We start from the raw sequence: 230,000 nt of genomic DNA, 5'->3' as shown, positions 1-230,000 counted from the left end.
CCATGCTGGAGAAACAGGAGATCAAAATAGTTTTCCTGGCAGGATTACAGTGCTGATATTTTCAGTGCCAAAAAACTATTTTGGAATCCTTATATTCAAATACAAAAACTGATTTTAGAAGTATTTTGATGTGAGTTGTAGAGGTGACAGCAGATGCCTCCTTCACACTGTGTAAATGTGCCTTGGATGGGTAGTGAACGGCCGTGGTCAGTGGACCACAGTACACTCCAAATGAATTATTTTGAAGCGTCTCACTGTCTCTCTTGCTCAGTCCCGGCGTTATGGGCGGGCTTTAGGGGGCCGGAGTCAGCTGTGCCCACCCTGGACAGACGAGCCCTTTTTTTTTTTTTTTTTTAACTAGACGAGCCTGTCACCAATCACACCTTTTGTTTTGTAAATTTTTTTATCCAGAGGCTACCATAATAAATAAAAATATATTGTTTTGAATATAAATAAATCATGAATAAAAATAAAAGTGTGTTTGTTCTTAATTTTATTAAAATAATTGTAAATGGATTTGATTGGTTTGTCAAAACTGATGCGGTTAAAATGGAAATTGACATGCAGCCTGCATGTCAGGCAGCTAACTGGAATTTGGTTGAGAATAGGTAGCTTAATGTAAACTAAAGAGATAATTTAGGCTATGGATATACGGCGTTTCATTAATGTTAATCAACGACCACTAAAGTTGGTGGAAGAAAGTGACAAAGACGGTGAAAGTACAGGGTGTAACGTTAGTTCTGAAGTTGTCACTGCCGAAGCTAGCATTAGCCACGGTGCTGCTAGCCAACACTGTAACCCAAAGCAAGGTTCTTCATCACAGGCAGCAGAACCAGGGGATCTTGGCGTTGAGAAACCAAATCAAATTTTCCTGCACGCTTGTTCTCAGGCAAAAAAAGAACTTTCAACAGCACCTGGAATGGTAGCAGAAGCTGGCTGGAATACTCCATCCAGGCAGACGCTACATTTTGCTACCCATGCAGAAAGTTCCGAAGACCTTCCTCTGCTGTAGACTCGACCTTAACGTTAAGTGGATTTTGCGATTGGAAGCATGCAGTCGAGATTGGGAAAGGACTCAACAAACATGTATCATCAAAAGAACACCAGCTCTGTGAAGCTATGTGGAGAGATAAGGAGAGACGTGCTCAGACAGGTACAGAAATTGCTACGTTGGTAAATACAGAACAGTTGCAACGTAATAGATACTACCTGTCAGCTATCATTGATGCCATTGAGTTCCTTACAGTAAACCAGCTACCTTGTAGAGGAGACAATGATGGTTTTGATAGTATGTCTGGAGATGGCTGTGGCCTATTTTTGTCCTTGTTTGAATACACTTTAAGGAAAGATCCTGTCTTGGCCAGAATAGCACAGTCCATTCCACACAACGCTAGATACACTATCCATGATATTCAGAACAACATCATAGACATTATGAGTACTATGGTCACAGAGCAGATTGTGAAAGAGGTTGGTGAGTCGTTTTACACTATAAAAGTGGATGGAACTAGAGACCCTACAGGAATAGAAAATATTTCCATAATTGTGTTTGTCATTGACCTGTACGAGCCAACTGGGCGTCTTCTGACCATTTCCAAGACTGACAAGGGGGATGCAGCTACATTGACTGACACAATTATTGAGGAATTAACAAAAGCAGGACTGAGTCCCGAAAAAATCATCAGTCAGGTGTATGATGGCGCCTCCCTGATGTCGGGCAAACACGGAGGAGTGCAGAAACTTCACAAAGACATACCATATGTCCACTGTTTCAATCATAAACTTCATTTGGTGGTCATTCATGCTTTGGCAACTGAGCAAGCCTTTTTGGATTTTTTCAGAATGTACAACATGCTCTACAAGTTCTGCAGAAAACCTACAGTCTCCCTTCGCTATAAGGGACAGACCCTGAAGCGACTCTTGGATCAACGCTGGACTGGTCATCTTGGCACGGTCTCCGTTATTTTAAGATCATTTGATGAAGCACCACAGCCTATCCCAAAGATGTGTGAGTTGAAGCAACAGGTTTACTGCAGGCCATGTCTGAACCAAGTTTCAGATTCATCGCTGAGATGGCGCACAAAATCTTGTCATATCTCGCCCCCCCCTCCCCAACATAATGCTACAGGCAGAGGACATGGATCTGTTTACCGGTTTGCAACTTGTAAATTCAGCATGTACATGTGTTGAAAATCTGCGCTCTGAGACAGAATTCATGGCACTCTTCCAGTGCTGCAAGGATGCAACAGATGAGCCTGCACCAAAGAGACAGCGCACACCAAACACATCCTTTGCTATATATGTAGTTGAGGAAAGAATTACACACGAAGATCCCAACAACGAAACTCAGCTGCAAAGGTTGTATTTCAGTTGTATTGATGCAGTTTGTGGGGAAATGAAGGAGCGTTTTGGGGAGCGCAACTGTGTGCTAATGGATGCGCTCAAATCTCTCGACCCGGAGGATTCTACTTTTTTGGATGTGTCCAAAGTGAAACCTTTACTGGACCTTTCTAATACAGCCATTGTGGAGTCGGAATATACAGTGGCTCACCGGTTCCTAAGTGAGCAAATGAAGGTCTCGTCCCCACCTGACGGGGGTAAATGGACAATGAAAAAAGTTCTAAAACACTTCCACAAACCTCTCAAAGCAATGCCGAGCGTGATGACAGCGCTGAAACACGCTTTGACTTTTGGTGCAAGTACTGCACTCTGTGAGAACTCTTTTTCCACACTAAAGAACATTCTAACAGATCATCCTCTCAGCATGCTTCATCAAAGAAAGGCCAATTTAATTAAGTTGGCATTTGAAAAGGACTTAACAAAGAAATTCAGGGAGGAGTGGAAGGACAGCCTTTTGAGAAGATTTCACTCTGCAGCAAAGCGCCGCCTGCCGCTCTAACAGTGAGCTTGTATATGCTGGCTCCCTGTAGCCCAAAGGTGGACGCGAAATAGGTGTGGGAAAAGAAACAAACAGGAGGACAAAGAAAGAGAAGTCGGGGCTGTGACCTGCTGGAGCAGAGTTGTGTTTTTTAGTCTTTTTAGTCATGTTCTTTTTTTATAGCTGTGCAGAAGGAACCGGTTGGATTTTAAATAAATTATTGAAGAAATCATCCTGTGGAGCTTAAGTTTTTTTCTAAACAGTGGAAACGCCTTGTTTTGCTGGTAACAAAGAACCTCACACTACTGCGTGACATAAGCAGTATGAGTGGATGGCATTCAATTCAGATCACTATATGAGCCAAACCACTAAAGCACATCCTCTGGCTCATCAAATCACTATCCAAGTATCCAGATCCACCACTTAATCTATCCTGGCATAATTAGATGATGATAGAATTTGCAGTGAAACAACTGAAGCCAACATTGTCTGCCCATTTGACGCTATGCTTATTATGCCAAGAACTCTCCTGTTTGAGACCAACATATGCATACTTGTAGTGGCATATTGCCACTTTCAATTCAGTTGTTCACACTTTTTTTTTTTATACATTTCTTGCTATCTTCCCTCCTTGCTTGTCTGCATTGATAATGAATGGGATGTTGTTACTTTGCAGCCATCGCTTTTGCTAATAGAATTAAGGCATTACTTTGAAATTGCCAACTTTAGCAAGACCATGGGCGTAAATCTGATCTAACAGTAGGGGGGACAATAAACATAAAATTTCTGAAGAGCAATTTTTGAAGGGGACACAAATAATACAGCCACACTTATACTCGTAGAGTACATGTGTACACAAGCCACAAAATACCTTAAAACATAATGACTTATTTTGAAAAAGTATCCCCATATAAAAGAAATACAATACTTTTGTACACTTGTTAAATTAGCTGATAATAATGTAAATTAGTGAGCCACTGGTAAAGCTCATCAAATATGAATTAGGTTCATAGGTTCACCACGCGGTCATATTATAATTATAAAATGATCTTGCGTCCTCCACATAAATATTAGGTTTTGTCTGGGACAGAGGATATATATTTAACTGCAGCAAACCCACTGATCAGCCACTTCAAACACAACTGTAGATCTTCAATATTAACCCTAATATCAGTTCACACATGTACTAGGTTTATCGCCGTGGTAACAGTAGTTGTAGTGGGTGCATTTCTATCCAACAAGCTATTAAACAAGCTAGCTAACGTTACATTATATTACACTAACATAGCGAACTTTTTGTCATAACTAATTCATTAATTACTCAGCATCATTTCTATTTGAGAAAAGAACAACTTCATCCGATGTTTAATGTGAATAAAATAGCATTGCACCGCCTACTTAGCTACATTCCTGTCACTACCCGATGTGACTGTGAGTCGAGTGCAGATCCGATTCCTAACATACAGCATGCAGTGGACCAAACCACTGAGAGGCAAGGGAGGGGGGACTCAAAATGTTTCTAAACTTAAAAATCATTTTTTGGGGTTTGTATTGTTTTACTACTTACACAGATATTTTAAGTATACATCATTATGTTATTTACAATACACAGCATTGTTTTAATGATATTTCTAGGGGGGGACAACCCTTAGAAGGGGGGGGTCCTGACCCCCCCGCCCCCCTGGGATTTAAGCCCTTGAGCAAGACACATTTTGTTTTGTCAGACTAGGCTGAGAAAGGCCCTGTGTGTGACTATTGAGTTTAGAACTCACTGTTTACTACAAAGACCCAGGACTAGGTGGAGGGATTATATCTCCAACCTGGCCTGGGAACGCCTCGGGATCCCCCAGTCAGAGCTGGTTAATGTGGCTCGGGAAAGGGAAGTTTGGGGTCCCCTGCTGGAGCTGCTACCCCCGCGACCCGTTACCGGATAAGCGGAAGAAGATGATGATGATGATGATGATGATGTTTACTACATTCATCTTCAAAATACAAAACAAATAATTTTCAAAATGAGGACTGATGTTACATTTGAGGTTAAGTGAAACGTTCCTAACAATATGTAACCAAAGTATGAAATGACCGGATGTCAATGTCGTTTCAGTCGCAAGCAATCAGCAATCACTGTACTGTTCACACTTCATTGGCCTCACTGATTGTAATGAGATCAATAAATGGATATACCAGGAGAGGGAGAGGCTGGATGTTAAACGATGTTATCCCTTCTTTTCCTTAAAAAACTGCACCATTTGATAATAATCCTTACCAATAATATATGTATGATTATATTTATTATCATATACTGATTCATTATAAGAAGTGATTTTAGTTATACTTTCAGACATACAGTACATTATCTACCAAAGGCTTTGATTTAAAGAAATCAATATTATAATGTGTCTCGTCTTGCTGGCCATTCGCCAGTTTATACAACAATATAATTCATATGAAACTATTTTCGTGTCCCAAATCCTAAATATTATATACAGTTTGTACTCCATGCTAGTCATAGTACAGTTTTAGCAGTTAGTATAAAAAGGAACATACTTTTCCATTTTATACTAATTTAATTATACTAATTTATACGAATATTGACCACCATTCACAATTTATATAACTTCTTTCAGCTGAGAGCAGAACCTCCATTTCCATTGCATTGTAGGAGAATAAACACACACAAAAATGCATTTTGTCTGGCTCGAGTCAAAACCTGCTTAGAATTAGTAATGCAGTATGGAATTGGGACATGACATTTGTCTGTGAGGCATGCTAACTTCAGCTTTTACTCCAAGTATGAGCAGGGTGGCATTAATAACCAAAGTCAGTTGGTGGATACATCTGGAGCTAAATGTTTTAACCACTTTGTATCAGTTGCTTAATGGTCAGTAAACCTGAAAGACTGATTACAATCCCAATGTATAATTTATTTTAAAACTATAAATGAAAAATATATAAAATATATATTTGCAGCCAAAAACAGACAAGACTAATCTAACGTTCAAAGTGTTCGATGCTTGAAAAAAGCTAAATGAATTGTGACCTGACTGCATGCAGATAGGACACAAAAAAACCCACAAGACAAGTACAACATCCAATTTTGTATAGTTGTCCTACAAGAGACTGTGAGACAACATAAGATATGATAAACACAAGAGCCTTAACTTTACTAAGTTTGGGTGATGCAAATTTTGTCAAGTAATACCTTCATTTCCCTTGAACCTTTCAGAAAGATACAACAGAGCATCATCTGCATAGAAAGGAAAAGCAATTACACGTTGTACGCCACTATAAGAAGTTTATACTATAAGCTTGATGAAGCTTTGTGATGGACTAGCTACCGGTGCAGGAGATTCCTTGCCTTCTACCAAATGCATGCTGTGATGAACCATCTCCTGAGCCCAAAAAAAAAGAACAAGGGTGCTCACAAAACTATGCACATTTGTTTCATTAAAAGTATTCATTATATTTGCACCTTTTTTGGTTCTGTCTGCAGGACTTTGGATGTTATCACTTTGACTATATAAATAAGACATCTAATATTTATTTAAACATGTAAGTTGATCTATTATTGAGCTTTCCCAGCACACTAAGAAAGAATATTTTTCTTTTATTACTTAACTTACTAAGGATAAGTTGGCTGAGCTAAAATAGCTTTTTTAGAAATGCACAGCTCCATAGTCACACAGTCACAGCAGGGAGCACCCAAGTACAGCCAGAATGTAACGCATTGGCCACCAGGGATCTGCACTGGAGCAACTGGAGGTCAAATGCCTTGCTTAAGGGCACCTCATTGGGTGACTTGTAAGACATTTCTAAAAGCATCACTGCAGAGGTACACAAGCAAATTTGTTTTCATTCATACTCATCTTCCTCGAGGCACCTATTTTTCCTACAATCGTGTAGACTTTGTTCTGGCCCTAGTGATCCAAATCACGCAGACTCCCAACAGGAACAGCTGCGGAGCCCACTCTAGGGGAAAGGAGGTGTGTGTGTGTTTGTTTCTGTTTGTGTGTGTTCATCTTTATGTCTGTGTGCATGTGTCTGTTTGTGCAGTGGGGTTCAGCCAGGGGACCTGAGCCATCTTTCAAAGCAGCTGCGCTACACTTTTAGAGAGGTGGCCTCACATAGATGGGAATATATTAATCAGGTATAAGTGGCACATTCTGTATTAGTTTGATATGAAAAAAATAGATATTATTCTCCTTGAGAGGTTATTTAAACCTAGTTTTAAATGCATACAATATCATATAATAAAACATCATATAATATAGCAAATATCTAACTAAATGATTTGTGCCATAATTAAGCTTATAATGCATATACTATAATCAGAGTGAATATAACAAATAAGCACACGACTGACACTCTCTCTCTCTCTCTCTCTCTCTCTCTCTCTCTCTCTGAGATGGTCAGTGCTGTATTAAGCGCACTTGAAGCCTGATTATGCATTCTTCCGTAACGCAGCCTTCAGTGGTCACTAATTTAGAAACAGAATCTTCCCCAGGGCTTCTTTCTGCTTTGCTTGGTATATATGGATTCCCATACAGATGATTCACCTCATTCTCTAAAAAGGGCTGTGAACTCATGGGCAGGTCCTACTGGGTCAGGGTTTGGACCTCCATATTTCTCCTGGCAGGCCACGCTTTCACACTAAACCAACCCAGAAAGCAGCAGTCATTACTGCAGGCAAGCCAAGGCCTTCTCTTGTGGTGTCAAACCGAATGTAAACTAATCTGTCAACCTAAATGTGCACAGCTCAGTATTCTGCATATCTAAGAGACCCGAGGGAAGAAACTCATATACTGTACAGCATTAAGCAAAGACAAGACCAGAGCCAACTAAATGGCCTGGGAAGCGAATGGATTGTGTAGCATGAGAGAGAATTGAGAAACTCAGATTATGGTCATTTTAGTCAGCCATATTGCACATTTTGATTTGACAACATGTCCATATGATAAATGTGAATCATACTGCAGCCTTTCTTTATCCACGTCTTATTAGTCATGATACAATAATCATAGCACTTGTGTGGCCTAATTCTCTCATTTGTTAAATATTTTTGAGAAGTGTTAAGTGTGGCTAGCATCACCTGTCCCTTGGGTATCCTATGGTTATTTGTGTGTGAAGATCCAGAGTAGGTGCGTAAAATGTGGCACATTTGTGCCTTCTGATCTCATCTGATAGAGCAGAGAAAAAATGGTGGCGACAAAACAGTGCTGATTTGTGCAGATGTGGAATGTCCTAAGGGAGCCCTTTTGCGCACGCGCTTCATTGATTTCCCAACTGAGGATAACAGCAGAGCCAGAGGTCAGACCCCAGTGCCCTTGCACATATATTCATCCTTTTATGGGAATAGGATGTACATGTGAACAGGCAACAAAGTGTAATATCAAATTGTCCACACATGTCACCACTCATGTTGAATGTCCTCCTGTACCAGCGAATGAACAGCCTTTCACGAGCAAGGACCACTCCATCATCCAAATACATTTTCATTTATTAATGAAAGATGATTGGGGCGTGAAGTCGCTTGTAGTTTTCAGTTAGCGGACTGCGTTGTGGGGAAACTTTGGTAGGGAATCCGCCATAACACCCGGGCATGACATAGAGGGGTGCAGAATGCGAGAGCGAATGAGAGGAGAGCGTTACAGTAGGTGGGTATTTATAGAAATGCCGGAAGAAGCGCGGTTGAGGTGTGGCCTTGCTCCCGAAATTCTGCTAGGTAGCATCAATTACGACGAGGACATTTCAGAACCAGATAGATGTGATTCCAATCAGTAACACTTGACATCCTCTGGTTAGTCTAGTAGTGGTCCAGTAAAGCTATTGCTACTTTTCATTAGAAGCCACTACATCATTCGTACCACACTGTCATCTCAGAAGTGGCGTGCGACCCTCTCCATGCACATTTATCATGCCATTACCGCTGAGGGATAGCAAGCAAGGCCAAAGAATAAAAAAGAAGAAAACATTTAATTTTATTGCCGTTTGGAATTGATTTCAGTTGTCAATGCCAACACTTAAAATACTGTTCATTGGACCAGTAGTTTAATATCATGGCGTATTCCATCATTGTCATTTCTTTGTTCAAAATCATCTTGTAGCCAAGTTGCGTAAAATGCTTACAGTGTAATGTTGCATTTTCTCCATCCAGCATATTGGCTTTATTTCTGAAATACTGTATGTGCAAAGGGAAAAAATACATCTGTTTAAAATAGATCTCAGCTAAATAATGCACCGGTAATAAATGTAGCAATTTCATAAACTTGTATTACTATTCTGCTTCGAAGATTTGTCTTTGTTTGGATAAAACTGCTGACATGCCCTCTAGTCCTGCAATTGTAAGTGCTCTTGTACAATCAGAACCTGGAAAGACAGGATTGATTTATGAATCTACCTCCATCTGCCCGGAGGTATTGATAGACCACTCGTCACACCGCATCTCATTGCCAGTATTGATTGTGCTGTATTTCAGGGTGGGGGGTTGTGACCTTAGACACTGTTGTGGATTACCTGACTGTCACTCACTTCACATCAAGGGTCACACGCAGCCCTCACACAACCCATTATACTACTGTATGTACGAGAATAAGATCTCTCCTTCTATTGTCCATGTAGAGCACTCTGTGTATTGAAAAAGTGTAGTGGATTAAAATCACTTTTTATAACTTTAAATAGTGAAGGATCTAAATTTCTATCATAGACTGTAAAAATAATGGATGGAGCTTCCAGGCCTGAAATGTGAAGCCAATGCGGAAGTGCCTTAAACCTGCATTCTATCTAATTTCCAGCAAGGGATGACTCCACTGGTTGAAAAAAAGAAGCCAGCTTGCATAGAAGTCTATGAGAAAAGGACTCTACTTCTTCACTTCTCACTAATTTATTACCTCAATAAACATTTTCATAATAAGTTTATGGTCTCAATTGCTAGTTTCAAGTCTTTTTCAATTCAGCATGATGGTCATTTTGTAAATGATGGTCCTATTTATTTTAAAATAGACAATAAAGCAGGGCATGCTTTAGGGCATGGCTACACGCTAACCTGTCAATCAGGACCATAGACATATTTACAGTCTATGATCAGGACATAGGTTTAACAATGCTAACCATGGTGTACCTTAAAATAGCCGTAACTTGTTTTTGGGTGTCCATGTTTTAGTCTTAAACTTTGACCCTCTCACTGTGTGTTTTCACTTCTTCAAAGTTGATTGGAACATTTTGGTAGCCTAAAAATGTCTTGTTCAGTGTTTGGTAGCACCTTGCCAACCACGGCTAGCTAGCTAGCACTAGCATTAGCTGTTAACTTGTCGATTTTCTGTGTACTGCCGTACATGCAAATATATGGCACCAGTACACAGAGGTCTGTGTTTATCCGCCGATAAAACTTAACCAGATGATTTATTCAGAAGGGTTGAAAATCAACAACTCTCTTCTTCACGTTTAGCTTAGCACTGCGCGATTGCAACCATAAACAACACTGGCAAGGCCACGTCATCCTCCTCAGCTTACCCTCTCGTCCAAAAATCATCACGTCCAGTTTAAAAAAAAAAAAAAGAAGGCGATGGCCAAATTGTCAAACTCAAGGCCTCAAAAACAGCAGTCCACAAACCAATGGGTGACGTCACGGAAAAGGTTGGGTACCATTCACTGTTTTTTTCGGTACCGATACCGGTACCTCAAATTCGGTTGCGGTATCCAACAATACCTTTTTTCAGTACTTTCCCTCTGCAATAACAACAATTAATTTCAGTTGTAAAAATAATTCCAAACCTATTTATCCTTTTTACTTAGACCATCTTGTTATTTATATAGAACATTTTACACACCACACAAAATAACACCTCCTCCCCGACAAACCGTCCCTAAACATGTAAATCAAATAACTTAATTTCTCACACTGCACTGAAACTGTGAAATCCAAACAGACCCGAGATATGTAGTCAGAGATTCACTTGTAACCGAGCTGATGGGAAGAAGCTCCTTTTAAATCTGCACCTATACTCTGTGTCATATATTCTGTGTGTGCTCTAATCACGTGTTAATATGCCTATTTATAAACGCCTGTGTGTTTATGTGTGTGTTAGTGTGGGTGCAGCCGGTTCCATGTGTTTTGCATAATGAAACCTGCTTGAAATATTGCAGGCTTGGGCTTTTTGTGCCTCCGTTTATGTTTGTGTTGGCATTGCGTGGGACAGCTCTGGAAGTCTGACAGGTAAAGCCTCCACCTGGCCCCGCTGGGTCCACCTGCTCCCTCGCTGGCAGGTGACGCAGAGGGGGCAGACTGTTGCCATAGGGAACGGGCGGACCAGTGAAAGGATTTCTTTTAGGGCCAATCTGGAGGACCATGGGTGAGCACTTACTTCCTCAGGGCTACTGGCATCTGCCGGCGCTTGTAGACTGGCATAAAAGGCAACACATAATCTCACCTGGCATTGCTAGTCTAGGTGCAACATATTCTTTTTTCCTTTAATGGTGTGCTGTATTAAATAGGAGGCTGTGCATCAGTCTGCTGTTCGCCTTTGTGGTATATTTCTGTCTCCTTCTTATGTTTCATTGGAGCACCTCCTCAGAAGCCCCCACCCCCTTCATGTTAGTACCATTATAGCTCCTATGACTGTACTTCTCTATCTCTCTATGTGTTTTTGTGCATCTAATGCCACTGAACACATCAGAAGCTTCTACTGACAGCATATGTTTGTGCTGCCTGGCCACGTGACTGGAAGGAATCCCGCATGTGGAATTGAATGCATGTCCTGTTTCTCACACAGACAGTGAGCTAGAATGGTTAAAAATATGTTGATGAAGAGATGACTAATGGCTGGAAATGCGTGATGGAATATTGCGGATGCTGGGTTGTTTGCGCTGCTTACTTTAGTGCACACATTTCAAACGGCGTCATGAATTAATTTGACTATCCAATTCAAGCGAAATGTTGCTTCAGAAAATACGGCTCTAATTGGAACTATGTCAAAATAATACACATTACTACTGAATCTATTATCAAAGGATCTGATATAGGATCTCAATATTATATATTTCCACGTACAGTACACACAGTGTATAAAAATCATAGTGAACTTAAGAATGATGAATGTCCTCTACTAATCAAATCCTAAACAAGGCCAGTAGTACAGCATGGGTTTCAAAAGAGGGTGCCATACTGCAGTTATTGACTGGGGAAGATGCCAGTACATTTGCATTTCTCAGCAGAATTCAGTAAAGGGGGGAAAAAAATGGGGAAACCCCCTTGAACCGAACAAAGCCCAAAGATATTCAGTCTCATGAAAGTAGGCCTCACAGTGGTAGCAAAACGAATGGCATCCAAACTGTGTCTCATGAGTAAGGCGTGGGTTAGTAGAGAATTACTCTACAACAGCAAGCCCATTGGTTCAGAGAGGAAAAGACAGCTCAATCCGCTCCTAGGGTGAGGGGTCTGGTGAGGGGTGGACAGCGTGAAGAGATGAGGATCCAGGAGAGGAAGGAAGCATGCATGGGAAAAAGATCTGAGCATGTGGAAGGAAAATGCCGTAAAATGCGGACCAAAAGAAATCTGATAATAAGATAAGAGTAACAAAAGGTATATGACGTGAAAGAAAAGCCTATATTAGACAATGAAGGCTTGCAATATAGTTGCTATGGAGATGAGCAAGTCTCCCAAGCCTCGTCATTTCTCTGACTCCTCCCGTGAATGCTGGGATAAAAATAGACATGGGCAGAGAACAAAGAGCTATTTAAAAAAAGAAAAAAGACAAGATGAGTGAAGAAGAAAGGTTGTGGAAAAGCAGGGACATGTGTATAGAAGTGCATGTGTGTGTCTGTATATATCTGTCTTTGAGTGGTCAAGGAAATGGTGTAGAGGTACCATGCAACCATGCCTCTCGGTCAAATGGTGGAGCAGAGTGAGTGATAGACATAGCCTAATTGTTTGGCCGAGGAAATCCCATCATTACCATTTGTCATTATTAAAGCAACCGAGAAACAATGTGAGGAGCAGCTGGCTTTGACTTTACTAGCCACAATGACCACATTATATACACTGGCAGTATCTGATCCCTATTCCTCCTCCTCTCTGTTTTCTCCCTCTTCTATTATAAATAATACTCATCAATAGTAGTGGTAGTAACATCATGCACATTGTGTGACAAGATATCTGTTACCCATTCTTATCCAAAAAAAGGCTTATTTTATTATTTAATTTTTTTACTCATTTGTCATTTTTCATTCATTGTTTTGACTATCACTACTACTATTACCTATTACTAATGACAATAATAATGATCATCATCATAACAACAAAATATACATTTTGATTCTGATTGGAAGAATATTTTGTGTTACTGCTTTTTTAAATATGTGAGTGTTTTAGGTACGTTTTTAAGTATTAAGTATGGTACGTTATACAGGTGGAGCTGATTATTTTTTATTTCGCGCTGTATTAGATATAACATGCTCTAGTCTAATGTTGGGTCCCTATTCCATACTACATACAGATTCTTAGCAGGTTTTGCTTATGAAGTGTGTTCACAGGAGAAGACTGAATGAAGTATGCTCAAAGCAGACTTTAGTATGCAGACTAAATCTGGTAGATTTTGGAATGTGCAGTTGATGCACACTATTCTCCCACAATGCAATGCAAAAAAGGAAATGGGAGGAACTGCTCACAGGTGGGGGAAAAAAGTAAAATAAATTGTGGGTGGTGGTGAAACAGCTCCAAAGTTTAAATTCCACTAGTTTAGCAGATATACAGAATATGTAACTTATGTCTAACAGTTGTGATGTGTTCATGTGCATAGTGGGGGAAACACCTGCTGGTTCAAACTGGGTAAAGAGTAACTAAATACTTCCTAAAAATTGTTTTTGCTGACCTTCAGTGGGTTAACTTCTCACCTTGCTGAAATGATGTACAGGTGGACTCCAGGACGCTGTGACATCACTGTTGGGTGGAGTTACAGATGCACCAGAGCTCACTGATGACCACACCCAACCACACTTCAATGATGTTGGGTGTGAATGGAGGTGGAATGGGACTGAAATTTGAAATAAGCGAGGGTTACTCTTTAAAATGAAACACAAACTGTGAAATGGTTCTTAAAGGGTCACTCTCTGGACTCCCAGATATAGACTACCTTGTCTGCTTCGTACATGCAGCTTCACGTGTGTACAAGTTTCGTGTTCACTAGTAAGCCATCAAAACAACAACATCCAAAACCAAAATGGGTTTATTCTGACTCAGGGGAGAAGACAGGCCCAGAGAGAGACCCAGAGAGTGGCAGCTGGCCCTGGCTAACAGGACAACTGCTAATGGGACACCCCATCTGCTGCTCCTGTTTTACTGCCCATCGCCCATCCTAGTGCCAACCTCTGTGCTTCTGGAAAATATCCTGAGCTCCCCTGCTGTTTGGCATCTATCATCTCATAACATTATTTACACCAACCTCCACAATGCCATAAATATTTGACAGGGCAACTTCTAGTGCATGAAATCAAATGGCAAATGTTCAGCGGTTAACAGTGCATTAAGTAAAGTTTTGCACTAAACCTACCAGTTTACCAGTTCGACATATGATGCATTGGTGTGTAGTTTAAACTGCTGGACAGTGAAGTTGCTACACCTGGACCACCAACAGCATTAAGTTGCTGCGTTCATGTTCAAACATTAATAATTTAACAGCAGAAAGACCATTCATTTTTCAGAAAGAGCACTTTTACTTTTGATGCTTAAGTACATTCACTTTTATTCAGATGCATTTTTAAAGGCAGGACTTTTTAATGGATCATTTATTTATATTGTGATGTTAAAAACAACCTCTGAAGTTGCCCTCAATTAAGAAATTCTGTATTACTGTGATTATTTTAACGGGGGTGCTATGTTTTTTTCCTTCTTTTTCCTCTTGGCTTACTCTCTTGTTAATTGTCTTTGGCAACAGTCTAAAAGCCTCAATAAAAGGCTTCATGACACTTGAAAAAAATAAATGCATATCTTGATAAGCGTTTTCCATCTGCAGTCTCAGCAACAGTCCATCCATCCGCTGCCACGCAACAACTTCCATGAGCTGTGGTGATGATATGGCTTTTTTCATTAACAAGTAAGGAGCACTGTCCTCGCAGACCCCTCTAATTTCTAAAGTGCAAAGCATCACTCTTCTCCACAGCATATATAATAGCCTCTTTTCTCTTGTGCCGGATTTATAGCCGCTATCAGTCACATGTCCGCACGCCAGACACCAGAGTTATGATGATCATCACGATGCGAGTGAACCCTCCACTTCCTCATTCCTTCAGCCTCCTGCCTGGATGAGCAACACATGGATCAAACCTGCCTTTGCAGCACCATCTGGTGACCACTGTTGTGATTCAGGAAGCCTTCTCGCAGATGAATGAAGGAAAAGAAATTCAACCCGTGTACATTTTTACATTCTACCTGCAATACCACTCTGATCCTCTGGATGGTGTCTCAAACCTGTGTCCTTCCTCCTCAATGATGGTCTGGGGGGATTTTACAACCCACACACAGACAACCAACGTGAGAATTATCACACTTTTCTGCTACATTATTGGCACAGTTCCTCCTAAAACTATTACTCTTTGCTACATATGGATGAACTCCTCCATGAAGGATTGTTGGCCCTTGCATGGCCACTGTTATTATCTCACCTCCACCCACTGCTCTGATTAAAGCTGCTGAGCAGGCTCATTCTGCCACTATAAAAGACACAAATGTGTACAGAAGCCACATATTAAGAAAACAGTAAGTATCCCTCCTTATGATGTTAACAGTCTTTTTTATTTTGTTTAATATGTGGTACAAAAAGAACATTTGTTCAGATTGAAGGTTGCAAATTGAATTGAATTCCTCTTCATGGTTTATCTTGAAATATTAAAGATTTCCACCAAAGACTGACTAAAGATGTTAAAACAGTTCTATTTTGTGTATAAAACAAAAGTGGCAAAGAATTCCTAGCTCTTTAAATTCTAGCTTTGTTACCAGTTGAATTCTCTATTTCACGTTGCATTTGGAAAGCCACCAGCCACCAGCTGAGGAGATGAGACTGACGTAGGCGACCCTGACCTCTGACCTCTCTGAGAGGGGGTGTCGATAACAGGCTTTATTCATATGAAGACTGACACACAGTGGCCAGGATAGCTCAGTTGGTAGAGCAGGTGCACATATATAGAGGTTTATGCCTCGACGCAGGAGGTCCAGGGTTCAAGTCCAACCGATTTCCTGCATGTCTTCCCCCACTCTCTCCCCCTTTCATAGCTGTCCTATCCAGTAAAGGCAGAAATGCCCAAAAAAGAATCTTTATTAAAAAACAAGACAGACACACTATTATATAATACAGGTACTGGACCTTTGGTAGTAATTTCTACTGAATGTTGTAAAAGAAAATGTGTATTTTAATAACTTGCAATTGCATAACATATTCTTTATTTACGTTATAAAGACTGAGGAAGTAAAGGCAAGTTTTGAGACAGTGGCACATTGTGCAAATTTGTCATTTTTTCCAAGGGTATTAAAGGCCCTGATGGCCTATTTTCTCCATCACCCTCTTACATTGCTCGCACTTTTGTTGTTTCATAATGAGATTTCTGTACTTGTTTTAGGCTGTGCTTTGAAAGGGGGCAGGGCTCAGTTAGAAAAATGTGACAACATGTACTTAATTAAACTGAACGGTTGTTGGCTTGTTTGCATATTTAGTCAGGCCACTTTCAATCACATCTGATCAAAACACACCTACATAGTCCTTATGAAGCAGATTAGCTGAAGTTTTGACTATAAAATAATACCCAAGAATCTTATTTTTCTAAACAGTAAGATTTTGCTCATTTAGCTGTACTGTAGATATTTAATGTTAGAGAGAAATAGTATCATTTTGAAAGCAAGTTGTCTGGGGCGTCACACAGTAAGGGATACCTCATCATCAGGACACTAGTTACATTGGTATGTAAATTAAAACAAAATGCATTCATTCTAATGCAAAATGAAAAAAAAAAGATTTTTATTAGTGATAAAATGGGGAGGGGGGGGGGGGGGGGGGGTCAGAGGTAATGTTAAAAGAGCATTGTCATTTTAGAGCAGATTTGTTATTATTAGATTACACAAGGTTAGGTGTAGCACTTTGCTAACCCCTAGCATGCAAGTTCTGATCATCTGTATGTTGAGGTGTTGCCCTCTTCCTTCATGATATCAGAGACAGACGCTGCTCTTGTAACAATATAATAGCTTTCATCTTTATTTTCAGCACGACAATATTAGCATTGCACTGGGCACAAAGAACCCTAAAAATAAAAAGAAGGTTAAAGTTTTTTTACACCAAAAAAAACTTTGATCCTGTAATTAGAAAACAGATGAAAAAAAACCTTCTGTCCCGTGCTAAAGGCTACACTGTGATTGACATATCAAAGAGGAAGCATTGAGTTAGGTTTTGGATTTGGGTTCATTTGCACAATTTGTCTGAGATGATGCGGTAAACGAACATGATGGCTTTATGCAGGTATGGTGGAAGAAGTACTCCGATACTTTACTTCAGTAAAATAACACAACACAATTACATTACACACCATTACAAGTATACCGTAAATCATGCATTTGTAATCCTGTAATCCTACTGTATCTTCATTTTTGCAGAGATCTCCTGGGTCATGGTTAAAGAGTTGGGCCATATACAGTATGTTAGGATCTCTTTTAAACTGTGGTTCTTTAGGCAGATACACAAAGAGCAGCAGTGGTATTATACATACTGGTTCTAGTCTCTAGCTGACTGTCTCAACAATTGATCAGGAGTGAAAAAAAAAGCTGCTTCATTACCGCTCACAGAATTACATTTCATGGTGAAGAGCTAGACTAAATAACTGCCTCAATGCAGCCAGATTCACGAGAGCCCCCTCATCTCAGAGAACTATTCACACATCTCCCTCAGCTCTCACTGCAAAAAGCCACCTCAGAGCTTCTCTCATCGCTCTAATTTCCCTGGGGCTTTTATATATGCGGATGTTTTTTAGAGATGGGTACAGGCTACACACATACCAATCAAAACACTTCTGTCATTGTCATGTACTTCCTCACATTTCTGCAGTAGGTCTGTGATAAAAGCCTGTCCTTTTCCACCATTTGGTATTCCCAGCTGCAGCCTCAGTTTGTTATATTGACTATGATGGCATATCACTTGGAGTGCACTCTGCGCTCGCTCACTTTACGAAGGACACACGCCATTTAAAATCTGCGCATAAACCTGTCATTCTCTCCTGAGACCTGTTCTTGGTAGGTGGATGCATTATTTGTGGCACTTTTTGCTCTCATTAACTAGGGTGGTTTTTAATATTTTGTCCTGTTAGACTGCATAAGGCACTCCAATCAGCTAAAGGGCTATGTGATTTACATTCACTGTCAGTTCTGCACTCCTGTATCACCATTCCAGACATGGCCAGGGTCACTTTGCATCCAAATTCAACAGATAGTCTGTCCAGCGTTGGCTGTTAACATTAAGGACTCTTCTATTTTACCCTTTTGTCCCTGAAGAGGAAAAGAGGCTCCATGTTGTCTTGTCTATGTACGTACATGTCGTGCATGAAATATAATAACTTTATTTGTATAGCACTTTTTAAAATCAAGTTACAAATTGCTGTACAGTAAAAACAATATATTAAAAACTAGATCCATATTAAAATATAAATGAAATAAAACACAAAAATATTAGCAATAAATAACAGTAATATAAAAAACAGTTATGAAAAGGCCATACGATAAAAGTGAGTCTTTAGAAGAGATTTAAAAGAAGCCTGAGATCTCCTGGCAGGGAGTTCCACAGCTAAGCCCAACAGCAAAGGCCCGGTCACCTTTAGTGACAAGACGAGATTTTGGAAACATTAGTAGAGTCATGCCGGAGGATCTCAGGCATCGGTCCGGCTCGAAGGGAGTCAGCAAATCACAGATATAGGCAGGAGACAGGCCGTTCGGGGCTTTAAAAACAAGTCTATATATCTATACAATATCTATATACATGTAGTCTATATCGACAGCGTTTCAATTGCGGGATAGTTCTGGTGCCGCCGGAGGTTCTGCTGGATGTCCCTCATTTTCGGCCAGATGCCCCTCATCTTTGTGTTGTAATTGTGTTGTAATTCTTTGTGTTGTAATTTTAAACTCCGGTGGATATTTCATAGCACAGCAGAGAGTTAAAAAGGTGACCACTGTAATCAGAGTTATTAGCACAAGTAATTGCCACAGCTGAGAAACATCTAGAGCTAAAGAGAAGCCACGCCATGAGACAGACACTCGGAAGAAAAGATTATCTGTCCTAGATGAGAATGATACAAACATACAAAAATTAAAAACAAAGAATGACTTGCTTTAAGCCATTAAAGTTAGGCACCATACCTGCAGGTTAACTCTGAACAGCCATGTTGCCATGGTGACATTCAGTAACAGGCTACTACCGTGAGAAGAAACAACTTGGTCTTCACTGAGGAACAAATATCCGTTTTTGCATCGAAGGGTTTACATTGTTTTCATTTAAACATTCGCAGCTTACTGCCAAAGATCACGGAGGTACGTGAGCTGGCCAGGAAAATCAAGGCAAGTATTCTATGTTTTTCAGAAACATGGTTAGATTCTCATATTACTGACTCCGAAGTTGAAATTGAAAACTTTGTTGTCGTTCGCAAAGACCGGAACAGACAAGGGGGTGGGGTTTGTATATTTGTGAGGTCTGATATTAACTTCAATCTAAGACAGGACCTGGACAATGTTAACCTTGAAGCTGTGTGGATTGATATTTTGCTTCCAAAAAGCAAACCAATTTTGTGTGGTGTTGTTTATAGACCTCCGAATCAAAATGACTTCATCCAGACATTGGAATGCGTTAGTGCAGGCTGTCATGATTTTTTAAACCAGGAAGTCATTTTAATGGCAGATAATAATATTGATGTTTTAAATACAGAAGGGCCATTATACAATGGCTTTTGTGACTTTCTGAAAATGCATGGTCTAACCCAATTAATTAGTGTTCCAACCAGAATAACTGAGCATAGCCAAACTGCTATTGACCACATTATTGTATCTGACACAAGCAAAATTCTACAAAGTGGTGTCATTGTCTATGGAATTAGTGACCATTTTTTAACCTACTGTACTAGGAAAGTTAAGAGGGCTCAGATTAAATGTCACAAATCTGTGAAGAGCAGAAGTTTAAAAGGGTATAATGTTAAACATTTTCAGGTCATACTAAATAGTATCAACTGGATGGAAATTACCAACATATGTGATGTTGATACAGCATGGGATTGCTTTCAATCTATTTTCTTGGAAATTCTTGACAAGATAGCCCCATTAAAAGAGACCAGGATTAAACAAAGATCACAGCCTTGGATAAATAATGATATCTTGGACACCATTTACTTGAGGGATAAAATTTTAAGTGAGTTTAAAAGAACCAAACTGCCTGTTTTATTTAAGGAATATAAAGTAATTAGAAATAAGGTTCAGCGAATGGTGGATGAGGCGAAAAAGGATTTTTTTATGTCTAAAATTGAGGAGCATAAAAGGGATCCCAAGAAATTGTGGGCAACTCTTAGGCCTTTGGGGACAAAAGAGAACCCTAAGCAAAAACAAGGTAAAATAGGCCTGGATATAAATGGGTCCATATTGTATGATAAAAAAGTGGTGGCAGATACTTTTAATAGTTTCTTCACAACAATTGCAAGTAATCTGGTGCAGAAGCTTTCATCTGCGTCAGGTATTTTTAGTGATCCACAGAGGGTGCAAAAGTTTTATGAAGAAAAGGGAGTTCAGTCAAACACTTTTTATTTTAAACAAGTAACAGAGGAGCTGGTATTAAAAAAACTCAAAGGCCTAAATCCTTCCAAGGCTACTGGTTTTGACAACATCCCTGCCAGATTTCTTAAGGATGCTGCTGAAATAATCACTCCTGTCATAACCTATCTTATTAATTTATCTATTGAAAAAAAACATTTTCCCAGTAAATTTAAGGTGGCAAGAGTGATACCTTTATTTAAAAAGGGGCACAAATCTGATCCTGGAAATTTTTGCCCTGTATCTATCTTGTGTTCAATATCAAAAATTGTGGAAAGTATAATTTATGAGCAAATAGACAGTTATTTAGCAGAACATAATCTTTTATTTGACTTCCAATCAGGTTTTAGAAAGGCCCATTCCACTGATACCTGCCTGCTTTATCTTACAGACTTTATTAGGAAAGAGGTAGAGAAGGGGAATTATTGTGGCATGGTGTTAATAGACCTTCAAAAGACCTTTGATACGGTTCAGTATGATGTCCTTTTGAACAAACTAAAAGCCCTAGGATTTTCTCCAGCATCTCTTCAGTGGGTGAGGTCATACCTGATGGGTAGAGAACAGGTGGTAGATGTGGAAGGGACCTTGTCATCACCACTTAAATTAACTTGTGGAGTTCCCCAGGGGAGTATTTTGGGTCCTCTCTTTTTTTTATTATATGTTAATGATATGTCGTCGGCTATAGACGGTAATTTGTTTTTATTTGCAGATGACTCAGCTATTCTAGTCTCTCATAAAGACAAATCAGAGGTGGAAAGGCTGCTTAGTTCAGAACTCCTTAACCTTAGTGTTTGGCTAACATACAACAAGCTGTCTCTCCACCTTGGTAAAACAGAGTCAATTCTTTTTGGGTCCAGAGATAAACTTAAAAAGGCTATGGGGTTTAGGGTAGTCGTGGGTAATGTCGAAATTACAGCCAAGGAATCAGTTACTTACTTGGGCTGTATATTAGATAACAAATTATCAGGGGAGCTTATGGCTCGAAAAAATCATCTCAAAGGTAAGCCAAAGGACTAAATTCCTAGCAAGAATATCCAGCCTTTTAGATAGTAAAACTTTAAAAATCCTGGCAGATGCGCTTGTTCAATGTCATCTTGACTATGCCTGTACATCTTGGTACACAGGCATTACTAAAGGTCTTAAAGACAAGCTACAGATCTGTCAAAATAAACTAACCAGAGTGATTCTTAAATTACATCCTAGAACTCATCTTCTTGCGTACCATTTCTCCAGTCTTGGGTGGCTCAGAGTGGAGGAGAGGGTTTCTCAACTTAAACTGTGTTTAGTTTATAAAATAAGAAATAATCTGGCACCCAAGTATTTATGTGATTACTTTTCAAAAATTAGTGATACACACAATTACTGTACCCGGGGGAGTTCCACAGATTATAGGCCCTGCCGCTTTAGGAGCTGTATGGGAAAGTATTCTTTCCTATACTCTGCAGCTGTCTTGTGGAATAGTTTGCCTTTAAACATTAAACTGTTGAGCTCTTCATATTATCATTTTAAATCTTCAATAAAAAACTGGTTATTAAACTTATAAAGGAAAAAAGAAGAAAGGAAATAGAAATCCTTGAAGTAGTAGGAATACTGTATTATTTGCTTGTTTGTCTGTTTGTCTATCTGGGAATTTAGTCCTGGATATATCTGTTTTATTGTGATTTTTTTATTTTTTATTTTATTTTATTTGATTTATTGGTATGCTTTCCTTTCTCTTTGTTTTCAATGTTGTTAGTCTATGTACTGTCACTTGTCTTCCATCATAAGGACCACAATGGAAACAAGCCTTTGGGCTTTTTGTGTTTTTTCTATCCTTTTGAACACGTTGTGTTAATTGTTGTTGTTGTTCAATAAATTTTCCATCCATCCATCCAACACTGGTTGACCAGTGGCACCACATGACAAAAAGAGGAAAACATGGTTCATTATTTGTGGTTTGCTAACAATGTTGTGAAGCGAGTAATGAGAAGGGAAAAATAAAAACAAATCAAAAGCTCCCAGGCATGAAGGCGATGTGTAATGTGGTGTGACCAGCTATGGAGATGGAATCCAGCGGGGCGTCCTACACCCCACAGTGGAGGGGTCGGGGAGTAGGGAAACGAGTTGAGCACAGCTTTCCCAAGGCCCGGTTATTGCATGCTAACCACTACTTCCCCAGAGGGGGAAACTCTGGGGACCTCCGGCAACTCAAATCTTTCACCTCTGAGTCAAGGTGGGGGAGATCCGCATTCCAGCTAAGGGAGTTGGTTGTTGGATTTACAGTCCTATTTATAACCTTCCGTATCTGAACTGTGCATAAGTGAGGTAAAACAACAGGCTAATACATAGCCTGTTGTTTCACCTCTCAGGTGATGTCATCAGTTCAGTCAGGTCTTGGGGACATCATAGCAGAGATCAAAAAATTATCTCACTTAAATCAATGGCAAAATGTGGCTGAAAAAAGCGGAGAGAGCTGAGAAAGTTGATTAGATGTCTACATTACAGATAATATTTCACATATTAATAAAGTCATTTAACAGCTCTGACAGTGAATTAGGGTTATTGAAGGAATATATTTCAAAAATGAAATTATTAGAACGCTGTTGAAGCAATGGTTATATGTAATCGTCCTGTCTAATAAACGCTCACTTTACAACCAAATGTAACCAGGTTTTGATGTCTTCTGACGTCAAAATCACCGAACGAATGTATTCTTTATTAATGTGTTGCATGATTATTGTTGGGAATTCATTAGCTGTTTGTATAGCCCGGTTTCTAAACTACCTTGAAAGTTGTTTACAACCAAGTAAAATCCAGCAAGACTGCACGGTAAAGGAGGCATAATGTCTTGTTTTGTCCAAACCTCAAAGATTTTCATTTTACAAAGATTAAAGAGAGAAAAGCAGCAGATCCTCACTTTTGAGAAGCTGGAATAAGTAAATGTTTGGTATATTTTCTTTAAAAAATGACTCAAAACATTTATTCATTATGAAAATAGTTGCCATTGCAATTCTTTGCACAGAGAATATCCATCATACTGCTGTCTCAGAAACTGGGAGAAACATGGTGCAAGGAGTTGCTGTCACACCAGCTGTCCAAAAAAGAGAGGGAGCAGATTGCACAAAAGCTGTTTCCCCAATTCATTTTGGATGTTAGGTGCTGATAGCAAAAATAATTACTGTAGCTATGGGCAGCGATTTCACCGAGTGCTCCGGTGCTTACAGGAGCACAAATAACAAGGCAACAGACCCAGAATGCCTCCACAGATTAAAGTGTACCAATGAACAGCACAGGCCAATCAATCTGAGCAGACACGGTACAATGAGGAGTGAGAGCTTTACAGTCAGTGAAAGAAAAACGCACCTCCCCATTATATTCTGTGTTAAAAGTGATGCCGCCTAGAAATATATATACAAATTCCATGAAGCTAAAAAATCTACAGGAGAGTGTTGTTTGCCGAGCTACAAAGATGTTGTACTCTTAATTTTAATTCATTGTTTATATGCTGATGTTGATTTACGACAATTCTGAGCGACAGAATACGTCATCAATGTGCGTGACTGAAGTTGTATTGAGTGAAGTTGAAAAAAGCGCTGTGTCATTTCCGACTGCTTCGTTGAAACAATACTATGAAAAACACACAGTACCGGGGAGAATAACATTGCCAAAAAAGAAGACAGAGTCATTCTTTTCAAGGGTGCAACAAAAGCAAAACGACATGGGTCATGTGAACATAAAATATCAGTATAATAAAAGACTTAAGAAATGGTAGCTGGTAGTTATAGCAGAAAAATACCAGTGAAAGAAGGGCGGGCACGCACACACACACACACACACACACACACACACACACACACACACACACACACACACACACACACACAGCTTTGCAGTGCTTCCCATCACAGCTTAGTATTAAAGCTGCACCAGCACCACGATTAAATTACCATGTGTGTTGGGCTCCTGCAAGATCATTGAGGGTTGTGATACAGTAATAAAGAGCAAAAAAGGAAAAGGATGAGGATAGAAAAGAGAGCCGTACGAAAAAGTAGAAGAGCTTCTGTACTGTAGTGTGAGAAGGAAAAATAGGCCAAGGCTAATCCCCAACATTACAGCTCAGCATATGATTAAGGGGTGCTGGAGTAATTGCGTAACAACGAATTCCATTAAGTCATAAAAATAATATTATTTTACCGATTTAAGATTTCTCATTCTGTGTTTCTTACATCTACAGACCTGTAAATCTTTAAACACAGGAAAATCTTGAGCTTACGTGCACCCCTGAAACTAATTCTTTAAGCACGTAAGGCTGAATATTCATGTTTTGGTGGGTGACTAAAACCTGGACAAAGCCTTATAGCTCAAATCAAACATTTGTATTTAGCCTTTCGTGAAAGAATGCAATAAGTGCAAGTGCTTAAAAAGTAAACTAAAAGACTCTTACAGTATAAAAGAGCAAAAAAGTAAGCAATGTACAAACATGAGATGGCTGAAAATCACAGATAAGGTACAGCACATGTAAAGAATGTATTCAGAAATAAACCTCATTACCATTACATAAACAGTAGCATGAATCTTTAATTTAATATTATCAATATTAATCATTACCAAGGATTATCACTGTTAATTTTCAGCAAAAAAAAACCCTCTCCTGAGTTCAGCTGTTGGCAAGCTGAAGGGTTGTTCCAGTTAGATAAAAAGAAATGCCCAACATGTATTCTTACAATCAGCTGTGATAAAACATTTGGCAGGTCCTTCGGTAATGCTGCTGGGAGAGTCGTGCATGCTCAGCTGGGCCTAATCCAGTCTTGTGATGTAAACTATGGGATGTTTACTCTCTTTTTTTTTGGGATGAAAACACACTTTACGTGATCGTGTTGCAGATAGAAGATGTGGTGTCGGAATCTGATTTTAAGCAGCCCCTTTCTGCCTAATCAAGCTGTGCTCACTGTTCCTGCAAAAAACACCAGACCAAGCAAGTCAGTGCTTTTGCAAGTATTCTGTGTTTTCTGTCTCACTAGTTACATTACATTACATTTCATTTAGCTGACGCTTTTATCCAAAGTGACTTCTAAAAAGTGCATTCAACCATGAAGGTACAAACTCAGAGCAGCAAGAATCAAATACAGTAGAAGTAGCTTCAAATAAACAAAAACTACAAAGTGCGACATGTAGGTGCAACATTTTATTTATTCATTTATTTTGTAACCATCATCTTCTTAGCCAAGGTGCAGTCGGAAGAGATGTGCTTTTGGCCTGCAGCGGAAGATGTGTAGACTTTCAGCTGTCCTGATGTCAATGAGAAGCTTGTTTTACCATTTAGGAGCCAGGACAGCAAACAGTCAGGACTGTGTTAAGTGACTTGGTGTAGAGATGCTTACAAGTCTCTGAGCTAGAGTCCAAGTCAAGTCTCAAGTCTCTAAGCTAGAGTCCACCTATTTTGCATTCAGCGCTACTTTTGTTTGCGCCTTGTTGTATGAAGTTTTTAAAGCCAAGGCTTATGATGAATGACACAGCAGCTGCCAGTGCGGTCGACATGTTTGTTGTCCTCTCTCAAGTGTAGCCATGCGCAGCAGATACATTACATTTTACGTGTTATGTAGGTAGGTTATAGTTTACACAGGGAGCAGAATAACATTGAGTGTTTCCTAAGAATGATGATTGTTCATGAGTCCTGCATCTCGAGTATGAGTCAAGTCTGAAGTCTTTTGAGGACGAGTCTCAAGTCAAGTCTGAAGTCACTGTGTATGCGACTTATGTGCGACTTGAGTCTGAGTCTCAAACTTGAGTCCCATCTCTGACTTGGTGTCCCTTGTGAGGGAGCAGCAAACAGATTGGCCGATGCAGAGCGGAGTGGACGGCCTGGGGTGTAAACTGGGCCTGATTAGTTCGCAGCACAGCACGCAAGTACTAGTGTCCTGAAGCAAATGCGTGCAGCAACTGGTAACCAGTGAAGGGAGCAGAGGACAGTGTAGTGTGAGAGAACTGCTGCTGTATTCTAAATGAGCTGCAGACGTCAGATGGCACTTGCAGACAGACCAGCCAGGAATGAGTTTCGGTAGTCTAGATGCGCGATGACAATAGCCTGAACCAGAACCGCCTTCTGGGTTAAAAGGGGCCGTATCCTTCTGATGTTGTGCAGCATGTATCTACACGATCAGGTTGTTGCAGCAATGTTGGCAGTAAGGGAGAGTTGGTCGTCGAGTGTCACACCCAGTTTCCTAGCAGTCTGGGTGGGGACTACCACAGAGTTGTCGATGGTGATAGCACGGTCCTGTGTGGGAGAGCCCTTCCTTGGAAGGAAAAGCAGCGTGGTCTTGTCAAGGTTGAGTTTCAGGTGGTGTGTGGACATCCAATGATAGATCTCAGTCAGACAGACAGAGATTTGTGCTGCTACCTGAGTTTCAGACTAGTAATCAACATTTACATTTCACTGATTACACGTTTCACCTTAAAGCTATAGTGCATAGTTTCTGTCGCCCCCGTGAGGAATTCTAGGTAATGACAACACTGTCGGCGCATCCACGTGACGCAAGCCTTCGGTGATCGCTAGAGGGTGAATTTTTCGAGACTCCCACGGGAATACAGTGACCGGGAAAAATTGTCACCCTCAGTCACGTGATCGGGATATGACGGGAGTATTTTCGTGGGCTCGGGATGGGAGCGACAATTGATTCCCGTGTCACCCTCTAGTCTAGTCTCGTCGCTTCTGCATGAGAATGTCGCCGGACTACACCATTTTGTAAACAAAGCCATACTGAGAAATACAGAGAGGGTTTTGATATAGGCATCATTAGCTTTGTATCAACTCATTTGGCAATGGATTGAATGTAACAGACGTTCGTTAATATAAAATAGTCGCGCAGTACAGCTTTAACTAAGATGTAGTTTCCTAATCCTACAGGGTACCTCTACCGATTTTATACAATTAAGTCTGTTTACAAGTCTCAGGGAGTACCACTGCCTGTTAAAAAAGCAATATAAAGCCTTTTGTGGCTCCAAAGGGGGCTGTGTGAAGTCTGATAACTTGCCTCAAGTCACTTAAGCCAAGTCAGTTTGGGTTACAAGTTTGAAAAAAATATCTGGGGGAGAGAAAGAATGAGCTAACAGAACTGTAGCCCACTCCTGATCTCTGCTTAAGGCTAGCAGCTGAAGGCTACACCAGCCAGTAGTAGCGAAATGGTGCATTCATGTGCTCCTCAGATGATCCCATTTCCCAAATTGGGAAGTCATTCTTCCGACTTCGGTGTGTTCATGAGAGTTACAGTAAGTCGTAATGTGGAAACAACATGGACGCTAGAAAGGAGATATGTTGAGTGTTTAAACAACACGTTGATAGATGTTTCCAGTATTCACCTGACTTGTTAGCAACTAATAAATAACTTTTTATATAATCTTTTAATTTAGCTCACTCTACGTGGACAGAAACTAACGGTAACAAACTAACACTATATTACAAATTATATGTGAGCAAAAATGTATATGCAATACGTGAATTAATAAAACGCGTCTTACCAGCAACCCAACATTTACTTTCGTCCGCCATGTTTTTGCGTAAAGTTGTGTACCAAAATGTTTGCCGACTTTTCAAGTTGTTGTTCCAACTTGAGGGGGCATTCACGTGAATTTTCAATTCCAGAACTGTCAACGGACGAGTTGCATTATGAGTAATGTAGGCACCAGGTTTTGATAAGGAGGAATAATGCATGTAATAACGTGCGCTGCTAAATCAGTAGTTTCCATGAGCTTTGGGGAAAAAAAACAATAAAAAAAATGCTGGCAGTGAACATTGTAAACCAGGCAAAAAAAATTGTTGCATGAATGTGATTCATATGAGATAAATTTGCAGTTATTGACTATGACCATTTGTTGGTGATACTGAGACTGACATTACTATTATTATACAGTATGTTGATTATCTAAATGCATAATACACAGGCATACAAAGTTGCAAGTGCGTAATAGCCGCAGGGGACTTTACACCCTGGGGTCTCCATCTAGTAAATTTGAGATTGCACGCTGGCTCATAAGGGATTAAAAGGTCTGAATTGTACTTTCTGAAGAAATCTGGAAACTAGTGTAGTGAGGCTTACATGGGCACGATATGATCTTGACTCTCTTGATTGGTTAAAAGTACAGTGGCTGCACTAATTGCAGAAGGTGGAGTGAAAACCAGCTGGGAGCAGAGTAGAGGATGAGATCAACTAAATCTAAACAAGAAGAGATGAAAGCAATTATAGCTTTCTTGAGGTCAGCAAGGGATAACAAAGGAGAAAGAGAAAGACTGAACCACCGTCTTCACTTGATCATTAAAACAGAGATTGGAATGGGTTTCCTGGTGGCTTAGCTCACTAAAGCGTGTAGCATGGAAGCTTCATCCAATTGTTGGCATGCCAGCCTCCTTTCTCTCTCAATTAATTCTGCCTCTCACTTTCAGCTATAAAATAAACCTAAATAATGCCCAAAATTACTGTTGGAAAAAATAAAACTGATAACCTTTTAATCTACTAAACAAATGTGTTATAACTAATTGTTAATAATTAAGATAGTTATTTAAAATCTGCATCCAAAAGTACATTACTGTGGTCCAGAATGACAGATTCAGTGTAGGTATGAGCACTCTCAGACAGTGGTAATAAGCACTTGCAGCAAACACTCCACACACCATCAAAATTTATATCCAACCACACAAACTGGGCTACCGTTTGTGGCAAGATCCCTGACAAGCTCTCACAATTTATACTGTTCTACCATCTGCACTGCTGGGGAAGCATTACTGACAAGGCTAGTGCACTTATGTTGTCAGATGGAAAGCACTGCAACATGTCAGTTCTTACTCTGAACAAGAGTAAAGATTATGTTGAGAATATACTTTAAGAGTGGGACAGTGATTCTATTATTTCTATCCCTCCATCAGGCCAATTTAACGGTACATGTGTGGTGGGGAAAAGGGGATCTTCTGACATTATTTCCATACATAGAACAAGTTGTGTTTCTAGTACTTTGTGTCAGCAGCTCAACTGGAACAGTAATAAAATGGAGACGTACCCATGTCCAATTTAAAAGAGAGGGTGGGACCAATCTTTATTTTTGGAAGTAAGACTTTGTATCCTTGTTTGTATAATTGCACACTAACTGTACAGTATAGAATACACACTGCGTACTAGCAGTGCCAGGGCATAGATAGAGAAAAAGGCAATACAGTGTTAAACGGTGTATCATTCTCACCTTGTAGAATGACACTGTTAGCCTTATGACCATACAAGCTCCATGTTGAGGCAAATATCACCTTGGACATACTGTAGCATTAGGATTTAGACACACCAACTATGGAATCACTCAAGGGACGGGCAAAGCAGAGAACTAAGTTTAATAATGATCTTAAAGGCCAAACCACATAGAACGTGTTTTTGACATCCGTCCATCAGAACAGATAGGCTTCCATTTTATGAAATGTATCAATCCACACTATCAATTTCTCCAGTGTTGTGAATGTTACATTCCATTCTGCAAACTCTGTTTTAATTGGTATTATAAATGTGTATCGTAAATTGTAACACTGTATGAATGTATCTGCATGAACCTACCTTGAACCAATCCTCCTTACCTATGGAGCCTCTTTCTCATCTTTCTACTCTCACGCCATCTAAGTGAATGGAGCGATTGTTAGAAAACGTAGCCTATATATGTCCTCGAATGGAACTGCGAGAAGCCGCTTCTGACGGGCGCCGAGCTTCGTCAACGTCTGTCTGCGCGGCCATCTGACAGCATCAGTATTAAATTGAGAAAGTTTCATGACCGGTTAAAAACGTCTCGTAGTCGCGTTAAATAGTAGTCCAATTCTGTGTTTTGGTACAGTTGGTTTTAAAGCGTAACTCTCGCCAAAATGCAACCTAGGGTCTTTTTGCGAATGTACCCGAGTCAAACTCGTTTAAAAGCATATTTAGGACGGAATCGCCACTTTTAAGATTTACCGTATTTTCGTTTTTCGGTCAAATGGCCTTTTGAATGGGAGTGCTAGGGGCACTTTTATGCTAGCCTCAAAATTGCTACACATGAAAACCCTGAACAAGCAGCGTCGTTCTGCTCCGTCTTTCTGTTGTGCCCCGTAGTGTTTAGTTTTACAATATGAAGGTTAAACTCTGCAATTAATCTGTGGTTCAAATGTATGCATGAACTGTGGTGGTCCATTAACACTGTAGGCTATATTCAACATCACTGATCATTTTTGATCAATAGAATGTAGAAAACATTACACTTCATAAAGTTTTGTATCCATAACATGATTGTGTTATTGTACAATTTAGCAGTAAAAGTAGTAGCCTCTGTAAGCCAATCCTAAATTTTTCAACTTGGGAGCAAAATGTGCTCCTTGGGGGACCATAAAGCCCTGTTCATGCTAATTAAACAACTGGAATTTAGGGTCAAGTGTAGTCATATCCAGGCCCACCTCCTTACTGGACTACTGAATATAATAATATTCCATTATATTTTGTATTTTTAATTGTTACCTGCCACCAGAATTTTGTGATTTCCTTGCCATAAATATAGACAGTTTTACCATAAATTGGTGCCTAAAAATGTATCAGAATGCAGGAATTTAAGTCTTTTATGCTCAAAATTTCCTAAGGGAGGAGCCCCAGATTATGTGTCCCCCCAAAAGCCAATTTTGTGCCAGAAAAAACCCTAAAGTATTATCATAGACAGCCATACAAACATATTAAAATGGCAGAGTTAGAGAGTTAAAACAGATGAAAAGATGGAGAATCAGACAGACAATGTCAGCAGAGAGAATCAAGGAGAATCGAACAGACAGTGACAACAAAAAACAACATACTGTAGAGAATGACAGTAACAGCATACAAACGGCATAAACAGACAGCACACATACCTACAACATCCTCAGGTTCTTTTTTTTTTTTTTTCTTTTATTTATTATTTCACAATCTATACACAAATGTAATTAGTGAATGCATGTGTCCGTGAGTGGGGCTGCATGGGCGTGGTAATGTGGGCTGGTGTGGATACAGTGCCAGGGCTGAATTTTTGTCCCAGTCCGCCCCCGTCTGTAATGCTGTACTTTTGGGTAAAGCGGTGCTTGCTGACATGCTCACAATGACTGTGCTTACACACTAATGTTCAGCAGGTATGATGTTTACCATGTGAAATATCTCAATTTAGCATGCTAAATGTTGCTCAGTCCATCCAATACACTACATCCGAAACAATCCAATACTACTTCTTTCAGTCCGGACCAAAATGACGGACAGATCAACATTGCCATCCATGAGGCTAAATGCTGTGGTGTTTGGCATAGGTTTATGCCACATACTTGTCTCTATGCAAATCAACATAAATTAATAACGTGACAGCATAGTTCCAGCCCAGAAGTATCCAACTGTGGAAGGTGTCAGCGTTAAGGTGGAGCGACAAGCTCAAAGTCATTTTCTACTGTATGGGAAGCAGAAAAAAAGTCAAGGCAGCAAAAATGAGCACCTCTACACTGCCAGGTAGACAATAATCTTTTTTTTTTTGTTCACCAAATAATTGTTTCCAGTGTGGGGTTAATAAGACCAGTCACTGACTGAATGAATGCATGCCACTGGGAAAATCCCCCTCTGTGATACCTCTACTGTAAGGTAGTGTTATTCATCCCCTACACTCATATTTTCCAGGAAAATCTGATCATTAGTAGTGGATGTATTCGAGATTCAAGTCTGCATTTCTCACACTGACATTACAACCCCATGGCCCCAGTGGTAGGGGATTAAATTAATGGCAAACTAGCTTGCTACAGTACTCCTCTGTCACTCTGTTCCCTGACCAAACATGGGGTTATTTTGTTCAATTTAAAATGTGTTATTCAAAATAGTTTCCTGCAGTGTGATGGCACAGCCACCTCATTATCAAAATAATCATTCATCAAATTCAGAGGACAGAGAGTCCTCAAATGTCAGTCCATGTGTAGGGTATCAACTGAGTAACTGTGAAAACCAGACACTGTTCCTGGTAATTGTCCCTTGTGGGAGTGTATAAAGAGGAATAATGGTTCCAGTGTGCTTTGTTTGAACCAGACATTGTTATTATCTACAATTTTTCCACTCAGTAAACAAAGCATCTCCATGCTCTGAAGTACCGGTCATAGAGAACTTAAAATTGTGATCTACTACTACAAAAGAAGCACTCGGATCAGACCACAATCTGTGAAATTCCAGCATCAATGAAAGAATTTGTATAGCTATTCTATAAAGTTCTTTATAGTAGACCTACTGTACATGTAAATAAAAAAGAAAACCTTATGCTTACGGAATCTTTAATACTGTATTAATAATACGAATAACTCAACATTTAGGAAAATATGCTTATCTTCTTACTTTCCAAATGATGCCACTCTCACCAATTTAGCATAAAGACTGGAAACGGGGAAGCAGCTAGCCTGGCTCTGCCCAAAAGTAACAAAATCTGCCTCCCAACACCTTTAAAGCACACTAACGTTGTGTCTTGTTTTATTTAATCTGTACAAAAACAGTAGCGTATAAATGGCTTTTCCAGTCTTTATGCTAAGCTAAATTAGCTGGCTGCATACTTCAGGTACAGACCTGTGAGTGGTATCAATCTTCTCATTTGACTCTCAAGAAAGCAAATAAGCATATTTCCTAAAATGTTATTCAACGTACAGTAAAGCTTCCAGTTTATTAGGTACACCTGTACACTGTACACACAGCCTACTGCTGAAATGATTAATTGAAGCAAATGCCAAACATTCACTGATTACAACATTTTAAATGTGAGAATTTGCTGCTTTTCTCTTTTATTTTACTTAATTTGATATACCGGTAATTCTAAACTAAATATATTTGGGGTTTGGATTATTGGTTGGACAAAACAAGCAATATGAAGATGTCATCTTGGGCATTTTCTTTTACTATTTTTCACATTTTATAGACTACAGGATTCCTCCAAAAACAATTAACAAATTAATTCATAATAATAATAAACTATTATCTTGAGTGATAATGACCACTGTTCACAAGGATAGCTCTGCTTTCTGTTCTGATAGAAACCACAGGATGACTAAGACCTACCACAGAGTTGCTTTTGCTGATTTAATATGCTTCACTGGAGTCCTTGCTGCTGTCTTGACTGCACATGGCCACACTAGCTATTGTCAAAAAACCCACGCATACCTCTGTGACACACACACACACACACACACACACACACACACACACACACACACACACACACACACACACACACACACACACACACACACACACACACTCAAACCGGCACTTGTTTGTGATCTTGCCATGGCTGTGCTGATGTGCTTTGAGTTGTGATATTTGAATTGGGGCTTAAAGCCACACAAAGTCCTCTGTTTTGATTATTGATGATTGATGATTGCAGTTTGCTGTGCCGGTCCAACACATTCGAGCGGCTACTGAAGACTTAACATGGTTGTAGATATGAGGCCATATTGGTCCATTGATCATACAGAGAATCCCAGAGCTGACAAGATAATTGCTTCAGAGCCTTTCATTACCATACCTCTATCACTGATTGTAAAGGTTGTGACCCTTCTTATCAGCCTCTTTCTGCCAACATGTTGATCAATTCCAGTCATCAGACAGGCTTTATTGATGGTCAGAAAATGGGATATAATCAATCTTTTTTTTTTTTTTTTTTTTTCGCAATCAAAGATCCAATGGTGTTTTACGTTAACCTTATCATTGAGAAAACTAGCTTCCAACCACACCTATAGATATAGGGGTGGAGTGGATCAGATTAAAATGGCTGGCTTAGACTTTCAATAACTGTATTTTACTTACCACAACCTGCCATTACTGTATATCATACACTACTGTAAGCCACCTATAGTATCCCTGACTTTGGGCCCAGATACAGTAAAGTTGTTTCTCTTCCACCACAGCCACTCGCTGCTCTTTTTTTTAACCTGCCTCTGAAGATGCATTTGGCTGTTGATGAAAGCCCTGGCCAAATTTTTTCAATCTGTAAACTTCACTGTTCAGCCTTGGCTTCAGGCTCAGAGTGTTTCCGTTGTCTTTACTTCCATATGCCTGATCTGAAGCGTTAACTGCATCTTCCTATGGCACAGTGAGCTCTTCAAAGTAAACAGAAGGCAGAATGATGGACTTTTGTAGAAGGTCTGGTCCTACAGGCTGGTGTTCGTTTTCTTTGGCACGGCGCAAAAATGATTTTTGTATGCTTGCATTTCCCACTCCCTTGTGACCTAAATTTGTGCCTGCTCAATCATTCTTTCTTATTTTCTTTCCACCTAAAATGCCATAATGATGTACGGTTGTCTTTCAAAACACATCAATTATTAATTTCTGTTGGTTTACTTTGAATTACTACGTACATGCTCTGCAGCAAATGGCTATGCTGCCAACAGAAAGACTAACTTTGCATCCTCTTAGGATCACAAGTGCTGCTGTCTCTCCTCTTTCTAGATAAGCTTCTTTCCCTCTTCAGCTTCATCACATTTCTGTACTTAACATGGGAAAGCATGCCTACAACAAGCGAGTTGTGATTTAGTGGTTTAAATAAAACACTTTACTTTGAGTATCCTTCCCAAAAGCATGTTCGATCGCAAGGCAGAATTGAACAGTAGTGCAAGTAAGAGGATCATTTTGGGCAAACAAAAGTTTATGTGCACATAACATGCAAGGCTGTTGTATACCTAGATATATATGGTTTGATTTGTTTAATAACAAACATTTGTGCAAACTAAAGGCTGATTTCAGCTCACAGCTTAATTCAAGGATCTGAAGTTGTTATGTCTGTCTGACTGCTGCAGGAAATGTTCCCTGGAAGAAGTCATTCTTTCGGGTATTCTCCATCCCCCCCAAAAAAATCTTGAAAGCATAGTTTCTGGTTCGTAAAATCCACATCACAACTGCAAACTCTTTGAAGTCTATAGAGCTTACTGGCAGACAGGTTCTTTTCCAGTGATGCTCCATGTAGCCCAAACCACCAGAGTCTGGAGATGCACATCTAAGAAATAGTAACCATGTTATTTTTTTCCCAACCTTATAAGAATTAAACATGCTCATCGCTACATGGAAACCTGTATACCAATGAAAGCAAGTACAGGCTGTATGCGCTTTTAATTGTGAAAGAAGATACTGTCAAGCTGTGCTGTAAAATGACTGGTGCTACCCTTAATGACATCCAGCTCCTGTATGAAGTGAGGGTCACCTCAAAGCCACTGACTATTGCTTTGGACCCTTTACATATTTACTTCCAGATGCTTCCATCAGAGCAGAGGTTTTGTCTCCCCAAAGGTAGCAGTAATAAATACAGATTGACCTTTGTTCTACTTCTTGGTTTTTAATTCAACAAACTATAACTCCAGATGCAATGTCATTGTGTCTTTCTCCATTATTCATGGTGACAGAGATATGGATCTTGTGTTGTGTATGATGTATTTTATGTATATTTGTTGGACCCATAGACAGCTAAAATATTGGCCAGAACGTCTGGGTCTGAAATGTGAAGCCAATGCGAAAGTGCCTTAAACTTGCATTCTATCTAATTTCCAGCAGGGGGCAACTCCACTGGTTGCATAAAGAAGCCAGCTTGCATAGAAGTCTATGGGTAAATGGCCCTACTGCTGCACTTCTCACTTGATTTATTACCTCAGTAAACATTTCATAATGAGTTTATGGTTTCAATCGCTAGTTTCAAGTCTTCTTTAATACAGCATAACGTTAATTTAGTAAATTATGGTCCCATTTTATAATAGACAAAGCAAGGGATGATTCAGTGGCGTAGCTACACACCAATCTGTCAATCAGGACAGAGGCATGGCAATGTGTATCCATGGCACTGTGTACATTAAAATAGATGGTTTTTTGGTGTTGTCCATGTTTTTCTGTTCATATCGTCCTACTAACCCTTCCTGCTTTGATCTGTGTGGTGAAAGGAAAAACACTACAATAAACATAGATATACATTTTTCCCCATCACCCAACTAATCTAAAATCCCATTATTAGAATATGAGAAATACATCTCATAATTCTCTCTAGTGTTAAAGAGGCATTTAAAATGTAGCTCTTTTTCCAACATTATTAGAATTTTATGAGCACTGTTGATAGTATTCATCATTGTATGACTATTACCCCATTCTTACAGAGCCAAGGTTTGGCTGAATTTTTTTTCTTCAATATAACATTAATTGTGCATTATTTATTTACTTATTATTCTATTTAACTGCAGCAGCTTGAATACTCAAGATAACAGAGTTAGTAGCTGAGATTGATGTAACTACACAGAAACTGCAGCATTCTACAGTTTCACCCTCTGGGGTGCTATTCCAAAGTTTCCTTGTTGTACTAACAGTTTGTGCTTGTGGTGAAATTTTTACGGAAATTCTTGGAGTTACTATCTTTTCCAAGAATATCAAAACAATATGTTTGGGCTTTGGGCAAATCTTGTTATCCCCCAATCACATCTTGTAAACATCATCAGGTTTTTTTTGTTAATGGCGGATGATGGAGACATCAAGTTCAAAACATTGGGAGCGAGTAGCAGAAATGTCCAGTCATGTGCCAAATAATATGGTGATGCGTATTGATCATTAGTGATCACATTGATTCTATCTAAAGTAAAATAAGAGTTTATGGGTGTTTACGGGCTATGTGATAATGGACACATTAACCTTTATTTTTCCAGACAGTTTTGGAAGAAGTGTTACATTAAACAGTGTAAAAATACCATATATGTGATTACATGTGTTAGTGTTCAGATACGTCATTAGCAGATAGAGCTTCTAATTGACAGCTAACACAAAATTATTTTTCCAAATTATTCTACTTTCAGAGTAGAAGTCTCCTGAGATGGAAGATTGCTCAGTCTACCATGGTGGAATTTAAGAGGCTGATCTACGGACAAGCCAGAGCTATTGTAAAATAACTTATTATTCTTTGAGTTTTATTAATTATCATTTTACATTTCCTATATACTCTGTGTTCATTTTCTGTATGCTCTGTGTCTTCTGTGTCTTTGTGTTGGTGCACACTGTAGTCTCCTTTAGTTGGAGGGCCCCGATTATTCAGTCTTTCCTGTGACAGGACAGCACATTCCTCAGAGCTCAAGTGGCACCATGCAGCCTATATGCATGCGGCGAGATGGGACTGTTTTGTCTTAGGATAAAGTGGATTTTGCTTAAAGGTCCTATGACATGCTGCTTTTTGGATGTTTTTATATAGGCCTTAGTGGTCCCCTAAAACACTATCTGAAGTCTCTTTCCCAAAATTCAGCCTTGGTGCAGAATTACAGCCACTAGAGCCAGTCCCACAATGAGCTTTCCTTAGGATGTGCCATTTCTGTGTCTGTAGCTTTAAATGCTATTGAGGAGGAGAGAGGGGGGGGGCAAGGTGGAGGGTGGGGGTGTGGCCTTGACCAGCTTGCGGCCACGGTTGTAGCTCTATTTCCTCATGGGTGTGCCAAATTCTCTGGGTGGGAAAAGCAGAGAAAGGGGAGGTAACCTTTCCCCTTATGATGTCATAAGGGGCAGATTCCAGATTGGCCCATCTGAGCTTTCATTTTCTCAAAGGCAGAGCAGGATACCCAGGGCTCGGTTTACACCTATCAATATTAAATCAATTATACATATTAAAAACATATACACGTTTTTTTTTTGTTAACTAAAAAGGGTTGAGCTCATATTAAGCCTCACAGTATTCTGCCAAGATAGAATCTCGCATTTATGTATCAGCCCTGACAACCCTTGCACCTGTGGCTCAGATCTGGCCACACCACAAACAACCAAAGCAAAAGTTGACCCTTTTGTAACAAACAGCACAAATACACAACCTGGAACTTAAGACAGTCTGATCCAGTATAGCACACACCTGTGCAATCTCCAGAGAACTATTTTTGAGAACAAATATATTTATATATGCTCACCTAGTCTCACGAGGCCCGCTGTATACATCTGGGGACGACTGTGGAGAGGGTTTCAGTTTAAATATGTTCTCTTCTTCTGGCCTTCGATTCAGCCGTCTAATTAAGGTCTGATTAAGGACCGAGAGAATGCAATGAGCTTCAATTAACGAGGTGATGGGATAGAAAATCAGCAGTACCCCGAGTGCCAAGAAGCAGGATTGAGAAGCATTGCTGTAGAGTGACGTGTTTGGCCATGAGCACCTCTTGTCCTCAGAGCAGACACACATCTTGTGTGGTAAATGCCAGAGTCCCATCTGGGATTATACTGAGCTAATATGGTCTAAAATCAGATTGCTGCTGAGTCTGCTGCTGAGCATGAAACCAAGCGGCAGTCATGGCGTCATTATACATTTAAATTAAAATGATGATACATTACATTGACGACCTTGGGTCATTTCGGAGCGCACTTCCAAATGACCTATTTTGTCACTGTGTTTACTGTAGTAACAAAGACTCTGGGAGACAGGATAACGGGTACAGAGAGTGGACAGATTGATGGATGGAGCGACGACTTGTTAACAAGCAACAATAGCTTTCAAAAGCAATTAGCATCAAGCTAACAGTGTTTATGTGCTGAATCCCAAAGTACTTGGTGATCAATTATATGGTTGACAATGATTTGTGATGCTTGATTTTTATGCAAGGATCCCAACACTTCCTTTATGCACAGTTAGCAATACACAACACTTAAATGCAAAGTTTGGCTCTGTGGTAAATGTGCATGTTTCAATCAGAAACATTTCCGTCAGGAAGTGAAAACTGCTACTGCAAAAAATGTTTACACAGTTTTATTCGGCAACACAGACTCTCTGCAGTTCTCCCTGTCAGACTCCACACAAGTCAAGATGAAATCAGCCCCGAGGTGTTCAGAGCAGAGCCCTGAAAACACATATCGCTGAGATGTGGAATGCAAGTCATTATGAGGGACAGGCCTGCAGAAACACACCACTGCAAGTGTATTTGATTACTAGGGAACAGAACAGGAAGCCACTGGGGTGATGAATCCACACAATGAGCAGTGTGGCAGAACCACTGAATGACAGAGGAGCTGATGGCTTAAATTAAGAGCTGACAGCTTCAATGAACTGCCTGCCATTAAATGCTGAAAGTAATGAGCACAAATTAGAATAAGCTGGTGGCCAGCTGATGTGGCGTGCATAACTTGTTTTTCCTACCTGAACTGGAGCGTTGTCTGCAAAATATACAGTATAGATTTAACACAGAATGTACATTGTTTTAGACACAGTGATGGGATTGATTGTTCTGTAATTTAAGCAGCTACTTAGAGATGTCACGAGAGGGCTCCACAGTGGGTAGTTATTCACCAATTGATGTCATCTGACAACACAATGTGCCCATCTGCAAGAATCTAACACGCTGCTTTGTCTTCATGAAAGAAAAAGCGTCAAGACTTCACAACATTGTGACAAAATTGGTGACTTTTTCTCTGTAACTCCTCTGTAATTAATTACATAAAACTATTTGCAATAGTCACCTTCAACCATCTCTGTGTTCTCTTTGCTTTTGTGTTCGATATTTGAGTCAGTAAATCTCCACAACACTACATTTATTAAACCTTCAGTTATTAATATCTACTTTATTTATTTAATTAAATTACTTGACAGGTATTCTGGTACATGTGATGATGAAACAGACAACATTCTCTTTTAATTGAGCAGATTTTCTTACTTATTGCTTAAAATATAGATATCTGTATTTTTGTGTCTTGTCTTATTATTTACTGATAACTAGTGTGCCCATTTGGAGCGCGAGCCTGTTCAGAACGGTACAATTGCTTGGTTCACAGTATTTTTCTTTTCTCACAACTTTATCAATCAGGCGCGATTCGGCTGCGTATCAAAATAAATAAATAAATCAATTATACATATTAAAAACATATACACGTTTTTTTTTTTTGTTAACTAAAAAGGGTTGAGCTCATATTAAGCCTCACAGTATTCTGCCAAGATAGAATCTCGCATTTATGTATCAGCCCTGACAACCCTTGCACCTGTGGCTCAGATCTGGCCACACCACAAACAACCGAAGCGTGGAAACCCTGGTCGAATTTTCAATACGCGGTTATTAATGTAGGAAAAACAGCAGTCTTATTTTCCGGAATACAAAATGTCAAAAAGGACATACTCATTGGAAAAGAGCGGGAGAAAACACATAGCGAAAGGTTGGATTTAACAATGAGATTGCCCACCAAAACATCTTTCAGATACATTTGATGACACCTTGGAGCCGCTAAGTGCGACCTTTTGGCTGGCAGTACCTCTTGAGGATTAAGTGTCTCTTTCAGAGTGTCCCCCAGAAGTAGATGTTATCAAGCGATAAGGATTTCTCATTCACATCCAGACTGAAATGACAACCTTTGAGTCTCAAGTCTGCTTCTCGAACAACGTGACAACAGAGATTACAGTGTTTGGATGTGGAATGTGCAGTAATGGTCAGATTTCTCAAATGTATGAGCTGATCGGGTTGAGAATACCTCAGTTACTACTTAATACTTCCCATATAGTCGGCTGTACACTGTTTACGCTTAGGTGCATTGTTAAATAAACTATGGCACTTTTTCTTCATACAATATATATATATATATATTTAAAGCCAACCCTTCTTTGCCTGCAAGCCGGGACTAATTAACAAAAGCAGCCGAGACATACACATATCTAACTGACAGTTTTCCAATGTTTATAATTATTAGCTGGAGGACATGATTATGCAAGCTCAAGGAATAATTGAATGGAAGTTAACTGTAAGGCACTTGGTAACTGTAGAAAGCGTGGAAATGGCACATTGTGCTTGATGTACCGCTTCCTGCTTTAGCCACATATCTTAAAGAAGGTACAGACAAGAATGTAGTGTAAAATGTCTTGCTTTTCTTTCTTGACCATATTTGCAAGTATTTTATTGCATGCTGGGAGGTTACACATTAAAACTATTAATAAAGAGATTTAAGAAATAAGCCAGAAGGCAGTATACGCAGCAGGTGGCATTGATGATATAGGCAGGAAACCATTAAGCTTTGGGGAGTATGGAGGATTTTTGCCCTAAAAAAAAAAAGCAGGGAAGTCAAACACCCAAACAGTGTCTCTATTTGTGGCTCACAGACTCCTTAGCAGAGCTGGCCGGCACCTTCTCCCCCCTCTCGCCCACAGGAGTTCAGAGCAAATCAAATTTATTACAGCCTCTAATTACAATTACAGTCTCAAAGGGCTTCACAATGAAACAATAAATGGAAATGATAAATGAAAATGCCACTCTCAACTTTGGCCCCTTAGTGAAAATGAGGGGGAACCCCTTCCACAGCAACTTAATTAGGGACAAGGATGCAAGAAACCTCGGGGTGGATCTAACAGAAAGGAATCCTGCTGTCCCCTTTCCCTTTATACAAAAAAATAAACATTGAATACTGTAGGTGCTAAAAGTGGTGACAGTTACACTGTATTTTAGTTTAAAACAAAAGTCACATTCCTGTGAAGGGAGGTTCATACATGGTTTTCTAAGTTGTCCAATGAGCTATTATAAACTATAGGAAACAAACTTAAAATCATATCTGGTTATGAAAACAGTGAAACTATCCTTTAATTATGTTATGGTCTATCTTGTTAAATTTATTTAAGACTAATGGCTGCATTTTAACTTAGGTCACCTCAAGGTTTGGGTATCATCTGAGATGATAACGTAACTTAAATCTTAGAGGGCTTGGCTGCAAAAGTTGCTCATTTATTAATCATTAATGTTAAGTGTTTATTTAGTTTACTACTCGCCACAGTAGTTGGACTGCATGAGCATCCAGAACACCAATATAATCAGTACTACTACTTTCACAGAGAATACGTCATATAGCACAAATACTGTGTAACATTTAGCAGTAATACTGTAAATTTAAGGGCAGTTTGAACACCATGGTGACATGTAACATTGTAACTTTATTTTTCAAAGATGAGGGTTTTGACAGAACAAGACTTAAGTGCTTCATTTCTATGAAGCACTCAGCGTGCCTCGGTCACTTCACTTGCAATCACTTTTTTAAGTTGAAAGAGGCAACCCCTCTTTAGATTTGCATTCTTATCTTTGAACTATTCCACTGAAAAAAAAGACATGAAAGCAACATGTGTGCTATCTAACATGAGCTTAAACACAACAGGGGTCTTTTGCATGCTAGCAAACAAAAACAAGGAGTCAGTGTGGGTTTCAGAATTAGGCTTTGTAATAAATCCAAAACATATTCGTGTTGCAAACTGACTTCAGCAATTATCAAATCCATGGAGATGTAATATTTCATTGAAATGTGAGTTGAAATCTGACAGACAGGTCATTCATATGCATATAGTCCATTTCTGTAATATATTTGATCCTGTAATTAAACAACAGAGAACGCAAATCAGATCAGAGAGTGCTTGCTGCTCACACAAATACACCTGGGAGTTGGCAGAGTGCACTACTATTTGCTGCTGCATGAGCAGGGGTTAGAGGTGACATCACATGCCTTGCACAAGAGCACATTTTGAATTGAAGGAGAGATTTTTTTTTTCTTCCCTCTGCTCCTTGCTCTGACAAGACCACCCCGAGTCCAAGGTCACAGAGTGGGAATGATCGGCTCCCATGTCCTACTGCTGCAATAACTGGGCTGTGATTACTATATCACTGTCAGCAGCAGCTCACAGGCTTGGCATCTCTGTCAGTCGCGGTTGGACCTTGGGCACCTGCGTCAGTGCTGAAACCGCGGAGCCCCCGTGAATAAGTGGGCCCACTCACTGCTGTGTCTCGCCTGGGAGGTTGTTGCGCAAAAACGCACAAGGAGGAGGAGGGAGGGGGGGAGAGAGAGTCCCCTCCAGCTGTCGAGAGCATCGCTGACAAGCTGGTCGGTTAACAGTGAGCCCTCCCCGCAACCGCTCGGGATCAGGGTTTGCCCCTTCTGACCGGCACCAATCTGAGATGGGTAGACGGAGGGGGCGGGAAGGTTAGTTTGAAGAGGGCAGAGCTTTGCGAGCGGACGCCGATTTCCCTATTAGGCTATTTCACCGCTGGAAGAAAATAAAAGCCAAAGCCAGTAGAAAATAACAGCTTAGGGAGAAATCAGTCGGACCACACGTCAGAACCTCATTAACTCCAAGGAAAGCCAGCCGGCAGAGAGGAGAAACAGCAAGAACGCATCCCTTATTGCTGCTGGTGAGATTATGATTTCTTTAAATGCTTGTCCTTACCTATATATGTGTTTCATGTAACGCCATTTATGATAGGTTTCGCACATGTCGCTGGCAGGATAATAGCCGGAGATGATTTAAAATGTGCTCCATGGCAATGTTTCATTCACATGCAACAACTGCTGTTTGTGTAGCTACCGCATTATAACTGATGGTTTAACAGGTCTCCCTGACATTCTGAAGTGGACGTGATGCTGATGTAAGAATGCGGCGCTGCATGCTTACAGCGTTGTCTTGTCTTTTAAATATTTGCTCAGGGAATGAAGTATTGTTTGGGCAGTGTAAGCAACACATGTGGGAGCTTTTTTTGTGTGTGTGGTAAATGCAGTTGAGACAATGGCGGTGTTACATGGTTTTTTCTCCAGCTTGACTTCTCAGGACAGTCAAATGGCAACACAATGCGACACCATACGCCAATTCTTACTTTCCATTAATGGGCAATTAAACGACGGCGCGCTTGACGTTTGTATTCATAAATCCAGCCTCATGCTTTGACCCAGCGTGCTGGAAATCCTGTCAGAAACAAGCCACCGCAACCAGTGACAAGACCTTGGAACAAACCCGCGTTACAGCGAAGGGTCTGGCAGCTATATGCGCCCCCCCCATCCCCACCACCCACCTCCACAGCAGCCCTAATGAAATAAAATGTCAGTGTTTGTGTTTCCGAATTGAGAAGTTTTAACTGACGCAAAAAAACAACAACTGATTATCTCTATGATGACGACAGAAAAAACAACACTTCCATGTGGTTGCCAAACGTTTTTCACTCGAAATTTATTTTTTTATTATATTTATATTATTAATTTATTTACCTCAAAATAGTTGTGTTTAGCTGTAGCATCTAATAAGGAAGCATAAGCCTGCCTCGTTAAAAAATCTAATTCTCTCTCTCTCTATCTCTCTCTCTATCTGCTTGCACAATCGACAATGAGCTGTATATAACAAAGAAACCTGTTGGATCTGCATTATTAAAATGTGTGTGCACACAGGTTAAAGCAGGCTTGGCATGCAGATATTTCCCAGCAGGAAGAATTATGATATTGCATTCATTTAGCTTCATCTTGTTAATGCTTTTCAACCAGCCTATGGCTGCATACTAGGTTCTTAAATTGCATACCCAGTTCCTTCACTTGCTTGCCTTCCTCGCATCTTACTACTTCCCATCGAGGAAGCATGGGAGAGACGTGAGGAAATCATGCGAGGAGAGAGGAAATGTGTTTTTAGAGGGATGAGACGTCCTTTCCTCTCGCATGAATTCGTCAGCTGTATGGACAGAGTAAGCAACAGCTATCAGCTGCCCGGCTTCCAGGAAGGCTGCTCTCGTGTATCCTCGCTCATAGCTCCTCAGAGATCCTTCCTTCATCCTCGCTCCTCTAGGCAGGAATAAGAGCTTTGAGACGGCCTTCACAACGGAGGGCCAGACAGCCTGTTCTCATGAACCAAGCATTTCGTGTTTTTTTTTGGATTGTATGCACCACATTGATTGTAGCTGAATACGAACGCCGCTGGCCTCGTAAAAAGGAGGTCGGGGTGGATGGGTGCGTCATAAAACACAGGACTTTCAAGCAAGGGAGCAGAGTTCGCTTCCTGAGGAAAAATGACTTTCACCCAGGAAACAAGTGTTTTAAAGGTCCCATGGCATGAAAATTTCACTTTATGAGGTTTTTTAACATTAATATGAGTTCCCCCAGCCTGCCTATGGTCCCCCAGTGGCTAGAAATGGCAATAGGTGTAAACCGAGCCCTGGGTATCCTGCTCTGCCTTTGAGAAAATGAAAGCTCAGATGGGACTCTTCCCCTTATGACATCATAAGGGGCAATGTTACCTCCCCTTTCTCTGCTTTGCCCGCCCAGAGAATTTGGCCCACCCATGAGAGAGAGACATCATGGCTTTCAAACGAGCAAAGTGGCAGTTGGTCAAGGCCACACCCCCACCCTCCAGCTTGCCCCCCCCATCTCTCCTCCTCAATAGCTACAGACACAGAAATGGCACATCCTAAGGAAAGCTCATTGTGGGACTGGCTCTAGTGGCTGTAATTCTGCACTAAGGCTGAATTTCGGGAAAGAGACTTCAGATACAGTATTAGGGGACCACTAAGGTCCATATAAAAGCATCCAAAGAGAACCATGTCATGGGACCTTTAATCCAAACCACGATCTTTTCCTAAACTTAACTAGTTGTTTTGGTTCCTAAATTTAACTTTCATCGTTGCATAACGCTCACTTTTTGTCACCTAAACTTAACCCTAATGTCCGTCGAAACTACCGGCAGCTCGTGGTGCTCTGTACCCGGCTCAAAGTCACTTAATCTTGGGTAAACTGAACTACCAACTACCGCTGATACGACCATGCGGCGCACCGTAGCCGTCATCTCAGAGCTCTGTAGCGGCTAAACACATCTACTAACTGCCGCTGATACGACCGAGCTGTGACGGAGGTCTGTATCCAGCGTCATGAAGCTCTGTAGTGCCTTAAACAACTAGCAACTGCCGCTCGGCATCAAGGAGCTCGTAGCCGGCCACTGTAGCCAGAGTCATGTCATGTGAGCTGGTGGTCTCCTAATTTCGTAGGATATCTTACGTTTTGGTGTGCATACATTTTCATACAATATCATACGGATATCACTATGAGAATGCTTTGGGCCAGAACAACTTCCGGTTCAACAGAGGATGTGGAGCTAACAAATAAGACAAGTGAGATCCAGCCAATGTCAGAGGCAAAGCCCTGTTCTTAATTACTGGACATCATCCAGATCAAGGCAATAAAAAGTATTTTACTCTGAGGATCATTCATCACGCTGGCCTTTGCCTGTCACATTTTAAAGAGTTCCTTTTCTGCACATCACATATTCATGTATTTACCACACCTCTAATTTGATGTAACGCAGAGTCATCTGTAGCTCCTTGCAGCCTTTCCCCTGCCATCTCTCAGTCTGCACGCTACAGGGGTCATATAATGCAATGACTCCCTGGACTCATAAGTGTGACCACAAGTAAATGACTTTCCTCAGCCAGGTTCTTCATCTGTTGAGACATACACAGCAGAGAGCCCCTTTTCACAGCAAATGGCCGTGTGGTGAAAGGGAAGCAAACTCAGATTTATTGGCCAGCAGGGAATGTGTCAGGGAGAGCAGATTTGTTTTTGAGAGAGGCGTTATCTTTTTCCGAGAGTTGCAGATGGATTTGTTGTGCTTCTGTGACTCACTGTGATGAACCTGCTACATCTGAAGTAGCGTGATTAGAGGATTTGTTTGTAATTGCTATTATTTGAATTCTGCATGCAGATGCAGCCAAATAAAACGGGTAGCGAAGATAGAGGCAGATTGTTGCGAGGATTAGCATTTCCGTATCATTCCTCGAGGCACAGTAAGGCATGATGCAGTAAAATGCAAAGTATCTCGGGTGATTACAAAATAAACGAGGGTAATATCTCCTGGAGTGTTAAGGGAAAGCACTGTCGTTTTTTGCAGGAGGCAAATGTTTTTTGCCTATAAATTAATGTTAATGTTAACATATTTTGGAAATTACTTAGTATACTAAATAATAGGGTCACCCTCCATTATTGTTCATGTTTGCAGAATAAAAAAAGCGCGCGCGCACACACACACACACACACACACACACACACACACACACACACCTGCACAGAAGCTTGTTTTGGAGATGACAATATGTACTGAGAGCCACCACACAGCTCAAGTGGACGTGGGGCTACGGTATCAAGCTATTGGCTGATAATGATAATAATCACAGGACAGGACGTAATCCAGAGAGCCCTCTAAGTATATTGGAGCCGCAACCATGATCATGTCAGTCATGACCAAGAATCTTTGAGGGGAAATTTAAAGAGTTGCTCCATGGGGGCAAATATGATAGGAAGTGGAACAAGGCAGGACAATGAGAAGGCCATGCTGGGTTAATAGAGACAGGAAGAAACAGATACACACGTCTTCACTTCACTTAACCAAGGGGGTAAGCTTCTCCTTGGAACGCGTAGCTCCTATGGAGCCATTTTGATGATAACAAGCCATCACCTCACATTAGCATTCCATTGACTGCCATTCATTTTGGCGCCACTTTGACAGCGAATAACTTTACATCTGAAGCGTTTAAAGACTCTATTTGTCCATTGTTTATCTCTAAAGAAACACGACAATGGCTCCATTACCTTGTATCTCACGTTTATGGCTCCGTAACTTAACTATTGTGTCATAACCACGCGACTTACTGTCACACAGTAGAGAAATTACCGTACAGTACAGGAGAAGCTCGCAGGCAGTTTCGTCTCACATTAGCTGTTTAAGTGTAATTACTAATGTTAAATAGCATTTTAGTTAGCAATAATTAGCCTGTGCCTATGTTATCTCCTTACATATACCTACGCTCTCCGTCTCTGCAAGATTGGGAATGATTGAGATTTCTCTTGGCACAGCTACCAGAAGACTTACAACTTTCAGACAGGTTGCTCACGGCACATTTACGTCGTCTCTCTCAGTTGGAGGCTGCGCAGTAACGCTCAGCGCTCACCGGAAAAGTGCTTCTAATATCCTTCACTGCTCTCTGTCCAGAGCAACGGGATCTGTTGGTCCATTTTATATATGTCAATGCATTTAACCAGCACAACCAAATATCATTTGTAGGATGAAGCAAAGAAATTGAATATTTTAAGGTTGTGAAGTGTTTTTGCATTACTCTAACTTCAACTTATTCACAAGAATTTTACCTACCCCACTCATTCTGTGGCTTGGTAAGCTTCCATCATTTGCCCATTTATGTGCAGGAGAGGAGTAAGATTAATCACAGACGCTCCATTTACACAGGAATAATGTTGCCTCCACATGCCTACTGATTTATGATAATTTCTGTGATTGTCACCGATCTTAATCCTGTACAAATTCTCTCCCATATCTGTAATTTGTTACGTAAAAACTCCACAAACGACTCGTATAACTGTATTCAGGCAGAGACAGAGGACTCTTGACAAGAGCGATCTCATGTGAATGCACATCCCAGTGATTAAGGAACTAAACCTGCCTGCCAAAACAACATTAGACATTTTTCAACAAGTACATTATGTGCAGAGCAAATCATTGACTGTTAATCGATGAAAGACTGAGCTGCCACAGTTGCACAGTTACGCCGTTGAAATTGCTCGTTAGATTATCATTGAGATTAGATTTGTTATTTGAAAGTATATCTGCGTATTTAGCTGTAGACCACTTGGCCAAAGCAGTTATTTTTTTGTGGGGGTAGAAAAAAAAAAACATAAAAATGAAGAAATATGTGCAACATTTTGCACAATTTAGCACACTTGCCTCTAAATGAATTCATGAACATTCATCTAAGAACACCTGCTCAGGATCTATTGTCCCCGCAAACATTAACCTTTTGTTTCTCACACTCCGTTTGTATTACATGGGAAAGAGGGGAGGAGGAAATCTCCATCACAGACACACAATCATGTTCTACTAATTAAAAAAAGCAAGAAATCATAGATCAGAGCAGGCATTTAGTTGAAGATTTAACCCAGATTAGAGTCACTATGAAATCTGCATATTTGTACTGTAGTTATTGTTGGAATAAAACCTCCATTTTGATTTTATAGGGTCCTATTTTTAAGAACTTAAATCCATATGTAACTGGAGGTTGTAGAAAACATAGCTCTCGCTTATTTTCACCTACTCTTCTTAACGGTAAAGTATATGTCTCTCAGGGTTTACTCTTATTAAGGTTGACAGCCAAAATCTCTTGAATGTCATAATCTTCCAGGAGCCTCAAAGCTTCATCTCAGGGCTGGCTGTATTGGCAGAATGTCTGAGAACCCTGGGATACTCCTAAAATGTCTGACATTGTATTATACACATTCTAGACCTGAAATGGTGTTGAAGAAAGATAAGTGCTGCATCTAAAACTGTGACACCTCTTAAAACGTTGTTTGCTCAGTGAATAATTGCTCCGGTTGTGCATTAATTTGATCAACTGGCATTAAAAAAGGAAGTTAAGCATCATATATTGGACTTTTGATTGAAGTTGGCAAAGGACTAAGAGGTATTTTAGGCCTTTCAAGTCGAATGCCAGATAAGTTGAAAAATAGTGCTTGAAGGTTATTGGCAAAGACAGAGGGTGCATATATTGTGAATCAAGGTCCATGGCACAAATTGCAGTCAAGTGTGCTGTGTGCAGATGGAGTGACGGCACACTTCTGGTGTTTTTTAGGCTGCAGGCACACAGGAATAGAGAATTTAACCCATATATGGTTCCTTAACGTCCTGTACACGATCATATATATATATATATATATATATATATATATATATATATATATATAATGTTCCTGTTTCTCTTCATATCTCTATGAAATGTAACCAACATAGTTAGATAAACAGCCATTATTCTGCTCTAACACATCACGTTGACCATCTCAGTCACAGGTTTACCTCGATTGCAATTACACAGTAAATGTGACGCTTCAGGCACTACTTTTGTCACACACATTGGAAAAAAAGGGCAATGTACACAGCTGTTGCCTCGGTAACCCAGAGTTTTTGGCTGAAGATATGGAGAGTGGATTATTGGGAACTGGTGGCCCCGAGGGCTTTCTGTGATGTCAAGAGGAGCTTTAATTGTCTTACCATTTTTTTTTTAATGGACCCGATTAAATTGTGTGTGTCCCAAGTGTCCCGAGGGGAACACCAACTTTAACACTGATCATTTTTACTGCTGGGAAACTGCGTGGGATGTCAAGATATAACTCAACCAGTGTGAGGCGGGAAAGAGTACACAAGTTTTTGTGGTTATTCTGCGAAAGCCTAGTGCTCACTGCACAATATTTAATCAGGAAAAAACAGTGAATCTGCTGTGTGTGATCCGGCTTTGGCAGTGCACAATGAATCATGATCAAAATTCAATTGCAGTTTTGACATATCCCTGACTGAGTGAGCATATGCTCCCACCAAAGAGCAAAATAACAAAGGCAAAATAATCAAACATGCGAGAGCAAGGGAAAAATACCACAATGCACTTTCTCGAGTTTGTGCTGTAAACTTATTCAGCTTCAAATGATCTATCCAAAACTATGTATGTGCAAATGACCCAAAACATTTAATCTAACTTCTGTTTACTTTAAGGGATGGCACTTGGGCCTCACTCGAAAACTTTGTAATGTCAAATAGTATGAAGGCAGTAATGATTGACAGTAGAGCTTAAAGCAGGGGTCTTTTTTAGGCCAAGGACCCCTTAACTGAAAGAGAGACAGATCAGGGATCTCTAGCCTACTGCATATCTTGTATAAAATGAAGTTGCATATTAAACTGGGCCTACAGTAATGTGGAGGGGGGCCTAAAGCCTTTATGCATACCTTTTTAGTGCATAGAATACTAAGCTAATAAAATAATAATTGTTGGCATGATTTTATAAATCATGTTTTAATGTTAAACATATATGTGGCACAGTGAATCCTTATTAACTGTATCTGTGGATCTTAGTGACTACCTTACCTATAGACCATTAAGCCTATCATCAGTGTGTTTTTCCACAAATAGGCTGATTTATATTTGCCAAAAAATTTGGAGGCCCCCCTGCAGTAACTCTGAGGACCTCCTAGGGGTCCCGGACCCACTGTTGAAGACATCTGGCTTAAAGGGATAGCTTGGATATTGAAGTAGGGTTGTATGAAGTATTTATCCATAGTCAGTGTATTACCTGTAGGTGGCTGTCAGCACGCCCCCAGTTTGGAGAAGCAAGCATACCGACGAAGAAGCTAAGCTGTGGACAGGGGCAACAGCTAAACGTATTTTAGCCACCTGAAAAAGGACCATCTAAATCTATCAGTTGAGATGTGAACTATATTTAGAATATTTTCACCACTTTACCTTGCCGTCAGACAGCTCTTTCCGACGGGGATCTGAAGCCGTTTTATCTATCTATGCTCTCTTCAAAGCCACCAGACAGAAAAATAAGAGTGATTTTACCTCGCAAAACACAGGAGTTGCTGTTCTACCGCTGACTCGATCAGTTGGTTGGTTTGCCATTGTGTGACTTTGGTGTTTTAAAGAGTTAGTCTGGATTCACAGACACACAATAACACAAACTAACTAGCCAATCAAGGTAAAGCAGTGAATATATTCTAAATATAGACTACACTTAAACCAACATTGATTTTTTTGTAGTTGGGCCTTTTTTTAGGTGGCTTAATCGATTGTGTTGCTGCCCCTGTCTATAGCAGAACATTGCTTACCTTCCGTGTCGGTATTCCTGCTTGCTTCTCCAAACCGGGGGCGTGCCGAGCTAATACACTGACTATAGATAAATACCTCATACAACCCAACTTCAAAATATCCAAACTATCCCTTTAACAATTATTGTTCAAATAATATTTTCTGGAAAAATGCCTAACATTCCCAGTTCCCTGCTTGTCACTTTCAATGTATTGTATTTGTTTGTTATGTGATAATGAATTGAATATCTTTTAATTTTGGAATGTTTGTTGGAGAAACAAGCAATTTAAAGATGTCACCTTTGGCTTTAGGAAATTATGACACTGATGTTTTTGTATTTTCTGACATTTTATAGATCAACCGAGAACAAAATGGGCATACAAATAAAAATAGTTGTTAGTTGCAGCTTTACTCGACAGTAAACTGGACAGTGCCGTTCTCTTCATCATATAGCAAGTTGAATGCGCTGTACACTGTTTTATGACATAGCCTATGCAGAGGACTGCAATGTTCTTATGTAACTCAATATAACTCAAAGCACATTTCTGCACAGAAATCAACAGCCCCCCTACTTATAAGTAAGCTCACTACTGAGACCATAGTATTATTCCTTTTTTTATCACAGGCTGCCAGATGATTGTGGGTATTTTAATGTGTGTAGTGTTTGGCCACCCTCATGCTGTCTCAGCCTACTCTTTATTGCACCAGGTATAGCATAGAGAAATTTCTTTCAGAGAGATTATTTTATATCCCTATTGCATTGCCATGCTCCAACATGGTGTAGGTGTGATGATAGCTGTTGAAATGTATCTTTCAAATGCACAAGGGGATTTTACAGTTTAAATTATAGCATAAATTGTTCATGTCAAGAACAATAACTATCAGATTTTCTGCATTTGCCACAGGAAATCTGTTAGTCAAGGTTATAATAACTGACTAACCTAAATGCCTTAATAAACAGAGGGAGTCATGGGGATAACCAATGCAAAATACTGAGATCAGACAAGGCTGCAGGGATGCAAGAAGAGTAAACATCAAAAATGATTTTATTTTTTATTTTTTTTAAATGGCCTTAATTGCGATGCCACTATGCTGGAAGCTCATAAGCTAGCAGCTTATAAGCTAAGGCAGCCCTGACAACAACAGCATGGTCACTTTTAGTCTTTAGAGCAGTAGTGGTAGTGTGCACATCCCCACCGGTGAGGTGCAGGGCAAAAAAGGAGCTGGATACAACTAAAAAGAATTTTGCCTGAGGAAGACCCAGCAGGGTCGAAACGTTGCAGGACAATAAACGTATGGGAGAATTAGAAGAGTGCGGGCACCTCATTCTTTTTAGTTGTATCCAGTCACTTTTAGTCTTTAACCTTGACACAGAAACCGTCAGGAGGCTCCTGTCTGAGGATTTCTGTCATGCGGGATTTTAAGTTCAAAGACAAGTTGGGGTCAGGTCATTAAAAGACTAAAAACCATTAGCATTTCTAAAAAAAATCAATTAGAAAACAGGTATCCTTTGACAAGATGCTAAAACAGGGGTGATGCGATCCTGTCTCTTCGCTTTAGTTAAAAGCCTCGCTTTTTAGGAGTTTCATGGTTGAGACAAATAAAGAAGGCTCTGCATTTAAAGATCAACCTTTTCTTCTATCTCAACTAAGGCTGCACGATATGAGGAACATATCTAATTGTGATTATTTTGACTGATATTGCGATTGCGATATGATTCACGATATAGGAGGGAATGATCATTTTGGTATCGTTATTCTAATTTTATTGAAATATATTAATATCCAAAAATAAAAATGATTATAGTGTGATTTTTATGACGATCTGTACCAAACAAAGATTTTTTTCTTTTAGTCTGTAGGATACGATTTGTAGGCTGGGATGTCTCTGCAGCACCACAATACTAAATTCAGAATGGTTTGACACATATTTTGCCTTTAACAAATATTGTACGCGCCCCGTAAAATTGTGATTAATTGTGCAGCCCTAATCTCAACCACAAAATGTTCACAACTAACAGAGAGTTAATAATAAAACATGGTTTACTCAAATGCCCTGACCCTGCAAGCACTTTTATCAAGAGACAGTGCTACTTTATTACATTTGTTAGACCATGAAAGTGAATTGTAGACACAATATACCTCAACAAAACATTGTACATATATCTAAGGTTTGCTTGTTTGGTATTAGCCTGGCAGAGGAGCTTTTATTACACATTATATCCTGCCTGAAAATGTACACTACAGACATGAACAGAAGTGCAGCTTCCAATGCATCAACAGCACCTGCATAAGCCTTTACAACAGCTACAGGGCAATACCTATGAATACTGATTCAATCCTTGGGTAATTGTAAAACTGGGGCCGTGCAAAGACTTTCTCATCTTCTCAAATAAAAATAAATGTATAAATGTCACTAGTGTCCAGTGTCAGTTTGTCCTTCTATGTGCTCAAGAGTGCAAGTGCAAGCTTTTAAGAAAGAGGAGGGAGCTGATATTTATAATAGGCAGAATGTGTAACTATATTTTTAGTCATTTCATTTGCACAAATAAAACTACACCACACACATAAATACCAGTCAGACAAAAGGTAGAAAGGATGACATTGTTCTCAGCAGGGATGGCATCTTAATGTCACTGAGCTAGACAGTTAGATATTGGCTTTGCCTTGATTTATATCCATAAACATCACAAACAGGCAAAGGGACAACTTTGTCGGACTCTGACACCCACCGTGAATGAGTTTTGACTTCATGCCAAGAATGTGAACACAGTTCTCTGTGAGGACAGGATGGCTTGCAGTAGTGACTCTCTCCTCCTGTAAAACCTGTCACAGGTTACCTTGGAGAACATGGCCTTTTCCAGTCCTGCAACACATGCTTGGAGGGCTGGAGAGTAATGCAATAATATATTGACTTTTGTTTCAGTGGAATCATATCGAAATGATATGATGATTGCAAATTTTGTTTTGTTTAGGGCTGCAATTAACATTTATTTCCATTATCGATTATTGTTCTGATTATTTTCTCGAATTACATTTGGTCTACAAAACACAAAAAAGTGAAAAACGCCAATCTCAATATCCCAGAGCACAAGAGGACATCGTGTAATGTCTTGATTTGTCTGAACAAGAAAAACAGAAATAGAATTTTTCAAATTTGAGAACCTACTACTATCAACTCTGACATTTCTATTTGAAAAATGACTTTACTTGCCACTTTTTATGTGGATGTCCCATCAGTGTTGATGGTAAATGTAGATGACTGAAGTAATCAATTCCTTAGTGTGTGCTATATTGATAGAGAAAGCTGCAGTTTGCAGCTGCAAAATGTGGTGTTCTTCCTGCATTTAGTGCCGCCATGTAACGTGACAGTGACGTAGTCGGAGGCAAGGAAGAACTACAGACTTTTTCAGCTTGGATTTCGCTTCCCGGTAGCCAGATGGTGTGCTCTGGATGCAGCTCAAATACAGTACTTCGTTGCTTTCTACACTTGTATTGCAAACAATCTACGTTTCTAACAGCGAAAATGGCATCCCAAATATGAGTGTGGATGATGTTATGGACGACATAATGGTTGTTAATCAAAAGTGGCCAGTTTAACCCCCCCAAAAATCTTATCATAATGATGAATGTAAAATATGAACTGTTATAAAAGATGACAAGTGGTTGGCTTTCTAGATTCAATGTAATTGGCAAGCAAAGAAAATTAGAATTTCACACAACCCCCCCGCCTCTGTGTGAGACTTGGTAGCGCCCAACCTTTCTCCGTGTTTTTCATGCACACAGCACGGCGGGGGTAAGGGTCTGTCAACAACCCGTAGATCCTATGGTGCCATTTTGATGCTAACAAGCACTCACCCGCCGTTAGCATCCCATTGAGTGCCATTCATTTTGGCGTCACTTTGACAGCGAATAACTTTACATCTGAAGCGTTTAAAGACTTTATTTGTCCATTGTTTATTTCTAAAGAAACACGACAATGTATAAAAGGCTCCATTACCTTGTACCTAACGTTATGGCTCCGTAGCAGGCGTTTTTGTAAAAATAGGCTAACGATTGTGTCATAACCACGCGACTTACTGTCGCATAGTAGAGGAATTACCGTATAGTACAGGAGAAGCTCGCAGGCAGTTTGGATTTACATTAGCTGTTTAAGTTTAATTACTAATGTTAACTAGCATTTTAGTTAGCAATAATTAGCCTGTGCCCATGTTATCTCCTTACATATACCTACGCTCTCCATCTCTGCAAAATTGGGAATGATTGAGATTTCTCTTGGCACAGCTACCAGAAGACTTACAACTTTCAGACACGTTGCTCACGTCACATTTACGTCATCTCTCTCAGTTGGAGGCTGCGCAGTAACGCTCAGCGCTCACCGGAAAAGTGCTTCTAATATCCTTCACTGGTCTCCGTCCAGAGCAACGGGATCTGTTGGTCCAGTTTATATATGTCTATGGGTGTGACTCGTGAATGCTTCGTGAGTTTATTCATTATGCAGAGAAGTGTAAAAGACCGGTCCAAAGTCTGCGCTTCTTTTCCTGGAACTCGTATTTCTTTCATAGGATTTTGTGTAATAAATCCATACTCTTAGATCCAATATTAATAATGGCTGAATATCAGATTCAGCCGTTATTATTCGAGCCAGAGTATACGGCTGAAGAAATGCAGCGGAGAGAGACTGCGGCTGAGTGCGGCAGAGAAACACCAGCAGGTTAAATTGCCCTTAACAGAAACTGAATCATTCTGCTGCAATGAATGTCAGTGTGGGCTGTTTTTGTTGGATACCGACTCCGACGCCAACCCAGAGAGAGCCAGTTTAGCCAGCTATTTTGTTGAGTTTCCGATTAGGGAAATGCTGAAATTTAAGTTGGGCTTTTATTGTGAAAGGTAAAAACTGTGTAAACAAAATGTAGCGAAGCTGTAATGCATTGCCATTTGACAATGTAAAAAGAGTTTTTGCTGTCTTGGTTTACGCTTGTTCAGACGCATCTGGGTTTATATTTTATTACCTGCATAAGTATAGGCGCAACTCAGCACTATGTTTTGGCTGCGTGTCAGTAGCTTGGCTTGCACGCAATGCATCTGATTACTTTACTTTTGATTGGACTAATCTTTGCAGCTCCAGTTTTGTTTTGATAGCATGCAAAGCATCCGTCATCATATATTCAATGTGATTACAGTGTTAACGTTGAATTTGACATTGTACATAAGACAAAACATCATGATATATACTGAAGGTGCAAGAAAACATATGTGGATGATTTTATAACCATTTGGTCAAGTCATCTAGTGAATCATAAATGGCCTTCAATCAATGCCTGGCTGTTTCTGGTCGGTTGATGTCTCTCTCTTCCCATTGTTAGCTGTATAAAGCTTTTAATGAAAAATGTGTATGTTTATATATTCTGAATTCCTAAACTCAGATTGCTCAATGTACTAAAGTTGTGTTGTTCACGTTCCCTGTTTTTCAAGGTGCAAAAAGTATTTAAATGGCATGGGTGGTTTGTTTACTCAGGTCAAGTAACCTTGTAATGGCCTTATAAAAATCCAGTACCAAGTGGGATAAAAAGCGTAATCACCATATAAAAGTGAATTCAAATGTGTAGTGATTTTCTGTCTTAATATCGCCTGTTCCTTTTGGCTGTCTTCATGTAAATTAGGGCTGAACGATTAATTGCATTTGCGATAATATCGCGATATGTTAAAACGCGATTTCCTAATCGCAAAGGCTGCGATTTGGTCACATGACACGCGAGAGCAAATCAGTCTGCACTCCGCAGAGAAAGCATCAACTAGCACGCTAACGCTACGCGGTACCTTGAGCTGATTTCTGTCATTCAAACAACTCTGAGTTGTAGTTTAAAACTTTTACAGCCATTTTAATAAAATGAAGGGTTTTATTCAGTCTTGAGTCCATACATGCAGTTAATGAATACAGGCACACAGAACTGAAGGCTCGGTTGGCAACGATTAGCTCCGGTTAGCGGTTAGCTCCGTTATAAAGATATGGAGTGGAGGAGCTGCCACTGAGAGGGGTAACAACCAGACTGATAAATGACGTTCGGGGAGCTTTCACAGCAGCGTGGCCGCGGTGTTTCAACAGTTTTATTAGTACAGTTAATCCCACGGCAAGAACACCAGCAACTAGCTAACGTAACGATAGCCTCTCTGAGCAAGTGCACACGGCAGCACGTAACTTCACGAGGGGGAGGGGCTGGAGGCAGCTCCTCTCTGTGCACTGTAAAAAATTACACTGTTGTGTGTGTGTGTGTGTGTGTGTGTGTGTGTGTGTGTGTATATAGATATATACTATATTTTTACTTATTTAACTGTCTAGTGTGTAATTGTGTGTTCATACTATAAATTATATTATTATTCTTTGTTGAATAATACAGAAGACTAAGAGCTTAAAAAAATAATCGAATATCGAATCGCAATCGCAATATTTGGGGAAAAAATCGCAATTAGATTATTTTCAAAAATCGTTCAGCCCTAATGCAAATGCTCCTATTGTCACGTGTGGCAGAATGGAAAATTACCTACCAGGTGCACACATACTACACTGAACGACCTAGTGCTTTTTGTTTAGTTTTCAATTATGGATGATGAAGACCAGAAAAATGCAGGCTGCATTGGTGAATACAAACTTTTAGGAAGCTATTGTTGGAGCCTAACTGGCCTGCTTGCTGAAAATGGCCAATAATTAACAAAATAACAATAAATCAGTTATTCAAATTGCAATCAATTATTTTTCAGTTGATTGACTATTAATTAATCTATTGTTTCTGCAGTAGTCTCGTCTCAAGTTTTCTATTGATTGGCGATGACTATTTTGTGTGTGAGGTAATGTGTGTTTAATAAGTAATTTCTTGGTATTTTCATACTTTTTTGTGATAACGAGTTTGAAAATATAAAATCACTGAGTCCTGACATTAACAGTAGACTCACAGTAAGTTTCAGTTGCAACATGATAGAGGCTGGTAGGCCATGAAAGACCTAACAATAAACTGCAGAACGTCCTAAAAAAGCACAAAAGGACCAAGACGCTCTTTCCTTACAATACCTTCAGGGTGAGATTTGTGAAAAAAAGCAGGGGGGGAGGGGGGGGGGGGGGGGGGATTCATGCACAACAAAACATGCAAGAATTAAATCTCCCTTTCAATACCATGGATATAGCACCACTCGGCCAGCCATGCCAAAACACTTATTTATGAACTTCAATATTCAATGGAAAATAATCTCTAAATGAAATAGCACAACACAGCACGACACAGTAAAACACAGAGCTTTCAAGCCGGAGAGCAGAGTTCACTTTGCGGCGAAAGCTAAATACTTTTCACCCAGGAAACGCTCCTTCGTTCCTCGGGAGTGTTTTAATCCAAACCATGATCTTTTTTCTCAACTTAACTAGTCATTTTGGTGCCTAAACTTCAAAGTCATTTCTGGCTAAACTCCACTACATGGCCTCTGAAAGGACCGTGATCTGGCGGTGCCTGTAGCCGGCTCACAGTCACCTATTGGCGGCTAAACAACTGCCGCTGGTAGCCGGCGTCCCAGAGCTCTGTAGTGGCTAAATACAACCAGCAAACTGCTGCTCGAATTTTATCGTCCCTCGCACTCTAGACAGTTCACATTACAGCGCTTTACTTAGTTTAAAACACTTATATTTTAGGTATATAATGGTCTATTGGTGAAGTAGCATTGGTCACTTTGAGGCGGGGGATACATTTTGTCCCCACCGGGGGACAAAATGTATCATGGCTATATCCATGCAGAGGCAGGGATATGTAGACCAGAAAGGGGAAAATCCCAATGTGATGTTCATAATAATCAATATCATAAAAGAATATACACAATAGCTCACATTGATAACCACAAAATCTTGTGTCGCAAACACACTCCACACTAGTGTGTGTCCAGATTGCAGGAGTACTGGAGCTATTATCAGCATCACACTCCATTGCTGCTTAAAACAGAGTAGCATGAGCAGTGCTTAACTGAGTGTTGCTCACACCTTGCTCCAGTCAGTTAGACTTGTTGTAGTTGTGTTCATCACAGCCTCTGCCCAACTAGCAAACTCCGCCAGAGTGATAACTTGCTGCACCAGCAGTCAAAGTTGCTTTGATCACCACAATCAGCCTGTGCAGCAGCATCCCACACAGAGCATCCAGAATTATGCCCGTCGAGATACTCAGTCACACTTGCCACAGTTGGGCTAATGTAGCCACAATCCAAGTAGCCAGCTGCACCGAGCTGGTGTGTGGCGTGATCTCCCATAGTTGTACCCATGGTTGCACTCACCATACCTGCATTCAGCATCATTCTCACCAGACGTGCTTACCTCAGCCGCAATCAGTCATGCTCACTGGAGTGGTATACACAGCCTGAACATCTGGCGCTGTACGCTACATGAGACCAAGCAGCCATAGTTGGAGTCACACTTGCCAGAGGCACCCTTACAGCTGCCATCATTCACACTAAGTGGGATCCTACTGGCCGCACAAAAAGCCCCAGTAAACATCCCATCCACAGAGACTCACAGCACGACCCAAAGCTGATCACAACCCTGTTCAGAATCACGCTCACCTCATTCACACTGGAGGGAAATCTGATTACTATCTAGACCGGGGAAAGGTAACTTACAATGGGGGAGGATACCAGAAAGGCTATGAATTTATTTATGTACCAACATTCATGAGTCGACTTTAAATATGTCTTCTATCCATCTGTGTTGTGTAATAAGAAGGTAATAGAACTTGATGTGTGTGCCATGATTTGTGGGATTCACATTTGCAGCGCAAGGTCTTTTTTGAGGCACAGTATCTGCTCTTGAGATAAGATGAAATATTTCTTGCAAGCCTAATGTATTTCAACGATCAGTAATATCCCTCTGTGTCATACGGGGAGAATGGGTGGCCAACTCTTGCCTGTGGCATACACGCCTACATATCTGGCTGAATGACGATAAGGTAAAATATGAATTGCCAGTATTTGTTCAATATATGGACATTTCTAGTAACACACATGAAACTGAATCCCCCGTTTAAAGTGTTAAACTGTATCAGATGATGCTTATTCTCTGTATTTCAGGGCAAATCTTTTATTCCAAGTTTAAAACAGATGGCATTTTCCTGCAAATACTTATGAAATATTCAAGGGCAGTTTAAGAAACTGGTGGTGAAAATCTCGCTTTTTGCTGGTTTATTTCATATTTTTTATTTAATACATTGTTTAGTCAAGAGTTGTGTTGCCCTACGACATACCTGCCACACATTCAGGAAGGCAGATTGTTTTTTATAAAACCAATAAAGTAAAATGCTGAAAAGTAATAGTCATATTCCTTGCAACATGAATGTGGGCTTCACTATAGCAACAGATGAGATTCAATCTATTTCCAGAAATAAAATAAGCTTGTTGCTTTTGAAAACTGCTTCATTTATCCTAAAAGTAGCACCTCATAGCTTATGTTCTGCCTCATTCATCCGTAGCACTGTTTGGCTCATATTGTTATAGAGTGCATCTTTGATTCCTTACAGTATATCCTTGTTCGCATAGGATAAGAAAACAAGAACACTCGTTCAACACAATTTCCGTCTAAGTGGCAAAGATGAGCCAATAGAGCTTCAAGGTGAACCACAGCATGGATTTTTTGATTTATGGTTGAAATTATTCTGTTGGGCCAGTCTAGTGCGTGTGCTGAACTCTCCTGCTCTTTGTATGGCTATTACCAGGGAGTGAAACCTTGCATTCCAATTACAGTTAGGCTATATAGCTGCCATTCATGGTACTAATGGCGATAGCTTCTACTTACACTGAATCACCAGCCTGCCCATGAATACTTTACCTGTTAGTATGATAGATAGCTACTGATCAAGCCACTTCAGAGATGCACCCTTAAGTTTAATAGATTCAGTGAGGTTGTATAAATACCCACTTGACTCTCACAAAAATAAGCAGCAGGATGTAATATGTTGCTTTGAAGTTTAGCTTCAAGAGGGTCAGAGTTGCAGATTCTAAAAAATATGTCAAGGACGCATTAGGGACAGTGCCATTGCTTGATTGATCATGACCCTAGTGGTCTCTGTTTTAATTTCATGACACTATTTTAACATGTTTAGACATGCCTTTAAAACACCAATAAGCTTTTATGTTAACTAGATAATCATGGGCTGCAATGGATGGTAGTCTCCTTCAACACCATATATACGAAGACTAAGTGTCTACAGCCATGATGAACAATTTGAAATGAAGATGGTTCTAGAGGAAACGTCAAGGGATGAGCAAAGGGATGACAATTTTCATGTTATGGCAACCCATCCAATAGTAGTAGAGACATTTCAATCAAAACCACAAATGCCTACCTCATGGTACAGGGAATGTTAGGGGATCATTAGGATACACATGTCTGGGAGTCCAGGAATGTCTGAACAAAATGTTCTGCCAGTACATCAAATAGATGTAGAGATATTTCATTGGCTGAAGTGGAAATTTTGACCTGCTGAGGCTTTAGAGGAAAAGTGAGAGGACTAAAAGGTCTGGACAACACCTGCCATGTTCATGCACAGACCATTTTGTTACAGTAGTGATATGAAGTAATATATGAAGCATTTGATTGATGGCAATGGAAGTCCCATTGGAAAACAGCCCATCTCATGCTCGTGCACTGGTGCGTCTTAAATCTTAGTGAATCCACAAGATTGAAAGGGCAAGATGAAGTTAGACAGATCTTTGCCCTGTGGCCTATTATGGCTTCTTACATGTTTCTCTGATGACTTTGGATGACTATCTGCCAGTCTTGTGATTAGACTGTATTAAAGATACATTTTTCAGACTCACTTTATGATCCAGAAAGCTGCAATTTAAGTCAGGGTGGACTAGGTAAATGGATCAACAATTAATAATGCTGATGATGTACTTACATATTTCCTGTATGGCCCAATATACAGTATCTCAAGTTGGTTCCAGTGGTAATTACCTTTTGAATTCCACTGCTGAGTACTGATTTTTACCCTTTTGGACCAACCAAGCAGTGGGTGCCATTTAGTCCTTCACCAATTACTGATGCCCACCTATTGGCTGTATAAAAGGAAACGGTCTGAGACCTCTGATGCTCGAGTCTATACACTTCATTAAGTTAATGGTTCATGAGTATAAGAAGTTGATTGTAGAGTGGTTTGGAGAAGCAGTTGGAAAAAGTATTTTGCAAAGCGCCTGAAAACCGCAATGTGACATGGAGGGTTTAGCTCATTAACGAAACTAGACAGTGTGAAAGTTTAAATAGCAGAGCCGCTGTTGCTTCTAGGCTCGTCTTGAAATGTCTTTTTAGCAATATACTTTATTGGGTAAGAAACATTAAAAAATGAACAAGAATGTAACCTGTACAAAGTGATTCCTTCATAATTTATTGCTTCCTGGCTTGAAGCCAGTGTTCCTTTGGGAGACAAATTTTATGGAGCTGTGACTCAGCATCTCGCATAGTGGGCAACAGTTTGTTCATAGTCATGTGATGGATATTTGTTCTCTCGATAAATGACTTTAAACGTAATTAGTTTGAGCACATAATGTCATAAGTTTGAAATGATTTATTATGTTCATTTCGATTTTTCCTTTTTAGTTTAAAATCTAAAAGATGGATTTTAATTTAAAATACAATTTCAATAGTGAAATTCCTTTTGGTGAAAGTATTTCCATATGAAGAGTTTCTATTTCAGAAAGCTCATCACTCCAGGTGTTGAGACTAATGTGAAATCCAACATGTTTTATTGTAGTTAGACTTCAGGTCAAGAGTTCTCACTACCTATTTAAAGGTTATTACTTATTTTAAATATATTCCTGAATTTTATGTTTCATACTTGCACTGGGGCTAACTTAAAACTCCAACTCAACAACGAGGAGCTTAATAGGGCCAGCAGACCCTCCTGGCCTCAAGCAAGCCCACCAAGCACCTCAAAAACTGCATTGTTCAAAGAATCAGACACCAGTGAGATGGCTAAAAATGGTTTAGAAAATGAACCAAGTGAGTATTTAGCAGGTTAATCATAAAACAATTACTGCCATGCAAACACGTGAAACATGCTGTTAGCCATGAATAATGCAGGAACCCCCAGGGCCAGTTAGTGGGGGGTGAATCATCATTCCAAATGAGATTTCTCAGGTGATACCTTAGACACCACCATGCCTGATATTGATGAATTCTAAGTATAATAATGCAATTTTGCACAAGGTCCATAGGTGTGGCCTGCCTCCATGAGGCCATCAAGCTCATTTACATATGCTGGTTCAAGTTCCTAAGAATATTATCTCATACACCTGGTCTACCCTTTGTCAGTGTTTCTAGAGTACCATATAGTCCACAGCGAATTCCAATGTTCTCTCACCACTGACACAGTATTGCATGCTGTATCCTCTGCATGCTTTGCCATCCTACACTCATTTGTATTCCCATAGCATCCTCACAGCGGTAGGTAACTGTGCTGACTGGCAATATCACTCCCTGCACACAACTGAGCTGTGTCAACATAACTGTGAACTGACTGGCTAAACATGTGTGTCCATGCAGGCAACAAGAAAGGTATTAGTCTGTTCAGCCTTAGTTTTGTTGCTGTTTGTTGAGTCACTGTCATATGAAGTGTAATCAAACTCCAAAACACCTGTTCTTACATTCATCTAAAAGATAGGCATCTCACTTTCTTTCTTTTTTTTCACTCTCCTTTGCTGCATTGAGTGATAATTTGTCATTGCAAACTCAATACTTTCTACTGCAAGTATGTTTTTTTATGGAGGCAGCTGCTGAAATATTAACAGTCACAGATGTGTGAGTGAGTGGATTCGTTTAAATGTTGCCAGGAATGAGGAGAAGAAAAAATATGGTTCCTCATGGAATTGCATGTAACAGTTGCTTATTAATTTGTGCAAATATCAAATCTCCAATCCGCAGTCCCTTTTTTGTATCTTAAAACGAAAGAAACATGGGTCGTTGACATCTCCTTTTGGTGCACTGGAATACATAGATACATCCTACCACTGATGCATCCTCCCAATTACATAATGCAATGATGTTCACAGCACAGTATACTGTAGGGGAGTACCAAAAATACAAATCAATACTTTGGGACACGTGGTGTACATACATTACAAGCCAACTGCAAGTATAAAAATACAACCCAACACAAATCAAAAAAAAGGAAGAAAAAAAAAAAAATTAAGTGTGAAAGAAAACAGTAATTCAACAAAACTAATACTTCTAGTTGACCCCACCCCCCGCTGGGCCAATTTTCAAGATCAGACTGCATATGGCGGTACGGTTACATCTCACTTCTCAATCCCCCCTTCTGGGGCACACTTCTTCTCATTGTAAGCCAGTTTGGTTACCCCTCCTAATGGGCAAAGACTTTATTCCAGCTGTAATCATAATCCATTGAGGAGATGCAGAACGTGTCACAGTCTAAACTGAGATATTAATTTCCCATCCATGTGGAGCCCCGCTCTGCTGGCCATGTAATGCTATCAGCTTTGAAGGAATCTTGTCTGGGTAAGCCTTTCACAAACGTTCTGTTTGACATCCATTTTCTTGCTTCTAATTTTGATTTCGCGAGAAAATTCCTTTTCAGAATAAAAGCATCGCAGTTGATAGCTTGTGTCGTAGTGTCGTCTCGTTTTTTCAGAGGATACTAAATGAAAACAGCAGTAGATTTGTGTGTAATACAGTTAAATTTAAACCCAGAGGAAATGAATGCTGCTTTTTCAGTGAGATCCACTGGGCAAGCAAGATTAATTGTATTGTAGTTTTATTTTTTATTATTTCGTTGTCTCATACTTTTGTCTTGAACAAACAGTGGCTTATTGTTCTTGCTCTAAAGCTCTAAAGCTTGCAATGCATCTTAGCTGTGGAACCACTGCTAATGATGTTATTGTTCCTTTTTTCTGTTTATTTAATGATGATGTTGAAACTGCATTAGCAGAGAATTACCTGAGCCAGACACACTTTTTCTTCTAATCATGATTATTCTCTTATTAAAAAAAGAACATATGTCATAACTGTATGTGGCCCATTGCGGGAAATGCTAGTTTCTGAAATGTAAATATAAACTAGTTTCAACGTCATTTAAAGGATTAACAGAATGTGCAGCATCAACAGTAAATGTGTGCAATCGGAATTGTGCAGGCATCCAGTTGCAAACAGTGTAACAAGGCCTGAGGTAATACATGTGCACAGGTGGTGAGTGCTCAGGAAGGTATTGCTCTTCACGGGGAATCCTTGATGAACTCCGACAGATTTCACCTACAAGGCAGGCGCCCTGTCCCTGGTTTAACAGCTGATTTCCATTTATTTAAAATGTATGGCTGTAGTGCCTTGTATGCAGATCAGCAGTAGTATGGTGTGCTGTGTCTCTAATTGTGAAAGTCACACTGATTTACATGATTATTCTATTTATCGGATCCGATCTCATCCTTCCAGCAGTATAATGAATGTTACAGTAGGTTTATAATCATGTGTGATTGAAGTAACATATCTGAGGTATTTTCTCAGTAACACTCTTCCAATTGGAGTTCATCTAAGGATAACTGATTGTATGTCCTGTCAATTATTAATGAAACATATTCTCTAAGTAATGACATGCTCCCTATTAGGGCTGAAACGATTCCTCGAATAACTCGAATAATTCGATTACAAAAAATCCTCGAAGCAAAATTCTTTCCCTCGAAGCTTCGTTAAATCAATGTAATTAAGGGTGTACGGCTCACTGTGTTTCCGCACGGAGAATAATTACTAGCGCACACAACAGGTTGACGCTTCTGTGGACAAGACTGATGGCCCAGATTACAAATGAACGAAGACGAGAGGGTTTGAGTGGTCTAAGAGAAGAGACAGGCGAGAGAAAACAACAGAAAGTTTGGGATCATTTTAAGCTGCAAACATGCTACTACATCATCTTTGTAGAAAGCATCCAGTCTACTCATCCATTCCACGGAGCGAGCCCGACACAAGGTAGCTAACTAACGTCTGCTGCTCTCGTCCACCGCGCTGTTTTACACAACTAGCCTACAGCATGCTACAAGCTGTCGGTTTGTAGTCTAACTGTTTATTAGTTTGCTACTAATCTTTAGAAACTTAGCTGCTGCCGGAGACAAACCGGCTCCTCCCCCCAGCATGGCCACTTATTATGCACGTGAATGACGTCATCATGCCGGTGATGTCTGCATTCTTTATTCTTTCTCCTCACTCAGGATTAACCTTCTTAAAATGTGTCCCCCAGAACAGTGTAGTTGAATAGCCCCGCTGTAAGCTTTGTACAGTCACAATTACCTGGGCTTAGTGAACAGCTCTTTTGCATATCCAGTGCAAAGAGCCAGAGGCAAGAAGGGGAAGGGGGTGAAAAATATTAACATTTGGGCCACCAAAAATGTACTTGGAATTTGGCAATAAAAAATGTTGCTTTTTCAAAAAAAAAACTGTCTTTTGTATATATACAAAAGACTAACTTTTTTTTAGTACACAGCAATAATAAATATTTATTATTGCTGTTTACTAAGTATTTCTTACTAAGTATTTCTTATCCGATTACTCGATTAATCGATGGAATAATCGGTAGAATACTCGATTACTAAAATAATCGATAGCTGCAGCCCTACTCCCTATGAAATATGGCAGGGCTCCAGACTGCAACCAAATTTTTTGAGACAGTGCAAGTAATTTTTTTTTTTACAACTACTCGCACATGTGCGACCTGAAAATTTGACTCTTTTTTAAATTTTTTTATTTCATGTTGAAAACGAGGAGGGAGCGAGTCTGCCAGAGTTGGCCAATGTGTGTGAGAGGGGAAGGGTCCGTGAGTGATTAGACAACTGCGTGGGTAACGTCATCTACACTTGCGTGTCTCGCTTGCGTGGCGTCACACTCATCATCCGTAAAAGTCAACCATGGCGAAACGAACCATTAACGCATTTTTTTTCCATCCACGGCTCCTCCTCTACTAGAACCAGGCCCTTCACAGCAGCAAAATGCAAAACTCGACGAGTTAGAGTCAGAAGAGACAGTGGTGAAAAAGGCAAGAACACACCTTTTCCGACAGGAATGGCTGAGGGAATTTACATGGCTTGGATTTACCGAAAACACCAACACCATTAACTATCTACTGCACTAGATGTGGTCCACAACATGCGGGGAAAACCAAGTTTGCCGAGATAACTAGCACCGCACAGTTTAACTAACTACAAGTGTTGGCCGTCAGAGCCTTCCAGTGTCCCACAGGGGAATGTGCTCTGCGCACAAGTTGTTTACCTAATTTGGTTTTTGCACTGTAATGACAGTAATAATACTTTGCATGCATTTGTTAAAGCTATAGTGCTTAGTTTCTGTCTCCCCCATGAGAAATTCTAAGTAATGACAACAAAACTGTCAGGGCATCCACATGCTACAAGCCTTCCGTGATCGCACTTCACCCCCACCCCTCCTCCACGCAGTTGCTAGTAGCAAAGGAGGACAGGGAGGATTAAAAAAACATGATAAACTCTTCCGAAGAGGTAATTATCTTTACTTAAGTTTCTGCGCTCTAAAGTTGCTGGATGACACCATGTTCTAAACACACCCATGCTGAGAAATACAGAGAGAGTTGTGTGGAGCTGATAATCTTAATTAGCTTTGTATCAACTCTATTGGCAATGGCTTGGAATGTAACGTAAAAAGTTACACACTAAAGCTTTAAGAACCATTCAATTCAAATGTGACTGTGAACTAAAATAAGACAGCAGATCGTAGTTTCGGTATTATTACCAAAACATTTATCAGTAATAGTTAAAATGGGGAAAATGTGAATACTTGCGTTGCAGGTCGATTTAAGGTGTGCGCCCCTAAATGTTCTGCCTGTGCCTCTCAAATGTTCAGTTAGGGGCTACAGTGCTCCTAGTAACAACGTTTGTCTGGAGCCCTTTTTTAATAATCAGGGTTATTGAGTCAACACTGTTCACTGAGCTCTCTTGGCACCAGTGTCTGGGAACACTCTCTAGTCATAGCTAGATTGTTTAGTTTACAGATTTGAAAAAATAGATATAAAATATTGTAGATTCAGCAGTATCTACGTGTATAGAGAATTACCCAGCTGTGCTCTGTGTGTGCAAACTGCTTAACTGGGTAAGCATTATAGATCTTAGCATCTTGACAGGTGAGAACTGTTGATGGCTCATATAAAATATTGAACCAAGGTGTTAGCTTAATCAGCTTTATTCAAACACAGAGGGGACTCTTAGATCCATCTAACAATCCATCCTCACTTTTACATATAAAAGGGAAAGAAAATATATAATAAACAGATAATACAGGCCAGGGAGCAGTCTTTTATAAAGCCATTCCCAGAGCTGCTGTTATTGTTTCATCACTCGTCCCTGGTCTGCTGTTGCACAGCATTGAAGGAGTTTAAGCCCCTGGAAGCCTTGCCTTGTATCAAGTCATATTCAATCTCACATGCACTGCATTGTCACCGCCACATTCTTGTGCTAGCATTTTCCTTTCGAAAAAGGTTTGGGCTCCTTGTGAACATCAAATTACAAAATGTTTAAGGGCTGTGACAGCGTTTTGCTTTTAAGCACTTTGGCCTCATTTTGGAAACCACATTTTTGTTATTCCCTCTCTACTGTCGGGGTAATTTACGCACACAGCATGAAAAGTCCAAATCTATCTCCATCTGGTATATTTTTTATTAATTTCTTTATGCAAATGAATGACCCCAGTGAATTTTAGGATGTCATACTGTTCTCCACCCTTGTAAACGTGCAGTAAAAGGAGAGTAAGCTTTTTCCAAGTAGATCTTGGCGATACCAAAAAGAGAGACTTAATTCCTTAGATTCCTACCAAGTTTAGCACATATAAAAACATCTATCAAGTCACTTCACCTTAAATTCAGATTAGATCAAATATGTTAAGCTTTGATTAAACTGGACTATCAGGGCCATTTTATTCTACAGTTTTATAGTTCTTATCAGCAGCTGTGAACAGTATACTTATACTGAACAGTAGTCAGCCAAAGCTTGGCACAGTAAGATGACAATGACAGCATGAAATGTATCTTTCTTCTGCCCTCAAAACAGCAACAGAGGCTTATTGTCATATGGTGTTGTGTTCATAATGGATCCACTGTACTCTCATTACATGTCTGTGAAGAACAACCCTAAACCTTGATAAATTATCACTGGTGTAACATAATAAGTCATGGGCCCCAGTGGAGACAGTTTTGCCCAGCAGCCCGATACATTGATCATTTGGCAGTGATGAGGCCTAATGATCATAATAACGCTCATGCCCACAGTTCCAAAACGGAGAGAAAAATTGTCCTCGCTCATTAGGTCCACCTGTGTTCCTTGTGCTGGGCATTGTATATCTCTTATTATCGACACCACCCTCCACGTTCCATATGGGTCATTTGAACTGATTTCGGATGTTATGTTATCTGACACTATTGATTATATCAAAGTGGATATATTGTTACTACTTTCATACAACTGAACTGTCAATGTTTAACTTTCAACTTTATTTTGTCCCCGGAGGGCAATTAGTTTGACAGCAAGGCATAGAATATATGAAAAAGACAGACATACAGTATAGAAGGAGGTGGGGGGAGGTGTCCTGAGTACCAGTGGGCTAGTCACTAGTGACCCACTTTCACATTTCCCAGTGTACGTACAAAGAACAGCATCAATAACATCTATAAAAAATAAGCAGCAGAATGACCAAATAAATACCAATTAGGGCTGAGCAATATATCGATATTATATCGTTATCGTGATATGAGTCTAGATATAGTCTTGGATTTTGGATATCGTAATATCGTTATATGGTAAGTGTTGTCTTTTCCTGATTTTAAAGGCTGCATTACAGTAACGTGATGTCATTTTCTGAACTTACCAGACTGTTCTAGTTCTATTATTAGCCTTTATCCACTTAGTCATTGTATCCACATTATTGATGATTATCAAAAATCTCATTGTGTAAATATATTGTGAAAGCACCAATAGTCAACCCTACAATATCGACATTAAGGTATTTGGTCAAGAATATTGTGATATCTGATTTTCTCCATAATCGCCCAGCTCTAATACCAATACACACAATAAAGTGCATAGTGACCAGACACGTTGAATACATGATCAACATCTCTGCCATCATAACACAATTGTCCTCATCAGCGGCATAGACGACATCATCATCATCAACACAAACCACACCATGGCCTGGGTTCAGAAGTGAAATGGCTGTGGGGATGACGGAGTGCTTGTACCCGTTACTCTTAACAGTGGGGAATCTGAACCTAGAGCCAGAAGGCAAAATCTGAAATTCAGAGTATAGGGGGCAGGGTCTGTCAGATAGGATGGCTTCAGCCGAAGGTTAAACTGTAGGTGGTTTGGTGAAGTTTGTATACTATTAACTGGCTGAATTACAGACCACAAAGATCACTGGTAGATGCTCAGTGCATGACTGTCATCAAACCAAACGTGACAGGATTTAGGGCTATTTTTAGTGAACAGCCACTTGGATTACATGGCTATAGAACAGTGTCCTAAATTCAACAATTACGGCAGTCGACAGTGTTTATTGGCTGTTGAGGTCCACAATTTCTTTTGGGTGTTAGCTGTTCCTTGACATCTTGTGCTATATAATGCACCAGTCGGATTTATTTGCATAGAAAACGTACCATGAACTTTATAATGTGACAGTTTGATTTCCATTTTCCTTAAGGTCATGATTGACTGCCAAACTATAAAAATAACTAAACCAAATTGTTCCCAGCTGACATCTTTCTAGGAGGAAACTAGGTCCTGCCACTTCTTATTTTACCACTTATTATCTTTATTGTTCAACAAAACACTCAGCATCGTCGTCCAGTCAGATTATTCAGCTAATTTGCATCAGAGGCATTTATAGCCTTTTAATTCTGTCAAATGTAATCACATTGAAAAAAAACTGACAGTAGAATGGAAAACAAATGTTAGAAGAGTGGAAATGGAGAGTGCTTTAGCACTACTGTCACCTTAGGCAAGCTATTTTTAATTTGCCAACAAAAGCACCATGTCTTTTTTCCCTTCCTTCATATTCTCTGTTTCAGGCACAATCGGAGCTCCAGGGACCGCTGAGCCCCACATTTGCATGACAGGTATTGGTAAATCGGGTGCAGAATTGTAGACAGCGGCCGGCAGCCAGTCGCTTAATGCCTGTTTGCCTTATTCTTATGGAAAGAATTTGTTGACACTTGTGAGAGTGCTGTCTAGTAAGCTTTCACTGCAGCTCTAATTGGTGCTTGTGTTGAGGAGAAAAGCACTACATAAACAGAACAGAGATCCTGTAGTAGAAATGTGATAGACGATGGAGTTTATGGACTGACTAATGAGAATAATTAAATATTCCCTTTTTTCTTTACTCCTTTGAAACTTTACTTTTTTTTGTTTACTGAGCACATTATTAAAGTCTACCAGCATATGTTCGGCGTCTCTTTAATGAGAACTCATCCTACCTTTTAACTACTACAAACTACAATGACTATCATTGGTGAAACACTGTGTTATGACTGAACCTCAAGGCATAGAGGAATCAAAGTGTTTAAAAGATTTATTCATCCAGGACATTCAAAGCCTTAAAGATGACACATACGCAAAGATGATCATCATGTGAGTGGAAGTGGCTTAAATAGGTGGCAATATGTCAGGAAATTAGCGATGCAATTTCCAGACGGACATTATAAGACAAGGTAATGATTCCTCTGACTCCAGAGGGCATCCTGTAGTTTTTATGGGGAACATAAAATGTTTAATAGATAACGATCCGGAATTTGTTTTAACACAAACCCGGTTTGCAAAATGTACCGAGAGAAAAGAAAGAGGGGAAGAAAGGAGGTTGAAAACACTGATGCCTAATATGACATGCGCTAATAAAAAAAAAATCTAGGAAGTCAGCTGTCTACCAGCATTTGTCAAGAAAGAAAAGAGGTTTAATTTGACACAGTCTGGGACTTGGCCTGCCCTTGAGCTTGACATCTGTTGAAAGGGAGATAAGGGGCTGAAATTAGGAAAAGTTACATTTGAGCTAATTTGCATGAACTGTACTCTGTTTAATTGGCAACATTTGTGATTTTCTTATTAAAATGGCTACTCAAGTAACTCAGATTTGGGTGAATGCATGTAAAATAACCTGGATAATCTCATATTCAGGTTATAGTTAAGATTATCTGGCTTACTTGAAAATGTTTGCACATTTTCTCAGACAAAAGAAGGACGGTTGATAACATAGAAAATAGATGGGTGGCTGCTTTATTTATGGCAACGAGGACACTAAATATTTTGCATTAATAGCACATCATGGCTCTTGGATTTACGAAGCAGAATGTCAATGTATATTGTTTCTTGCTAAATCCCCTGTAAGTGCATTGATTGAAATTGGCAACATGTTTCCTACATTATTTAAAAACAGGTAATAGAAAAAAGGATTGCTGATTTTCTATACGCTTGGTCAGTCCTTTTAAGTGATGGAACACATTTTATGAGCACATTTCTGAACCAAGCATGTACCTAGTGGCCAACTATCGATCAGGAACAATGGATATCAATTCTTGATATCAGGTTATTGTCAAAACAGTATGGCCATTTTAGCCTTAAGGCTTTCTGGGCTTGATTTATTCCTCATCAAAAAATTGTTCATTGCAGTTTTATAGAGCATGCAGCAGTCAATAGCTGTTTAATCCGACGCACAATGAGGCTAGTGATGGTGCTAAATGCCACAAGCAGTGATGTCCAAGTATCAATTTGTTAAAACAAGGTTTTTACCACTGGCTCGCCACAAAGTATCTTTGGGTTACAAACTGCCAAGAAATCAGCTGCTTGCTCACACATAAGTAGTTTGAAAATAATTGTCTGGTTAGTCAGAGTAGGGCTGTACGATTGAATTGCGGTCTTGATTCAGGCATGTACGCAATCTCATTTCTGAAGGACAACGATACCGCCATATTTGCTTTGGAGAGTTGCATATTTAGAATGAGTGCTTATCATTTGTCCCTGCTGCAGAATGTGCAAATGGACTTCAAGGCTGAATGTGTTATTTCTTTCCCCAAGAGTGTTACGCCTAGTTCTGCCCTACAATGCTATGATTGGCTAGTACTAACGGTAACCATGACCTCTTTTGTCCTCACCTTAACTGCGTCCAACCTCAACATGTCGTCGTTTGTAGCCAATCACAGTACAGTAGGGCGGGACAAGGCGAAACACTTCCTGAACTTACCACTTGCTAGAAAGCAATCAATCAAATTAGCCACAGCCTACGAATTCAGACTGGGTCACCGCAAAGAGTGTCCAGTCTTTGGTCCTGGTTACATGGGAGGCAGACACAAGCCTAGCATGTAGCTTTTCTAATGTGCACTAAGCACTAACGTTATTGTAAATGTAATTTATGTTAGCTCTATCAGAGATAATGTTATATGTAGAATGTATTTGGCTCTACTCATCTCACACCGTCTGGCTGTGTTTGTATGGGGACAACCTTAGTAAACTAAATAGCCTCGGCTACGCTCAGTGTTGTTACATTAAAGTGAGATTTGAGCCAGAGTTGATGGCCAGAGTTGACCGTCACAAACACTTTGGCAGTACATGGTGCATAAACGGCAAGGCATGTACGTGTGTCATTGTGTTGCCCTTAATGTAATGTAGGCTGTAAAAAAAAAAAACACAATGACATTGCTTATTGTGTAGCTAATTTAAAAGAACAATTTAATTAGCAAAAGTATCATAAATGAATGCAAATGCACAGTTCTGTTACGTTTAAAGTCAATTGCCTGTTGCAACACCCCTATCCTAAATGTTATTCCATCTTCGGCGCAAATTATTAAAAACTGTCCTAACTTGAAAGCAAGTGTTATCTGATTTACGTTTAGTACGAAACTATTTTGTGCAGTCCGAAAAAAATCAATACCATGAATCCTACCAGTGTAAAGGCCAGATGTGGATCTTTACTTCACTTGGTGCTCAGCTGCAATCAATATTAAGACAGCTCGTTTGAAGTCAGATCATCATAAACATAATAGAAGGACGGTCACAGGTTGTACTGTAGCATTATCAGTGCAGCGTCCTATTTGAACACCTGAAGTGTATCTTTACATCCACTCATTTGTTTACTCCTCCTGTAATGATCGGTGCTCCACAGGGGCACTGAGAACACTGACTCCTCCGAAGTGTTTGATCTTCTCTCTGTACGGTGGCAATAAAGGGGGGCTGAGTCTCACAAAAGCACAATGAAAGCCTTTTAAGTACGACACAGCTGCTGCACGTGTGTATGCTTGAGTGGCCGTGTTACTGCTGTACCTCAGTCATTTGCAGACATTTGGCTTCTTTTCCCTCATCTTCCTGGTGTTTTTTTCCGACTGCATTCATGTATTTTTAATGAGCGGTCATTTAATCGGTCTGTAAATTGCCAGACTGCAACTGCCTTGTAATAATTACAGTGTTAGAAATGCAGTCGCTATGCAACATCTATCAGTGGAGTTATAAGGAAGTAGGAAACTGTACTGCTGTATAATGTGTTTATTCCAGGATCATGTATTATCCTGGTATAGCGTTTGGTCGAATTGTGATTATGGGCTACTCAATATCGATGTCATCTCTCATGATTACTGAGGGTCTTGTGGGTGGAAGTAGAGAGACCCAAGCACTCACAATGACTGTTCATTTCACATTAATGTATTCCGTTTAATTTGGTTCAAGGATATTTAGGTAGGTTATTGAATATTGAATGTATTCATTTGGAGATAGACTGGTTATTTAGGCCCACATCTGTGATGTTAAAAACGGTATAGGTAGATAAGATGATAACATGATTGGTGTGGGGAGAGAGGGTTGTACCTTATGCATTACTTTTTTTTTTTAAGCAAGGTTATATTATTATTTTTTATATATTTATGGAAAAATTGAAACACCCTCCCTAATATCTCAAAATAGTATTGCAACTCCTTTAACCCAAAAAAACTAAAAGAAGGAAAAGCATAAATAAAAAAAGCATGAAGAATGAAAGATGATGTACCACAACGTGATCATGTAATAGCTTTATGTAGAGCTACTAAATGAACAGATCTTACCACTGTCGCTCAATGAGTGAAGCAGAACTTGAGCATTGTAATACTTTTGCCCCGCCCAGGACCCAACTAATAAAACTAAATATGAACTAGAGCTGATGTCTTGCCTGAAATGAGATTAGCTGTTTGACTGTTCATCACAAATAATACAGTTACAATATTCAGAGTCGCATAACCAGGCGTGTTTTGGATAAGCAGATAAAGACTCAGAGAGGGGGATGTTTCCTCCAGACAGGTGTGCCAAACGGCTCACGGAAAATATCCCAACCCAAGCTTATTACTCGGAAAATGTCCACTGCTCACTGACGTGCAGGAGAGAGGGCGATAAATACAAACAAAGCTTAAAGTGGTGTTGTTTGGTTAACTGTGGAACGACAGACGGATGTGTGTGTGTGTGTGTGTGTGTGTGTGTGTGTGTGTGTGTGACACATCAATGGACTAAAGAAAATGTGTGTGCAGTACAGATAATATTAGTAACGTTCCAAACTGTCTCTTTTCTACACTGATTAGTAAGCGAAGTGGCAATGTATGATGCTGAATTTGCTTTATATTACAGTATAAACACCCCCACCACTTTTCTGAAGGTCTTGTAAATCATTGTATGATTTATGTCACTTAAAAGAAAGACTCACAATATGATATGTCTGACAGCCACATGCTTTTAGGCATAAAAATGTCAGTATCAGACACACACCATCAATCACATAAATCAAAAGTATAAACCAGTGAGGAGCAGGCGGGTTAAGTGGGGGTAGCGTACTATAATAGAGGCTCAAATGAGTGTTGAGAAATATATGTTATTAATTCGTCAACCATTTGATGTCCATCACTTCTGCATTTACCTGTTAAGCTATGAACATTTTTACATTGTTTTCTCAAGTCAATGTGCCGTTTGCCAGTCAATGTCAGTTTATACTGTATGACATCATCTCCCTCTCACTCTTCGGTCATTCCTACAGGAGTCCTCTGTTTGAACTGCTATGGCTGCTGCACATTGGAAGCCTAAATCACTGGACTTGGGCTGGTGGATCATTCTCCTGCTCCTCAACCTCCTTCCCGAGGCCAGGTACAACAACATATTGTATTGTACCTCTCAGTCTCCCTCTGTTTGTTATTTAACTTCCTCTCCAACCATTTCATTCCCCTGACACTATCCCTCCAGTTGATGTTCTGGTGATGGGTTTTGTATAATGCCCTTATTAATCAGTCTCACTGCTGCAGCAGACATTGTAATCTAACCAACACTATTAGAAGCAAAAGATCATCTATATTGTAAGCAGAGAAAAGGCAAAGTTTTTTTTATTATTATTACACAGTGAGATGGTCTCAGCTGTGGCTGTCAGTTTGGCAAATGAAATAACCAGACCTCTATAATGATGTTGACAAAATAAACCCCAGAGGACTGCCTGGGAAAACCTTAAGCATTGAATTAATAAGGAAAGAATATTCTTCATTTTCAACCCTCTGACTTTCACATTTTTGGGTGAGGATTAAAATAGAACCCATGACATCTTGTCCTAAGTTAGGCCTAAAAAAGAACAAACCTAAAGTGAGCTCATCCTCTTATCTAAATGTAGCTTGGGCTCTCCTCTGCACCGGTCTGAATCTCACCGACTGGTGAATTAATTTGCATGGTGCAGCACACTACAGCCATGATTGGCCGTTCACAGCATTTTTACTCCTGCATCTTGTGCACATTTTTCAGTTTGTGTGCTAGAGTCAGCAAAAAAAACTCCTGCATGTCTAGAAGTCCTTCTAACCCCACTCCTTGTAATTTTAAACGAAGAGATTGCACAGGTTGCCATGTTAGCATTGTTGATAAGGTAAGATGTTATGGCAGGGAGACGCGGCGGAGTGTAAATCACTTTAAGATTTTGCACGCTAGGAAAAGCTCATTGAACCTGGAAGAAAGCAGGCTGGGGAGAGAAATCAGAACAGTGTGACAGGGATTAGCCCAGTTTGCGTTGTCATTGTGCCACTTAGCTCTCTTGCATATTAGGAGCACACAGAGTTTGTAATTACATATATTATATATAAATGAACCTGCAAAGAGATCTTTTACAAGAAGCGCTTTGGCGTTACTCTATGCTTTTCCCATTAAACGACATTGTGTATGTGGTTCATCGGTTTTCCATGGTTTGGGCTAGACATCTTAGTTTCAATGAAGGGCAATATTAATGCTACAGCTTCCAGTGGTGTGGCAATAGCTTGTGGGAATCCCTTTCTTGTTTCAACATAACAATGCCCCAAGGAATTGCTTTTTGATTTGAAATCAATTCATAAAGAAATAATTTTCGCATTTTGGTGTGGAATACTGTAACTCGAAAGGCGTGGGGTCCGTTTCAGAAAGCAGGTTTAGTGAAAACTCTGAGTTTGTTAACTCTGAGATGAGGGAAACTCTGGGTTTTCTGTTTCAGAAAGGGAGGTTAATCAAACCTGAGGGAGAGGGGTAACTCTAGCCCGTTTCGGAAAGAGAGGTAACTTAACCTCAGAGTCAGTTACCATGGTAACTGATTGTGAACCTAACCTGGTCGGGAGCAGGTTTTCTTCAATAAACCTCGAGTTTTTCTCAGTCTCCTCCCTCTGACATGGCGCTCTTTCATTTCCTCATTCATTCATTCAGTCTGTATCAGGCGCATTTTAGCGCAGTTTGTTATCTGCATGAATTTATTAACCATGTTAGGCAGACTATAAAACTTTTTTTTTTTCTTAAAATATGGCATTTCCTTTTGTCGGCGATCCCGTTGATGAAGAAGCTGTATGACTTCAGAATCAGAATCAGAATCAGAAAGGGCTTTATTGCCAAGTACGTTGCACATACGAGGAATTTGTCATGGTGTTGTTGGAGCATGTCACACATACAAATATAAGAAGGATAAAAAGATATAAACAATATAAGTATAAACATATACACACAGTATGTATTAATAACGATAAAATAAAATTAAATAAATAGTAAAATAAGTTAAACAGTAGTAAAAGCAACACTACAGCAGAGTAGGTACAGAGTAGGTACAGAGTAGGTACAGTAGGTACAGAGTATTTACAGTGGGGTGTGGAGAGAGGGGAAAAAACTGTTTATGTGGCGTGAGGTTTTGGTCCTGATGGACCTCATCCTCCTGCCAGAGGGGAGTGGCTCAAAGAGCTTGTGTCCGGGGTGGGAGGGGTCAGCCACAATCTTTCCAGCACGCTTCAGAGTCCTGGTGGCGTATAGGTCCTGGAGCGGCGGCAGATTGCAGCCAATCACCTTCTCAGCTGACCGAATGACACGCTGCAGCCTGCCCTTGTCCTTGGCAGTGGCAGCAGCGTACCAGATGGTGATGGAGGATGTGAGGATGGACTCAATGATGGCTGTGTAGAAGTGCACCATCATTGTCTTTGGCAGGTTGAATTTCTTCAGCTGCCGCAGGAAGTACATCCTCTGTTGTGCTTTCTTCACGAGGGAGCTGATGTTCAGCTCCCACTTGAGGTCTTGGGAGATGGTAGTTCCCAGGAAGCAGAAAGACTCCACAGTGTCGATTGTGGAGCCACAGAGGGTGATGGGGGCAGGTGAGGCTGGGATCTTTCTGAAGTCCACAACCATCTCCACTGTCTTTACAGCATTGAGCTCTAGGTTGTTTTGCTTGCACCAGGTCACCAGGTGGTCAGCCTCCCACCTGTAGGCAGACTCGTCTCCATCAGAGATGAGTCCGATGAGGGAGGTGTCGTCCGCAAACTTCAGAAGCTTGACGGACTGGTGACCGGAGGTGCAGCTGTTGGTGTACAGGGAGAAGAGCAGAGGAGAAAGAACGCAGCCCTGGGGGGATCCGGTGCTGATGGTCTGTGAGTCGGAGACATGTTTCCCCAGCTTCACATGCTGCTTCCTGTCAGACAGGAAGTCAGTGATCCACCTGCAGGTGGAGTCAGGCACACCAAGCTGGGAGAGTTTTTCTCCCTTCGCAGGGAGTTAAACATATGTCGGGAGATGATATTGAGGCCCCGACTATAGATGCATTTTCATTTCCAGATACTAGCCTACCTATTTGAGCAGTATCGTTTTTCTTCCCAGTCTATCAGTTATGTACCCTACATAACCTTATTCGTCCTATCACTAACGTCACCCATCGTGGACATGCTCTTACATCCCAGCAGATTATTTGTGTCGCATTACATTTTTTTTCAAATGGCAGTTTTCTTTACAACATTGTTGATGCGGAGCATATTAGTAAAGCCACTGTATGCAGAGCTGTCAGAAACGCTGTGTCCCTGGACACAAACCAGTAAAAAAGGAGTTACACAGTATTGCAGGTGCATGATGTAAACCCTTTGACCAGTTTGTTTGTGGTTGTTACCATGGTGAATCGTAGTATCATGGTTCCATTCATGCTGCCTTTTTATAGTGGTGGTGCACGCGCTTAACTCTGAGTGAACCTACTCCGAGTTGATTGAACCAACTCAAATCAGCTGTTCTGGAACCGAAAACTCAGAGTTTTCCCATCTCAGGGTAAATCAACTCAGAGTTCAAGGTTAGACTCAGAGTTTGTTAAACCTCCTTCCTGAAACGGGCCCCTGCACAGTAGGGCTGTAATCTCCCAGTCGACTAGTCGATTTATTGGTCGATACGTTCTGGCTCGACCAAAATTCTGATTTTTCCGATTTTTTGCCGTGTTAATTTCTTTCTTTCTTTTTTTGAATTTATTTTTATTTGTATTATTATTTTTTGCCGTGTTAATTTCATCAGGTGGAAAGCACTAATTGCTAACGGGGGTGTTTTCAGAGCACCCCTGTTTCACAGGTAACAGTCTGTCTTCAGAACACCCCCCTTGTTTTCACTTTTTGGATCAGCCCAACCCACTGGAGACAGAATGAAGAAAGTACTAGAAGGCCTTGGTCTGGTGGTTTGCTGAATATTTATTTAATCGTGAGCGTTTAATTTATAGTCAGTGACTCCTCCTCTACCATGTCAAAGACATCGGCAGTGTGGCAGCATTTTACAAAATAGATAATGGAAAAAAAGTCGAATGCAAAGTTTGCAAGCAACAGTTTACATATCACAGCTCAACTACAAACATGGCATATCACCTAAAAACGGTAAGCTAACTTGTCTGCGTTAGGTTGCCCGGTCTGTTTTGAGTAGGCTATATGAACATATCAGAATTGGCATATTCTAATGTTTTAGTCTAATAATTGTTTTATAACTGCAGGCGCACCCGCCCCTAACTACGGTAGCATCCCCCAGGGTTAGCCGCGAAGCTGAGCTCCTATGTTCAGCCTCGCTCTGTGCAAGGACATGCACAGAGCTGCTGAAATGATAGTGTCTGTCAGTTATTATAACATATGACAAAAACAATTGTCTTATTGTATATTATTGTATAGTATTATGATGCATATTCCTCAACAGTTCTTGTGCTGATATCAGTAGTTGACATAGTACTATTTTCGGAAATCATAGGCTATGATATTGCGCAGGTGCACATGATGCAACGCTGTCAGCGCTGACAGAGACAGACTCGAGTGTGTCATTTCAGTGCAAAATAATTAGGTTAAAAAACGATTTAATATACTGCAAATAGCCTACTAGTTTTTTATGTTTATTTATAATTCATTTAGGCGGACAAGGCTACCAAGTACTGCGCAGCTAATTATTCTAACGCTTTTTCTTTTTTCGCCCCCCCCCCCTCCGCAGTCGATTTGTAGTCGAAATTTCAGGACTTCACTCGACCAAGATTTTCTTTGGTTGATTACAGCCCTACTGCAGAGCCCAGACTTCAACCCCATCCAAAACCTCTGGGATGAATCCAAACGCTGACTCCGAGCCAGGCCTCATCACCAAACATCAGTAGCCCAAATCACTGGTGCTCTTGGGGGTACGCAGGGATTCTCCCTGAATCCCTGCAGCCAGGTCCCAACATTTTGTGGGAAGTTTGTGGAGGCTGTTGTAGCAGCATATTAATGCCCATGGTTTTGGAATGAGGTGTAATGCTCAGGTGTCCACATCTATCTAGATCAGAGGTTTTCAAATTGCGAGGCGAGGAGAGTTGAGGGGGTGTGCGGAGGGAGAGATGCTGAGCTGCAATTTGTGTCAAAACTAGTCCTCCATCCTAGAGCCATAACTCAGTCAAATCTAAACACGCAGACATGATATACATTTCCTTAGATTCAGTATGATGTACTGTACACTTTGAGGATATCAGAGATCTGCTAAATCCTTATAACTCCAGAACTTGTCGGAGAATCATCATGCTTTTACGTTTTCTTCAGTATCAAAGTAATCCAGTGATGGCTGTCTGCACATCCATGAGTGCATTGCAAACAGGAACTGCTAATAGCTCATTCAATGTACCTTAAAGCTATAGTGCATACCCCGTGAGGAATTCTAAGTAATGACAACAAAACTGCCAATTTGCTAAAAGCAAACATAGGCTGTGGGGGAGCCCATAGTGTCAGACAAACCCCTGGACTAGATACATTAAGGGTAAAGATATAGCTAAGATTCATATAAAATAATGTATGTTACCACATTTTCAAGGGACAAACCCCTATCTAAACCTTTACTTTCACATTGACAACTACAACTAAAATTAGTTAATAGATAATTAATATTTTCATAGATAAAATTGCAAATGTACTGGAAGCCTGACTGTGGTTTTGGTTTGATCATGCAGCATGAGGCCAGAAAAGCAGATTGATGATACAATGATTGGCATTAGTATTAAGGATGTTAATAAATAATATGGAAAATCATTAGCTGTCATGAGAGCATGCAGGTTAATAATGGAAATGTATAAAGGTTTGACATATTCAGGGACAGAAAATTGTCATCCCACCCTTTCCAGCAGAGCCCAAGCAGTCAATGCAATTCATAATGCATGGCCCTAACACAGCATGTGACAAGGATTTTCACAAATGTTAATCTTTCTGCAATTACTTGACATGATGTAGAGCACATATGCAAAGCCCTTGCACAGCATATTTTAATTAACACATTTTATGGAGTTGTATTTTTTTCCAACAAGACATTATTATGCTGCCTCTTGAGAAATCCAAACATGTACCAAAAATGGAATTTCACTTGGAAATTTGCATCTAAAAGTGAAAGTATATATTAATTGTCCATCAAAATTTGAAGTTGCTGGAGTTTGGAAATAATCCTCAGAACGTCAGCATGCACATGCTCCCAGAATATCTGCGTATCAGCAGGGCTGTTTCACACTGAGAACTGCCACCTCCCTGATGCCCACTGATGCTATCGGCAGGCTCCAAATCGGCTTTACTACAGTTGAGGCAGGAGACTTTCCTAATGGATTAAGGTGTAACAGACAAATCCTCTAAATAAGGGTCTGTCATTCTGCACATCACCAAATTTCCTCATTTCCCCCACACTAAAAGACGGGGCTGATTAAGCTTTCATTCCCACGAATCCATGTGTTACATATAAATGAGAAGGCTGTTTTTTTTTTCTTCTATTCGCCGAAGGTCTTTCAATCCTTCAGCTTGCCTCGCTTCCAACCACTACCTTCCCCTTCTACAGTCAACACTTAACAAGTGTGGACACTCTGGCTGTCTTGTTGTCTATTTTGTTGGTAACCTATTGTCAAGCTGCTGGCTAATGTGGCACATAATCGATAGCTTTAAGGATGAGAGTGCTATATGTACACTTTGCCTATGGATTGAAGTGAAGTTGTCTAGCCTCTACTTGCTTTCTCACCCCATCTCACATGAATTATTCACAGCATGGCCGAGAGGGGCTTCACTTTGAGATGTGACCTGGTCAACACATAACATTTTGTTTCAGTAGTGTTGTCAAGGTTAATGTGTCACAGGTCTGGACAAGGGTAATGTATTCATGGCTGAGCCACGTTGCTGATTGAATGACCAGACAAATAGTTTCAACTTGGAGACCAAAGAGAAGAAAGTCAAACGTTCACAAGGTGTAACTAATGATAAATCAGAAATGATCAGTGAATATATGCCTCCTGCTTTAGTTTACAACAAAACAACATTTATATGCATTACATCTAATGAATATTGTATAATTTCACCCACCAGCTTAACTGGCGAGGTCCACAGTGGACTCAAAGCCATCTTCTTATAGAGATCATGGGCATAGAGCAGCAGGACTGGTCAAGTGTGCGTTAAATTCATGGATAACATTGTTAAATTGCATGCACATACAATTAGGGCAGGTACAGTAGGTCAAAGTAATACCAGAAACTAGCTCTGTAAGATCTAATGGATGCTTAAAATGAATGTCCAACCTTCACCTTGGTTTTCACTTACAAATAAGTGGTTTAGATAAAAGGGTAAAAAATTATTTCTTTAACCAGTTTTAATGCTCATGTTTGTCTAGTGGAGTGTCTGTGGCCCTGTATCTCAGCTATTAATGTGGAGTATGATCTCAAATGATGGGAAGGATGACCAAAATCTTAAAAAATAATAGTCATTAAAAAAAGCACTCATGTGGCCAGGTTGGCTCAGTGGGTAGAGCGGGCGCACATATACAGAGGTTTATGCCTCGACGTAGAGGTCCAGGGTTCGAGTCCGACCTGTGACAATTTCCTGCATGTCTTCCCCCTCTCTCTCCCCTTTCTCACTTAGCTGTCCTGTCCATTAAAGTCAGAAAAGCCCGAGGAAAAAAAGGCACTCATAAAAAGCAGATTTTATTTCTTTAAGATTAAACCCTTTTTCTTTTTTCCAGTCTTTTAAAGTTGTGTTTTATCCATTCTGCAATTACCTTGATGTCCTGTTAATATTCTATTTACATGCTTGATTTCTTGGAGAACATGCAGACTAGCTGTAAACAACTAGAGAAATAATTGCTAGTAGTAAAAGTACTGTCATGTGAAACAAGTGTTCTCCTATAACCACATCCTTTAAAATGTCATTGATCAGTGCACTAATTACATTTGAGCTTCAGTCAATCCTCTATTGATACGGTGAGCATCTGGCCAATGATCTTCAAAGTAACCAATTAGCGGACAACCCCAACAGGCATGAATCGAGCTGAAGCTGGATTGGATTTCCCAGAAGGTGTCTGCACAGCTGCACATTGAACACGGACCATTTCGTCCTAGAAATACACAAATGCTGAATGCTAAATATCTGATGTCTCTCAGAATGGACCCTCAAGATATTACCAATCCATGAAATTGTAAGACTAAATTGTTATTTTTGTTCTAACATACAGTAGCTCAAGCCGTATCTTTTGCATGATGTATTTATGTTGTTAATTTCATTTTTATTCCTTGAGGAAATGGCACAGACTCACTTTCCATGGAGCATTGTCCATATGAAACACAATCATTTCAGTAAAGTACATCCTATATCTTTCAGCAACAGCAACAGCAACATCCACCCCCGACTGCTTCTGAAGTTGTGTCTGAGGTAACGCTAGGATACCAGGTCCATTCAATATAGATTAAAATCCTTACACCTAACTGTGTCTTTGAAGATGTTGCACAGAACGGGTCAAAGGTTCTGTTTTTTATGGAAAGTGTAGGTGTACAATTAAAGTAAAAAAAAGGTAAAAAAAAAAAAAAAAAAAAAATCTACTTTTTGGCCGATTTATAGAAGTATATAGGAGTTTTAAATAGGGTTATTTCATAGAGTTATATGTACAGTATAACACTTCTGTGTTGCTGCCAGCAAAACAAATAATTTTTATTAAAATAATAACTAATTGCACACTCCACACTCCTTTCCTATTGTTGGAAACTCAAAGCAGGTGTGCAGTTTCTTGTAATGCTGACTGCAGGAATGTTTTCTGCTGTTCAAGGCTCATCGCTTGTTTTCTGAACGAATATTTGAACCTGGTCGAAGATCCACAATGTCATGGTCTAAAAAAAACAAAAAAAACAAACACTTGCCAACAGTTAAATCCTCAAATGTAAAGTCACAGAAGCTGTTCAGACTTCTTTGGCAGTTTATGAAAAAGCCTTTTCCAAACTTAAACTCTGGATGGTTTTACTGCCCTGTCTGTTAAACCAGTGGCAGTAACACATATTCATGTCATGTCATAATGGTTCATTAGATTCATTACACAGGTTTTGGGACAGTTACACTTGGCACTTAAAGTCATCGACCAAGGACAAAAGATGATGCAGCAGGCATAAAATCTGGGAGCTGGTGCCACTTCCAGTCCAGTAATTAGCCTCAGACGACTACTTTTCTTTTATGGATCACTTTTAAAATGACTAACAACTGTATAAATTGTCAAGATAAACAGTTTTGTACAGTATAAGCTCAGCATTTTTTTCAAGTGTTTATATACACTTAACTCTTCAAGTTGTTCAGTAGGAAGCCATTGTCCCTGAGGCTAATAGGTATCAGCTGTGCTGCTGTTAGATTGCACTGTGATAACACTTCCTTCACAGCTTTTGTTGTGCCTATAGCTCTACCACCTTCCTCTGAGGTGTCACAAGTGGCAGTGTGATGTGCGCCGCCGGGTTGTCATGTAGGTGTCTTGCCTCGAGATGCATTGTGGGCAATGTAGGCGGCAGGTTTTGAAAAGGAAGAAGAACGTGTAGAACAAAAACGATGATATTTGTGGTTCTGCTGCATCAGTTGATACTTTGTCTTTTAACTGTCCATTATGTGTATAACAATGTTACAGGAGTGCAATGCTGTAATCGGTGGAGAACTAACCTACTATGATGTCTAGTACTTTTTATTGATTAGTTGTTATTGTGTTAATTGAATTAATACTTTACTGCCAACTCTTATGAACTGATTCTATTTTTGAAATATTTTTAAAATCATTTTTCAAGCAAAAAATGCCGGACATTCTATAGTTTTACCTTCCCAACTGTGAGAATTTGCTGATTTTCTTTGTTCTATGCGATAGTAAACTGAATAACATTAACATTATTACTTATAGTTTGGCCGGTTGGTCGGTGAAAACAAGCAATTTTAAGATGTTGTCTTGGGGTTTAGGAAATTATGATGGGAATTTTCTGACATTTTATAGAGAAAAGACTTTAATTATTCAATACTAAAAAAAAAAAAAAAAAAACATTGCTAGCCCTAATTTCTATACTGTACATTCCCATCACATGAGTAGGTCACTCCAGCACCAAATGCTAAATCACTTTCTCCCACCATATATCAAATATGTTATCTCATCACAAATTAGCTGCTTTTTAGCAAACATAAAAGCTTTATTTAACTCATGTTAAAGAAAGACTCCATTATGTAGAGTCTATTCCATGACTTGGTCTGAGTGCTGTAGTTGTGGCGCTGTGCGTATGGAAGGTCATCTGAATGTCCTTAATGTCGCAGTGTGGTTGGCGTGCTCAATGGACTGCTGTGACTGACACTGGTTGCCACGGACAGGCATTTACTGCAGAGGCTATTCTGCCAACACCTCAATGAATGAAGGATCCAAATTGTTATATCAAATGTGTAAACTGGGAAATATTTACTATGAAAAGGTGCATATTTACCCTCTTATCACTGACAAAAACAATGTCATACATCTATTCTAATACAGCATACCTGTCAGTAACATGCACTAGTTTAATAGAATAAGTAACGTTACGTCTCCTTATGGGTTGGAAAAAGTCTTTTCAGCTGGAGTCAGCAAAATAAAGAGACAAATCAAGTTGAAAGGAACATAGCAATCAGAGATGAGGAGAGAGAACATGTGTTACTGAGATAGAAAACGATGAAAGCTGAACACTGCTTTCAAGCATACAAATAATCAGAAAGAGGAGCTCCAATATTTTCAGCCTCTTGTTTCACAGCGGACCAAATGATATGACATACGCTGCCCGGCCAGATGGGGATGCATATGTTGGCTGTAAAACCTACGAGACCCTGTTGTATGTATCCTTTACCTGTGGCTTTAGGATCACTAAATCAAGGCAATTTAGGCAACATAAAAGAAAAAATACACACACTCCCTGGTGGGGAATTACATGGAGTGCAGTGTGGCTTGTGTTGCCAGGATTTACGTGTAAACTCAGCACAGTCCTATTTGATGTATTGGTTTGTCCCCCCTCCTCCAGCCGTAATAACGCTGTATACCTTGGACATTGTAATGAGATTTTGAATTAAAAAAGGCGGAATTTCAGCCGCAAGGTTACCAGCTCCAGAGTATTTAATCTAGCTTCCCTGAGGTTTTATAATAAATTATTTACTGTATGAACTCATCTACTGGTCCTGTCATTTTCCATGAACAAGACTAGGTTAAAACCTAGTATATGTCTGGACTGTGTATGGTCAATAAGGGTGTAAGAAAAAAATCAATACACTTGAGTATCACAATATTTTATTTTGCAATACTGTATTGATTTTCAAAAACGCAATATCAATTTCTTTTCTTTTTTTTTAGTTTACGTGCAAAAATATTCATGTAAGACAGTGGTTCACGTTTATGTTGTGTTTAAACCCCCTACCGTTAGATGGCTATGCTGAGACGCACCACTAGTGTCCTTGCCTAACAGTGCCTAACAGTGCCTGACTTTTTGATAGAAGCTAACAATGTAGCTATGGCCTACTCTAGCATATAAAAATTTGCTCACTAAGAAGCTATGAACCACAATCCCAAACTGGCAGTTTGATTTTCTGTGTACTGAATTGTTTACCTAAAGTAAACTTCTTTGACTTGTATGCACATCATGTCTTTTTTTAAATATTAGTTTTTCTAAAATTATACTTAAAAAAAAATCCCAATATATTGCAATATACTGAAACGTGACCCATGTATCATGATACGTATCGTATAGCCAGATTCTGTGAAATGTGAAAAAATTACCAATATCGGCAGCCAAGATTACAGGTTTCCTTGACATTAGCATGTAGCTACATGTACAATAACAGTGTATTAAGAAAGTTAATCCGCTGATTGATTGCGATAGCGGAGGCAAAAGCCTGTTCCGTGCCAATTCATTATGAAAGGGCAATGGCCAATGGGGAAACACACACACACACACACACACACACACACACACACACACACACATCGTCATCACACTCACTCCAACCAATGATGTAAATTCATCATTCACTCAGCAACAGAGTTTTGCGTTCAAAAGCCTGGCCCTCGCCCTGTGGTTGGGTCGTGCCAAAGAACCACATCTTCAGTGTCAAGTGTCAGGTTTTACAGCACTTCATAGCATGGAGTAATAAGGAGCATGCTTACAGTTATAAGATCTCTTCATTGCTGCTGATGCAGGTGATTAAGCTTTTGTAATCCCTGCAGATATCAGTGCTGTATGTGACAGCAAGAGCTGTGGCGTTCTTCTAAAAGCGCCTGGGAAAGTAGGTTGGTGTCACAAACGTTGATATCACACGTTTCAGATCATATCTTTATGTTAGATAATTTCCTGCTGCTGTAGGCAGGCTGTTGTCCTATCCAGCATATTTCATTTGTGGTTCTGTATTCCAAAAATATCTTTCCTCTTGCAAAATATATGTCCTTCAATCACAGTTATGTGATTTTTTTAAAATAGATGTGATACTTTAAATGAATGCTTAATGAATTCATTGCAGTAAAACCTTGCTGTGAATTTCCACATTGAGTCTGGACTGCTCTTTCTGATTGGGTTAAAAAAAAAACAATAAACAATAAAGTTTGCAATGTTATGACAGGAATACTGAATTTAGCCAACTAAGCTCTCATTATTTTTCAAATAACATTTCTCCAGTTTTTTGTTTTGTATGTACACAGAGCCTTTCAGATGACAGGTCAGCTTTCGTTTCGCAGTCTGAGCAAACACCGAAAAGACATTTCCCTGCCCTCTTTCTGACCTTGGTTGTCATGGCAGTGAATTAACGCTAGTTAAAGATCAAGGACAACAAGACAGGCGAAAACTGTTAAAAATCCAAGATCAAATAAGGCAGAGGGTTTTACAGCGATGGATTGGGGAATTGAGGCTGTGTGTGGGAGGAAAAGACAGGATGAATGCGTATTGAATGGAAAGAGGAACACAGTGCTAGAAAGGATAGAGCAGTGTTGTTTAGCCAACGACAAGAATATGTACCCAGTGATACTTTACATTTAAAAACAGCTTGACATTTGAGATGCATCTTAATCATAACCAAACACTTAAATGTGTGATTTCTCAGTGGATGACACAAATGTCACTATAAACACACATTTCTGTAACTTCACCAAACAAAACTTCTATGCAGAGCTGAGACTGCAAAGTGCTACAATAAATTATCAAGCCAACTTCTACAGAAAGTCACAGATAGCAGCTTTCTTTCCTCAGCCCCATCAAGAACAGGATATAGAACAGCAGTGTTGGACCATTTGTTGGTAGTACCAGCTGGAAATTAACATTTTCCAATTGATTTTATTTTCCTCTTGTTCCACTGTCTGAACAGATTGTGCCTGTTCAACACAGTCTCCAACTTTTGGCATCTAATGGTGATCAATGGGGCAAGGAGGCCCCAATTGGCCTCCACCTATTGCTTTAGCTGGAAGTGTTAAACAGATGCTGGGTAAGAAGTGCTGACCATGGCTGTCATTATGGCTGAACAACTATTGAAAATCTTTCCCCAAGTTGAAATAGTTTTAGCAGTCCTCTGCTCTGAGCAAGAAAGCCAATGCAAATATATTGGCACTGTCTGAAATGTGTAACAGTTAGAGATGCACCGATTGACCGGCCGGTGACCGGAATTGGCCGATTTTCACGTGCTCGGCCATGACCGGTGACTGGCCGGTCAGACTGACATATGCCGATTTTATGCCGGTCAAATGCACTCGGGCGCTGCAAGATTTACATCGCATTTTCGCTGTATGCATGTAGCAGTGGCGCACTGCCGCTCAATCAGCTGTTTATGAAATGTCATAAAGTCGTAATTATACACGGCTCCAACAGTCAGTCACTCTCTCTCTCTCTCTCTCCCCTCTGAGGCTGAAAAACTGGAACATGAAAGCCGCACTCACGCAGTCCCGTAAAATATGACAGCTACAGTTTATCGGAAAATAGCGTTGGGCACACTGACGTACATTGATGAATTTACTGTTTATCAGACCCCAGCTGAGACAAGAAGCTAACGTTGGCAAACAATGTGTTGTCCCTCTGCCTCTGACGCCCCGCTGGCCGCTCTAGGACACGCTGTAAACAAAGGAAAAAAAAAAAAAAAGAAAAAAAAAAGACGCTGTATTCCTCCAACACGCTCTAAAATGAGCGGTGACGGTAAATCATCTGTTTCAGGTAACGGTGTTACACCGAAATCTGTGACCCATCGAGATCGGTGTCCCCCTACCTCAACCTGAACCCAACCCAACCCTTGTCCCTAATCTTAACCACGGAGGGGGGCGCTACGCTTTTAACAGGAGGGACACAGATTACGACGGGTCACAGATTTCGGTGCAACACAGGCACGCTAGGGTACCGTCTATTTGCTGGATTGTTCCGAGGTAACCGTCGGTAACTAACGTTAGCAGATAAGCCCGTTGACAGCAACGGTAGTGTTCATATAAATGCACAATGACACATAAAGCAAACTTGCTAAAAAAGGAACTACACACTGTTTTCAGGTAACGTTACTATTGATGTTCAAACAGGCCTGTGTGTGTGTTTTTGAGAAATATCTTTATACTGCATTAAGGCTATATTTATTTTATTTTTATTTGTTATTTATATAGGCTATTATTGTATTGCCATTACCTGTTTTCCCTGTTTCTATACATACAGAAGTTTAGTTAGTAGTAGTAGTAGTAGTAGTAGTAGAAGGAAATGGTTCTTCCAGAACATTGCACTTTAGATGTGTGTTAATTTCCCACACCAGGAGTAATTTATATAGTTGTATTTTATAGCAATCGATTATCTATTTAAAAAATGTTCTAGGCTATGTTCTATGCAAAATGTAAGATTTTCTATTAAAGAAAAGATAGAAAGTAAATATTTGTGTGTGCTGTAAAGTGGTTAGAAAAAAATGAAATCGGAATCGGCTAAAATCGGTATCGGCTGGCCTAACTCAAAGAAAATCGGAATCGGCCTAGAAAGTTGTAATCGGTGCATCTCTAGTAACAGTGTGTTCTCTCAAGTCAATACAATGGGTAAAAGTAGTCCGTGCTCTAAACAAATGTACCCAGTGGACACATCATCTAACTTGGCATCTACTGCAAACACACATTACAAAGTGTGTTCAGTGGAGGTAGTTTGAGCATTTGCTAAAAATGTCCCCCAGGTGCCTGCCGTGGGAAGTGTGCCAGGCATGGCCCACTGGGAAAAGGCCCGGGGGGCAACCCAGAACATGCTGGAGGGACTCCAGCCCAGCTGGCAGGGGAGAGCCTGGGCATCCCGGAGGAAGAGCTGGAGGAAGTTACTGGGGAAAGATGGGTGGACTTACACAGCTACAGCTCTACAATGGATATTGTGTAAAAAAAACTTGAAAATGTGATAAGACTAAGTCTACAGCCATGTGAACAGCTCTGAGTCTATACGTATGTAAATGCTATTGTCAACATGTTAACATGCTTACAATGACAATGATGATGCTAAGCAGGTACTGTATAATGCTTACCACGTTCACCATCTTAGTTTAGCACATTAGCATGCTATCATTGCTAATTAGCACTAAACTCTAGCGGAGGCTGATGGAAATGTTTTGTGGTGTTTTAAGAACTGCACAGATTTTTTATTTTTTTTTTAACTGGTGATAGCTTTAGATGACAAGTTAAGGAATCATCAAACTGATTACAATTCATCCTGAGGGGAATGCGTGTACATTTCATGGCAATCCATCCAAAAGCTGTTGATACATTTCAATCAAAACCAAAAAAGGCAACCACAGGGTGGCTCTAGAGAAAAAGTAAGGGGATCACCAAAATCATTAGGATTCATCTTCTGGGCACCATGAATGTCATCGATCCATTCTGTAGTTGTTGAGATATTTCAGTCTGGACCAAAGCGACCAAATTGCCATACCAAGAGCCACACTTCTAGCATGGCTAAAAATGTACATTCTTTAAAGAAATCAAAGTCTTCTGTAGTTCAGATATGTTAAAAGCACTGTGTTTATCTACATTTTAAAAATGTGCTTTCACATTTAATTACACTAGTTTCATTTTCCACAAACCTAAAATAGGTTATTAGGGCAGCTCCTCTCAAAAAGGATGATGAAATAAGGAATATGAGAAAGTTTGTCCTAGATGAACAAATATAGATGTGGCAGTTGTCCCTGGTGTCAGCCAAAGCTATCACCTCCCCCCGTCAGTTTCTCTCCTGTGCATATTATCTGCACAAAGCAGGCAAGTGGAAGACAGAAGAAAGAAGCAAACAAAGAAAAATCAGTCATATTGTAAAGGCTATGAATGTTACAAGGCATCCATTGGAGACAATATGCTGCATAATGCGCTGCTGCATAACATTATCAATATATTGTTGGTAGAATAGGAGAGAATATGAGTGGGAGGACCTGGTGAGGAAGATTAGTTATGTTGTAAAGGTTAACTCATGCGTGAATTCAAGCTTGGAATTTATTATTTATTAATCAAGAATGTGCTAATTAGACATCCCCTCCCCCTCGCTTTTCCCCCATTGTGGAATTTAGATGAAAGGAAGATGGAATTAAATATTTGTTGCCGCATATATAATAAATAAACTAGTGCACCCATAACCACACAGTCAAGAAAAGTCATCAGCTTCCAATATATCTTCTCCACAAAGCTCTGAGCAGCCTCACTAATCCCCCTTCCCATACGATTTCGGTCGCCCCCAGTTCTCAGCAGCAAGGCAGTTCAGCGAGTGCATCGTCTGGGCACTTTAGTGGTGGATGGATATCAGGATTCTTATCAGTCATCCATGGCTCACACATCACTCCAGAGGGGGTGACACACACTTAAGAGAGAGATGAGGTAGTTTGGGGAGGATGCCGAGGCATTTCTTGAAAGTGCCCACTTTCAATTAAAGTTGCATAAATCACGGCAGCAGCAGCAGCCAAATGTTTGTTGGGATGGGAGAGAATCAGAGTTTGTTTCTTCCCTCTCGCATTCTTTTATCAGCTGACCCTGGTCAACCGATCATTAACCGTTAACAGTCAAGCAGAGTCAAACAGAGTTCCAGTTCACCCGCCCAGGATGCTCGGACATACTTTTGAGGCTCCACGTCTGCGGACAGGTGTGGACAGGTGCGGACTTGTACCAGTCGTGCAGCCAAAATGTTGCGCGCAATGTGGTGGACACATGCAGCAACTTACCTGGCACCGCTTCCAAGTCCGTGCGACAGAGACAAGTCCTCAGAGCATATGTCCGAGCCTGTCTCCACTACATCCACCTGCGAGGTTGTCAGTTGTGTGTCTGCCTGGCATACTCTATGTGTAGGACCGCCAATTTAACCCACAAGTCCTCATCGATATACTTTAGTGGCATGTGTCTCCGCTGTGAGCACTGTCCAGCAGAGAGCCACGAACTTAGCAGAAAAACGGAGCTTAAAACGCAACTTGTTAGTGCAAAGTTTGCATGATCACCCCTGTTGTGTAGCCGGACCGGCCTTCAAATTAAACTTTTCATGCAGAGCTAAAGTCGGTCTGAACGAAGCCTTAGCTTGTTTAGCTGTATGGTCAAAGCGAATGTAATTATTCTACCTTCTGAAAAAAAAGATACTATTAAACCAATGGCCATTCTATCAAATAAAACTAACTAGGCCCATTAGCCTACACTTCAGATTGATCCCTCACTATAATTCATTTTGATAGGACTTATAAGCCATTTGTAGCCACGCTGTGTAGGTGACAAAGGAGCAGTACGTTCACCGACCACAGGTTTTGACTTAATTGGTCAACTTTTCTGCTGGCCTCTTTTGATGTCACCTCGGCTCTTTTCTTTAGCTGATAATGAAATGTGTGCACTGCCGTGTGTACAGAGAGGATTTTCTTTTCAAATTGCTTCAACTATTCAACATCCAGAAGTTGTAGGATAAAAGAAATTGCCTCATAAAACAAGTCAAATCAGTCACTGAATGGAACACACTTGAACTGTAACTTCTATGATTACTCCTCCTCTCTAATCTATTTGCCATCACCCTGTCAGCTCATGAAGCACTTTCATCTCATACTGCACCCCGCGAACAGCTCTCGTTACTGCTCACTTCGCTCCAGCTTCCCCACTCACTCCACACCTCCCCCACACACTTCCTAACTGGCAGCAGGCACCTGTGTGCCCTGAGAAACCACTACTACATCTCTTCCCTGGCCAAGTCTGCAATCCTTCACCTGTCAGACTGGTTCACTGCACTAACCTTGGATCAGATCCAGGCCACTTACTCAGTACATGCCCATTCCACTAAGTCTGACTGCTCGGCCCACACAGATTTGTTCCCACCAGCCTACAAAGTCTATGCCCCCATTTCCTTCTCATGTTGCCAGTTGCCTAGCCTCGCAGTGCCAGACCTACATCCACAGAGCTGCGGAGAAAGGTCTGGCTAGTCCACACAGCATTCCTGGATAGAAGAAAAACATGCTCTGTTTTATTGCCATTATTGGCACCAATCACACTAATCACGAAGCGCAGGATGGAGCAATGGTGTCTCTGCAAAATAACCTCTGGAAGGAACTTGCTTTGGTGGAAAGTGCTTGTTCAAAAGTTGTTTTAGTCGTGCAACAGAAATCTCAGATTGGACAGATAGTCTAGCTAGCTGTCTGGATTTCCCCTGCAGAGATCTGGGGAGCAGTTAACCATCCTCATAAATCCACCAGAGTTTAGAATGCTAACACCAAGAAAGCGGAAGGTGAGGGACTTCGGGCAGCACCGGAGCAATCCCCTAAAGGAATCGATGTAGACTAACAGTCACCCAACATACAGGACAGGACCTCCACTGTAGAAACTGGCCACTTTATGATCTGCATCCATGAACATGATTGCCATCACGGTAAAAAAAAAAAAAGTGGACACCTGTGACATGAAAGCATGGAAAGATATTCATCAAAGGCTTTTGTATGTACAGTGCATACTATAGTTTTTGGACCCTGTAAACTTGTTTGCACTGGTTTAATATTTTACAATAAATAAAATATTATCCGTCTTTCCTCTTTGAAAGAGAAACGAGTAAGAGTCCCCTTCATGTCAGCTGAAGAACCTTGTAAATCCGGTGCAGAAATGGGACTAAGCAATAATTAAAGAGAGGACTTCTACAGAACACGGCCAATTAAGAAACTCTATTTTTGCAGGGTAACATTTCAGAGTTGCTTCTTCTGAGTGAATAAACTTCTAGTTAAGTTAAAAGTCTGTTTGCACAAACAGAATAAAGACAAAGTTGTTTAACTGTCCATACCCTCCAAGACATATAATATCCCTGACTTAGTATTTGTCCAATCTAATGATTCTATCAGAAAATCTGACTATGAAGCTGTTGTGTTTAATGTGCTACTGCTTTTTACTGCTACCATGAATGTAATACCCCCAACACCTTTAAATCCCAAAATTAAAGCTTTTCATGTAATAATGACTTACAGTTTTTGATATTGGACTGTTCAAAAATCCACATTTCTTTGTTTTCCAATCAAACCTGCCTCGGGTTAACATTGTGCACTTTTCACTGCTCCGTTGAGTCTGAGGTGTTGTTGGATGTGGCGCTGATTTTCTTGTCACAAATTGTGAAGCATGACTTGTCAATTTTGGTACTGTAAAATGTCAGACTTTGGTCAGTTTCTGCAACAGCGTGTACCAGGGTTAGAAAAAGGTGTAGAGACGTCTGCAAGTTTGTTTTTCTGCCTGTAGCAACTAGTGACCCTGCGCCAATCAGCAGTCACTTTGTGTACAGTGTACAGTGTAGCAAAGAAAAGCATTATTACCAATTAAACTACCTTAACTGACTGTGGCATTGAATATTTTGACATAATCTGGTAGCTGATAGTGCTGACATTATTTAGTTAGTATGAAAGCTTTAAAAGTATGTTAGATGATGTAGCTGATAGAGGTGTGAATCTTCACTGGCGTCACGATTCGATTACGATTATCCTGTCAACGATTCAAATCGATATCACGATGCGTCACCTCCTCAATGATATTATATATTCCCATACATGGTTTCCATCAACAAATTCAAGCCGTCAGATATATGTACACTCACCTAAAGGATTATTAGGAACACCATACTAATACCGTGTTTGACGAGGAAAAAGGGAGTTTTTCTCGCCACTGTCGCACTGAATGCTTGCTCTTGGGGGAACTACTTGAATTGTTGGGCCTTCATAAATTATAGAGTGTGGTCTAGACCTACACCATCTGTAAAGTGTCTCGAGATAACTCTTGTTATGATTTGATACTATAAATAAAATTGAATTGAATTTGACCCCCTTTCACCTTCAGAACTGCCTTAATTCTTTGTGGCATTGATTCAACAAGGTGCTGGAAGCATTCTTTAGAAATGTTGGCCCATATTGATAGGATAGCATCCCCCACACCATTACACCACCATCCTGCCCAGTGGTAACAAGGCATGACGGATCCATGTTCTCATTCTGTTTACGCCAAATTCTGACTCTACCATCTGAATGTCTCAACAGAAATCAAGACTCATCAGACCAGGCAACATTTTTACAGTCTTCAACTGTCTAATTTTTGTGAGCTTGTGCAAATTGTAGCCTCATGTTCCTATTTTTAGTGGAGATGAGTGGTACCCGGTGGGGTCTTCTGCTGGTGTAGCCCATCCGCCTCAAGGTTGTGCGTGTTGGGGCTTCACAAATGCTTTGCTGCATACCTCGGTTGTAACGAGTGGTTATTTGAGTCAAAGTTGATCTCCTATCAGCTTGAATCAGTTAGCCCATTCTCCTCTGACCTCTAGCATCAACAAGGCATTTTCGCTCCCTTCGGACTGCAGCATACTGGATGTTTTTCCTTTTTCAGAACATTCTTTGTAAACCCTAGAAATGGTTGTCTGTGAAAATCCCAGTAACTGAGCAGATTGTGAAATACTCAGACCAGCCCGTCTGGCACCAACAACCATGCCACGCTCAAAGTTGCTTAGATCACCTTTCTTTCCCATTCTGACATTCAGTTTGGAGTTCAGGAGATTGTCTAGACCTGGACCACACCCCTAAATGCATTGAAGCAGCTGTCATGTGATTGGTTGATTAGATAATTGCATTAAGGAGAAATGTAACAGGTGTTCCTAATAATCCTTTAGGTGAGCGTATGAACTCCCCAAGACACTTTCTGAATGTAGAGTCTGAACACAGCAGACAACAGACAAAAGGCAAAAAAACAAAAAAAGCAGAGACCGGAAAATTAACAAGTAACATCATTAGGCAATAATCGATTATCGATTATCCCTGCATCGATGCAATCGCAATGACTCATTTCAACACCCTAGTAGCTGAGCAGCAGATCATCTACAGTATCATACGGATACTCATCAGACTTGTAATAGATTTGACGATTTGAAGTGAAATAAATATGAATATGAAACTGAGCAGCTAATTCATCTTTCATTTCAAATCAGCGTGTAATCAGGCAAACATGTTAAAATTGCCCTCAACTTAAGCGTATAGACTTAACAGTGTCCGCCTCCTTTTCGGCTGTGTCTGTTTCTTCAGTTGGATATATATATATATATATATATATATATATATATATATATATATATATATACACATACACACACACACACAGCACAATTTCTTCTGAAATTGTCTCTAGTTATTAATGTTATGAGCTACATTTGTGCTCCAATGTCCTAAAGGCTTCAGAATCATAAAGGTGTTAGATTTACCACCGTAACTGGTGCAACAAAACTAGCAGTTCAATTTCACTTTCCTATACCTTTTAATAACCACATGTGCAATGTTGTAGTGAATAATGTCTTACAATTTAGTTGCAAAAAAACAACACTTTTTTTTTTTGTTTTTTTCAGTCAGATGTGTCTTGGGGCCTTTTACCAACACAGTTGTCCAGGCTTGCCTCACACAGCATTGGTAAAGACCTGTCAGTCATCTCATGATGAAATACTCACAATTCACTTTTAACCATCAAACTTCAATTAAACAGCGACCACACAGAATAATGCAATCAGACAGCATGGCAGTTATTAAAATGAACATTATTTATGTGCTAAACCCATGACCAATATAAATCTTTTATGAATGCAGAATATGTCGAATTTAGCATCACATTGTTGTGAAACATTGTAGAAGCCTGTCTTTACATCTCCAGTGTTTACACCTACAGTACCTTTACCTTTCATGCTCCTCATGCAACTTGTTCTCCTTCAGGCAAAATTCAGATAAAAGATGTCCATCACGGAGAGTTTGTTCTCTCCAAATATTTTTTTCTTTATGTGAATAGCTGAGGAATATACATGTATTGATTGTTCTGTCCTTTCTTTGTTAATAGGCATTCATATGCTTGTATTAACAGTGTGAATAATAAAGTGGACTGAGGAAGTAAAACAAGCAGCTGCATGATTACAAAAACCTGTGTTTTACAAAAATGATGTCAAATTCAGAGGGAATGTCCCATTTCTTTGTCCTCATCAGGGAATTTTAACAGCTGGCTCAGACTGAAAGCTATAGCATTTGTGTGTTGTGTGTGTGTGTGTGTGTGTGTGTGTGTGTGTGTGTGTGTGTGTGTGTGTGTGTGTGTTTCAGTAAAGCACACAGATGCTACACACCACACAAGTACTGTGTTATTCTGAAGTGGATATTTTAGTGTGGAGCAGACAATGTTAGAATGGTTTCACAGGGACAAAAGGTTCCTCGTTAATATTTAAGTGTCCACCGGTGCTGTCTGAGGCCATAGAGGCTTTTTGTTTGATATATGATTCATGTTAAGTGAGATCTTATCTATTGCGGTTTAGCTCGCCCCAGCCATTTCTGAAGCTTTTTTGTATTTGGCGTTTTCTGAGCTGCCTCAAACAAGCATGTCTGTCACTTTTTTGGAAGGTTTGTGAATGAAAAACCAGAAATGTGCAGTATATTACTTTCAAATATCAAATATTTACACTGTCCTATTTGAACATATTTTTGGCAGAGCTTAATTATACAGTACACCTAGGTACCCATTTGACAACCAGAATATATCAAACTGTGCCCCACTCAATGAGGTGCAGATCGTGAGCTTTGTGTTAATTGAAAGGCTCAGTCTCAGTGGAGATAATGAGTCTCAAATATTTCACATCATCTGGCTAATCATTAGTACTCTCTTCTTAGAGTCGTATTTCTTAATTTTTAGTCCTGGCTGATTTGGTTACAGTGGTTACATCAAGTGTGGTTTAATGCTACTAAACACTCCTTACAGAGCTTTGCACAGTATTGCACAATATGGGTTAATTGAAAGAGATAGAACTTTAATAAATGAATGCATAAATAAATAACCCTTTGCTATTCCTGGCCATCACTATTGAGCATCCACACAAATAACAAAATGTTATCAGTACTACGGGGACAGAAGAATTGCCTAATAGTTACTGGAGTGGAATTAATGCTGCATTCAAACTTTATAATGTAATACTGGTAGTAGTTCTCCCTTTTTCCTCCCTTAAAATGTACCTTTTTCTTTCAGTTTTTGGGCTTCATAAATCTCCATGTCCTGGTTTATTATACTGTACAACATGGGGAGCATTACAATACACTGTCGAGGAAGTGATCGCTGGAACACGAGGGAGCCGAGATGCTTAATTGATATTTATTTATCATTCACATATGCCTACGTAATAGCCACTTAGCTAGGCAGAAGTAATTTGCCCAGATGCCTGTAAATTATGTTTGCTGTTTAGAGCATGCAAGAATGTCATTTTTAAACCCCCAAAGTGATAATAATTACAACTGCATACACTTTAAGAAGTGACCTTCACCCGGTTAGTGTTTTAATGGGGTTGTAGCTCAGATGGACTCTTGTGTGGAGTTGTTATTATAGGACAGATTAAGCTACAGAAAGCCCTTCTAAGAGGCCTAGCAAAGACAGATTTGCTGCTGAAGAGTGCAGGCTTCCATATAAGCAACATTTAGGGAGAATGTGTGCTACTCTTCAAGCACTAAATTCCGTCAAGCTCTGTCTTTACCGAGCAACAAAATGCTGTGTCTGTGATAGTGCACCAGGACATGGATGGCTTTTTGATGAGGATTACTTGGATATTATAGGTCAGTTCCTCAGGAGATTTAAGTTTAATTAAAGGCACTGTTCATTAACTCATCAGTGTTCCACCTACAGTATAGTGCCTTTTCATATCACCACAATATTGTTCTGCAGGGGATTGTGGGCCATGTAAATTAAAAACAAGTGTCTGATAGCATATGATGAATTCTCTAACACTTCAGAGTATTTCCTTCTTGGGAAAGAGTTCATTACCATGAATTCATAGTTTTTTTGTAAATATAGAGGTTCCAGCCTGTAAAGATGAATATAACAAAACAAACACAACCAGACGTTATTATCCAAATATTGATTGAAGCCTTAGGCTGATCACTGGCATGAGATTTTGTCTGTGAGAGAAATAATAAACAGGGAGGTGAAATAAGAACTAATTTCTTAACAGAAACGGGTCATTTTTAGAGTTTGACATCATACTGAATTTATTCTGTATCAAAATTAGGTTAACTGTCCAAATAAAATTAACTTTTGATCATGGTCAAAAGGTAAAATAATTAATTCTCAGATCATTCACTCATACTGAAATCTGGTATCGGTTATGTTTTCATTAATAAACGATGGTATATCTATTTGGATGGTGGAGAGTCAAAACATTTGAACCTGTATGTGTGTTGTAGGGCTGCACGATATGAGGAAAATATGCAATATGCGTGGCCGGGTTGGCTCAGTGGGTAGAGCAGGCGCACATATATTTAGAGGTTTGTGCCTCGACACAGAGGTCCAGGGTTCGACTCCGACCTGTGACGATTTCCTGCATGTCTTCCCCCCCTCTCTCTCCCCTTTCTCACCTGTCCTGTCCATTAAAGGCAGAAAAGCCCAAAAAAATAATCTTTAAAATATGCAATAACGTTGTTGAATATCGCGATAACGATATTACTTGCGATAAATAAACATATTACAACGTACTCAGTTCTGCATTTCTGCAGCTTTTAGTATTCTAATAAAATACAACAAATTGTTTGAATTTAAAACAAATGAAAGGAACATTCTTTAATTGAACAAATTGAACATTGAATATAAAAAGCACCACTAAAGAAAGAATATGTTACATTTGAATGTGTCATTTTCTGCTGATATTTTCTTTTAAAAGGTGCACTAAGCGATGTTGGGTGACATTACTCCTTGTTGACGTTCAAAGTATTTTCAAACAAAACGAAGACTAGTTCCCTCCCTTCTGTGCTTCAGCGCACTAAAAATACTTCTTGTCCGTTATTGGCTGAACACTGGAACACGGTTTGTGTATGTACCCTAGGCTGTCTACAGAGACCGTGTTTTTTTACAGTGTGTTTAGGGTACCGGCAGCTCGCGGATAGTGAGATGTTTGCTGTATGTGACAGAAAATGTTGTAGCCTAAAAAATGCGTGACATCGCTTAGAGTACCTTTAACTAACACAAAAAATCTCTGAGTGTCTATCGCGATGTGTATATTGCGGCAGCTGATATTGCGATGACGATGAAAAAAAAACGATACATTGTGCAGCCCTAGTTTACTCTAAGAATTAAGATTGACTTTGCGATGGCGGATACAAACAAACAGCAGGCTTTCACACCACTGGCCGCTGAATGCATGCCGGTCTTAGTGCTCCAGTGGAACACTATATTAAGTTTTTATATTAAGTTTTTATTACATTTTATATGACTTCCATCTTTTGACTCCACCTTCCTGTCTCCATTTCTTCCTGCAGGGCAGTAGTTGGACACAGAGAGCCGTTGCCTGATGATAGTAGAGACAATATAACCATTTTCACCCGAATCCTCGACAGGCTGTTGGATGGATATGACAACAGGCTACGTCCTGGACTGGGAGGTAGGCAACACTATATATTAGACGACTGCTCTGATTTAGGATGCATGAAATTGTGCATCAGTCAGTACAGGTCTTCATGTATACGTAGGTCTTTTTATACATGCTGCTGTAAACGTAATAAACACATTTTATTAAAATTAAAATTTAAATGTTTGATGTACGTGTCTAAGCATTATAATCCGTATCGTTCGTACAGGGCTTTTATTGACCAAACGGATCACTAGGCATTTCTCCAGATGAATTAATGGATAGAATCTATAATACTCACTTACTTGGCTCAATTTAGTGTTTAAGTAAAAAAAAAAAAAAAAAAAGTGTGGGTAAAAGAAGAACAACTGACTTGTATATGCAACTAGCAACTAATTCTCTAGATGGACTAGTAGATGTAAAAACAGGATTATTATATTCTTATTGACATTAACATTTTGCTTGTTGCTGTAATAATTACCAGACACTACACTGGTTTTGCTAACTCTTTGCTAAATAAAAAAAAAGTTTATTTCCAGTGGTAGTTTTTGGACCTTGTGGATCTAGAAAGTCACACACAGATGGCACACCATCACCAGGATCACACTGAAGTCAGATCACTCTGTGCAGAAAATCTGCTTTCCCTTGGGTGTAAGTCTTTGTTCAATCATGCCCAAATGGCAAATAAGCACTTCAGTGGAAATCCCTTTAATTGATGCCATTTCATCCAAATATTCGCACCCCAAGGATAACAAACCGCATAACAGCAAGTCCACATGCTCAAGCAGGCTTTGCCATTTCTCAGCCAGCCAGCTGGAATGGTCATTTCTGCTCCACTGCTTGCTGTTGAAGCCCCGCACGCACTATCAGGCTGCAGACCCACCAGGCTGGATGACCTGGACTCCATGGCAGCAACCAGAGAAAGGAACCAGGCACAAGATGTTAATGTCATATTCTGCCTCTGTGCCATCTCCAAGGGCAAGGAGATGGCGAGGCCTGCGCCACTCAGGGCTTACAGTCATGATGGTTTCCTTTTATAGTGCAGCGACTCAATGTAGAGACTGAAAAATAGCAGGCTTTTCCACCAAACCCAAGAGACTATTACAGGCTAGACATGCCAGTGGAAACACAAGAGGTCTGTAGGTCTTCTAATATTTAGGAAATTCTCACTGAACCATGAGCAGTACCATTATACCAAAACTAATTCTAAAAAGGTTGAAATATTACACTTAATCAATAGGCCAGCAGAGCAAGATTGCTTTAAAAGTTGAACATATGGTTAGGCATACATCTTTCTGAATCCATTAAGTAGCAAGATATATCATATGATAAGGACAACATATGATACGATTTTGATTCAAATTCAATTCAATTCAGGGGTCTGCGACCGATATGAGATCAAACATAAGCCCATTTAACACAGTTACATTTATAGTGTATATACATTTACAAAAAGCAAATAAAATATGATGTAGAGTGGGGCGCCCATAAAGCGGGCGCCCATAAATAGAGGTTTACTCCTCGACACAGTGGGCCCGGGTTCTACTCCGACCTGCGGCCCTTTGCTGCGTGTCAGTCCCCCTCTCTCTCTCCCTTTCATTTCTTCAGTTGTCCTGTCAATAAAGGCCTAAAAATGCCCAAAAAAGAATCTTAAAAAAAAATAAATAAATAATAAATATGATGTGACAATTTCTTTACTAAGCTCTTCCAGACATTTAAATAAAAAAATACTCTTTTTAATAAAAAGAATAAATTAAAGTGGGAATTAAAAAAAAAGGCGCATCTTAAAGATGGCGATATGCATCGATATTTTTACTTTGTATCAATAATATTGGATTGTTGAGGTTTGAATACCTTCAAACAGACACACCAGTTGGGGCCCTCCTCAGAACTGCCAGAACGCTCAGTCAAAGTCAACACCCCCTACATGTACATGAACAAAGCAACCAATCTTCCTCCTGTTCCTCCTCCGCCAGCCCCCATCCCCCACCACCCACAGTCCTAGTGAGAAACAGTCATCTGGGACCATCTCAGACAAACAGACTGGATAGTAATAGGAGATAAACAATTCATTTCATTTTTAGCGGCATCTATTAGCTCTGCCCTATGCTCCGGTGCATTGTTGTTAACAGGACCGGGCCAACTCATTCTGTTCCGCCGCCATGCAAACTGCTGACTGGGTGTTGTGATAATCACGCATTTGTGAGAGCCATTTGTGTCACAGGAATGATTAATGTGGAAGTGGATCTTCTCTCTCAAGTGGGGCCTTTGCCAAAGGGTTGGAAACTTCACCAGTGGGTGGTCAGTTAGATCTGGGACACAGTTAGAGCCCAAGATCTATTCACTTTTGGAGAAAAGGCTCATCACTCTCTAGTTGTTGCACCACTGGGAGCAGCTATTTGTCTCGCCAATAGCTTGAAAGCCTACTTCTTTCGGCCCAGAGGAGCTGATTCAGCCCACACTGAACAGGGCAAAATTTGATCCGTCACGACTTTAATATCATGCCCTGTATGCTGTATTCAAAATCACTTGTGAAGTATTGGAAGCAACCATTTCACAACTCATAATTAATATCACATTTAAAAGCCCGGACTAATTTACTGTATGACGATCAGTTAGATCGCTGTTACAGTATCAAGAATAATTCATAAATCATTGTGACAGAACTTAAGCAGCAATGGAGCTTGTAATGTAACGAAACATGCAATTATACATGTAATTATGATTAAAGAACTACACTGGCCCATACAGAGCCTTGTAACAGTCATGCCAGATTCATACCACAATAGACTACGTACATAATGCCTAATGTGATTATAGTGTGTGCATAGAATTGTGTAACAGCAGCAAAGTGTGCCCATTATTTTAATTCATTCATTACATTCTTAACGCTGACTGCTGTAGATTATTCCTAAACCAGTAGTCCCTTAGGGACTGTTAAATGTTTTTTGGGGTAGGCTAACTAAATTATGTTGGGTCAAAAGGCATGTCTTCTCTCCAAAGATAAAGACTTGGACCTGGCTCAAAGCAGATTTTATGCTGTAGTGGACAAAACTAGCTTGAGCCAAACAAATAGTAGTTTTACTGAACTAAAGACTTTCAAAAGCTCCTATGAAGTTGCTCACAGCAACATTTTGCCCCTAAATTGAGGTTGTAGAAACCCTTCTGGGCCAAATACATGGGAGCACTATGTCCAATGCTGTCTAGCAATGTTTGAGTGTACGTTTTAGGACATTTCTAATAGTATTAGTATTAGACTGATACTATTGGTCCAGCATTATGTTCTAAAACCTGCAATCTGTGGCACAACAGAGTTAACACGGTTTCGCCAAAATTATGCACAAAGACTGTAGGAATCCAGGTATTAAGCCGTCCAACAGGGGCACAACTTCTTCACTGAGCCTGTATAAATCTAGTTTTGGAAGTGTTGCTCTCTAATCCTTGATTACAGTTGAACTTTTGTGAAGCGGCTTGGTTAAATGCCAGGAGGCAGACTTCACCGTCATGTACACAAACCATCAGCTTAACAAAGATGCAAAGCCTTTCGTACACAGGCTTCCCTGTAATGTTTTCTGGTCCTTGTTGTCCCTTTCCTCAGAGAGCGTGACAGAAGTGAGGACAAACATCTATGTGACGAGTTTTGGGCCAGTGTCGGATACAGACATGGTGAGTATGTTCCTCTTCTCCTTCCTCCCCACTTTCATCAGCACCGTGAGTCATCAGCAGGTTAGCAGTGTTCACTTTACTCTGAAGTATTTGGAGAGGATTTGTCATTTGGGATTGTGCAGCATGTGAACATCCTTTGCAGAATAATAGAATTTAATTTCAGCAAGGATTGCACACATTTTCTAAGTTAACAATCTTCGCCGTGTCTAATAGAAGTGTTTTCTCCACTTTTTCATTTGAGTCTGAGTTTCTTTATTTTCAATAGCTACATTTGGTATTTTAACATCCTATCATTCAAGACTCCGCTCTTTTTTTCTGCTTCTAGCCTTGCTAAGGGGAAAATGTATGGAATTATAGCACAGCAAGCTAGAAGTTTTTTTTGTTTATATGTCAGGGATAGATAATAAAGTACATTAGGTCTAGCTAATTATGAAAACAAAACGCACAAAAACTGTAATTTCAACAATATACAGTATCAGGTGCAAAAGTTCAAGTTAATTTTCAAGATGAAGCACTCTATTACACTCTACTATGGGAAGCAGCCAATCCATAGCAAGCTCTTGCTTGCCTTTCCTCTAATGTGTTCACTCTCTCTGTAGCCACAGTCTGACAGACTACATTTTTTATTTCAAATAAACTTAGCACAAAAAATAAGGAAATTTGTGTTTGGTAGATTATTTCTCTGTGGTATCAATGCTTTTTGGCAATAAATCTTATACCGTTGGAAAGCCTGTTTAGTTCCCTTTCAAATGGTGCCCCATTTGTAAGGAACATGCATGTGGGATGAGTAGCAACGCTGAGTATATGGGTTGCGCCTATGAAAAATTTGCCACATCTTCTCTGCCAATGCCAAACAGGTTATTTTGCTGTTGCTATTGTTTTGAGCTTCTGGTACCCCCAGGTGCTGCCAATTAGAGATGAGATTCTGCAACCAGTGGCAATCCCATATCTCCACAGTCTGGGACCGAACTCTATCCTCCAAGATGACAACGCTCGCCCCCACAGGGCGGGGTTTATCAGAGACTACCTCCAGAATGTGGGGGTGGAGAGGATGGAATGGCCTGCCAGCAGTCCTGACCTCAACCCCATTGAACACTTGTGGGATCAGCTTGGGCGTGCTGTTTGTGCCAGAGTGACCAACACAACCACTTTGGCTGACTTGCGACAAATGCTAGTTGAAGAATGGGATGCCATCCCACAGCAGAGTGTGACCAGGCTGGTGACCAGCATGAGGAGGAGGTGCCAGGCTGTTGTGGCTGTGTATGGTTCTTCCACACGCTACTGAGGCTCCGGTTTGTGAAATGAATAAATTGTTAAATTGCCAATATGTCTTGGTTCTTCAAACTTCAATCATCCAATCCACCAAACACCAAACGAGTCAATGGCAGAATAAACTGTTTGGCACTGACAGAGAAGATTTGGCAAATTTTTTAATGGGCGCAACCCACATACTCAGCGCTGCTGCTCATCCCACAAATGCATGTTCCTTACAAATGGGGCACCATTTGAAAGGGAACTAAACAGGCTTTCCAACGGTAAGATTTATTTCCAAAAACCATTGTTACCACAGAGAAATAATCTACCAAACACAAATTTCCTTACTTTTTGTGCTAAGTTTCTTTTTATTACGAAGCTTGATTTTAAAAATCAAGTTGACAGACTACATTTTAAACCAATATTCCTGTTGTACGCAAAGGAAGCCGCCTTCTGCATGAGGTGTTCTACCTTTCCACTTGATGTTGCTCCTACGGAACCTCCTTACAGACGATTTTGACATTGTCGGTCCTAGTAATTTATTTTCAATACATAGTTTTCTACTGGTGTGGTGGAATTTCCAGAAACACCATGTTGTTGTAAGAGACAAAAGGGAAAACTTACACAATATCAGGTCAGAACACAGGTCAGGGGACGAGAATATTCGGCCAGACTCTAATAACCAAAACCTGTTCTTGAATGCTACAGATTGAGGGAGTCTAGACAGCTGCATGATAAGGGAATGTTTTGTTCCAGGACTGTCTACTTTTGGAGGTCGGTGGAAACAGGGTAAAGGGGCGTGACACACTTTAGCATACATCCCAGAGAGAGATAGACTCAACTAGGTTTTAGATGAGCATCTTTTGTATTTGGCATCATCAATATCTTGGCATAACAAACTTAGCTAGAGCGAGAGATACAGTGTGTGCATCTGGGGAAGGGACGACACGATAACACATCGTGGGTAAACTGTCCTGCCTGCCTACATTTTCTCCTCAAATCGAGATTCCATTAAAGGCTTCTGTGTACGTCATCAAAGTCTCCCAAACCTTCTTTACGTATGTGAATATCAGTTGTGCTGCTGCTGAATTTTTCCTTACCAACTGGCACGTTTTGCTCTACTGTCATGCATGCAACATTTCTCACTACTACTGGAGAAACTCAGTCTTGTCTCAGTCAGTCCAACTCTAAAATGCTGCTTCTATCATCAATTGAGCTGGACAATATTAAAAATTCAACATGGGAAAGTTGTTTACTCAATAAAAAGGGCAATACTTTAGCTCAATAATTAGTATTGGGTAATATAATCACATTAAAAAAATCATTGCTAATGTGATTTGAAGCCTATTGTAATGCAGGTATTTGCCATTATTGTAGGCCCTAAATTGTTAATTGCACTACTCAGCTATAAAAGTCAAATAACTTTAGGACAGAATCAACTGTAGTGCAGTTTTTACCAGCAGGGAAAGATGACATTTATATCACGACTATGCATCACAACAACCAAAGTTATAGTCAAAGTGGTCTCTTTTTAAACGGCACCATTCTGGAGAAATTCCATTGCGATCCCCGGATGACCTCCTTTAAACAGCAGATGCTGGAGATGGTTCACGCTTTGTCTTGGGACCTCATGTGGCATTTGACATATTTGATCATGCAGCCCTAATTGACCGCCTTGAGCACTGGGTTGCTTCTCTGGCTCAGCACTGAGCTGGCCCGACAGCCTGTATGACGTAGCAAGATTAGTGGGTTTATGGAGAACTTTGAGTTGAGTTTTTGGTTTCATGTTTTATACAAATAAAATGCCCTTCATTAACTCTGCCAACAAGGTTATGTTTTCGGTTCAGTTTGTCGTTTGTCAGCAGGATTACGGACAAACTACTGGCCTGATTTTCATGAAACATGGCAGAAGGGTGTAGCATCAGCCAAGTAAGAACCTGTTTGAATCACAGGGAGGAACAGGAATTATCTTTTACTTTCATTAACATTGCCAGATAGGGCATTTGTGCTACATTCATGTGGTGTCAGAATATTAAAAAAATGGGTTCCAGACTGGATTCTCACTGCAGTAACATTATGAGATAAGGCATGCCTTGGCTCTCTGAGTGCCCTTCTAGTTTTTTTTCTGGATGGATTATTTGTTGAACTTGGGACAGAAGACAAAGGTGTTTGTTTGCATTGCGTAAGAAGTTGTGTAATTGCCTGACAAATGTTTCACCCCTCTATTTTTGTTGTCTTAAAAGTTCATGTGGGCTCGGCACTTGTATGTGCATGACACAATAAATAACTTCAAGAGCCTTATGTCAAGTAACACGACTTCTCAAAGTCAGGTCTTCAGTGACTACGTTTACATGCACATGATATTCAGGTTTTTGTCCTTATTTCGAAAAAGACAATATTCTGACTAAGCTGTTTACATGGCCAATGAAAGTGAATATTCCACTAATATTCCCGTTTACATGTAACCGTGAAAAATACGATTTATTCAAAGTTTACCAGCGGTGGCGGACTTGTTGGACCGTGCAAAAACAGCCTCCCTCTTTCATTCCTTCAACCAGCTTCTTGAAAAGGTCGGCATAGCGATGTGTGCACATATCCAAAAACCTGTTAATATTCAAGTCTTTGATAATGTTTAAAAGTAGCTGTGTTGCTCCTTCTTATTGGGTCTGCAGCCTTGCAAACTGTGGGCTGGTTGGTTTGTGTACAGCAACCATAGAAACGCACAGAGCTGACCATAAACCTGCAGTAAAAACCCAGATTGAGACGCATATTCCGAATGCGTTGTATACATGTCCAAAGAATGCCTCCAAAACCCGAATAATACCGGAATATCCCACGTCTTAATCGGAAAATTTTATATTCGGAAAAAGGCCTTATTCGGAATATCCAACCAGAATATGCTGTTTACATGACCTGTATCAAATTCGGAATATTGTCATATTCTGAATAATAGTGGAATACTGGTGTGCATGTAAACATACTCACTGTGCAGAGACCATATTCAACTATGTGGTCAATATAAACTTACCATACCATTGTGACCAGCTTTTCACACACTCACAAAGTAGGCAGCTTACATTATTTATGGACAGCTAAATACTTTACGACATTTACCTTTGCACACTAACTGCAGTGACATTCCTGAGAGTGATTGATTTAAAAGCCTACAAACATTTGTCAATCAGCGCAGCTCTGGGTGACATGTGGCCGACTCTGTGAATAGAAGATATGATGTGTGCTCATACTTCTGTTGATTTACTGTATACGTAGCTCATCTGTACTGTACATTATAACCAGGGACACATCCAATAGATTGTCATTAGGATGCTGAGGTGAAGATGTAGCACAAAACTAATTTTGCAGAAACGTGTCTTTACAATAGATCTTTTTACTACAGTAACACTATTTCCCCCATAGAGGCATATATTGTAAAATTGCAGTTTCCTGATTTAGAATCATTCATGTTTAGTAATTACACAGTTTGTTTATGTTTAAAAAAAACTGAATTTGACATTGGATAAACTTGGATTTATCTATCAGTGTTGCATGTGCTTGGCTGTTTATATTACTGAACAGGCCTACCAGGCTTTGACACATCCAGGGGAATGTTGTCTAATTATCTGCCCATGACTGTAGGTGATTTGATTTTACAAATATTTATTCATATTGTTTCAGATTAGAATATTAGAAAAGGTTAATTTGGCATTCATTTAGTACACTGAATAAACAATTATTAATAACGTAATCTATTAACACAAGAACCCGTGCTTTAAACTTGAGTCTTAACATTGTTACTCATTTCACTCCCCCTTCTTTAAAACTATGCCACAGTCTGGCTCCCCCATTCAAAAAGTGTCTAAACTTGCCCCTGCCTTGATGAGACCATTTCTGCCATTTTGAAGATGCATTATGCTCACCACAATGTGTTGAACTTGCTTTGTGAGAGAGTAGTAGCTTTGTTACCTTATTACAAGAGACAGTGCTTTATCTTTTTCAGCAGATATCACCTGTGGGCTCTCTCAGGGCTCAATTCTAGACACCATATTTTATTCTTTTCACATGCTCCACTTGGCAACATCATGAATCAATGGCACAGAGTGCAATCAGTGGCACACATTATGACCGCACAGGACGTAGCAACACACTTGTGGTAATGTTTTGTTAGTGAGGTCACAGCAGGTGCTTTCTGTCTGCTACCAAAGGCAAAATACCTGTTGTCCATACACACACACCTTCTTCTTGTGATCAATGTACTTTGTTTTTTTTACTGTCCGCAGATGTAGAAACAAAGCATCAACATATGGAATTTCCTTAAATGTCTGCATTGCTTAGTCAGTTTTAGATGATGTCAGGAATTCACTGTTCATTACCCAGGCAAGGCTCTGGCCCCAGGCTACGCTGCATTTTCTATCTCCATCTGCACATTAAGACTGCATAAAGGCTTCAAGCAGTTCCTTTCAAGATTTTCCACAGTCTAGCCTCACAAAATGATCAGGCTTTAGCCTTCAGGAAGCACAGACACTACAGAACAGACAACTTAGTATCATCTTGTAAAACACGTTGCAAGTCTAAATATATGCATTGCAATATATATAACTTGTTTCTATTACGTCTGTGATATGTGGTGTATAGCCTAAAGCAATATCTCTTTGTTTTCATATTTATATAGCCAGATATGTTTACATGTTATTCTGTGAATACGCCTACATTTTGAGAATTTCAGTTCAATGATTTCTTTTTTTTTTTTTTACAACAGTGCATAAGTGAGAAAATGTATTGCTGCACTTTGCATTCAGAACAAATACTCCAACAACTTCCTCCTACTATAACTACCAAGTTCTACGTAGACATTAGTAGAATTAGCTGCAGAGCAACTGTATGGGATTGCATGATATCCACAGGAATAAAACATTGGTCACAGATCAGCTCTAGGAGCTCTGAGGAGGGAATTGGAGGACAAGACCGACGATTATACAGTACAGTGAGCAAATGTGGGTAGTTGGCTGCACTAGATAAGCAAGTCTTGACTCTGGATTTTAGTAATGAGCGGTCTGAATTGTTGAAATGTGTGCCTATTTCCAAAAGCCAGGGAACCATCTGAGAGTGAGTGGGTCGCTCGGTTTTTCTTTCGAGTTTAGAGTATAACAAGTGTTGCATCTGCAAGCAGGGAGGTAAATGTATGATGTACTGAGGGGCGAGTTGTTTGTCACGATTTTTATAAAAGTGTATTTGGGCTTTGAAAACCGAGTTCTGGTATTCAGAGCCGATAAAAGGCAAATCTACTGTAGGTCAGGGTCGTGCGATCAGGTTTTCTGGTTCATGAGTTTCCAGGCTACTGAGTTCAGAAGGAGTCGGATGTGTTATTTCATTTGAGTGTGGAGCAGGACAGCCCCGGAGTATTGAGCATTGCAGCAAACAGTTCTGGGAAACAAAAGCATGGACCAATTTTCTAGGTCAGTTAAGGGAGAGGAAATGACTAATCCTGGAGGTATTTCAGAGGTGGAAAGAAGCTTTTTAAGATGCATCGGAGACAATTCACCAGTTTAACTGATTCGTTTAGGGAAGCTTTCCTAGTCATTAAAATAAGGTGAGGAAAAGCAGCTGAATGCTGCTAAGGATGTTAAGAATATCCTTTAGTCTACTGCTTGTTATCATGTTGTTACTGCGTCATTGTTTTGTCAGAGCTAATTGTTTCCCTCCAGATTCTTTTAATGAGTATTAATAAAGCCTACTAACTCTTTAATATGCTTTTTAAATTGATGGGTCCCCCTGTGTCTATTTAATTATAGATAATGAGTTTGTGTGTAGTGTATAGCTTGGGTTATGTTAGTAGGTGTCATTTTGGTATGATTTTTGCTCGTCCAGAAATGCAGTAAATAAGCTCCATTAAAAGAAAAAAATCTGAACCTCACCATTTCAAGTGGTTCCTCACAATAAAGGAAGGAGGATAAGGGATGGAGATCAGCACATTGCTTTGTGGAACGGGGATGCAAGAGGAAGCACATGCACACTGAGATAGCGCTGGATTGTGCTTGGCATTTAATACCAAATGACAGGTCATGTCAGGGAGGGAGTGCTACTCCACATCACGTGAAGGCTCTTGTTACCTAATAGTTTGGAGCACATTCACCACATTAACTGCAGGTGACCTATAATTCAACATCTGTTTGAGCATTTAAGTACTTAGTCAACTTTAAAGACTGGATAATTGATAAAGTATCAACAAGACATACCCCTATTTTCCACTGGGCGCGTCTGCACTGCGTTCCGAAGGCGCCGCGACCCCAGCGAGCAATTGCGGCCATTCAAGTCAATGCTTGACATTCCACGACCCGCGTCGCAACGCGTCCCAGAAGCGGGCGTGAAGCCTAGGATACACTTGCACGCAGTGTGCGGGCCTCTGTAGATGGCGCGCGCCCTACGAGCACGCACTGAGATGTTTATGCTTAACGCATCGTTCCTTGCAGTATTTGGCCACCAGCAGTGAAGAAGAGAGCGGAAGTAAAAAGAAAGCAGGCTGCCTGGCAACAGTAGTAAACACATCCATGATAAACACAGACGTTCCGCAAACATTACATTTATCTACTCTAATCATTAATGTGACTGTCGTTTATCTCCAAATCGAAATGACTGTCTGCCTGTAACACTGTTAAGAACACTCTTTCCATGAAGCAGTTTTTTTTTTTAGCTTTGACAAAACGATCTCTCATGTTTTTCCACACTCTCCAGCAAAATGTTTCTTCTTCTCTCAGTGTGGTGTCTCTCTTTGACCGCATATTTAAGGCTGTTTGACCCTCTGTGGTCTGTACATGAAGAATCACACAGATGTTTGTACAGGCGAACCTGCTCTTCCCAGCCGAACATGTTGAACTGAAAGTGCAGTTACAAACATTCAGAGGTGCACGACGACGCGCCGCAATAGCTTGCTGAGCCTTCGCTCTGGAAACGGCAGCTATTGTGACGTCACGAACACCGCGGCTACCATAAACCTAGCTTGAAACAGCTCTCCGCTCCGCTAAAGATACGTGCCATGTCAATTTTCACGCTAGCCGTGGGGCGTTCGAACAGCCAGGCAGGAAGTGAAACAGCGAAAGCATCCAGTCAATTTACCAAAAGACACCGCCCCCAATATCGTATATGTCTCATCTTGTCAGACTCATCTTGGAGGTGGAAAAACATGATAGACATTACAGATCGTTTTTTATAAAGGACCACGTCTGGAAAGAGAAGGTATGGAGTTTAATTGCATAGTGCTTGGAGTAGAAGTTAGATACTAGCTTAATAAACACGTGATTGTTCTTTCAAGCACTTGTAGAAGCAATAAAATCTGCGAGTCGGGCAGGCAAGACACTCGTTACCACACACGTTCCCGGTGGCGTATGGCGCGCAGCAGAGGATGGAACAAAACTGCGGCGCAGTTCTGTGGGGCTGTACTTAAACTACTGCTCTGCCTAACGTCTGCATGCTGACATGATCACAATGACAGAGCTAGCATGCAGATGGGTAGCAGGCATAGTGTTTAACATGGCCAATCCATATTGTAGATATTAAAGTAATAAAGAAAGTATTTCACTGGATTCATTACATTTCTGACCTGCTCGTGGTGCTCAATGAGCAGAGATGGGAAGTAACGAAGTACAAATACTTCGTTACTGTACTCAAGTAGATTTTTCAGATATTTTTACTTTACTATTTATTTTTCTGCTTACTTTTTACTTTTATTCCTTACATTTTTAACACGAATATCTGTACTTTCTACTCCTTACATTTTACAAAATTGGCTCGTTACTTTAGTTTCAAATAATTTCAGTGGAGTTACCGTTATTATTTTGCGCGTCATCAATACCGAATTCATTCTAATTGGATGGGAATATACGTTGCACTTGACGCACCACTGCAAGATGACTCGACAGATTCGGCGGCATTCATTCACAAGTGAATTCATATCTTGCTACTCAGTCAGAATCTTATTAACCTGGAGTCCCAGTCTCTGTCACAATAATCACATATGTGATGTTTTAGGCCTATTGGCAGACATCCATTTAAAATGTAGGCAATGGCATATAAAGAGCCTTTTTTCCATGTCCACTGAAGTTTCTCAGCTTGCACTCTAGTAACATTTTTTTTACCAGAGTATTTTTTAACACAAGTATCTCTACTTGATTACGGGAAAGTGAGTACTTTTGCCATCTCTATCAATGAGGAGTCAAAGGATCACCGGAGTTATTAGGATCCATCCATCCATTCATTCATTATTGATTTTTCAGTCTGGACTAAAGTCGTGAACCGACCGACTGCCATTGCCATCCCTCGCCACTAGCATGGCTTAAAAATGTGAAGCATAAATGCTTGGAAAAACTTAGAAAACTGCAACGATCCTAGACAAAGCACACACTATAACCTTTGCATCTCATACTTTATGTCGTGTACATCCAGTGGTCCAATTACCCATCTCTCATCGTAACATCAAGTGTCCCAGAAATGTCTGCTTCTCGCTCGCCCTGAGGGCCACTCGTTCAGCCTTCACTTGGACCCCAATACGCCACATCTGCCTTTAGTGCCACTATCGCTACAGGAGGGAAGCTAACTGCATAATCGGAGTGAAACTTGAGTATTAGGTCGATAACAAGGCACGTTGTTCAGAGTTGTGTCTGACCACGGCAGATTTCTGCAGTGTGTCACACCAAGAGCCAGTATGTGGGTTACAATTTTGATGCTGATCTCTGGTAAGTATACATGTATGCGTTTCTCTACAACAAGGCCCCTTTTTCACTAAGCTCTTGCAGATTTTTCTTCTGTCTATCTTTTTCTGTCTCACCTTCCCCCTCTCTCAGAAAGTCTACGGAGTCGCATCTCATTCACATGTACTGTATGCGCTGTCATGACATATTTACTCATTTCATGGTGCGATTTGACAGGTCTGCTCTGATGAAATGGAAAGCGATTGAGGCTGTCACAGGTACTGTGCTGAAGCCTGCTTTGACAAAGACGTCACTGATGTCAGTGCCACATCTCACCACGGTTTCACAATCTCTGGGAGTAAACATTTTTTAAATATCTGATGGGGGGGGGTTTCAGCACACAGCTGAGGAAACTCGTGCCGGAGCACTTCAAGGTCTTTTGAACAGAACAGATGGAGGTTTGTTACTAAAATTTGAAGGTGAACTCCTGGATTCTGCATCAATCAGGTTGACCTTGTTCAAAGACTTGCAAGCCCAATTAAGCCCTCTTTTCACAGGAATTTGTAATTTGCCTCATACGTAGATTTTCAGCACCTTTCAGATAAAAAAAAAACTATACTCTTAAAATAGGGCTTCATTTTTTTCACTCACCATACATGTCATGATGTTCCCTAGCATCACAATATTTTTCATTAGCATGGCAGGAACAACTAGAAAGAAAAGCAGGCACAGTCTTTGCGCACCCTAACACCTACCCTTTGTTCCTAAATCCAATGTCCCACATGGTTGCTGTCAGAAGAGCTGTTATAAGCTATAGTAAGCTTATATTAACATTATTGTAGTTGTAATTAACATGTTGTGGCTAAGCACTGTTGCCTGTGCTGTGGTATACTGTAAATAAAACAGAACTTTGCTGCGGAACAGAGTGACCCCGCCATCTGCAGCTCCATATTTTTCAACTCCACTTTTTTTTAATTCTCGTTTTCCATTCAAAGTAACACAGCCACTCTTTTTTGACAACATTTTTGATGACACATTTCTGAATAAACCTTAAAAGGAATTATCAGTGGACAAAACCGACCATGGAGTTCCATGTTTAAGATCATTGTGAGCACCCACAGCGTGACCAGTTGATTCACACAGCGTCTTATGTTTTGGTTGTGCAGAAAGGCCGATTGAAATATGTTATGTCACTCAACGCAATGTACATTAATAAAACCACACTGCGTCGGCCCTAAAGCCGACACTGTCTTTGTTAAATATTTAAAAAGTTAATGGTGGCACAGGATGGGATATGTTTACCTTTTCAATATTTAACTGAAACCACAATCTTGTCCTAACCAAAGTGTCTTTGCAGGCTAACATGTTTACACAGGAGTCATAGTTTGGGTAGCACGTTCCGTCTGTGTCTACAAGATGCGTTCAAGCACGCTATTGAGTGTAGGTCACCTGCATTTTTGGCAGCACTATGAGCACAACACACAATCACTGTAGTTATGTGTGTTGCAGTTACACAGTACAGCGGGGCCGAGCCGTTACACAGCCCGCGTAGAAAATTGGATTGACTAAGATAGGAGCACATCCGTGACGAAATCTTACTGAAACAACTCCTGTGTAGACCCAAATCCTATCAGAGTCTAGAGACTGTCAGCCCTTTATTCACCCCGATCACCTAGCTACGACTTCAGTGACTTCAGACAAGAGCACTTCATGGACGCTGCCAGTGAATAAAATCCACACACCAAGTACCTTTAAAGCCTGTGGCAAAACCATTTAGTAGTATATAAATATGGTTTTTTTTTAGGCGATATGGTTGCACATTGTTCTTCTACATTTTGACCAAAATTTCTTTTCTCTGTCATTTACTTCTTAAATGTGAATCAGTTATAATTTCCTTGAGAGCAGCTCAAAACAACCTTAATTTAATAATGTGTCTTAGATTTCAAAAATGCAATTATGTTGGGGCGACCTCTATCTCACCCTGTAGAGTCCTTGGCAGCTGCCCGGGTTTGGGTCTGACCTGCAGCCCTTTGCTGCATTTCATTACCTCTCTCTCTCTGTATGATCTAATAAAAAATGAAAAAAAGCCACCCAAAAACAATCTTTACATGTAATGACAAAAAAAAAAATGCATTATGTTTTTACTGGCTTTAAATGATTGCAGGCATAAACATGTTCACTGCTACAGTACATATCCTTCATCTGTTTACCACTTTCTGATTCTAGGCGGATTATGTTTGTGGAACAAAATGGGAGTGTCTGAAGTTGTGGCACAATGAAAGTGCTAAAACATATCTATGCCTCAGAGCTGCAGAAGCTGACGAACGCTGAAGATAATTGGAGTGGGTATGGGATTCACAGCTCATTGCAAGTCTCACACAGGTTACATTCCCAGCATGGAAAGGTGAACAGCACACAAGAAGGGAAGCAGAAGAGAATAATTGACAACCCGAGAGCAAGAACGACTAGTAATTAATCAAATCTTTGACTAATCATTACAATGCCCAGAGTGTGAAGTTCAGAAGAGCCAAGTCGCATGGATACACTGCCTCCAGGAAGCCGTCTGTATCATAACCACACCTGCTAATCACAGTGTTATCTCTGGTCTACTGTCAAAAACAAGACATAGTAACATATATCACATCACATTTCCGCACAACAAATTGGGGAGACGGCGCTCTCGCACAGTATGTCTTGTCAGGGGCACTAAATCAAACCACTCAGCTAATGTACATAAACAAAACGTGCACACCAAGTAGGAACATCGGTCAATAAGTTATTGTGCGGAAATAATCTTAAAATCTTCGTGAAATTAAATGAATAATTAATTAAATCAGGACACACATTGTCTTTTTAATATATTTGGAAAAGGAAAATAAAATGTTTCTTTTAAAAATGGCAGATAGGTACTTTAATTAACCAGATAAAACAAATTAAAAGCTTGCCCATCACCTGTAAAACCACAAAATCAAATGACTAAAATAAGCCATAGCCTTACATTTCCAGATCTGTTAAGCAAAACCGAATTAAAACGTGATGACATTATTCAAATGTGATCGAATGTCTAAATGTTTAGAATTTAATGAACTCATTAATTGAAGATAGAAGGCTGCATTAATATTCTATCAGATATTAGACACAACCATCCTGTCATTATCAGAGAACCAGACACGTCTAGACTCATTTAGCCCAGTCTACCATACATCCTACCTTAACTGCCACCTTATCAGCAATTTTCTATCATTTTCCTAATTTCCTTTCATTCTCTCACTACGTCAGCCCAGCTACTGGCTGGTTCTCTCCGCCGCTCCTCTTCACACTTACATATGAGCAAAGGAGACATTTGTGTGTGTGTGTGCGTGACAAGCTTGTTCTCTCTCTCATTTTATAATCCCTATTTTTATCTGTTTGTGCGTTCTTTCAAGCACTGCTGTGACAATTCTACAGTATTTACTGAGTGTTCAGTAATTGACCTCGATTTAAAAACATTAGACCCATTTTGTTAAGGCATGAAGGACTATGATAGTGATTTATACATCATTATGAATCATGAGAATAAACACAGATAGTTTTACCTAATTCATTAAATGTATTATTATCTTTGAAAACTTGAGATCCAGACATCCGATGACTAAAATCCTCCATCCGTTTAAAACTTATAGTTAAAAAATACCAAGATCTGAAAAGTGTAGATAAAAAGTCAATTTATGACAGCTTTTTCGCAGACAACCACAATGCTGATGCATGTGCAAAGTGGATATGACACCACTGACAGGCGTAACGGTAACGGACCGTAACCTTGATTAAAATTACAGTAGGGCTGCAACTAACGATTATTTTAATAATCGATTAATCTGTCGATTATTTTTTCGATTAATCGATTAAAAAAAAAAGCATTAATTTACATCAACTCAATACATACTTACATACATACTTATTGTTTTAGTTAATAGTTGTGTAAAGGTAAGTAACCCAAAGAGCAGATACAGACAGACACACACACACACACACACACACACACACACACACACTTGAAGCTTATTCATTAAATTATTACCATCATAGTAAGTGCGAGTTAAGTTCATTTGTACACCACATTTAAACACAGCTTAAGATGACCAAGTGCTATAAAAGAACTTTAAAATGAAATTAAAAAGTACAACACACACATATATTTGTCAACAATAACTGATATGGGACAAAAAAGGGCCACAAAAGGCGAGTGAATAAAAACGTGTCTTTAGTCTGGCCTGCTTTACTACTGTTATTAATGAGCTAACGCTAGCTTGTCATGCTTGTGAAGCTGGATAACGAGTAAACACCACTAGGGCTGTCCTCGACTAAAGAAATTCTTAGTCGACTAACACTTATATGATTTTGTCGATTAATCGATTAGTTGATGTAATCGACAGAGCTGTGCTCTTTGAGAGGTGGTTAAGACTAGAAAAGCACAATATAAATGTAGTTAATGAACCATCTGTAAAACTGAGTTTCTCCACAATTAATCCTGCAAAAGCACCACTTTAAATCTTGTGTTTACCAGAAATGTGCCCATAAGTTTCTTGGAAATGAGTAATTAAGCATGAATAAGCATAAAAAATGACTTATCAACTAAAGAAATCTTAGTCGACTAAGACCAAAACGACCGATTAGTCGACTAATCGACTAAGAGGTGGCAGCCCTAAACACCACACCAGCACCACTGGAGGGACGTTACGTTCCTCACTTCAAAACGGAACAAAAGTAGGATTCTGTAGTGACTTTACCCTGCTGTTGAACTTCCTTCCTCCTCATCAAGGACTCCAACATATTTACGTTTTAGGTGCTGAATCATCATCATGGTGCGCCCGTGCCATGCCGTGTCGCTTTTGCTTATCTTGCAATTAACACGTTTTTGATTTATTTAGTGTGAATGCTCCCACACCTTGGATGTCTTAGGTCGTACTGATTTCTCTGCCTCCGCCATGTGTTTCAGAACAACGTTACGGGTCTCTCCGGTCTCTCTCCATATTTCCTGTACCCCCGCTCTGCTCTTTTTTTCTTTTCTTTCGCTCCATGCTCGACTCAATTTGTTTTTATCTCTGCAACTGAGAGATAATAGTTGCACGACACAACAAATCGATAATGAAATTCGTTGACAACTTTTTTTAATAATCGAATTTTATCGATTTTATCGATTCGTTGTTGCAGCCCTAAATTACAGATTTCTTTGGGTTTGAACATTGTTGGAAACATTTGGGATAATGTAAGTACACAACTCAACAAAATATAAAACATAGGTTTAGTCGTTTTTAGACATTTTAATGTAGAAAAGTGACATATTATACCTTTAATATATGTTGTTTATATGCAACAGCTAAGGTGATTTCATTAAATGTAACTTCTTACCTCTGTGATACAGAAGATGCTGAAATAAGCAAAAGTCTAATTGTGTACTTTGAAGCTTACAGTACTGAAAGAGCATACTGAGTGTGTGCCCATTGGTATATTATTGCCTAATAAATTTCATAAAGCGAATGGGTTCACAAACAGCAGAAACAGCAATATTTTGGAGTCCTTTTTGTGTTCACCTGATTAAATTCAAGTCCAACATTCACTCTCCCTTAAAAAAAAAAAAAAATAGACATATTTGGCTATTTAGTTGCTAAACACTATGTTTACCAGCTAGTCGCTAAGTCTGCCATTTGGTGCTGGGCAGGAAGTGTATACAGTGTGTTTATCAGAGCTTTGCAGCTGAAAGCAACTGCCTGCTGCGTCTGAAAATGATGCCGATAAGAGCGGTGAGAGAGAACTAACAGTAAAGCTGTGGGCCAGGTACCCAAAACAATTAGCCGAAAGACGCTGAAACGTTCCGCAGAACTGTGGCGGACCGCAGAGTCAGGTGATAATGCTCTGTGGGTTTGTCACTAACAGTGACCCCTTGCACAATACGCGTAGTCATTTGATCCATTGTGAATCTAAGAAATATTGATTGTAGAAGCTTTAAGTCCCACTTCTTATCCATCCAGGGACAGTTGTGGCATGCCAACACACACACACACACACACACACACACATACGTGCACACGCACACACACGATCTGTAATGTTTTTGTGAGGAGTGGTTTTGTATTCATGAATCTATTAGTACCAGATGCCATAAATGTGTTTTGCCATTTGCCAATGCCATTTAAATTACAGTTATTTGCTACAGTAAATCCATTCATGATCCTTGTTGCTATAAAAAACAAAAAAAGACATTTGAAAACTACTGTTGGATAGAGCCTCCGCTTGGTCTCCTCTGTCAAGGAGAAATCAATCACTCAGTTCCTGGAGGAAGACCAGCTGGCATTTGAACTGATAGTGCCATTTGTGTGGAGACTGACTAAGCTTTTCCTCATTCCTGTCTTTCAATTTTCAAATTAATTCCCTGTGTTTACAGGAGATTTCTGTCCAAAGGAAACAAGCAAATGATGGCTTCGACCAACTGGGCCAAGCACACTACTGTCTGTCTGGTTAATCATCATTGGATGTTTTACAGTGATTGGGATGAGATTTGGCAATGTTGTTGGATCTCATGAAGAAAAAGGCAAAAATAATTAAGTGCATACAAGAGCGTAACTGTGGTAATAGAGATTTAATGGTCCAGGGTCTTTCTGTGCCAGGATATAACTAACTTTCTTGTAGTGTTGCCAGAAAGTTTTGGTCAAAGAACAATAAATCACCATATAGTGTGCGTCCTACTGCCTGTGTGTGTTCATCAGTCTTTCTTGTGACCTGGAGAGTCCTTTGTTGTCTGCACTGGGCATCTAATTCACGACCAAACTGTGGAATAATTAATGTCAAGTAGATAATTACTTTTTAAATTTAGGAAGAGAGTTAGTCTATATCCACGACCTTCCACTTCCGGCATTGCCCCATTGCCGCCGGAAGTTCGGCCGTATGTCCTTTTTTTTTTTTTTTGACCGGATTTCTGTTACCTAAATCTTTGTGTTGGCATTCTAAACTCTGGTGGATTTCTGAGGACTATGGTTAACTGCTCCTCAGATCTCTGCAGGATAAATCCAGACAGCTAGCTAGACTATCTGTCCAATCTGAGTTTTCTGTTGCACGACTAAAACAACTTTTGATCTTTGATTTCTTCCCGAGGCTATTTTCCAGCGGCACCGGGGCTCCGTGCAGCACTGAGCGCCACCCAAGACAATTTTGATAGGTTTAAAGAAATGCCAATAAACCAGAGCACGTTTTTCTCCCATCCTGGAATGCTGTGTGGACTAGCCAGACCCTCCTCCGCAGCGTTGTTGAGGAAGGTCTGGCAAAGCGAGACTAGAAGAGAGTAAATGTACCTTTTGAGAATTTTTAATAGACATTAATTTTACTTGCATCTCTCTCTCTCTCTCTCTCTAATTTCAAGTACTAAAGAAAGGTGTACAGTATATATAAGCAGCCGAGCAGAGCTCCGTGAACACAGAGGTTAAGAATGACGTCATTATGGAATGGACAAGCATGCATTCACACGGACTGCATCGGTCCTCAGTGCGGCAAAAACGCAGGTCTGCCCATTCATTTTGAATGGGGGTAGAGAGTTTAGACTGACGCGGTGGGGGCAGCAAGGGGTAGCCGGAAAAAAACCGCAGCGGCCTGCGGCAAAAAGTTAAAGAAACGCAACCCGACGTCACGCTGCAGTGGCCAATCATGTAACCGGCAATCAGACTTGTCAGTCCGTTATGAGGCGGTGTGAAAGTCCTGTACAGTAAACAGGAAGCATCACTGCCTCTATCGCTGCCACAAGTAAGTTTTAAACACAGTAAGGGTTAAAAAATGAAACCCAACGAATGAACTGCCCAGGAGTTTGTGTAACAGCTGTTTCTTGCAACAAAAAAGATCCGTCTCTTTTCTTTCTCTCTTTCTCTGTGAAATGAAGCAGCCTTCAAGTGCGGTCGGAAATGTCGAGATCTATAAAACGATCTGACGGAAAACAACAATTGTGAAATATACTTTTTGGCTGGTTAAATAACACAACAGGACCTCACACAAATGGGCCATTTAAGTGACACTCCCTGACACTTTTAATATGTTGTTTGTAGGCTGTAGCTGCTGTGGAGTTTATATTATGTATGAACCTCTGTGTTGGCTGCCCTGGTGATGCTTTATTCTGCTGTTAAAGTGGGAGCTTATTTAATGTATTTAGCCTAAAAATGCTTGTTGCACCCACCGCAGTGTCCATAGCTCTTTTTTTTATCTATTTCTGTCATTTGTGTTTGATTTAAATTAAGTAGTCCCCATTGCTGGTTAATTCTAATAAGGTGCTGTATACTTTGACATGTTAATGCAATTTATTTTGTAGTCTGAAGGTGTTATTTCATTTAATAGTTTTATTTTAAAGCATCATCATCATATACTGTTAACTTTTTAAAGGAAAATGTCCTTAAAGCAAGTACTTTTACTTGACTATGATATTCTATCACTCTTTCCATCCCTGTTTTATATTCGATGTGTAGAGATTGTAGACACCTTAGACATTAACAAACTGATTAAAGGAGGAACGTAACTCAATAAGTGGTAAAATGAATTAAGGGGGTGAGGAAAACACGGGTTTGTCACACTTTTGCTATTGTCTGTCTGTTAAGCTCTCTGCGGGCCTTATTTAGAGCACTGTTGTGAGGACAGGAGCAGTGTAATTGTTTTATGGTACTGTATGCAAGCCGCCTGGAGGTCAATCACATCCATTAACAGACGTCCAGCCTGCGCTGTTTAGAGGAGCCGTGTTGATGTGTTGAGTGGAAGCTGTACACCTCTCCTGCTGAGGATGATGGCTTCCTGTTGTTAAAGCCACTCTCTTAGGGAGAGCTCAACGCTGAGCAGTGCAGCACGCATAACCTTTCACCGTACGAGCCAAAGCACAAAGTCAATGAGTGAGAAACGCATACGCCATGCTTTTATTGATCACCAGCAATGTCATGCGAGATACAGCTTATTTCCATCGGAGTTCAGTCTGCACATCCACTGTACGCAGCTGATGAGGAAAGTCTGATTAAATGAAGTCCGAGTCCTATTAAATGAATAATGTGAAATAAATTCCTTTTGAATGGCTACTTCCTGCATTCTTGTATTTTATTTAGTTTTTTTGTGTGTTGGTGACAACACAGAAATACTTTGTTGCATATTAATTAATCATGAAGCAAATGTATTACAAGGTTTCTCGCTGATGCTCATTTGTGTCTAAGTCTATGGTTAGGCATAAAAGGTAAACAGTACATTGTTAACAAAGTAGTAATTTTCGTAATGCAGGAATGCATAACTTTAAAAAGCACAATATTTCTCTACAAAAACTGGTGTAATGTATATTTGTGTGCGCACATGTATACTCTTGGACAGATAATACATGTGCTGGCCAGTTTTTTTTTGTTGAAGCCGTTTGTTGTTTGCAGATGATAAAGCATGGCACACTTATTAAAAACAATGACTACTTTTACAATGACTACTTTCACATACAGTCTACATCATACATTCTGATTTTATTCCCTTTAATAATTCCTGGGTTAGATTTTCTTTTGGTCTTTTATCCCTTGTGACATGGCGTCTTTTTGAAAATTGACCACAGTGACTGAAAAACATGTCCATTAAGTTTCCCGGTAAGACTGAGTCTGCATAATACCAGAGCCCTGGAACGGCTCACCTACAGTATACGGAATGCAGCCATAACTAACAATCTTTATTCTACCTGTGCTTTTCCTGCGTTGATGTCAACGGGTCTGCCATACAAAGGATGTTAAAGGGTTAAATATTACAACCAAATGGATTACTTCAATTTAAACTGTTATCTTGCCAACTAATCTTTTGCACTCTGTTCCCCTCAGGAGTACACCATTGATGTCTTCTTCCGTCAGAGTTGGAGGGACGAGAGGCTGAAGTTTGACGGGCCCATGCAAGTTTTACCCCTCAACAACCTCCTGGCCAGTAAGATATGGACTCCGGATACATTTTTCCACAACGGAAAGAAATCAGTGGCCCACAACATGACGACTCCTAACAAACTGCTACGACTAGTCGACAACGGAACGCTTCTCTACACGATGAGGTGAGCCACTTTTTAAAAATGACTACCACTTCTTTGTATGCGAGTATAGAGCTTAACAGTGTGGTTCCGGAAGTAAAAATCCCATTCATTTTATCCATAAGGATTTTGATTATTAGTCATAATTAGGCCTGTCACAATAACAAATTTTGCTGGACGATAAATGGTCCCAGAAATTATTGCGATAAACGATAATATTGTCATTGAGAGACCGTTTTCATCTAATATGATTATGGCTTAATAATGCACACCTTTTCAAAGATCAATAAACTCAAAAAGAATATTTAACACTGGAACTGGAAGACATTTTGAATATCCACAATAAATTAACAAAACAACCAAAATGGACTCTCAGTCTCGGTTAACAAAAAATGCACTGGAATAAAAACCAAACACAATCAAAACGTTAACGTTACCTGAAAACAGCGTGTAGTTTATTTTTAGCATCTCACATCACACTTTCAGTCACTATGACCACTACTACGGTCAGAAACATTGTGCCAAAATATGAACAATAACGTCGCTGTCAACAGGCTTATCTGCTAATGTTAGCTACCAACCGTTAGCTTGAAACCATCCAGCAAATAGATGGTACCCTAGGGTGCCGTTACCTGAAACCGGTGATTTAACGTCACCGCTCATTTTACACACAGTTTAACAACAAAACAAAATGCTGAAGGAACATTACTACGTTTTTCGTGTTGGTTTTGAGCGGTATGCACCCCCACTAACCTGGAAAACGGTTTTAAAACAGTAACGTTAACACAGCGTGTCGGAGGAATACAGCGTTCTCCTGCAGCGGGAGTCACCGCAGTGTTCACTAACGTTAGCTTTTTGTCTCATCTGGGGTCTGATAAACGGTAAATTCATCAACTTCAGTGTCCACAACGCTATTTTCCAATAAACTGTAGCTGTCATATTTAACGGGACCCGCGTGAGTGCGGATTTCATGTCGCGGCTTTTGTCGCTGTTTGTCACTTTGCCTAAGATTGAGTGACAAGTAGTACTCGCCCTGTTGTTTATTTGGTTGCCATGACTTTGCGAGTGATGACGTCCTGTCACTGTTCCAGTTGCTCACCCTAAAGGGGAGAGAGAGCGGATGACAGTTCGCTTGATTCAGTAGAGCAGACGGCTCTGCAGAGTCGTGTAATTACGACTTTATGACTTTTCATAAACAGCTGAAGGAGCGGTGGTGCGCGGTGTACATAGCGGAAACTAGGGCTGAACGATTTTTGAAAATAATCTAATTGCAATTTTTTTCCCAAATATTGCGATTGCGATTCGATTATTTTTTTAAGCTCTTAGTCTTCTGTATTATTCAACAAAGAATAATAATATAATAATTTATAGTATGAACACACAATTACACACTAGACAGTTAAATAAGTAAAAATATAGTATATATCCACACACACACACACACACACACACACACACACGTGTAATTTTTTACAGTGCACAGAGAGGAGCTACCTCCAGCCCCTCCCCCTCGTGAAGTTGCCTCTCAGAGAGGCTATCGTTACGTTAGCTAGTTGCTGGTGTTCTTGCCGTGGGATTAACTGTACTAATAAAACTGTTGAAACACCGCGGCCACGCTGCTGTGAAAGCTCCCCGAACGTCATTTATCAGTCTGGTTGTTACCCCTCTCAGTGGCAGCTCCTCCACTCATATCTTTATAACGGAGCTAACCGCTAACCGGAGCTAACCGCTAATCAGAGCTAATCGTTGCCAACCGAGCCTTCAGTTCTGCGTGTCTGTATCCATTAACTGCATGTATGGACTCAAGCCCGAATAAAACCCTTCATTTTATTAAAATGGCTGTAAAAGTTTTAAACTACAACTCAGAGTTGTTTGAATGACAGAAATCAGCTCAAGGTACGGCGTAGCGTTAGCGTGCTAGTTGATGCTTTCTCTGTGGAGTGCAGACTGATTTGCTCTCGCGAGTCATGTGACCAAATCGCAGCCTTTGCGATTAGGAAATCGCGTTTTAACATATCGCGATATTATCGCAAATGCAATTAATCGTTCAGCCCTAGCGGAAACCCTGTTGTGCGTCTGCCCTATTTCTGATACCGTGGCGGCAGAGGAAAACAAACAAGCATGCAAATGGAAATTATCGCGGCCGGAAAAATTATCGAGCTAATTTTTATTTATCATGCGATTAATTGATTTATTGACTATCGCGACAGGCCTAGTCATAATGTCTAAAACCATCCAACGTAAACTGACCACGAGCTTCGAGGTTGTGAAACAAAAGTGTCTGCTCCTGTAGAAGCCACGAGTCCGTATGAAATCAACCTTAATTTGTAATCTTATGGAGAAATACTACACTACCCACAATCCTAACCGTAACAGCGATGTCTCTGATTGTTTGAACTCGTTGTTACCCAAGGGGGTAAGCTCGAATCTCCTATGGCGCCATTTTGATGCTACAAAGCGATCATCCCCCATTAGCATTCCATTGACTGCCATTCATTTTGGCGTCACTTTGACAGAGAATAACTTTACATCTGAAGCGTTTAAAGACTTTATTTGTCCATTGTTTATTTCTAAAGAAACACGACAATGTATAAAAGGCTCCATAACCTTGTACCTCACGTTATGGCTCCGTAGTAGACGTTTTTATAAAAATAGGCTAACGATTGGGTCATAACCACGAGACTTACTGTCGCATAGTAGAGGAATTACCGTATAGTACAGGAGAAGCTCGCAGGCAGTTTGGACTTCCATTAGCTGTTTAAGTTTAATTACTAATGTTAACTATCATTTTAGTGATCAATAATTAGCCTGTGTCTATGTTATCTCCTTACATATACCTACACTCTCCGTCTCTGCAAGATTGGGAATGATTGAGATTTCTCTTGGCACAGCTACCAGAAGACTTCCAACTTTCAGACACGTTGCTCACGTCACATTTACGTCGTTTCTCTCAGTTGGAGGCTGCGCAGTAACGCTCAGCGCTCACCGGAAAAGTGCTTCTAAAGGCCTTCACTGGTCTCCGTCCAGAGCAACGGGATCTGTTGGTCCATTCTTATATACAGTCTATGTTGTTACCATGGAAATGTTTACTGCACCCCCGAACCTGCGAACGGTTAGAGCAAGCTTCTGCCACTGAAGTCTATGACAGTTTCTGTACACAGTCTTGTACCTTAGCCTTTTTTACAGTTTTCAAAATGTTGTTTTGAAAAAACACATTTTTTAAGTGGGTGGTCACTGTTTAGCTCTATTGCACTTTACCAGGCTAAAAAGTCTACGGCCATGTCCGTGTACTTAAGCATAGCAATGCTTTAAGCTAAATGTGAATGTTAGCACACTAACTTGCACCTAGTGATAACACCGACATGCTCATGTTCAGCAGGTATAATATTAGCCATGTTCACCAGTTTAATTTTAATTTGCTACTGAGCACTAAACGTAAAAGGCGTTAGTGTTAGGTACATGTACAAACAAATGTTTGACACAGAATCTTCAAACTGAACGGACTATACTGAATCAACATTTTTACTGACTGAATCAGTAGCTTTTAGCAGTAGAGCTTCTCACTGGTGACTGAAAGCAGCGCTGTCAGCTCAGCCGTGATACACAGTACATTACTGCCTAGTTAAAAGCTAGTTAAAAGCAGGGCTGGTTATCGTTAAAAAAATTTCCATAGTGGTACCAATACCGTGACTTCGATACCGGTTGCTAAACGATACTTTTTCAATACCAATTTTATAAAACAAAAAGAAATTACAACATTTTCAGCTCCTACTACGTGAGCCCTGTCTCCGTGCGTAACGTAGAGTTTTTCCTGCGTGTCACTAGACAGCCAATTACAAACATTATTAGATCTTGGTAGAAGCATGCAGCATGCTTATTGGCTCAGTGACGCTGATGAGATTTACTCCTTAGGTCTTGAAATTGGATATTGAATGATGAGGCATTTCTCGATACTTTAGAGGCAATTTGGTCAGTGCCTAAAAAAGTATTACATTTGGTACCCAGCCCTAGTTAAAGCAACACCAAAGATTCTTTTGTACCTTAAAATAATGTTTCCAAAATCGTTTCAGTGGTTCATCAACTCGTAACAGGGTGAACGGCACTTCTGCATTCGCTTTGCGGCCCTCTATCGGCTATAACCACACTATGCAAGTTTGCCAGATCGGGTAGCGGATCTGTATTTTGAATGACAGCGGTAATGGACAATTCTGCTTCCAACCTGTAGGGGGACCGAAGAGGAAAAGTGCTTTGGTGTTGCTTTAAAAGAGAAAAACAGTGAACACCATAGAAACAACTGTTGCAAATAGTTGTCAGGTGAACCCTTAACCTTACAGACATTGCTTGTATTGACCTAGTTTTGTACTGAAATGAACAGCTTGAACAAGCAACACATAGGATGTAACTGTGTAATGAAAGGTGATGCGTTGAACAGTGGTGTGATCAATTAGCCTATAAAAAAAAAAAGCAAATGAACTACGCAGTCAGTGACTATATGAATGTTTGAACTGAAATTAACTAAATGACTCAAATCAACAAAGTGCTTCATAATTTCCACCTCTAGAGGGGATGTCATTAGTTTTGCAGGTAATTGATCATGTCCCAAAGTATGGGACAAAAAGATTCTTAATTTGTACCTGCTGATGGTGCTAGATGAAAAGTCAGTAGATCACCAAAGTTATTACAAGTCATCCTGAGTGGGACATGAATATCTTTAACAATCATTAATGGCAATTCATCCAATAGAATTTAAGACATTTCACCTCATACCACATATAATATGTCAGGTGGTGATGGATGAAAAGTCCAGGGATTCAAAATTAAGTTGCCAGGAGTTTTTTGCAGCAGCTATCTGGATCACATCAGATCATTTCATCTGTCAGATAACAGAGACAACTCAATGAATAATCACTTGATCAAAGAGGGCCATTGTAATTGTATTAAAATACACTGCAAGTAGCAATCAGCTACCAAGACAGTCACAGTCAGTGAGTGAGCACCATTATCTACACGCCTGGAGCAAAAATAATGTGTTGGTTTCAACCCATCTAATCAGTGGCTCTGTCAATCAGCCTTTGCGTCAGAGCCTTGAATCACTTAAAAAGAAATACTTTTATGAAGCTCGTCCACAAGGTCAGTATTGATTTTCCAAAAGTGAAAATGAATTTTAGTTGTAGTCCCACATGAGTAGATTTGTGATGTGGTGGCAGTTCTGCCAAGGCCAAGAAAGACATCAGAGCTCTAATAACTGTCCTTGTAATAACAAGCCACCAATCAAAACTTGTGTTGTATTTTCAATGGGGTTTATTCAGATCCTGTGGTTTATTTACAGTATTAAAAGCTAGAAATTATTCTTTTTGACCATTTCTATTTTACCTGACACTACAAAATATAAGAAATCCTAAGGCTATTATCCAATGTTTTTTTTTTTTTTAAAAGAGGTACTTGTAAGAATTTTGTAAGGGTTTAATTCTGCCTTACCTTCATAATGGAGCATTGGCTGATGATGAAGGTGGTCTAAAAGTATATTTGGCTGTATTGTTTAAGGCACTGGGTAACACTCCAAAGGAGAGACTGATAACTTAAAATTTCCCTAAGCACTCATCACAGGTATTACTTTAGGATTTAAACCCATCTATGTTTATAGAAAGTTTAGTCTGAGGTGCATCACCATAGTACCTTGTGTTGATTTACACTCCTCACTAAAGAACCGCTTAAATCCATCTAATCAGCACGTCTACAGCATCTGAACTGACAAATGCTGTGAAGGCCTCTGCTCTGCAGGACTGCATCATTATTTTTGCATTGAGGGAGCTGGTATTGTCCGCCAGTGCTGCCGCAGTCCCATTTTTGTGTGAGAGCATTTAGCACTCATTCTCAGTTCAACTCTATGTGGTAACTAAAACAATTTGGTTCCCCTGATGGAGAATATTAATTCATGAAAAGTTGAAAATGTACCCATCAAAGGCAGTGGTGTATATTTTTGGTTAAAACATTTGCAAGAATTTATTTATTCTTAAATGACAAAATTGGACCAAACAGCTGACGAACCACCAACCAAAAACAAATACAACTGTTGGTGCAATGCTGTCTTAAAGCACAGACTTATTAACTATGGTTGGATCGATTTTATTTTAAATTTATTTTTTTAACATGTTACATCTGGTATATAGAAAACTAAATAAACTGTCTGTACTTTATACTTTACTGTCGGTCTTTTTTTAAAGATAATATTTTGGGCATTTTAGGCCTTTATTATATAGGACAGCTGAAGTTGTGAAAGGGGAGAGAGAGAGAGAGAGAGAATGACATGCAGCAAAGAGCCGCAGGTCGGAGTCGAACCTGCGGCCGCTGCGACAAGGACTGAGCCTTTGTACATGTGGCGCACGCTCTACCAGGTGAGCTATCCAGGCTCCCCAATCTTGCTTTTTAACCATGTAAGTGGCATGGCTATAGTGATGGCAATGGTGGTCGGTCCACCACTTTGGTCCTGACTGAAATCAGTAGTAACTTAATGATCCCATAACTTTTCATCTAGCATCATCAGGTCAGAATTTCAATGTTTCCGATAATTTAGTTTATGACCAAATACCTGTAAAACCTAATTACCATCAGTCTCAGTTGTACCATGTGTTTTGTGCTAATTAGCAAATGAAAAGCACTGATATGTCTACAGTACGTACAGCCTCACGAGCTGCTAGCATGGTTTTAGACTCAGTCTTGCTTCCTTTTACTTCATATTAAGTTGTCATTGCACTAAGACAGCCTCTTTTGTTATCTGTATCTTTTACTTATTTGCCTTTGTTTCTGTCAGAATGTCAGTACGGCCTAGGAATGAGATGAATTTCATCAATTAGTTGCTGCTTTAGGTGCTGTATGATAGGCAGCGGTGCATTGCTCACATTTGATTTATGTTGTATTGCATTTATTCATGTAGTTACAGAGCCACTTATCAGTAATGCGGCAGCACAATAAAGCAGCCTTGAGGGTGTGTATATTTTTTTATTTTTATAGTTTGTCTATAGAAGTGGTTCGTGATGTTACTAGTTTTAACACTAGGGCTGCAATACAACATGAAACTGAGACTAAATTACTTCTTTTATCATGCTCTTTATATAATATACAAGTTTACATGTCAAATCTGGCACAAAGGCATACAATACATATAGTTCAATGACTCATACCAGTATTGTAGTCAAGACCACCTAAACCGAGATCAAGTCATCACCAAGACCAGAGTGTATCAAGACCAAGACTTTGAGGGGTTAAGACCGAGTCAAGACCAGGACCAGACCAGTGCCAGACATTCCGAGACAAGACCAAGACCTTCAAAAAGTGGTCTTGAGACTGGTCTTAAGACCAAGACCAATATTGAGTACTACAACACTAACTCATACAATACGAATCTAAAAGGCGCAGAACTCTCCAGTCACCTGCCCGTCAGCTCTGCAGAATTTGTGCTGAATTGTCTATTTTACAAATATTAGTTGTGCTTTATGTGAGTGACCTTGGTTAGTGACGGCATGAGGCTATGAGTCGCTCATCAGGATCGGAAAATCAACTTGCCATTCTCCTGCCGACTCTGCTAACCTGCTGACTCTGCTAGCCTAGCTAGACAGCTGGCCAGTGAAGTTTTCAAATGTAAACACTTAAGGAAAAAGTGGAGAAGATGAGCTCAAGCTGGCAAGACCATGTCTGCGGCCATCTCAAGACTACGAGTCGCTCATGAGGATAGGGAAATCATCTCACCGGTCTCCTGCTGACTCTGCTAGCCTGGCCGGTCAAGGTTTTCAGATGTAAACATCAGAGTAAACAGAGAAAAAGGTGAAGATGGCTATCAGCTATGTCCTATGGCTACGATCCCGACTACGTGGACAAGCAAGACCATCTCTGCGTCCATCTCCAGCTCTACATCAGAGGGGGCACTAAGGCAAGCGTGCTAGCCAATGTGCAGGCATCCGACAGTGAGCTAGGTGGCCTTCGTGATGTCCTTTCATCGAGACTTGGCTGGATCCTGGAGTGCCGGTGCAATTTATCCGGGTGACTCATTCTGCTTTATGATGAATCATGCACAAGTTTAAAGAGCTTATGGGGGGGCGACCTCTAGCTCACCCATGTAGAGCATGTGCCCCATGTAGGCTGAGTCCTTCGCAGCAGCCCGAGTTTGAGTCCGACCTGCAGCCCTTTGCTGCGTGTCACCCCCCATCTCTCTCCCCCCTTTCCTGTCTATCCACTGTCACTATCAAATAAAGGGAAAAAATAATCTAAAGAGCTGATGGGATAACATTTCACTGGGAATGTACCTCATATGATTTCATGTGACAAATGAAATTGATTGATTGACAAGCATGAAACTGTAGAAGTGGTTAAGCTATATTCAGCATACCTTACATGTTTTACAAATGACAAGTATACATATACTAACTATATTTACTTGGACAGATATTCTGTGCCTATCCCAGGTTGCTCAAATAACGCAATTTTGAATTGATGGATGGACTATAAATGTTGTAACTGAGTTACAAAAACCCAGTTTGTGGTCCATTTATGAGTACCTCAGTCCACGGTGGGATGGCTTTATGGTTGCTGTTTTGTTTGAACGCAGCAAATGTAATCCCCATGTTGATTAAACATGTATGAGTGAGATAATATGCTCCATTTCTCTATTTACTTACAGAGTGCATTTTGCGGCCCAGCCATCTGACCAAATTAAATAAACTCTGGTGCTCTCTGGAGGTTTGTTCTCTGTTGTCAGTCAACTGAGCACTCATTACCACTGGTGGTACATGAGGGAGGACAGAGTGCAATGTCTCCAGTTTTTACAACACACAAGTACTGCACACCAAATACATCAATATCTTACACTGTTCTATTACATTATTTACTATATTATATTTCCATAGTAACACAGACAAACACTTAGTAGCATTACTTAAATATATTATATATATATATATTCTACATATACACACACATATCTATCGATCAATCTATATATCGATCGATAGAGATATATATATACACATGTAGAGTTTTATATAGATCTATCTATCTATCTATCTATCTATCTATCTATATATAAAAAACTCTACATGAATATCAGCTACTAATCACTAGGGGTGTAAATCAAACGTTTTATTACGATACAATATATCGATTCTTTGGACAACAATACAATATTTGCTGATATCACAAAGTTTACCACGATACAATGTCCATTTAAATTAAAAAACAAACTACTCTTTTTAATAAAAAATATATATAAAGTGAGAATTTCAAAATAAAGGCGCATCTTAAAGATGACAAAATGTATCGATATTTTCAATTTCTTTCGATAATATTGGATCATTGAGGATTGAATTGATATGTATCGATCCGATTACATCCCTAGTAAATCACACCGATATGTCACTTCACTTGAGACAGTACTGTACTATTATATAAGTTTAAAAACACTGGTTATAGGTACTATACTATTTGTACAGCTTGCCTTGTAATCTTGAGTTAAACAGATCTTGTATAGTTTCTATTTGTATTTCTATTCTTATTTTTATTATACGGTTATTGCTTATTTAACTTATATCTAATATTTATTTTTTACTTTTCTTTATCTGTAGCCTACTTATTTCTGTCCTAGTGCTGCTGCAACACCTGTTTTTGGGATCAATAAAGCAGGGCACCATACTTTTTTCACTGGTAGCATTGGTGCTACCGACCCTCTCAGTTAATTTGCATATTCTAGTTTTGCATTGATGCTAAAGTTGGACAGTGACTCAAGACTTGATATTTGCAAAATATTTTAATCTGAACTTTATCTGCATAGGTATAACTCTCAGTGTCAGCTCAGTTGCGTTTCTTACTGTCAGGCAACTCCAAAGTTTCAATCTTAAACTGTGTTGACCCAAGTAACAAGTTTAGATTTGTCTGCAATGGGCGGGCCAGATTGCCTACCACACGCACACGAGCATGTGCACGCGCACACGCACACGCATACACACACACACACACACACACACACACACAATAGCTTTCCCCTCGTACCCCAACCACTGCGTTAGCCATTATGGTCGAAAGTGGTATTTTTTCTTCTTTGCTTGCTCAGTCAGTCTCTCCCTGCCTGAGCGTTTATCATCAGTGCCGTCTAAGTCGGAACCTCTCGCTGTCTCTCCCTCCACACCAGCCTCTTCCTCTCTCTCCTACTTTTGCTTTTTAAAATAATCAGCTATAGACCTGCTTGATTTTTGGAATACGGAAACAGCTAAATGGATTTTTTCATAAAGTTCTACGTCGCAACATACACACACACACATCACACTGTGCACCGCTACGTACACTTGCATCACACGCTGCGCGTAGGGCAGTGCCGGCGTCGGCACCAGTGATTATGATTATCATGTACTAGCATGAATGCAACCATGTGAAATTTTAGCTTGCACTCACAATATGCACCCATTGTAACCATTGTGGCCTTCAAACACACACTGTGGCTTTAAAATGGCTGGAGTACTCTGGTATTAAGGCAGCTACTTTGTCATGTAAAAAAAAAAAAAAACAGAGACTTTGATTTTCTTCTTCTGGAGCATCAAAACATTTCAGGGGACATTCATCTCATATCTGACAATGAATTTTGGTCTGAAAATACACTGTAATGTTTCTGGTGATTTATGTCATGATGTGTTTGTAACATCCGCCTCAACCATACTGCAGCCTGACATGTTGAGTATTGTGTCTCTCCCCCTCTGCCCTCCTCAGGTTGACCATTCATGCCGAGTGCCCCATGCACCTAGAAGATTTCCCGATGGATGCACACGCCTGTCCTCTGAAATTCGGAAGTTGTAAGTCAGTCCAGATGGTCACAACAAAACAAACTTTAAATCCCACTGCAGAAACAGTGGTGATTGTTCTCTGCAGGAGATAGGCGCCTTTGTTGACCTGGAAAAACTTCAGAGGACTCAAACTGCACTCACCACTAGGAATATGATATCTTGGGATAACTTTCATAGGAAGTGTTTGTTTTAGCAACATAGCACAAGTAGTCAAACACTGGCTTGAAGTAAGAGTTCCCTTGATACATTATCTTGATCAATTCTTACCTAAGAGTCTACAGCCATGCTACTTGCTCTGTGAGGCTGTACTTATACTACTGATATTTGGCAGGTAATGTTTACCATGCCCACCATTTTAGTGTAGCGTGTTAACATGCTACCATTTGCTAATTCGTAGTACTAAATATAAAGTAGAGCTTAGGCTGATGGGGAATGTCATTTGTTTTGCAGCTATTTTGTGCCAATTACTGTTGTCTCTGTTGCCCAGATGCTTACACAAATAACGAGGTGATCTACCTGTGGACCCAGGGAGACGAGAGGTCTGTTGCTGTTGCAGAAGATGGCTCCAGGCTGAACCAGTATGACTTACTGGGACACGTTATTGGCAAAGAAACCATCAGTTCCAGCACAGGTACACTATATGCCTTTCTCAGCTCAGAGAGTAGTATACAGTGTACTTTAAATGAAATCCAATTTGGTGTGTTTTACAGGCTGAAAGTTACATCTTAAACCAGACAACATACTACACTAAGCTTGTATGCCCGCAGTGTAAACAGGCTGGACAGCCAAGCAACATTTTACAGCAGTTTGACAGCTTTTGCAGACCCAGTTCTATTTTGATGGAGGATACTGCAAGCAGTGAACCAACATTGAGTATGTCATGGGAAGAAACTCCTACCTTTGAAAGATAAACTCTTATTTTAGTTTTTCTGCATACAATTTGTAGTAAATTAAATTGCCTTCCTTCTTTTTTTTATTGACATATACTGGCACTCTTTTGTTTGTTATTAGTAACAGTCTTTCTCCAGTTTCTGTCATTTTGGATTCAGCTTGCATTTTTTGAGAAAATGATGACTTTCGGTTTTCGGGAAACTATTCAGCGTATTTACAAAGATAATACGAGGAGGTGTTCCAGAGGTGAAAGTCTTATTTCCATTCTGTTTTGCGCTATAGCCCTGAGTCAACTTCAATAAGCACAGAAACAAAAAGGAAAATCTGCCAGCCCATGCTTTTGATTACATATTAATGTGATCTTAAATTCTCATATTTAAGACTGTTGAGGAAACCTTTTATCTGTCACCCACAATCAAATCACTTTCTATATATTTCCCCATTGGGGGACTTAAAGCATATGGCAACACTAACATAAAGGGATAAAATAACAAGGTACTGTAAGGGCTGGGTACTGAAAAACGCTAGGAAGAAAAAGGCAATTCACAGCAATTATCTTGCAATAAATAATAGAGTTCAACCAGTTCCGACAAAGTGCTGTGTTTTTATAATGTTCATAAGTAGTTATGATAAGACACTGAGTTGCCAGCTCAATGCCATCAATATAATATTTTCAACATCAATCTCCAGCTTTAGGTAACAGTGCAAGAAGTCTGGAAAAGGTGTTGGAAGTACTGATTACTGCAAAGCTATAGATAAAAGGTTACTTCAGTGGGGCAGTTTGCAATTACTGAAAGAGTGCATTGCTTACAACTGAGCCACACTGGCCTTCCATTTTGAGAGATTTAACCTCTTTTGTAAAGCTGTTTGCTCGTGCAGCTCTTAAGAGGTAAGCTACAAGGTAAGAGTGTGTTGAAAGCTGTTGAAATAACAGAACTTTATAACTCTACAGAGAAATCTTTATCTTAGTTCTGTTTGGCGGTTTAACCTTAAGTCAAGTGAATTGCAGAGGACCAACTAAAGTCTGGCTACAGTTACAGAAATTCAAGGTTGAGTCAATCTGATTCCTTTAATGAACTGGTTCAGCTTGTGGGTGTGAAAAAATCTCATTTCTTTAAACTTTAAATCTAATGGACTACAGTGAGCTAAGGGAATGGGAGGATTTGAGCCAGTTCAGCTCTGGTTAGAGTCTGCTCTGAAAAGACACCTCAGGGAATGAGAGGCTGGTTTTCTCATATCTTTGGAACACAGATTACAGACATGGCAATGAGAGCTGGTGCTTAGGGGAACATTTGCTGCCGTTGGTGACAAAATCTGAGCTGTAGGAAATGCTTAATATCAAGGGTCAGAAGAATGACGCAAGCAGATGTTCTTCACATCTACAGCAAAGAGAACTGTAGGAAAACATAGATATGTCTTTAAAATAATACTCCATTGAAAATCTATATCATGAGAATCAAAGGCTTGGCAGTGGTTGAAAGATGGCTCTGAGAACGTTGAACTGATCCTTTGTGGAGGAAAGCAGACCTCCACAAAAGGATCGAGCAACGTTTCAGAGCCATCTTTCCAGCCTAGATTTTTGGTGGAGCATTCCTTTAAAAGACCTTCCTTTAATCAAAATATTCAAGTGATGAGGGAATATTGTTGCTTAACGTAAATTAAGACGTATTACAAACAACACATTTTACCTCAGTATTTTATATCTCACCATTTTAGTTCTCGGACCATTATGATGCTCAGAGAGATATATTGACAGATATATTGACATTTAAAAAAAAAGGAGCTACATTGGGCAACAGTATTTCATACAAGCTCATTTTCCAGACTTCCAGTACTTTTTTCTATTAACATTTGTACCTCACCTTTTGTACCTCACCAATTGTCCTCAGTTTTTTTATGTGAATAGTGCAGGTTCTGCTTTGCCATGACTTCTAACCCCATTCACAAAAAGGACAATTATGCACATCTGCACCAAAAACATTAAAATCAGTGAGGTCGTCTGTCATTTCATTTGTTTCCACCCTTTCAAATTCAACCTTCTATGCTTGTCTGAAAAGATCCTAGTTTAAACTGAAGTGAAATTGAGGTCAGTTATGTGATTATTTATTTATTTATTTTATTTTTCTTTTTTCAAAGTACACATGACAACCTCTTTGGAATCTTTCTAAACACGTAATGTCTTTTAAGCAACATTTTCTAGGTTTTCATAGGGGGCTGAAGACAATCATATGAGCTACTTTGATGATGCAAATGTTCTAACTTTAATAAATCTTACTTTGAATATTTCATCTTATGTTGCTCCCAATTGGGTATAGTATTAATAATTATGACCCTGTGTGTGTGTGTGTGTGTGTGTGTCTCTCTCTCTCTCTCCCTCTCTTTCTATGTTTCTCTCCTCTCCCTTAGGAGAATACGTAGTGATGACAACATATTTCCATTTGAAAAGGAAAATTGGCTATTTTGTGATTCAAACCTACCTCCCGTGCATCATGACTGTCATACTGTCTCAGGTCTCCTTCTGGCTAAACAGAGAATCGGTTCCTGCTCGCACTGTATTTGGTGAGTGCCTTCTTCTGTTCATGGTACAACCAAAAGAAATGATGGAAATGAGTGATTTAAAAAGTTCAGATCATTTGATGGAGCTTTTAAATTATGGGCAAAACAAATTGCATTTGTTCACCATCAGATGATTCAGCAAATTGCTAAACAAGTAGAGGGCTAAAAAAAGATTCCCCTTGGAAAGTTCCAATTAACATAACGATGTACAAAACATAGCTGCATTTGGGTGCACATGGGCATGAATGAGCAATTTATTTTTTCCAAAGCTTTTATCACAGTATTGACTTTCTCCAACCTCTGTAACTGCAAGCACTAATTAATCAAAGATAAGTCCAAGCAAAGTTGGAGAGTATCAAATTAGTAAAGTGTGGCAGGTGATAGACGATGTGTTGCATCTCTTGAAGAGGATGTTCGGCTGCTCTTTCAACTATATCCACAGCAGCTCTAGGTCATTTAGGAAGAACCAGACACATCCATTTAAAAAAATGAGATAATCCCACCAAAGTCACCATGGACTCATGATAAGGGTCAGATCACACATTTGCAGTAGTGGAACAAAATAAATCAATTTGGTTTCAAGAAAATGGCAGAGGTTCAGATCCTCACCATTTCGAAAACAGTTCATTAAAAAAAAAAATTCTAATGCTATTCAAAATGTGTTACCCTCCCTTTGTACTGAGATTATTAACAGCTTCAATTTGTTGAGGACATAGTGTCTGCTTAGATCACCCCATACTCAAAAATTAGATGTAATTTTCCCTTCCCCTCTTCTTTCAATTGTTGATGCTGTGCTGCATAATCTATGGAAGTGCCCCTTCACCTCCTGTGTTCGTTGAATAATTAGCATTTTGATTTGGAAATTAAGCACACATGTACATGAAGTAGCACACATTGTACGATGTTGAAAAGCATGCAAAACAAGGGGCCACTCTCAGGGAGGAAATAAAAGCCTATCACAGCTACCTATTCCCATGCATTCTTTTAAATAACCATAAGACACACACACACACACACACACACACCCCTGAACCTTGAAAATAATTTCAATCGCACAAGGAATTGGGCTACATTTGTATTTTCACAGTGGAATGATTGAAACATTATCCGTAAAAGACACAGCTCCCAGCGGTGTTCACATCTGTGTTTCCCTGTTCACACAGTCGCACTGATCAGCTCACATGAGGATCTGTTCTTAGCTGCTGCGTGTTGCAACAGTCATCAGCAACTAAACTCATTTTTAATTTCTGTTCCCTGGTAGGCTTTCAACTTGTAGTTTGTAGGCATGCTTGAACACTGTTCTAATGCAACTACTTTCCCCCTGTGAGGAGTAATACTCTAATTAAAACAGAAACATGTTGGAATATAGGCAATTCATGCAAAATGCAGTACCAGAAAATAAATCAATCTCTGTCCTTAAAGAAAGTGAATAGTTACTATCAATCTTTTTGTCACAAATTCTAATTCCTCACCCATGACTCACTGAAATGAGTTGACCTCTCCGTTCTGCAACACAGTACAAATTTTGTATAGCCCACTGTTTATCTATTTTCCATCAGATGAGATAGATTGGAACAGATGAAGTGATTGTTTTTATGTGGTTGGGTGGGCTACCATTGTCAGAGCCACATTCCATCCCTTGCAGCACTGAATTTCAAAGGCCAGGATGTAAAAATGATGTGTGTAGATGGAGATGGTCTGCTTTAACTTTTACGTGTGCTAAAGCCTTTATTGTAGCCAACATTTGCACATAACTGCACTTGGGATGGCTTACACTAAATGTACGCAGGACAATAGCATGTCTGTCTCTGTGTATAAGGTAGAGGAAATGTAGCATTTTTACAACTTGGGTCATGGTTGGACATTTAAATGGACTTATATTCGTAGTTTGTTATTGAAGATATTTTGGACCTTGCAACTATACTTGACACAGCTTTATGAGTGCGTCTAGGATTCCAGAAAACACATGCTTCCAACTAGTGGTTGACCGATATTGGATGGCCGATGACAGATATATAATGCTGATATGTTTTTTTGCATCTGATAAAATACAGATGTAGCCTCTTTGTTTTTAGTCCCAGACAGTTGCAGTTAAGAGCAGCAAGTTGTAATGCAGAAAACAAACTTTCCCTGCTGCAGCATTTTCTACAGTTTGCCTGTTCATCTTCTTCTCATAAATGGCCCCACCCTCACTGAATGTTCTCTCAGCATCTCAGAGGGGTGGGCTTGAGCAACTCAAGAGACTGTCTATCACTCATGGCTCACATATGTACGTTCAGCGAACAAATCATTAAAAATCACTCAGTGAGTGTATGCCTGCGAACGAATCACGTTCGCTCGCAACTGACTGAGAGCTCAACTGAACTGACTGAGAAATGAACAGATCGTTTCAGGAAGGGATTTAGTTTGTTGACTTACTTGCTGTTTGGGAGTTCCAGGTGAACTCGTGATGCAAGGTAAAGCCAGAGGCTACTGTGGTCAAGCCGTCAGAGCGTGCACTGAAATGAGGGGCGATTCAACTACTGTTCTTCTTGTAGGTGTATATGCTGCTCCTGTCAGGTCTAGAAAAATTGCATCCACGATACCTACAGCACAAGGAGTACGGTCATGTTTCAGAATTTTGGCACCGGTTTGGTACCAAAGTATCGGTTCTTGTGACATCCCGAATTGCTTTGATAATAATCTTGTTTTGTTGTAGTTCATACGAATAACTTGCAGCATAGTCCTGAAAATGCAAAGGAAAATCCTCATTTTCAAAACATTTGGTTGACATGTGGACAGCCACTAAAAGGCTTCACAGTTACACTTGCTTACCACCCTACAACGGTCAACACAAAATGACAAATCTGATAAATGTTGTACTCGTTGGGAGTAGGAGTGGGGGCTGGGGATGCCCATACAATAGTTTTTTCGAGCCATCTAATCTAGTATAGCTGGTTGAAGGCTTGCTATCGCTACAATTCCCAACTAACGTTATTTGCATTTTCTCACTAAAAGACCGAAATCAATCTAACTATACAGACAGTATGTTGAACTTTGAAAGCTAGGAGTTTTTTACGCTTATAATTTTAAATTTTACATTTTAAGCCCACAATTCAAACCTGAAGTTTCTCTTACATGGACACGGCTTCCTGGTTTCCAAAACTTCTAAAAACAAAGCCATGATGGCAACACCTATGCAGAATTTGACCCAGGTTGAAAAAAAACTTAACTTTCCTTAAAGTGTTTGAGCAGAAAAGGATCTCTTTACTAATGTTTTTTATTTTATCCTCAGGGGTCACCACTGTCCTAACCATGACCACCCTGAGCATCAGTGCTAGAAACTCCCTTCCTAAGGTGGCCTATGCCACAGCCATGGACTGGTTCATGGCTGTGTGCTATGCCTTTGTCTTCTCTGCCTTGATTGAGTTTGCCACAGTCAACTACTTCACCAAGCGCAGCTGGGCATGGGATGGGAAAAAAGAGGGCATGGAAATAAGGGTGAGTGATTGTTATTTATATAAATTCTTATTTTTTGATCAATGGATATGACACGGCCACACTTTTGTACTGAACCAACATTAACAATCAGAAACACGTCATCCTAAAAACAAAAAACGCAACCGTTTTTCAGAAAGGAGTTTATTTCCGCTTTTTTTCTGCAGATGAATTGTTCCCCGTCTTCTGATTTGTTAACCCTGTTAAAAATGCTCCAACTTGCTCAGTAAGTCCTTATTTTACACTGGAGGAGTGACGTGGGCAAAAGGCACTTTGGAAACAGTGATAGAAAGTTCCCTACTTAAAGTAGCCCAAAGTACTAGATAAAGACAATAAAGAGAGCTTTTATTTATTCATTAACAGCTAAATGGAACAGGGACAGTGGGGCGGAACTGTGACAGCAAAAACAGAGGTAAGCTCCCAGATGGCAGCATATGTCTCACCCTAAAGTCAGTGTACGCTCATTTTCCCCACAAAAGATAGCCCCCTTACATCTAGTCTGCACGTTATAGACACACTGATTAAAAAGTGAGTGTGCATTATGTGCATTATGTAAAATGAGTCACATGAGGCTGACATTTTTATTCTAAGCATGGAACCTAATAAATCAAAGTTTGCAGATTTTTAATTTGTCAATAGTCTTGGCCGTTTGTGTGTTGTTTATGAAGATGGTGAGTGACGGTGAGTTTTTTGTGCTTGACTCAATTTAAGGACTGGTTTTATTTGGAGGACGCAGGGGTCCAAACGAGATGCTGTTCTCTGAAGCGATGATGAAGTCACATAAATAAAACCCTGATAAGTCCCTTATGATAATCTCCGTGCCTAAATTTAGCATGATTTCTATGATGTTTTATAAGTTATCACATCAAATGAAATATATTAGAGGCATGAGACATATCAGAGCAGGCACTGAGAAGCAGTGAGCAAAATTAAAGCACATGGTCCTGTGCTGAATGTATAAAATACTCTATCCAGTTTATAGCTTCAAAGAGGCTCATTCGTTCCAGTAATGAAAGGAACAAATAAATTATTTTACCATTTTCGTATGGGTCGTGTGATTGACAGAATCAGGTGTCGGTAGTGTGGTTTGATTGACAGTACTAAGAGGTAGACTAAAAAATATGCTTTCCTCCTGTCAAAAAATGTATTGCAACTCCTAAATAATAATAAATGGTTTGCCCGGATGTTTTTCAAGGTAAGTTACCTTAGCAGACCCTCGCATGGGGTTGAGAAGATGTTAAAGAATAGCACAAAATTAAATTCTGTGTACAATCTGTAGAACCGGTGGGGTTTACAAAGTCACACTGATTACTAACAAGCAAGAAAGCTGGCAAACTACGAAGGACAACAATTGCTCAAGAATCAATAAATAAGTAAGTTAAATGTATAAATAGATACAGATATCGATAATTAGTTAATGAGATAGGAGGTCCTAACCTCTGTCTAAAGCAGGATTGGTCAATTATCAGAATAGGATTTAAGCAACCCTTACACTTAAGTAACTAGAAGGTCAAAAAGGCGGCAATCCTCAGCCCACTCCCAATCTCCACCCTAAGGCCTTAAGCCCTCAACCCTAACAGACTTAACTGACGTCACGGAGAGCGAGAGCGAGAGGCTGCAACGGCTCGAAATGGTGCGAATAGGAATAGGACAGCACTTTGCGGCCACATTTTACATTACCTTGATGACGTCAAAACATGTTAAAATAAAGTGTCTGCGAGAGCCCTCAAGCACTCGACGATTTTACAGTGGGACAACCCTAAGCCCTCACAGACTTATCAGGAGCGCACCTCAAAGTCCGCGAGCCCACGAGTGTGGAGATTGGGATTATCATTTTATTTATCTATTCCTGTATATTATACATTTATTTATTTATTTTTTGAAACTGAAGTGCAAGAAAATGTGTAACTTCATTACTTAACTTTATATTAAATTAACTAATTGTCTTGTCTCTGTTTTAACCCGATAAAAGTCTCATTGAGCTTAAAAACTACTTTTTAGGAGAAACCTGGTCAAGATGGCAGCACAAAAACAGTGTTAAAACAAACAAACCGTACAGAAAGCATAAGCAGGGTAAGGTGAATTACTAATTGTACAGCTAAACTAAGTATAATGTATTCATTCCTGAGGCATTTCTATACTCTATAAAATGGAGCAGCACACATGGACAATGGCAATATTAAAAAAAAAAAAAAGTAAAACATTAAAAGGATGGTATTCTGAGTTTGGTGTTATGCTTGTGAATAACATGAAAATCACATAAAAAAAACATTATGAAACAGTCCAATATGGTAAATAGTGGCTAGCAAAAAGCTGCTGCTGTGTTGCTGCTAGCACATTAAATGATGGAACACTTCGATCAGACACAACATAGGGAAAAACATATTTCTTCTACTGCGACAGACGGTGCCACAAATCTATTTCCTGCTACTAATGTACAGACTGTTTGACACAATCAGTACAGCTTTTCCAGTTTTTTTTCCAGTTTGACATTTGGTCCTCTGAGTGATTGGCAGAAATGCACATTGCTGCCATGGAACTTCTCAGGCGGTGAGAATAATTTGCACTGTTACATTGCAGCAGAGTGGAGGGTTTTTCATTCTTCGTTTTTTTTTTTCTTTTGATGCTTCGTCTTAATGGCAACAGCCTGGGCTGCGTTCTCAGGGGCTGTGCTGAGCATGCAGTTGTCATGATAGATAAAAAAGAATGGGGTCACGGAGGGAGACATGGCAGTCACTGCACCCTCCCCGCAAGAATGAGCTACTGGAAAGCAAAGGGATCAGACTACACACACATGACATTTTACAATAAAAAAAAGGAACCTATAGGAGGAGAACCTATAAGGAAAGAGTGGGTTTTTTTGTTTGTTTTTTAGTAGAGAAGTTTTAGCTCAGTAAGTCTTTTTGAAAATACCATCCCCAGTCATCAGAGGCAGGGTTTCAGCCACCACTCTAACCGGAACCAAACGATGACTTCATCGCCCTCAGGCTCCTTCTTTTATAGGACTGAAAATAGTGAGCTGTAGACGAGTCAATGTGCACTAATTTACTTGGCTTACTTTGTCGCCTAACGTTTGACAAGCGATCTACCTAATTAGCTCTTCCCTCACCGGCTGAAGGTGTGCTTATTACAGAAGTTAGCCGGTGGGGAGTTTGGTTGGAATGAAAGCCTGCGTATTCTCGGCACTCCATGACATATGATTGGACACTACTGTGTTAGATATTATGTGCTGGTTTCATCCGCAGACACAGGAGCACTGGCTCATTATGCAGCGGGCTGCACTGCTGGAGACAAGGAGAGATCACTGTTTCACATGTATGCCTCACACCTGCAGCACAAACGACTAAATCTAAAAGACATTTCAACATTATAGGTTGTTAGAAAATGGTGGAGACAGCATGACACTTTTCTGAACAACAGGGAAGTTGCTACAGCTAAGTTCATCCAAACTTTTTCGTAGCAAAGTTATGATTGGGAATTCAGTGGAAAAACAACAAACCTGAGCTGCCATTTCTGGAGGACTCTTATTATTACCTTTTTTGAAGTTTTTCACACCATTTTTGTTTGCGCTGGAGGTGTCGTTATGCACGATTGTTTGCTCCTTGGAAAGCTTCCTCATTCTGTAACTAGGAATAACCTTGTAATATAGCAAGATGAGGTGGTTATATCTGACTAGTCTCTCCACAGCGCTGTGGAGATAGGTCTGGCTACACCACACATACATTCTGGGACAGGAGAAGAAAAAACGCGCTGGGTTGTTTCAGTTGTTTCTCTAAACCAATCCCAATCGTCTTGGGCGGCGTTAAACTCCGGACGCAGAGACGGTGGCTCTGCAAAATAGTCTTTGGATGGAACTTGTTTTGGTGGACCATTTGCACCCCGCAAAAGAAAACCCCACATCAAATAGCCGTTGCAGCGGCCCGGGTTCGAATCCAACCTGCCACCCTTTGCTGCGTGTCATCCCCCATCTCTCTCCCCCTTTCCTGTCTATCCACTGTCACTATAATAAAGGGAAAAGCCTCAAAAAATAATATAAAAAAATATATATATATTAAATGAAGTTAACTGTTCTCACAATACAGTAACGTGAGCTATTTAAATTAGCTGGATACATGGTTAAACGTAATTTACTCTCACCAGTGTATCACCGTGTGTACTTCATCCACAGCAATCCCCGCCAATCGATCCCAAAACGTCCCAGTTAGATAGTAAATGCCTACACATATTCTTTGTAAATCTTTACAATCATTCCCCAAAAGAACCAAGACAGCCTGCCTTATTGCACCATCCAAATTTTATTAAAAACTTGCCATTTTTAGCATGTAGCTTGCTAGCTCAAAGGTTGTCGTTTCCCAAAGCGAACAGAGTTTGAGAACGGCAACACACACAGAGAGGAAGGTGAGGGACATCCGACGAGTGAGCCACGCGGGGGATGTCAGGCAATTATCCCTGAAATGTACTTCCGTTGATCCAGACTAATATCTGGCTAGCCAGCCAAAACATCAACACTGCATGCAGAGATTTAGGTAACCTCTAGCACAGCCTGCAGTGATTAGATCAAGCTCAGGCCACCTCTACAACTACCAGATTTACAAAAACTTTGTGCAAGTGCTACTAAAAAACACACACACACACACACACACACACACACACACACAAACAGGGACATCGTGGCTTCCTAAACACAGTCTGCACACTTATACACCCACATGCTCACATACTTGAGGCTATTAAATATGCCAACACCTCATCTCCAATCTTAGATAGGGACAGACTGTCACACACTGAGCTCCAAACAGCAGGACACAACGAGGCACAATTACCCCCAGGCTACTTAATCACACTAAGAGAAATTCTGATGCAACAATTTGCAGAAGTTACAAAGACAAGGTAAATAGATGCATTGTATTCGGGTGTATTTTGCCTGCAGCTAGCCAAATTACTTTGAATTATTTTGTGCGCAAGAATCTTTGGCCGGAGGTAAATTATGTGCTGTGTCACATTAGGTTCATAACAACATGCATACAGCCCAATGCCATATGTGGTTTCCCCAATAATTAGACCATATAAATTAAGGCAGAGGACAGCCCAGCTAAATAGCGACAGAAAATTACTTTGCTTGGCTCGTTTGGCAGGTTACTGGGCAAAGAACATCCCTAATGCCAAAGACTGAAGAGTTTAGGGGACTATGATTAAGGTCATAGAACACGTTATAGTAGCCATTCGCCTTCCCTGCTGACAAAAGCCATCGCTGTGATAGAGGAGGCGCATGGTGAGTGTGGAGGAATCGATATCCTGGGAACGTATCTGGTTACACAGGGGGCATCAGTGTGACTCTCTCTCCCCCTGCACTAATGACTTGATAGACCCATTCAGGCAGCAGCCCACCATTTCTCTGCTTAATGCAATCAACTGGTTGTGAGCTTTGTTAGCTCTCCACAACCCTTGCTGTTTGCAGAGGAGCTCTAAAGGATCATCCTCCTCCTGTTACCCTGCTCACTTGACGAGGAAACACTGATCACACTGAACGTGTTTTCTCCTCAATCCTGCTGCCTCCATCTCTTCGGACAGACTTGACAACATCATTGTGATGTCTCCTGCTAATATTATTCCACTGTGTGTCACACATGACAATAAAAAGTGGTCTCCCTGTGCATAATCGTCCCACAGTGGTCGAGGTCAGACACTGAACAAACATATAGCACATGTCTTGCCACACGGAAAGTCGTTTTTCTGCCTCCATTCGGGAGGGTATGTGAATATTGAGGCTAAAGACCCAAACAAAACATTTGGTGATGAGCTGTGTGTGGAAAGAGATGCACGGTGAAGAATTTTGGATGACGGGAAAGAGAGGACATTAGTTATGCTAATTTAAAAGATGGAGTCAATGGAAAAGGAAGGAGAATTAAATGAAGCTGAAAAAGTAGAGCAAAAATGAAAGCTGGGCTGAAAGCAAAAAGGGAAAACAGGGAGCATTGAAAGTGAAACACTCCGTTACATGACACACAGTGCTTTAGTTTTGCTGCGGATCTTTAAGTGGCCACAGTAGGGATGAACGGTGTGAAGAAAATTACCCCAGTTCGGTTTCACACACTGCATGCCACACAGGAAACTAAAACTGTGCCCGGTGATCAATCTCGGTGTCCTACTTGTTCTCTCACATTTACCGTGTGCAGTGCACTGTACTCTTTTAAGCTGACAGGATCCTCTGGTGATCCAAGTTTAGTAGGAGGCCTCATGATACGATATCATCACGACACTAATGTCACGATACGATATTATTGCAATTTTTTTAAACATATTGCAATATTCTGCGATATATTGCAGTTTATTACCTTTTATCCAACTTCAAATTTTTCCTCAATTACAAATGATGTCCCCAAAAGGAAACGTTGTTAGTTTGTCAACATCTGTTTTATCTTAAAAGATACATTTCTCTGTTTGTTCATCTTAGTTCAGTTGTATTGCTGAAAAATGGGACAAAATGTCAAGCAGACAAACTGACCAACACATATATAATAATAGATCGATACTTGGCGTCTGTGTATCGATACAGTATTGCCACGGAAAATATCGCGATACTATGCTGTATCGATTACAGATAGCTAAAGTTTAGCTATCTGATTGTACCAATTTAGCAAATACAATTCTGTCTCCCTGCGCGATTTCAATATGAAAAGGGAGTCTAATGATTTCTCTCTAGTAGTAGGCAGAAGGCAGTTTCTCCAGCCAGCTTTGCCACACACACACAGCCTTTGTCGTGTTTGTTTTATCGCAAGGCGTTTGCCTGAAGAGACCTAGCTGCTGTCATTGATACAGTTTGTTATTTTTGCTTTGTTTCTAATCCTGCTCTGTGCTGCTACTGCTACTGTTAGCGGTAGCAGACGCCAGTCCAGCCTGGTTCTGCAGTGATGCAAAGTATTATTGTTCCTATTGCCGCTTGATTTTACCAGCCTGAACATTTCGTCATGAATTTTTATCATGACCTTTTTTTTCTGCAATCCAGATTTGTATGATGCAGATTTGAATTGAAAATATCAAATAGTGTTCAAAATGTTCAAAAGTACTTCCAGATACTAGATACTGATGAATAGAGTGTAAGTTGGGTAATTTTAATATAATTGGTAAACTTTTTTCTTTTCTACTTTTCTTTTCAGGAACCGTTTCAGGCTAACATGGCCAGGATTAACGATATGGTTAGGCTTTTGTTTTGTTATTGTGTGTGTCGTGTCTCGTGGTGTTGCTTCTATTTCCTCTTTATGAGTTCAAATGGAAGTATTGTTGAGTCTGGTGCTTCGCTCCTGACAACCTTTACCTTTACTGCCTTCTTCCTTTTCAGAGAAGAGAATCTACGACCTTGTCCAAAAAGGCAAACAACACCTTCAACATTGTGGGAACCACCTACGCCATCAACGTCGCTAAAGACCAAGGTTTAACGACCATTTCCAAGAGTGCCGCTGGAGCGTCGGCCAAACAGCCCTATCTCCATAAAATGGAAGACCCCTACATGGAGGCCAAGAAGTCCTACAACCGTGTCAGCAAAGTGGACAAGATATCACGCATCATTTTCCCAGTTCTGTTCTTCATCTTCAACTTAGGCTACTGGGCCACATATGTCAACAGACAGCCCGCTATCATGAAGGCAAACAACTTAAACTGAATTTGACCGAATGCTAGGCTTGATCTGGTTTGGTTTGGAGGGTAGACAGGTTTGCAGGAGGCCAAGTCCATTACATCTTATTGTGTGTATGTGTGTGCGCGCGTGTTTTGTGGGTCTGTTTTTTCTTATGATATTTTGCACGTCTGTTTAGATGGAAGGCAAATTTTAACATACAGTAGATTCACATAGAGTAGTAGACCTTGGAAGGAGAACATTTTCACATCAGACTGTGTTTGTCTAGCATTTCTTTTCTCCCCCTCCACACTCTAGCACTGTTCCCTGTTGTGAGTAACCAAGTCTCCCTTTGCTGTATCTTGATTGCTTGCCGTTTTGTAGAGTAGTCAAATTGTGGTTTCACTATGTTTTGACATGTTTGCGCTTTGCTTATAATAAGTTAGAGCAAGCATGCGTTTGAAGTTTTCATTGTAGATCATTAGCAATGATATGGTTTTGACACATGCATCAAGTTAACAACGTGCATGCATGCACGCAGACACAGACACACAGTGACGCATCAGAAAATGCCACAAGAGCCATTCGTCCGTTGCTTTACCGTGCTCGGTTTGCCGGGGGCAGCCTGTATAGTTCCATAGGAACATCGTTAATAATCGTCAGTGTCTGGCCTTCAGCTCACGCTGAATTTCAACAGACCCAATGCAGTATCATCTGGAATTGCCATCACGTCCCACGGGACTGCCTGTACATTTTCTAGTACAGTGGCTCTAATTGTTTTAACTGGCTGAGTATGCTCAATGACAGAAAAGCTATGTGCCTTGGTGAATACACACATTATAAAGTAAAAGGCTTTAACACGCTCACAGTTGCATTTACAGCACACATATGCACAATGGTCTGTGTGTATATTACATGCAAACATATACTGGTGTCCACAGGCTCCGTGCACAGCAGTATGTGGCTGAGACCCACCCACTCACAGCCCATGGGCACAGAGTGTAAAATTGCCCATTAGTGTGGAAGGTTAACAGACCTCTGCCTGTGAGAAGTTGAAGCAAAGAGATTAAAAGGATCCAGCATAGTCCAGAACAATTATCATGTGCTTTTGTTTTGGCTCATGGTGCAGCGTCTCCATGAGCCAAGCAGTCATAACAAACTACCACCATTACCTCAGACTGAAGTCGAATTCTAAATCACAGTTTATTATACATTTTCCATGGAAATGCAAATAACATTAGATGTTGTATACATTCAATCATACCAGACACTCTCTTTCTTTCTTTAAGTATTTTGTGGGCAGGCACCCTGGTGCCTTTATTTATTGGTTCTCTCTGCATCAGTGTTTTTGGCTCCATTATGATTTTTCTGCCTTGTCATAAGCAAGATTTGGTTCATGTTGTACTTTTGCCCTTTTATACTTGATTGCGTAAAGTATATTGGTGTTGATTTGATTGTCTACATATGTCGTACTGTTTTTTTGTGTTTTGAAGTAGACAACAAAAGGCCAATATGTCACAGTCACAGTATTTCTAAACAAATTTCGGAGAAACTATCATCACTGGAGACTATTATACTGCAAAATGCTCTGGTCAATACATATAAAATATTACAATAAAAAAAAAACTAAATGTAATTGTTGAGATCACACTGAAGAGCACACTAATGGTCAAATTGGTTACTTTTCAACAAGTGATGGTTTCAAAGTTGTAAATCAGATTCGTCTCCAGCTGTGGCAACTGTCTCCAGTGTCTTTAGTTCTCTTTAATAAGTGACATCTGTATTTTTGTTTTGTGTTGAATATGGTACGTGTTTATACAGATTTTAGGATTCTAAAGCAATATCTGTTGCTTTTTTGGCCGGATGCACTCTGGATATTTTGCATTGTTTTAATTATAGACTCTTTGATGACCACTACATTCAGTGGATTCAAACTGTATCTTCAGTGGTAAGAATAGGAGAATGAGAACTGTGTTGTGGCCTCTTTAAAAAGGTGTGTTAATAACACAAACTCTGTACAATGTATCAGTCATAGGTTAATGCATGACAATCTGTACACGTGTGTGTCTGCAACCTCCAATATTGGTGTTTGTCACGGAAATAGGGCTTAGTATCAGTGTTTCTGTAGTTCATCGCAGTTAGTCATCAATTACCTACTCATAAACTCGGCAACACCTGCATAAATACACTTAAGCTTCAGTTATTTGTGCACATTGATGTGATGCTACTAATTCATGGCTGGCACAGAGCTCTGAAAGTGTTTTTACCCTCATTTGGACACGGACACACACACACACACACACACACACACATTTACACAATGAGATTTCTGATAAATAATCATCAGTAATGTGGATATAATGTCTGAGTGGGTGAAGGCAAATAATAGAACAGTTACAACAGTCTGGTAAGTTCAGAAAATGACATCACTTTACTGTAATGCAGCCTTTAAAACCATATTACGATATCCAAAATCTAAGACGATATCTTGTCTCATATCACGATATCGATATAATAGATATTTATTGCCCAGCCCTATTCTAAATTATTTCACATTGTAGTAAATTAACGGTTACAATCGATCAAAATACGTCAAAAGACTTTATCCCACAAGCATGTGGATCATAGAGATCTTAGAGGAAATATTGTTCACCATCAACAGACTTGCAACACAAAATGGGACAGCATGAATATCTCCTGGTAAACCCTTTTTTTTTTTTTTTTTTTTTTTTATATATTCAAACAACACACAAATAACGAGGGAATTTCCCCAGTGTGGGACCAATACAGTCTATCTTATCTTATCTCATACACACAAACTCAAACAATGACTAGACTGATGATGATAATCATGACATAAACTCTGGACGGCTTTTGTCGGGATCTGAACATTTTTATAGTCACATCAAATTCATAATGACAAAGCCAGGGGAACATGTCCCCAATACTCGACACAGTATGGCTTTTTGAATCATATTTAATGAATTGATATATTCAGTTACTGCGAGGACTAGTGTGCGGCACCAGGTCTCTTTTTTCAGACTTGATTTTCATCATCTTGTCTCAAATAAACGGAGTCATGCCTTAAACAAACTGATACACATCTGCTGAGGGTGTTAAGAGCCGGCTGGCTTCTGCTAATTCAGGATCTTATGACGCAGAGTCCTCATGTTTATGTATGATTCCTCTGAGTAAAGTGATCGAGGTACTGAGAAGCAGCAGCCGCTGAGCATTTGATCTGTCATTGTGCGATAACTTGCCTCAAAGACAGGCGTCCTCCGAGTGACAACCGTCTCAGTCAGAAATATCACCAATAGCCATGATCGGTATCTCGAACAATAATGTGGGGACCAAAGATACATTCACACAGCAGTTTCATGCGTGTTGGAACTGTCCACAGTAGTGGAAAAGGAATCCAATTTAATTCCATCCATATTGTAAAAGGATTTATTGTGGGTAACTCATGAAATCTACATTATACATATTTGTATTCTTGACAGGATAGCAATGTGCCCTACAAGAACTATGACTAAAATATTTATAGAGAGGCAAAAATGTAAGGCCATCTTTCAAAAGGAGTGAATTTTGTCAATATTTTATCTTCACTCTTTCATCTCTGAGAAATGATCAAAAATGGTTTACCAGGAGATTTGTTCAGAGTTTGGTCCATTTCATTTGTGATGTTACTCTTGAATGTAATCTATACTTAATCATTACACTGTATATAAATACTGAAGTCCCTGCCTCAGACGACTTCAATCCATTTCCTGAGTTGTCAAAATTGTTGAAAATTCAATATTACATTTTTAGCTCAGCACAATATGCAGCATTACCTTGTTTATTCGCATATCTTGTGTGTCTGTGGGTAGGGAAAAAAGAGGGAAGAAACACTTCCAGAGCCACACAAGCACAACGTCTGGCCTCTGCAGCTGAACTACAGTAGAATCTCTGTCATCCAAACTGCTCACAGTGATAACTGAATGAACGGCCACAGCTAACAAAACATGCAATAGTGCAGAAATAAGAGCTGATTGATCAACTTTAAACTAAGAAATTAACACAAAAAACAGTATTTCAAAAGACTATGCATGTACAACTTGCATATTAGGTCAAGAGTTTTTGGTAATTCAGGATTTATTTTAACATCTTTGTTCCTGAGGAGTTTTGATGAACAGGACTCTACTGTACTGTTGCCATTTAGCTTTGGTTATGATTGTGTTATTTATGGAGGTAAATCCTTTCCTCACAGGGCCAGAGTTAACTTCGGCAGAAACATGTCATCCTATAAGATACAGTATATTAAGAGTATATTACTATATGAATCTATATATGCTATTCAGTACAGGATTAAATATTATGTTTTATACGACATAACCTCTACAGCATTGATGCAAATTTCTTGATGGTAGAAAGCCGTAGACAAATAGATTAACTGAACAAAATGGCAACAATTCTAATTTCTCAGAATAGTGTTACCAAGTTGTGAATTTGTAGATATTGTGAAATCAATTCCAATAGTTTTGTGAATATTGATACGTCAGGTCAATTATTTTTTACATCCGATAGGTATACCGCTGTCTTACATCGAGCTCTGTAACACCACGTGTTATGGTACTTTAAAGATGTACAGTAGAGATAATATCCATCGAGCTACTTAAAAGATCCGTACCTTGTGTGCACTTTTCAAACCTAACTGTGAATTAGCAGCTGTCTGCAAACAGAGTTGTACACACTGTGTTCTCTCTCTCCAGCAATCTCACTGCATGTCCCTACGCATTGAGAGATCAAAGACTTCCTGCACAAAGACAGCTCCGGGAACATAGTGGACTTTGTGTTTTTGTCGGAAAGTTGCTCTCTATATGCTCAGTGACTGGATACTGTATGTTGCCCTCTCTCGTTCATGTTCTTACTGTATGAGATGTAGCAAATGGAAATGGGGATTAATTAAAAAGGACGGTGTATTTTGTCTTGGAGTTGTAAGACCCTTCTTGGTCACATCAGAGCCTCAAGGGTGCACATTTTCAACACGGTGGACTCATCCGATGTTCCTTTAGAGGCTCGTTTGAAAAGTACTTTTGTCTGATTCTTTGTGTCATTGTCGGGGCCGTGCGTGCGAATCGTTTTGTTTGTGGCGTGTACACTGTGATTTGTAAGGCATAAAAATCAAGTAGCAGTGGGAGGACATCCTACGGGGAACAAAACACGTTGTGCATATTCAAATCAAAGCACAGCAAATTAAAATGTCTCTTGATATTGCTGTGAAGTTTGGCGTCAACTTATGCTACTCACAACATCTAGGACTACTGTACATAAAACAGGTAAAACAGCCACGGCACAACATATACTATGTATAATATGTATTACAGTTACTTAACATTTGATTCCTGTCCACCACAGCTAAAATAATTGTTCTAAAAAGGGTATTTTAAGGGTCAGTTTTTAACAAATTGAGTTTTCCTATGAAAACTACTAGTATAGGAGCACGGTATGAAGCTGGAATACTGTAGTTAGTCTGAGAATAATATTTTGCTCTTGCAGAGCCGAACATGTAAACATGGCAAAGGCTGTAATGGTGGACATTTGGCCAGAAGGTGCTGCAACTATTCACATATTTGACTTAATTAATTATTTAGCACTATAAATAAAAACTGCAAATCCACAAATCCCTTATCTGTGAGAAAATTGCCAAAAAAATTCCCAACAAGCTTTAGTTTTTGTAGCATCAATAATATCAACACTATCTAATCCTGAGATTTACAAACTGCAATGGAATGGACAAAGAGATCAAAGAATCATAAAAAAGTTAAATTGATTGTGTGTACAATGAACAAAGCAGAGGGTTTTCAGTGTACACATTACGGAGTATATTCAATAAACAAGGCTGTGCTGCTGTCTACGGACTTTGAAGGTTACTGTTGCTGTCTGGCTCCGGTCCAGTCCTCACTAGCCTGTAGGTGCCTTCAACTGCACAGGAACGCTATTATGTTTAATGCCAAAGCAGCTCATTTTTCTCAGCACACCGGGGGAAATGAGCTCTCTAAAGCCCCCCAAATGGACATATAAGGTTGTTTGCTTGTCTATGATTGCTATGATAAATGAAACAATCCATTATCCATTTAGTGGCTGTTGTTCATACCAGCTCTAGGACCATATTGTGCATTGTGTTTGTGAGCTGCGCCACTGTTGTGCTCATCTCCCTGAACTCAAACATAGAAACAGTAGACACGTTTGAGAATTTGATCACAATGACACTAAAGACCTGCACATATTCATGTTTAATGAAGGAGAAGACCATGCTCTACTGGGATAATAGCTCTATTTGCATAACATGCGGGATAGAGTGAGAAATCTTCAATGCAACTTACTGAACTATTGTTCGGTTATAGTAGCAGATGGTAATTTAGACATACTCATAACATGAAAGGCGATGCCAGAAACATACGCATTATTACGAGGAGTAGATATGAGAGGTAGCGTCACAAACAATAATGAAAGTGTTATCAAAATATAGTCAGCGTAAATTGAAAGAACCTGGGCCAGACAGGCAATCACAAAAAAGCCTATGGATGATAACACTACACATTGCAAACAGGGCTAATGTGCTTCTCTCCGTAATGTGAAGTCAGCCTTGTGAAGAAAGGAATTCATCAATCTCATTGGTGAGAAACCAGGATGAGAAGGAAGGAGGAAGTTATCTGATCTCCACTGACTTATGAGGGTGATGCAGGGCAATCCTGACCGAAAATAAAAGTTGCTCCCCCATTTGTTTTCAACCTTTGTTAACCGTCGTTTTATAAGTGTCCACCTTTCTATTACTGAGGTTCATGTTTGGGGCTACTGACAAACTGTTTCCATCCTTTTGTCCAGGAATTGCTGTTCTTTACAGTGAATAAAGATAAAGTGCTTTCACGTGTCTGTTCGTGTGACTGAGAGTTTGCTGAAATACGTACAACAGATTTTAAGTTAATGAAAGACATTACAGAGAATACTGCAGCCCAAAGACATCCACAGTAATTGTCTGGTCCACCAAAAGCCACTCGGGGGAGTCTTCAATCTCATAGACATGCAGTTCTGCACAGGGGGTGACACCATTACATTGCAGCCAGCTGGGGGGCACTTGATGTAGTTCAAGAGGTGCAGAAACAGTCAGCCCGACTCACATCAAACCTTTTCCCAAGCTTTCCGAGGAAGACTTTGAAACCCCCTAAACTAAAGCATATTAAACTCACAAAAACGCATGGCTTGCTTGAAGCAGACAATACTTACACTTACTAATGTAATGTAATGTTATGCATTGTTGTTAAGCAGCAGATGACCTTTAGTAGCCTATGTGGAAATAAGTTTAAGTTGGCAATAAGTGCAACTGAGTGTAGCAGCAGCATACACTATAGAAAAAAAGCTTAGCACTTTTGACCTGATTATGACCCATTACTTTGGGCTCAAATATTTCTCTAATGTGGAGCTGAATATGAAGTCTATGGAGAAAATCTGGCGGCCTACATTGTGTGTCACAAAAGCCTTGAGTTTCCTATGAAGCCAATATTATGAGGAAGTAAGGAATTATGAATGAATGAACTCAAGAGACAAGACAAAAGTCACATTTATTACGCAGAAAGCTAATAGGCCTAATATTACCCTCTACTGGAGACTCTTCCTAGTGAGCCAAAAGCAAAGTTCCCCCAAAACAACAACAACAAGCTAGGGAGAAAATAGCTACAAAACCAATTCAGCTTATAACAACATTCTAACATTTGAGTCATGTTAAGGTCAAATATGAGTACTCATAACTCACCACTAACTAAACAACATGGAAGCATCATGCACCTGCCACATAACACCAAAAGAAATAGCCCCCACTAGAACTCCATTCTCAATAAATAGAGCATAAAATCACAAACGTAAAGGATGCTCAGCATTATGGCACAAATAACAAGTTAGAAGATGCCAAGAAAGTGACCACAAAGACTCTTTGATAGGAAGAGCAAACAACAAAGCAGCCTAGCAGTCATTTTGCCAAGCACATAAACAGACTGAAAAACAAGTCAAAGACAAGACTCGCGATATGTAAGTTATGCTAGGACAAGCACCAAATGCTTAGCTTACCTAGCTTGCTGAGGTGAAGCAGTCATCCTCGGCGTCTTGGCAAGAGTGAAGAAGAATGAAGAAAGTATTTGTGAAGAGTCACTGTGGTCCCAGGCTGCAGACAGGGAACTCCACTTCCAGCTTCAAGTTCGTGTTTGAGGCCAACAGGTGACAAATGCAGCATAATGAAGAATGTTTAAAGTCCAGCCAGGAGCGCAGCCAAACATGGATACTCCTCCACAAAGTCCTCCTGAATGCATACTTGGCTGCAGGTGAGCTAGATAATTAATTGCGACAAGCAGCAGAGTTAGAGTGTTTGTCGTTTGCCAATTAGCGCAAATATAGCAGCAGTAGTATAGTGGTATCAAATCAAAACAGTGTGTGTGAGTATTGAAAGCTTAAATTGACCGCCATTTTTTAAAGGGTGCGTTTGATATGTGTAGCAGCCAGTGCCAGAATTAGTGGGTGGGGGTGTTCAAGGGCGAAAATTAACGCCCCAAAACAAATCTCAGCAATGCCCCTCAAAACGTGATTGAGGGGCAAAAGAAGATTGCTGCCACAGACTGTATATATTAGATATAATATTAATATTAACAGTCTATGATTGCAGCCCGCCCCCAAGATCCACACTCACACAAACAACGCTATTGCATATGCACTGATAATAATAGCAATAGTATGCTTTTTATTTACTCATGTTAGGTGTTGATTACTGCATTTTAATCTGGGATCATTTCACATTTTAAAAAAAACAGCAAGTTGTGCATTAATTAGGCCTAGTATTTATAAGTGCCGTCAAAATTTTAAATTGTCCCGACTTTTTAGACATAAGATGCCCCCCCCAAAAAAATTTTTTATTTACTTCACTGGTAGCAGCAACTACAGTGTGTCATGTGTAGCATGAGTGTAAGGGTTGTCTGGCATAAAAGGGTTTACTCCATACAATAGGCTATTTTCACAGTGGACATTTTAACATGTATCGTACAGTAGACTAGTAGTAGTAGTAGTAGTAGTAGTAGCAAAAGCACGTGTTGCTAATAACATTAACGACCTCACTGTCATTCAAGTGTCCCAGTAAGCCATGACTAATGTGGTACAACCATCATTACATTTAGTTTTTACACCTTGTATTTTACCTATTTCTATTTTATATTTTTTAAATGTATTATATTCCAGAGATAAATATTTTCCTTTTTACTCCATGTCCTTTATCCAAGAGTCAAGTTGCCAAAGCAAAGCCTATTGTGGCAGTGGTTGCAATCATTCATTCAATTACTTCAACGCATCTACACGTTCATTATCTCTTTATCTTGGGAGAAAAGCTGTTGACAGTTTGTACGTTTTTTTGGAGTTTCAGAATCTAAGTTGTAATGGAGTATTTTTAATTTGTAGTATTGCTACTTTTACTTAGATAAAGGATCCTAATTTGTCTACCACAAATAGTCAAATAAAGGAAACTCTTAATTTACATTCACAACTATCCCTCCAATTGGACTAATTTGACCATCTCATTCAACGGCACACCATTGCACCAACGACCCTCAAATATGGCCAGAGGGTCTCGACATGTTAATGTGTTAATGTTGTTTTTATTATCCTACAAAATTATTTATAAAATTATTACATAAGTAATTTTCCAGCCAAGTGAAAACTGTAATTTAATTTAATGTAAAGTTGATTTAAAATACATCCAAACTAAGCCAACCATATAAATTAGCATTTATACAAAATGTATATAGGGCATAACTATAACTACCACAGGATTTAAATAAGCATGCTAAATTTTTCATACCATGTTAAAAAAAAAGACAGTTTAGTGTAACTGACCAAATTCTGTGACTTGACTATGAACTTTTCCTCATATTGTACATATAAAATGAAACCTTTTTAACATGACTAATTTTTGAAAGTACTAGCCTAATATCCTCTGTAAGATAATTTACGGATTATTTTCAAATTGTCATGGTAGTCAGGCAGTTTTGAGATGCTTTAGGAATGTGGAGGTGTGAATAAGAGACAGGGACTGACATTTAATGAGTCAATCATCTTCAATATATCTTTCGACATCTTTCAACTTCTAAAAGCCTGACCTTTCCTCCCACTGACGTCTCTGACAACCAAATTATTGTCTTTAATCGTAGCTATGTAGTGAACAAGTGCACTGCCTCGCCATCTTCAAGCCTCTGGAGCGGTTTCTCCTCAGTGTCAATGCTGACTGTTCACTACAGCATGCTTTCAAGCATTCAGGTGACTTTTTACTAGTTGATCCACCAGATTACAAATGGAATCTTTCGTAAACATTTGTTGTTCTAGGTCCGGTGTGAGCATAATACATGGCCCAATTTGACATTAATCTTTCAGCCACTTGTCATTTGGACAAGATATGTCTGTATCTGTAGATTACAGTGTCCCTTGTAGTGTTCCCCCAGTGATATGATCTGTATAAAACATAAGCAACACATCAGAAATGACTTATTGTTTACTATGAAATTATGAGGTAATTACTGAAAGTAATGAATAGAAATAATAGCAATAGAGAAGTTACTTACTCCGAGACTTACAACAGAAAACTCTACTGCATATTAACTTACTATATACAATGGACTAACTAGAGTACAGTAATGTTATCGACAGATCAGTATAATAACAGTGGAAGTAATTGTCAAGACTTACGTCCTTTTCCATGGAAGTGCTGTCAACATACCCACCAATGCGTGAGGCAAAACTGGACTATCCAGCATTTGTTCACTTTGATTTTTTCCCCCTCTAGGGCCCCTCTACTTTGATGACACCTTGTAATATTAGCTTTGTTCACTGAACCTCGGCTCAGCTCTGCGGTTTTTACTAAACAAGATACTGCTGGCCCCTTGTGTGTGCTACTTTTCAGCCATTCGTTCAGGTACTGGAACCCTGCAGGCTGATACTTTGCCTCAAGGGTGTGTCGGGGTAGGCTTTTGTGGCTTTGTTGTTAATTAGGTTGCTTGCTTTGTACACTAGTGAAAATAATGCTTGAATTGTCCCCATTTATTTCATATTTTCGAATACTCTCATTCTACAAAAATATTTATTCTGGAAAAGTAATACATATTAATCAAATCAATCAAATTGCCTTATAGGTTCACTCAATACCAGCACAAACTATTAGCGTGACTCAAAAGGTGCACAATGCGTAATTAGGTACGAGACTCCAAAAACTTGAAACAGTTGCAAGTTTGATACATTTGGTATTGGTATTTGGTTTGTAAGTCAAATCCCAATATGAAAGTTGCTAAAATACTAACAGAAAAGAGCCTTCTTCAGGCTGACTTTGTGGAGGGATTGTAAACTGCAGAGGATATGCATTAGCTAGTGTAGTTCCCTGCAACTGTTACTATAGATCTTACTTAAAGAGTCGAAATCTACTGATTGCACCTTGAATGGCTCCAACAAGAATTTAACTTGAGAAAGTTCAGCCCGGTAACCACTGAATACAGCAACTATTTCATTGAGAGCAATGTATTTGCATTGTACAAACCACACTGAAACGTGAGATGTTCAGGAGTTGAATCTGAGCTGGGATTTTTTGCCACCTGTCATTGCCTTGTCTCCTTCCACTGTACACTTGGCTTGGCAAGGAAAACTGCCAACATAATCTTTATAAAAATTGCAATTGCTCTAATTGTTTTCTCTCAAATGAGCGTGTTTGATGGTTTGTCATTTTGTCTGCCTGGGAAAAGATTGCCTCGTAATCTTTAATGTTTTCTCAAGCATACTGCAGCAGACTGCCTGCTCTAAACATTACGATGAGGCTATTCATCTGCCTCTTAGTTGTGATGCTGCACTCTGCTGCTGGGACAAGCAAAGAGCCCATGGCTTCAGAATGACTAACAAATGGGTTTGGAAATAAATGTGTTCTGACCCGATGAAAACTTTCCATGGAGAAAAGTGTACTTCCAATTAGGAGGAGACACTTGGTACACGCATATGGGTGCTTGGACAAGACAAACCATTACATGGAATAGTGGAACATCACATTATTATTGCTGTAATGTCACAACTACAGATAGCTTTGCCAGTATACAGTAAGTTCTACATTTCTGAAATACAGGACAGACATAACAAGTCTGACAGACGTGACTTGGCTCTGCTGAAACCTCTGCAATTATTGAACATGTTCTCAACAAATATACTGGCTTTGGTGTCATTGAGTTATAACAGATCCAGTCCTAGCAGTGTAAGTGAATATGGAATTAATTAAAAAGCTGCCTCTACTCAGCCACCACAGTATCTCCAGGAGTTTATTTTTCAAATTCCACCCATGATTTTCAGCTTAGGTTATGCCATCAATTAGCGAGTTAAGAATGACTATATCAGCCCTCTTGTTTCTGTAGCTGTTGACAGTCGTGGTACATTAGATCAGCTGTGAAGTGGAAAGCTCAGATGCCCTGCAGTCAGTATGTGGTGCCCTCATGGAGGAAACACTCAACATCTGTACTTGTCCTTGGGAAGATAACCTAGTACAAGCAGTTGAAACAGAAAGGCAGAGGAGACATTTTTATAACGGCAATGAGAGAAAATGAAATGCAGCATATTGTAGGTAATAAGAGGTTGGTCCTGAATTGTAATATTTCCCGTTACTTGTGTGGCTTATTGGAATGGCTGGAGGATTAGATTGCACTAAAGTGAATTACATTAACATATAACTCTGAGAAATATAGCTTTCTTCTTTTCCCGCTCAGGAGACATGTATTGTTCTTTGCTGGTTTTGGACTTTGTTGTTCTCAGATCTGTCTGTTTGTTATGCAGATTAAAATGTGGATCACTTGAGCGATGCACAGATTTTTTTGTTTTGATGATGCCAACCTCTTCAGTTTGGGTTTTATCGTCTGTGCGCCTGAAGTCAGCCCACATCGCATCTCCTGAGATGATACCCTGACATACTTAGCCATTCAACTCCCTTCCTCAAAGCCCCCCTTGTTCCCGCAGGAGATGCATGGATGAGCAAGCTTATTCTCCTTGTGGGGTGTTCCCCATGCATGACTGATGTTTAGATTAATATCCTTGACTGATTCCTGCTCTGCGGTGAAGAGAGGAGTAGGCCTATCAGAGCACAGCCGCCCCCTCAGGAGTCCATTGATTTTCACACCATCCTGACAAACATAAACCTTCCAGACCCACAAAATACTTCATTTGTTGTCCATTCCATTACCTCAGGCCCAGCTGTCCACATCTGCTTTTTTTGTCCATTTTTTGTCACCTGTGTTAGCAAAATAGAGTCTGCTGCCTGGAATTTATTGTTAGTCATATACACTCAGGAATTAGTTATGTAAATGTATGCAATATGTGAACGCCGAAAATATACACCAGTACAGATCTGACTGCTTCAAACATTTGTCTATTTTTTTGGAGCCCTAATAGCTTCTTCTGTAGCAGTTCTAATATTCCTGCAGCCCACACAGTAAGACGATTGAATCAATGTTTAATAAACAAAACTATGTAATTTAACACCTCCGAATTATAGACAACCAATCAAAGCAATAAAACATATAGTGAAATATACTGAAGCAGCATGAATATTTATGTTGAAGAACAGGGCTTTGCAGCTGGTCTGGCAGCTGCAGTGTTGATTTGACTTCTAACTCTTTTGTATTTCCAATGTGAAAATGATACTGACTATGACAATTACATGCTGTTTGCAATCCTTAATATTAGTGCACATTAAACCACTAAAGAGCTAAAACCATAGAAGGAATTGGTCAGTACTTGGACTGTATATAGTGGTGCTTTTTCAAATATCATCCAAAAAGCCTGATGTGGAAAATACTGAATTCCACATATGAAGGAAAAATGGTAATATCGCCCCCTGGTGACACTAACAACACTGAGAAAAGGCTTGTCCTTTTGAAAGAGGTTAAAACTGTATTTTAGTGTGATTTCAAATTCAAAATGAAAATTTGTTTTGCAAAGATTGTACGTTTGGTGTTCGGTTTAATCCTAAATCCAAGCATAAGCTTACAATATACAGAACAGACATTACAGACAACACTGACAAGTTTGATACAGGATTTTATGCATCTCTTTTTGTGTGTTTTTGCTTCAGACGTAATCCATTTTATATTTGAGCAAGGGGTAGATTCAGCAAGTGACAACACTTGGCTCATCGTTTGTGCAGTATGGAGAGCTAAAGAGAGTCAAAGCAGCTTTGAAACCTAATGCTTTTGGGTTGACTCTGAGTTTAAAAACCAACATGCAGCTCCGTATGAGCTTCAAAACAGACACTTTTTTCAAGGACAATCATTTTATTATAGATGATAATAAAGCAGAATTTTGGGAAGATCCTGTGGTCAACATTGCAAAATGAATCTAACAAAAATACAGAAAATAATAACATAAGGCTGTAAAATATGAAAAGTATGTCATTCGCATATGTAGCACAATCAAGCAAATGTGTGTCTGACATACAGTTACACTCACACTATCAAAATGATGTATCCCTCACTGGAGAAAACTCATTTTGAAGAGGACAGCTTTTAGGTGGGAAGAGCTGTTGTTGAGAAATATTGCATTCTTCTTTCTCCATAGGCAGAGATCTTCTGCAGCCTTGAACCTATGAACAAACATACAGTACATTCAAATATTGCTTCTGTGTAACTAAGGCTGTGCTGCTGTTTTTCCTCCCTGTCCAGCTTTTCTTTCTCAATCTTCGACAACACCAGACCTAAAGGGTCTTGATTTCACTAAGTTGCTCCTGTCTGGCACTGTTTTACTTGAGTAGTTCATCATCTCGAGCCAGGAGACAGACTCGCTCTTTATCCCTCAGGATCAAGTGCTGGAAAGCCGGTTGATCTTTAGCCTTCGTTCTGCTGCTCTCCACATCCTGAAGCGAGGCCTAGATTTTATAGCCCCCAATTGTCTTATAAACTGAGTCAGTATTTACCCTTATGGGACTGAGAGAACATACTGTATTACCCTTTTAAAAATGCTGAAATGGGGTCCATTTTATTTTTTTCTGGGCAGAAAGTCATGGGAAAGAGTCTGCTGATGAGACAGTTTTCTCAGCGGGGCTCCTAGCTCCTGAATGAAGGCCTGAATCACCCTGTTTGGAGTCTTCCAGTTTAATTATGTTAATTTCTCACAGCGATTATCTATTATCTACAGCTACTATCCCTTTTCTACAAATATGAGCATTAAGAATTCGATTGAAGGGGTCACTTTTGATTGGTTAGATCAAGTCATAGCACATAGATCTATTGTGACACTTCCATCTGTGTCTTAAGTAGAAACCAATGGTAGTATATGAGTCACATGAGAGGATAGGATTCCAATAATTAGTCATAGACTACTGCGATCTTTTCCCCCAAAGAATATGACTATGAATATGTTTGTATTGTATATACTGGATAATTTCACAGTATTTATGTATGTATATATATTATTTTCCTCCTCATTAGTCCTCTTTGTGCATTTATCAGTACAATATATAATAATACAATATTTTGTTATAAAACTCATATTATTTATGCAATAATATTAAAGACTAGAAACTCATTACACACCCAGGCTCAGTTTCAACCACTATCCTATACCACCATTACAACCAAACCAGAATGCCATGTATTCCCTTACAGTACATAGTAAAGCAGGTTTTGGCCACAATTACAACATTTCAACAGAGAGTCATTTGCTGGACCTGCTTTCAAACAGGACCTGCACTACTCTGAGTGCTACACACACTCTTACACTAATGGAATTATGTCAGCGTGTGGTTATTATTTAAAAAACTGAGCATCGGCCAACCAAAGCAGGCACCGTGGGAGACATTAGATGCATCCCAAAGCTTTTTCACTTCTCTTTTCTCCATGTCAGTTCATTCCCTGCACCCTCATTCATTCCACTCCATCTCCCCTGTCTTGTTTGTGAAAAGTATTTGCCATACTAAAGCAAATCCCAAACCAATTAGTGTGGAGAGTACGTCACTACCCCCTACTATGATGTCAACACAATGCCAAATGAGCATGGAGGAAACCCGCTTACAAATTAGTTCTCTGTGGACTTTCATATTGGCAAGTATGTATTTTGTAATTCACTTCAATCAGACTTTGCTTTTACTCAAAGTAAAGGAATCATTTTCAAAGGAAATATTTAGGTCCCATCGTAGTTTAAATCATACAACCTTCCTATTCTGTGGCCCTTGATCATGTTTGTCCCTAGTTAGGAGGATACATGTGATGTTATAACCATAAAGGTCCAATGTGTAGGAATTTCTCCCATCAAGCGTTGAGATCATATATCACAATCAACTCTTTCGTGCCACGCAGTTCAAAGTACGTATTACCGCTACGGTAGCCTTCACTCTTTTTTTCTGATGACGCTGGTCTCTTGCTCTTTTCAATATCCTTTTTTCTTTTTCTGGGCGAAGAAGAAGACTCCTGTTCCTGAAATTTGGATTTTGTATACGTGTGGTCCTCCATGTTTCCTTCTTCAAACTTGGCGGGGCCGGGAAGCTACGATACCCATTAGCAGCATTAGCAGCACCTGTGAGTTTATCACATGACAGTGAAAACGCAAAAGGCGGAGCAGTATGTCCTGTATGTCCCTTACCAGCTAATGTATTTCAAGATGGCGCATGAATATGGAGTGTCTACCCCAGTTCATGCGATGGAAAATGTAAAATTTCAAGCCAAAAGGAATACTTGGAATTGATGGTGGTGGTAAATATTCATGAAAAAGGACAAGTTTGTGAACGGGCAACACAGATCTTGATAATGAACAACTAAACATGTTACACACTGGACCTTTAAGTTATGTTTGATGTTTGTGCATTTGTAAGGAGAGTTGAAAAGACTTAACAATGAAGTGATGTGTCATTGGATAGCCATGATTGCTGCTTTCTTCCAATAGTAATGACTGTGTCCCACATTCCTTTTATTACCTACTGCTCATTAGGGAGCACTCCTCATTTGGAGTGACACCTTGCCATGAAGTGGCAGTCGGTATGGATTGTTTTTCCATCAAAAACACATGCCACATATAATCTCACTAGTTATCCATAACGTTCCTATGTAACATTTGCCATTACAATCAAATTTCCAACGTTTGTCCTGATTTTCGCACTATGAAGTCTTATTGAAATCAAAGACAAATGTTCTCCCCTTGTCTGTAAATGGTCATAAATCGATACTAGAGTTACCTACTTCCAGCTGATGCAATTAATGCAGAGGAGAAATTGTCTGCACAAAATCATCTGATAAGTGTTTGATGGTTATTTATTTGTGCTTTAGAACGTAATCATTGCGAAACAAACACAAGATAAGCTTTATATCTCTCTCCCTATTGTACAATGACAGATCCAAGTAGCTACAAAACATTAGTTCTTGTGGTATACAGCTGTACTGGAGTATGACAAGTTAGCTGTTTACTGAATATGACGTGTAAAGCCCCGCCCATTTCTAGCACTTAAGGTGTTATGCCTTGTTCCCGGGTTGTGAGCCAGGTGATGACTTGTCATGCCCAGGGATATATACACATGTTGACTGGCATGGTTTGAATTTCCATAAGGACGGTTGAACACTGATCAGACAACCCTGGCCCAACCCTGGCCAGTGGTGTGAAAGAGGTAAGATAAATCATATTTTGTATTTATTTTTATTTTTTAAGTTACCACAATAAAGCCTAAGCTACTGTGCAGTGTGTGTCCTGTGTGAATATGTGTAGTGGCAATATCAGGTCATTTAAATCATTTATTTAACAAAATCATTTAACAAAACAACTCTGGCTGATAATGGGTTGCAAAAAAAAAACCGTGAGAATATTTTTCATGCATAGCATGGAATTGAATTACTGTCTTTTAGGGGTGGGAATCAGCAGGGGCCTCACGATACGATATCATCACGATACTTATGTCACGATACGATATTATTGCGATTTTAAACATATTGCAATATTCTGCGATATATTGCAATTTATTACCTTTTTTCCAACTTTTACGTTTGTTCATCTCACTTCAATTTTATTGCTGAAAAATGGGATTGTCAAGCAGACAGACTGACCAACACATATATAATAAAAGATCGATACTTGGCGTCTTTGTATCGATACAGTATTGCCACAGAAAATATCGCGATACTATGCTGTATCAATTTTTTCCCCCACCCCTACTGTCTTTACCATGTGTTGTTTGATTGAATTGTGATATTGTCCCTTTGGAGAAGGAAACCCATTAACAAAATAATTGTTGTTATCCCAACATGTGGTGAAATTAAAGTAATACTCAGTTGGCTGAAGAGCCCCTATACTGATGAAGTAATGGAGGTTTAGGATGGAAACATCACTATGCATTCACCGGCAATTTATTTCTCAGGTGCAACAAGAATATTGGAAGTTTCCAGATTTTTCATGAACGCACCATCCCAAGCATCACGTGTGTTGGGTGTCCTCTTTGGTTCACCGTGTATCTATAATGCCCTCATATTTGGCTCTCAGGCAGAGTACAACGTGGGTGTGTTCTAATACCCATTCTTTCTTACTAGTTAGTATGCCAGAAAAAGATTTAGTATGTCCCAATCATAGACTGTATAAAAACTGGTCCCAATACATAGTACGTCAAATGCAGTATACCAATAGTACCATGATGTCCTACTGCATATGGTCGCTATTCTGACCCACATTCCTTTGCGCAGCATAGCCTATACAAGCAAGAGTGTCAAAGATCAAGGCTTAATGTTTGGTGAAGTAGTATACTATGTCCCAATTCTATGCATACTGCATGCAACCATACATACTTTGTAAGAGCAGCTGCAGTATGTACTAAAAGCAATTTGGAACTCAGCTTGTGATCCCTAAAGAAGAAAAAAAGTCTAGTCATTAGTCCTGACTATTGTTAGTGTCCTTATGCACAAGTTTATGACCTGAGATGTATACTTTAATTGTACAGTTAACATTAATATTTCTATTCTAATGTGTGCACATGATTGATCTGCATTTGGCCAATACTTATTGATCCAAATCACCAAGTAGGAAAACTGGCCTACTTACTTTTTGTAATTATTTGTTTAGTTTCTTGACACACATCACAGATGATTTTTCCACTTGCAGAGGGCCGCTGAATGCAGCATCTATGCTGTGTACCAATGAGATTTGTGCTCAGCCTGAGAGACTGAACTCGGGGTTAATACAACTCAAAACTCAACGCTTCAGCAAGGTAGGCTTGGTTGCTATTAGCTAAGCTAACGTTAGCTCCGTATCCGGTGTCTGCACTGTTGCTAACTCAGCCTCCATAGACATAGATATATATATATACTGCAAACTGCTGTCTAGAAGACAAGCTAGACTGCAAACTGCTGTCTAGCTTGATATGACTAAGAGCACGTGGCCAGCATGTTTGCTTGCTTCATATGGTGCCAATTTAATTGTCAACATTAGCTAGCAGTTGTGTGAGGGACGTGGAAGAAGAGAGAGCCTTGCCACTAACGTTACCCAGTAACGGTTACCACCAGCAACAGCGACGGATAACGTTAGTGTTGCTACAGCTGCTTCCTGCTGCTAGCGCAAGTTCCTCGTCTGTCTGTGGATGAGGTAGTTTGGCGATTTAGCTAGCTTAAACACACCAGGGCGGTGGATACATATCCACCTCTCAACCACGAGACGAACTACGAAAGGGAAATCTTGCAGTTCATGTTTCGCCAAGAAGTCAGTGTGACGTCTTTTATTCCATCTTGTTCGTATCTTTTCCAACACGAGAAGAGGAACATGTCCAGATATAACATATACAGCCTTTTAGACTGGATCTACGGCGGGGTGGACCCGAAGTTTGAGGGCAATGGGGGCCCCGAGTGTGCCGCGTTCATCGCACCCCAGCAGCGCATTAGTGAAAGTCTGGTCATAGTCCTTATCTCTCTAGTGGAGGTTTGCGTTGCGCTGAGTAAAATAAACCTCTCCAAAGAGCTCAAAGTTGTTGGAAAGGGCTGCACAAGGGCTAAGGAGGACAGTCTGGGCAAGAACTTGTTGCTGGTTGCCCTTTGCATGACTTTTGGAGTGGAGGTTGGGTTCAAATTCGCGACCAAGACTGTGATATATCTGCTGAACCCTTGCCATGTCATGACCATGGTTCAGGTAAGGATGAGTTGTGTTTATTAAGACGTATATTTCTGTGTGCACTCCCAAGATTGGTTGCTAACGGAAAAGCAACAGCCATGAAATGTATCTAAGGACATACCTGGATGATCTCCCCCCCCCAAACAGACCGAGTGACAGAGTTAATTGAACGTTATTGATTTGTATTGCACGTCAGTTGACTTCTTATTTTAATGTTAGTTGACTTCACTTTGGCACAACTTTCAGCAACTACATGTTGGTCTGACCTCACCCCTCTAACGTTACAGTATGGTGAAATACTGTGGTTGGTATTTTACAATCAGCGTAACCTATGTTAGGGCTGGGCGATATATCGATATTATATCGCTATCGTGATATGAGACTAGATATCGTCTTAGATTTTGGACATCGTAATATCGTGATATGACATAAGTGTTGTCTTTTCCTGGTTTTAAAGGCTGCATAACAGTAAAGTGATGTACTTTTCTGAACTTACCAGACTGTTCTAGCTGTTCTATTATTTGTCTTTTCCCCACTTAGACATTATGTCCACATTACTGATGATGTTAAAGCACCAATTGTCAACCCTAGAATATCGCACCAATATCGATATCGAGGTATTTGGTCTAGAATATTGTGATATCTGATTTTCTCCTTATCGCCCAGCCCTAACCTATGTATGTTTGGTATACGTGCAGTTTAGTGTCCCAAATTATTTTCCAAAAACTGAGTGTCCCAAATGATGAGGGTCTTAAATGATGAGGGTCTTATTTGAGACAGGCTAGTTTATTATTTTCCAAAAACGAAGTGCCCCAAAGCTACCATCTGTGGGATTATGACTGAATGCCTAACCCTAACCCATCTTCCATAGGGAATTCGGCTTGATGGTGTTTTTTGCCCCCAACGGCTCCTTCCAGGCAGCGCTGCGACCGCTGCCTCCAAGGCACCTAACCCTAACCTTAACCCTAACCATAACCATTACCTAATTGACTTCAAGGCAGCGCTGCGACCATTGATTTCAAGGCACCTACCAATAGGCCAGTGCCATGAAATTATAACCCTTAATCACTAACTCTAACCCTACCCCAACCCTAACCATAACCATTGCCTAATTGACTTCAAGGCAGCGCTGCGACCGTTGACTTCAAGGCACCTAACCCTAACCTTAACCCTAACCCTACCCATAACCAGTGCCTAATCCTAGTGCCGTTGGGGGCAAAAAAACACAGATAAACGGGAATTTGGGACACTAAACTGCACATATACCAAAAAGTTAAGTAGCAGACATACTGGTTTATGTTTTTATCTGGCCATCTGATGTTTGTACTTTGTACAGTGTTTTACATGTGGTGTAAATTGTACCCATAATCCCAGTAAGCAGGGGAGTTAGTCCAGACAGAAAGTGCTGCTTTTAAGTAAAACCTGTTGTCTCAAGTTCAGCCCTTGAGATATGCAACAAGAGCTGGGCGTCATCTGTTTTGAACGTATATGATTGTTAATGACTGGAAGAGGCGTGCTATGAACAGCTGTGAAGCCACTGAGGAGCAGTCCAGTCTGAGCTGAATGTATAACTGCACAGGAGGCTAGATGAGAGTCTCATTGCTATAACATGGGAATCAAAGTGGATGATGTCATTGTGTTGTATTTCATTTTAGTGTGAATCCGAGGTTTGCAGGTTCAAAACAGCACACAGGTTCTCTGTTCTCACTGCTGCTTTGATAATAAACAGTACCTGCATGTTTCTCCTCCGCCCCCTGGTTGGCTGACCTTCATGCACATGATTGCACACCATGGGTCATGGCAACGGGTCACTGCCAACTGTGTTTTCAATGTATATGTCATACACATGAACTATGGAGAACAAGTAATAGTAATGCATCCTGATTATTTTTAGATTACATGGCGGTTGTGTCACAGCTAGTGGGACATTGATGAATGACTTGCTGTGATGAAGAATTGACTGCTAGTAGCAAAATGTCCTTTGTGTATCTGGACGAAGGTTAAGATAATCCACACAGTAGATATTCCTCATGCTTGATGACAGTTAAGTGTGATCAATTTAGAGAAAGGAAACAATAGGGTTTAAAAAGGATGAGGTGCACTGAAATGAGGTGGAAGTTGCCATTTACTTTTGGAACAGGATAACAGGAAGTTTGTTTCTATCAACGGGATGGCTCTGCAGGGATTGCCTCCAGGAGTTTATTTGTTGTAGGGAATAGGGCCAGGAGCTAGCTGGAGATTGACTGTATACTATCAGAAAAATAGGTGGAACATGAAGTGTGTTATGCTTCTCTTGCTTTTTGAAGGTGATGTTTGTGGGCTTGATGCGGTGCTGCAGATGGTCTGGAAGGAGATTTAATATTTGCTGAATGTTTGACAGCTATAGTAATAGCTATGGTAAATAGTAGGGCTGTCAAAAATAACGCGTTAATTTCGATTAATTAATCTGAGAAAAAATAACGCGTTAAAAAAAAGATTAATCCATTCCATATTGATGTTTGACCCGGAGCCGTTCTAGCCACCACTCGACTGTAAAATGAAGGAGGGAGACGAGAATGCGCTGCCTGGATCATTGATTGGAACATTTACTTGTAAAAATCTTCTTCCTGCCAACCCTGGCTACCGAAATCTGGTGCCACTGATATGTCTGCACTTCTCTCTGATGCTCTGAAACAGACGGCAACACAAACACCGCTGCATGTGACGCTAGTTAACACTATACTCGCTAACGTTAGCCTACCGCTAGCTAGTTAACACTATACTCAACCGCAGCTAACGTTAGCCTACCGCTAGCTAGTAGCTGGATTAAAAACGGTTAAAATGCTGACAGCTAACGCTAAACGGTGTAAAGTATGAATGTGTTTTAGCCGTCGGAAAAACAATACAGACGGTGCGTTCAATGAAACTGGTAAACTACAGCCTCGTGGTGCATTTGAAGTTATTGTAAATGTCCTTTTCCTATCTGGTTGTTTTTGTCGTTCAACAGCAATTGACTAGTGAAATAAGTTATTGTTATTGTTATACATTATTATTAAATCATTTAATTTTGACCATATGGCCTTAGCAATAAACAAGCCGTTCTTTAATGTCACCAACTGTTGTTTAGTACCCCTTTTTTTTTTTTACTTTCTTAAAAAGTATCGGTTCAGGCACCGTTAATTATGTATGCGATTAATTTCGATTAATTAATTACAGAGTATGTAATTAATTAGATTAATTTTTTTAATCGATTGACAGCCCTAGTAAATAGTAATACTTGACTTAGTAGTGGTGAGTTTTCCCAGGATGTTACTTTGGTCGACTGTAAAAGTGTGCTTATATTGACTCATTTTATGATCTGAGTCCACCCACCAGGTCTTTATTACAAGTTTATGGATTTACAGTATATGGGTGTGGTACGTCTTTAATGGCTTTCAGACCCAATGGAAGTCTATGGTCAAGTCATGTCATAAGGATTGCAAAGATTCTCAAGTGGCCCTCTTCCTGTCTCCTTTTAGCTAACCCAGCAACTATGCATAAAACAGGGCGTCAGGAAATGAGAGTGAGAAATCTGGAATTATGAGTACATTTTACAGGCTGAAAAATACATAAGCTCTTGTAAAGTTCCAATGGCGAGATGTGCCGAGTCAAGTGTTACTGTAGCTGTAGTTACCACAGTCCTTGAGTAATCAGCATCTGTGTGTTGAGAAAATAAACACTTGACTGTGTTGCTGTGCTGCAGCCTTATTGCTTGCCCTGCAGCGTCATTACACAGCAGCCTGTTTGCTAGAATGTTGTGGATTGCAACCGTCATAGACTGCACACAAACACCAAAATAATTTTGGGAAACCTTGCCGTTTACTATAGAAATATTTAAATTGAGTCAACACTGCTGTCCTGGCTAAATCTAGTTGTAATTAAACTATCTGTTGGTGAAACATAATGCTTTGTCATCATGCATAGAGTAGCTGTGTCTGTTGCCACTGAGATCACACAAAAATCAAAAACGCCAGCAAGCAAGTATCACTCCACTGGGGGTGAAGAGTTCAGTGTCTGATGACTGATGAGTTGATGCCTCACATCTGACAACACTGATGTCTGTTATGTTTTCCTCCACATGGAACAAGAGCAGTCCCATTGCCACACTGACAGACGTCCAACTGATTATTGACTAGTCTGGCTCAACGGATGTACATTGCTGGGATAAACCCCTTACCCTTTATTGGGGGGGGGGGGGGACTGGTTTGTTGGAATGCTAGATTTGGCCCACAGGATGTTAACATGGAGTGCTAAGACCCCTTTTTTAAAGGTACAATACAACCAAAAACCGGTGTCACATGAAAGTGGTGTAACATGGCAATGTCAAGACTCCAGTAAGGAAACTAAATAAATCTGATCTTCACATGCCAGGAATCAGATAGATAGATAGATAGGATAAGATAAGATTAGATAGTTTCCTTTTAACACATGTTGATAGGTAAGCTCTTGCCAAACACAGAGCCCCCTTACCAAGTTAACTTTCTTCCCTTGTAGCTCTTGCCAGGGGTCCAGTGTGACTGATCATATAAAAACAATGGTAGGTACAAAGTGGGCTTATGATAAACACTGCTACAGGCTCAATGAAACAATAGCTCATTCCTCTTCAAAACAATCCTCTGGCATTTCTGCAGCAGCTTTGAATGGGTTTAATAGGATTTTAAAATACTGCTTGTTAGCACACTGCAGCAATGAACATTAAGACTGTGTGCTTTGTCTTTGCTTTATAGGTCGAGAGCTTGCCTGTAAATTGAAATGCCAGGCTGTTAACGAGCTGTGTGCAAAAAAAAAACATTCAGTATCAATATAACGGACTTAGGGCTGCAACTAACGATTATTTTCGTAGTCGATTAATCTGTCGATTATTTTCTCGATTAATCGATTAGTTGTTTGATCTATAAAAATGTCAAAACATGGTGAAAAATGTGGATCAGTGTTTCCCAAAGCCTAAGAGGACGTCCTCAAATGTCTTGTTTTGTCCAAAACTCAAAGATATTCAGTTTACTGTCACAAAGGAGAGAAGAAACTAGAAGATATTCACATTTAACAAGCTGGAATCGGAGAAATCTTATTTTTTTTAATAAAAAAAATGGCTCAAACGATTAATCGATTATCAAAATAGTTGGCGATTAATTTAATAGTTGACAACTAATTAATTCATAGTTGCACCTCTAAACGGACTACAGTATCAGCATTATCTTTAAATATAGCCACATTTATCAGCTGTAGTAATAACACCTAGCAGAACACATTGTTGACTCATTCAGATTACGCTCAAAGCACTATACTGTATTACTTAATCACTACACTTGTAAAAAGGAAGTAAGGCTTTTAAGTAATGAGTTCTGTCAATCTATAAGTAGGCCATTGATCTTTTGTTTTCAGTGGTTTTCCTTCACAGCTTGAAAAAAATGTTATACAGTCACAGCTGTGTTTTTACTTTGAAATTGCCCGGCAGCAATGTGGAAAAAGTTTTCATTCAATTAGAGTTTAATTTGCAGTGTACAAGTATATATTGTGAAGGTAGTAGGGGTGTCACGATTCTCCAAATCTTTTGATTCAATTCTTAATTAAAAAAAAATGTTTAGCACTGAAAGTCCCAATAACAAGGGGGCACCTGAATGCACGATTAAGTCCAGTCGGAGCCCACACGCTTTACATTCGTTGTTTGTTTACATAACTCGGGAAAGGAAAAATGTTGTCACACCGGTGACTTTAGAGAAACAGGAAGATTTTCCAGTTCTGTTGTGTCTCTAGCAGTGGTCATGGTGTCTCAAAAAGTGCAGTTACAGGTAAGCTAACGTGACTGTGTTTTTAGCCAAACGCTCACATGATCGATACTGCTTTTGATTTTGATAATTGAAATTTAAAGCTCATTTCGTTCAATTTTCGATTTAAAATCAAAACCGTGACACCATTAGAAAGTATCTGAAATTTACTATTAAAAAAAAAAAAAAAAAACATTACTGACCATATCAAACTTTTGACTGTGCATTTTCAGTTCAAGTCTTTTATTGGTTGCCTTCCAATATCTTTCTGGAGGCTGACATTGTGTAGGCCGGAGAGATTTCCTGGTTTGGAGATGATCATCATTTGGCATTATGCCTCAGCCTGCTGCACCTCCAGATACTTTTATATTTCAGTTGTAAAATTAATGGAGGGAAACAACCATTGGAGGTAATTGTGTCTTTAATGCTGTAACAACACCGTCAAGGCTAGTTTGACTCTCCATAAATGTGATCGTGCATGTGGATATAATCTGGGTCGGATTGTTATTGGAGCTGCACAGGCTTGTGTACAGTGATGAAGAATTTAGTTTTAAAGTGTGTTGTGTAGGAGTCATACATATACTTTTTTTTGTTTTAAATTTGTTTATTAGGATAAACCCCTTGAGATGTACCATCTCGTTTCCGAGGGGGTCCCAACATATAACACAATAATTACATAACAACAGAGAAGTGAAAAGTCTAAACAAAACAAACAAAAACAAACAACAACACCAACACCTGCATGTTCTTTAATACATTACAACCACCAAAAGGCCAAGATGGCCAATAGTAAGTAAATAAGTAAACAGTATGAGTGAATATCTAACTACAGTCAAATATAAACATTAGGTATAAACAGTAGATATAAAAGTAACATGCATCTTTAATAACAGAGGCAGTTTATCTTAAAGTGAGCAGACCGGGCATGTTTAAACAAACCAAATAAAGAAATGGATCTTATTTCCACAGATAGACTATTCCAATCTGCTGGAGCCTTAAACTTAAAAGCTCTTTTGCCAATTGTTTTTTTAACTCGCGGGACAGAGAAGTAGAGTTGAGTAGAGTGCCGAACTTCATAGTTTGATGTATAAGGTACAAGATACTGTTTTAAATAAGGAGGATAATTGAAATACATACATTTAAATATAAGTTGAAGCCAGTGAGTGTGTCTTCTACTACTTAGAGATGGCCAATTAAGTGCATTATACATTATACAGTGATGAGTGAGATAAGGACATCCAAGAACAAATCTACAAAGTCTATTATATGCTGTGTTAAGTGGAACAAGGTCTGAGTTAAATGCATTTTGATATACAACATCACAATAGTCAGTCTTTGGAAGTATAAGTTGAGAGGCAAGTTTTATACGAACACTGCGCGTAAAGCAATTCCGAGTTCGATATAAAACATTGATTCCAAAGTTCACTTTGCGTAACACTTGCTGAATGTGTAATTTGAATGAGAGTTCAGTATCAAGCCATACACCCAGATATTTAATCTTATCAACTTTATGCAGAGAAGAGCCATCATTACAGGTTATTACACAGGAACCAGGTTTTGATTTGAGTTTTTGTCTGGTACCAAAGATAATATAATAGAACTTTGTTTTGTTAAGCAGTAATTTATTATGTAAAAGCCAATCTTGAAGGATAATGAAGTCAGACTGAAGAGAAGCTTGAATTTGTGGTAGATTATGTTTAGATATATACATGACAGTGTCATCGGCATAAAGTTGAACAGAACAGTTATTAAAAATTGATGGTAAATCATTTATATAAATAGAACATTTGTTTAATAATGTTTTAAGTCAACAAGTAACTATCCAGATAGTTTGAATGACTTTATCATTTCCTTATTTCACTGTACATTAACTGAAGCTCTGTAGAGGTTGGTTCTTGGGTTTGGAACGTAATGGTTTTTTTTGTTTTTTTTTAATCAACCAAATGTCAATTTTTCATCTCTAATCACTAATCAACACTTGACAGACGTCAGGAAGTCACTTCCTGTCAACACTAAGTGGTCTAATGACAGTTAACCACACATCAAAAGTGATGACCAGGTGAGGGCTAGGGCTGTCAAAATTGGCCAAAAAAATAACATTTGAATATACCTTCTAAAAAGACACACTGGTTCAAGTATATCCGAAAAATCTATTTTTGCTCATTGCTTGATTGACAGGTCGGTCATCAGTGCCTTTTGGTAACTTCTGAGCCCGGTGTTCCCCTCATATAAAACTCGGGCTCTGTTACTCCCGCTCTCCCCCTGCAGGCACCCCTCTGGTTATGTGACAGCGTTAGTTCCTCCTCTGTTCCCTTTTGTTTATTTGATGCACTTTACAACAGTCACACACCATTCTCCTCCTCTACACCACTGACACCACATCCCATGCCTTTTGATGTTCTGTTATGTTCATAATTTGAAACTGTGTCTCCCACTTTGTCACAGCCTGAAGAGCTAGGTTGTGACACCATAACAATAATGAAATAGCGTTTTGAAAAAAATATGTGTATGAAATTATTTCACAAATTGATTTAACACATTTGTTTATTTCATAATGTATTTTTTAGGTATTTAATATAGAACACTGGGTTTCCATATGAGAGAGCTGTATGTAATTGGTGTGATGTCCCTGGCATGAGACAAAGTCTTTTAGTGGTTTACTGCAGGCGGCATAATCCCAAATACACACACAGTAAACAATGGGAAAGCACACCTGTCACACTTTTTTATTCATTAAAAGCTATTTTCATAGTTTGTTTCATTCCTCTGAAAAAATCTGAATAACAAAGGAGCATCTCTTACTCTGATTATTAATGAAAAAATTCTACGTGTATTTAAAACTTTGGGATTATACATTTAATGAATCCTGTCCTGTGCTTAAAGTGTTTGTGTGTTTGTTACAGATGGTGTCTGCAAAACAAACTAGTTGTGTTCACTGTGCAGGTTGATATGAGTTGATGGGTGTGGTGCCGATCAATCACTAAGACATATATCCCCTGGCCAGTGGCTAGTTGTACAACAGATCTCAAGTAAATTGCTTTCTTGTAATTCTGTTTCCAGCCTTTGCCTTCCAGGCAGACCAACTCTTTCTTGTGTCAAATGGTGTTTCGAACCAATCCATGTTTGCAGTATCCTCCAGGCCCCAATAGCACAGTCACTGAGCATCGATGAGATGTATAACTGGAATGACGATGCACATTGTAATCTGTATTCTCGTTCAGATAGAAAGCCAGCATGTCGATATGAATGCAAATGAAGGAAATAGAAGCCACTGTTAAACTGGCTTCTCCTTGGTTCTCAATGCATGTTAAATAAAAAATCAGCCGTCTTCACCGGAAGCTGTAAATATATACAGGGCGTTTTAGTAAATCATTTTAATGTCAATGCTGTCAATGTAACCTGGACTCCTATGGTCAAGGTTTGAATTTGTAACACAAGTTCAAAAAGCCGGACCAAAGAACATCGGTCCAGGATTTATACACGTCCATTGGCATGCTGTTCTCTAACAGAAATTGATTATTTTTCTTCTTCCTGTTCCATGAGCAATGAGTTGTAGATTGTTTTAATCGACAGACCTGTTTGAAATCAGGCAGCCATTGCAATGCTTTCAAATCTACCGTAATTGTTTGACCATCCTCCTGGGTCCCATCTGAACTCTGCATTCTGTTTTTCTTATTAGAAGCAAGAAGCACTTTACAGTTGCCTGTGGGGTGCTCTGTTCAAGGCTCCTGCTCTTGTTATATTAACAAGAACGTGTTAAAGCAATTTGTTAATTTTCTTTTCCTACAGCACTGAACGCTGGGAGCTATTGAAGCATTCAAGCTGTTCCATAATGACCCGAGTTTGATGTGATAATGTTGATTCTTATCTCTCTTTGTGCTTTCTTCAACAGATCTTCCTGTTGGCCTGCCCGCCATGTAAAACAGCAATGGTTGTATTTAGGTGAGTAAATTCACCCCTGGCTCATGTCTGCCTTTGGTGGTCTATTTGTTTAGTGCTAATTAGGGCTGGGCAATAATTCAATGTGATAATTTATCATCTTTCAATGGAATCATATCGTGATGAAATCATATATCGAGATATTGTGATATACAATTACGTTGTCTACATTGATAACAAGCACATACTAACTCAATTTTCTCAGAAAATCTTTCGTGAAACATTTTGAGGGAATTTGAAGAATTGCAAATTAGTTTTAACATCACACCATTTTGTACATGCATGTAAACTTGTCAGTATATAACTGGAAAAAAAATGTCTCTACAATTCCACTTGAACCCACATTGATGATTATTTATCTAAAATCTCATTGGAAAAAATATTTTGTGATAGCACCATTTGTCAACCCTACAATATCGTCGCAATATCGACATCGATGTATTTAGTCAAGAATATCGTGATATCTGATTTTCTCCATATCGCCCAGCCCTAGTGCTAATTGTAAAAGGGCCACGACTCGCAGTCTCTTGCATAATTTAGGCATCCACCCTCCATGTCAACCTAGTGTGGGACGTACACGTCACAAATGCAAGTCCTGAATGTAATATAAAGTAATTGGGCATACGGAGCCAAATTAAACCTGGATTTATTTTCATATAACAGCAATTTCCACAGTGATTGTAATTACTTGTAGTTTTTTACTGTACTGAATTTGTTGGGGTTTATAGTCTTCTCTCCTCAACAACTGCTCTGCGCAGTTAATTATTCAGGAGAAAATGACTTTTGCCAGTGGAAACACAGAGTTGGATTTACTCTGAAATAAATACAAGCAGGGTCACTTTCTGTTGCCTCAGCCCATGGGAGTCACATAGTGAGCAGCTGCAGTGAGTGGTAGCAGTTTAATCAAGACACTGTAGCCGTGTCTTACCTATAATGGCCTTAAAGTAGCCAGCGAAAAAATACAATTGTGAGTTTGAGAAGCTTAACACTTTCCAACAAGTTTCTTGTCTATGGAAAACAAAATACTTAAAGTAAGTCAGTCACTTCAGAAAAGAAAGATTTTTCCATCAGGCCAAGATTTCACAAAGTAGTTAATATAATACTGGATCAGCTTACCGGACATTTCACGGGTATTTCCCATGAGAAAAGCTTTCACGATTTCTGTCCTGTTTCAGGAGATTGACAATTGTAATTGTAAACGTGGCATTTTATCTGCACCAGAAGAAAAGAAAAAAAAGTCAAGTGAAACTGCACAGTTTTCGGAGCATAAACGTCAATACCTGAGGGGATGGCATGGAAAAAAAATCCCCACTGATTTAAAAAAAGGAATGCTTAAAGTAATCCTGTTGACAGATGAAGATTTCTGTCCTGGTTGGTTTGGCCACACCCGTGGTTACTGTAGCAACAGCAAAGTGCGGTTTAATACTGTTACTATCATTGCATGAGCAACTGCATTTTCCTAACAGCAGGGCACAGTAAAAGGAGTTGGTTTCCTTGCTGAGAAGTTGGAGGTTTTCAGCCTGTCACCCCCAGTTCTCCATCTAACTGCTCCTCCCTGCAATATATAAAACTCATCAGCTGTAATAAATAAATAAAAATAACAGAAAATGTAACTTTGAACAATCGCTGTCATGGCTAACCTCAGTGACACATTTTATTTCCTGTAACTGCTTCGCAATAGAAGCACCAGTTGACTTTTAATGTGAAGCAGCAGCAGTTTGCATTAGCTGTAACTTAATACAGCTGTAATGCAGCGTCAGGAAGGTAAACGGTAAACGGAGGCTGATATATCCCTCCAACGTATGAGAACCATTTGAATTAGGGGTGTTTTTGATTTTAAATAAAAACTCGATTGAAATGAGCTTTCAGTTTCGATTATCAAAATCAGAAGCAGGATCGGCAATTCCCCCAGAATCTTTTTCTCTTTCCACCCCTGCCCACTTGCGCACGTCCGAAGAAAAACAACAACAAACACAACGTAGCTTACTGGCTGGTAGCATGCAGCTAAAGACACAGAGAAATGTTAGCTTACCAGTAGCCTGCAGCTGGACTTTTCCAGACACCATGGCCACTGCTGAAGTCAGAGATGATGGAGAAACAACAGAACTGGTTCCCTGAAGTCATTTTGCATTCCCCATGAGTGAGTTATGTAAACAAACAAAGGAGGTAAAGCATGTGGGTTCCGACTGGACTCCATGGTGCTTTCATGTCCACCTCATTAAACTAATGGTGCGTTCATTTATTCAATTGCACCTCGTGTTGCAAAGTACCTTTCTGCCATCTAGTGGCTCTTATTTTTTTTCAAATTAAATCGAATCGTGACCTTAAAATCAAAAGTCAAATTGAAGCGTGAACTTCATGACAACCCTAATTTGAATTAATTGCTGGATTGGCGGACCCTGCCAGTAACAATAAAAACTACTTGTAATTACCTTGAACGGCTATTCCAGAAAGAAAAATACAGACTATAAATAGTATAAAAATGGGGGTTTTATTTCATGCATACCTGCAAACTAGTCGCTTTTCGGCGAAAATCGCCGTTTTGAATGGGGGAAATGTCATCCACGTGAATCGTGTAGATCCGAAGAGTTTTTATTGGGGGGGGATCTGAGACCCGAGACCCGGTGCTAATACGGCACCGGTGCCTTAACGACCGTTATCTACAAGACCAAATTGCAACGTGGATTTCGGTGCCACTGAAATGCCTGCGCTTCTCTCTGATGCTCCGAAAACGGACGTTAGAGGGAACTGAAACATCGCCGCATGTCACGCTAGTTAACACTACACTTAGCAGCAGGTAACGTTAGCCTACCGCTAGCTAGCAGCTGGAATAAACACGGTTAAAATGCTGACAGCTAAACGGTGTAAAAGTGTGTCTGTATTTCACTGGAGAGGAACATATGACAGTGTGCAGCTGCTGTTGTCAGAAAAACACAAATGTTGCGTTCAATTGAAACTCGCCTCGCCAGCCTCGTGCTGCTTTCAAAGTTATTGTAAAATACTCTTTTCCCATCCAGTGGTTTTTGTCGTTTAACAGGAATTTACTGGTGAAATAAGTTATTGTTATAAGTTATTGTTATTACATTTTTAATAAATCATTTAATTTTGCAATAAACAAGCCATTCTTTAATGTCGCCGATTGTCGTTTTGTGCTTGCTTTAAAAAAAAAAAAAAAAAAATATATATATATATATATATATATATATAATGGTCAAGTGTGGGGGTGTCACCGTTTTCATCCCTTCTGAGTTTGCAGGTATGTTCATGAGAAAGAAAAATGTTTGTCTATAAAAAGCAAAGGCATCAAAACCCCAAATGTTTTAATGGAGATACTTTTTTGGGGATTAAAGCTCGGCAAAATATGTGTGAATGTGACTGCCTTTAAAGATTGAAACATGTTTGACATGTCTCAACATTTAGACATGAAACAATGTTTTATTTATCAATCTGTGCCTCCCCTTCAAGCATAAATGCAGCTCCAGCTTTTATGTTAGTATTGGCCGTATGTTGGATTTCCACAGCTTGTGTAAAACAAATGCACAGCACCAGCATCTGTAGTCAAGAATAGGCGACCACCTCTTCACTTAAGACACAAGTAGCCTCCCATCTGCTTGGTTTCAGCTCCTTTTATTCACTAGGCACACAAAGCATTGCATGAGAAGCAAACATATGCCATTACCTTGACAAAGCAGAAAAAGGTAGACAAACTGCAAACAATCCCTAATCCACGGAATATATGATGGTGGTGATTCTTGCTTCCATTGCAACAGAGTTAGGCGTCTAGAGAAGCTAATGAATTAGCCTGTTTGGATAAAGATCTGTCCTTTTGAACACCAAAAATAGCAGTTAGAGAGGAAGGTTCAAACAGTATTCCGGGGCGCCCGGTTAGCTCAGTTGGTAGAGCGGGCGCCCATATATAGAGGTTTACTCCTCGATGCAGTGGGCCCGGGTACGACTCGATTTGACGATTTGATTTCGTCCTGCAGCTCAGGCTGGAAACCTGTACGTTTATCTATCCTGCTTCCGTTACAAATGCACGGGAACCAATCACAAACTGGCTTATCCACCTGGCGCGCTATTGGCGGGTTTAACACGATGACGATAGAGAAGCGACCAAGCAGCTTTTTGTCTACATTCAACAAGACGGCCACTGAAAGCTCAGCACTCCATGGCAGCAACCCGTTGATGCCGCTGTCGCTGCTACGTCTCCTGGATCGTTGGTCTGATTGGTTGAAGGACTATCCAATTGTGTACAGAGTCATTTGAACTATGCCCGTTGATCACGCCTCTTGTGCAGTAGAAAACACAGAGCAGACTCCCCAGACTAATGTTCGATCTTAAAAAATGTTGCTTGGTCTGGTGATAGCCAGACTAACTTTAAACTATATGAGCCTGTGCCAATAGAAGAAATATGGGCTTGTTGTAGAATAGACTTCCAATCATCCTCTGAGAATTCAACTCCTAAGTTATTTTCCCAATGGGACTTTATTATATCAAGGGAAGGGCAATTATGGGGGAATTATAAATAACTAGAGATAACTCCCTATAAACGGAGACATTTACAAAAGTAGTAATAATCATTATAGTGTAACAATTAATATGTAGTGATGAATACATCAAGGTAAATTCCTATTTTCCACATCATGACTGTTTAGAATGACAGACTTGACTTAAACATACCAAAGCTTCTTTATAAATACATCAATTATAAATAAACACATACACACACACACACACACACACACACACACACACACACACACACATACAAACACACTGGGCAACGGTTTCTAATGATCAATAAATGTGGTGAATTTGAATGAAGGTCCTAGAAGGTCCGGAGGCCCTCAGAGTGACAGCTGGGCTCACTTGAACTGACATTCCTACAGCACTGCTGTTTTCCCAATGACCTTGGCTGTCACAACAGTTATTTTGGCTCATTTGACAAAGAGAGCAGTCAGATAAGATGGACGGAGGCCCACACATTTGACACATAAGCTCCTGGGCTTTTGTGTATGGCTGGGACAATATGCTTTTGTCCCGATTCGATTCGTTCACGATACATGGGTGCCGATTCGATTTCTATTGCGATTTTCATTTATTTTGCGATTCTGGTATTGATTAAAGTATTGTGATTCGATAGTATTGAGTATTGCGATTTTCTTTTCCTTCTTTAACCAAGACAAGAGTTGAATAATACTCTTCTAGAGACAATATATCATGAGACATTTCAAAAACGTTCTAAAAAGAATGCGCATCACATGTCAGTCAGTCTGACATTTATTTCATTTGTAAAGAAGTACTGTAACATGCATTTTATTGCATTTTCTGCTTTCGGTCTGTTTTGCTGGAAACGGATGTGATGTAGTCGGCGGTACGGTATAAACAGAAAATATTTAGGTGAATCATTGGTTAAAAAAAAATTACGACACATACGTGTATTGATTTTTTTTTTTTTATTTTTTTTTTTTTTCACCCCTAGTATATGGTGGTTTTTAGAATAATTGTTGGTTAAAAGAAATGTGCAGAAGTAAACTGAACAAGCATCACACTCCCTCTGTCTGCAGGAGCAGACAGGCTGTGTACTGTATGCTGAATGGTGAGTGAGATGGAAGCAGCTGAAGAATGTGTCCTGGTTACTAAAGCCTTGATTATATCTTAATTTATACTAATTACGAATGAATAGCTAGAGTTGCTGATTTCTCAGAATCATTGGAAAAACTTTAGTTGGATTTCTTAATGAATGATAGAATTGTCAAGTCTCTACAATATACTGTACACATAGAAAGGTTCTAATTGCCCGAAACGTCAGTGACCTGACTTCTCACAATGAACACTCCCACTAGAATCTGACCCTGCCCAAGGAATGAGAGACAGCTGCTGCTAACAACATCAGGGAGCACTCTGAATGGTTTTCAGCAACACAGAACATAATCTACACTGTCCTCCACCTGTTCCTCTGTGCTTATATCAGCAATAATTCAAACTAATATGTCGAAAATGCAATGATGCGTGCAATGTAGAAATGATTGTTCCTGGGAGTCTGGGGCAGATGTGACGGAAGATGTGAGGTTTATCAGATCCTTTGAAATTTCAATGTTATAATTACCGGCTTATTGTTTTTCCCTGTGTGTTTTCAGGCTGCAGGTCCACATGCTGAACGGTGCATTACTGGCTTTAATGTTCCCTGTAGTCAACACTAGACTGGTAAGTACCCAGACCGGGAAATCTTCATCAAAGCCTTGATCTCATTCACAAAGGCGTCTGCTCTCATCTTCTGTCTCTGAGGTTAGATGATGTTCATAATCCATATATTTACATTTTTTTAGGACAGCCCAACAGGAAAGCAAGTTTTTATCCCTTAGCTTTGATATGTTTAGAATGACTACTTTGTGAAAATGTCTCTCCTTCTTCTCAAAAATGTGATGTTTACATGAATGATTAAATAAATGTAGTTCCTACTGGAGCCTGATCCTGAAGAATAATATTCCATCACGCACAAGAAACAAAATGTCGGACTCAAGTGGCAGAAAGTATGAATTGATGATGGAAATCTGCTGTTTTTAGGGAAGGAAATCGGAGGGAATAAGTTCAGACCCGGCAACACTTCGTGCTTAAAAGGTTTTTGCTACAGCTGCAGACGAGGACCAGATGCAGTAGATAATACACTGACTTCAAATTATTTTTGCCAAATGAAATCAAGTTTAAACATCCGATTCTAACATGATCCATGTGAAGACCAAATGTTCCTAATGCAAAACATTTCTTTCCAAAGTAAAGCAAAGGTTTTCTTATGTACATCTATTTCCCCTATTAGATAACTTGTTTTCAATAAGGGAAGTATGCGCTTACAGAAATGTCGAGGTGCGTAATGGTGGGACACGATGTCGTTAGTCAGCACAGAAGTGTGAGGAAAGAACACTAATCAGTTTTAACATTAACATATTCAACTGAAGAGACATCATACCTTCATAAATCTTCTGGTAAAAAAACAATTCACTGTACATTATATGTATAAAAAATGTAAAAAAAAAAAAATAGTGGTACACAATATTTAGATTAAACACTGACTGCTGACCTGATTGGGGACAAAAAAAAATCTAAAGAATTGTATAGATTATACTATTGATAATAACTCTCTCTACAGTCAGTGTGTTTCTTTTTTCATTAAAAAGACAGAGGTATTGCTAAAGTGGTCCATTGTCTTTGTATTTTTGTTGTTGTCATTTTCTTCCGAGGCTGAGATGCTGAGTTAGCTTTGATTCTCTGTTATCACGTTTTCACTAGCAGTAGAATAAGGAATAAAAATGAGTTCAAACATCCCCGTCTTCACCTCTCGCAATTGTTTCTTCTGTTGGAGTATTGCTTCCCAGCCGAGCCTGCAGCTCATGCGAACAGAGCACAGTTGTGGTTATTAATGCTGCTCTTCCACAGTACATCAGAGCACTGCGCACACAGACGGCGGGAAGTCCGACACTGGTTTTTATGTTCACAAGTTTCAGACTATCTACAAATATAATTTCCCAAATGCTCAGATATTTCTTCTTTACCTCATCATAAAAAAACAGCCGAGCAATACTGCTACAGGGGGCTCAGCAAATGAAATGTCTGCTTGATGTGGCTTGTTAAGAATTGAGATGGTTTATTGTCTCCTCAGCTACCGTTTGAGAAGGAGATCTACTACATCCAGCACTCCATGCTGTACCTGGTGCCTCTCTACCTTTTCAGGAAAGGGGGTAGGTGTTGATCTTTCGTAATTACATTAGCCATGTACTCTCCATTCACATTGACACCCACCATGAAATACCTTTTAATGTGCCAACCATGCAAGGCTTTAATGACCTGATTTTTATCCTTGGATGGATTCCCTTTTTGTCGATGATGTTTGAGTTGCCGTACAGTAGATACCTGCTTTTGTCTTTGTCAGTTTAACCATGGTGGCTATTACTGCTCATGTCAGCTGCACAGTTATGTTTGTTTTTTTAAACAAACACCTTTTGCTTTTGCTTGTGACAACACCAAGGCATGTCTGCACAAATTGGTAACCAGATTCTGCAGATTTGGACATGCACGTACAGGGTCTCCTGCAGAAAACCACTGTCAAGCTGCCCTCAGAGTCACTTAGTGGCTAAATGCTAGAAGACAGTAGGTGTACTGTGCAGCTCCCAGGTGCAAATGTATAGAAAAGTGTAAATGTGAGGCAGGAAACTGGTTACATCCACAAGGTTTGGAGCTTTCCAAAACGTAGATCTCATTCTAAGTCAGGTAAATGTCAGATAAATATATCTGAGGCCTCGCACAGTAATCCTACCTCTGCATGAAGGGCCTCATTGTGCATTAGTAACGTAACACTGGAGCCGCACAAAAGGAAGTATTCATTGTTCTAGTTCAACTGACATAATCAGTACACATGTAATATCTTCCCCTGGTAGTACTCAAATGCAAATGCCAGCAGTGGGGAAACAGGAAAAGCCAGTTTGACACCACATCCTCCTGGTCCTGGCTGTACTGTGGTTGCAGGGCAGTTACATCTGTTGGCTCTACTGCCACGATGCAAATGCTCAAACGCAGGGAAGCGAATGGGTTAGGTGGCCAGATAAAACTTTTATCAATCCTGAGGGGAAATTGCTCAGCCACGAGTTTTACGAGTGTTTCTTTTTGCAGGTGTGTACAAGCCTGAGCCTCTGGGGGACATGTGGTGGGCGCTGCTCTCCAACGGCATCCTGTTCCTCTACCACTTCCTCTTCTTGCAGGTCCTCGGCCTGGTAAGATGGAGCCCTCTGCTGGCCATTACATGATACTTCACTGTGCAATGTACACGAGTGACCACACCATCACTTGTGCCACTGGTTTCATTTACAGGGAGAATGAGAAGTCATTTCTTCAGACAAAGACATCTGTTCAACAGGAACACATTTACATAAAAAGCAATACAATTTTGCTTCAAAAAATGATGTAGGCTTAAATATGAAAAAATATAATATGAAAAAGTGGTGTTGAAACTCACAACTTGTGCTTATTACACACCCTTCTCACAATTCAGGCTGCAACTTGTGATTATTTTCTCGATTAATCGAGTAGTTGTTTGGACTATATAAGGTCAGAAATTGGTGAAAAGGTTGATTAGTCGATCCGCAGATATGCAGTTTACTGTCACAGAGGAGTGAAGAAACTAATAAATATTCACATTAAAGAAGCTAGAATCATCCTTGAAAGTTTGTGAATTTGGGGGAGGAGGGAATCAAGGCTTTCAACGTTTCTGGAAATAGGAATAAATAATTGTTAATCACAAACAAAAAGAAAATAGAAATAAATAGACATGGGTTATTGAAAGAACTAGGGCTGTCAAACGTTTAATTTTTTAATCGCGATTAATCGCCAAATTTCTATAGTTAATCGCGATTAATCGCATGTTTTATCACATGAATAAAATTCTATTATTTTGCATTTCAGAACTGTTTTTAAGTACATATTAACAATGGAAAGCAATTCTTACCAGTGTATCTTAATTGGGAATCAAATGAATGCAAAGAAAGTTACTTTATGAACTTGACTTTAAGATTTGTAATTGTTTATTATTTACTGTAAACAAAAGAAAAATGTGTGAATCTGTCATTATTGCACAATTCCTCCAAGTACCTAACCTAACTGAGATGTAACACTAACACTTTGTTAAATGTAACAATTCTCCTGGACAGAAAAGGGGGTGGACAGTCAAAAAACAGTCAAAAAAACGATACAAACAACACAGTCCTAAAACTGTATGCTGATATACATAGTGTTTAGTAACTCCTAAATAATGTTGATTACTCACTGACGTCCAGTGATCACCGGTTAATGAGACAGCGTTTGCAGCACTTTGCAGCAGTTCCAGTCGGGCTGCTTTCTCCGTGTCATACAGGCTGTGTATGCGTGAAACTACTGTCCCCCTCGACAACTTTTTAAAAGTAAACTCGTCATTCAGAATCTTATTGGCATCCATTTCTGCGTCTCGCGCTCGCCATCCACTCAAAACATAACGTTACCCTACTTCTCTTTGGCCGGCTCGCAAGCTCAAACAAGTGTGTGCGGCGTGCCTGTTGTTTAGTTTCCGGTCTAGCTAGATCCGGTGTGGTGTTGTAGTTTTTCTAACGTTACTAGTTGTTGCAACAGCATGTGAAATAAAACTACAAAGTTTGCTATGCCAAAAGGAACGTTAATCTCGCGATAAAAAAAATTGACGCCGTTAAAATGGGTTTGCGTTAACGCCGTTCATAACGCGTTTAACTGACAGCAATAGAAAGAACCCAAATTTATTTATTTTTGTGCAATTACAGAAATGAAAGTTATTTTGGTATTTTTTTTACTTAACGTTAGTTAATAGGCTACGTATTGTTTTGCTGTGTTTAGAGAATTAAAGAAACCACACATTCTGCCAATCACGGTAACACAGCAGAATTAATAAGTGTTCACTCATTCACTCTCTCGAGTTTTAATATTTGCCTGTGAGCTCCTGTAAAGCCTGCTGCGCAGTGTTGTAACAGTGATTCACCTTGATCTGTCTCAAACATGGGTCCTTTAATTTGGGCCTGTAAAGTCCTTAAAGAGTCGTTGAATTTGATGTTTAAGAAGGTGTTGAATATCTGTTTAATATATTTAGTCCTTTTACTGAAATGCATCCATGTTTAAACATTTATAGATAAGTCAGTTTTCCTGTGTTTTGCTTCTTTATTCTCATGATTTCTTTTTTTTTTTTTTATAATTCAAAGTCTCATTTCTGCAGCTGGTTACGTCAAAATGAATATCCTGTTCGGAGACATTTGCAATTATTTTGTGCACTCGCTGTACGTTGAAAATAGAGGCAGCAGCACGAGTGAGTCATGTTGAGTTGAATACCAATTAGAAGTATAAATCAGATTTAGTTTGAAAGAGTTTTTTGAGATTGGGGGGGGGGAGGAGGAGGAGATGAGAAGACTAAATCATGTCTGCCTGATTGCAAAATTGTGTGTGTGGTAGTGACAAATCTAAACTGTCATGACACCAAAGCTACTGCACTGGTTTGCATAATGTTCGAAGGAGTGTTGGAATTTTTTTCCACCCTCCTGCAGATATTAAACAATCATAAAAACTCTTAAAATCTATAGAAATCTGAATACGGTTTAGATGCTAACAAATGCAAGCAGCAGTAATAAAATGAAGTGAATCATTCAGCAGTCAAAGCACTCTGTGCTGTCAAATAACGAGCCATGGAGGACTTACAGGCCGTGAACTCATCCCTCAGTCAATTTAGTGATAGTGGGAGCAGAAATGAATGATTATAAAGACATGTACAGTGAAGTCAACCGTGCCATTTGCCAAAACCTCATTATCCAACTGGGTAGTACTTAATATTCTGATTGCTATTAGCATCATATTAAGGACTGACTCAACCCGTCTGTCTCCATCCTCCCCCAGGCAACTGAGGTCAACCTGAACAACATGCTGTGCCCGGCCGTGTCCGATCCCTTTTACGGGCCTTGGTACCGGGTGTGGGCGACGGGCCACCAGACCCTGCTGACCCTCGCGCACGGGAAGGTCCTCACACTCCTCTCGCAGCACACGGGTTCCGTGTGCAGGTGGTTGCCGGACATGCTTCGACTGCGCAGCAAGAAGGTTGACTGAATGTCCACGAGGAAGCACACAGACCTAGCCTTTCATTCCAAATGCCTGCTTTTCATGGATTTTTTTGTTTTGTTCTCAAAATCCACATTTTAAAGCATCTTTTAAGACTTACCATCCGATTTACTGAAACAAGTGAGCATTTCAGGGCCAGTGAATCAGTGTGTCATTATTTTAGTGTTGTAGTTGGCTTGCATACATACTTGCATGTACAAACATAATAGGCATTTTAAGGCTGGTAGTTAGCCTTGTGGAGTTGGGCCGACTTAGCCTTTCTTTTCTTTTCTTTTTACTTTGGATAACAGTTTCCAGGAACATGTAAGTGAATTTGTGGGGAGATTTCTCAAGCTGCCTTTTTGTAAATGTAAAGTTTTAAGGACAGGAAATAGGAGTCATGTCAATACTGATCTTTCAGGTCATTACGTAGTAGTTATGCAAGGTCATATATTAGTGGCTAAAGCTGCCATTTTGTTTGTCTGTGCTGTTTTTAAACAGATTGTGAATGTCAGCCGTTTTAAAAGTCATTGCTTGTTTATAGTCGATTTTTGTTTGTCATGTATGATCACCTTTCAGTGTCGTCATGACTGAAAATGGAAAGTTATTTATGGCGTCCCTCTGTTCCCACTTTACTACACACATGTACAGGGTATAAATGCATTATTAGCAGCCTCATTGCGTTTCTGTCTCCAGCCCGTTCAGATCATTCCAGTTGTGATAATCAGGGGACATGGGGACAAATTGCGTGCTGAGATTCACAGTGATGGATGAGGATTTATGGATGGATGGATGGATACACTGGGGTGGTGTTATTACCTCTGCCAAGGAGGTTATGTTTTTGTTTTGTTGTTATTTTGTTTTGATATTGGACCATATTAAATAGGGTATAAACTTCAGTATGTCATTGGAATGAATGTGGTGTTTGCCGAGAGAGAAGATCTTGACAAAACTTGTATCTCGGCTGGAACCCTGCACCATGATACTTGCTTGATTCTCAAGTTAATCTTACAAGGCATTCTGGGGTTATCTACTGGCAACCCTGTTGAAAGAAAGAAGTCGGAATATGGTATATATCATTTCAAGTGTTAGGGGTGTGTGTATTACTGTAGCATATACGTACTGTACTTCACTGTAAAGAAGGGATGAGACAAACTTTTGTATTTCTATGGTTTCGAGTGTATGTGCTGTATTGACAATAAAAGTGATTTCAGTTGACCAAAGTTAGCATTTCTTTCTTTTCTAACCATGTTCTGGATGTATTTTTAAAGCACTTATCTTACTATATAACACTGTTTTTGTACAGATAAAACAAACAAGATAACATGTTAATTTCTGAGCTTTATCGGTGCTTGTACAGTTGTAGGACGATTTTGGTACCTTTAGACAGAGCCAAGCTAGCTGTTTTTAGTCTTTATGCTAAGCTAACCGGCCGCTGGCTCCAGCTTCATATTCACCAAACAGATATGAGTGGTATTAATTAATAATTAAGAGTATCGGCAAGAAAGCGAATAAGCTTATTTCCCAAAAATATAGGTCCTCTCAGCTCAGCACACCACGTAACTATTGTATACTGAAGCCAAGTTGCTGCCTGACTTCAAAAAACTTTTTTGCTTTTGTAATAAATGTCTGGGCGCATTGTCCTCTGTCTCCGCAGCCTGATGAGGTTTCTAGTGTACAAAATGCAGCGAGCTGCACTCGTGACTCTTTCCAGGACGATCCCCGGCCCTGTGTACCAAAGGCTGCCTCAATTTCTGTCGTGATAGGTAATTGAAAAACAATGGTGAATCCGTTAAGAAATAAGAAGCCCTCAACTGCATGACATGTAGCATCCATTCCTTGTCAGCCACAGCCGAATGGATAATGCTAACTAACACTAGCTTTATTTAAACGTCAGTTCTTTGGCAGGAAAATCTGTTTTAATCAATGATTTTGTTATATAGCACAATCTTGATTTTATGTTTTTTACTGAAACTACTGTTCATATCTAGTCAGCTCCTTTAAAACTTCAGTTTTACGAGTGAGACTAGAGTGAATAAGAAAGGAGGTGGAGTCGCCATTTTGTTTAATGACTCACTCTTTTGAATATGGGGCTCTTCCGCTGAGTTCCTCCTCTCCAGCTATGTTCCTACATATTACAGGCCATACTACTGCCGGTTTATAAAGCACTGAATGGTTCAGGGCCAAAATACATTACGGATCTGCTGCTACTCTATGAACCATCCAGACCTCAGGTCAACCAGGACAGCTCTGCTTCCTGTCCCCAGAGTCTGAATTAAACATGGATGGAGATGCAGCGTTCAGTTTCTATGCACCACATATCTGGAACAAACTCCCAGGAAACTGCAGGTCTGCTGCAACTCTCTGTTTTTTTAAATCAAGGCTGAAGACCTTTTCTTTGATGCTGCCTCATTTAAATCAAGTACAGTAATTTCCTAGGCTTGACGCCCTGCTGTGCCCTGCTATGCCCTACTATGCCCCGCAACGCCCTGGTATGCCCTACTACGCCCCGCAACGTCCTGCTATGCCCTACAACGCCCTGCTGTGCCCTACTAAGCCCCGCAACGCCCTGTTATGCCCTACAACGCCCCGCTACGCCCTGCTATGCCCCACATAGCCCCGCTACGCCCTGAACTGCTACAACTATAATTTTTTTGTCATAATTCCACTATCTTTATTGTTACTATAAATCCCACTGTTCATCATTCCAACTGCTATAATTATTATGAATCATATTTCTCTATATCTATATATCTGTATGTCCCAAGCGGCAGCGACAAATGCCGTCCACAAAGAGCCTAGGTCTGTCCGAGGTTTCTGCCTAAAAGGAAGTTTTTCCTTGTGGGTAATGGTTGGGTCTTTGTAAATGATAGTGTGGTCCAGACCTACCTTAACTGAATTGAATTACACTAAACTGTAACTTTTACTCGTGGATTTCATACCTGTCTTTTTCTATTTTAGCTTGTTTTTATGTTCTGTTCTCTGAATGTTTTTAAGTGCTCTTTAATGATTTATGTAAAGCACTTTGAATTGCCGTGGTGCTGAAATATGCTGTATACTGTAAATAAAGTTGCCTTGCCCTGCCTCTGTGACTCAGGCCAGACCAGCACCTCGTCATTACAGACGGTCAATCTACAACCACCACAGTGGCTGCAAAGAGGGTGAAGGAGGATTAAGAGGAGAAATGTGTTCCAGTGCTCGTTGTAGATGCAGAAACATACAGCACAGGGAAATATTAGGTATACAATGAACTTGACAATTGTTATTTGAGAGTAGATAAAAGGCAACAGAGAAGCATCTTCACTTACCTGGTGTTGTTGTAGTTCTCTTGGCTTCAGCGTGACAAACAGCCAGTCTCTTGGTCAACACAGGCACAATCACTGCTCCAGGTAACAGCAGGTAATGGAATATATACGGCTGACACATTTTGTAACACAAATGGCAAGACAATAGAAATGCCTGGTGATATAGAGTGACTTGAATCGAAATTGAAAATGTACTTGATGGAGTTACTGCTTTTACCACAGCAGTTATAGGTCCACGGAGGCCCCGAGGCAGAGAAAGTAAAGCTGCTTGGATTTGATCTAAGGCCAGCCACTGGGTTCATGGTGCTTTTACACAGGCAGCAAACTGAAACATTTAACTATCTCTGAGCACATATAGCCCCGAATATCATGTTACTGGCAGCTATTTATTTTCAGACTTCACCTCACTTGGTGCTGAGCCCTTTCAGTGGAGGAACTGGCAGAGGCGGGCCAAGCATGTCTCTGGGATCCTTCTCCTTATTACAGTCACAGCTCCACACAAGCTACAGTATGTGTGCAGCTCAACGTGGACATAGGTGCTGGGTTTGTTACCAGTACAAATATACAGAAAGTAAAAAACGGGAATGGTCCAAAAAGCACTATTAAAAATCTAAAAGCAAATTTTGTTTTAATAAATTCTAAAATGTTAGATTAAAGGTGCAGTAGGTAAGACTTATAAAACTAACGTTCTGTCATATTTGCTGAAACTGACCCTATGTTCCAGTAGAACTACATGAAGCAGGTAATTTAAAAAAATAATCCGGCTCCTCTGGCACCACCTACAGCCTGTAGTGCGTTTTGTAAAAATCCACCGCTCCCTGTTCAGATGCACCAATCAGGGCCAAGGGTGGGGGGTGGGGGGGGTCTAACAGCATGTCAATCACTGCTCATGCACACGCATTCATTCTCCCTTGTGGGAGGAGGGGCTTAGGAGACCGTTTGGGCTTTAGCAGAAAGGGGGGAGGGACTGAGAAGTTGTTGATGTTCAAATTCTTTGGCTAAAGCCTGGATCTTCACAATCCTACCTACAGCACCTTTAATGCAGTGGTGGAAGAATTATTCAGATCCTTTACTTCAGTAAAAGTACTAATACTACAGTGTAAAAATACTCTGTTACAAGTAAAAGTCCTGCATTTAAAATGTTACTTAAAGTGAAAAGATGAAAAGAAAGAAAAGAAAAGAATTGGTTCTAACACTGACCCCTGGGGGACACCACAAGTAATGTCCAAACAAGATGACAAGGATTCACCCAACTTCGCAAACTGCTGCCTATCCAAACAATTACTATACATTTACAAAAGTAGTATATTCAACATTAACATTTGTTATGAGTGTGATTTCTACATACATTTTAAAACAACATAGCATTAAAAAACAATCATCTACAGCCATTTAGACAGAGCTGTGCTTTGAGCTAAATGCTAATGTCAGCATGCTAACATGCTCACAATGACCATGCTAACATGCTTATGCTTACTTTAGCAATTTGCTAATTAGAACTGAACACAAAGCGCAGCTGAGGCTGATGGGAATGTCATTAGTTTTGCATTAGTGTTTGATCATGAACCGAAAGTACTGGACACATTTTAAATTGGACTCGATGATGGAGCTAGATGAAAACTCGGGAACATCAAAGTTATTACAAATAATCCTGAGAGGGGCATGAATGTGTGTACCAAATTTCCTTCCAATAGCTGTTGAGTATTTTACAAATTTGTTGCAAGGCTATATTGTAATAGAATACATGAGATCCATCACTGTGTGAGTTTTCAATGCTTTGAGCAGCACAAAACTACACTGTATTGAGTACTGTGTATTGATGTAATGTATCAGTGCTTTTTCTACAATTATGTGAATTGACTTCCGGCATCACACACTAGTATGGTGTTTAGGATTGGAAGGCTTTATATGAGGTATACACTAAAAATATTATCAACATAATAATGAACAACTGTAATTTCACACTGTGTTTTATATCATTCCTGGATGGGTGGCAGAAGTGTGATCTGTTGGACCTGTGACCCCTAGATATGATGAAGCTGGGTATCATTTAAAAATTTCCATTTCCAATACCTTTTTTTCGATTCCAATTTTATAAAACAAAAAGAAATTACAACATTACGGCACAAATCGTTTTATTTATTTTTCAGCTCTTACTGCGTGGCTCTATGACATGTAATGCTAAACAGCCAATCACAAACATTATTAGAGAATGGTGCATGCTTATTGGCTCACTGGTGCTGATGAGATTATACTCAATAGGTATTAAAAATTGGGTATAGAAAGAGGAGGCATTTTTCAATGCTCGATACTTAAGAGGCAAATCAGTCGGTGCCTAAAAAGTATTGACATTAGTTCTCAGCCCTAGATGTGGCATTATACTACGGTCCAGTGTGACATCACTTTTACAGAGCATTTCCACTAAACCACACAGGTCAAAGTCACCAATATAATTTTCATATTAGACACAAAAATCCATTCTCTCTCCTTAGAGCTTTTAATCATATCACACGATCTTCATCAGCAGATGGCAAGATAATATTCTATTGCTGCTGTCACATGAAGATCTCATATTTTTTTTCAGTAACTAACAGCTCCCTTGTTGAGTTTATGCCATAGATTTGTGAAAAATATTTTGTATAGCTTGTTGTTGGCCACTCCATGGCATTTTTATCACTTACTGGAGCCAGAAAATCCTCATTTAGCCCACAGCCACAGCATGTGGCCTGCATGCTCTACTGCCAGTGTTACCAACCTGGGGGTTGGGACCCCCCGAGGGGTCACAAGATAAATCTGAGGGGTCGCCAAACAGGTCAATTGTTTTGATGTTTCCCTAATCTTTGCTTTTTTCATGAAAATTATTAGAAAACTGTACCTTGTAAAATTTTAACAACTTATTAAAATAAAACTGGAAGACAGTTTGGCTGACCCGGCCAATACCTAGAACAGGGGTTCCTAACACGGGGGCAGCCCCCCCATGGGGTCACAAGATAAGTGTGAGGGGTCATGACTAACAGGTTTGGGAAGCAGAAGAGATAATAGTTGCTGCTGCACAGAATTATTTTTCAGGTGTTTTTATAATCAATGATTTCACTCACAAGCTACAGGGTAATTTTATAAAATGAAATAATCTGAGAAGGAAAAATCACTGTTTGGTTGAAGAGGCCACCTCAGAGCTAATTCTGAGGTGTCGCAAGATGACAACCTCATTCAGTCTGTAGGGTCAGTTCACTAATGTTCTCAATTATCCCTATTGGCATCTAGCCATGCAGATGGTTTGTTGTCTATTTGCCCAGGTTTTGACACATTTTCTCTCTAAAAGATATACTTCCAACCCAATACCGTAGGTGTAAATGAAAGGTACAGAAAGCAAAATCCACAGACTTCACTGCAGAGTGTTTTCATGGGGACAGTTTCTTTAATAGAAAATAGTTCCAATGAAAACTACTGAAAGCAAGTTTGGCATTCAAAAAAAAGAGAGACCACTTGCCGGGGTCCGGCCTTATCATGTTATTTCATTTGAGGCCATCCAGCATTAAATTTTACCCAAGATCACTTATGGCAAACTTCTCAGCATGGATCAAGCTGAACAAGGATACAAAATGTTGACAAAGAATATGAGCATTAATAAAGCAAGTGTGAACTGTAACGGACCAAATTACATAATCCATAGACCAGGGGTCTTCAAGCCAAGGACCCCTTAACTGAAAGACACATGTAGCAGGGACCCCCTACTGCAAATGTTGTTTAAAATGAAGATGCATATTAAACTGGGCCTACAATAATTTTTAGGGCAGCCTAAAGCCTTTATACATACCTTTTGTGCATAGAATACTAAGCTATTCAAATGGCCTAACAATTGCTGGCATGATTTTATAACTCATGTTTTAATGTTAAACATACATGTGGCAAACATCTGTGAATGGCCTTAGTGACTACCTTGACTATAGGCCAGTAAGCAGTGGGGATTCATATTTGCTAATATGTGTGATTCATGTTAAGACTTTTTAAATTTTTGAAAAAAACTTTCAAAAATTAACAATAACTTGGAGGCTGCCCCTGCATTGACTCGGAGGACACCATAGGGGTCCCGGACCCCCTGCTGAAGATCCCTGCCATAGCCCATCAGTAGTCAAATGTTGAAACACAGAAATGAAATACTGCTTCTGTGGATGTGTGTGCTGAAAGAAAATAGAATGACACACGTTCTCTTTTCAGTAGATTTTATTTATTTTTTATTGAATAAATGATTTTAAAAGGTAATAACAATGTTTAAAACTACATCTTCACATCCATTGCTTACATACTCAGACAACCCATCTATATAGATTCTTTCAACCCTCCCCACACTTTTCTTTTTTTTTAAACTCATTTCTTTTTCTTTTGTTTGTTTTTTTGTGTGTTTGTTTTTGTGGGTTTTTTTTCTTTTGGAGTCATACTACCATAATAAATGCCCATTTCAAGTCTTGTCACACTAACAGCAATTCAATATGGAAATGAGGAAGGGTCTAGCTCTACAGGGGATGGATGAAGTTCCCAGTTCATATTATTCCATAAACATTTTTTCAAGTTACTAAATAAAAAATAAAAAGATCCAAAAATTGAAAGAAAAAGAAAGAAAAATTGGTATGAGGAGTTACACCAGGCAACCCTCCCAGCCCATCAGGCCACTGCAACAGAAAAGTCATTTTGTACAGTGACACGTCTTCGAAGTCAGTGTCTCAAAAATTCAGAACATAGAAAACCACTAAAATAATTTTGAAACTAGATCCAAAATATTCTTTTGAAAAGAATTTATTTTGATGTACAAAAACAGTCATTTTCTTTTTTTATTTGCTTTTTAACTTTTTTTAATAAAAGCTTCAAACACAAGTTTATTGTAGTTCTTATTTCATTTGTCATTATCATTATTATTATTGATTCATTTATTCTTTTTTTTTTTTTTTTATTATTATTATTCATCTATCAGTGCGATTGTATACCAGTGCAGCTACTGGGTCCAGAGTAACGAAAACAGGCTTTTTCATCTTTAATGGCATAAAAAATAAGGTAAAATCCATCTTTTATACAAAGTATAACTGCTGGTCTTTAGGGAAAAAAACATTTATAAACCCATAAAGCTAGGAGGCACATCATGGGATTTTCATTTTTGTAAATTATAGCAATAATAACACTAATACTACTACTAACAACAATAATAATAATAATAATAATAATAATAACAACAAACAAAACAAGTAACAATTTGCAACCGTTTTTAACCATCCTTGATGCCACGTACGGCTTCAGAGATAGATTCAATGAAAAATCATCGAAAGATTCGGTTGCTTAATAAATCTAGACAGTTGAGAAATCGCACACACACACAAAAAAAAAAAAGAACATTTTGTCAAATGCAGGGGTGTCTTTTGGAAGGACAGGAAGCCAGGCCTGAAGAGCAGCATTTGAGCATGGCCGCTGGCATCTTTGGTTCCGTCAAACATACGAAGGTAAAATGAGCTTGAGCATTCCCCACGAAACATGAGTGACCACACGAGGAATGCTGAGGCTGAACTCTTAACCCTGGTATGGAAACCAAAACACAATCTGCTACAACAAACTACAAACGTCGTTCCGTAATATCCCATGAGGTATCGATGCTTTAAACAGTTAATCAGTACAGAAGCGGGACTATTTCCTGCGTGTTCTATGTAAAACATTAGCTCTGCATCCCGTTACATAGGAGACGCATACCTTCAACGTAGTTTGAGAGGCTGCGAAAGCCTCAGCAACAGGACCTTTTTCCATTAGTCAACAAATCAAACCTTGCCTTTCCAGAGATCAAACGATTCAGCAGCTAAGGGGAGGGGGGGAAAAAACGGAGGATGTGCTCCGAAAAAGCAGCATCCAATCTTCCGGGAGAGGCAACGGTCACTACTACTGCCACTATCTACCGAACGACACACCTTGACAAACTAGGCCATGAGGTTGGGCCAGTGTAGCGAGTAATCGAGGGGGAGAGGGGGGGGGAGGCTACGTGTGGCTTCTTGTCCTTTCAAAACCTGCATGGGTGTTGACTTGCACTGGTAGGAAAAAAAAACAAAAACACCTGTTGAACAGATCTGCATATATCAAGGATAGTAAAGGTAACACATGTAGGATTCTCTCTTTTAATATATATTACTGTTAAATTGTAATAACGACCATTAACTGTACATTCCATAGCCCCTATGACGCGTTTGCTGCGGGGACTTTTCCTTCTTTGTTATATGTGTTTAAGAATGTCAGTCTGTTTTATTCCCATAGGGAATTGATCCCAAAGTCACCCACAACGGTTCATGAGAGCACAGATTGCTTGGGGGCTACCGTTTGTTTTCGGTGACAGTCACATCCTTCAGTTATTAAAATGTGCCGTCATCACTCATTTCACAGCAACACACTGAAGAGAAAATCTTACACGTAGCATCTTTAAGTATGATATGATCAATGAGTCCGCATGACCAGTCACGAGCTGTGACCACCCCAATATGAGGTCCGATAGCACCATATTTGTCTTTTAAATCTCTTAATGGTTAATAAGAGTGTCTAAGCCATAGATCAAGCATATCATGGATAAAACCATAGGTCTCATACTCATACATGCAACAAAATACATTGCATGTGTATACAAAGACATATATGTAAAAGAGCATGGTCAATTTGGTTTTGCAGCAGAAGAATTCAGGTTGTGCTGTATTAAATGGACCAGGAAATGAAAGCCTGACTGTTCCTCTTTCAAACTTCTGATGTAGTGTGTAGTGTGTCCATCATGGAAAGCATACATTTTACGAGGCATGAAACGGTCTTCCCGTGGTTTAAGCATTTAGGGGGAACAACACCACAGTGCCCGACATTATTTTAAGAGAATGTGTTTATGTGGGGCTTTCAAAAAAAAACCCCGAAAGAATCGAGGACCAGCAGCTGGGTTAAGACGTGAGCAAACGGGAGACTGCAGGCATACAGGAGCCCCCATAAGTCTAACAAAGTATTAGCATTCAAGTGAGGAAAACAAAACATCTGAGGCCCTTTCCTACACTGTGGTGTGACGATGGAGCTGGGAAAAAGCAAACCACGGGACAGAGAAACAGTCAGCGCATCATCTATCGGCCCATCATTTAATCATTCATTTAAGGCAACACAACTTAAATATGGGTCATTTCGGGTTACTGTGGATGGAGTGCCAAAAGCCCTTGACATTTTTGCATAAAGAAAAATAACCTGTCAGTTAGTAAAGGCTGTTACGAGTATGTCAAGTATGTCAAGTAACAAGACCCTCTCAAAAATTCCAGTTGGCAAAACTAAAGCTGAACCCAAAGCAAAACAACAGTTCAAACATTCTCACTAGCCTAGCGTGTGTGGATGACTCCTAACAAGTAATATCTGGATGGGAAATGGCTTCTTAAGTCCTTACAAAGCCCTGGCTTTTTATTTGTAGACCTTAACTGCAAGCCGCCGGGCCCCATGCAGAGATTCTGCCCCAACTAATTCAACTGTGTTCGCTCAAACCTACAGCTGACAAAACAGGCCGCGAATCTGTGCTGTGGACACAAACAGATCAACGGGATCTCACTGAACAGCAGAGTGTTAAAGAGGAGAACGGTGGTAGTGCGGTTTCAACAACTAAATAAACTTGCTGCGTTACTGCAACTGCTTCAGAATCTAAAAAGCACAATGACATGCACTTCTACATGACACCAACGTGTTCATTAGATCACTTCCTTTGTGCGTCACGTGGTGAGTCTTCTTTCAAAATGACAATTTTAAAACACATCATACTTTGTGAACGAGTGACAAAATGGTTAGCTATAATCGGAAGAGGCAAGACAATGTTTACACGACGACACGGGCAATATACAAGACATCAGACAAATGGCTGAAACTGCCGCCTTTGACTAGTATTTCGTGATGCAGCCTTGCCTGAGGCTGGCTGGTGTACGATTGCATTCAGGAGGTTGAAGATCTAATATATTAGAGGTTACCAGCCAAGTGGTACCGAATGCACTTCTGGCAATTCAAGCCAAACAACAGACTACCCTTACAAAGTGTGGAATAAAAAGAGAATATGGCTTTAAGTAGTTATAGCATGTCCCACTCTAGTGACTCCCTGCCAGTAAACTCAGACAGCAACAGACCCAGTACATTTAAATGAAAGCATTGTCCATGCACATATTTTCCCCCCAGGGACCTGTAGTTACACCTGCTCCCCATCTCCAATGCAGGCAAATCAGACCCACTTATAGACAATTTTACGTGGATAATTAGCAAATCACCTGCGCAGACGTGATTATCCTCAGACAAAATGGCTTCCTCCACAATTACCTTGAATTAAAAAAAAAAAAAAAAAGTTACACAAAAGAGGGAACCTTGCTGAAAGCTCTAGGCAAACAAACTCAATTCAATGTGTACAGGTTCCACCACAAAACACTACGAATATTTCCAAAACGGGAATCTTTAGGTCATTTCTAAATTTACTCTACTGGTTTTCATCTTGCGGCAGACCAACATCTATATCCACACACAGAAATACACACACAATTGTGAGCTCAAACAATAAACAATACCCGCAAAGGGCATCACAATCCTACTATCTATACTTTGGAGTATACAGATCCCAATATATAGTTCCAACTACAACACTACACGAGTTTACAAGGCTCAACAGTCAATCTGTTTTCTTTTTTGAGAGGAATCAGAACAGAGATGACACTGCCTTTGAGAACTGCAGTTGCGTTGCTACATGGTATACATGTCTGGATATTAAGATAAAATAAAGATGTAAAAAATTAAAGAATTTTTTTCGAGAATTTAAACTGAAGCAAAGCCTAAACAATATAAGCGCAAGACAAATCCACCGTAAAGAGACTTCCTTCCATCCACAGAATCAAAATCCTGATTAGGTTTGCTGAAAAGACAAAATTTTGATAAAATCTAATATTTGTTTAATTTTAAAAAATATTAGGGGGATGGGGGGGATAGGGGGGCTATAGATACACGTGTACATATGCTGCAAAAACTCAGGCAAAGAAAAATAAATGTGGATTTCTTGCCAAATGATGCTTCGTTGCCACCCGTTGCCACGTCAACGTCTGGGAGACGGCCGGCATGGCAACGGAAACTATCATCATAAAATGGTACAGTAGTAGAAATAGCTAGACCAAGAGGGGGCAGGCTCTCCTGGGAAAAGGTCCGCGGAGAGGTCCAATGATTGGTCATGCGGCTCGCTGTCAGGAATAATGGTTGTAGGGTGGTAGAGGGTGCCCAATGCCATTCTGGTAGTGATGGTGCTGGCGGTGGGCGATGTACTCTGCATAACCCATTGTCAACTTCTCGCTACGGTACCTAGGGATGAGACAAGATGTGTTTGTAAAGGCTGGCTGACCTTAGGGCTGGGCGAAATGACCTAAAAATAAAATCCCCGATTTTTTTCCAGAAAAATCAGATTTAAATCGATTTTTTCTCCCCCTACTTAAAATCAATCTGCAGATGACAAAGAAATTGTTCAAAACAAGTTTTAACTTTATTTTGTTTTGACTCACACACACGCACACACATGGGGCATGTATACCATTATGATTATTCATGCCAATTTTGTGGAAATATAAATTGGTTTGAGTGTTTTCCCTTTTTTTTGGATGGGGGGTGCTATATATTCAACAACAAACAAACTGATGCGTGAGATAAAGCTGTTTTCACACATACAGGTAATTCACTTCTCGTTCCTCGCTAAAAGTTCACATCATTTTAACGTTATTGCGCAACCTTGCCCCTATTTTCACCTGTTGCTGAGTAACGTACATTAACATCCCATGGTCTCTTGAATGTAGCATACCTGTAGCAAGCTCCTGTCCTGCGTAGTAATTAGCGGTAGAAACAAACGTCGAAGAGGAGCTCCGTGCTACAGAGAGGCGACTGCTAGTTGTTTAAGCCGCTACAGACCTCCATCACAGCTCGGTCCTATCAGCGGCATTTAGTAGATGTGTTGAGCCGCAAAAGAGTTCCTCAACACCGCCTCTGGTGCCCCGCATGGAGGTCCTTCAGGTCAGCGGTAGCTGGTGGTTCAGTTATCCGAGAATAGGTGACTCTCAGCCGGGGACAGAGCACCGCGAGCTGCCGATCATTTCGGCGGAGATTACGGATAAGTAATGAAACTACTAGTTAAGAAAAGAATTAATGTTAGTCCCTGTCGCTGCCATGTTGTTTGTGTATCTCTATGGCAAACACGCGGGGCGAGGGCTGAGCCCGTTGGGAGCTATGGGAGCCCAGAGGGGAGCGTCGGCGGATGTTAAGGAGAAAATCGATTTTCATTTAAACAAATCGACGTTAACTACACATTCGAGTTAATCGATAAAATCGATTTATCGCTCAGCCCTAGCTGACCTACGTGTCATGTTAGGAAAGCTATGATCGGCCACAGTCTGCACCGATCACCCTGTTTGACACAGATGAGTCAATACTGGATTTAGGAAGTCTCAGACAGGACAACAAATATTTCTATGCATTTTTTTTTTTGTCAGTCTCACAATGGGCAGGTTTTTTTTTTTTTAAGTATAAAAATTGATGCATCATAACCGAGATAACTTTTTTTTTTATTCCATGCATTCTTCTTCCTTGTCAAAATCTAGCTCCTACATTACCCACAAAGCAAATCGACCGACGACAGTTCATTTGGAGGAGCTATTCTAGTAGCGGCTAATGATGAGATGAGATGAACAGCAGGCCACAGCGGTCTACTAATCTCACTTCTTTCTAACTCTACACCCCCACATATTTTCATTTTCAAACTGGTCTTCAGACCCAACGAATGCGTACTCAAGTGACTTCACTTAAGGCAATTTTTTCAGATTTCACACGGCTTCTTCTGGAGCCGCAAAAGGCTTTATACAGCTTTTTTCACATATGCAGTAGTACTCCCCAATACCTGTAAATAGACTCTGATGTGTAAAAACAGTGGAGTTCTCCTTTAAGCGACTTGAGTGGAAGAGGATATAATGCATACAATTTTTTATTTAATTCATGTTAGCTTTATGTTCAGTTTTACCAATTCTGCTTGGTTGGCAAAACTTGTACATACATGCATACAGTATTTGCATAAGATTTTAGGACTTATTTTATAGCTACAGCTTGTTTCTGTATTTATTGTTAATCTCATATTAATGTTTAATGTTTGTTTATGTATGCACTAATCACCAAGGCACATTTCTCGTAAGTGTAGCTTACTGTGGCAATAAACCTTTTTCTAAATTCTAAATGAATGTATGTGGCAAACAAAGAGTATCAATACAATAAATCGTAATCTTACCTGGTTAACTTAATGGTCTTCCTGAAGTCATTTGTGATGGGGGCTTTGTAACCTCCCTTTCGTAGTAAGGAATCTATGGTTTGAATGTGGTCCCAACCTTAATGAAATAAGAGTTAAATCTCTTTACACATTCCTGAAAATCCACATCTGGCGCAACATTCATTGTCTCTGTAAAAAGCAGATGAGGCTGGATTGTTTGGCGCACAAATAGATCTCACCTTGCTCCTTTGCAACCTCTGGTAGGTAGGTGGCGGTGCGCTTTGATCCTTTTTCATTGAAAAACTCTATCCTTATACCGTGAACACCCACCTAGAATGACAAAACAAGCATGAAAACAATGTATTTTTATGCCATATAAATCGCTCCATCCAACAAAATCAAAGTTGTCAAAAGAGCAAGCCTTAATCCAATACGGAGAACCGTTACATTTTGCGACAAATACAATGTTTTTGCATTTGTTCAAGAAGGTTACAGCATATTTAGCATTTGACTTAGTTTTAGTCTTGTTTGGGAAAAAAATTAAACCCCTCAAAAAATGTGTAGAAGCTGCAGTGTATTAATAGCAGAAAGAGTGAGCATTTAGGCACCACACTTCACAATGCAAATTTAGCAAACCATGTCTCTTACCTCCCAGTCAAGGTAATCCCCGACGTCTTCAAAGTTGGTGAGAAGAGACACTGAGCAGAAGAGGCGAGGCAGCTCATCCCTTGTCATAGGGGGGAAGCGGCTGTCTTTAAGGGCACTGCACGCATATAAGCACAAAGAAAATACCATATCAAGAGGTGATTAAGAAAAAAAGAGGTATAATCAAGTGTGAAGAGGTTTGACTAGGGTGTGCAGAGTTTGAAAATGTGATGCACTCCAATTACCTTTATTTTTATTTTATTGAGGGATCAGTAATGCCTTTTCTCTAATGTAGATGACCTATGGACATACAGAGGCCAGCGTGGTTGCAGCATGGACTCTGATGCTCAATGCTGTTTGTAATGCGTGTGTGTCTGTACACAGCACCAGTTAGGCGCTGTCCGTTTACATATATTTGACACATCAGCTGTGTGCTCAGGTCAAAAATGCTGGTGAAAAACATTCCACACCAGGTATTTACAGAGGGCCCTGTTTACACTGAAAGACTCACTCTCACGCCCCATGCTGTCTCTCATTTGTTAGATACGTCACGTAATGGTTAACATGACATTTAAAGGGCCGCTATGCAGTTTGCTCGCAGGTTTCTCTATAGAGCTCCCTACAGCTTCGGAATAGATATTTGGCAGCTCCTATGTTTACTTGTGTCTGACTCCTCGCTAGGTCAGTCTGCCGTTTCCTCTTTCTCTGTTCCTCCGACAATACTTTCCGAGCTTTCTGCTTGTTTTTTGCCGGCTCAGCCATGACAATAGTGTGAAAAACTCCATCGCTACCTTGTTAGCCGGTTCCTGAATGGGTGTATGTGTGTAGTGCCGTGAAGCAATTCGTTACATCGTGAGACCCGATATCACGCGATACTTCCTGACGCTGAGGCCGGCGACTCGCCGGCTGAAAGTTGCAAGGGTGGTTTTTCCGCTCACAGGCGCTAGGGGGAGCGAGACGACCACCATTCAACTCGGAAAAAGTCATAACCATTCCAATGACTCCGAAGCTGTTCAGTTAAGGTAAATTAAGCTAAAAAAATGCATAGTTCCCCTTTAAATATTCATAACATAAATGTTGATGTTCTAACTGAAACACTTGTCCACCAAAGCCAAGTAGTGCCCAACCAGCGTTTAACCCACCAGACGGATGATCCACCAATGTGGGTTAAACCTGTATCACGGTGTTCCCCGGACTCCCAATACAACTACACAAGGACTCTTTATTATCACAACTTTACATTTTTGAATTAACACATTTACAATAGTCCATACATTACAGTTACGTTATCACTACATTTCATTTGTGTCACTGCCTGTCCTTTTGATCTCATGAGTGCCAGGTCATCAGGACTAAATAAAGGACTTCAGCATCTTTTTACATCAACGCCAGTGTTGATAACAACTTGTGTTGCTAGCTCAGTGTAACTGCAGTTTGACTGTTAATAAAAATGCTCACACATATACAGTACCCATTGGTCTAAATAAATAAATGTCAACAGAAAACATTCATGGAAAAAAAAAAAAAAAACCTACTTATGGACATTAATAACCTTTTTGAATATTTTTTGAAGCCCCAGGACCTGGGATCAAAGGAGACACACGCTCCTCACTGCAAGCTACATGAATGAAACAGAACAAAAGCAAATACTATAAGAAACAGAAATTATGTTGTTTTTTTGCACTCATGCACAGGCCAACTATCAGTTCTGGGGGTAATTTATTACTACTGAAAAAGTCGCCCATGTTAGGGGTCTTTATTCCAATAATGTTGGTTGTTCTCTAAATTTTTACTATTTTACTACTGCGCCACCATTTCTCATCCTCCATCGCAGCATTTGGTCTATAGCTTTGAAACATAGAAACATAACTTTGTATTGTTGCTTACCTGGTAAGGGTGTACTCCCTGAGTCCTGAGTGCAGATTCATGGCAGAAAATGTACCTATACAACCTCGCAACCGCTTGTCTCTGCCTATTTTCCATGTGACAAACAGCGGGCTGAAAAACAACAAAGGGGACCGTGTTAACAGAATCTAATTTTAATAACGTGCACATCGGATGTACATTTCTGTAGAGTACAAAAGTTGGTTAACAGCACACATCAGTCAATTTTTATGGTGTATGCCACAGCTGTTATTCATATTAGGTTAAACTGGCACACGTGTCTTCTACACCATGACGGATCAGCTTTCATCCAAGACTGCAGGCTTTTGTTCATAGCGTTGGTCTATCTGTCCACCCATGACTTGATAACCTATTCTTTTTTGAAACAATACATTTCTATCCTTCATGAAGTTATATGGATGTTCCAACTTTTTTATGTTGCAACTGCTTCCGGTAAAAAGCATGTAAATTAGCCTAGTGAAATTGATCACATGAAGGACGTCTTGTAAAAATGTATCACGTGTCTGCGTCAAACAAAATGTGTTATGACAATGACCAAACAAATACTGCATAACAGGACCCAACAGTGATTCAGTTTAGTTTAAAAGGTATCTCATTTGGGTTTGCATCAGTAATGTTCATTGAATTAAGCAATTCAGAGAACACTCAACGTTGTGACATTGTTGGTGGGCATCACAGTGGACCAGAACCAAAATTGTGCATAACAGTGCACGACTGCCATGCAGTATTATGTAAATAAAGACAGACACCCTTTCTACACCAGATAACTTTCATTTGTGCTTTCCAGTCAATTGTCTAATGCATGTCTAATGGAACATACACTGTCAGTTTTAACCATTTTAGCGGTCTTCACTGGCTGCATAACTGATCCCGTTTCAAACAACCAAAAAAGAACAACCCAAAAATTGTTTTTTTTTTTTTTTTTTTTTAATGCTTCCACAAAACTACATTGTGTATTGTGTTGTGAGCACTGTCATGATGCTTCATGATCCACTGTGACACTTTGTCCGGGTTGCTCAACAGTACATGGCAGATCTCATTTTGATCTTCACTGTGTAAAGACAATCCGACTCACTAATTTATTGTCACTTGCCCATCAAAAGGTCTTGTTCACAGATGACAAGTCACATATCGCAGGACTCCAGATTATTGTTTCCCTTAATATGAGCACCAGTCCAATTTTAAGAGCACCAATTAAAAATCAAAATTCAGCATGACACTTTCATACTTGAGCAATATTACTTGTGTCACTGATTCATTCTCTGGTAACAGACTGATTTTATGGAAACAAGTGTTTTCTTGTCTTCTTCGAAACTCATAAAGCACAGATATTTGTTATTTATCTTTCCTACATTTTAAATGGACCAATATGGAGCCACTACTGATACAACTTGGTGATTTTGTTTCTCTCTTGCTCGAATAACAAAAATTAAAGTGTATGTAGTAGTGTAAAGAGAAAGGAGAAAAAAGGAAGAAAAAAAATTAGCTCAGAGTGTTTCCCCGGTAAAGACATTGTGAATACCAGAACAAATACCGGTACTTCAATTTTGACACTGGCTCGTACACAATGTCTTTTTTTGTTTGTTTCAACTAGAATTCCTACACTGTTAAAAAAAAAAAAAAAAAAAAAAAGGCTTTAAAATTCAAATTTTACAAAAAGAAACATACATGAGACTTTCTCTTTGAACAAATCTTACATTTTATTTTTAGCTTCTTCACATATGAAACAACCGTTTTACAAAATTAAAACCAAAATTTCGAGTTCTGATTCAATGAAGTACCAGTAATTAAAAACAAAAATGTAAATTACAAAGGAACAAAAAATTACAGCTACAGCACATAGGTGCAAAATGGTCTAATGCAAAAAAAATGAAGTGGTGTCTAATGGTCACCGATGTAGAATTTGATGTCTTACAAGTTTCACCCAGCAGTTCCTCAGAAACCTTTATATGGCAACTGTCCAGTGGCTTCATTATACCTTTCCTGAAACATTTTCCCCTTGTCTACCAGTGAGGAAAGGCTCCTCCGGCGTTGTCCTCAAAGGAGGGGGATCGACAGGGGCAAAGGTTGATGTAGAAAGGAAAAGATTGCTAGTGTTTACCATTTGGTAGCACAATGGATAAGATAACATGGATTAACAAGACAGCATGTTTGCTAGCTACTTATTACTTTCAAATTGTAATCTTAAATGTCAGTTGTTTGTTTAGCTTACTATAGCTACAAAAATAAAAGTAGTTTACGGTATAGCTATAAGTTAGCAAACATAACATTACACAGATTTCAATTAACCCTACCCGAACAAATAACTACAGTTGTCTTATCAAGTTGTACAACCATTCAAGTCAACTTAAGTAAGCTAGCTAAATTGGCTGACTAGTTATGCTAACGTACCTGCAGCAGCGCTTGCTGGCTAGCGTGGTCCATTGGTCTTCTTGCAGTCAAAATGAAGCAATTAAAAAAAAAAAAAAAAAAAAAAAAAAAAAATGTGTATCCTGTGTTCTGTGTTGTTCCTTGAAGCTGCTACCTTTGAGCATATATTGAGTAACAGCAGCATGTGACCCTTCATTTGGAGAAGTCTTGCTGTTTTACTAATACCAACAACATGTAGTATACGATGAGCCTTGTAAGCTAGACGGTCGGTCTAGACAGCAGAAACAACTCTCAACACTATGAATTTATGGGTTTACCATGACTTAAAATAAAGGGCCCATTTGCATGAAGCCTGGGTTCCCATTTCTAAATTTTAGTACCACTATCCTAAAAAAGGTCATGAAATGTGACAAAATATTCACAATCTGAGGCAATGAATTGTTCACTGGCTAACTTTGCTGAGCACTGTGCCTATTTTAAATGTTGTAGTTCTTCTGAGCATTTTAATAATTCAATCTGACAATGCCCCCAAGTGAAGGACATGTCGAGGACACCACAGACCAGAATTAAGAGTTTCTCAAACCTGTTGGAGTTTTCACATTTCTACATTCCTAGTCTGATTGGCTGCTTGGCTTTAGACCTTAGTTCCATGTGGTGAAGGTTAGGCGCAACCCCAATGTTCACCCTTTAACACTGAGACTTAATTCATTTAATTCAAATGGAATGTATTTCTCTAAGGGATGTTGGGAAGTTTAAGTATTGCATGCTCAGATCTACAAAATCTACAAATAACACACAATTTACAATTGGGGATGACACGGAAAATACAAATAAAAATGTACAAATGTACATAGCAACAAATACTTCTGCTCAACATACAAAGGACCCACATTATGTTGATGTTTTCAACTGTTTTGATCAAAAGACATTACTAATAATCAGCAGCAAACACTTAATTTTTTCATCAAACTATATTCAGGAAATCTTTGCAATAATTGCACAGGTGACATCAGTTAATGTTTATGAAGGTTTAATGCTTAGCATGGACATTGGACTGGGCCTTGAAGTAATGGTCTTGAAAGGGATTCTTAAATGAACACACCAACAGTGGGAGAGAGAGGACTGGGAAAATATTCTGTGGTAGCTCACATATGTGAGTCTGGACTTGTGGATTAATTTATGGAGGCAGCCATGTATGTAACAGGAATGTCTGAAATGAATGGCAAAAAAATTAAGTGTTGGGTCTGCATTTCTCGATTATCCTCATGTATTTGGTTTGTCTAGCTAAGACCAAAGACGTGGTACAGTTAGGGTTAGGGTTTCCACTCTGTCTGGGAAATGTCAATTCATTGTTCAGCGTTTGCCGCACCACTATCAATTTTAAATGGTTCTCATATTTGAATGTGTAAAGCCTTTGCTGAGGTGATTTTGAGATAGACTCTAGATAGAGATGTTAGTGTGATACTTTGAGGCTACGCTTGTATAATTGAAGGCTTCAGTAGGTTGGATTTTCTTTCAAAGGTCAACATGCCAGAAGCAGCATTTCAACAGACTCATTATCCAATACAGTCAACTATAAAAGGCAAAAAACATTTTGATAGGAATGTGCTGAGTAAGAAGGATGGGGAATTTATTAAACATATATACAGTGGTTATGAGGGATTGTTTACCATAATTAGGGCTGGGTATCATTCAAACATTTTCAATACCGGTACAGATACCAATACCGTGACTTCGATACTGGTTCCTGAACGATACTTTTTTTTTTTATACCAATTTTATCAAATCCATTTAAACAAAAAGAAATTACAACATTACGGCACAAATCCCTTATTTATTTTTCAGCTCCTACGACGTGAGCCCTGTATCTAATTTTTCCTGCGTGTCTCTTCGACGTGTAATGTTTGACAACCAATCACCAGCATTATTAGATCTTGGTAGAAACACACTGCATGCTTATTGGCTCACTGATGCTGATGATATACTCCTTAGGTACTGAAATTTGGTATTGAATGGCGAGGTATTTTTTGACACTCGATACTAAGGAGGCAATTCGGTCGGTGCCTAAAAAAGTACTGACCTCGGTACTCAGCCCTAACCATAATGATTACCTGCAAAAACCCTGAGTGTTGGAACTGTTTACATTAAACACACACCATTCACAAACCATCATATGCACCACTGTTTTTAGTGTCTGCATGGTGAAGTTAAAGAGTACCTTTTAATTTTACACTTTAATTTGTTATGACCATAGAAAGAAACACAATACAGCAATTCCTTTGACTATTTTGAGGTCAATACAAAAGGTCAATACACCGGAATAGTAAACTCCAGTTGTAATTGTAAACTATAACTTCAGAGCCTCAAAATGTAAGTAAAACCCCTGCAAAGTCACATATCACATCACATTACAACACTTATCTGAGGTGGGGTCAACATGTTTCAGTGTAGGGCGGTCTCGGGCAGAAAGCATAATGTTACATTAATCTTTTGGTTAATTTGGTCGTGTTCAGTGAATGCTTCAAATGAATAAACATTGCATTTGTTTTTATATTTATTTAACATTGCCAATGCATTATTTTTGTTAAATTTGGCGATAAGGAATGCTTAGGACTTAGCAGCAACCACCTTTTCTTTGTTGGTTGGAGCCTTCTTTTTACAGTCTTTGGTTGGTGCTGAACTCGGTTAACGTTAGTGTCCCTTAATTCGACAGTACACCTACCAGACTGTAAAACGAGCCATTAATGTGACCGCTTATCGTGATCCTATAGAGCATTTGTAAGACATTTACTATTAAATTACTTACCACAAGCTAATTTGTGCTTCGTTGCTAAGCTAATGTAGCTTACAAAGCTAAGCCTGGTATGTGGCAATTCAGAGTTCATTGAGGGCAACATAAAATATTTATAATACTAACGGTGACTTGAATAGTATTTTAGCTGTTTAAAAGCTCTATCGTAACTAGCAAAACGTCTACTGTTAACCCGACAAAATAAGCGATGTTATCTTACTCGTTTCCACCCTTTTAGCTTTAGTGTCAGTGGCTAGCTAATATTAGCTTGTAGCAAACAGGCTCAACGTCAGCCAGTGTTATTTGAGTTAGCTAGACAAACAGTATTGCATAATGTTCATTTCGCTGAGTAGCGACGGGAAATATAAAAATACATCAGAGTACATCATTCAGTCATAGGTAACATAGCATGATAACATCATATCAAATCATTCATTCTAACGTTAATGTTAGCTAGCTAGGTTAGTGGAGTTGCGGGCCAGTGCCGACCATAGACATACTGTAGCTACTTCTATGGTACCGACAGTCAAGGCGACAAGGCCCAAATTCCAACTTGGCCAAATTAAGCTATGGTCGCTAGTTTTCACGTTAAATTCATTATAAGTCAAATGTTGTTTCGATGTGACAGTTTGTGCCCTCAACACTGAAGCAGAATCCAGAGGCAACCCCACCAAGTGTGCCGCAAAAGACATTAGTTGAGAGACTACATCGATGAGCTTTGACATGCAGCAAAACAACAAAAGACAAAGATACTCACTAGGGATCATTTGTAAACCTGGGTGTTCTTGGAGGCTGGTATCCGTAGAGGTGGCAATAAAGCACGTCAAAACAGAAGCAGCACATCTCCGCTGAGACGACCATTTTTCTGCTTCCACCCCCCGAACCAGGTCCCGAGCTGAGATTTGGGGAGAGGCCGGATGAAGTGTAACCGGCCTGGGCTGGGGACAGAGCGTTGGAGCCGCCGCCGCTGCTGCTGCTGCTACTACTGCTGCTGCTGCTAACGCTACCCCCGGGTCCCCCCAGGCCGTTGGCTCTGATCACGTTCGCCGCTGCTGCAACGGTCGCGGAGGAGCCAATCCCCAACTCCGAGCCACAATGTCCGGTTCCTGCCACCCCGTTTCCTATCCCCACCCCACCGGGACCCCCCGACCCGGGCGATCCCGATAGCTTCTGCTTCTTCACCCCGCAGCACCCGGCCGCCATCTTGGAACAATCTGCACCGACACACCGCTTCCGACCCATAACCGTCACCGCGGGAAGGGAGGGGGTGAACGCCGACCAGACGTAGAAATCCCACTGCGTTGAAACGTATGACGGACAATACTCCACTGTCACTCTTTTATTTTTTTGTCGGACGACGGAATAACCTATGTGAGAAGACTGCAATGTCACCCTAGCGTTGCCTTTAAAAATGCGTGACTTCGCTAAGCAAAATCCATAGCTGGATAAGCGTTTTTTCCTTGAGTAGTCAGCCAGTCCAGCTTTGGACAACGGTGTTCCAATGGATCACCGATAACGTCAAGTCCCAGCCCAAATATTCACCCCTTTTCCCTAACACGAAACCATCCGAGGCGATCTCAGTCAGTTCCTCTAAATGTTCAGGGAGTGATCAGTCCAAACAGGCCGCAGATGACAGTAGCCAGGCGGTCCAGATGTGAAGCCGACAGCCAGTGCGCTGTAGCCCAGCAGCACACCTCTCCAAGTGGAAGCCGGGAGCTTGAGTACGCAGGACCCATAAGCTTTAGCACAAATTGCGCAAAATGTGTTGGGCAGCGTAGCTTCTCATTGCACCAGCTTGTTTGCCACTGCCTCACGAACTTCTAATTACACAACAGGCCCAGTATGTTGGAATTCCAGACACTGGGATAACGCAGAGTAAAATGGCATCTGACAATGCGGGTTTGGCATGGCACTATACAAACGCATCAACGCCGAGCAAGTCATTTCAGTAACGTTAGCCCACAGTTTGCACCTGCATGATGTCTGTTCTTGGACCTGGCTGAAAAATTCTAAATAACAGCTCCGCGTCAAACGTAGAACTGAAAGTTTTCAGTAGGTTTGTTTGGAGGTTGTCATCCGTTTATGGGGATACATATAGAGCATTCTAGTCCGTGAGAAATCCTCAGGGTTTAGCAACCCTCGCTCCGCACCCGTCTCTCAGCTGCTACCATTCAGTGCTGTTCGGGTAAAAGCCCTGATCAGTCTGTGGGCACAAGCATCGGTGTCGTCGGCACGTCGGAAGCGGATTCAGAATGTGGGTTGCGCACAGTTGCTACACATTCTGCGTAGCTTCTCGGGGTATCAAATGTGCTATTGCCGTGGAAGCATGCGCGCTCCCGACGTCCATACGCATGCATGCGTGCGTGCATGGAAAACTATCGGTAGCCTAGGGGTCTTCAACGTTTTTTAACGGAGACGGAGCAGGGACCTCTAGCCTACTACATATATTGTATACAATTAAGTTGCATATTAAACTGGGCCTACAATAACGTGTGGGATGCCTAAAGCCTTTACCCTTTTAGTGCATAGAATACTAAGCTATTAAAATATTTGTTGGCATCAATTATGTTATAATGTTAAACATAGGCCTACATGTGGTACAGTGAATCCTTATTAACTGTAGGCCTATCTGTGGATGGCTATCTTAGTGACTACCTTACCCATAGGCCATTAAGCCTATCATCAGTGTTTTTTTTCCCTCACAAAGGCTGATTTATATTTGCTAATAATATGTTGGATTCATGTAAAGACATTTTACTTTTTAAAGACACTTTCAAACAATTAACAATTTGGAGGCCCCCCTGCAGTAACTTGAGGACCCCCTAGGGCCCCCGGACCTCCTGTTAAAGATCTCTCCTATAAGCTATGATAGAGGTAGAGTGATCTTTCTGCTCTGGGTCTATTCTTTCAATTATCTTAATTTAATTAAGTTTGAAGCAGTGTAAAGCTGACAACTAAAACAGTGTCCTGTTGATTCATGGCACAAATTACTTTGACAGTTGTTTTTCCATACTTGTTTTTCAATTGAATTATTGATCAGGAGAGATATATTTGATCATAACTCATCCTTCTTCAAGGTTTATGGGCCAACATTGATTTTAAAAGTTAGGCAAAGCATACGTTAAAAAAAAAATGATTAGGCCAAGACAGTCAATAGTGTTCAAACAATCGTCAGATTTCAAACCTCTCAGAATAAATGATTTCAGAGGCAGGTGCTCCCTGTCACTCAGCATTTAAAGCCTCACTGACAGTAGAGAACAGGGTGAGTATATGATCATGTTTACATTAATATCCTCAGTGTTTGCTTCATGCGTGGTGCTGATACCAGGACCAGTGGCAATTAAACTGACGTAAGCGTCTGCAATATTGCAGTGCCGAAATAGTACTTGTGATTATGTTAAACTTAGGGTAATGTTCACTCAGTGTCCATTTGCTTTGTCTTTACCCCTATTTGCTGTCAAGTCCAGACATATTTGAGTTTATCATGTGGCCCAGAGCAGTAAGCACCCACAGGCACCCCTCCCATAAAGTGCCTCATGACTGACTCAGCATAAGGCTTCAGGCCTGTTTTAAAATGTATAGCTATTGTTGACTCTGGTGGATATTGACTGAGCATTTGCCTGGTAACAGGCCTCCTTGGGCAGACTAAAGTACATATTAGGCTAAATAACTTTAATTAATAAAAAAGGTTAAGGATCCGGGTGTAATCATTTTCCTGCATAAATGACTTCCCCCTCCCATGTTTTTTGTTTAACTTTCTTATTAAGTGAATCAAGAAAACATGCAAGTCTTACAGAAACTGATGTGATAGTTGATTGCCTGATGTGGATTAACTTGTTTGAACTTATTTTTCTTTGTCATTAAATTTGTACTGTAAATGAGGCAATTGTTCTTTTAAACAAATGAGAGCAAAGCCCTTCAAAATCATTGCACTAGGTCTTTCCTTTTTATATTCATATAAATGTTGTTGCGGTGGGGTCAATACTCATATGATTTTCCTTATCTGTGCAGGTTGTTTTGAGATTATTCAAACTTTAAATAAATAAATATTCATGTTTTATGATAACAGAAACTGCCAAGGCTTGCATTGGAATACAAGTCAACAGAAAAATAAGTCGTGTAGCGATCCTGTATGATGCAATACAATACAATAGCTTCTTTGTCACATTTAGCACTGTAAAGTCCTGAAGTATAGTTTAATTAGCTCTAATTCACCCTTATTAATGGATACTCAGACGACTTAATTATTATGTAAGCTACTTTACTTAGATTGCAATTCTTTTATCATATAAATATTTTCCGAGTGAGAAACCCCATCATAGAACATTTAGCTTAGTAGAGCATGAAGCTGACATGGCTGTATCCTCTTCAAAACCTCATTCATGCAACCATTGGATTTTAGACACGGATGATTGCAATGCGATCCACCCAATGCAGATTATCTTTTGAAACTACAACAGGAAAGCAGGCTGAATGTCCTCCCATTCCAGCTATAGTAATAGAGTGGGCACTGCTGTTCAATGTCAAGGTGGCTTTATAAGCCAAATAGGCTGAGCTGAGAGCATTATTGTTGGCATTTTAATCTTCCTATTTAAGAAAAAATCCCCACATGCACAATCACCATTTAGTGAATATATATGGAAAGAATAGACTGGTTTGTTCCATTCATTCACTGTCTGTTCTATTCTTGGGAGCATGAGACAATCTGGCATGTTGTTATTAGGCCTTGTGGTGGAATTTCCCGTGCCATGCAGCAGTGCTCACTCGCCACTGAGTCTATGTGTACTGTAGCTGACTGAAGACAGATAATGAGCCATAGTCATGATGATTTGAATAAACAGAAAGTTTAGCAAAACACATGTTCTTCAAAAAGTCAAAAAAATACAAAATAACTGTAGTCACTTTGCACCCCTGCTTGAATAGAAATGTATTTGAATGGGACTAAAGGGAATATTATGTAACTGATCTTTTAACTTCCCTGTGGCATATAAAGGCTATAGTATATCATCAAGGGTTTGATCAATATCAATGACCCAATGATTACTTCTCCAGTCTACTGCTGAGATTCCTGGATATCAAAACAATATTTTACTGTTAGCCAATCTCCTGTTTTGGCATCAACATCTCTCCACCTACTGAAGTTTCAAGGAACTCTCTTGTGTATTATTACCTATATGGTTTCAATTGCTCAGTAATAGATGATAAATAATCAATATGATGGATATGCAGGCCAGCATCAAAAGACGCTTTTCAACATGATGTATGACTTGTCACCATTGTGTCAACTGTGAAAATGTGACTTCATTGTTTCAACAGCATCTGTTACAAGAAGGGAGGAGGCTGCGCCAGACATCTGTGTTGCAGAGGATAAACTCTGACATTGCTGTTGCAGTTCCCAGTGGTCACAAGGTTGATAAAGACCATGGATTGCACATGACCCAATTACAACATCGCTGTGATTGCTTGTTTCTCCTGTACATTTATTAAATCCTCTGATGTACAGGGAAAAACGTTTGGATGAAGGAGAAACATATTGTTGTCATAGCATTGTGAAAATCATCTTTTGGTGGAATTTCTGGAAATTGTAATGCTTTATCAGTAGCACACAAATGCAACATGATCCATGATTTGACGTCTATTGCCTGCTTAGCTCTCTCTTTCCCTGCAGAAACCTTGTCATTATTTTATCTGGACTCAGCTGTTTTCCCCTCTGGCTGCTATGTAATGACCTTTCTCTTCCAGCCAAAACAGACAGTCACTGCCCATTTAACATCATAGGGCTGAAAACTCATCTCATCAAGAGGCATGTCATGTCACCCACTCAGCTTCCCTTCTGCCTATCTTCTTCTGCTATTTGCACTTATCTTGGAAAAGAAAATCTCTCCTGAGCTTTTAATTTCTTAACATGGCATGTCTATCTTAGACCAATTACAATTACTGAGTCATATGCTGTTGCCTGGGCAGCACGACATTGATGCTTGCTCTCTTCGCTATGCCTAACACCTTTGTTTTGTTTGTTTTGTAATATTGGTCATCTAAGAATTGAGGGTATTTTTTTTTAATTGCCCTCATTGTCTGAAATTAAGGGGATGGACTCTGTCAGGTAACAAAAGGGATTCACCTCCTGGCTTCACTCTGTCATAAAATTGTGGCAATTTTTGCTAAGTTGGAAATGCATGTTTTATATATCCAACCAATTATATCTAACGTGTATATATTTTAAATATTTGTTCTTGTATTCTATCCTATTATTATTTCATGTATATTGTATGTATGTATTTCATGTATATTCTGTGCTGTGTGACTGATATTTTGCTGCTGTAATACTGTAATTTCCCATTTTTGGGATCAATATCTATCTATCTATCTATCTATCTATCTATCTATCTATCTATCTATCTGTCTATCTATCCATCCATCTATCCATCTATCCATCTATCCATCTATCTATCTATCTATCTATCTATCTATCTATCTATTATGTGTGTAGAGTAAACGTGAAAAAGGTGAAAGATTAAAGCAAGAATTGCTTTTTTGTGTGTGTGTTTTTTTCTTTTATTTTCTTTGTTGAGGTTTTGCACAAATACTGTGTTTTTTCTTTTATCCAGTAGAGGTCAGTGGCTGCCGAGTTACGTTGACGCTGCCATAAAACTACAAGTAGAAGAAGAAGTAGGAGGAGGAGCTGGATGTTTGAAAGTGGCGGGCAGTAACAACATTCACCTCAAAGATATTGGTTTAAGTCCACGGGCTAAGGACAAAGCTTAATCAAGTTCTCCGCAACAAATAACATTCAAAAGTTTTATTACGAGTGTTTTATATTAGTGCTGACCATTATCAACCAGAACCGCTGAATGCCGTTGTGTGATATGTAAACGTTGGCATTGGAGGAAACGTGTAAGTAAGTTAACGTTAAAGTCAACGCCTTGCTAATAACTGCAGCTAGCTAGCTAACTTTAGCTAACTAACGTAACCTAAGGCCAACTTTAACTTAATTATTACCCGTCAGCTGGGCTGTAGACTGTTCGTTTGGTCATTGGCATTGTTTTTAATTCAATAAAAATGCACTTTAACGACCGCTAACCATCAAGTTGGAAGCTTGTTTTGCGGTAACGCTACTTCTTAGGTAGCTAACGTTACATTTTAACGTTATATTGCTAGCTAACTGGCTTAGCCTATGTATCCCGAATAGACATATAATGAGTGGAAGTATAAGTACAGTTCCTTCATATCTCTTGCTTATTACCGTTACACAGCTCGGTTTTGATCTGTCTGAGCGAAGGATGGACTTTAGAACATGATGTCATCCTCAGACACCCGTGCGCCATAGATGATGAATAATAATAGACCAACTTCTTGCTTCTTGGACACCATGACAACAGCCATGGTGAACTACGAAATTGATTGGGATGCAACATCTCAAACAAAAAATACGCCTGTGATAGTGAACCAACTAACGTCATAAAAGCGTATTTTTTTATTTATTCCCGGTGTTCTCTGAGAACATTTGTCTATTGGTATTATTATATCAACATTTATTAATGTCCAAGTAACGTTAATGAACATAATGCAACACTAATGCATGTAGCACTTCTTCTTCTTCCATAACGTAGCTACCAAGTTCACAGAATTCAGTATGATTCAAGTAACTTGTAACTTTATCAGGTTTGGATGTCTTTTTGGTATCGTACAATAACACATCGGCAGCAATTATTGTCATTTTCTACAGTTCATCTCAAAATCCTCCTCCAGTATTAATGCAATTCATGTCTTTTTTTTTATTTATTTAACCAGGAAATAGTCCCATTGAGATTCAGATTTTTTTTTTTACAAAGGAGTCCTGGCCAAGGCAGCAGCATCAAAGTTTCAACATACAGTAACAAATGGCAAACAACAGACTTAATACAAAACAGAAACATTACATTAAACACTAAGAAAAATTGACATGATGTTTCATCATTCATGTCAGCAATGAAGACAAATCCTCTTATTTTCATGATGGGAATCACTGTATCTCAACATCTGCCACTGTAGTCAGTATCAACCATAGAACAACCATTTTATTTTTATTGTATCAACACCGCTGTCGCTTATTGAAAATGAAGGTTTTTCAGTTTTATATTCAAGATATTTTGAATGACATGTCATCTTGCCACGTGGCTGGACTGATATTACTTGGCTTCATTATGATAACCTCTTCTGTTTCTTTTATTACTAGGTATAAAGTCTCGCACCATGACAAATGACGATGATAAGGTGATCCCAGTGCGGGTTGCCTTGCGATGCCGCCCGTTGGTACCTAAAGAAATCAACGAAGGATGCCAGTGCTGTCTCACTTTTGTGCCAGGAGAGCAACAGGTCTGTGTTCAACAACAGTTTAGGAAAACGTCCATTATATCCATGTGTATATAATATATATTCTTTTCTTTAAAGCCCATGCAACTACACTACCCAGTATGTGTAAGCTAAAGTGTTTGTTTTCAGGTGATAGTTGGCACAGAGAAGGCGTTCACCTATGATTATGTATTCGATCCCACTGCTGAACAAGAAGAGGTCTTCAATACGACTGTGTCCCCCTTATTGTGTGGGCTTTTCAAAGGTAGTTATATCTTTTAATATAATGATTTATTGAATTCAGTAAGACCATTGTCTCTTTGTTTTTACCCCACTCCTGGGTGCTGGTTGTGCAACATAAGATTCATGGTTTTGCTGGAGGACTCTTCAGTGGCCATTGGCTGCACAAACATGTTAATGAAAGAATTGAATTGGCTGAGATGTAAAATAATTATAAAGATATTTGTTTCTCTTTTCTTGTCTTTTAAATCATTTTGCATCCTCACTGAATTGTCCTTTTTTGTAGGCTACCATGCCACAGTTCTTGCATACGGACAGACGGGATCAGGGAAGACCTTCTCCATGGGAGGAACATACACATCAGCTCAAGAAAATGATCCTTCAGTTGGAGTTATTCCACGAGTTATCAGAATGATCTTTGAGGAAAGGGAGCGGAGGACGGACTGTGACTTCTGTCTGGCAGTATCTTACCTGGAGGTTGGTGGACATGTTTACACAGTTTTTATGTCACTTAGAAATGTATTATGTTCCTTGGTATTCAGCAAATTTGTCATTGCACTATGGTCTTTTTAAAACATTATTTGCTTAAGCTTTTTCCTTTTTTTGATTGTAGATCTATAATGAGGACATATTGGATTTGCTGTGTCCATCTAAAGATAAACCTGGCCTCAGCATTAGGGAGGACCCTAAAGAGGGCATTAAGGTGAGTGACTGACATGTTTACAAAAATGAACGCACAAATTGTCGCATTTCTTTAAAGTGCCCATATTATGAAAAAATCACTTTTTCTGGGATTTGGGTGTTCTTTTGTGTCTCTGGTGCTTCCACACTCATACAAACTTTGAAAAAAAATCCATCCATGCTGTTTAGAGTGAGATACGGTTTCTGAATGTGTCCTGCCTTCAGTCTCTGGGTGAGCTGGTAAAAATCGGCACGGCTTGTGACATCACAAGCCGAAACGAGCAGGCTAACCGCAACCATTAGCTCGTAGCGTTAGCATGCTAACGCTAGCATGCTACCTCGTTCTCAATAGCAAAGCACTGCTACAACACACACAAGTTCACCATAATCTACAAAAGAACTACTTCCATGTGCGCCCTCATTTAGAAGTCTCCCAGCTAATCCTGCCTTGTAACTGACTGAAGTTGTAGAAACAGCCTTTCTTTTACTGTCTATGGAGCTAGCTAGCTGACATGATCTACATCTGAGCTACTGGGCATGTGCAGTGCAATCAAAGATAGTACAGAAGAAGAAAAGAGGTCTCACTCTGTAGCTAAAACAGAGACCAGCTGAAAAGAGGATCTGCAGCAGTGAGAGAGAGCGGTGCAGTACAACAACAATATGGTGTTTTTAGAAAATTAAACCATGTAAACCTATTCTGGTACAACCTTAAAATACAATTATGAACCTGAAAATGAGCATAATATGGCTGCTTTAAAGCTAGATGGAAAGATGCATTCTCATTCTATACCTTGGTGACCCCTTTTAAATCATTACATGTTTAAATATAATATACATGGTTTTATTTCAGTTAGCCTAATAGCTGGTTTGATTTGCATTGAGAGATGATTTTATGGAAAGTGGCATAAATGGCAATCTCTAGGTATGGTGAAGGGGATGTGATGATGTGGGGCTATTTTAATTCCAAAGGCCAAGGGAACTTAATCAGGATGCATAGTATCCTGGATCCATGAAATAACTGGCCTTTAAAAATGAAAATCTGCCTGGCTCTATGGGAATTTAACATAGGGGTGTGTATACTTATGCCCCCTGTATTTTAAGGAAGAACATTTATTTATGTACGATTGAAAGTACATTATTTATTCACAAAGAAAATTGGTGTCCTTAAAGGTTGGATTTTTCCTCATTTTTAAATTAAGGCATTAAGATCAATTTCCAAAAGATGATTTTTTTTATTCCTCTTTTTAGTCAACTTTTGCATGGGTTCATAAACTTATGAGTGCCACTGTATAGTGTGTCAGCTTTTGTTTTTATTGAAAATATCCTGTTTTTTCCAGATTGTGGGTTTAACTGAGAGGCAGGTGTTCTCTGCCCATGAGATGGTGGGTTGTCTGGAGATTGGGAATTCTGCTCGCACCGTGGGTTCCACAGCGATGAATGCCGCTTCCTCACGCTCACATGCTATCTTCACCATCACACTGGAGCAACGCAGAGGGACAGACAAGTTAGTTTACATACATACTTTTAAGTTTACACATAATGAAGCTTTAAATAGTGACATGCACACAAAAAGCATGTTGTTGACGGCTTTGTGTAATGTGTTGGGGTAAACCATCAAATACATCTTTTATTAAACTGCTTTGTATTGCATATATGTAATGAATATATGCTTCAGGTTAACCACTTTTGATTAACATTGATTAGGAAGAGTTGGATGTTGTCTAAAGGGTCAAGTACAGTAAATTAAACTGAAAAATGGGTTATCAAATAGATATTGTTTAATTTTGACATACTGATTGGATGTGATTTATTTTGTGTAGGCTGCTGTTTTTCATAAAGATGCCATATTGAAAACACTATCTTATTTGAATATTTGTGTAATCTTTTGTTGCAGAGTTGATTCAGTTGTTTCAAAATTGCACCTTGTGGATCTGGCTGGTTCAGAAAGGCAAAAGAAAACCAAAGCCGAGGGAGAGCGTTTAAAGGAAGGTAAACTAATTGTGTTTTTTTTTTTTTTTCTGTAGTTTTACTTTGTTAAAAGTTGTCAATTTATGATCCTCCCAATGATATACTGTATGGTGTAGTATACAATTTATATTGTCTCTTTGTAATGAAACATGCCCTTAATAACAGCATTTCTGTTTTGATGCTATTTATCTTCATCTTCAGGCATCAGCATCAATCGTGGCCTTTTGTCTTTGGGTAATGTTATCAGTGCCTTGGGGGATGAAAGCAAAAAAAATAGCTTTGTTCCTTACAGAGACTCCAAGCTCACTCGCCTGCTACAAGGTAAGCTTTTATTTAGATGTTTAAAAGTTACATTGTGGTCGTTAGTCTCAGATACCATCCTGACTTTGTAACACATACAATACAGTAGGCTCCTTCTATTGGCGAAGGGAAAGTTTTTCATTCTGCTCTATTGACCGCATTGTTGTCCAGGGAAGTGTAATTTTGGTACGTGCTGAATAGAGGTCGACCCATATGGGTTTTCTCTGGCCGATCTTTAGAAATCAGGGTCAGTCGATGGCTGGTTAATGCTGCCGATTTATTTTGGCCGATATGTGCTTGTTTTTAAACCTCTATTTGAAAGATAAAATGTAACACTAATATACACAGAATTTCTCTGCAAAAACATTTATTGAACACTTCACCAATCTCACTTGTATACTTCAATTAAAAATGCATAATGTAAAAACATACTGTATATTGTATAAATAACGTATGAAAAATATATTAAATAAACGAAACAGGTAAGAAGAAAATAAACTTTGTCAAATAAACTTTTAAATGAAAAAAAATAAAGTTTAGTGCACTTAGCAGCATTTACTAAACTTCTGAGAATACAAATCTGCAAGCTTCACAGAAAGTGACATGTTATTAATCTCAACACTATTTCCTCCTAACTCCTGTTGAATCACATAAGACTGGGGCTCTCTAAAGTCAGTTCTTGTTCACCTTGTTTGTTAGATCATTGTTCATTTGTTCAAGTGTTTTATCTGTGTTTTGGGGATCCTACTGTTACATGTCCTGTTGACCTCATTAGGATCTTATCTGAGCACATTTCTGTCGTTCAAGCAACTCTTGGTTGTAATTTAAAACACGTCCAGCCAATTTAATAAAATTAAGGGTTTTATTCGTGCTCAAGTCCATAGATGCAGTTAATGGATACAGGCACGGTAAACTGAAGGCTCTGTTAGCAACGATTAGGTCCGTTAGCGGTTAGCTCATGGATGTATTAATTAGCTCCGTTAGCGGTTAGCTAGCTCCAGTTAGCTCCGTTATAGGAGTGGATGAGACTGCCACGGACAGGGGTAACAACCAGACTCTGATAAATGACATTCGAGGAGCTTCCACAGCGGTGTGGTCGCGGTGTTTTGTACGGTTTTATTAGTACAGTTAATCCCAAGGAAAGAACACCAGCAACATGCTATTGCTAACGGTAGTGTCTGAGCCTGAAGTGGCTGAGCGAGACACACTGCAAGACTTCACGAGGGGAGGGTGTCACTGCCCGATGTGAGTCGAGTGCAGATGTGAGTCGCGCATGCTCAGATTTAAACTGTTTACGGCATAACGTGTCATACTGAAATTTGTGAAATCTATAAAATAATAAACGTTTCTCTTTACATACAATAACAGAAGATGGTAATCATTTCAAAAACTTTGTAGCTATCTATGACGGTTTGGTTGCTAACGTTAGCTCAAAATGCCATTCAAGTGACAGCCTTTGTTGTGTTTGATTGCTAACTTTTAGCTAGCAGTCATTTCAAAAACGTTTTAGCTATCTATGATTGTTTGATTGCTAACGTTAGCTCATAGACTGTGCGTTAGCTCAAAAAGCCGTTAGCATCTTGTAGGCTACTTGTCGCAAAGTGACGCATGCGCGACTCACATCTGCACTCGACTCACATCGGGCAGTGACAGAGGGGCTGGAGGCAGCTGGTCTGGGTACGCTGTAAAAAATGTCGCCTATTCATGTTTTTAACACTAGGCTGCCCGCAGATGCGCCTGCCTATTAATCGGCTTGATATTGGCCGATGCCGATTATGTTAAAAAATGCCAAAAATCGGCCGATAAATCGGTCGACCTCTAGTGCTGAACAGGATCTGCGTATAGCTTTATTTTATTTTTTGTTTAATGCAAAATGGCATCATTACTGGTTAATGTACAGGCAGGTGTTCAAAGTACAAACGACGCAAAATGGTAAATGACTGCGGAATGATTGTACTAAGCACTTCTGTGAATCGTTTTCTGTTTGTCATCAGATTCTTTGGGAGGCAATAGCCACACTTTGATGATTGCGTGCATCAGTCCTGCAGACTCCAACATGGAGGAGACCATCAACACGCTGCGATATGCCGACAGAGCTCGCAAGATCAAAAACAAACCTATAGTCAATGTTGACCCCAGAGCTGCCGAAATGAACCATTTGAAACAACAGGTACGGTGTGAAGTTGACTTCACAATCAGATCTCAAACTGCCATTGGCTTATGAAGTTATGCTGCAAGTTAAATGCAGTTAATTTACTCGTTAACAAGTCAAATCTTTGTTGAAGATTGATAAGACAGAAAGTGTGTGTGATACACACTTTACTTCTTCCATTTAAAATGTAGCAAATGTCTTTATTCATACACTTGTTTAGGTTCAGGAGCTGCAGGTGATGCTACTTCATGCCCGTGGAGGAGTAGCTCCGATGCTCTCTGGGTAAGACATCGAATTTCCCCATAGGCTGATGTCCTAACAGGATGTTGGATGAATGCTCCCAGGGTACGTATTACCAATAACAAGAAGCCATAACGGTTACTTGGTCCATCTGTTACAGGCCAGAGTCAGCGGAGAAGGTGACTAAGCTGTTGGAAAGGAATCGCTCCCTGCAGGACGAGAACAATAAGCTAAGCAGGGAGCTGAGCCAGGCAGCTGGACAGACTGCCCTCATGTTTGAAAAGATCATTATGGTGAGCCAGACC

At 39.8% G+C, this 230,000-nt stretch overlaps 4 protein-coding genes and 1 long non-coding RNA gene across 12 annotated transcripts in view; 3 read left to right on the top strand and 2 right to left on the bottom strand.

The window, feature by feature from the left end:
• The first annotated feature begins 43,501 nt into the window (after window positions 1-43,501).
• gabra3 (gamma-aminobutyric acid type A receptor subunit alpha3) lies at window positions 43,502-153,032 on the top strand. Of its 3 annotated transcripts, XM_035990992.1 has the most exons (12): window positions 43,502-43,824; window positions 46,406-46,408; window positions 77,136-77,242; window positions 102,880-103,001; window positions 106,567-106,634; window positions 126,409-126,629; window positions 137,355-137,437; window positions 137,916-138,059; window positions 140,726-140,878; window positions 144,150-144,355; window positions 151,510-151,548; window positions 151,692-153,032. In XM_035990992.1, exons 3-12 carry the CDS (start codon window positions 77,157-77,159, stop codon window positions 152,010-152,012), a joined length of 1,443 nt encoding a protein of 480 aa, XP_035846885.1. In that variant the 5' UTR covers window positions 43,502-43,824; window positions 46,406-46,408; window positions 77,136-77,156; the 3' UTR covers window positions 152,013-153,032. The 3 variants fall into 3 exon arrangements, with proteins under 3 accessions (XP_035846885.1, XP_031166843.1, XP_035846886.1); XM_031310983.2 differs by lacking the exon at window positions 46,406-46,408 and having other exon boundaries at window positions 151,692-152,012; XM_035990993.1 differs by lacking the exon at window positions 151,510-151,548 and having other exon boundaries at window positions 43,503-43,824; window positions 151,692-152,012.
• Window positions 153,033-171,160: 18,128 nt separating this feature from the next.
• On the top strand, window positions 171,161-194,694 carry LOC116058325 (transmembrane protein 164). 2 transcript variants are annotated; one of them, XM_035990999.1, is made up of 6 exons: window positions 171,161-171,225; window positions 181,794-181,843; window positions 187,981-188,047; window positions 189,498-189,576; window positions 190,505-190,605; window positions 193,274-194,694. In XM_035990999.1, exons 2-6 carry the CDS (start codon window positions 181,830-181,832, stop codon window positions 193,478-193,480), a joined length of 468 nt encoding a protein of 155 aa, XP_035846892.1. In that variant the 5' UTR covers window positions 171,161-171,225; window positions 181,794-181,829; the 3' UTR covers window positions 193,481-194,694. The 2 variants fall into 2 exon arrangements, with proteins under 2 accessions (XP_035846892.1, XP_031166970.1); XM_031311110.2 differs by lacking the exon at window positions 171,161-171,225 and adding an exon at window positions 171,232-172,136.
• On the bottom strand, window positions 172,331-172,981 carry LOC116058326. The gene is made up of 2 exons (XR_004107013.2): window positions 172,792-172,981; window positions 172,331-172,447 (listed from the first exon to the last, which is right to left on the bottom strand). It is a non-coding gene; the product is annotated as an uncharacterized LOC116058326 (long non-coding RNA).
• Window positions 194,695-201,139: 6,445 nt separating the features above from the next.
• On the bottom strand, window positions 201,140-218,048 carry ammecr1 (AMMECR nuclear protein 1). Of its 2 annotated transcripts, XM_031311108.2 has the most exons (6): window positions 216,541-218,044; window positions 210,605-210,715; window positions 208,721-208,835; window positions 208,312-208,402; window positions 208,094-208,190; window positions 201,140-206,133 (listed from the first exon to the last, which is right to left on the bottom strand). In XM_031311108.2, the coding sequence occupies exons 1-6, from the start codon at window positions 217,023-217,025 to the stop codon at window positions 206,019-206,021; spliced, it is 1,014 nt and encodes a 337-aa protein (XP_031166968.1). In that variant the 5' UTR covers window positions 217,026-218,044; the 3' UTR covers window positions 201,140-206,018. The 2 variants fall into 2 exon arrangements, with proteins under 2 accessions (XP_031166968.1, XP_031166969.1); XM_031311109.2 differs by lacking the exon at window positions 210,605-210,715 and having other exon boundaries at window positions 216,541-218,048.
• Window positions 218,049-222,416: 4,368 nt separating this feature from the next.
• Window positions 222,417-230,000, top strand: part of kif4 (kinesin family member 4) — a 24,208-nt gene continuing 16,624 nt past the window's right edge. Inside the window, exons 1-11 of one of the 4 annotated variants that reach the window (XM_035990984.1) lie at window positions 222,418-222,676; window positions 223,993-224,138; window positions 224,265-224,379; window positions 224,641-224,831; window positions 224,968-225,057; window positions 226,373-226,539; window positions 226,930-227,024; window positions 227,205-227,324; window positions 229,298-229,473; window positions 229,676-229,737; window positions 229,856-229,988. In XM_035990984.1, coding sequence (XP_035846877.1) covers window positions 224,016-224,138; window positions 224,265-224,379; window positions 224,641-224,831; window positions 224,968-225,057; window positions 226,373-226,539; window positions 226,930-227,024; window positions 227,205-227,324; window positions 229,298-229,473; window positions 229,676-229,737; window positions 229,856-229,988 — 1,272 coding nt within the window. In that variant the 5' untranslated portion in view covers window positions 222,418-222,676; window positions 223,993-224,015. Of the gene's footprint in view, window positions 222,681-223,992; window positions 224,139-224,264; window positions 224,380-224,640; window positions 224,832-224,967; window positions 225,058-226,372; window positions 226,540-226,929; window positions 227,025-227,204; window positions 227,325-229,297; window positions 229,474-229,675; window positions 229,738-229,855; window positions 229,989-230,000 lie in introns of all 4 variants that reach the window. The other 3 variants (XM_035990985.1, XM_031311027.2, XM_035990986.1) reach the window with 3 other exon arrangements.

The sequence above is a fragment of the Sander lucioperca genome, chromosome 13 (assembly GCF_008315115.2).
Source record: "Sander lucioperca isolate FBNREF2018 chromosome 13, SLUC_FBN_1.2, whole genome shotgun sequence".
NCBI lineage: Eukaryota > Metazoa > Chordata > Actinopteri > Perciformes > Percidae > Sander > Sander lucioperca.
The sequence above is the reverse complement of the archived record's forward strand: the minus strand, read 5'-3'. Positions and strand labels throughout refer to the sequence as shown.

Excerpts from the sequence above, each read along its gene's own strand:
- gabra3 (XM_035990992.1), top strand. The coding sequence starts at position 77,157 with ATGGCTGCTGCACATTGGAAGCCTAAATCACTGGACTTGGGCTGGTGG. Across the intron at positions 77,243-102,879 it reads AACCTCCTTCCCGAGGCCAG|GGCAGTAGTTGGACACAGAG; the intron begins GTACAACAACAT and ends TTCTTCCTGCAG. Across the intron at positions 126,630-137,354 it reads ACGCTTCTCTACACGATGAG|GTTGACCATTCATGCCGAGT; the intron begins GTGAGCCACTTT and ends TGCCCTCCTCAG.
- LOC116058325 (XM_031311110.2), top strand. The coding sequence starts at position 171,699 with ATGTTTCGCCAAGAAGTCAGTGTGACGTCTTTTATTCCATCTTGTTCG. Across the intron at positions 181,844-187,980 it reads ACAGCAATGGTTGTATTTAG|GCTGCAGGTCCACATGCTGA; the intron begins GTGAGTAAATTC and ends GTGTGTTTTCAG. Across the intron at positions 190,606-193,273 it reads TCTTGCAGGTCCTCGGCCTG|GCAACTGAGGTCAACCTGAA; the intron begins GTAAGATGGAGC and ends ATCCTCCCCCAG.
- ammecr1 (XM_031311108.2), bottom strand. The coding sequence starts at position 217,025 with ATGGGTCGGAAGCGGTGTGTCGGTGCAGATTGTTCCAAGATGGCGGCC. Across the intron at positions 208,836-210,604 it reads AGGGAGTACACCCTTACCAG|TGCCCTTAAAGACAGCCGCT; the intron begins GTAAGCAACAAT and ends ATATGCGTGCAG. Across the intron at positions 208,403-208,720 it reads GGGATTACCTTGACTGGGAG|GTGGGTGTTCACGGTATAAG; the intron begins GTAAGAGACATG and ends TTGTCATTCTAG.